We start from the raw sequence: 219341 nt of genomic DNA, 5'->3' as shown, positions 1-219341 counted from the left end.
CCCCGGCCGAATCCTGTCGTGGCCTCTGTGCCATTTCAGACACAGAGATCACAGCTCACCCTGAATAGAGTACCTTGAGCGCCCAAAGGAGGATGGTGTCTGGGATGACGTCCTGGAGCCCTTTGGCCCCAACTCCAGTTGGTCCCCTGGCCAGAGGAGGAGGTGGAGCTCACAGGGCCGCTCTGGGAGTGCTGGGAGCCGGCCCTCCCGGGTGGGTGTCCGGCTCAGGGCCAGAACCGCGGCCATTCCTCCTCTGAACACTGGGACTTTAGCAGAAGGGGGGACCCTAGCCCTGAGGCATTCCCAGGGAATCACCTAGGAATTCTGAGGACTTCAGGAGCCTCTCCACACACCTCTGCTGGGTGGAGGGGGGAATCCAGCCCAGGCAGGGGGACTGGGACCACCAGGAACAGGCTTAGCCGGGGGTGGGGCCGTGTGGGTGGGGCTTGTCGGCAGTGGGCCAGCCCAGGGTACCAGGACCCAAGCCAGGCATCCGGAAGCAGCTTTGGGCTCTTAGACTGAAGCCCCAGTTCCAACTTTGCCCACCCCACTTAGGGCCTGGGGAGCCCACAGAACCTCCAGTTTTCTCATTCACTGAATCAGATGGCAGGGGGAGGGGATCAAGTCTTGAGGACACATAAGTGAAGAGGCAGGCTCAGAAGGGGTTTCTGTAACTGGGGTCCCTCTGCTCGTGGGCAGCAAACCTTTGTTGCCAAAGGCTTCAGCTCTATGCCTCCAAGTCCACAGCCCATGGAGCTTCGATTTCTCGCAGAGCCTCCCTCAGAGACCCAGGCCTATCCCCTGCATGCCCTACCCTCTAGGAACGGGGCCTCCATTGGTCTGGGAATCCCTTTAAGCTGCTGGGGGTGCAGAGAGCTTCCCTTGGGGCTCTGGAGGAGGGTTCTTGGATCATCAGGGACTGGCTGCCCCACAGACAAGACCACAGATTCTCCTTGGCATTTGCGGGGGAGGCATGTCCCTGTCCCACCCAGAGGTGCATCTTTCAGTGTTGACACATTCAGCCAAGATGCCTCTGTCTTCTGATCCAGCACAGCTGGGTGAAGAGATGTGGCCAGTCTTTGAGCCACCACCCCTGGGCAGAGGGGGACACCAAAGGTTCCGGAGAAGAGGGCAAAGTTGCCTGCCTTGGCCACTCCGGTTGCTCTCCCAAGCTCCCCTCTCTTTACAAGTTGAGACCTTTGGGGAATGGTTCCAGCCCCTGACTGTGGCCTCCCTTGAACTTTTCACCACCTTCACCTGTTGAGCAAAATTATATTCATCTTCTCCATCGCCATCATTATAATCTACACTTAGATCACCTGTATCAAGTGTTGCTGGGTCAAAGGCACTTGAGATGGGAGACACAGCACTGAATCCATGAAGACCGGACCAAATTGCTTGGCCCTACCTGGGCACCTGAGGCCACCTCTTTGCTCAACCCATGCCTCTTGCCCTCAGCCAACAAGACACTCCCAGAGGGAAGGGCTGCTGCTTTGAGAATCAACCTGAGTTCCTCCCTACTGGGGAGCTGGGTTGGCAAGATACTAGGACACTTTCCTGCATGGACATCACCTCTGTGACAAATGCTCACCTGCTTCTCAGCTTCAGACTCAGTAATACCAAGCCTGTCCTGGACCATGACCAAGGTGGCTTGTATCTCTGGTTCTGAGGAACCTATTATTAATTGGGGACGAACAGACTCTGGTAGCCGCGGACACCCAGACGTGTGTGGCCCATCAAGTTGAGCCAAGGTTTCAGTGGGAGCCTCCACGGCAGGAGACTTCGGGTTCTTCACGCTCTGGACAAAAAGGAAGGGCGTGTTGTGTGTTGGTGACCCGGTCCAGGCTTTTGTAGCTGTCACAGCCAGGAAGCAGTTCTTCCTTAAGATCAACCACAATCTTCATCCACATTCCTTAAGTGGTCAATCTTTCCCCCTGGAGGCCTGTCTCAGAAATCCTTTGAGCCGCCTTAGGTTACCCAGGAGCAGGGATCTCAGGCAGGTGACATCAAAACCACCCAGCCCTACCCCCAGGAAGTGACATTCCAATGCTAGGACCAATGACAGGTATCTGCCCCCCATGGCGAAATGGGAATAAACCAAATGATTTCTCATTACGTCCACTGTCTCTGGAGTTCTCCCAAGCCACCATCTTAGTAGAAAATGGGTCTTACTCCCCCAGGGGCTCCACGCTCCTCAGGAATAGACCCTGACCCTGACAGGTTTTCCTAAAACCCAGTGTATTAATGTGTCTAGCCAGCTCAGTCTATAAAATTCAGTCTTGTGTTGGCAGCTTGCAACTTGACCAGAAAGATGATCTTGGGTGAGAGTTACAAGGCCTCAAACTCTTGAGGGTTGATCACAGGCTGAGGAAGAAGGCCTGAATCCCAGTGGCTAGGCCAGCCCGGAACAATCCCCATCCATCCCTGTAAATAGATTCCATAGCAAAATAAAAGATATTTCCCCCAACTTATCACAAGTAGCTGTTGGTCCTACCCCCTCTTCTGAACTCATTGTACATTAGTTGGAAATGTGGTGATGTGCTGTTCGTTTATAGGAAGTTGACTTTATATATATATATATATATATATATATACACACACACACACACACACACAAAATGGAACTAAACCCCCCACAGTGCGTGTCATGCTAGTGCCAGGGACCATCTGTAGGGATATATCTGCATATCGTGTGTTTCAAATTATACATTCCGGTCTCTCTTGGGTTCTTTCATTTTTATTGCTTTGTTTTTCATTTGGTATTTCTCTCTTGCTATTGGAAAAAAAAAAAAAAAAGAAGTGATATGTAAGAACCAAGCTATGCTTTTATACTCTTACGTTTTCCTTGATTTACATTTGCCGTTCTTTTGCCAGAGGAACATGAAGGAGAAGAGAGCTAGAGGAATGAGAGAAGAATCGAGAGAGGTTTGCCCAGAAGAAAAACGAGAAGGTCAGGTTTCCAATCTGACAATGGCTTGAGAACACCGTGGGTCCCAGACATCGAGCACTCCACCGAAATTCTATGCTGTTTGCGATGGAACGGGTGAAGAATTCTGAGATTTGGATCCTGGGACTTGGGAAACTCCCTGATGGCCCCCAAAAGACACGCTCTGGGGCCTCTCTCAGGCTGATATTCTCCTCAGGCTCCCAAATTTGCCCTTCACTATTGGATGCTTTCTGAGGTTGACAGATCTTCTCCCCTCCTGCAGAGGCACCGAACCAAGGCCAAATGGGGGTCCTTCAGCTGCCGTCTTGAAATGCTCAAAGACATCTGTATATCGAATGCTTTCTCTGCCAGCTCTAACGAGGCCAATCCCCTACCTGGGAACTATCTGCATAGCACTCTAGATCATTCCTTCTTCCTAGTAACTGGTTGCTTCCGTGTTTGACTCACAGCCATTTTCCTCCATGTGGGAGTGAGTGTGGGTGCATGAGAGTGTGAGTGGTGTGTCCGCGTGGGCGTGTGTGGGCGCGAAGGTGTGTGTTTAAATATAATCGCACCATAATTTATTCAGCTATATGAAGTAGTAGACTAGAAAGAGAAACTGGCATTCGCTTTAACTACCTGCTTGTAAGCGCTTCCTCTGTAACTCAGGCGTAACTGTTACATATACATTAAAGAGAAATTAAAAGCATCTCCGAGATTCCGTGTACTCAATTGATCGTCATGGTGCGGCTGCCCTTAAAAGGGGCTGGGGGCCGTCAAGAGCTTTGACCTAGTTTATTGGGTGTGGAGGAGTTAGAACTGCATTTCTCTTGCACCCCACCTGGCCCCCCAGTGCTAAGCAGATGCTGGACATGTAGCGAAAGCCTCAGCAGTATTTCATTAATGGATGCCATTCTCAAGTATCCCTCTGGGAAAACCTCAGTTCTCTTCACCAGGAAAAATGTTCCTGCCACTAAACTTAGAACCCTCTGTGGTCATGTCCCAGTATATAAAATTTGGAAGGTGGGAGAGAGCTCAGAAGCTTACCTGTTGCCGTAGAAACAGGGCCTGATGTGGAGATTCTGGGCAGGTGAATTATTGAGGGAAAGCCCTCAAGAGGAATCCGTAAGGGAGTAAAGGAAGCAAGATAGGGCTGGGGAAGGAGCTGGCAAAGAGGAGGTCTTACTTGGCGTCTAGCCCCACCTGATACTGCAGGGAGCGCTGGAGTGTGAATCGTAGCATGGAGTTAGTCTCACCTTAAGACCAGGGGACTCTCGTTGCACAAGTCAGTCATTCATTGGCTGCTGGCTGTCTCTGGGGATGTGGATGGTGGGTAAAGGGCTCATGTGGCTAAGCACCTCTGGTTAAAGTGGCTCCTATGGGCTGAGGGCAGTTCTCCAGAGAAAGGTGTGGAAGTGAGCCCTTAGCAACAACATTCATATCAGTTAGGGGACAGGTGCGCTGGCCCAGTGAAAGGGCCTCTGGGCAGGGCCAGCACCATCTACTCCACATGTGTTCCCCTGGCTCTACACCAGGGCACCTGTGTCATTCCAGTGGGTAATCTGAACGGGGCAGCAGTGAGATGGAAGAGTTTTGGGGAGAAAGTGTAGATGAAACATTGGTAAGGTGGATGGGAAGGAAGGACCTGAGTCCATCCAGTCCAGCCAAGTTCTCTTCCCAAGTTCAGACCGATCGGAAGGCTGCCACGCATCCTTCTCCACATAGAATCCCTGCAGTGTGATGAGCTCTGTACCAGCCCCCTATGGAATCCAGGCAGTTTATGTCAGAACCAGGGCTCCCAACTACGTTTCACCCAGGTCTGTCTCCCTACCTACCACCCCGACCAAGCAATTGTCATTCAGTAAATCAGGAAGAGATGGGGGAGAGTCAAGAACTAGTCAAGTTCCATCCTGACCTCTGCATATGACTCTCTGTGGGTCCTGAGACAATTTTCTTCCCTTCTCAGGCCTTATTTCAGTATACTTTTTAAAAAGCAGGCTAGGGGGCTTCCCTGGTGGTGCAGTGGTTGAGAGTCCGCCTGCCGATGCAGGGGACACGGGTTCGTGCCCCGGTCCGGGAAGATCCCACATGCCGCGGAGAGGCTGGGCCTGTGAGCCATGGCCGCTGAACCTGCGCGTCCGGAGCCTGTGCTCCGCAACGGAAGAGGCCACAGCAGTGAGAGGCCCGCGTACCGCAAAAAAAAAAAAAAAAAAAAAAGGCAGGCTAGATGATATCTAAGGATCTTCCAGTTTACCAAGACAATAAACTGAGCCAAAGGCTGGTCTTGGAGCAGCCCAGAGAGTGTCCAGAGAGTGGCTTGGAGCTGTCCATCACCGGTGCTAGGGAAGAAACACAATGTGCTGAGTGCTGAATGTAGGACGCCAAGTTGCTCCAGACACAGACCTGCCCTTGGGGACCCCCAGAGAGTTCTCTGACCCCCTCTTAGGGAGCTTTCCTATGGATCCCACTCAACAACCTTTGTTTATAACTCAAAGGAAAACTGAGAAACGTAGCCCCCTGCCCAGCCACACTACTATCCAGAATCAAGTCAGGTTTCTGTACCTAAGAGAAAAGAGAAGAATGGATATTAATCAGATAAGTGTATCAGTCAGCTACTGCCACAGCAATGCTACATAACATAGCCATCTCTGTTCCTGGTCTCATTTGTCAGGCACACCTTATGGTGGGTGAGTTTCACTGCCTTTCCTTGAGAAAATTTACTATGAAGGAAAGAGTCTCCTGAGACAGGAGATAAATGGAGCCATTGAGATGAGGAGGGAAACAGAACAGAGACTGGGGCTTCTGGGTATAGTCCTGTCTGTTACAAAGTTAAGTCTAGAACGTCTAGTCCTCCCAAGAATTCAGCTTCCAGAACTCTGTCCTGTCCACTCCCCAGGCTGTCATTGACTCACTCTGAGCAGAGGATCACTCCTGCTTCTGATCATGTAAACAGCTATGGCAGGGAGCAGAGAGTCACTTCCCAGAGGCACCAGGGAGAGAGCATTCAAGCCTCCTGTCACCTCCACTCTCTCCCCTGGAATGAGTCAAATGTGCTTTCTCAGGTAAAGCCCTGCCCTTGGTCCCAGATGCCCTCTGTGTGACTGTAGGCAAGCCACTTCCCATCATCCTTTGAACAGAGATAAAGTCTGTCCCACTGTATCAGGTTGGAAGGCAGTAACCAAGGACCCCAAATCTCGGTGGCTTAAAATACCAAAGGTTTACTTTTTTTCTTGTTCATATTCACATTCAAGACTCTGATGAGTCAGCCTGCTAGAGAATGGGCATTATCCTGAGTGTTACTTGGGGCTGGCACCAGAAGGAAAGAGAGAGGTATTGAATCATGCTCTGCCTCCTAAAGCTTCCACCCAAGTGACACAGGACACTTCTGCTCACCCTCCATTGATGAAGCAAGTCCTATGTCCACATGGACTTGAAAGGGAGCAGGGAAACCTAGTCCACCCTGTGCCTGGGAGGTGGGAAGCAGAACTACTGGAAGCAACCCTCAGGACCACCACCTCCACCTGCCACAGAGGGTTTACACTAGGATCACATGAGGCTAAAGATGAGAAAATGAAAGCAAACATCTCCTTAAGCACCTGCTCTGTGCTCTTCTCCTGCAAGTAGGGAGGGCCAGGGAGTAACACTAAAAGGACAGACATAGACAGTCTCTGCTCTGTGGGAATGGGTACACAGTCTACGAAGCTTCTGTGATGTGCCCAGGCACACAATTTTTGTCATATCATCAGCATAAAAACCTTGTGAGGTGGGGATCTCACCCTTAATGTTTGGAGAAGAAACCAAGTGTCAGAAAGTTAAGATCACTTGCCCAAGCTCACACTGTTTGTTAGTGGAAGAAACCGAGCTCTCCAAAAGAAGGCTTCCATGTCACATTTCAAAATAAATGTGGGGTCTCGTCTGAGGGTGGATGCCCAGGGTCCCTACCCCACAGAAACCAGGGAGAGCTGCCTTCTACAATCTGGCTCAAACGGAGAGTCCTTTCAAGGTCAAAGAGCCCTGCAGGTCAGCCCCTCATCTGGTGATGAGACAGCACCCAGGCAATGCACAGGTATCAGCAATGCAGTGGCCCCTCCCAGAATCCGTATCATATTCATCCTCTGAAAATAGGGGCATGTTGGCTATGAGCTTTAGAGAGATGAGACACTAACAATTATGGCGCCTACTATGTGCCAGGTGATCTTCATCTATTGTTCTAGTTAACCCTCCCAGCATCCAGATGAGGTAGGCACTGTGGGTCCCACTATTCAGGTAAGGAAATGAATCCACAGAAGTGAAGCAACTGTCTCAAAGCCCCCCAACCAGGAGGGGGAGGAGCATAGATTCAAGCCCAGACCTCTCTGGTCCAGTGCCCTGCCCGTCATAGCCAGCTGCCTCCCCAGAATGGAAATATGACCTAGGAGGGCAACACTTCTTGAAAAGAAGTGTATCAGCTAGCCATTGCCACCCCAGAATGGAAATAAGACCTAGGAGGGCAATGCTTCTTGAAAAGAAGTGTATCAGCTAGCCATTGCCACAATAATGCTGCATAATGAGCTGCCTCAGAATCCAGTGGCTTGCAACAAGCATTCATTCTCACCTTCACCTGTGGGGAGGTTGACCATGGTCTGGCTAATTTTGGCTTGGATGGTGTGGTAGGCATAACTCTCTGTTCTCCACCAAGACTCCTGCCCCTTTTTGTACATGCCCTATATAGTCCCCTGCCCTTGAGTGTGGCTGGGATCTGTGAAGATGATGAGATGGTCACTATCATGACATGGTCATGTTATCTGGCAAATGTGATGGGATAGTCACTCATGTGGTTACACTACATTACATAAGACTCCATCACAGCAGAGTGGAGTGAGGTTTTCCTACTGCCTTTAAAGAAATGAGATGCTATGTTATGAGAGGGCCATTGCTAGGATATGAGGTCACCCTCTAGGAGCTGAGAGTGACCCTTGACTGACGGCCAAAAAGAAAGTGGGGACTTCAGTCCTACACAAGGAACTGAATTCTGCCAAAACCCTGAATGGGCTTGAAAACAGATTCTTTCCCATCAAGCCTTCAGCTGAGATCATAGCCCCTGTCAACACCTCGACTTCAGCCTGGTGAGATCCTAAGCAGAGGACCCAGCTATGCTGTGCCCAAATTTCTCACCTACAGAAACTATGAGATAATAAATGAGTTGCCTTAAGCCATTAAGTTTGTAGTAATTTTTTATGCAACAATAGAAAAATAATACAGATGGGCAGCTGGGCTTTAGGCTCTAAGTCTGACAATAACTTTTCTGAGAGGACCGTGAAGAAGGAAGATACTGGGCCATGATTACAGATCACCAGAGTTCTAAGGGCATTGTGGGTGTGCGGTGGTCCCATTTCAAGCCCCACTTCAAGCTTCTTTCTTATCAGATCTACTAACAACCCACTGGCCACGGCAAGTTTCATGGGCAAGCCCAAAGTCAAGGGCTGGGGAGGTCCATTCCACACATCTTGAAGCACAGAAAGGGTATGGATGTCGAATTCTATCACAGGGGAGTTAAGGACTGGGACCCATTATACAAGAAATTTAGCAAAATAAAAAAATTGTCCGCTTGGTTCCACCTCCTCTACTTCCATGGGTACACAGGTGACCAATAAGCAGTTACCTCTACGTATTTGAAGTCCGTGAAGCCCCCTTCCCCAGCCCTGCAAATCTATCTCTTGAAGAAAGGCTCAAAGAGAGGCAAGTGGGATCTAGGAGAAGTTAGGGTGAGGATTAGGGGATCAGTATGAGGTTTGTGTGTATCAGGAGCAGCTTTGGATAAGACTGGTGTTGGCACGAGCATCCCCAAGCAGAAGGACTCAGGTAAGTGGTGGGGTAGGGATGGCTGGATTCCTTGATTCTCTGGGCTGGGTCACACCTGTCTGACCCTATAGAACTTCCTCCTCTTGTGAAGTCAGGCTTAAGGCCAGCCCTTGAGCTACCCATGCCATAAGGATAAGCATTTCCTACGTGCCAGGGACTTTACGTACATCATTTTTTTTCTACATTTTTAAGAGGGCAAACTCTGAAGTCAGACATCCTATGTTCCCATCCTAATGTCACAACCAGCTAATCTTGGGCAAGTAGTCTAAACTCCTCTGAAGACTCAGTTTTCTTGTCATTTATAAAACTGGCATGATGATGATATCAACTCCCAAGGTAGTTACGAAGATTAAATGAGACAGAATAAAGAAATGTATTTAATTTCTTTAGCCTTGTGTTTCACAGACTTATGTGACCACAGAATCTTTTATCGTAGGAGTGCTTATTAACATTATGGGGCGGTTCCTGTAGCTTCCTAACAGCCAATGGAACATGGGAAACCCGGTAAGTTACCCAAGTACCAATGTCAATGAGAACTAAGAAACTTGCTAAAGGAAGGTTCTCCCTGGTATCTTCCTAAATAGGACAGGGTGATATAAATAACAACTCAAGAATAAACTCCTGAAATGCATTTAATGTAATGATTGATGTAGTTGGATTTAGGTCTGCTATTTCATTATTTTTCTGCTTGTAACCTCATTTTTTTTTTTTTTTTTTTTTTTTTTTTTGGCGGTACGCGGGCCTCTCACTGTTGTGGCCTCTCCCGTTGCGGAGCACAGGCTCCGGACGCGCAGGCTCAGCGGCCATGGCTCACGGGCCCAGCTGCTCCGCGGCATGTGGGGTCTTCCCGGACCGGGGCACGAACCCGCGTCCCCTGCATCGGCAGGCAGACTCCCAACCACTGCGCCACCAGGGAAGCCCTGTAACCTCATTTTTAATTCTTCTGTTCCTTTTTTCCTGCCTTATTTTGGATTTTTAAAATATATTTTAGTATTTCACTTTCGTTTATCTCTTGGCTTTTTGGCTCTCTCTCTCTTTTTTTTCATGGCATTTCCCCACACATCGAAGTGTTTATTCAAAAGGTTCATTTAAAAAAAATATTTTGGCTGTGGTGTGCAGCATTTGGGATCCTAGTTCCCTGACCAAGGATCGAACCCTTGCCCCAGCATTGGAAGCACAGAGTCTCAACCACTGGACCACCAGGGAAGTCCCTCTATCTCTTCATATTAGTTCTTAGTGAATGGTCTAGGGATTATAATATACATACCTAACATCGTCACAGTCTACTTAGCATTAATATTTCACAACTTTTTTTTTTTTTTTTTTTTTGCGGCATGCGGGCCTCTCACTGTTGTGGCCTCTCCCATTGCAGAGCACAGGCTCCGGACACGCAGGTCCAGCAGCCATGGCTCACGGGCCCAGCTGCTCCGCGGCATGTGGGATCCTCCCAGACCAGGGCACGAACCTGTGTCGCCTGCATCAGCAGGCGGATTCCCAACCACTGTGCCACCAGGGAAGCCCCTCACAACTTCTTATAAAACATAGACGCCTACATCCCTTGATATTATAGTTGTATGTGTTACATGTACATAATCGAACCTTCCCAAATAATGTAATACTTTTTTAAAACAAGCATATATTTTAAAGAACTTAAGCGGAAAAAAATGGTCTGTTATATTTACCCAGATATCTACCATGTCTGCTGCTCTTCCTTTATTCCTGAAGTTCCAGGTTTCCCTCTTATATCAGTTTCCTTCAGCCAGGACTTCCTTTAGTCTTTCTTTTAGCGCATGTCTGCTGGTTAAGAATTCTCTTAGTTTTCCTTCATCTAATATCTTTAATTCATCTTCATATCTGAAGGATATTTTTGCTAGATATAGAATTCTGGATTGATGGTTATTTTCTTTCTGTAAAGATGTTGTCTCAATGTCTTCTGGTCTCTATGATTTCTGATGGAACACTCACAGTTCCTTGAACTGCTGTTCTCTTTTACGTAACATGTAGTTTTTCTATGACTGTTTTAATGACTTTATCTTTTACTTGCAGAAGTTTGATTAGGTTGTATTTGGGCATGGTTTTCTTTGGGCTTATCCTCTTTGGGACTCACTAACCTCTTGAACCTGTAAATGTATGTTTTTCACTTAAGTTTGGGAAATTTTCAGCCATTAAATTTTATTTCATATTTTTCCTATTGTCTCTTACTCCTCTCATTCAGGGATTCCAATGATAGATATTAGATCCTTTCTTATAGTCCCACAGGTCTTTGAGGCTCTGTTAATTTTTAAAAATTTTTTTCTCTGTTCTTTGGATTAGATAATTTCTATTGATCTGTTCTCAACCTCAATGACTGTTTTCTCTGTTATCTTTATTCTGCTATTAAACTCACCCAGTGACTTTTTAAATTTTTTCTGATATTGTATTTTATAAAATTTCCCCTTGGTTGTTTTTGTAGTTTCTATTTCTCTGCTTAGAATTTCTATTGTACCTTTCCCTTTATTTCAAGAATGTTTACTTTACCTCATGAGGTATGATAATAAATATAAAGTCTTCAATAATTCTGATATCTGGGTCATCTAGAAGTTAGCATCTGATGTCTTTTCCCTTGAGAACTGGTTTAGAGTTTTCCGGTTCTTGATACACCAAGTAATTTTGAACTTTTTGAATATTACATTCTGAGTCTCTGGATCTGTTAAAAATCCTCTGAAGAATTGTTTGTTTGTTTGTTTTGCTGTTTTAATTTAGCAGACAATCAACCCATTTAAATTCAGATCTCAATGTCTGTCTTGTCTTCTGTGAATGGTGGTTTCAACCTCACTCCAGTGTTCAAAGCCTTTGCTATGTTGTTTGGGTCTGCCCTGTTCACGTGCCATTCAGGGGTTGGTCTGGGTCTTGAATAGTGGTTTATATCAGTCTTCAAAGCCTTTGCTATATTTTGTTTATTTTTAAAGTCAGAACTATGTTTTTTATTATTAAGCAAATGCTAATGAAAGCACTGAGAAAAGACTTACTATAAAGATGAGAAAATTGAACATAAAACTGTATTTTGGTTGCTGATAGAAAAATCTAAAAAGTCAGAGTCTAATAAAAAATCAACTAGACTTAAAAACAATTTGTTAAGGTGGCTACGTATAAGGTAACTATACAACAGACAGTAGATTTTCTTTATTCTAAGCAGTGATTGCCTAAAAGCAGATGTAGGAACACATATTCCATTCACAGTAATGAAAAAAATTATTTAGGAATAAATTTTAAAAGAAAGCCACAGAAGTTATGTGAAGAAAACTGAAGTCTTACTGGAAGACAGAATAAGATTTGAACAAATTGAAAAGCATACCTTTTTGTAGGTTTTTTAACCATTTTTTAAATTGAAGTATTGTTAATTTACAAGTTGTGTTAGTTTCAGGTGTACAGAAAAGTGATTCAGATATATCTATAAGTATCTATCTATCTAGATATACATATATTCTTTTTCAGATTCTTTTCCATTATAAGTTATTACAAGATATTGAATATAGTTCCTTGTGCTATACAGTAGGTCCTTGTTGTTTTGTGTGTTTTCATGTTGTTTTGTGTTTTCATCTGTGTTCCATGCACACACAGCCTGAACAGGTGCTTGCGTCAGTTCACACGCAGAATTAGGTTTTCCCCGTCCCCATTTCTCTCCTCTTGGAGATTTCCGCCATATCTTCTAACTCCCAGGGGCCCCCTTTTCTGGTCCTTCCGGCCAGAAAAACAGGGTTCTCTCAGTGTTTTAGCCTCCCAGGATGTCACATAGCTGCATGTGACTTCACCCACCTTCAGGGAGACAGCACAAAAGATTTTAAAATAATAAAACCCTGGGATTTTTCCACACTCTTCGCAACATGAGGCCCCTTTGCCTGCTTTCTCTGTCCAGAGGGGTAGATTTTCCCTACTCTTAGGCATCCACTTGCCACCACTGCCCTCATGGTGGTGCAGCAACTCTGCAAGGGTTGGCCTCAGGGCATAGCTTTTTAAAACAATAAGAAGAAAATAGAGATTTCTCTCATACCCTCTGGCTCACAGGGATATTTTTTCCTGGTCCTATGGCCAGAAAGACAAGGTTTTAGAGCTTTCCACCTGCAGGTGAATGGGTCCCGGGTGGCCACGGATCCATAAACTCTCTGCCCACGGACCCCAGGCTTCTGTGCCTTCTTGGACCTCAAGTTCTGCAGGCAGTTTTAATGCTTGGAAGTTCCTAACATCACCAAAAGAAGCTGCTAAAAATAGTGGGTTTTTAATGATGCTTTTTGGGGGGGTTGGGGGCTCATATAGCTTTTTAAAAATTGAAGTATAGTTGATTTAAAATATTGTATTAGGTTCAGGCGTACAACATAGTGACTCAATATTTTAATGAATTGTGCTAATGACAAATTTACATGTGTTGGATACTGCACTAAGCATTCTGCATATACTATCGCTCTTCATTCTCGAGGCAGCCCGTTTTATGATGAGAGGTCGGGGTGCTGCTCTGAGTCTCATCCCTAGGGAGTAGTGGAGCAGAGTTAAGCCCAAGCCCAAAGGATCCCAGAGCCTGCCCTGAACCACTGGGTTTACCACTTCAAAGCCATAACCTCCCCATGAAGCAGTGGACTGACAAGGCAGTGGATCCCAGCTGTTTAAAACTTTTAAAACAAAAGAGAAGACATTTCTTTCTCTGTCAGAAAGAGGACCAGGATCCCAGTGGGAATTAGAAGCTGAATCTGGGGTGGCTGAAAAAAATTATGAGTGCAGTGCCAGGCTGAACTGAAGAAGGACATATGTGTCCCATCTGTTTGAGCAACTTAAAAACAATTCATCTCAAAGAAACATTTTCCTGAGAGGCTGGTCTATGGCAGGTCCTGTTCAAGGTGGTTCAGAAACAGTTGGGAAGTTGGGAAGAGACACGTAGAAAACTTCACTGGCAATGAGTGGGGCTCTGACCGAGGGAAGCCCGGGGATGAGTGGTTCCCATGCCTGGATGCCACCTGGAGGCCATTTAAAGGGCCAATACCAGACCTCACCCCAGCCAATTACATCAACATTGTGGTGGGGTGGGGTGGGTAATTTTCGAAGTGTCCCAAGCGATTCTGAAGTTGCGATCAGGACCGAGACCCCCTGACTCTCTGGGAGGAGGCTTGAGGTCTACCCAACAGTGTATCTAGGCTCATGGGGTGCTGAAGGAAGGTGGGAAACCAGGGAAACATAAGACATAGGAACTTTATTGAAATCCATGCTGGCTGCCATGCGTGCTTGAAATGAAAGTCAAGAAAAAGGGGGCAGTGCAAATGCAAAGACCCCCAAAGAGGCCAAGACAAATAAGCCACAAAGTTGCAAGAGTAATTTTATAAACGATGGTTGATAGCTCTATAATCTCCAATCAGATGTTAATTCTCATTGTCTTATTTTATCATTTTCTTCATCCATTAGCATCCTCCATGTTGAATGTACATCCTTCAGCAGAGTTTTGAAAAACGGCTCTGTGTGCGCTATGAATTTACATAAATATCTTTGTGCTGCGGATTGTCTTCCGTTTCTTCCGTCCTCAGGTGACACTGAACTTCATCCACGTGACTGTGCTGGAGCATCAGCTCTGTGTGCTATATAGCCTTCCATCAGATGTTACCTCTCCAACCCCTGAGGGGTGCACGCCCGGGTGGCCTCCAGCTCCACACACCCCACAACTCCACAGACAGTGCTAAATGAACATCGCAGCGCCAGCCCCCTTGCAGACCTGGCCTAGCACCCAGCAGTGGAACTGTGAGGCCATCAGGTACGGCCGGATAGCCCAAGGCTGTCCTAGGGGGATCTCATCACCATTTTCCACATTGGTGGTTCTGTCCCAGGAGGACAGATTGGCCCATGAATCCCATCTCCAGAGCACACAAAGTCCATTCACACAGTGTCACATTCAACTATAGTTCCTCCATGACAGAAGAACAAACACTGTGAAGTTAGGGGTATAGAACCCAAGATCACCCTTGCTTTTTTTTTTTTTTTTAATTAATTTATTTATTTATTTTTGGCTGTGTTGGGTCTTCGTTTCTGTGCGAGGGCTTTCTCTAGTTGTGGCAAGCGGAGGCCACTCTTCATCGCGGTGCACGGGCCTCTCACTATCGTGGCCTCTCTTGTTGCGGAGCACAGGCTCCAGATGCGCAGGCTCAGTAGTTATGGCTCACGGGCCCAGTTGCTCCGCGGCATGTGGGATCCTCCCAGACCAGGGCTCGAACCCGTGTCCCCTGCATTGGCAGGCAGATTCTCAACCACTGCGCCACCAGGGAAGCCCCACCCTTGCTTTTGACTCTCACTTCTTTCAGTCTTTGGGGGTCAAGACCATGCTTAGGTTCAATAATTTGCTGGAAGGACTCACAGAACTCATTGAAAGTGGTTCCACCCACGGTTATGGTTTAGGACAGCTCGAGGATGCAGATTAAAAACAACCTAGAAAAGAGATGCTCGAACAGAATCCAGGAGGGCTCCAAACACAGAGCTTCCTGCCCTGTGGAGTCACAGATCATGCTACCTCCTTCCGGAAAATAGGTATGACAATACCTGTGCACGCAGGCTATTGCCAACCAGGAAAGCTCACCTGAGCCTTGCTGTGCAGAGTTGTTTTGGGGAAGCCGAGGTTGACTGCCCACATGGCTTACCTGCAGTCTCCAGACACCAAAGGCTGATCCTTTAGACAGCCCCTGTTATATCTGCCAGGAGAGACATGGCTCTGTGCAGAGGCAGACAGTCCCCAAAGGTTGGTGGCCCTACACAATCAAGGTTTGTTTTCTCCTTCGTGTTCCTACACCATTTGGAATGCTTGGGCCCCCAGGTCACTGTAGCTGAGAAGGGAAGTGGGGTTGAGGCACACTGGCTCTTAATCGCCTCAGCCCAGAAGCTACCCATCATCTCCTCTCCTGGAATTGGCCGCATGGCTCCAGCTCACTGCTGTAAGGCAGTCTGGGAGATGTAGGGCCACCCGTGGGATATTTGTTGAGTGGAGGCCCTTCCCCCAGCAGCAGCCTTCTGAGCATGAGATGATCCCCATCCTTTCCCATCAACCCAGGGGAAGTAGATGGGCACTGATTGGGAAACAATTCTCATGGAGTCAGTCCATCCATGCCCTGTAACCAGCCAGAATTCCTGGAGAGCTCCCAACACCCCGTGCCAACTCCTGAGAGGCTGAGAACATCGAAATAATTCAACCAGCGCAGACAGCTGATGATGAAGGAACGGGGCTGTCCCCCCAGGAGAACAGAGGGAGTGAGGGAGAGGGCTGAATGGGCAGGAGCGGCCTTTCAACTGTGGCTTCTGCAAGGATCTTGCTAGCAGTTTGGCCATTAGGAACTCCAGATGAGGCTTTGTCACAGCTGAGGCCAAGAGGGGACTTGCATGGACTCAGAGTCCTTCATAGGGATTAGGAGTTTTGTCCTCACCTAGCTCTGTGGGAAACCTGGGGTTAGAGTCCCTCCAGGGCCACCATAGGACGTAGAGCTTCGTTGGTGACCAGGGCTGGAGGTGGACAAAGGATACTGCTAGGAGGAGTTCTGTGGTGAAGCTGAGTCTCCCCATCCCCTTGCAGACACTGAGGTCCTTGCAGTGAAGAAAGACAAGCTGCTATGACCCCAGAGGAGCCCTGCTCTCAGCCAGGTCCTTACTCTGTTCAGGAACTATCACATATACTTGGTATTATCTCATTCAATCCTCACAACAACCCTGCAAGCTACAAATTATTATCCCCTCACTTTGCAGATGAGGAAACTGAGGTCTAGAGAGGCAAAGAAAATTACCCAAGATCATACCAAAGGTAGTGAAGCTGGGATTTGAACCCAGACAACGAATCAGTATCCACACTTCTAAACGCATTGTATGATGGGAAATCCTACAAGAGTAAAGATGTAGCCATCACCTGGCTTCAATAATTATCAACTCACCACCAAGCTCATTTCATCTGTACCCTCGCCCACTTCCCCTCCACATCCATGCTTTGGAGCAAATCCCAGATCCCACCTCATCTTATCCTTAGATATTTCAGGAAGTGTCTCTAATAGATGAGGAAGAGCCCACATTCTTAACCACAGGGCCTGGCACGGAATGGGCATCAATAAATATTTGTTGAGTAAATGAATGATATCTAAGGGCCCATCAAGCTGAAAATATACCTACAAGTCTCTAAAAGGCAGCCGGGAGAGGTGGGAAGATAATGGGCTTTACCATAAAGTTTGGGTTCAGACCCGGCTCTGTCCATTGCAATGGCTATGGGACACTGGGTGAGCTCACGGACACCACGTGAACTTCAGTTTCCTCCTCGGAATCTGAGCATCATGACACCGTGACTTGCAAAGTTGCAAGGCGTGAACGAGAACATGAATATGGGCACATGCCCAGCAGACAGCCTAGCTGAAGCGGGTGGTCTGCAGGAAAAGAGGTCAAGTGACTCACCTAATTTCTCTGTGCCTGTCTCGTCATCTGTGAAATGGGATGATAATAATACCCATTCCAAAGGGCTGCTGTGAGGATTGAGTTTGTCTATGCCTAGCACTTAGTAGGTGCTCAACATGAGCTATTAAGCATTAGAAGCCTGATGCATGGACAATAACCATTTAGGATAATGGTTTTCATGCTGTAAGATAGAACAGATAAGGAACAGGCTATGCTGAGGATTAGTGATTCTCAACCAGGGGCAATTTGGGTCCGCCCAGGAGGCGTTTAGCAGCCTGGAGATCATTTTGGTTGCCACAATTGGGTGAGTGGCCTGCTCCTGGCATCCAGTGAGTGGAGACCAGGGAGGCTGCTAAACCTCCTACAATGCACAGAACAGCCCCTGCAGCAAAGAATTATCTGACCCAAATGTCAATAGTGCCAAAGTTGAGAACGTCAGGATTAGAGGAGGATCAAGAGGGGGTTAGCTCCGTCACACAGAGGCTGGGAGACTGAGACTTCAGTCGTCCCACACTGTGCCCAGACTCACTAAATTAACGGAATTTTTCCATCTTTATCAGACAGAGTAGCAGCTGATCTGGTCCTTTCCGGAAGGCAGATGGATGGGGCTACGTGTCCGTTTTCAGTCGGGTATGCTGTGGCTAATAAAGTGTCTTCTCCACGCTTGTGCAGCTGGTCTGGGAGTGGCCAGGTCCCGGAGGATGGAGGATGCTGCAAAATGAGGGGCCCCAGCTCCCAGCCGGAAGGAAGGGGGAGCAGAAGTTCCATTAGCAGCTGTATGTGTCTCTGGTCCCAACCTGGAGACCAGGGGAGGGGTCTGGGATGGGAGGCGCAATCAGAGCAGAAGCACGGTGAAAATTGTGCATGGGCTTTGGAACCAGATGGACCTGTGTTCAAATCCTGGCCCTCTCAGTTACCACTGGGTGACCTTGAAATGGGACTTAACCCCTCCAAGATGATTTGTTTCCATCTATAAAATAGGTGTAACAATACCTACTTCATAGGAGAATTTATTCCAACAAATATCAAAAGCAAAGGCCCAGAGAGGACAAGGGTGGTTGTCCAAAGTTCCAGAGTAACCAGAGCTTGAGTCCATGTCTTAAATCTCAGTCCAGGCCCTTCCCAAAAAATTCATTCATTCATTTGTTCAGTCCACCAATCGGGTGAAATGGGCTGGGGCCAGATAATGGGAGGCCTTGTAGACTCTGGCAAAGAGTTTGGATTTTATTTTAATAAATTATGGAGTAGAGATTCAACAGGCCTGTTCAGCCACGCTAGAGCCGAGAATTCCCAGGTGGAGAAAACGCCACTTGACAATCCTGTATCTGGAGGAGAGGGTGATGCTCCACGGGTGACTATGGAAGTTTGGTTGGTATTAAAGTTTTGCTGAGACCACTTAGGGAGTGAGTGAGGTAGAAAAGAAAAGAAAAGAGAGCCAAGGACTGGGCTGCAGTTACTCCAGCCTTTAGAATTCAAAAAAAAAAGAGAAGAAGAAGAAGAATTCGGGGAAAGAATCAGTGAAGCAGCAGCTGGGGACAAGAGGACAAGCAGGGGAGGATGGTGCTGGAAGCCAAGAGGAGAGGCAGGGGATGAGGCAACACACTGGCACATAGTAGGTCCTCAGTGAGATGACATAAGCAAAGCGTCTAGAAGATTCTAGGCCAGCAGTAATTGGTAAATACCATCATTAATGCTTAAACATGCTTGGAAGATTGCCAAGAAAGCACCCCATCTGCAAACTCCTCGCCACTGCCCATCAGTCCACTATTAGCCCCTCTTCAACAATGCAGATTCTCCCCAGCCAGGCAGGCAGGCAGGCTTGAGACCCCAGCCCTCCAGCCCCAGGATCCACTCTGGTTGAATCATTTCAACATTCTCGGACTCCCAGGAGTTGGCACAGAGCGTTGGGAGCCCTACAGGAATTCTGGGTGTGTAGGAGGCATGGATGGACTTGCCATGCGAACAGGTCCCACCACCCCAGCACCTGTTCACTTTCCCTGGGCCGATGAGAGAGTATGAGGATCATCACATGTTCAGACGGCTGCTGCTTGGGGAAGAGCCTCCACCCAACAACTATTCTGTGTGGATCACAGAGGGATGGGTGAGTGGGACAGGGCGACAAAACATACCAATGTCTAGGCCCCCCCAGACCCATTAAATCAGGACCTCTGGGAATGAAGCTCAGGCATCATTATTATTACTACTACTGCTGCTGTTATTATGATTTTTTTTTTTTAGCTCCCCAGTTGATTCTGTCATACAGCCAATATTGACAATCAATGGGGAAACTGAGACCCTGGAACTCTAACCCTAAATCTCTCCTACCTGAAATTCCCCCAGGCTACAAACAGAAGGATGGCATTCTCTTCCCTTCATAAATTAATGTCCAGGGAAGAAGTGTGTTGGGTGGTGAGAGCCCAAGAGACTTCATTTGCTCAGGCTGCTATAACAAATTACTATAGACTGGGGCTTTAACAATAGACATTTACTTGCACGCAGTTCCGAAAGTTGGGAGTCTGAGGTCAGGGTGCCAGCATGGTCAGGTTCTGGTGAGGACTCTCTTCCTGGCTTGCAGATGGCTGCCTCCTGACTGTGTGCTCACATGGCCTATCCCCTGTGCACTTGGAGCTCTGGTCTCTTCCTCTACTTATAAGGGCACTAATCCCATCATGGGGCCCCACCCTCATGACCTCATCTAACCGTAATTATCCAAAGACCCCATCTCCAAATACCATCACATTGGGAGTTAGGACTTCAGCATATGAATTTGGGGGGCCACAAAAACGTTCAGTCCGTAACTGAAGCATTGATGAAAAACCCAACTAGGTTAATTTTTAGCTGTGTGGCCTTGGGCAAGTCATCCCCAACCTGAGTCCTAGAAAAGGTAAATCCTTAAATAGCAATTGCATGACTCTTTACAGTTGACAAGGCATTTTGACACACACAATCTCCTTGAACTCTCCCCCATAATCCTGTGAGGGAGAGGGAAATTATTAGTTCCATTTTCTGGTTGGGGAAACAAGGTTCAGAGACAAAGTCACTCACCAAAGGACACTCAGCTTGGGTTTGAGTGCAGGTGTCTTTCTCCTTTGCCAAAGGGAGCCTGGAATTAAGAGGAACCACATATAGTCTCCTCCAAGACAGTGCCTGGAACATAGAGATGCTTGGAAATTGTTGGATGAAGGATGGAAGGAAGGAAGGAAGGAAGGAAGGAAGGGAAGGAGGGAGAAAAATAAGGAAGGTGGGAGGGGAGGAGGGAGGGAGGGAAGGAGCTGGGCTAAAAGATGGGAGTAGGTGCTTCTAAACAGGGTCCTCCAATGACCAAGGAATATGTCCCAGTGAAAGGAGAGCAAGGAATTAACCACCTGGGCAACTACTATATGCCCAGGAACATGCTAACCCTTTACACGTGACATGGGGCACTTGAAGTTGTACCTTTGCTAGAAGGGATCCATTTTACGTGGAAAATTAAGGCCCAGAGTAGGTGAATGGAAAAGAGCATCTAACTTCTGGTCCAGAGCCCCTTCTGACACTTCCGTTTTTTATTTTAAATGCTATATAATTTTTTTTGGTAACTCTGGGTAAAATTCCTCTGAAAAAACAAGGCCCCAGTTATGGTTTTGGCCCCAATGAGAAATTCTGTGTCTATAAGGAAGATGGCAAACTGTTGGTAACTATTGTATAAATACTGACTGATTGATTTTCTTCCTGACACCCAAACTTCCTTAAATCTCCCACCCTGTAGTAACTGCTACCAAGAATTGATGCTTCTGACATCCCAGACACTGGGCTGAGCACTTTACCTATGCTGTTTCAAGGGTTGGCAAACTTTTCCTATAAAGGGCCAACAGTAAATATTTTAGCCTTTGCAGGCCCTGTGGGCTTTGTCGCAACTACTCAATCAGACGAAGGGTGACAGCAGCCATACATAAACCCAGCAGCGTGTCTGTGTTCCAGTAAAACTTTATTTATAGACAAAAATCTGAATCTATATAATCTTATGTCACAATATATTATTCTGTTTTTGATTTATTTTTCAACCATTAAAAAATGCAGAAACCATTCTAAGCCGGCAGACTGTGTAGACAAGTGATGGACGGATTTGGTCCACCGGCCATCGTTTGTTGATAACAACCAGATGAAGTAGATTTGGTTTTTATCCCATTTTAAAGATAAGGAAACTGAGTTTCAGAGAGGTTAAAGAATTTGTGTCAGATCACACAGCTTGCTAGTGACAGAGACCATCCGGCAAAGACAACCAGACTCTTAACCACCCTGCTGCCATGTGAGCACAGAAACTTCCCTCGGGGGAAGTCAAGCTTCCGATTTTACAGACGGGGAAACTGAGGCCCGGAGTGGGGATCAAGGCTGCAACCTGCTCAGGGGTGCAAAGTTAGGTGGAGAGAGAGCCCTGCCCGGCCCCCTGACTCAGTCCCGGGCTTGTTCCTCCACACTGTGTAGCTTCCTCATTTATTCCAATTAATGATCATTTATTAAGCAGATCTGGAAATGCTGACATGAGAGTCGTAGGTGGGGGCGGGGGGGCGGGAGGGGGCAGAAGTGAGATGGGCAAGAGGCGCTACGGCATCCACACGCATCCACACACATCCACACGCACACACACACATCCACACGCACACACACACAACGGCTTCCATTTCCTGAGATGTCCACCTGCTTTTATGAATATAAGTGGATTTGTAACAAGCATTGCAGCTGCATATAAGGCATTCAGACATGGAGACAATTTTACTAGATAATAGACTATCATGCAGGATACAATTTAAATTAAAAAATGCAATTTTCACCTTGAAATGAACAAATGATTACAATTTCTATACAAATTAAGGCATTCAGCCTCTCTTTCAGTAGTGGCACCAGCCCATGAAATATGACATAATTACCATGAAATACATTTTCAAATATTTTGATTTTTGTCCGCCGCTTTTTAAAAAACATAGGCCGCCTTCTAGGTCTCCGAGTGTGTGTTGGCATTTCCCACCTTCTGGGAAAAACACATTAAAAAGAAAAGCCAAAGTCCCCGAAGATGAAGTTGGCCCCCCTCGCTGCCCCCCCATCTCCCATCTCCTCACCCCTCAGAGTTCCCTGCCCTCCCCCTCCCCCTGCCTTGGCTCAGAGATAAAATTGAAAAAAGGCAGACGGAGGAGAGGGGACGCAGGCGACCCACTCCAAAGCCTGAGATTTATCTAAATTGCTACGCTTATCTGAAGAATCACTTCTGTTGGTTATCTCAACGCCAGCCACTCCGACCCTCCATCTCTCTCTTCTCTGGAAATCGCTTCCCCAGCCCCCCGCTCTCCCCTACCAATGCACCCCCCTCTGCAACCTCCAGTCTTATTTTTTAATTATTTTTCCATCCTGTTGTCTCTTTATGGCTGAAGACGAAAGGATGAGCAGCCGCTGCCTGTGGCTTGCTCCAGCCCCCATGGGTTAGATAAAGAACTGTGGGGTTCAGCAGGGGTGGGGGAAGCAGGCGGCCAGTGGGTCTTAGTTCCTGGGTGGGGCTCTCTGTTCCATGCCCAAGCTGGGTAACTTTGATGAAGGTCATTCCTACGCTAATCCGTCTTTTCCCTGTGTCTGTAAGCCCGCCATCTTGAACAACCCATCCCTTTGGTCTGAGCTTTGGGTGGATGGACCTCTTGGACCATCCAAATCACCTAAGAGCAGACCTCCAACCTTTCACCTGGTTCTCGGTCTTGGTTCTGAGCCTCCTGCCCTGACCCATCGTCTGCTGTGGGGGCCTCAGCACCCCCAAACCCCCCGCCGCCGCCCTCAAGACTTGGTTCCTATCAGTTGTGTGTTCTCACTTCACTCTGCCAGCTGCGTCCTGCCTTTCCCTCCTTGATGGTAATTCTGGCTCAGCAGCAGTCCATCCTGGGCTAGTCAAGAGCCTGGCCCGGGTGTCCTCCATTCAGCATGGTCAGCCTTCTACCTTCTCTTTGAGATGTAAAAGGAGCCTGAGGAGAAACTCAGATCATAAAATGCCGGGCTTAGAGCCCCTGGCTTTTTCTTAGCGTGTTTGCTTTTGTTTTCCAAGCACTTTCGCTTGCTTCAGCTCCATCCCATCTTGCAACTGCCCTGCGTGGAGGACCTCACCCACAAGGAACACACAGAGCGTGTTACCGAGGAAGTAACCAGGTATTCTAGACCCCTGCGGGAAATTGCCAAAGCAATTCCATACCCATTGCCATGGCTCCCAGCTGTTTTTCTGGAAGATACTTCATGGAGCTTTGCGAACTTGGACCATATCCTCTTCCTCTGACTCCCTCCTATCTTATGCTCCACTCACTCACCTACCTTCTGACCCCAGGGCCAGATGAAAACTGGGTCATACTCCAGCTCAGAAAGCAGAATGGGCTGTCCTAGTGGAAACAGAATGGGTTTTAGGGTCAAGCATTCAGAGTCTCAGAATCTAACCTCCATCTGTTTCTTGCTCTCTGACCTTGGCCAAAGAAAGTGGTTTCTGTGCCTCCGTTTTCTCACCCAGAAGATGGAGGTAATGATACTTCTACATGGAGGCCGTGAGAACTAACTTTGAGAGCATGTGGCAGGCTTTCAGCAGGTGTGAACTTCCTCCCCTCATGCAGTGGCTCCCAGCTTGCTAAGGGATTTTGAGATATTAAAAAAAATCTTTCCAGTTCATCAAGAAACCCCAAGCCCCATAATGTCTATCACTTAGAAACATGTTGGAATTTGAGAGTGAGTCAAGTTACTGGGAGTGAGTCAAGTTACTATGCGTGAAGCAGACACCAGGGTATTGAAAGATGAATGTGTGAAGGTCCAGGGAGGGGTGGTAGGAGCTGAGGGGAAGCAGAAAGGAAAGATTATTATCTTAAATTATTACAAATTATTGCTATAAATAGAATAATGTTTATTAAGAATCTGCTCTCTGTTACAGGCACTGTGCAAGGGTCATTTTCTCATTTAATCTGCACAAAAATATTATGAGGCTACTTTTAGCCCCATTTAACAAAATGGAAAAACTGAGTCACAGAGAGGTTATGTTACTTGCCTAAGATCACACAGCTAGGAAGTGGCAGAACTGGAGACCTGGCTCTTGAAAACTGCCATAGTCACGTGTTCTAGGTAGACCAGATGACTGTATTTTCCCAACTATTTATTTTTGTCAGTAAAAAGATATGAGCAAATATCCTTTGTTTTTGTTTTAGATTCCATATATATGTGTTAGCATACGGTATTTGTTTTTCTCTTTCTGACTTACTTCACTCTGTATGACAGACTCTAGGTCCATCCACCTCACCACAAACAACTCAGTTTCGTTTCTTTTTACGGCTGAGTAATATTCCATTGTATATATGTGCCACATCTTCTTTATCCATTCATCTGATGATGGACACTTAGGGTGCTTCCATGTCCTGGCTATTGTAAATAGAGCTGCAATGAACATTGTGGTTGTCCCAGGAAACAAAGGCATGTCAACAGCTAGTGGGTTGAGAATGACGTGTGCACAATTAGCTTTATTCCAAGACAGAATTCACTGATGCCTAGTATAGGAGGCAGTGTTACCAAGTACCCCTGCAGCACTCTGGTCAGACCATGACCTAGGGAGCAGCTGAGGCAGTAGGTGTGGGGGGATAGGGGATGCATAGTTAGGAGGAGGTCAGATTCCACTTGTGGTTCTGCACAGCCTCCCATGTGGCTTGACCAGATCACAGGGTATCTCTAGGCCTCTTCATCTTCACCTGTAGAATGAAGGTCTGACCTGAAATCAATGGTCTGCCCATATTTCCACAAGCCTCCCAAGGTACAGAAGAGGGACCATGGGTGCTGTGCCCAGGGCATTTGGAGAAGGCGAATAACCCCAAACAGCCCACTCCAAACCAACGTTCGTTTAAATGGTCACATTTTTTAATCTTAAAAATGCATTCTAGGGACCTCTCTGGTGGTGCAGTGGATAAGACTCCACACTCCCAATGCAAGGGGCCTGGGTTCAATCCCTTGTCAGGGAACTAGATCCCACATGCATGCCGCAGCTAAGATTTCGCATGCCACTACTAAGGAGCCCGAGTGCCGCAACCAAGGAGCCAGTGAGCCGCAACTAAGACACAGTGAAACCAAATAAAGAACTAATTTTAAAAATGCATTCTAATTTTGCATTCTGTTCCCACGTGCATGCTGTAACGTAAAGATGGTGCCAGTTCACTTCTGAATTTTCCCCTCACAATTCTGTCTATAATTACTACTACCAAGCCCCCCAAAAGTTATACTGCCTTTTTGCTATGGCTTTGCCTATCTACAGATTCAGCAAAAGACAAGATCCTCTTCAATAAACCCTTCCAAAGACAAAGTTCTTCTAGTATAACGTTCTGTCAGTTATTATAATATCCACACATTGAGTCATTTTAACATCCTAACGTTATGACACTGTCACCCTTGATTATAACATTATTCTAACATGCAGGCGCTGCCTCGTTCAAACATTCAATCTGTCTGGTCTCCACTGAAGCCCTCTAATCCTCAATTCACCTGTATCTGATTCTGTCATGGACAGGGTGGTGGCCAGACCCTCGGTGGGACGGTGCAAACAAGCCCCATGAACAAGCCCTGGAGAACCTTCTGGTAGGTACCCAGGCAATATCAGCCTCTCCCCTCCCTCTTCCGCCACACAAGTGGAACAGAGTTAAGGCAATTGGTCATCCTGGGACTTCCCTGGTGGCGCAGTGGTTGAGAGTCCGCCTGCCGATGCAGGGGACACGGGTTCGTGCCCCAGTCTGGGAAGATCCCACATGCCGCGGAGCGGCTGGGCCCGTGAGCCATGGCCGCTGAGCCTGCGCGTCCAGAGCCTGTGCTCCGCAACGGGAGAGGTCACAACAGTGAGAGGCCCGCTACAGCAAAAAACAAAACAAAACAAAACAATTGGTCATCCTGAATATGGAGCAAAGTGACTATCTTATAAGTTGTTTGAAACCCTCTTACGCAATGTAATAGCAGGTTAACAATTGTTATTATAGCTAACATTCGCTGGATGCTTTCTAAGTCCATGCAGTACATCATTTAATGCTCACAACCACCTTACAGGTACCATTATTGTTCCCAGTTCACAGGTAAGAAAATGGATACTCAGAGAAGTTCAATGACTTGCCCAAGTACCACACCGCTGACCGTCTGACCTCAGCTCATGCCTCTGTTGACCCAATGAGTATAGATGGAACTGTGGGGAATGAGGAATCAAATCCAGAGCCTGACACATTAATTAAATACGTATTGAGTAAACGAATGAGTGAATGTTCAGTCCTCTTAGAACTGTAGCGACCTTAGGAAATCACCAACCAAGACTCAGATGAGTGGAGGATTAACTCTGTTTTAAAGATGACAGGTGCTCAGAGTGGCTAAGCTTTTTTGCAAGATCACACAGCTACAGAGTGACAGGGATGGGGTGGTAGGTGGGAATGGTTGGAACACAGGTCTGCTGCACGTGGCAGAATTTTCTGTCCTTAACTCAGCTGCTTTGACAGTTGGGCAGGGCCATCATGGATGCCTTGGAAAGTCGTTTCCACCAGGTTCTAATGGTTTTGGATTCAGGGACTTCGGAGATGCTTTCGGGGAAACAAATGTGAAATTTATGTCACTCAGATCAGAGCCCTGTCTGTGATGGAAGCAGGAATTGCTAAGCCACATATTAAAATAAAACTGATTGGGGATAATGGGGGCAGGGAGAATCAAGATCCTTAAACTCCTTCATAATCATTGGCCAAGGGATTCCACCCCCGGGAATCCAAGTCTCAGAGAAAAAAAAACTGTGATGGGGGCAAAGCTCTTTTAAGTGAATGCTCAGGAAACTGAAATAAAACGAGAACAACCCAAAGGTCCAACAATAGGAAGATAATTATGGGAAATATGGTATTTCCACTCAATAAGCTATTCTGTAGCCATTACAATGGACATTTATGACATTTGTAACCACACGGGGAAAGGTGATGCCCCAACAATGATCCACATAATTTAGAATAGAAAACTGGCTTTTCTGATGTGATCTCGAGTGTGTTGAAGGGCGTAGAAGGTAGACCGGAAGGGACAGTATGAACGTGTTCATAGAAATTGCCATGGAGGACAGGATTGCGGGGAGTCGCTTTTTACTCTCCAAAAGATGCTCTATTACTCTGATAACTAGAAATTCATAAAACAAAAGACAGACAACGAGTCAGTGGGAGAAAGGAGGAAAAAATGCCCTCTTCCTGGCTTTCACCTCTTGTTAATGAGCAGAAGTTGCCTCTACACGGGAAAGGAAAATGGAGTGAAGGAATTTAACAAAATCCAAAAAGCTTCAAGCCTAAATGTGTCCAGTGACTAAGAAACAAAAAAGGCTGTGAGGCTGCAGAGGAAAGCTCTCAGCCCTTTGTCTCCTGATGCCCAAGGAGGACTCCTGGGCTGGTGGCCTCTGCTCCTCGTCCCATTCTCACATGAAAGGGGTGGAGTGTGGATGGCCTCCCCGGGCCCTTCTTGCCCAGATGCACCAAGGCCACCTCCCATGAGCCATCAGCATGGCTTCTTCCAAACAGAGGAGTCCATGGTACTCAGCTGCAAAAAAGAACGAAATAATGCCGTTTGCAGCAGCATGGATGGACCTAGAGATGATCATACTTAGTGAAGTAAGCCAGACAGAGAAAGACAAATACCATGTGATATCACTTATACTTGGAATCTAAAATATGACGCAAATGAACTTATTTACAAAACAGAAACAGACTCACAGACATAGAAAACAAATTTATGGTTACCAAAGGGGCAAGGGGGTGGAGGAGGGATAAATTAGAAGTTTGGGATTAGCAGATACACACAAGTATATATAAAATATTAAATAGATAAACAACAATGTCCCACTGTATAGCACAGAGAGCTATATTTGATATCTTGTAATAAACCACAATGGAAAATAATATGAAAAAAGAATGTGTGTGTGTGTGTGTGTGTGTGTGTGTGTGTATAACTGAATCACTTTGCTGTACACCAGAAACTAACAGAACATTGTAAATCAACTACACTTCGATTAAAAAAATAGTAATAGGGCTTCCCTCGTGGCGCAGTGGTTGAGAATCTGCCTGCCAATGCAGGGGACACGGGTTCGAGCCCTGTTCTGGGAAGATCTCACATGCCGTGGAGCAACTAGCCCTGTGAGCCACAATTACTGAGCCTGCACGTCTGGAGCCTGTGCTCCGCAACAAGAGAGGCGACAGTGAGAGGCCCGCGCACCACGATGAAGAGTGGCCCCCACTTGCCACAACTAGAGAAAGCCCTCGCACAGAAACGAAGACCCAACACAGCCATAAATAAATAAATACAAACTTTTAAAAAAATAGTAATAAACAGAGGGTTCCAGTTTCAACAGGACACTCATGTCACAGTATGCACAGCCCTCACCCCCTGGCTGAGCAATTGGGACTGAACAATAATACTTATTTTATAATTAATAATACTTGTCAAAGCAGCCGCCATTTATTGAGCACCTTATGTGTAAGAACTAAGACTACGACACGCATGACCTTACTTAATCCTGGCCACTACTCATGAGGCAGGTACTGGGATTGTCCCCTTTGCAGATCTGCACGGAGGTTCCACTTAAGCTGCTCACTCAAGGGCCAATGGCAGAGCTGGGACTCAAACCCTGGTTTCTTTTTTTTGTGGTACGCGGGCCTCTCACTGTTGTGGCCTCTCCCGCTGCGGAGCACAGGCTCCAGACGCGCAGGCTCAGTGGCCATGGCTCACGGGCCCAGCCGCTCCGTGGCATGTGGGAATCTTCCCGGACCGGGGCACGAACCCGTGTTCCCTGCATCGGCAGGCGGACTCTCAACCACTGCGCCACCAGGGAAGCCCCAAACCCTGGTTTCTTGACCTTTACCACCAGGCTCGGCTCACTAGGCAGGAGCCTGGTGAACATCAGCTGGACCCCTGCAGGTAAGAAAGCATTTGTCTCTCTGCTGCCATAAGGAAACGTGTGGTGCTCGCTTCGGCACATATACTAAAATTGGGACGATACAGAGGAAATATGTGGATGCCCTTCAGTTATTAATCACGGAAAGGTCTCCAAGAGATCCAGTTAGGTTAAAAAAATGCAGAACTGCGTGTATGGTATATCACCATGTGTATGTGTATGAAAGAGGGAAAACAGAACATGTATACATGTGCTTGCTTGAACATATATAAAACCTCTGGCAGCTCCATGAGAAGCTGGTTACATGGGTCGTCGTGTGGAAAGGGGGACAGGGAGAGATGCCTTTGTCCTTTTGAATCATGGGATGTATGAGTCAATAGCTAAAAATTTTGACACTTAAGGAAAACAAAGGACGCATTGGTCTTGAAAGCACAGATATGCTGTCATCACCAACCATGTGCTCATCAGAACAGTCTCTGAACCGTCTCTTCTGAGAAGCTTTGGGGTTTCACAGCATTAGGCTTGCATTTCCTCGCTGTCATTGCTTGAAAAGCTTATTTGGACCATTGGGCAGTTCTTTAAGGGAGCCTAAGTTAGTGAGAGCCCCAGAAGTCCAAGGGCAGGGAATGTATTAGATGGTCAAGGTTTGAACTAGAGAAGCTAAGAAAAAAGAGACACATATCACACACACAAAAAGAGAAAGAGAGAGACACGCACACGTCCCCCAAAAGCTCAAGAACACTGGACCAAAACAAAAAAGACAGAGAGGATTTTACTCATTCAACAAATATTACATCAGCTCCTACTATATCCCAGAGCTGTGTTGGGCACTGGGGTGTGGCAGGGACAACATGGTCACAGTTCCTGACCTCAGAGGGCTTATGTTCTAGTAAGAGGAGACAGATAATAAGCAACTGAACAAATAAAGATTGAAAATAATAATTGCAGGTGCACTAAGCATGGTGAAAGAGCAGAGGATGACAGGCTGAATTAGATGCCTCTGAGGATGCTATATTTACAGGTACCTGAATGATCCAGAAAAGGCAACCACCCAGAAGCTAGGGAAGGGCATTCTGGGCAGAAGGAACAGCAAGTGCAAATGCCCTGTGGCAGAAAAGGCTTGGCACGTCCAGTTTGACTCTAGAGCAGAGTGAGGCAAGGGTTCCGTCAACATTTTACAGGAGGAGAACTATTTAATTTGTTTTTAAGACACAGATAACACTTCAATTTATTCTCTCTGTAATAGTTCAGATAAGACAAGGTGACAGAGACCCCTTCACCCACCATTGAAATTAGTCTCCCTGTCCAAGTCCATGTCTGTTGTCACTTTGGTGTTCACTCTTCCAGATTCCTTTCTAGGCATTCAATATATACACAGATATGCAGTTTGGGGTGGGTGATCACATGGGATCATATCGTTCGTTATTTTTCTGCCAGTTTCACTTGCTATATCTTGAAGATCTTTCTTTGTCAGTCCCTGTAACTCTAATTCATCTTTGTAAATTCACCTCTAATTTTTACTCCATAAACATTTATTAAATATCCACTAAAAGCCAGCCAGAATATGGAGATAAATAAGACCCAGACTCTGCTTTCAAGGAACTTACATGGTAGGAGAAAAGCCAAACATCAAATTAGGCATTTAAGCATCCGGGAACTGAGGGCTTGGAGGGAAGGATCAGAGTGTACGTTGATGGGGCCGAGGCGCGGGGTGGTGTGGGACAGGCAGCTAAGCCAATCAGGCTGTGAAAGGAGAAGCATCGGTCACAGGAACAGGAAGGGTGGGCAAGCAGGAGTGTTCCAGTTGAAGAGGAAGAAACACTCCAGACAGAGATCACAGTGTATACAGAGGGAGGCATGGAAAAGAATGGCAGGTTCAGGGAGTCACAGTAGCTCAGTCTGGCTGGTGGGCCTGGTACATGGAGGGAAGGAGAAGCAGGTAAGCCTGGGGGGCAGGTGGACAGGACCCAGTGAACCATAATTTCTAGCACGTATGCTGTACATGCTACATGTTAGGTGTTGTCCTAAGCGTTGCCCATATTATCATCTTTCATTCTTGCAACCATCCTAGAAATAGGTATTCTTATCTCTGCTTAAATATGAGAAAATGAGACACAGAGAGGTTAAGAAACTAATTTGAGGACACACTGCTAGTCAGTGAAGGAGTCAGGGTTCAAACCCAGGCTGTGAGTGCTTTAAATCACTTCATTTCTCTAGGTCACAGTGATGGGGCAGGGAGACAGGGTGAGTGGTCTGTTGATGGCTGCCAGGCATTTGTCCATGTATAAAGAGGTAGGCCAAGGGCTTCCCTGGTGGCGCAGTGGTTGAGAGTCTGCCTGCCGATGCAGGGGACACGGGTTCGTGCCCCGGTCCGGGAAGATCCCACATGCCGCGGAGCGGCTGGGCCCGTGAGCCATGGCCGCTGAGCCTGTGCATCTGGAGCCTGTGCTCTGCAATGGGAGAGGACACAACCGTGAGAGGCCCACGTACCAAAAAAAAAAAAAAAAAAGATTGTAAAGAGGTAGGCTGGCAGCGGACCCACCTCAAAGACCGGAGTACCTGTGCAGCTGGGGATGCACTGGGGGAGGAGCAGGGCATCTGCCTGCAGGGACCTCACAGGTGTGTGGCAAAAAGCCGCTGATTCCGGACCAGAGAAGAGCACAGCTCGTAACACTGGAGCCCCTGAGAAGTAGGGGAAGTTCCCTGTGGCCTGCTGGGGAAGGGGTGGGCTTGTTAAAGGATGCCTCAGAGGAACTGTGGACAAGAAGGGCCTGGGGCGAGGAAGAGGAGGAGGATGTGGATCTGTGGCTCTCCTGCCTGAGTCCCCAGCAAGCATCATCAGGAGAGCTTGTTAAACACAGACTGCTAGGCCCTACCTCCAGAGTTGGAGATTCAGCGGGTCTAGAATAGAGCCAGAAAATTTGCATTTCTAACCAGCTCCCAGCTGCTGCCAACAACTTTGAGCATCCCTGATCCAGATAAGGGTGGAGCAGAACAGACTCATAAAGGCCCTGATTCTGTGCCTGACCCCTGTGATGCCTCAGGTCATGGTAACTACTCTTATATTTCCAAGGAAGAATTTGTGGCACAAAAGGGCTGAATGACTTGCTGAGACCGCAACCTCGACCCAAAGCTTGGTCTCCCACTCTGTCCCCCCGGCGTCTTCCATAGGGAGCCTGGGAAGGCCAGGAGGTCCCTCCAGGGCCTGTCCTCCTGGCCCATCACCTGGCCCTCAATCCTTCCTCTGCTGAGTGGGGGTGGCTGTAAGAGTCTGGGAAATGTGGTCAGGCCCAGGGGTGCCTCAGCCATTTGGGGGGGCGGGGGCAGCAGTGGGCACAGAAATTGTGGAAGAGAGAAAAGGATGGAGGGCATCCTGCGTATCATTCAACAGATATTCATGGAGCATCAACTGTGTTTCGAAGATGTTTGGGAAAGGACTTATGTTTCAGATGGGAAAACTGAGGCCTTCAGGGGAAGGGACTCACCTGGGGGTGGACCTCGGACTGGAACCCGGGTCTTCCTGACCTGGATTCCCCATTGGATGAGGGGCTCCCCGAGCTAGTCTAAGCCTCTGAGGCAGACTCCAGGAGATGTCTGGCCCCTCCTTCTGCCACATGTGTGCTGGCCGGAGACCCTGGAAGGCGAGAGGGGAACACCTGCCATTTGCTGAACCCCTGCTCTGTGCCAGTTCTCCCTGAAACACTGAAATGCAAGGAAAGAAGTTCCAAGTGATGAGGTGACTTCCCCGAGGCCGTTTGGTGAGCACCTACTATGTACCAGGCTCCTGCACCAAATCAGCCCTTCACCTACGCAGAGCAATGCTGTGAGGGCAGAGCTGGTCAAACAGGTGAGGCAGATGCGGCACAGAGAGGTCCACCAGCCACCCAAGGTCACACAGCACTTCCACCCTCAGCTGGGGAGATGAGGATGCTTTCTGGAGGAGGGTGGACCTGTGTAGACCGAGGGTGCCTGGGTTGGGGTGTATGTTTATCCCTCCACTGACCCTGGGCCCTGGGCCTCATACCCGGTTTCTGTCCTCTATCCCAGCAGCTGTGCCTGCCCCCACTGGCCCCCCGACTGTCACGGATTATCCCAGGGACCCTGGGGACAGGGGAAGGAACATCTGGATCCTGTTACAAGGCCTGGCTGGGGGTCCAGGGCGGGGTGCTAAGGCAGCAGAGCACAGGGCCTAAATGAGTTTCAGAGCCCCAGCAGGGCCCTCGTGTGGGCTGGCGAGGGGCCGAGGGGCTGCAAGCCCAGGCTGAGCAGGAAGGTGGGATCAGAGCCTGCCAGAGAAGCCTTCCTGAGCCGCCGGGGCCAGGCAGGAGGTAGGATTATGGAATTAGTTCAGGAGGCAGCGCTGGGCAGGGGTTGGTGAAGGCGGCCCCAGGCGGTAGCCCAGCCAGGCTCCATCCCCAGCTCCCTAGGGAACACTGGGCACTGGGGCCTCAGCAGGAATATGGTTTGGTTTAGGGGCCAGACCCGCGGAACAGGTCAAATCAAACTCAGCTTGAAATTCCAGGCTGGTCACGGCAGCTCAGGTGAGGGCTGTGTGCCAAAGTCAACAGCAAGGCCGGGAGACGTTGCACAGGGCATGGGTGGCAGTCCTCACCAGACAGCATCCGAGGGGCAGCACTGCTGTTCGGGCTTCGGCACGCCCTGCTGGGTACCGGGGAATCGGGAGAGGGGGCCGGGGGGGATCACGAGAAGGTGTCCCACAGTGACAGTTTTCAAAGTCCTTACTGTGCTTTTAGAACATTCGGTTGTCATGGAAACTCCACCAAAATGGGCACGGTAGACATCCACTTGACGGATGAGAAAACGGAGGCTCAGTGAGGTCAGGTGAAGGGACCGCTTACTGCAGGAGGTGAAACTCGAGCTGGAAGGGGGAATGCGTTCCAGGAGGAGGATACAGCAACGAACGAGGCAGCACTGGCCACATGTGGGGTGGGTGCCTGTGGGCAGTGGAGGCTTTGCCTGGGGCCCTGTGAGCGAGGCTGAGGACTGTGTGTGAAGGGCTGTGAATGCCAGAGTAAGTGCTTTGGTCTTTGTCTTGGAGGCAATAGGGAGCCACTGACGATTCCTGGGCGTGGCATTGCCATGATCAGAGAGGGGTTCTCAGAAGACTCATCAGGGCAACTCTCACAAAATGGGTTAAAGAGTTGAACACAGCAAGGGAGGCAAGCAAGGGCTGTGTAGGCAGGGCCCTGAATGAATGGGCCCCAGGACAGAGACATCCCAAGAGAAGGAAATAAAATAATCCTTATAATTATAGCTTGACGTTTACCGAGCACTTCCAAGTGCCGACCACTGTTTCGAGCACAGGCAATATCTACACAGGAAGTAGCATTATTGCGCCTATTTTATAAATGAGGAAACGGAGTATCAGAGGGGCCATTGGCCAGAAGGTCACAAAGCTAGTAAGTGGCTGAGCTGGGGCTGGGATCGAGGCCTTCTCCCTCCGTCCAGGGTATAGTTTCCCCAGATCACACTGCCTCCCCACAAGTGCATGGTGGAGATGGCAAAGCTGGGGTGGTGAGGTTTAGGTCAAGGGCTCCGGCACCATAAGAAGCAGGGCTGGATACCAAGGCTCTGACACTCGGTGTCCTGCCTTCCTGAGCCTCCCTGGGCCGAGCCTGCCCAGCAGACACTCAGCCCTAAGGCATGTCCCTGAAAGCTATGGCACAAAGTCTGAGCAGGAGAAACCTCAGACCATGGGCAAGTGCGTACAGATGATGGCAAGGGGGTGGCATTTATTCTCCCTCTGTCCTTTAATCTGGGAAGGCTTCTTAGCCGGGGCGGAAGTTCAGGGGCAGAAGGCAGAGATGGGAAGATGGAAGAAAGGTGAGGTGAGAGGTCATGACAGGTGATCACCACGAGGACGCCATGGTGGAGCCCTAACCAGAGCGCCTCCCCTGCACCCCCTCAAGCTTTTTCTAGAAAACCCTAACACTCCTTGAGCGTCACGGGCACTGTTCCAAAAGTGTTACATGTATTGGCACATTGATCTCCCCAGAATCCCTACGAGGTGGTGCTGTATCGCCCCCATTTTACAGATGAGGAAGCTGAGGCACAGAGAGGCAAAGTGGCTTGCTCAAGGTCACAGAGCACTAAGTAGCAGATCCAAGGTCCCAGCCCAGGTCTGTCTGACTGCAGGGCCCACACACCTAACACTGTAACACTGCCTCCCAGGCCCTGGTCCACTAGGGACTTCACACCAACACAGCTCAGATTTACGAGTGGAATAGTAGAGAGTTTCTCAGCGTTCAGTGGATCCAGAAAGACGGGTTGGCTGGCTTTGCAGAGAGGGTCCTCATGATGCTATCTGCCTTTTGATAACGTCATATCAGAAGAGCAGAATGGTCTTGTCGTTAAGAACCTGCGTGCAGAATCCAAATGGTTTGGGTTCAGATCCTACCTCTGCCGTTTACTGCTGTGTGTCCTTGGGCGAGTTGCCTAAGTTTCTCACACCCCATCTCCTCTGTTTCCTTACACGAGGAAATGGGATGCATGATAATACCTACTTGCCTCTCAGAAGAGTTAAGCTGTAAAGTGTTTTTTAAGGTTTTTAATGTGTTTGTAATTTTGCCTGGCAGAAAACAAGCCCTCAGTAGATGGATGTCCTGGCCTGGGTCCCAGCATCAGGGTGACCTTCACATTATCAGATCCCTGTGGCTCTGGGGGCGGGTGCCTCCTGCCTGAGGAGGGACCATCAGAGAGCTGAGACCCAGGCCATCACAAAGCATTGTCATCTCAGCGTCTGAACCTTCCCTCCACACCCTCGCACCCAGGAGACATGCTTGCCTGCTGCCTCTCCACCCTCCACAGTGTCCAGGCCACCCAGGTCTGACCACACCTGAAAGTCCCAGAGAGCCTCAGATGCGAGGCCACACACTCACCTGGAGGCCTGCCACCATGGAGGTCTTTCCTCCTGGAGCCAATGGAGTCCAGAGCCCAGCCTTGGGGTGACATGACTGGGGTGCAAATTGGTTAGTTGTTCTGTGTCTGTAGGCTGATCACCTACTGTGTGGTGGGCACTGTCCTTGGTCCTGAAGATCCAGTTGAGAACAAAGTCCCTGCTCTTACAGGGCTCACATCCCCATGGGACAGTAAACAAATATAATGTGAGATGTAAGAGAGCATGTGAGGACCTGACGGGGTGCAGTGAAGGAAATAGGGTGGGCCAAAGAGGGGAGGAGGGAGGATGGAATTTTTTGGAAAAGAACGTTGTAGACATCTCGGAAAACAATTTTAAAAAACCAACCCTTGGCTTCCCTGGTGGCGCAGCGGTTGAGAGTCCGCCTGCCGATGCAGGGGACGCGGGATCGTGCCCCGGTCCGGGAAGATCCCACATGCCGCGGAGCGGCTGGGCCCGTGAGCCATGGCCGCTGCGCCTGCGCGTCCGGAGCCTGTGCTCCGCAGCGGGAGAGGCCGCAGCAGTGAGAGGCCCGCGTACCGCAAAACAAACAAACAAACAAACAAAAACTAACGCTTTGTTCCTCCTGGAAGCATTTGCTCAGTTAAGTGATAGAACTACACAGATTTACAATGAATACAGAAACCAAATTCTTGGTAGGGAACAGTTTATAAAAGCAAGAATCACTTGATAAAATGTCCTTCCCTGGGAACCTCCCTAAATTATGGCCAGCTGGGGAGGAGCTGGGCTCTGCTCTGGCCTGCCTTGCTAAGCCCAAGATGAAGCCCCCCACCCTTCTAAGCCTCAGTTTCTTTAGCTATAAAATGGGGTCACCACCGCACAACCCCACCTGATAGAACAGCTGGCCAGGCTCAACAAGGGGATCTCTAGAAAGCTTTCATACAGTTCACCCCTAGCCAGGCAGGCACTGCGCTAAGCAGCACTGCTGAGCGCCTGCTAGATGCACTGTGTGACGCTCACAGCTGAGTCAGGATCTGGGGGTCCCTTCCTTGCTCGGCTCTCCTCCACGTCCTGGGATTCAGTGGTGCTAAACTCTCAGCTAGGGCTCAGCCCCTCGGCCGGCCTGGCTGGTCCTCCCCAGGCAGGAAAGGGCACATGGCTCCTTTAAGGCAGGCCCCAGCTGGGCTTCTTGGATATTGGAGCAGGACGAGATTAGGTGGCAGAGGCTTGGGGCCCAGGCCAGATGCGCCTGAGCGGGGCCTCGTTATGTATTCATGAGCTGTGAGGAAAAGAAATAAAAGGATTCATTATCAACCAAACTGTTACTAATGACATGTACCTGGAGCCCCAGCACCTCTGGAAATCTAATGCGACACACTCGGAGAGCAAATGTATTCCCGGGCTCTGCGCGTGGCCGATGGAAAATGTCTCCTTCCCGCCCTTCCTCATTGCCATTCACTGGGGCGACATTTACAATTCTTCTGCCATTATGTCCAACCAGGGCCTCTGAGCCTCTGTCACGACCTGCACATTAGCTGAAAATTGGAAATTCCACAGCGTGGCCGTGGCCGTGGCTATGGTGGGCTAGGACGCAGCGGGCCGTGGGAACCAGAGGCATACTGAACTGAGTGAGGGGGTACCGAGGGGCAGGGGCTTGGGGACAAGAGGATGGACAGTGCTGCCAGCCTTCGGGGTCCTGCTGGCCCTGATCCATCCCCAACCAGGTCACCCACGACACCAAGCCCAGCCCTGGGGTACCAAATCCCCTTGGGCGGCCAGGAAGATGACCCCACCCCTTTTACCTATATACCTTTGCACTCCCTCCCACCCCTATCCTGCTGTGAGAGTCCTGCTGCCCCCTGCATAACCATCCCAATCCTTTGTTCCCTCAAAGCCTCAACGAAAGTAGTTACAACAACCAGACAAGGAACATTAGTCCAGATCTTATTTTGCTCCAGGGGAGCACTGCATGGACACTGTCTCACCTGATCTTCACCACCATGCTCTGAGGTGGGTTCTCTTTTGATCCCCACTTTACAGATAAGAAAACCCAGGTTTAGGGCTCCCCTGGTGACGCAGTGGTTGAGAGTCCGCCTGCCGATGCAGTGGACACTGGTTCATGCCCCAGTCCGGGAAGATCCCACATGCCGCGGAGTGGCTGGGCCCGTGAGCCATGGCCGCTGGGCCTGCGCATCCGGAGCCTGTGCTCCGCAATGGGAGAGGCCACAACAGTGAGAGGTCCGTGTACCGCAAAAAAAAAAAAAAGAAAACCCAGGTTTGGAGAGGTGAGGGGACCTGCCCAAGGTCACACAGCTAGGAAGGAGCAGACCTGGGATTTGAACCGGGGCTAGGGTGCTTCTAGGAGTTGGGCCTTGCCTTGGCACCAAGTGAAAACCCCAAGTTCAAAGCTCAGCTCCTCCAAGAAGCCTTCTCAGGCAGACCTCAGCCCACTGTGATAAGACTCCTGGGATGGGCACCTCTAGGCTGGCTTGGATCAGCTGTCCCACGGCACAAACCATGGACTTCTGTTTAATGCACCTTCATGGGAAAGATGCAGCTGCCTGTCCTGACGGCTATGCCCTAAGGAGAAGGTGCCCCATCAGCTGTGTTTTCTGCATCATTCTGCAGTGTTTAGCACCCCTCAGGTGCACAGTTAAGTCTTGGCTTAATTGTCCCCATAGGCTTCGGAGGCAGAGCTAGGATTGACTGGGAGAGCAGAGAAGACTCGTTTGGGCCCTACCCAAGGAAGAGCTTTGAACAGGATTGATGGATAAAATACAGTATTTCAAATAAACAATGAATAACTTTTTAGTATAAATATGTCCCAAATATAGTTTATCTGAAATTCAAGTTGACTGGGTATCCTGTATTTTTATTTGCTAAATCTGGCAGTCCTAGCTTTGAGATATCCCAAACTACCCCACAAGGGGTCTGGCTCACCTGGGGATATGAGTCAGTGCTCCAAACCACTAATTCCCAAGCTCTTAGAAGTTTCAGCTAGAGATTCTATTTCCCAGACCTCCTTGTGATGAGGTGTGGTCACATGAGTAAGTTCTGGTCAGTGGGATGTGAATAAAAGTGACATAGGACCCTTCTCGGTCATGCCTTAAAAGGAAACAATAGACACTTCTCTTGCCCTTTCCCACTTCCTGTTTGCTGGGTTGCAGATGAGATAGCAGGAGCTGCAGCAGCCATTATGGACCCAGAGGTAGAAGCCATACGCTAAGTGTGGCAGAGTTGCCCTAGCAGGGCTGAACCACTTATTTCTGGAGTATTACTCAAGGTGAAAAGAAATTAAATAAACAAAAAACTTCTAAGTTGTTTAAGAAACTGTATTGTTGGGTTTATTTTTTCTAGTAGCTTATACTAATATGTAATACTAAAATACTCTCTCACCAAAATGTCAGCTCCCATGAAGAAGGGACTTAGACTTATTCACTGTTATAATACCAGTGTGTGTCACCAGTCAAGTCATCGATAAATATTTCTTGAACAAATAATGAATGAATGACCTGGATGACCTCTAAGTGTATGTTAACAAACAGTTGATTAATCAATTAATTACAATCATTAACATTTAATGAAAGCTTACTAAATCATTTTATATATATCAACTCCTACGACCCTACCCTATGGGTAAGATTCCTATCCTATGAGGTAGGAACATTCGTATCCCCATTTCACAAATGAACAAGCTGAGACAACTTCTCCCAGTTCAGAGAGCAGATAGGTGCTGGAGCCAGCGTGCAGGCTGTCTCTGGGACCCTGTTGCCTAACTTCATTCTGACTCTTATTAGAGAAAAAATGAGTAAATGGGTGAGTGAAAGGGCAACTCTATAGCTTTATTTATACATTTATTCGTTTATTCAACAAATATGTCCAAGAATGTGCCAGGCACTATTCTAGAAGCTGGGAATTCAGCCATGAACAAGACAAACAAAAATCCACTCCTACAGGTCTAGTCAGAGAGACAGACAATAAACAAGATAAGCAAAACACATAGTGTTGCTGTAGGAGTCCATTTATATGAAGCTCAAGAACAGGCAAAACTAATCTATGGCGATAGGAATCAGAACAATGGTTGCCTCTAGAGGGAGGATTGGCTGGAAGGGGCATGAGGGAGCTTTCTGGGGTGATAGAAATGTTATGTATCTTGACTGGGGAGGTGATAACATGATTGTATACATTTGTCAAAACTTTTCAGTTCCAGGTTGGTGAACACGTGGAGGTGCTAGGAGAGTGGCTCCTGCAGAGGGCATGGAAGGTCCACACCCTCTCCCCATACCTGCCCTCTGCATGTCTTCCATCTGCCTGTTCCTGACTTACATCCTTTTATAATCAACCAGTGGTCTACCGTGTGGATGAAAGGCTCTTTGTGCTGTAGCCAGGAGTCAGTGCTGTGCCTCTGACGAGGGAGAGCCAACTTCAGGACACTGGTCTACAAGAGACTTCCCAGCTCCTCGTAATATCAAATGGTGAAAATCTCCCAGAGATCTCCATCTCAACACCAACACCCAGCTTCACTCAATGACCAGCAAGCTACAGTGCTGGACACCCTATGCCAAACAGCTAGCTAGCAAGACAGGAACACAACCCCACCCATTAGCAGAGAGGCTGCCTAAAATCATAATAAGGCCACAGACACCCCAAAACACACCACCAGACATGGACCTGCCCACCAGAAAGACAAGATCCAGCCTCATCCACCAGAACACAGGCACTAGACCCCTCCACCAGGAAACCTACACAACCCACTGAACCAATCTTAGCCACTGGGAGCAAACACCAAAAACAACCGGAACTAAGAACCTGCAGCCTGAAAAAAGGAGACACCAAACACAGTAAGATAAGCAAAATGAGAAGACAGAAAAACACACAGCAGATGAAGAAGCAAGGTAAAAACCCACCAGACCTAACAAATGAAGAGGAAATAGGCAGTCTACCTGAAAAAGAATTCAGAATAATGATAGTAAAGATGATCCAAATCTTGGAAATAGAATAGGGAAAATACAAGGAACATTTAACAAGGACCTAGAAGAACTAAAGAGGAAACAAGCAACGATGAACAGCACAATAAATGAAATTAAAAATACTCTAGAAGGGGTCAATAGCAGAATAACTGAGGCAGAAGAACGGATAAGTGACCTGGAAGATAAAACAGTGGAAATAACTACTGCAGAGCAGAATAAAAGAATGAAAAGAACTGAGGACAGTCTCAGAGACCTCTGGGACAACAGTAAACGCACAGCATTCGAATTATAGGGGTCCCAGAAGAAGAAGAGAAAAAGAAAGGGACTGAGAAAATATTTGAAGAGATTATAGTTGAAAACTTCCCTAATATGGGAAAGGAAATAGTTAATCAAGTCCAGGAAGCACAGAGAGTCCCATACAGGATAAATCCAAGGAGAAACATGCCAAGACACATATTAATCAAACTATCAAAAATTAAATACAAAGAAAACATATTAAAAGCAGCAAGGGAAAAACAACAAATAACACACAAGGGAATCCCCATAAGGTTAACAGCTGATCTTTCAGCAGAAACTCTGCAAGCCAGAAGGGAGTGGCAGGACATATTTAAAGTGATGAAGGAGAAAAACCTACAAACAAGATTACTCTACCCAGCAAGGATCTCATTCAGTTTTGATGGAGAAATTAAAACCTTTACAGACAAGCAAAAGCTGAGAGAATTCAGCACCACCAAACCAGCTTTACAACAAATGCTAAAGGAACTTCTCTAGGCAAGAAACACAAGAGAAGGAAAAGACCTACAATAACAAACCCCAAACAATTAAGAAAATGTGAATAGGAACATACATATCGATAATTACCTTAAATATAAATGGATTAAATGCTCCCACCAAAAGACATAGACTGGCTGAATGGATACAAAAACAAGACCCATATATATGCTGTCTACAAGAGACCCACTTCAGACCTAGGGACACATACAAACTGAAAGTGAGGGGATGGAAAAAGATATTCCATGCAAATGGAAATCAAAAGAAAGCTGGAGTAGCAATTCTCATATCAGACAAAATAGACTTTAAAATAGAGACTATTACAAGAGACGAAGAAGGACACTACATAATGATCAAGGGATCGATCCAAGAAGAAGATATAACAATAGTAAATATTTATGCACCCAACATAGGAGCACCTCAATACATAAGGCAAATACTAACAGCCATAAAAGGGGAAATCGACAGTAACACATTCATAGTAGGGGACTTTAACACCCCACTTTCACCAATGGACAGATCATCCAAAATGAAAATAAATAAGGAAACACCAGCTTTAAATGATACATTAAACAATATGGACTTAATTGATATTTATAGGACATTCCATCCAAAAACAACAGAATACACATTTTTCTCAAGTGCTCATGGAACATCCTCCAGGATAGATCATATCCTGGGTCACAAATCAAGCCTTGGTAAATTTAAGAAAATTGAAATTGTACCAAGTATCTTTTCTGACCACAACGCTATGAGACTAGATATCAATTATAAGAAAAGATCTGTAAAAAATACAAACACATGGAGGGTAAACAATACACTACTTAATAACAAAGTGATCACTGAAGAAATCAAAGAGGAAATCAAAAAATACCTAGAAACAAATGACAATGGGGACACGACGACCCAAAACCTATGGGATGCAGCAAAAGCAGTTCTAAGAGGGAAGTTTATAGCAATACAATCCTACCTTAAGAAACAGGAAACATCTCGAATAAACAACCTAACCTTGCACCTAAAGCAATTAGAGAAAGAAGAACAAAAAAACCCCAAAGTTAGCAGAAGGAAAGAAATCATAAAGATCAGATCAGAAATAAATGAAAAAGAAATGAAGGAAACGATAGCAAAGATCAATAAAACTAAAAGCTGGTTCTTTGAGAAGATAAACAAAATTGATAAACCATTAGCCAGACTCATCAAGAAAAAAAGGGAGAAGACTCAAATCAATAGAATTAGAAATGAAGAAGGAGAAGTAACAACTGACACTGCAGAAATACAAAAGATCATGAGAGATTACTACAAGCAACTCTATGCCAATAAAATGGACAACCTGGAAGAAATGGACAAATTCTTAGAAATGCACAACCTGCAAAGATTGAATCAGGAAGAAATAGAAAATATGAACAGACCAATCACAAGCACTGAAATTGAAACTGTGATTAAAAATATTCCAACAGGGCTTCCCTGGTGGCACAGTGGTTGAGAGTCCGCCTGCCGATGCAGGGGACACGGGTTTGTGCCGCGGTCCGGGAAGATCCCACATGACGCAGAGCAGCTGGGCCCACGAGCCATGGCCGCTGAGCCTGCGCGTCCGGAGCCTGTGCTCCACAACGGGAGAGGCCCCAACACTGAGAGGCCCAAGTACCGCAAAAAATAAAAAAAAAAATATTCCAACAAACAAAAGCCCAGGACCAGATGGCTTCACAGGCGAATTCTATCAAACATTTAGAGAAGAGCTAACACCTAACCTTCTCAAACTCTTCCAAAATATAGCAGAGGGAGGAATGCTCCCAAACTCATTCTACGAGGCCACCGTCACCCTGATACCAAAACCAGACAAAGATGTCACAAAGAAAGAAAACTACAGGCTAATATCCCTGATGAACATAGATGCAAAAATCCTCAACAAAATACTAGCAAACAGAATTCAACAGCACATTAAAATGATCATACACCATGATCAAGTGGAGTTTATTCCAGGAATGCAAGGATTCTTCAATATATGCAAATCAATCAACGTGATATACCATATTAACTAATTGAAGGAGAAAAACCATATGGTCATCTCAATAGATGCAGAGAAAGCTTTCAACAAAATTCAACACCCATTTATGATAAAAAACCCTGCAGAAAGTAGGCATGATCCCTTCCTCAACATAATAAAGGCCATATATGACAAACCCACAGCCAACATCGTCCTCAATGGTGAAAAACTGAAAGCATTTCCACTAAGATCAGGAACAAGACAAGGTTGCCCACTCTCACCACTCTTATTCAACATAGTTTTGGAAGTTTTAGCCACAGCAATCAAAAAAAAAAAAAAAAAAAAGGAAATAAAAGGAATCCAAATCAGAAAAGAAGTAAAGTTGTCACTGTTTGCAGATGAAATGATACTATACATAGAGTATCCGAAGGATGCTACCAGAAAACTACTAGAGCTAATCAATGAATTTGGTAAAGTAACAGGATAAAAAATTAATGCACAGAAATCTCTGGCATTCCTATACACTAATGATGAAAAATCTGAAAATGAAATTAAGAAAACACTCCCATTTACCATTGCAACAAGAAGAATAAAATATCTAGGAATAAACCTACCTAAGGAGACAAAAGACCTGTATGCAGAAAATTATAAGACACTGATGAAAGAAATTAAAGATGATACAAATAGATGGAGAGATATACCATGTTCTTGTATTGGAAGAATCAACATTGTGAAAATGACTCTACTACCCAAAGCAATCTACATATTCAATGCAATCCCTATCAAACTACCAATGGCATTTTTCACAAAACTAAATCAAAAAATTTCACAATTTGTATGGAAACACAAAAGACCCTGAATAGCCAAAGCAATCTTGAGAACGAAAAACGGAGCTGGAGGAATCAGGCTCCCTGACTTCAGACTATACTACAAAGCTACAGTAATCAAGACAGTATGGTACTGGCACAAAAACAGAAATATAGATCAATGGTACAGGATAAAAAGCCCAGAGATAAACCCACACACATATGGTCACCTTATCTTTGATAAAGGAGGCAGGAATGTATAGTGGAGAAAGGACAGCCTTTTCAATACGTGATGCTGGGAAAACTGGACAGGTACATGTAAAAGTATGAGATTAGATCACTCCCTAACACCATACAGAAAAATAAGCTCAAAATGGATTAAAGACCTAAATGTAAGGCCAGAAACTATCAAACTCTCAGAGGAAAACATAGGCAGGGACTTCCCTAGTGGTGCAGTGGTTGAGAGTTTGCCTGCCAATGAAGGAGACATGGATTCGTGCCCCGGTCCGGGAAGATCCCACATGCCGCGGAGCAGCTGGGCACGTGAGCCATGGCCACTGAGCCTGCATGTCTGGAGCCTGTGCTCTGCAACGGGAGAGGCCACAACAGTGAGAGGCTTGCGTACCGCAAAACCAACGAAATGAACAAAAACATAGGCAGAACACTCTATGACATAAATCAAAGCAAGATCCTTTTTGACCCACCTCCTAGAGAAATGGAAATAAAAACAAAAATAAACAAATGGGACCTAATGAAACTTAAAAGCTTTTGCACAGCAAAGTAAACCGTAAACAAGACCAAAAGATCACCCTCAGAATGGGAGAAAATATTTGCCAATGAAGCAGCTGACAAAGGATTAATCTCCAAAGTTTACAAGCAGCACATGCAGCTCAATATCAAAAAAACCAACAACCCAATTCAAAAATGGGCAGAAGACCTAAATAGACATTTCTCCAAAGAAGATATACAGACTGCCAACAAACACATGAAAGAATGCTCAACATCATTAATCATTAGAGAAATGCAAATCAAAACTACAATGAGCTAGCATCTCACACCAGTCAGAATGGCAATTATCACAAAATCTAGAAACAATAAATGCTGGAGAGGGTGTGGAGACAAGGGAACCCTCTTGCACTGTTGGTGGGAATGTAAATTGATACAGCCACTGTGGAGAACAGTATGGCAGTTCCTTAAAAAACTACAAATAGAACTACCATATGACCCAGCAATCCCACTACTGGGCATATACCCTGAGAAAACCATAATTCAAAAAGAGCCATGTACCAAAATGTTCATTGCAGCTCTATTTACAATAGCCCGGAGATGGAAACAACCTAAGTGTCCATCATCGGTGAATGGATAAAGAAGATGTGGCACATATATACAATGGAATATTACTCAGCCATAAAAAGAAACGAAATTGAGTTATTTGTAGTGAGGTGAGGTGAGGTGTAGTGAGGTGGATGGACCTAGAGTCTGTCATACAGAGTGAAGTAAGTCAGAAAGAGAAAGACAAATACCGTATGCTAACACATATATATGTAATCTAGGGGGAAAAAATGTCATGAAGAACCTAGGGGTAAGACAGGAATAAAGACACAGACCTACTAGAGAATGGACTTGAGGATATGGGGAGGGGGAAGGGTAAGCTGTGACAAAGTGAGAGAGTGGCATGGACATATATACACAACCAAACATAAAATCGCTAGCTAGTGCAAAGCAGCCGCATAGCACAGGGAGATCAGCTCGGTGCTTTATGACCACCTAGAGGGGTGGGATAGGGAGGGCGGGAGGGAGGGAGACGCAAGAGGGAAGAGATATGGGAACATATGTATATGTATAACTGATTCACTTTGTTATAAAGCAGAAACTAACACACCATCACCATTGTAAAGCAATTATACTCCAATAAAGATGTTAAAAAAAATTTCTAACCATGCATGTAAGATCTGCACATTTTACTGTATACAAATTAAGCCTCAGTAAAAAATAAATAAAATATTTATGTATGAAAAAAATATGGTATCAGATGGTTCTCAATGCTAAGAGGAAACTAAAGAAGGAAATTAGGGTTGGGAGATTGGGATTTTACATAGGATGTCCGTGGAAGGAAGGAAGGAAAAAAGGAGGAAGGGAGGAATGAAGGAAGGAAGGGAAGGAAAGGAAGGGAGACGAAAAGAGAGAAGGATGGAGGGAGGGAGAAATGGGTGAATAAATTAATGAAGAAATGAGTGAATGAGTGAATAAAAGCCATGTCTTGTTCAGAAAGGGGTATTCACAGCGGACATTCAACCACCCAGCGCTTCAGAGCCTTGGGCAATCAAGCTCCTCCAATGTGGGAGGGGCAGGGGCAGTTACTACTTGAGAAGAGCCTCTTGCGTGGGCTTCTGACAAGGAGTAGCGTGAGGACAAATCCTAAGTCCCACGGTCTAGGAGATAGACATCATGGGACAGACGCCCCAAGATAACTGCTCTGCTAATTCGGGGAAAAGATGCCCCCACCTGCTCACCCTGCTCCCCCAACCCCACTGTCTCTGCAAACATCTCCTCCACCCACATCACCCTCCCCAACAACAATAAATAGCACTGGGACCGCTGGAAATCCACATGGAAAAAACGCGATTCTTAAACCCTTCCTCACACCATATCCAGTCATTCTGGATGGACGGCAGGTCTAAGTGTGAAAGGTAAAATAATAAAACTTTTACAGGAAAAGGGAAGACCATCTCTGTGACCTGGACGTAATTTCTTCAACTGTTCCCAGAAAGTACTAACCATGAAAGAAGACAATTATAAACTAGACTATATTAAAATCAAGAACTTCTGTTCATCAAATGACATCATTAAAAGGTGAAAATGCAACCCACAGAGAGGGAGAAGGTATTTGCATATATACGACAAGACTCATGTCCGGAATAGTAAATTTTTTTCTACCAATAAATAAGAAATAGAGAAACCCATAGAAAAATGGTCAAGAGACTTGAACAGACACTTCACCAAAGAAAATATCCATGTGTCCTGACAGTGGTAGTTGCTTTTTTCCCAGAAAGACTAAATTAAAATGCTATATTTTTCACTACTAAAGACTTTTTAAAAGTTCTCATTCGTTTCTGATTCAAAGACAATTAACATTAGCTTGCTAAGTGAAGTACAAGTGAAGTGTCCAAGCCCTCCTGTAATTGCAGCCCACCCCGTGATAGAGAGCGTCACTGAAGCAAAACACATAAAATTAGCACTTGGGTCCGTGCTCACCCTGAACTTCATCATTGCTACCAAAGGCACATGCTAAGATGCAGGAAGAGGAATGCTAAGCTCTGACCTGCTTTAGCCCTTAACCCAGTCCCTGTCAATCCACTCAGTGGAAAAACAATCGTGAGATACGCTGGGAGGCTAATACCCAGGAAAACTTCCCCCAACCTCTCCCATCACTGTGTGATCCAATCAATACCTCTCTCTCTCTCTCTCTCTGTCTCTCTCTGACACACATACACACACACACACACACACACACACACTCACACCTACTTCAGCAATGGCCACCAGGAAGTGTATATTGTTTTTTTGAAAACAAATTTACGGTTACCAAAGGGGAAATGTGAGGGGGGAGGGATAAAATTAGGAGTTTGGGATTAACATATACACACTACTGGGACTTCCGTGGTGGTCCAGTGGTTAAGAATCCACGCTTCCAATGCAAGGCGCACGGGTTCAATCCCTGGTCAGGGAACTAAGATCCCACATGCTGTGCGGCAAAGCCAAAAAATATATATATATATATATTTATATGTATACACACTACTATATATAAAATAGATAATCAACAAGAACTTAATGTATAGCATAGGGAACTCTACTCAATATTCTGTAATAACCTATATGGGGAAAGAATCTGAAAAAGAATGGATATATGTATATTTGTAACTGAATTGCTTTGCTGTACACCTGAAGCTAACACAACATTGTAAATCAACTATGCTCCAATATAATATAAAAATTAAATTAAAAATATGAAAAGTGAGGCTTCCCTGGTGGTGCAGTGGTTGAGAGTCCGCCTGCCGATGCAGGGGACACGGGTTCGTGCCCCAGTCCGGGAAGATCCCACATGCCGCGGAGCGGCTGGGCCCGTGAGCCATGGCCGCTGAGCCTGCGCGTCCGGAGCCTGTGCTCCACAACGGGAGAGGCCACAACAGTGAGAGGCCCGCGTACCGCAAAAAATAAATAAATAAATTAATTAATTAATTAATTAATTAAATAAAATAAAATAAAAAGTGCTCAATGTCATTAATCATTAAGGAAACGCAAATTCAAACTACATGGCAGAATGGGAGTGAGGAGGAGACACCAAGCTTTGCTGAGGATGTAGAGCAACTGCTGTCAGGGGTGGAAATCGGTAAAACTACTTTGGAAAACTGTTAGGCAGCGTCCGTGGAGCTGACCATATGCCTTCCCTAGGACCCAGCCTTTCTACTCCGTGATACCCATCCAACACGAGTGTTTACGGTCACCAAAAGCTTGCATGCCCCTGGCAATACTGTTCATAGTAGCCCCAAACTGGAAACTCTCCAAATGTCCATCAACAGTAGAGCAGATAAATAAATTGAGGTCTATTCATGCAACGGGGTAGAATACTGCAGGGCCATGAGAATGAATGAACAGAGTACAGCTGCGGAAACCAGACAGAAAGGGTGTACACTGTGTGATTCCATTTCTATGAAAGTGGTTACCTTCGGGGGAGGGGGAGTGGTGCCTGGCAGAGGCATGAGGGGGGCTTCTGGGAGCTGGTGGTGTTCTGTTCCTTGATCTGAGTGCTGGCTACACAGGTGTGTTTACCTGGAGAAAATCCTTCTAGCTGTATGCTTATGAATTCTGCTCTTTTCTGTGTTTATGTCCTATGTCAATAAAAAAATTTTTTTTTAACTTTAAAGTCACAATTTGGCCACTTACAGCCAGGCTCAGCTCACCAGCTCCTTGGCACCCTGAGGTGACATCTACTTTTCCAAACACTCTTAGTAGCTGAGTTTTTAGCGAGAACTGGCTTTCTTTGTAGTTAGGGGTATATTTTTCCAGGAATGGCTTTCTTTTTTTTTTTCTATGGTTTTTGAGAGAGAGAGAGAGAGATGGAGCGCTGCATCAGGAATGTCCTGTGACGTGGGGTCAGTGGGAAGCTGTGGACACTTCTGGCCAAGGAAGGGTAAGTGGGGCTCTTATTCCACATATCCAGCACTTTGGGAATCACTAATCTGATGTTTTCCATCCAGTGTTACTTACCCTTCTGCCCTGAGAGTCCACCTCAGTACCTGGTATAGAGAGGTGCTCAATAAGTGAAAATATGCATATAAAAGTAAGTGAATGAGTTAAACAAACGCTCCATCCGTAGCACCTCTGATGCTGGTTACACACCCCCAGTGGGAACTCATCCCCTCTGGAGGGAGCTTGACCACTGCAGAGCTCTGGTTGTCAGAAGGCTGCCCTGGGTTGAAGCCCTCACCTTTCTCCCCATCCTCCTCCCATTTCCCCAACCCCCCTCCAGCGTAAACCTCCCCCAGGGGCATGAGTCCCAGCCACCTCCCCACACACACCACCTGTCAGAACCAAGGAGGAGGAGGGCTTGCTTAGGCAGCTGGGTGGGAAAACGAAGGCAGGGTGCTTCAGAGACCACGTTGTGTGTTCATTCACTCACTCATGTAGTCACTCATTCAGCAAACCTCCTCTGGGTTCCCGTTCCTGGCTAGACGCTGAATGAGGCATTAAGAACAGAGATGACCCAGCAGTCCCACTACTGGGCATATACCCTGAGAAAACCATAATTCAAAAAGAGTCATGTACCAAAATGTTCATTGCAGCTCTGTTTACAATAGCCTGGAGATGGAAACAACTTAAGTGTCCATCATCGGATGAATGGATAAAGAAGATGTGGCACATATATACAATGGAATATTACTCAGCCATAAAAAGAAACGAAATTGAGCTATTTGTAATGAGGTGGATGGACCTAGAGTCTGTCATACAGAGTGAAGTAAGTCAGAAAGAGAAAGACAAATACCGTATGCTAACACATATATATGGAATTTAAGAAAAAAGTGTCATGAAGAACCTAGGGGTAAGACAGGAATAAAGACACAGACCTACTAGAGAATGGACTTGAGGACACGGGGAAGCGGAAGGGTAAGCTGGGACAAAGCGAGAGAGAGGCATGGACGTATATACACTACCAAACGTAAGGTAGACAGCTAGTGGGAAGCAGCCGCATAGCACAGGGAGATCAGCTCGGTGCTTTGTGACCGCCTGGAGGGGTGGGATAGGGAGGGTAGGAGGGAGGGAGATGCAAGAGGGAAGAGATATGGGAACATATGTATATGTATAACTGATTCACTTTGTTATGAAGCAGAAACTAACACACCATTGTAAAGCAATTATAAAGATGTTAAAAAAAAAAGAACAGAGATGAATAAGAAATCGACTTGCCCTCAAGGTGCTCACAGTTCAGTAGGGAGGAGGTCAGCAGGTAAAGATGCCTGCGTAGTGCCTGGCTGCACTGGGAGCCAGTTGGTTGAAGGGGAGGGGGGACCTGGCAATGACAATCTAAGGGGGAGAGAGATTCATAAACAAATGATCCCACCGCGTTGAGTCTTGCTGGAGTGGAGGTAATAATAATACTACAAATAACAACAGCCGTGCTCTAAACGCTGTATATTTATTATCTCAACTCATCTTCCTGATAATACTATCATTACCTTCCATTTTACCAATGAGGAAGCTGAGAGATTAAGTCACTTGGCTCAGGGCAGACACGGCTAAGGAGTGATTCAAACCCTTAATTGTCTGGACTAAGAGCCTCGATGTCTCCATGTGAGTCGGGGAGTCTGGAAGCATGGAGGAAGGACATCTGCACAAATCATGGTGGAGTCTAGGGAAGGCTTCTTGGAGGAGGTGGCCCTTGATCTTGTTCTTAAAGATGTTGAGAGACTGATTATACAAATGCACAATGGCCACACCATACATAAAAATAGAACATTGACCCCCAACCTGCCGCAACCTGCCCAGGAAACCAACTCCTTATCTACAACAAACAGCCCAGGAAGTCAGCCTGCTATCAGTCAGCCTCGCAGGAAGCCAGCCTGCCATCCTGAGTGACAATTCATGACGCTAAACAAGAACTTTACAACAGTCGGCCCCAAATGGCCAGGACATGATTAATAACTGGCAGCTTCCCTCATTTTTGCCCTCACTTCCAACTTAGGGGCAACCAGAGAAAGCCAGATATGTTCCACTGACCATGACATAGGATGCCCTGCTTCTGGTTAGTTCATCTGCAGATTCCCTGTGCCCATGGCCTCCAATCAGGACACACCTGAAGCCTTCACTTTTTCCCGCTATAAATCTTCCCCACTTCTCTGCCTGCCTCTGAGTCTCTGCCAAAACACAAGTGACAGTGGCTGACTCCTTGCTATAACAAGCTCAGAATAAATAGCCTTTGTTTTTCTCCTTTGGTTGGACTTGCTTATTCCCACCATGTTCAGGAGTTTGCTGGGTGGCTCAGAGAGGAGTATGTGCAGAGGCATAGAGGCGTGAACCAGCCAGCCACAGGGGATGGGGAGATTAGAGGTGAGGGTGGTGGAAAGGAGCCAGGAAAACTCCTACTCAGCCGACAATGCCCAGTTCAAGAGTTGCCCTCTGCACACACAGAATAATGAATACTTTGGGGATCTACAGAGACCAAGTGGACCTGCTCAGCCAGTGCTCCCCTGGGAGCCCGAGAGGCAGCTCACATCACCAGGTGAGGCTGTGTGGGAGTGAGCAACCCCACTGACCAGATGGGGATTCCAAGGCCCAAAGCCTTCTCTGCTCCAGGCTGCTCAGAGCCTGGGCCCAGTCCCGCACCCACAGCCCTGGTGGCCCTCTCCCCTCACGTGTCAGCCACATCTTCTCCACTTTCACTGCCCTTCCTGGGTGTACTAACAGGCACAGGCTGGCAGAACATTCTGATTTAATCAAGGCTGGAGACAGGATCCTCCCGCTGCCACTGCTTGTACTGCCCGAGGCCCAGGATGCTCAGATTAATTCACAGGATGTCACAGACACTGTTCTGCTATGTTTGTCATCTTCCCCAGCCAGGTGTAAGGTTTCCCAAGGCCCTGGACATGAGGTCTCAGCATCTGTGCCCAGAGGGCCCCTGCCACCACCGCTGCCCTCACATAGACCTCCCCCAGCTCAAGTAGATGGGCTGCAAGTGAGACTTATTAAGCCAGAAGAGGGGCCTTGGGCAGGATGCTAATTCAAATGTCTGCATCTGGAATGGGCCGTGAGATGGAGAGAGAGAGAGAGACGCTGACCCGAGAGGCAGAAGATCTGAGTTGGAGTCTCAGCTCCAGCCCAGGGGAACGTTAAGCTCCCAACCACTGCCCCCACCAATCCCCGCCTCTTTTCTTCTTCATTTCAACAAATGTTGTCTGATCATGCACTGTGGGCCAAGGGCAGGGGATGCTCCAGTGAATAAGACGTGGTTCCTACCTCCAGGTGGTCAAAGTTCTCTGGGCCTCAGTTTCCTCATCTGCAGAATGGGACACCCATATCTCCCTGGACCACTTCACAGGGCAATTGTGAGGATCCTGGGACATTGTCCATGTGGCCATGTTGAGGGAGCAGTGGAAAGAAGACCCAGCAGGGAGTCAGGAGGTCTGAGATCAAGTCCCAGGCAGCCACAGCTAACTGACGAACTTTGGGCAAATCTCTACCCCTCCCCGAGCCTGTCTGCTCAGCTGCAAAATGGGGAGAATACAAATCATCAAAATAAGAGTTATTTGCTACTATGAGCCTGGTCTAAGCACTTTACAGGTGTAAAATGATGGAAGTCCCACCACCTCCCATTTTACAAATGAAAGAAGCTGAGACGCAAGAGGTCAGATAGCACGTTCAAGGTCACACGGTGGCAGTGCTGGAGCCAAGTGTAAAGCCCTGGAGCCTGCTCTCTTCGCCCCTCGCGCCCCACCACCTCTCACCTCCAGCCACATCTGAGGTCCATAAGCAACTGGCCCAAATGACCAGGCACCCCTACGCCTGCCACAAAGTTCATGTAAAACAAGGCACCTGCAGTGCTCCTTTGAGGTCCTCAGCTACCAGGTCTGATTTCTTTTGTAAGTTTCTTGGTATGTGTTTTTACATTTGTTGGTTTATTTGTTTTTTTAAATCAGACCAAGAACTCTTCTGGGGTCAGGGCTGTGCCTCCCGCATTAGACAATTTTCCCAGGGCAGGTGCTGTATCTCTCCCATCAGACAGGGAGTCCCTCAAAACAGGGACTATTTCTCCCCATCATTCTGGTAGTTTCTGGGGTGAGGATAGGAGGAGAGCACTGGTTCTCACCCCAGTTTTGCACCTGACTGTCCTTAATTGCCCCAGTTTCTGAGGGCCAGTCATTCCTGGAGACATCTGGTCTACCTCCTCAGGGGCCCCAGCTGCTGGGTGACCTTCTCCAGCCGCCCTGAAGAAATTAAATACCCTTTCCTAAATTACTGCCAGAGTTGGGCAAATGTGAGAAGCCTGGAGCTGGGGGCATTGGCTGCTAAAGTGCTAAAGAGTTAATTCAGTTAGCCGGAGAGTGAAGCTGGGGCCTTCAGCCTGCCTGCAATCACAGCCCAGCAGACTTCGGCTGGACTTTCCACACCACTGCCAGAGCTGCCCAGCTCCCATATGAAATCCCAGCTTCTCTTCTACCCTCCCCCCACCCTCTGCGGCCCTCACAGTTTCCACTTATACAAAAGCTAAGGCTCGGAAGGATAAGCAAGCCCAACTCTATCTGGAGAGCCACAGCCTGACCCAAGGCCACCCAGCGAGTCATGGATTTCTGACTCTGGTTTCAAGTTCTACTTTTGCACCTGCTGTTCCCTCTGCCTGGAATGCTCTTCCCCCAGATCTGTTTGGCTCCCTTCTCCTCATCCTTCAGGTTTCAGTTCAACTGTCACCTTCCCTGATCACACATCTCCAACACAGCCCCACCCCACTCCCCAGAAATTTCCAGCCCCTTCCCTGCTTTATTTTCCAAGTGCACTTGTCACCAGCCAACATTGTCTTATCTCCCTACTTCTCATCTGACTCTGCTTTTGGACAGTTAGCTCGGTGAAGGCAGGGCGTGGCTGCCTGCCGCATGTCCTTCTTGGTGGCAGCTATATCATCAGCACCTGGCATGTAGTCGCCCCAATAAATCTTTGTGGAATGAATGGGGGTCCATGAAGACCCTGCCGCATGGGACTTGGTCCTCTTCTTCTGTGACGGTGGCGGGAGGGATACCAGGGGGCCGGCACTGCAGGCTGCACCCTTCCCACAGCCCAGCTGCGGCTGCAGCCACCTCTGATTAGGCCCCAATTAGCAGAGAGGCCTTTCAGCCATCAGCTTCTATTAGTCGCTCAGATTTTAGCTGCGAAGTCTGGCTAATGGCCAAGAAGGTGGTCTCCAGAGAGGCCAGTGGGGGAGGAGGCTTGGGAGGTCTCTGTGATGTGATTGTCTGGGCTCCAGTGGAAAGTCTGGGTGCAGTGTGGGGAAGGGGTACAAAGGTTAGGGGCTAGGTGGGGTCCACAGCCTGGGATGTCGCCTACTCTTCTGTCACAGGGTGAGCAGCTCACTCATCCACCCCCTTCCCTGCTGTAATTCTGTCTCTGCCACCACCATGTTGTGTGACCTTGGACTGGTCACTTGCCTTCTCAGGGCCTAACCTCCAAGACTGCAAAGTGAGAGGACTAGATATTTTATTTTATTTTATTTTATATTTTATTTTACTTATTTTTGGCTGTGTTGGGTCTTCGTTGCTATGCGTGGGCTTTCTCCAGTTGCGGCGAGCTGGGGCTACTCTTTGTTGCAGTGCACGGGCTTCTCATTGCGGTGGCTTCTCTTGTTGCGGAGCACGGGCTCTAGGTGCACAGGCTTCAGCAGCCCGTGGGCTCAGTAGTTACGGCAGGTGGGCCCTAAATCGCGCGGGCTTCAGTAGTTGCAGTGTGCAGGCTCCAGGGCACACAGGCCTCAGTAGTCGTGGCACACAGGCTTAGTTGCTCTGCGGCATGTGAGATCTTCCCGGACGAGGGATCGAACCTGTGTCCCCTGCATTGGCAGGCGGATTCTTAACCACTGCGCCACCAGGGAAGTCCCTGGACATTTTAGGGGATCTCCCAGCCGAGGGATTCTGGGGTTGCGTCTGGCTGTGATTCACACCTTGTCTGGATGTCCAGGTGCCTCCACCATCTCCCTGCCTCTTCTCCCGTCTCTCTGACCCAGCCTCCACCCTGCAGCCAGAGTCAAAAACCTGCCTCCTCTGCTGCCTCGTCTCTCACCACCAACCCACCGGAGCCCCCTCTTCCCTCCACCAGGAACGCCGTGCTCCTCCCTGTGGGCACCTCAGCACCTCCACTCTTAGTTTGTCTGTGATGCTTTCCCCAGCTCCCCTCAGCTTTCCTTCTGCTCCCCAGATCCAGACACATAGAATCGCTCCCTACTCTGGGCCCCTAGAGCACTTTGTTTCACCAACCACGTGACTTCATCACATTTCTCTTCACTGTTATTATGAGCACAACACAGTCTTTACATCATTCATCTCTGTGTCCCCAGTGCCCGGCAAAGGGCCTGACGACGACGATGATGATGATAACAGAAGTAAACATCGATTTGTTGAGCATCTACTATGTGCCAGGCACTACGTTGTGTTCTTTATGAGAGTATTCCGTTCGACCTTCACAATAACTCTATAAAGGAAGATTCTTTAATTATCCCCATTGTACAAAGGAGACAAGTGGGGCTCAGAGAAATTAAGTAACTTACCCAAGGTCACATAACAAGTGGATGGCAGAGCCAGGATTTAACCTCCAAAAGCCTGGCCACAAGATATGATCTCCTTTTGAGAATGTTATATGCTTCCCTGTGTTCTAAAACATTTAGTTGTTGCCAAAGAAGTTATGGGAACATTGGGGAGGGTAGTGGGAAGAAACCTCCCTTAGGACAGTCGGTGATGTGCAGCAAAGCCTTAAGAGTGGTCCACACTCTTTGATCCAGGAATTCTGCTTCTGGGAATCTGTTCTAGGTGAGCGGTGTGTTATGTGGACCATGATTTATGCACAATGATGTTCATCACAGCATTATTTATAACAGGGAGAATAGGAGAATGGTGAAATTAAATATGATAAAGGGTTATGCAGTCATCACGAATAATGTTTATAAAGGGTTTGCAATAACACAGGCAGCGAGGGCTAACGTTTACTGCTGGGTAAAAAAAATCAGGGTTCAGGATGGCACAGAAGCACATAAAAAGAAGTTCAGCAGCACCAGGTATTAGAGAAATGCAAATTAAGACCACGATGAGATATCGCCACGTGCCTATTAAAACAACTAAAATAAAAAATAGTGACAACACCAAATGCTGGTGAAGATGAGGAAGAACGAGCTCTCATGTGGGAATGTAAAGTGATACAGCCAGTCTGGAAAATAGTTTGGCAGTCTCTCAGAAAAGCTAGGCATATACTTACCATACAACCTAGCAATTACCATCCTCAGCATTTATCCCAGAGATATAAAAATTGATGTCCACACAAAAACCTGCACATGAATGTTCATGTGTAATAGCCCAAAGTTTAAAACAACCAAAATATCCTTCAATAAGTGAATATTTAAACAAACAGTGGTACATCCATACCGTGGAATACTACTTAGAGATAAAAAGGAATAAACTAGCGATACATTCAACAGCTGGAATGAACCTCTAGAGAATTTTGCTGAGTTTAAAAAAAAAAAAAAGACCTCAAAAGATCACATACTATATGATTCCATTTATACAACGTTCTTGAAATGACAAAATCATAGAGATGGAGAACAGATTCCTAGCTGTCAGGTTAGGACTGGTGGCTGAGAAGAAAATAGGTGGAGCACAAGGGAGACCCTTGTGTCCTGTATCTTGATTACAGTGGTGGTTACGCACACCTACACATGATAACATGGCAGAGAACTAGGCAATTCAGTGTCAGTTTCAACATCAATGTCAGTTTCCTGGTTTTGGTATTCCACTGAAGCTATGGGAGATGTAACCAGTGGGGGAGACTGGGTGAAGGGTACACAGAACCTCTCTGTACTCTCTTTACAACTTTCTGAGGATCTATAATTATTTCAAAATAGAAAGGTTTTTAAAATGCAGGATTCAAAGTATATACAGCATGATCCTCATGATGGAATAATACCTGTGGGGAAGCGGGAGCCACCCTGCTATGAGCTGGTAAACTTGATGAGCTCTGACCACTGCTCAGACATTACCTTATTCCCATAATCTTCTCATGACAGTAAAAGGGATTCTTATCCCCATCTTACAAAGAGGAAACTGAGTCACAGAGAATTTGAGTGCCTGTCCCAGGGGCAGAATGGAGATAGGAACCCAGAATATCTGACTTTCAACGTCCCCCCACTGCCTCCACCTTAGATGGGGTTTATTTTCGTCTTTACACATCTCTTTATTTTCTCTAATAAGTGTGTCTTACTGCAATAATCAGAAGAAAAAATAAGCAAACACTAGAAAGTGTTCCTTGGTGGGTTGCCTGCTTGTTTCAGAGCCTGTGACACCGCAAGTCTACAATTTCTGTCTCAAAGACACTCTATCTTGGCTGCTGGCACAATGAGACCCACCCCCAGGATGCTCTGGCCTGAGTCCCACACACTTCCCAATTAGAGACAGTGGGGTCTGCAGACAGAGCCCTAGGTCTGCTCTACACCAGATAGGAGCCTCTGGGCAAGACCTTAACCTGGGAACCTCAGTTTTCTCATCTGCAAAATGGGAATCAACAACACTTACCACTTCTCAGCATTGTTATGAAGCCCCAGTGGAATATGACCACTCACTGTGTACCTACTATGTGAGAGCACTCAGTTGTTTGAAAAGGAAAGCCTGAATTCAATGATCTGCCTCAAATCCGGCCTGTGGCACGATGGGGTAGAGAGAGCTAAGCAAACAACATCAGGGATTATTACTGTTGTTGTCTCAGTCTAGCTGGCCGCAGCCCTGTGTATCCAGATGGGCGCGGTGCCTTGGGAATTGGGTGGACCCCGGCAGGATGGAGCCTCTCTGGGAATGGCAGGCCCCAGAGGACTCAGAGGAGCAGGCTACAGCCCACAAGCTCAAAAGACCCCAAAAGACCCTGCTTCACCCATTGGTTTTCCACACTGAGAATCAATTTTCAAGGGTGTTTCCCAGAAGCAGTCTGGCCTCTCTGGTGTCGTTATTCATCTTTCCCTGGCTGCTGGCCACCTCCTGGCCAAATCCTCTCCCCTCTCACTGCTTCTTGCATTTGAAGCCTGGAAGTGGAAGGGCAGCTGGGCAGAAGGCTGGTTCCCGTAAATGCCCCCACCCCTCTGTGAGTCTGGATGCCAGCACGCCATCCACCCACCCCATATCCTGGCCTTCACCAGCTGAGGCCCTTGGCAAGGCTGGACCAGGAATGCCACACTGGGGCCAGGAGTGCCTTTCCCAGGCTGGGGCTTAGAGGAGCACGGTATGGGCCAAGCAGCCAGCGCTGGCAGCGAGAGAGACTTCCTGCCCTCACAGAGGAGATGAGACCACTGCCAGCTTCCCATGCCCATCCCGGTTTACAGATGTTCAAGGGAGCGTTCAGGGGAAGCACGAAGATTAAGGCGGGGCGGTGGGGGAGGGTGGGGAGATGTGGCCAGGAAGGATGGGGGAGAGCCCTGGAGAGGCCGCAGGGAACAATGGAACAGGCAAGGAAGGAAGACACAGGCAGCCTCCACCGCTGACCTGCTGTGCGACCCCAGGTCCCGCATAGCCCTCTCACGCCTCCATCTGCCACCCAAGAGGGTTGGGAAAGATGGTTTACTTCACGGTATTTGCTGAGCACCTACTGTGTGCTGGGCCCCAGAAACAGAGCAGTGCAGGAAACGGGCCCCCTCCCCTCCCTGCCCTCTGGAAGCTGACGGTCTGCGGGGAAGGCAGACATCGCAGGAGTTCGGTGAGAAGTGTGGGATCAGCAGCAAAAGGACCGAGGAGAAGGCGCGAGTGACAGGAGTCAGCACCGCCCCTGGGGACCAGGGCGGGCTTCCCTGGGGAAGCAGAGACCTGGAGGAGCGGGAGGTGGCCAGGTGTCCCGAGGATGGAGCAGCAGGGGTGGGACAGAGGACGCCGCCTTCGAGGACAAAGTGAGACAGGGACAGTTGGTGTGTGGTGACGATCAAAGGATGCCAGGGGCTGAACATACCGACCCTGTAGGTCAAGGCAAGAATTTTGATCTTTAAGAACAGGAGCCACTGAAGGTGAAGATGGAATACGATCCGCATTTTGAAAAGTTTCTACCCAGAACCCAAGTGGAGGGATCCGATGGAAGAAGTTCTGCTGGGCCTGAGGCTAGTGCCCCTCTGTGCCCCTCTCATGCCCAGCGATGCTTCAGTGGAACCCCAGGGTTCCAAGAAACCCAGTTTGGGAACCACTGGGCTGGCCGTCCTCTAAGGGCCCTTCCTTCACCGACATTCTAGGCTCCGTGAGGATTCTAAGACATCCCCAAGTGGCACTCATGGCCCATGCTAACACCCACAGGCAAGGCTTTGACTAAGCCCCGATCCCACCCCTCTCCATCCCAGAGGGGCAGCTCACCGGCCGTCAGGCACAAGACCTCCAGGTCTCTGGAGGCAGGGCCAGAGAAGTGAGGGTGGGTGGCCCCCAGTAAAGGCCACACCTTCAACTGTGGAGTGCTTCTCACTTCCCTCCTCTTGGTGATCTTATTGGTCCTTTAATACCCAGATCAATTGTCACCTCTTAGTAAAGCTTCCTCAGACCCCTCCAGGCAAAATAATCCCTCCCTCTTTCCCTCAGGCTCTGAACCCTGGGTGCCACTCCCACTACACTTGCTGATCTTCTGCCAGTCTGTGAGCCCCCTGAGAAATGGGGATTCATCTGTGCATTCATTCATTCATTCATTCCCTCATCCCGCAGGAGCTGGGAACGCTGTGATGAACAAGTTAGAGGGCCTCCCTGCTCTCACAGGACTCATGGTCTAAAATGTGTTTTGTTCATCAGGGTACATCAGGGGCCCACCCAGGGCCTGGCATGGAGGGACCCCAGGGAGTCTTTGCTGAATAAGTGAATTTGAGAACGAAGGAGGGTAGATAGAAAGAGGGAAGGAAAGAAGGAGTGTGTGAGGGTGGAGTGGGGGAACAGGAAAGCCCTGGCAGGAGAAGCTTTGTGGGTCCCACCTCCCCCAGTCTAAACCCACCCCACGCTCTTCCCCCTTTCTCCTTCAGGCCTTGCCAGATACCCCGGTCCCCTCCCTAACCCAACTGAACAGTGAGCGATTCTCTTTCAGTCCAGGCTGGAGTTTTTCAAAAGGAAAACAAGGAAAGGCGGTGGAAGCCAGATGACAAAGCACACACGTGTGTCTGCAGGACACAGACTCCTCAAGGCAAGTCTGGTTGGAGCAGCGCAAGAGTCACGGGCCATGGCATTGCCTCAGTCTGGCTGGGTGAGCGCTGGACCCAGAAAGCAACAGCATCCCCCAAACAGCACCACCACCACCACCACCAGTGACAATGTTAGCACAGCAACACCACCCAGACCAATACACGTGTTAGCACTACCACCATCCCACCACCACCACCACCAGTGACAATGTTAGCACTACCACCATCCCACCACCAGCACCACCAGTGACAATGTTAGCACAGCAACACCACCCAGACCAATACACGTGTTAGCACTACCACCATCCCACCACCAGCACCACCAGTGACAATGTTAGCACAGCAACACCACCCAGACCAATACACGTGTTAGCACTACCACCATCCCACCACCACCACCACCAGTGACAATGTTAGCACAGCAACACCACCCAGACCAACACACATGTTAGCACTACCACCATCCCACCACCAGCACCACCAGTGACAATGTTAACACAGCAACACCACCCAGACCAATACACGTGTTAGCACTACCACCATCCCACCACCACCACCACCAGTGACAATGTTAGCACAGCAACACCACCCAGACCAACACACATGTTAGCACTACCACCATCCCACCACCAGCACCACCAGTGACAATGTTAGCACAGCAACACCACCCAGACCAACACACATGTTAGCACTACCACCATCCCACCACCAGCACCACCAGTGACAATGTTAGCACAGCAACACCACCCAGACCAATACACGTGTTAGCACTACCACCATCCCACCACCAGCACTACCAGTAATCATGTCAGCACTACCATCGTCAACACCAACAGCAATACCAGGAACAATGTGAGTACGAACAAAACACCAGGAATCGTTCTAGAACCACCACCAACAACAACACTGACACCACCAATAATCACGTAAGTACCACCACCATTAACACCAGAAGTCATGTCAGGACCAACACCAACACCACCAGTAATAATGTTAATACCACTACCACCAACACCAGCACCAGTGATCATGTTAGTATCACCACCATCAACACTACCAAGACTAACATCGTCCACACTGATACCACCAGCAATAGTGTTAACACCAGTTCCAACACCAATATCACTAATAATGTCATCAGCACCGACGCCACTAACACCACCAGGGATCATGGTGGCATCACCACCAACAACGCCAATACCACCAGAAACAGCATCGGCACCGACATCACCAACATGAACCTGACCGCTCCCAGTAACAACAAAAAGAACAACCTCAACACCAACCACTTCAACATTACCAATAGCAATAACGCCACCTATAACTACAGTGAGTCCCTACAACCCCAGTATCACCAGTCAGAACATTAACACCACCACCACCAACAATGACAACCTCAGCACCAACACCAAGCAATTCCATGTTGCCGACACCAACAGTACTATTCCTAACAACACTGCCACCGATAACAACATTAACACCAACACCATCATCGTCAACACTGCCATCACCGCCAACTCCAACACCAATAACAAGAGCGTCACCGTTACCAACGCTACCACCAATTATACCACCAACGCCATCTCCACCATCAACAACAGCGACGATTATCCCAACAACAGCCACACCTACTCCATCAGCCCAGCAGCAACAACGTCAACACTGATAGAAAAGCCAACAGTGCCATTAACATCAACAATGCAAACTCCCTACCGACACGCCACCCCTGGCAGCACTCACTTTGTGCCAGGCACTGTGCCAGGTCCTCTGCACACATGATTTCAACCAATGTTCATCCCGACTCCACGCAGTACCTACTATTATCACCTCTTCTTTAACTGTGAGACTAAGAAAGTTAACGGTGTGTTTGAAAAAGAGTGTTGGCTCCTGACTCCCAGCCCAGCGCTCTTGCCACTGTCTTTGTGCCTGGAAATCCTCCCTGCTCCTGTACTGTGTGAGGCTGGCCTGACCTCTCTTCTCCCTGGCATTTCCTGGCTGTGGGACCTTAGGTGGGTCTCTCCAGGCCTAAGATCTCTCTTTCCTCCCCTGTCCAAATGCGACAGTAAATCATTATATCCCTGCGTGGTAAGCAGACTCCTGCGATAAGGTAAGTAGGTCATCAGGCAGGGCCCCCAGCACCCAGAAGGCAAGGTGTGGGTAGCAGCTGTTATTGTTACTAGGGTTGGCAAGAAAAAAAAAAAGAATGTCCTCATTCTGTAGATCTGGGCCCAAAGTATTCACAGGGCGTTTGCAGCAACAAGAATAATAATAACAGCTAGTGCTTACGGAGGGCTCACTGCCTTGCCAGGCAGTGTCTCAAGTGCATCCCATGAGGAAATTGAGGCTCAGGGATGGTAACTGATTAACAGAGTGAGGAAGTGGCAGGGGCGAGATTTGAACGCAGAAAGTCCGTGTCAGCCTGTGCTCTTAATCACTAGTCTGTATCTCCTCCAGTAATATAATTAGCATCTACTGAACACCTACTATGTGCTGGTGCTCCCCATGTATTATCTCTAATCTTCACAACAACCTTGCAGAGTAGAGAATACTGACCCTGTGATGACCTTGAACTTGGGCTCCCCACTTTGGCCAGCTCCAAAGTGGGACTCTCACCCCCACTGTCTCCCACCTCCCCATCTCCCGCTCTGTGGTGCCCTGGCTACCCAAGAGAAACCTCAGCACCCCAGGGGCAATGTCCTTGGGCCTCCACCCAGGCCAGGTCTATGCCAGAGGCTGTTCAGACTCAGAAGGCGCCAGATTCCGGGTCTGCTCCCCTGGCTTTCAGGGCTCCAAACAGCCCCCTTAACTCGGTCACAGCCCCAGGAGAGCCCAGGGGCCGGCCGTTGGGTTTTTGGCAGCCCCACGAGCAGCTGCCCCGGCAGAAGGGTTTCGTCTTTCCAGGCTGGACGGGAGAATCCAGCTCCCCTCCCCAGTTCTTGTTCCCAGCGAAAGACCTTGGCAGAACCCCTGATCCTCTCTCCTTCCCTGGGACGGATGGCTTCCAGCTGCCTGCCTCCTGGCCTGGGAAAATTCCTAGGAGCTCTGCAGGTCCCCGGATCTCTGAAACTTGAGTGGCCCTTCCAGAGCTCCGACCCTCTCCCTCCACCCCACTCAGGGCTCCCTGGGGCACCATTTTCCTTCAACGCCCCTGCCTTGTTTCCCTAGGAAAGCCCCAATAACAGTCATCACAGAAATAGAGCAATTTCAACCTGGGAGGGGCTTAAAGCAGAAGAAATCCTCCAACCTTGATCCCCTAGTATGTGCCAAGCCTGGTGCTAGGCACCTTCCAATCAGTGAGCTGGTGCTTCCAACTTGCTTGTGAATTTGATGTTTTATAAACAGGGAAACTGAGGCTCAGGGAGTCAAGACACTTGTTCCCAGTGCCGAGTGACGGCACCTCTGGGGGATAGCTTGCATTGGTCCAAGGTCTTCCACATCTTGCCTGTCCAACCCCCTCACTCCAATGGTGGGGAAACAGGAGAGGTGGCTGGCCGAGGGGACAACGGTTAGGGGTGTCCAGGCTGGGCGTGAGCCCGTGTGCATCTGGCTCCATTCAATCTCTGCCTCGTTGTCCATCTTCAATCCCTCCTCCACCCTGGAAGCAGATCAGTTCTTGGTGCAGATCTGAGCATGTCTCTCTCCGGCTCTTAGAACCCTCAGTAACTCTCATGGTCTTCAGGACTCGTCCAAGTGCATGGTCCTGGCTCCACAATCAAGGCCATTCCTACGTCCCTGGCCGAGACTGCGTCCCTCCCTGCCTCACACCCTGTACAAAGTTCCCCAAACACATACTGCCCTGCTGGGTCTCTGGGCCTACGCAGAGGCTGTTCCTTCAGCCTAGCTTGCTCTTCCCTCGCTGCCTGTGCTTCCCACTGCACTGTCACTGCCACCGACATGTCTGCCTCCCCTACACGGCCAGGGCTGGCTCCCTCCCCCTCTGGGGATGCTCCAAGGCCCACCACCTTTTCTGGGAGGGATGCAGTGTGGTACAGCCGCCGAAGAGCCCGGGCCTTGGACAGACCTTGACTCGCATAGCAGCCTCATCACCCGGGCAATTCTGGTGGTGCTCAGAGTCTGCAACGGGGACAGAGGTCCCCCCAGGGCCCTCCCCCATCACGGCCTCCACGAAGGACTGAAACAGCCAGCTTAGGGAGAGTGAGAGCAACAGGTGGCATCCCCGCCAGCGGGGCCTTTCCCACACGCGGCCGCCAGCTGGGGAAGATGGATGGGCCCTCCCCGGCCAGGGCTGTGGAACAAGGGAGCTCATGTCACCAGGGGCTTCACATCCCTGGCTGGAAAGGGCCATAAAATGTTCCGGAGCCAGACACAGGATTCAGGCCATTTTTCCAAGTCGTGGGAGATCCGGGATTTTTCTTTCTTTTTTTTCTTTTTTAGGACAAAAGAGAGAGAGAAGAAGAAAAGACCTTCCACGGTGCTGTCCAGCCCCCGCCCCCGTTCCGTTTGCCTGTCCCCCCCCCCTTCATTTGCCTGTCCCCAGGCACGGTCAGGAGACACCCACAGCTCCCCGGGGTGGCTTCCTGCTCAGGGTACATCGTGACCTGCTCTGTCTCCCCCGGGCTCTGTCCACTTCTGGCCGGGCGGAACCCTCCGGGCTTTACTTTCTCATCTGCCAAATGGATCGATGGGCCACAGACCTCTAAGATAGGCCCCTTCCAGGTCTGTTTTCTACAAGCCTGGGTTTATCAAGGGCGGATGCGGGGTTCCAGTGGAGTTGCTGAAAAACCGAGTCAAAAGCAGAGAAATTAGGCAGCGGGGGAGGAGGGCTTTTCCCCAACTCATGTGCCACTGAGTCAGGCATTCAAGTAAATATTGCATACATGCAGGAGTTCTTCCTGGGCCTCACTTTTCCCTGCTGAGTTATGGGTGTGAATGTGCTTTTGATCCTTGAGAACTGGACCGCTGGGTGCTAAGTGCCAGAGACAATGCCTGCCATGGTTTACAGGGATCTCTGGATCTCTGTTCACAACCCCCTGCGGGGCCACGGAAGGGGTGTAAAAGGGAAATTAACAGCTTGCCCCAGGGTCACCCAGAGTGGGATTGAAACCTGGGCGTTTCAGGCCAGACGCTATGCCCTATCCCGCGGCCTCCCAAAAGAAGGAACTCAAACAATGCCAAAGGCTCTGAGCAAACGCCGAAGAAAACCAGGAGCGCCTGGTCCAGAAGGAGGGACCTATGACTCCCGGCCCTGCATCCAGGGCTGAACTTCCACTTGGCCATCGCAATGCCCGTGCTCCTGTAAAACCCGAGGGGCCGAGAAGCAGCGGTCCCCCCCAGCCCATCCCCGTCAGCTCTTGGCCCTCATCCCACACCACGCTCCAGGTCACCTCCCTCCTTGGCCTGTTCGCTGCTTCAGAATCAAAGCACTTGGGAACACCCCCCCACCCCCATCTTAGCTCCTTGAAGACAGAAACTTGTCATTGTTTTCTTGGGCCTCCAGAGCGCTTAGCAGAGCGCCTGCCACTGATTCATTCCTTCAACAATCATTGATTGAGGACCCATTATGTGCCAGACACAACAGTGTAGGCCCTGGAGACACAACAGCATCTCCTTCAGCATAGCTCCTTTCCTTATGGAGTTCGTCTCCTCATGGGAGGGACAGGCATGGATAAAGCCCCTGGGTCTGTGCTGAGAGCCAGGGAAAAGCGAGCAGGCTGCTAAGGATGGTTGCCTTAGGGTGGTTGGAGGGGAGGGGCCATCCCTCTAAAGAGATGATGTTTATGGGACTTCCCTGGTGGTCCAGGGGCTAAGACTCTGCACTTCTACTGCAGGGGACGTGGGTTCAATCCCTGGTGGGGGAGCTAAGATCCTGCATGCCGCGCGGTGTGGCCAAAAATAAAATAAAATTAAATTAAAATGAAGAGATGATGTTTAAACTGAGACTGAAGCATAAGGAGGATCTGGCTTACTGGTCCCTGGGAAGTGGGGGAAATTTAGCCCTATTCCCTCTACTTACACATGGAGAAACTGAGGCCCAGAGAGCTCACACAGCCCATCAGAGGCGGAGCTGGAACTAGGTGCCAGATGGCTTGACCCTCCCATGAGGACTTGGTTTCTTTTCCTCCCCATGAGCCCAGAAAGGGGGCAGGGGAGGGTCTCTAAGCCTGAGGCCCAGCCCAGTGAAGAGGCAGGGGAGGTGACCCCTAGAAGGGCCTCTGGAGCTGGAGAGGGGGCTGAACTCCACCTGCAGGGCACAGAGCCCCTCCCGACACCAGCCCAAGTCTCCCCAAGGCCAGCCGCCCACCCCACTGACTGGGCTTCAGAAAATTGATTTTCTAACAGCCATCCATCAACCCAGCACGTCCAGCTGTTGGTATGACACTTGCGTCCCCAGAGCCTCGTCCACCTGAGGAAACTGTTCCTAGAGCCCTCCCCGCCCCCTGCTGCCAAAATGACCTCTGCAATTCCAGGAGCTGGTTACTGGACACCAGAGAAAACACCTCCCCTGCCACTCACACCCCTGCCCCCATCAGGACTGAAAGGGGTCTTCAGGGTCACCTCGTTCAACCCCTTCCCCAAGATGCCTCCCTACCTCGTAACCATAGTCTGCTTGAATACCCCTCAGTGACAGGGTGCTCAGCCCCTACTGGCGTAGCCCCGTGATAACTGAGGGTCCATTGAGTAGGGAGCAGTTGGGAGTGGTCATTATTTTAAGTTTCAAGATAACTAGGCAAGGTGATATTATTCTTCTCATTCAAGGACGATAAAATTAGGCTCCAAGGTCACCTCGGCAAGGTTCCCAGCTGAGGACTGGCTCACCCTAAAGCTGGGGGGTGTCGCCAGACCTCCTTCGTAATGTTAACAAGTCCCTTCACCCTGGGGTTTCTCCCACCAGCCTTGGTTCTACAGAAGCCCATGTGATCTTCATCCCAGGTCACTCCTGAGGGTTCTGAGCTGGGGCAACACCTTCAGGCCAACTTCAAGCTTCTCTACTTCCTCAATCCAAGTCCACCAGCTGTGCAACTGGCTGTGATCCGGGGTAATGGAAACTGTTATCTGGGCCTCAGCTTCCCCGTCTGTAAAACGGATATACCAATCCTTGAGAGAGATAAGAGTCTCTTACTATGGATAAACTACACCAGGGGTCCAGGAAGGACCCTGTTGTAAAGACCGTGGGGCCCAAGACCAAGAATCAATATTCACCCTTGTTAAAGACAGTAGGATAGGGGCTTCCCTGGCAGCGCGGTGGTTGAGAGTCCGCCTGCCGATGCAGGGGACACGGGTTCGTGCCCCGGTCCGGGAAGATCCCACATGCTGCAGAGCGGCTGGGCCTGCGAGTCATGGCCGCTGAGCCTGCGCGTCCGGAGCCTGGGCTCCGCAATGGGAGAGACCACAATAGTGAGAGGCCCGCGTACCGCAAAAAAAAAAAAAAAAAAAAAAGACAGTAGGATAACCCCTAATAAGATAAGCAGGAAGTTGTTGGGATTCCCAGATTAGAGCTGACGAGTGAGCCCAGAGAGGGGAGGCAATCCACCTGAGTTCACCCAGCTTCAAATGGGCAGACCTTAAGCCAGAAGCCATCCTCTAATCCAGAGGCCTTCCTGCAAGTCCCTGGGGGCAGCCAAGACCCCAGAACACCTACCCAGCTTTCCGTTAAGTCCCTCCATCACCCCGAAGGACCTAGTTCGGCAGGGTTTGTGGGAGAGCTGTGCCCACCACTGGTAGGAACAGGATCCCAAAGGGTTAAGGCTCTGCCCGGGTTTGCCTTGATCCTTATAGGCAAGCAGGACCCCAGGCAGAGTGGGGGCTTGGGTTTCATGCCCCCCCCACCCCGGCCTGGCTATAAAATACGATCGTGTCTTGCTGCTGATTGATGGTCTTGGGGGAACCTTGAGGAGGTGGGCTGGGGTGAGATCAGATTTTCAAGGGCTCAGCCACCGATATTCTATCCGGGGCCCTCTGGATCCCGCCACGGGCCCATATCCACAAGCCCCGTAAGTCCTGCAGGAGGCTGGGGAGTGGAGAGGCCAGACAGATCATCCTCCACAGCCAAGCCACAAGGCAGAGGGTCCCTGGGCCCAGAGCCTGCCCCGAGAATGGCCCTCAGGGTTCCCTCCAGGACTCCCGAGAGGCTTGGCCTGTGCGATCACTCATCCATCCATCCGTTCATTTCTCAAGTACATACTGTGCCTGGTCAAGAGCCTCCGGAGGTGAGCAGAACCAGACATGGTCCTGGGCCTCGTGGAGCTTTCCATCTAGAGGCCCAGGAAAGACCAACTCTGAGATTTCATTCCCACACAGGGCATGTGGGATTGAGGGCCAGGTCAAGGCTGAAGCATGGACTGGGGCTTGAGCTCTGCCTCCAGGCTGACCTAGGCTCAAACCCCAGCTCTGCCTCTTAGGAACTAACCTTTCCATGCCCCATCTATAGAATGGGCATGAAAATAGTACTGCCACTTGGAGTACCGGTGTGAGGTAACGAATATAACATCTTAACATCATGCCTGGCATCGGGTAATTAAATAAGTAATGTTGCCCGTGATGCTCTCAGATCCTGGAAGAGTGCCTGGCCCTCCATGGGAATGAATGAATGAGTGAATGAGTGCACGCATGAAGGTGGTGTGCCGGCTGCACAAGGTGCTCTCTACAGGACGTCTCATTTCACTCCCACCGTGAAGGTGTGATGCGGAGAAACTCTGTCTCAGGAAGCGACGTGCCCCAGGCTATTCGGCAGCCTCCACAGCCTCCTGCGTGCCTCAGCTAGAGACTTAGCACCCCCGTAACTGAAGTCTCCGTCTGTGCCCTCCCAGCTAATCATGAGTTTCCTGGGGACAGAGGTGGTGCCCATCTGTGTCTGGGCCCTCCGGTCACTCATTTAGCTCCAAGACCAGAGGAGGGATGAAGGGAAAGGAAGAGAGAGAAAGGAGGAGGGGAGAGAAAAGGAGGATACCGCGGAGCTCAGCAGCACAAGGAGAAACTGTCTTTGCAGAGCAACGCGGGTCCTCTTTTCACCCTGTAGACGTCAGCCACGATGCTCAGAGCCCCGCATGGGGACACCTGGGTCAGCGCCTGAAAAAGCAAGACTTGGCTTTCAGAACAGCCCCACTCAGGTCTGCCTCTGAGGAACCACGCTGGGAGAGAGCTGTTTAAACCAGACCCCCCTGAAGACCCCTCAGTGCCCCCCACCCCTCGCTGAAGCTCACCAGGACACCAGTGCCCGCTTCCCCGGGGGGCCCCTCAGAGCTACACCGACCACCCCATCACATGCCCACCTCGTAGCCCAGGCCACGCCCCTCTGGCTGCATCCATTGCTCTTGGGTTCTGCCTTCGGTGTTGGTCCGCGTGAGCACACGTAGTTAAATGTGTGGGCTTGAGAGCCTGGCTACCCGGATTCAAACCCCACCATCACCTAACAACCTTGGGTGAGTCATCTCCCCTCTCTGAGCCTCATTTTCTCCCTCTGTCAAATGACGATAATGATGGGGAGATAGTGCGGACTGTTGAGTTCCTACTAACCCTGGCACATAGTAGGTGCTCATTTAGCATCTGTTGACTTGTATGAGCAATCGTTATCTCCAAAGCCCCGTCAGGTTACCTGAGCACATCCCCCACAAACACACTAAGAAGGAAGAAGAGCCCCCAGCCAGCAGCTGGCCCTCAGCCCTGCCCCCAACTCCCCTCTTCTCAGCACCTCCAATCCCCTGGCCCCAGGGTCCCTAATCCACCCCAGAGTGACACGGAGCAAGTGCTCCATCCCAGCATTCGCCTGCTGCGAGGGGCCAGGGGATCACACAGGCCAGGAGAAACCCAAGCCCCTAGACCCAGCGGAATGTCAACAGCAGATTAGACCTCCTGCTGTTCCCAGGACCCAAGAAGAGAGGCGGGGCTCTCACCCCGGAGTCCTCCCCTACCATCCGCTCAGGGGTAGAGACCAGGTGCCCACCCCATCAAAGCCTAGAATGCCAGAACGGTTGATAGAGCCTCTTCGCTCATGTCACAGAAGCTCAGAGAGGGCAAGGGGCTTGCCCAAGGTCACACAGCAATCTTGTCCAGAGCCAAGGCCAGATTCCTGCTTTCTGCTCCCAGACCTCATCATCTTTCAGTCCCAATCTCACTATGTGACTTGCTCTGACTGTGATCTTGACCAGGTCAATGAAGCTTTTCTCCCTCATTAAGTCATCAGTTAACAGTCCTCTATGCCTCAAACACTCTGGACTGATCCAGCCCCCACCCCCCGTGCTCCCCACCCCAATCTCAGAAGGTGCCCCCAGGTCTCTTCAGCCAGGTGCTCAGAGAGGGTTTGCAGACTGGCAGCTCGGGGACCATGGGTGTTTTATTTCGGGAGGTGAGGGGGTTTTCGCACTGTAGCTGTGGGAGGTTTAAAATCCATATTTCTAGCCTCTCTTGAAAAAAATGTTCAGGCTACATAGTTCCCCAGAGCCCCACCCAACCACTTTGCCCCTTTACAAGAGCAACCTGGCCTCCTCAGGCAAGTCAGTCCGTTTGCAACCCCTTTAGGGTTTTCCAAGGGGCAGGGGAGGGGATGGGGGGGGGTGGGCTTAGAAACTAATCTTTATTGAGTGTTTAAACGCTGCTCCAGCCATTGTTCTGGGCACATTACGTTTGTTAAGATCTTTAGTCCTCATGGCAATGGGAATTCCTGTTATTCTCTTGATGAAGATTCCAGACTCAGGACCGTCTGGCACACGAAGACCACAGTCCAGAAATGGCAGGATCAGAACTCAGGTCTGGCAACTCCAAAAGCCAGAGCACCCACCACCTCTTGTTCAAAGCACCAAGCTAGGCTACTGCTTCCCAGCCTTACATTTCCAAGCCTCAAATTCTCTCCCGATCACATCGTTTTCTCGTTGGCCTCTCCTTTCCTCCCCATCCCCCCAACCCCCTGGAGTGGAGCTGAGTTTAGAGGAGACATCCCACCAACACACCAGCATCTGACCCTCAGGACCAATTTGCTGGGGTTTGACTTCTACCCTGCACTCCCTTTGTCACCCCACGGTGCCACCATGATGCTAAGACAAACGACAAGGGTCTGGCCAGGCCACCTTCCCCCCTCATCTCCCTTCCTTCCTCCCCTGAATGCCCCCAGAAAAGCCACTCCCTTTGCTATGGCTGTCCTGCTCTTCCGTGCCTCCCCACCGCAGTTCCTGGGCCCCCTGCCTGAAATCCCCTGCCTGCCCACTTCCCCTGGCCCACACCTTCCCCTCCTAGACTCCGCTCAATTGCATCCTCCCCATTCCAATCAGGCTTGACCTACTGCTCTCTGGTAGATATAGGTTTCAGAGTAGATTTCAGTAGAGTTGAATTTGAATCCAGCTCTGCCGCTCACCAGCTGAGTGACTTCGGGCGAGTCACCATCCTCAGCATACCTCCCCTTCCCCGGCTGTCGGCTGTCACCGGAGGCGAGTCCCCACTGTGCTGGGATTTTGTGAGGATTTATCCCATCCTCCCTCGAACAGTTATTCATTCCGTGAGGATTCAATGTAACAAGGTTTGCAATGTACCTACCACATAGTACGTGCTCACTAAAGGCCTCCAGCTTGCTAGAATCCTTTGTCCACCTCTCTTATCTTATGCTTTACGTTTTAAGCTCCCTGAAGGGAGGGTCTTTTTTTTTTTTTTTGCGGTACACGGGCCTCTCACTGTTGTGGCCTCTCCCCCTGTGGAGCACAGGCTCCGGACGCGCAGGGTCAGCGGCCATGGCTCACGGGCCCAGCCGCTCCGCGGCATGTGGTATCTTCCCGGACCGGGTCACGAACCCGCGTCCCCTGCATCGGCAGGCGGACTCTCAACCACTGCGCCACCAGGGAAGCCCCAGGGTCTTATTTTTTGTTTGCCTTTTTTGCCTCTGGGCCTCGCAGGCCACCCGGTGCATAACAAGGGGTCCATAATTTGAATATTACATAAAGAAGCATGAGTCCCAGTGCACCAGGGTTTGGGCCCAAAGTGTCCTCTGCTCTCTGACAGCAACAGTGAATCAGGGTCAGAAAGCCAGATAGGCTGATAGAGAGGACATGTCTTACATTTTAGGTCCCAACAACCCTGGTCACCTAGTCAGTCAATTATCACGGATTTATCAAGCACCTATACTGTGTGCTGGCTTTACTCTAGGGAGCGGGGTTACAGCAGTGAGCAGAACAGATGAAGTCCCTGCTCTCAGAATATTTACATTCTAAGTCAGGGAAACAGATCATAAACCTAGAAACAAGCCAGATGATTTCAGATGCTGGAAAGTGCTATTAGGAAAGTCAAGCCTAGTGAGGCTATTGGAGATCAGCATTAGCCAGGGTAGTGAGCAAAGGCCGGCTGAACTGACAAGGAGACAACCATGTTTGGATGTGGGCAAAGCAGTTCAGGCAGGAGGACGAGCATGTGCAAAGGTCCTGTGGTGGGAACAACCTTGGCGGGTTCAAGGAAGAGGAAGGAGGACACTGAGTCTGAAGCAAGGAGCGGGTGACGAGAGTGAAGGGGAGAACCCTGGGAGATGAGGTCAGAGATCAGAACAGCAGGAAGCAGGGCCGCACTGGGGACCGTGTTCAGGAAATGGAGTTTCTTCTAAGAGGATGGGAAGTCCTGAAGGGCTGTAGCAGGAGCGGGGGGTGAGTGACAGGATCGAATTCCCACTCTGGCAAGCTGCCCCTGGCTGCTTTGTGGAGGATGGACCGCAGGGGGCAAGAATAGAGGCAGAGACCAGCAAGGGGGGCATAGCTGTCATCCAGGGGAAAGGATGCGGCGGCACTAACGAGACGGGGCCAAGATTTGGGAAACGTGCAGGAGGCACCATCCCCTGGCCGCTGGATGGGGTGTGAGGGCGCAGGGAAGGGAAGATGGAGGACAAATGCCCACGGCCCGCAGGAGCCACGGGGTCTGTGGACGAGTTCGCAGGAGGGAGCCTGTGTTCAGCAAGTGTCTATAAAGGCTCACTGCTATTATCAGTCGCCGTGTGACTGAGTAAAGCACTTCCGTTCTGAAGCTCAGCGTCCACACCTGTAAAATGGGAGTGAGAACGTCTGCTCACACGGAGTGTGGCGAGGGCTGTATGAGACAAAGGATGTGAAGGGCTTGCTCAACTAGAAAATACAGTAAAATAGAAACTAGAAAAACTAGAAACCATGCATAAGATCAAAAAGCAGCAAAATACTTTCAGTACCGTCATGACTACTCTTCCCTGCCTCCCTGCCCGGGCTCACCTAGCCTCCTGCCAGAAATCCCCTCCCTGCCCACTTCCGCGGGACCACACGTTTCCCTCCGTCTAGACTCAGCTCAGTGTGGTGGACACGTGACCCTGCAGGAGGCACCCTTGGTGCAGCTCAGGTGAATCCAAAGATTCTGCGTCCACCGTCCAGTTAACTTCCTGCCCCGCGGCAGGTTGGAGGGACAGGGTGCCACTTGGGCAGCAGAGAATTTCTCAGCTTGGAGCCAGGAGGCCCTGGGCCTATTCCCAGCTCAGTCACTGACTCCTGTGTGACCTGAAGCCAGTTGCTGTCCCTCTCTGGGCCTCAGTTTCCCCTTCAGTAAAGCAAGGGGATTGGGCTAGAGGACTTCCAATGGCCCTTCCAGCTGAGACACTCTTAAAAGCCTGTTCCCCTCCTCCTTTGTCACACTCAGAAGTTCGGTCTCCCAGCGCCTCCCCGGGAGGGCCAGCTGGCCACACCTGGGACCAGGCTTCCCCGGGGTGAGCTCACCACTGGCCTAGTTCAGACCTGGCTGATTCCCCCACCACCTCAAGCCTTCCTCTCCCTGCTTCCTCTCCCACCTCCTGGCTCTAGCTCTACCAGAGTAAATTGTCCCGTAGCCTCCACCCCTGCAGGAAAAGCGGAGAAGCGGGGCCCACGGTCCTCGAGCTTCCCCCCCCTCCACCCTACCCAGCACAGCTGTTTCCCCACATCCCAGCTGCCCCAGGATTACCAGGCTCCCAGGGACCCCAGAGGAAGTGGATTACATTCTTGAGGGCCTTATGTCAGGCTCAATGCTTCCCACTCCCCTCTCTAGACCCCTCCACCCGCCACCAGCTCTCCAGACCCACCCCTGCATGTCCCTCTGCCAAGGCAGCTCAGGGGGCGTGGAGCCAGTCAGGCCCGGGCATGAATCCTGGCCAGGCGAGTCTCCCACCTCCCTTCTCTGAGCCTCGATTTTCTCACCTGTAAAGTAGAGACGAGGGTAGTCAAAGAGTGGGACATCCAAAGAGGCAGGTGTGAATCTAGGAAGTACAGGGCACACAACGCCAGCCACCTTCACCACCGGGCAGCCCCGTCCTAGGGGCTATGTGCAAACTTAGTTAATCCTCACAGGAATCCTCAGAGATAGGTAGGTCCCATCGTCATCACCTCCATTTTACAGACAAGGAAACTGAGGCACAGAGAGTCTGAGTGGATTGTCACACAGCTAGTCCATGGGATTCAAAGCTGGGATTCAAACCCAGGCCTTTCTGGCTCCAAAGTCCACAGGCTTAATTACACTACAGTATCTGGTAGATAACGGTTAGTTCCCCTCGTCCCTATTTCCCCATTCCTCACCTGCCCCCCACCCTTGTGGTCAATCCAGTGTGGGGAGAGCCCTGGGTAAGGTGGGAGTCACACAATGGCTTTCACCTGTGCCCCTTAAGCCACTGTTCTGCCTCCCCTAGCTGTGTGACATTGGGCAAGACACTGCCCTCTCTGGTTGTGACTCACACCTTGGACGCGAACATCAGAATGGGAGGCGCTGGTGCGGAGGAGCAAAGTGTGTGTGTGCAGAAAGGTCAGCACCCAGAGGGGCAGGCAGAGCGGGGAGGGGGGCTGGCAGCCCAAGATGCATCTGCAGATACACTTCATACATGCAAATGGGAGGAAGGGATGGATGCTCAGACATTCCTCACAAATTGACTCAACCCTGCCATGAAACGTGTGGTCCTGATACCCCAAGGGTGCCTTCTGCAAGGTCACCACCTGCCTTCTACACCAAGAGTCCAAACGCACCTAGTGTGTACATCTTCAAAATGGGAGCTAAGTCCCCTAGGAGTCACAGGGAACCCAGGGCCTATTTCGAGGGAGAGAGCTGGCCCAGGAGCACACAGAGGATCACGGCAGAGCTGGGATTGGAACCAGGGCTCCAGACTAGAGACTGGGGCTCTCACGTGGCACTTGGCATGTCGTGGGGACACAAGGCACTGTCACCCTTCACACTTGGCCATGGCTCTTATCTCTCCAGCCCTCTCTCTCCATGTCCGCTCCCTCTCCTCCCTGCCTCTCACTGTCCCCTGAGTCTCTGAGCGCCACACCTTTCCGGCCCTGAAACCACCTCCTGCTTCGTGCCTTCTCTGCTCTTCCATCCCCTGCTTTCCTCGGATGCAAAACATCCACTTGACATCTGGCCACATGTTTTATACCATGGTGTGTGTGTGTGTGTGTGCGTGTGTGTGTGTGTGTGCGTGTGTGTGCGTGTGTGTGTGCATGTGCGTGCGTGTGTGCGTGTGTGTGCGTGTGTGTGTGTGTGTGTGCGTGTGCGTGTGCGTGTGTATAGTTGCTACTTTATTGACAATGCCTGAAAATCAAGGCTTCTATTTATTTTTTTCCCAAAAATGTGCTGGCACTAAACACATCGCTGTTTCTTTAACTGACAGGTTGAATGAATACATTGTGATCCCCTCTGTCACCATCACCACCATCACCTCCATCACCTCACCACCATCAACTACACCGGCAGCAGGAAAGGCACCAACGCTGCCGTCTTCATCGCCTTTGTCACAAATGCTACCATCGTCATCGTCAGCAACAGCAACAGTCCAGAGGCCGTCACCACAGAGCTATCGTCCCCGTGATTTCCTTCCACACATGTTTACCCAAAACCTCACGTGGGCCAAGTTCTGTGCTAAGAGTTTTCCATGCAATCCCCTCAGTTAATCCTCATGACGACCCTAGTACCAGCCCTGCACCCATGGGGTAGGTACTCTTGTTGTACCCATTTAACAGATGAGGAAACCAAGACACTGAAGGGTTTCTTGAATCTCTAAAGTGATAGAGATAAGGGAGGAATCCAGGCTTGTCTGACTCCAAAGTCCATCTTCTTAAACATGCTTTGTATCACCACCCCAAAACCACAGCAAAATTGTCATTGTTTTCACCACCAAAAAAGTAACCAACAGCAGCGTGGGTCTTATCGTTACTGCCATTGCCAGCACCCTCACTGCCAAGAGCTATTGCCATTGACCTCCCCAACACTGACTCCACCATCACCGACTCCACCATCACCACCAGCCACATCACCATTTTTAGATTCAGCTCAGGGAACATTAGCCTAAGACAGAGGAGTAAGCCCTGGGAGCCAGGATCACATCCACCATCAGGACCACTTCTTCCTGCCCCAGGCTTGCCGCCTCATTATATGAAGGATGGCCTGGAGAGGAGAATTTTCCCCATGATTGTGGAAGGAAATTTTTCTTGGCCAAAAATTCAGGTCTTTGTTAGACTGCATTCAATAAGCCTTCATTCAATCATTCATTCAATTCAATCAGCATTTATTGAGCACCACCATGTGAGCCAAAGGGATACACAAGCAAACAAAACAGAGGCAAGGCCCCCTCAAATGGAGTGAGGAGGACAGATGGCAAATAAATCATTACAGGAGGGACAGAGCACGAAAGAAACGGGCTGAGTGTAAAAAGGAGTGGAATGGAATAACCTAACGTAGGCTGGGAAATCCAAGAGGGCTTCCTGAAGGAAGTAACAGTTAAGCTGAGACCTGAATGCCAAGTGGCAGTGAGCTAGGTAGAAAGGAGATTGTGTTGAGGCTACTGGGGAGGAGTTCTGGTGAAGGGCACAGCATGTGCAAAGGCCCTGAGGTGGGATGGCACCTTCTCTTAGAGGAATTAAAGGGAACACAACGTGGCTGGTGCAAGATGACACAGAGGAAGGTGGAGGTGACCAGAAATTGAGGCATCCCTACTTGCCTCATGAGGAGTAGAAGGAGGATGGAGTAGGCAGCAGGGGGGTGGTTCTTTCTGGAATTTGGAAAGAGAGCACCCAGTCACAGCAGAGAGTGCATGGGCAACCCAGCGTGAGGCCCAGAGGAAGCAGCCCAAAGGGCTGATGGGGGCTGATGAAGTGTTATGGACAGTGCTTGGCGTTTATGCAGGGAGAATCGATTGCTCGGGCTTGTGCCTGCCTAGCACAGAGACACAAACACTGAAATGTCAAGCCTGTGATCTGAAAGCATCACCCAGCAGCCAATGAGTGAGCACGGCCCACGGGTGCAGGCAAAGATGGGGAGATTAAAGAAAACCTGACACCCCCAAATAAAAGCAGGGCATCTCAGAAGATGCTGACATGGAGAAGAAAGTGGATATGCTCTTCTGTGCTCTTGTGCACGCAGATAGCTCAGCTCCCAGAGACACGGCAGGGAGGAAGGGAGGGAGGCTGCGCCTTAGCTGCAAAATGTGTCTGCAGATATATTTTAAACATGCAAATTGGGGGAAGGCAAGGGACTCAGGGAGACTGCCGAAGGCTCACTCCCGGGGACACACTAGAGGATGAAGGAGGGGGCTGGAGGGAGGGCAGATAGAGGAAGAGCCCAGGTGAGTCAGAGGAGGGCCCGTGGAGCCCTCCTGGCTGTGCCCCTGTCCCCGGAAGCCACCTCTGTGCAGAGTTGGCCAGGTGCCTGCCCCCCAAAGAAGGCTGGGCCAGCTTGGGCAGCACCTCAAAGCCACATTTCCAAGTACCTAGTCTACCACGCACTTTCCCACATCTCATTTGAATTACTGGCTATACCTTCAAAGTGGGTCTGATTCTACAGGTGGAGAAACTGCAGTTCAGAGTGTTAAGGGGCCCACGCCAGGCATTCAGGTAACTAAGTAATCACCACCATAGCAACAGCGAACACTAACGGAGCTCTGACGGCCACGTGCCCGGCCCGGTACTGAACCCTTTGCGTGCTCCATCACGTCTAAGCCTCAGCACTGTCTGATACTCTAAGAAGCATCATCATCCCCATTTTACAGACAAGGAGACTGAGGCTTTCATAGAAGTAACTTGGCCAAAGTCATCCTGCCAATCAGAAACGAGCTGGCATTTGACCTCTGCGCAGGATAGAGAGTCTGCACCTGGAGACCTCACTCCCAGGGTCCACAGTGGCGAAGAAAACATCTCCAGGCATAAGAAAATTCCCGGCTCAGGGAAAGAGCTGGAAGTCACAGGACACACAGGACCTATGGGAAGGAAGAGAGCAGGAGGAGGGCTTGCTCCAGGATACAAATTTCAAACCACAACTTCCCAGGCCTCCTGTGTTCCAAACCTGAGGGCCCAGGGAAGGGGTTAGGGAGTCTCTGCCGCACCTGTGCAGGTCCCATTCTGCAGGGTCATCAGCCACCATGGAACATTCTCTGCATGGCATCCAGACCAGCTTTAAAGGGCAAATCAGATCTCGCCTGCTTAAACCCCACCACGGCTTCCCCGTTGCTCTGAGAATAAAATCTCAAGTGCTCGCCATGGCCTGCGAGGCCTTTTCCATCCTCCGGCCACCATCCCAACAGCCCCTGTCAAGCACCTGCTGCTGCCTCGGCTCAGCCCGTCCTGGCCCCTCCCCGCGCCCCCCCCCCACCGCCTCAGCCCCAGGGCCGTCCCCTGGAGACCCTCCCTGACAACAGTGTGCAGAGCAGAGCGGCCGGCCACTGCTTGTCACGTTGCCAGTTCCATTCTTCCTGGCACTTACCTCGGTCTGAACAGGTCTCGTTTATGCTGGGTTTTTTCCTGTCTCTCGTGGCACGAGCGCAGGGACCATGTCTTTCCCCTTCCTAGCTGGGTCTCCAGGATCTAGAACCCCGCGTGGCACATAGCAGGTACTCAGTAAACTTTTGCTGAATGAATGGGGGCGGGCAGTACCCAACAAGGCTTCTTGCACCAGGTCGGAGCTCAGCACGCAGGGAAACTGAGGCTCCCAGAGGCTGACCCCTCGCTGCAGGCCGAGGCCAACGCTCCCAGGCCACTCTTGCCACAGAGCTGGGAATTTTCCACTGTCTGAGTTGCCTCCTTTGACATCAGGAGTCATGACTCTTTTCCTTCATCTCGCCCTTGACCCTGAAAATGTCCTCCGGTCCCATCCCAGGCTTGGGGCCTGACACTCATCAGCGTCACAGCCCATCACCCAGGCCTACTTGGCGTAGAGGAGATTTAGTGACAAGTCTTAGGGCTGGACTTTTGCTCAAGACCCAGGTCCACCAGGCCTGTCTGACCACAGGCAAATTCCTCTACCTCGCTGATCCTCAGTTTCTTCATCTGTAAAAGGGGGGCATCAGGAGGGTGTTAGGTGAGGCCGTGTGTGAAAGAGCCTGGCACTTCATCACACATAACTCTGTGCACTTAATCATGGTGGCAGCGCTGCCTGCTCCCAGCCTGAGAACCGCTGGCTCACTCCCCGCCGGGTCAGGGTCTCTGGGCACCAACAAAGAGGTCAATTCGTCTTTGCAGCCTGTCTGTCTATGCCCCCTCTATTGCTCAAACCACTTATTATTCCTTCTCATCCATCAGCCCAGCCCAGAGGTTGCCAGGAGTTTGAGATTCGCCCACACAAGCACACACACACAGCCAAACACGTGTGCACAGACACCTGTATGGGCAGCTGTAGACACACACGCCTCCCCACACACAGCCGAACAGTCGTGCCCAGAGGGACGGGGCGCTGGGGGGCTTACACACACACAACACCCACTCACACACGTGTGCACCCACGCCCACATGCTACATCTTTCACGTGCGCACGTGCAGACACACAGACCACAGACACGCGCTCTCGTGCACTCACGCTCACCCACACGAGCCCACACAAGCATCCCCCTCCCCTCACACACCCCCAGACACACAGACCACAGACACGCGCTCTCGTGCACTCACGCTCACCCACACGAGCCCACACAAGCATCCCCCTCCCCTCACACACCCCCAGCCAGGCAGGCCCCCCAGCCACGTGGGCTACACGGAAGCACACGTGTGATCCGTGAAGACAGCCAGGCTGGGCATTGGGTGCCACGCAGACAGAGGTGCACAGCCTGCGTGTGCCTCTGTGTGTCTGGTGTGCGCATGTGTCTATGTGAGTCTGCGCTTCCCCAGGGCAAGTGATGGGCCATGGAGGGTGTGCCCGAGAGTCCGGCCTCCTAGGAGAGGGGACCCCAGGCCCCAGCAGCACTGCCAGGCCCTGGAGCTGGGAGCTCGGGAGACTCCCGGCCCTCCCCTTGCCCAGTACCGGGGTCAACAGCACCACCTGCCGCCGGTTTCTGGAACTGCCCCGCAGAGAGCGTGCCTGGCCCTCAGCTGGCTTTCCCGAAGGACCTGAGATCCTGAGAACAAGCTGAGACTACAGGGACACCCCAGTCCTGTGGTCCAGAATGGGGCTCCTGGTCAGAACCTCCTGCGAAGGTTGGTACCCAAGTTGGCGCCCCAGGTCAGGGAGTGATGAGATCCACTTGTCGCCCCAGGAAGAGGGGCACAGCCATGTCACAAATGGAGTGTTTTTCTCAAATTCTTGGGGTGAAGCAATGGGAGACACATTGAGTCCTGCCCAGGATGGGAAGGCCCACTGTACAGATCACGTGTTCTCCCACACGAGTGCCCACACCTGACCCCCTGTGAAAGGGGGCTGCAGAGGCGGGGAGGCCCAGGCAAGAAACCACAAAGGGATGAGGGCTTGAGGGAGACCACAAGTGGCTGGGAAGGTGGCCCTGGCTGGCTCTGGCACCATGCTCCTATCCCACCGTGCGGACACCTGCTGAATGCAGGAGGGAAGCAGCTTCAGAGTGGAGGTGACCTGTCCACGATTTTACAGATGGGGAGACTGAGGCCCAGAGGGAGGAGGGATCCCCAAGGTCACAGGAGCCAATGGCCAACTAGGAATTGCTCCAGGTCCTCTGTGTCCCAGCCCAGCACTCCTGTCTTCCCCGTGGCCGGCTCCTTCATCCCCTTGGGCCCAGAATTACCCTTTCTAAGGTGGGGGGCTCTTTTCACATCCCTGGTGGATGTGGCTGAGTTAGGCCTTGAAAGGGTCCGTCAGGCCTTCCTCCCAGAGCAGAGGGCAGTGCAGGAGGCGCAGGAGGCCTGGGACAAGGTGGCTTCTACCAGGTTCCTTAGCCAAGCCCTAGGCCAACCCCTACCCCTGCCTCCCTCCTTTTAAGTGATGGACGTCATAGATCTTCATAATAGTAATGGTCAGATCCTAGTAGCTACTGTTTATTTTTTTTTGCAGTGAGGTAGATTTTATTTCTTTTAATTAATTTTTATTGGAGTATAGTTGCTTTACAATGTCGTGTTAGTTTCTGCTGTACGGCAAGAAGAATCGGCTATACGTATATACATATCCCCTCTTTTCTGGACTTCCCTCCCATTTAGGTCACCATAGAGCACTGAGTAGAGTTGCCCGTGCTATACAGTATGTTTTCATTAGTTATCTATTTTATACATAGTATCAATAGTGTATATATGTCAGTCCCAATCTCCCCATTCATCCCACCCTCCCCGCTTTCCTTCTTGGTATCCATACATTTGTTCTCTGCGTCTGTGTCTCTATTTCTGCTTTGCAAATAAGATCAGCTATAGCATGTTTCTAGATTCCACATGTATGTGTTAATATGTCACATTTGTTTTTCTCTTTCTGACTTACTTCACTCTGTATGACACTCTCTAGGTCCATCCACGTCTCTACAAATGACCCAATTTCTTTACTTTTTATGGCTGAGTAATATTCCATTGTATATATGCACCACATCTTCTTTATCCATTCCTCTGTTGATGGACATTTAGGTTGCTTCCATGTCCTGGCTATTGTAAATAGTGCTGCAATGAACATTGGGGTGCGTGTGTCTTTTTTTAAATTAATTAATTATCACTATTTTTTTGGCTGCGTTGGTTCTTCGTTGCTGTGCAGGTTTTCTCTAGTTGTAGCGAGCGGGGGCTACTCTTCGTTGCGGTGTGCGGGCTTCTCATTGCGGTGGCTTCTCTTGTGGAGCACGGGCTCTAGGCACGGGCTCAGTAGTTGTGGCTCACGGTCTCTAGAGCGCAGGCTCAGTAGCTGTGGTGCATGGGCTTAGTTGCTCCGTGGCATGTGGGATCTTCCCGGACCAGGGCTCGAACCCATCTGCCCTGAATTGCCTGGTGGATTCTTAACCACTGCGCCACCAGGGAAGTCCCTAGTGTGTCTTTTTGAATTATGGTTTTCTCTGGGGTTTTTTTGCCACGCCACACAGCATGTGGGATCTTAGCTCCCCGATCAGGGATTGAACCCGTGCCCCCTGCTGTAGAGACGTGGAGTCTTAACCACTTGACCACCAGGGAAGCCCCTATTAACAGTTCATTAAGGAGCTTGGGGCCATCCTCCTGCAGGATGGATCCTTCTTATCCCATCTACGGATGAGGAAAACAAGGCTCAGCTTAGTGCCCTAATTTGCCCAACTTCACATCACCCCCAAGCGACTGCCCCAGGTCTCACCCCTGGAACAGTGGCCCCCAGCCCAAGCCCCTCTCCTCTGCCCCCACTACAAGATACTGGCCAGGGCAGTGTTTGCATCTTGAATCCATTCAGCAGTGTTGCCGGCCCACAGCAACATGGATCCGAAAACACCCAGGAGTTCATTAACAAGTATTTACTGAGCACTTACTATAGGCCAAGCATCATCCCAAATGCTGAAGATACAGCAGAGAATAAAACAAAAAAACTCCCTTTTACTGAGGAAACAGATAAATAAGGTGAATTAGCAAAAGACACATCTCACCAGATTTCAATACAGGCTGCGGAGAGAAAGAGAGCACAGAGGCAGGATAAGGAGCGTGTGTGTATGGGATGGAAGGTGCGGCTAGGAACAGAAGGAGGCTTGGGAGGTGTAACTGAGAGGGAATGTTTGAGCGGAGACCTGAAGTAGGTGAGGGAACCGGGTACATGGATGTGTCTTCCAGGCCAAGCCAGTAGTCTGTGCAAAGGCCCTGAGGTGGGACCATGCAGGTTAATGTGTTGGAGAAACAGTGAGGTGGCTGGTGTGGCTGGGGCAGAGGGAGCAGAGCGGGGAGGGGAGGGGGGAGGTCAGGGAGGGAACAAGGAGACCGGGCAGGGCCATGTGGGTCCCTGGCAGGACTGTGGCTTTCCCTCTGATGGGATGGGAGTCGTTTTGAGCAGGGAAGTGGCATGATCTGATTGAAGTTTTGAAGGGCACTTTGGACAATAGGTAGTTAATAAGCCGCAGAGGCGGCGTGGGCAGAAGGTCGGAGACCAGGGAGGGGCTTCCCAGGAACCCAGGGTAAGATCAGGGTGTGTCAGGCCGGAAGAGGTCATATTTGTGATCTGTTTTGAAGATAGACACACACACACACACACACACACACACACACACACACACACACACACACACACGTGACGCTGTGAACGAACCCACCCTCAGCTGTAAAGGAGTCAGCTACACCAAACCATTCATGCTCTCGCACCTGGTCCCCTGGGTGATCAAACTGCACACAGGGTGAGGGGCCAGCTGGACCCACCCAGGCCGGGTCACTAAGGGGCCCCGGTGTGGACATCCTGCTTCACTGAGGCCCCAGAGGCAGTCCTTGTGCCACTGTAAGAAACAGCTGAAACTCTCAGCTCCTGTTCAACCCCCTCATTATGCTAGTGGGGAAACTGAGGCTCAGAGCAGCAAACTCAGTTGCAGTGACTCAGGGAGTCAGAACCAGACCCAGTCTCCTGACTCCCTGTCCAGTGCTCTCTCTATATTGTGCAACAAGCCCAAGGCCTGCCCCTTAGGACTGTGGTGACAGAGGGTCAGGGGCCTGGTCAGACCCGCCCACCCTTTTCTAGAGAAGGGGGTGGACGATGAGGGGCTGAAGAGGAAAATAGCTCTACCTTCCAGACTCCATCCCCACTCGATTCTAGCCCATGGTCTGCTCCACTTCAGCCAGAATCTGGATGGATCCCCTAATGACCCAGATCTGCCAAAGAGAGAGGTCTACGTATTGCTGGTATAAGAAAGGACAAGTGATCTTGGCTTTTGGCCTCTAGAAAAAGAGACTTGGGCTTCCCTGGTGGCGCAGTGGTTGAGAGTCCGCCTGCCGATGCAGGAGACGCGGGTTCGTGCCCCGGTCCGGGAGGATCCCACATGACGCGGAGCAGCTGGGCCCGTGAGCCATGGCCGCTGAGCCTGCGCGTCCGGAGCCTGTGCTCCGCAACGGGAGAGGCCACAACAATGAGAGGCCCGCGTACCGCAAAAAAAAGAGAGAAACTTAATGAAGGCATTCAGCTGGAAAGGAAAGGACCAGAATTAACATCCTTATCACTGTCACCACCACCACCATCACCACCACCACCTTCACTACCTTCACCATCACCAGCATCACCAATACAACCAACACCATCACCACCACCAACAACAACACCAACATAAGCAAACCATCACCATCACCATAACTACCACCGTCAACACCATCACTACCAAGAGCACCACCGCCAACATTATCACTGCCATCACTGTCATTACCACCACCATCATCACCATCACTACCTTCCACACCTCGCCAACCTTTCTACCATCACCACTGAGCCAGATCTAGGTTGGGTTACCCCAGGGAAGAAAGGGGATCCCCTGCAGCTGGCACTGAACTCAGAAATCTAGCTGAAGAGAGTGAGGCTGTCTCAGCCCCCAGAGAGGGCCAAACGGCTCAGTCAGTCACCAGGGAAGCAGAGCTGGGAGGACTGGAGAGACCTAGAGTTGGGACGGGAGATTAGAAGCAGGAGACAGGGCCCCACCCAGGGCAGGGCAGGCTGGCTAGAAGAAAGAGGGACTAGGGAGTCTGACGAGCCAGGAAGCAGGTTGACCGTCATCTACATGGAACGCCAGAGAGAGGAAGAGAGCGGCCCCTACAGGAGCCCGCTCGTGAGGTGAAGGCCAGGGGGGAGCAGCTTCTCAGAGTTGGGGTCCAGCAGGCAGGTAAGCCTACCCCCATGTGAATGAATATCAACATTGTAACACCATGGCTTCCCACTCTCTATCATGGCCATGACCTCCATCACCATGGCAACAAGCCTCATGAATGACACCGTCGTAGCTATCAACACTCTCACATCCCCACATTTAGCCCCGCCATGACGCCACCGTTCCCAAAGCAGATTTCTGCTGCCCATCAGTAGACCTTCTCCCCTGCTTCCTTACAACAGCGCTCGCAAGTATGTTTGACGGATGCAGGTTGGGTTCTCCCAGAAGCAGACTCTGAGATTAGTGGGCAGGTTTACTGGAGAGTGCCCTCGAGGTTGACACCTGTGGAAAGGAAGCAAAAGAAATGGGAGTGGGCAGAGGCAGAAGCCGGATGCAGAGGCAGCTCAGCAAAGGCCTCTGCTGATCCCACAAGGACCTCTGAAGATTGGATGGTTTTCTACAGTTGAGAGACTGGCCTTGACATTCCTCGAGATTCCCACAGCCTACAGTTGTTGCCTGTAAGCTCCCCACTGGATGGGGATGTAACTTTAGGCGAGACAGCTCTCTCCAGCCAAGAGCCATTTCTAGGGAGGACTGAGGACTACCAACCAGTAGCCTTCCCAGAAGCGGGGGGAAGAAGTTCTTCAGTCCTGAAAGGGGATCTGGGTGATACATTCCGTGTCCACCAAAGATGCCACTAAATCCCACATTCCCACCCTCCCTTGTAGCAGGGTGTGGCTAGATGGCTAAATTCTGACCAATGTCATGTAAGAGAAAATTATGTCTGCCACTTTCAGGTTGTGCCTGAAAAGGAATGAGCATGTAATCCTCTTCCCACTTACCTTCTCACTGGCTGCGATGCAGATGTGATGGTGGGAGCTGGAGCAGCCACGCTGGGCCCAGAGTTGGATCCACATGTGGAGTGTGGCTGAGTTGCCCACCAGTTCTCACCCGCACACTTCCAGATTGTTACATGGCAGAGAAGCAACTTCTGCCATGTATAAGCATTCAGGGGGTCTCTTTGTTGTAGCCTACTCTCGTTTACCCCAATTGAGTAACAACCACCTACATTACCATTCTGACAACAGTATAACCACTGTGTCCACCATCACCAACACCAAGTTCAACTCCAGGTTCAACCCTGGCTCTGCTGCCCACTTGCTCTAAGACCTTGGACATGTCTCTATACCCTTCTGGACCACAATTTCCTCTTCAGAAAGTATGTAATTTATAATATATAATTTTGTATACATTGCAAGGGTGTCATAAGGATGAAACAAAATGATGTATGTGTGAAGGAACCCCATGTATTAACATACAAGGTTTGCCCTCCTCCGCACCTCCCCACCAGCTCTGAATCCAGAGCTGTCTCCTCGGTGGTGATTTGTACTGCTGTTATATTACCTGTTAACACAGCATCATTACAAAGGCCACTACAATGTTATCCCCACCCTACCCACTAGAAGCGTCACTTCCACTTCTACTTTAGAGTCAGAAGACCTGGATCCCAATCCCAACTCCATCCTTTATCAAATGAATGACTCAAGACTCCCTTGAGCCTCAGTTCTCCCATCTGTAAAATGGGAATAATAACAACCCTCAGGTAGTGGCTATGAGGATGAAATGGGATGATGGGTGTAAAATGCTCCACACAGCTCTTGGGTCACAGGAAACACCATAAATGGTACCTGTTGTCACCATCATGGTTGCCATTTACCTTCATCAAACACCTTCAGTTCACCAGCACGAGAAAGCCATGAACCAGATCCTCCCTGGGGCTGGAAATGTGCTGGGTGGGATGCAAGACACCCCCACTCGTGGGGGCTCATGACTCATGCTCAAGGAACCTGCCCCGACATCACAGCTGGGCAGGAGCCCCAGGGCTGGGATCAGGCACCAGGCAGGACTAACACAGTCCAGAGCCCACGGGTGGGCAAGTCTGCCCCTCCCCTGGAGCCCGAGATTCCAGCCTTAGGGAAAGGAGCTACAGAACGCACAGGTGCATTTCAGAGGTCCCCCTAAAGGCAGGTCTTAAAGGTCTCTGGTTGGGACAGTCTGGCTCATGGTTCAAAGCAAAATCAAGGGGGTGACACTTCCAATCAGGCCTCACTGTTACTGATGGCTCAGCTCCAAGGCCAGATGCCTGGTGTAACCAGGCCCAATCAATCCTCTTCAGGCTTGTTCTTCTGCCCATGTGCTGAGAGACCTCCTTGGCAAAACTATCCTCCTTCTGGCTGATGCCTAATTCCACCATGCCCAGCATCGCCCTCAGTGTTCCTCTCAGATGAATACTGACTTTCACCTTTTGTGAATTTATTCTGTGAGGTTTTCCCTTCAGCAAGAGGGATCAGACAGGTTGGGTGTGGGTACCAACAAGGGAAGGGAGGCACGCTAACGATAAAGTTTGAAAAACTCACCATTTTGCCACAATTCAAAGCAAACTGAGACAAAACATCTGGGTAACGACAATCCCCGCCTCCACATCCCCATGGCCCCTGAATTAACCATAGTCACGACCGTGATCCGTCACATTGCCTGTCCTCACTTTCACTGCCCCACCCGCTGAGAGGATTTCTCTCCCTGCCCATCAACGTCAAGCCAGGTCATGTGACTTGCTTTGGCCCATGAAATGTGAGCACAAGTGACATGACACCCCAAGGAGAAGCCTCAGAGGCATGAGGTGCCTTTACCATCGCTCTGTTCCCTCTGCTGTGAGAGCAGGGTGTTTCCAGGCAGGCCAGCTCCTTCAGCCTGGAGCCTGGAAAGAAGACACACGGAGAAGCGCTGCAGAGAGCCCACACAAGAAAGAAAGAAATCTTTGCTTCTGTAAACCCTTGAGATCCAGGGGATGTTTGTCACGCTAGCATAACCTAGCACACGCTGACTGATACAACAGCTAACATTTATACAGCAGTTACCATGGGCCAGGCGAAGTCTGAGTACTTTACATGTGTAAATCTCATTTGACCCTCACAGCAACCCTGATAAGATGGTTCCAGTTATTAAACCCTGTTTTACAGATGAGGGTAGTAAAGCTCTGAGAGGTTAAGTATCATGTCCAAGGTAGTAACGAGCAAAGCTGGGATCTGAATGGAATCCATCCACCTTGAATAAGCCTAGACGGTTTTCTCCCATTTTACAGATGGGGAAGCTGAGGCTCTGAGAGGTAACACCACCTGCCCAAAGTCACACAGCTAGAGCCAGTCCATTTACGTCATGTGGCCCACAGCAAGTCACGCAGGGAATGAGAACCAAGGTCTCCCCTCTTTGAGCCTGTAGCCTGCCACCGTGTGTCTTTGCCAGGGCAGGACCCACTGGCTCTCGGACATCCCTGCCACAGCCAGGGTCAGGACGCCATTCTCCAAGAGCCCTTCCCTCCTCCTTGAAGTTCAAGCTTAAGTATCAGGAGCCCAGGCACCCCTCCTCAGCACAGGGGCAGAGGCACAGCCGCATCTGCCCAGGCTCTTCAAAGCCTTTTGACACTTGTTAATATCCTGCCACTTCTGTGCACGAGGATCTGGTTTGCGTTAGCACCCCAGGCCCCATGGTGGTCAACACAGGGCTTGGGCTCTGTCCAAAAAGTATCAGACTCTGCTGGGGCTCTTCTAACTACTTATCTAATGTGGAACATCGAATGGTTTGATCTGCCAATTAGGCTCCCCCGGAGCTGCTAACTGGAAGCAGATGGGCCTATGCGTTATTGTATGGAAAACCCCACACTCCCATCTTCCCTGCAGAAGGGGCAGGAGGGGCCCGGCCCACCCTGGACATCCCCCATGGTCGGTGCTCTGAGGGCCTCATTTGGGGGTCTTATGGGGGAGATCTGAGGCCCAAGGAGACTCCGCCTCATCTCCTGCTCCCAGAGAGATGGAGGAAATATTGCTTCTGGTTATGCAGTGAGCCAGGATGGGGACCCACCCAAGGGGTCCCAAGTTCCCGGATATCACAAGCTTCTTTCTGCCAGTTCTCTGCATCTAGTGCTCTAAGCCTGCCCAGGAGACCTTTATAAAGCGGGTCAGCGCTGGCCACCAGGCTGGGCCCCAGGCCTGCCCAGAAGCAAGGGGGTGGTGTGAATGCCCTCTGGGGTCCCTTCTGACTCTTAAGTGGGCCGGACCCACCCACCTGACAGCTTCCCCAGCCAGCGGCTGCCCAAATCAGGAGCCCCCTCCTCCTTCCAGGGCCAAGCTGTCCCCAGGTCCACGGCCACCCCACGTCCACGGCCGCCGCAGGTCCACACCTGTGTCCTCACTCACCTGGACCTGATGCCCAAGGGGCCTCCCTGCCTCCTGTCTCACACCACACGGCCTGCTTTCTCCCTTCAGAAAGCCTTCAAACTTCCCTCTTAGGACCAAGCGGCTTACCCCTGCCGGGCACTCACTCTGTGCCAGGAAGCCTGCTGAGTGCTTCACAGGGGCAGCTCATGTCATCCTCACAGCGGTCCTGTGACCACCCCCATTTCACAGAAGAGGGAACTGCAACGCAGAGGGGTGAGTTCACTCTCCCAGGCCACACAGCTGGATAGGTGTGCTCTCTCTCTCTCTCTCTCTCTCTCTCTCTCTCTGCCTCTCTGTCTCTGTCTCTCTGTTTCTGTCTGTCTCTGTCTCTCTCCTTCCCTCTCTCCCTTCCTCCCTTCCTTTCTTCTATCCTCTTAGTTTCCTCTCGCTCTCTCTCGTTCGCCATCTCCCTCCCACCTCCTCTCCCTTCCCCCCTCCACAACTCACCCTCACTCTCAAGTTCAGCTCCACACCCTCTCTCTATTTTCTGGACCTACCGGGTCCTCCTCTGCTCAGGCTGGCCCCTGCCTGGTGCGTCCTCCGAGCCCCCCTCACGGGGCCGACGGCTGCACACCCCTCAGGTCTTGGCCCAATGTCACCTTCTCGGGGCACCTTCCCCCCCTTCCCAAGGCAAGGCGTCTACTCTGGGTGCCCCTGCAGCACCTGGAGCCTGCCCCTCACACAGTGTCACATGGAGTCCTGGGTCCCCCACTGGAACATGAGTGCCTGGGAGCAGGGACTGATGTCTGGGGTGGTGTCTCCTCGGGGCCGCACGGCGCCTGACCCTAGTGGTGTTTTGTAAGCATTTGTGGAGTGAATAAATGAATGAGAGAGTAAGAGAAGGGGTGCACGAGTGAATGCACCTCACTCACAGACCTGAACTGCTCAGCCTGACCATCACCGTCCACACTTCCCGACCTGCCCCTGCTTCTCTGGCTTCTGACCTCACAACCCATTATAGTTCTGTTTCTTTCACTCACTCATTCAACCAGCATTTGTTGGGCACCTACTCTGTACCAGACACTCACCTAGATACTTGAGATACGTCCGTTAACAAAACAGACAAAACTCCCTGCCCTTGTGCAATGTATAGTCTATTGGGGAAGAAACACAATGAACAAGACAAAGAAGTAAAATATATAGTGTGTTAGTGGCCAGTGTTAAAGAGAAAAACTTAAACAGGAAGACAAAATGCATGAGACAACAAACCATGGGACTATCAGGAAGGACATTTCAAGAAGAGGGAACAGGGTCTTCCTGGGAGGTCCAGTGGTTAAGACTCTGCTCTTCCAATGCAGGGGGCCCAGATTCGATCCCTGGTCGGGCAACTAAGATCCTGCATGCTGCACGGCGTGGCCAAAAATATAAAATCAAAGTAAAATAAAAAATAAAGAGGAGGGAACGGCCAGTGCAAAGGCCCTGAGGCAGAAACATGACATGTCTGGGGGATGGTGAGGAGGGCACTGTGGCTGCAGAGGAGTGTAGGAGGGAGGTGGCGGGGAGCCCTGTGGGTCTGACACACGCCCACATAAGGACCTTGGCTCTTCCTCTGAGGGTGCTGGGGAGCCACGGGGTACTGAGCAGAGGAAGGCGATGAACTGACTTAGGTTTTAAGAGAACCATTTTGGGCACTATGGGGACGAGGGCAGAAGCCATTAGGAGGCTGCTGCTGGAACGTAGGTTTTAACCAGGATATAGTTTGAAGGTAGAGCCAACAGTTTTGCTGACAGATAGGATGTAGGATGAGAGATAAAGAGAAGTCAAGATGATGCAGAGGGTTCTGGTCCGAGTGATGGAGATGCTGCCATATTTGTTTTTTTCTTCAAAAAGTGAGATTTAGAGAAAGATATCCTACTATTTCTATGAAATTTCCCAAGTAAAACGGTTACCTGGTGAAACTGGAACAGATATTTGCTTTTTCTTTCTTAAAACAATGGACTTTAGTCTTTGGGATTTTCTCTCTCCAAGTTAAGAGTTCTATAAAGTATACCTGAGGTAAGTAAACTGCTGGAGACCAGGAAGCACTAGAGACTTGTGCTTGCCTGGGAGGCTCAGTCCCAGCTTGCTGGCTCCCCTCTCTCACCCTCTCCATTCCCCCCGCAGCCCCTGCCACCGGCGAAAGCAACACCTCTCTCCTGGCCCGGCCCCAGATCACAGCCAGCTCCCACCAGGTCCACTCCAGCCCTGAGTAAGGCCCCGGGCAACTCACTGCTCAGGCAACAATGCCTTGAGCGAAGAAAGCATTGGAGATGAGACCACAGGGGAGAAAAAGGCTGCACAGAGAACAGTTCCTGCCCTCCCCCGCAGGCGGTAGCAGACCACAAAGGCAGCGGCCATGTCACAAGTGCTGGACCAACAGAGGTTAAGCCCCAGCAGCTATGGGAGCACAAAGGAAGCCCTCTGCCTAAGGCAGGGAAGTCTTCCCAGGGGAGGAGGCATTTGAACTGGGCCTTAGGGGACAAATGTAAGTCCACTGGGGAAAAGACAGAAGGGCCTGAGCAAAGGTGTGAAACCAAGCAGTGTGTCTGGGGACTAGCTGGGGGGCTGCTGGAGATGAAGCTGGAGAGACGAGCAGGGTCCAGATTTTGAAGGATCTGATTGGCACATGAAGGGGGTGGGGCAGGATCGTGTAGGCCCTGGGGAGCCACAGAAGGTTTCTGAGCAGGGGAGACCCGTGACTGTGATTGGAATAAGGGGACGTCAATCAGCTGGCCAGAGTGTGGGTTTGGGCAGGATGACAGGGGCCTTGGAGAGGAAGGCTGGAGAGGTGCTCTAGGAGAGATGGTTACGGGTCAGAGAGTAAGGAGAGGACCAAATGAGAGCTCCGGGTCGGTGGTCACAATCAGGTCCTAAGAGCAACTGAGAACCTTTAGACCAAAAAAACAAATGATCGGAGAAGAGCACAATAGCTGAACCCCACCCCAATTACCCCTTGAACCCAAATCCTAGCTCCCTCACTTATGAGCTGGTGACCCTGGGCAAGTTAATCAGCATCTCTGAGCTTCAGTTTCCTCTTCCCTAGGGTAAGGATGCATTGGGTTGCAAGCGGCAGAAAATCCAAGTCAAACTGTCTGGGGCAATAGTGGACGTTAATGGACTCGTGAAATGGGAGATTTCAGAGGTGGGGCTGCCTGCCCGGAAGATCGATCATCTCAAAGGTTTCCAAGGACCCAGTTTTTCCATCCTTCCACTTTGCCTCTAAGGCTGACTTGCCTTGTGGTCCTGCAAGAGCTGCCCCCAGCTCCTGGGTCAACAGCCTTGCTGGTTCCTCAGAAAGAAGCTATCTCAGCAAGCATCCTGAAAGTCGCTCTGATTGGACCAACCCAGGTCATGTGCCCACCCCTGAGCCAATCACTGCAGCCAAAGGAAGGGTGTCTGTGGATTGGCTTGGCCTGGGTCACCTGCTCCATCCCCTGGAGCCAGGACACGGGAGGCAGCTTCCCTATAACCACATAGATCTCCCTCGGGAGACCAGGGGCTGCCAGGGAGGGAGGGAGGAAGGGGATGCTGGGAGGTGTCAGCACGTGGCCACCGAGGGTCACAGGTACCCATCAGGCAGGGTCATCATGGGGATTAGAGATAATGTATATGAAGCAGATGGCACACAGTAGGTGCTCCTTCAAAGGCACTATGCTTTTTGTTATTACATATAAAAGACCTTCATGAGAAAGAGGAATGAGATTTAATTGTGGTCCCCAAAAATAAAACTAGTGGCCACAGATGTCTCAGAACCCCGGGGAGTTAGGTTTTGATTCAGTCTAAGAAGAATTTTATCAACATAGTAACTGGCATTGTCCTCAGTGAGCCTCCTGTCACTGGAGGGGAACAAGAAGGGATTAAGCTCTCAGCTCGGGGTGGCTATGGAAGGCGGTGCGGAGCAGATGCCTCTGAGGTCAGTGGGATTCCTGGATTCTCTCTCTAATGGTGGTCTGTGAGGCAGAACCAGGAAAATGAGGTCATTATCTCTTAAAAAAAAGATGTTTAAACCAAGGCATCAGAAGCTTGCAAGAAAAGAGAATTAAGAGCTTAAAACTCCCTGAGCCTCTGACAAGCTGGTCCCAAGGGCGGGGGGCACGGAACACAGGCACATCCAGGAACAGACTGCACAGAGCTGCTCCCCGGAAACTCAGGGCTGGATGGGGTCTCAGCCGAGGCTCTGGGCTCCCCTGCGAGGCAAGTGGAGGGGACAGAAAAGGGATGGTCACACCAAGAGTCCGTCCTTGGGGTCTTGTCCCAGCAAGTCTCCAGCCCACCAGGCCAACACCCAAGACTGTGGGAAGAGGATGGAGCCAGAGAGGAGGCTGGTCACAGAGGTCAGGGACATCCAGGGACAGCACCTCAGGCAACCCCAGGAGCAGGGCCAGCCAGTCTGTGTGGGGGACGCTGACAGTGGCCACCAGGGAAGACAAGGTCCAGATACCTAGGTCAGGGTCCCCCATATGTAGCCCCAGCTATCCTTCCACGCTCGGTTCTACAACCCAGCCACCCTCAGCCGCCTGCTCCTGGGGCCTGCCTCCACTCTGCCTTTGCTCTGCTGCCTGTCCCACCCACCCCGCCCCTCCCCAACCCCCGCTCCTCCCCAAACACTCATACTTCCTGGCTTCCCAAACTTCTCTGTCCTTCAAGGCTCTCTTCAAATGCCAGCTTCCCCCAAAGTCTTCCCTGGTCACTGCATCCACCAGCCATCTCTCTAAAATCTGAAGCCCCCCAGCACACCACAGGGCCCTGGCGGGGACACTGCACCCCCTCCACCCAGCCGTGATTGCCATTCCCCTGCACCAGCTTTCCAGGCAGGGCTGTCTGGGTCTCACTCCACAGAGGGCCGTGGTTCCTGGGGTGAGCTGTGTGGGGCTGGGGACGTTTCATAACCCTTTTGAGTCTCTTTTTTTCCCCATCTGTAAGATAAGGACCCTAACAGCACCCAACGCATAGAGTTTGGTGAGGAATAAATGGATAAAATTACAGTACAGTTCTAAGGGAGGGCAATAAACGTCAGCTGTTGTCCTCATCAATTATAAGTACAAATATTTGTAGCGTCCTTCCAGTACCGCAGGCCATGAAGAATGAACTGAATGAACGATGTGATGGTTTGGGGAAGGGGCAGTGGGCGGTGGAGGAGATGGTGGAGGAAGCCGACAGTGACTTAGCGGTTCATCAGTATCCACGGAGCACCTGCTCTGTGCCAGGCTCCAGAAAGAGGCTTAGGGAAGAGAAACAGGGACTGTCCACGGAGAAGCGGCCCAAAATATGAAGGCCGTTGCCCCAAATCCCAGATGGTTCAAGCCAAGATCCTGCCACCCACCACCCTGAAGCATGAAAGAGGTAAATTCAGGACAAGGACTCAGTCCTGCCCTCCCAGCCGCAAATAAGCCTAGGGAAGTTGTTCCTGCCAGGGTTGGGGCTGGCCAAGCTCTCAGTCACTCCCAGGGGCTTTCTGAGAAGGCCACCATGTCACCGCAGTTATGGATTCTTCAGGGCCCCCATCTCCCTGCCTGAGTGCACTGAGGCTCTGACACTCCCTCTCCCAACTTGGAGCTGGGTGCACCTGAGCCGGTCACTCAACCTCTCTGGGCAGGCAGCAGTTTGGAGGCCTCAGTATGGAAGTTGTGGCTCCCTGGTGAGCTGTCAGAGGCCAGGTCTGACCCCTGAACAGGGAAGACAGGGCCCCTTCTGCAGCTGGAGCCCACCATCGGGGGTGGTTGACATGCACAAGGCCACACCCAGCAGAGCAGCCTCTCCCGGGTTTGGCAGTGCCATGGTACACAGTGGCTCTGGAGCACGTGAGAGGCTCGAGCACCCCATAACAACACCCAGTATTTACTGGGTGGGGGCCAGTTTCCAACAGAGGCTAGTACCATGGACTAGAAGATATACCACGGACATCAGGGTGTAAAAAGGAAACACAGTCTTATTTTGCCCCTGATGGTTCCAGGGACATGTGGATTTGCAACGGTTGGCATTTACTGAGTACTTAATATACGCACTTTGCACCCCTTATCTCTGATCCTTCAATGTTCCCATTTTAGGGACGCGGAAGTGTAGGCTCAGGGGCGGTAAAGAATTGGCCCAAGGTACACAGCTCAGAAGTGGCAATGCTGGGATTGAAACCGAGGTCTCCGATTCCACATCTTCTTAGGGGACCTCCGGAAAACAAGAAGGAAACTCATTCGTTTCACCCAAGCGAGGTTTATTCCCGAGCACTTATGGGCTCAGCCGTACTCAGAGACAACAGAGAAGCCGGGGATTCGTGCTCTGGGGGAATCTCGGGGATGAGACGCGGACACACGGGCAGCTAGTGAGTGAGGCAGGGCAGCATTATTTGAGCTCACATCCTCCAACCCCAGCCCAGCCCTCCAGCAGGCGTCCCTTCACCGTGAACCTGCAGGTACCCACAGTGACCACCAGATGGCGGCTGTAGGCTGCCAAACTGGACTCAGTCCTTGGAGACCAATAGGTCAGCTTGGGTTGTTTTTCTAGAATGGGGTGGCATTGCCTGGCAAGCTAAACAGCTCGAGGGAAAGGAACGAAGGGCAAATGTTTCTAGGCATCCATCGCTAGGTGGGTAAAAATGGCCAGGACGCAGAGAACCTCAGAGGAACGCCAAATCAGATACCAGGGCATGGTGGTAATCGTTGGGGGTGGCTTCCTTGCAGACATCTGGAGTTGAACAAGCAAGCCCCCGGCCTCCATCTCCCAACGCTGGGGCCCTCATGCCAATGGGCAGATGATAGGAGTGGATCCCCTCCCCATGGTGTAGCCCTGAATCATGCTGTTGAGGTAGGCTGGCGTGTTGCGCTCCAGGTAGAAGAGGATCATGTAGCACTTGGCGCCGAAGTAGCCCAGGGTGATGCCCAGGAGGTAGAGCACAGTGTCCAAGAGGCCCAGGATGGTGACCAGCACCCCCTCGTAGACAGACACGAAGGTGCAGAGGAAGACGGAGGAGGTGAAGTAGAAGGTCATGCAGGTTATGAACTTGGCCTCGTAGTAGTTGGTGGGCAGCTCCTTGCCTATGTGGGCGAAGCCGAAGCCCAGCACGGAGACGAGCAGTCCAGGCTGCTGTTGATCCGCAGCCCCCGGTGGTAGCTGGGGTTGCAGGACAGGGTCGTGACCTTGGGGTCATCGGGGTCAGTGCGGGCAGTGGAGTTGGTGGTCACGGCCAGTATGCTGCTCCCCACGATGACTGTCTTGAGCACCGTGATGAATGCCACGAAGACACAGAGCCCATGGTAGCGGACCCAGAAGCCGTAGGCCCGTGGGAGGCGTCTGGCCATCTTGAAGATGAGATGATCTGGAAAGAGCACACGGTGATGCAGGAGATGCAGACGGTGAAGCAGAGCGTGAGGAAGGCCTGGAGGCAGAGGCACGTGGAGACCATGGGTGGCCCTACTTACACGGGGACCACCATGTATGCCATCAGCTGCAGCGTCAGGAAGCACACGGGCCCCCCAGCCGAGCGAACCATGGGCGTCTGAAACTGCCTCCAGAAGATTATCGAGATGGCCAGGGTGCCGAGGAAGCCCAGGGCAGCCAGCACGACCACAGTGATGGTGGGTGCCTCATGCCATTCAAGGAAGGCCAGCTGCCACTTGAAGCAGGAGATGTCCTTCCTGCGGGACCACTCGTAACTTGGGCAGGGCTGGCAGTCGAATTCACCTGCAAGAGCCCACAGCAACTCCCAACAGCCGAACCTGCCTTCTCAGCATCTACATCCACTGGGCCTGCATTGAGCCAGGCCACGGCAGGAGAGAGAGAGAGAGAGAGAGAGCTAAGGGCGACCAATGCTCACTGAGTCCCTTACACCCCCCGACTCATCAACTCCTCACAGCAACCCCATTTCACAGATTAGGAAACTGAGGTTCAGCCAGGTAAAGTCACAAAGCCAGGAAGTTATAGAGGCAGGATTTGAACCGAGGACTCCTTGACTCAGAGTCTAATAACTATAATTCCTTCCTCCCGAGACCTCACCCTCTGGTGGGAAAGACATAATCCTTAGCCTTTGGACACTTACGTACCATCGGGAGACCCCAGAGACCCTGCCAAAGGTGAAGGGCCCTGGAGACTACCCCCCTCCAGGGCAGGGCAGTGGCAAGACAAGCATGTGGGCCCATAAATCATACCTGCAGCTCGGTTGAGGAAGGTGCCAGAGAGGCAGTCAATATACTCGAAGCAGCCCGGGTCGATGCCAGCTGGCTTCTTCTTTTGCCCAGGATGGCAGTCCTTGGAACACATAGACACAGCGATCTGGAGGGAGGAGAGCAAAAGACCCTGAGTCCTCTTTCCCACTCTCTGGGGGCTCCCTTACCCTCTCTAACTCATCCGCAGCAGGATGCTCAGGGGAGGGGAACTGGCTTCTATCTGGGAGGGGGAGGGGTGCTGGGATTGCCATTAGAACTGGACCTCTGTAGGCACCTTCTTAGTTTCACCCAGCAAAGACCTAATCCACCTTCTTCTGGTAACAGCACCCAGCTGTTGAGACGGAGACTTTCTGAGGTTGCTGAGTGAATAGGATATAACTCTGGAGCTGCTAGCAGCCCGCTGGTTTCCAGGGGGAGAACATGCCTGAGGAAGGATCTGGGAGATGGAGAGAGTGAGACCCTGGATCCAGCCTTGCCTGAAGCTTCCCCTTCAGGTCAACTCCTGGAATTTTCAATGATGTGAGGCAATAAACTAACTTTTATTTATATTGCTTTCTGTCGCTTACCACCAAGAGTCCTAATTAACACATCTTTTATGGAGGGGCAGGGGTTTTCAGGTGAGCAAGAGCAGGTAGGCAGTGGCCACGTCTATTGCTTTTACTGCTATATTTCTTTTTTCTTTTTTTAAAAATAAATTTCCTTATTTATTTATTTATTTTTGGCTGCGTTGGGTCTTCGTTGCTGCATGTGGGCTTTCTCTAGTTGTGGCGAGCAGGGGCTACTCTTCATTGTGGTGCACAGGCTTCTCATTGCAGTGGCTTCTCTTGTTGCAGAGCATGGGCTCTAAGCGTGCGGGCTTCAGTAATTGCGGCACGCGGGCTTCAGTAGTTGTGGCACGTGGGCTCAGTAGTTGCGGCTCGCGGGCTCTAGAGCACAGGCTCAGTAGTTGTGACATATGTAGTAGTAGTAGTAGTAGTAGTAGTTGCTCCACAGCATGTGGGATCTTCCCAGACCAGGGATCGAACCCATGCCCCTTGCATTGGCAGGCAGATTCTTAACTATTGTGTCACCAGGGAAGTCCCTGCTATATTTCTAGAAACTAGTAGCGTGCCCAGCAAAGAGGAGGCCTCCAATGATTGTTTATTAAATGAATGAATGAATTACAAGTAGAGGAAACAGTAAGAGCAATGAGGTGGAGGAGAGGATGGGGATGGCATTTTTGGGAAGAGGGTGTGTCCGAGCCTGGCTGAAATCAGGCTGTATGGGGAGAGGGTGGGAGAGGGTGGAAGACTGAACTATGACACTAAAAATGTAGGGGTGGTGGGAAGCAGCCATGGCTCTTGAGTGGGGAGTGGCCTGATTAGATTCGGGTTGTATAGAAATCATTCTGACAACCAATGAGGAGGGTGTTGCAAGAGTACACAGATAAAGGACCAAGGGCCAGACAAGAGGAGCCACGGTAGGACCACTCGACCTCAGAGCCCTTCTCTTCTGGCCTCTCAGAGATCACCTGCTTTCCCGTTCCGCCCCTCTAGTCTCTCTTGCACATGCATCAGGTGATGTTTCTGGATGTCTTGTTCACTCCCTGAAACCTCATGGAAGAGCCTCTCCACCAGCCAAGTTAAGTCTGATCCCCTGCCAGCCTTCCCCCTCTGTGGTCTTTTCTGCCTCCTGTGGGACCACACACATGTGCAGGCCTATGCCCACCAACACACACACACACACACACACGCACACGCACACGCACACACCTTATCCAGACCTACACCCCACCACTCCCTTGCCATGTATTCTCCCCCTCCTCCAAATTCATCTCTACACTAACTCTGAGCCCCTAAGTAACCAAATTAATCCTACCTCTTACCCATGGAGTCTCAACCTGATATTCACACATTCATTCATTCAAAAAGGTATTGAGTACATACCGATGCCAGGCACTGGAAATATAGCTGTGAACCAAATGAGACAAAGTCTCTGTTCTTATGAAATGAATATTTTCATGGGGAAGAGAGACAACACACATATAAATCTGTGATACAACAGATGGTGATAAATATTGTGAAGGAAAATAAAGCCATGCAAGGGATATGGAAAATGATGGAGGAGCTGATTTCACTTTCACATTGGGTGAGAGGAGAAGGAAGGCCTCATCCAGCAGGTGACATTGGAGTAAAGATGTAAAGGCTGGGAGGGAGCAGGTCATGAAGATATCTGTTTAGGCAGCAGGGACAGCATGTGCAAAGGTCCTGCGGTTGGGAGACTTGGCTTAGTTGAGGAGCAGCAAGGCCAGCGTGGCTCTAGCAGAATGAGCAAGAGGAAGAACAGTGGATCTGTTCAAAGAGTTGGAGTCGGGCTTCCCTGGTGGCGCAGTGGTTGAGAGTCCGCCTGCCGATGCGGGGGACACGGGTTCGTGCCCCGGTCCTGGAAGATCCCACATGCCACGGGGCGGCTGGGGCTGTGAGCCACGGCCGCTGAGCCTGCGCGTCCGGAGCCTGTGCTCCGCAACAGGAGAGGCCACAACAGTGAGAGGCCCATGTACCACAAAAAAAAAAGAGTTGGAGTCAAAATACTTTGGCTTTTACTCTGAATGAAATGAGAAGCTACTGGAGGATCCCAAGCAGAGGAGTGACAGGATCTGACCTTCATTTTAACAGGATTGCCCTGTCTGAATATAGATCATGATGGGTAATGGCACTACAGGAGACCAGGTAGGGTGTTATTGTAATAGCCCAGCTGAGAAATGGTGGCGGTTCTGACTAAAGAGAGAGCCGTGGAAGAGGTGGGAAGTGGTCAGATTCTGGATGTGTTTTGAAAGTAGGCTGGACAAGATTTACTGCTGGGTTGGATGAGAAAGAAAGGAGTCAAGGATGACTCAATGCTTTTGGTCAAACAAGAGAAAGATGGTGTTGCCTTTTACTGGAATGGGAAGACCGTGGGGGAGCAACTTTGCATAAGCAGGTGAATATTTGACTTAAAGTTGAGGGGAGAAGTCCCCTCTGAAGATATAAAATTAGAAGATATAAAATTGAAGTCTGAAGATATAAATTTGAAGATATAAAATTGGAAGATATAAAATTGAAGTCTGAAGATATAAAATTGGAAGTTATAAACCTATGGATCATATTTCCAGCCCTGTAGACAGAGAAGAGAATAAGTCCATTGGCTGACCTCTTGTACCCTCCAGGGTTTAAAGGTCAAGGGGATAAGGAGGGACCAGGAAAGGAGACCTAGAAGGAGTAGTCATAGCTGTAGGGGAACCAAGAGAGAGACTGGCCCAGAATTCGAGTAAAGATATTGTTTCCAAAGAGAGGAAGTAATCAGCTGTGTCACATCTGTTCACAGGTTGACTACAATGATGATGGTTGGATTGGCAATATCTAGACATCAGTGACCTTCACAAAAGCAGTTTCAGAAGAGTGATGTGGTGGAAAGCCTTGCTGGTGTAGATTCAGGAGAGAATGGGGAACTTCTGGTTTCTGGTCTGGCATGTAAGGAGCTTGGAAGTCATCACCTCCATCCTCACAACAAGGAAAAGGCTGAACAAGCTAAAAATCAACAACCCTTCTTAGGTCCATCAGAGAATTGGGGTCATGCGGCAAACTACAGATCCCAAAACCGGGGAGACAGGTGCACACAAAGAGTCACAGCTTAGCAGGAGCAGGAGATGCTGCTGAGGCAGCAACTGGTAGGAGCAGCTAGAGAGCAAATGACCAGTTGCTGGGACTGAGCTCAGACTAGCTTGAGAGAGGGCTCTAGGGGTGCATCCTTAACCTCAGGAGCCCCACCAGCTTCTCAGGGTAAAGACTGCTCTCCAGCAAGGGGAGAGGAAAAAGCAACCATTCTGAAATACACCCAGAGCATTCTGTTCTCCTTAACAAAGGCCTGCCCTCAAGGGAAACTATTTTACCACAGCTGAATTGACATAGGGGAAAGGAAGTACCCAACTGCAGCCCCCCTCTGGCCTTCCTGTCTCACCGAAGGTAGGGAGAGCTGAGAGGCACTTGTGAAGGGCACAGCCCAAGGCACAGGCTTACCAAAATAATAAAACCTGGTCACAGATGATTCCAGAATTCTTCCCCTCCTCCCACATCTTACCACCACATCATTCAGGCTCCTATATAATAACAGGGGATTACAACCAAAACAACTGCAAGGCTCAAATTCTGTTTAAGAAGGAGTCTCTAGGGAAACCCAAAGCCAGCAGGGAAGACCCAAAGAGGGAGACATTAGAGGAAATTTTAGCCTCTGACACCACAGCTATGGCAAAGAGTAAACATAGCCTCACTCCTACCCAAATAAACATAAAACCTCATGCTAAAATTTATTTACCTCAGTTCCTTTAACAAACACATCATGTCTGGCTCTCAACAAAAAATTACAAGGCATGTTAAAAGACAAAAAAAAAAAGTCTGAAGAGACAAAACAAGCATCAGAATGAGACTCATATATGGTAGAGATTTTCCAATTATCAGACAGGAAGTTTAAAATAACTATGATTAATATGCTAAGAGCTGTAACTGAAAAAGTGAACAACATTCAAGAAAAGATGGGTAATGTAAGCAGAGAACTGGAAACTGAAGGAAAGAACCAAAAGGAAATGCAACACATTTTGAAAAAACCTATGGTAACAGAAATAAAGAATGTCTTTGATGGGCTCATCAGTAGACTGGACATAGCTGAGGAAAAAGCCAGTGAGCTTGAAGATATATCTATAGAAACATCCCAAAGTGAAAAGCAAAGCGAAAAAAAAAAGTGAAAAAAAGAGAACAGAATATCTAAGAGCTATAGAACAATTGCAAAATATGTAACATACATATAATGAGAATACTCAAAGGAGAAGAAAGAAAGGAACAGAAGAAATATTTGAAGGAATATAGGCTGAGAATTTTATAATTATTAATGACAGATGCCAAATCACAGATCCAGAAAGTTCAGAGAACACCAAGTGGGATAAATACTTTTAAAAAACTACTCTTAGGTATACAATATTCAAAATGTAAAAAAAAAAAAAAAAAAAGATAAAGTCTCAAAGGAAGCCGGTGGGGCGGGCGGAATACCAACAAAAACGTTTACTAAGGAAAAAGAAGGACCTTTATGACAATAAAAGGGTCAAAAGATCAAGAAGATATAATAATTATAAACAGATATGCATCTAACTAGAGAGCCACAAAACACATGGAGCAAAGACCATCAGAATTAAAGGGAGAAAAGACAATTCAACACATAATATTCCCCAGTAATAATTGAAGACTTCCATACCTCACTCTCAATAATGGATAGAACAACCAGACAGAAAATAAGTAAGGAAATAGAGGACTTGAACAACACAATAAACCAACTGGATTTAACAGATATACATAGGACATTCTACCCAACAACAACAGAATATACATCTTCTCAAGTGCACCTGGGACATTTTCCAGACAAGGACAGACCTTATGTTAAACCATGAATTAAGTGTGAATAAATTTTAAAAGATAGATATCAGGCTTCCCTGGTGGCGCAGTGGTTGAGAGTCCAGCTGCCAATGCAAGGGACGCGGGTTCGTGCCCCGGTCCGGGGGGGGGGGGTCCCGCATGCCGTGGAGCGGCTGGGCCCGTGGGCCATGGCCGCTGAGCCTGCGCGTCTGGAGCCTGTGCTCCGCAGCAGGGGGGGGCCACAACAGTGAGAGGCCCGCATACCGCAAAAATAAATAAATAAATAAAATAATAAGTAAATAAATAAAAATAAATTTAAAAAAGATAGATATCACACAAAGTATCTTCTCTGACCACAATAGGATGAAGTTAAAAATCAATAACAGAATGAAAACTGGAAAATTTGTGAAAATTAAACAATGCTCTTACACAACCAACGAATCAAAGAACTCACAAATGGGATTAGAAAATACTTAAAGATGAATGAAAATGAAAACACAATGAACCAAAACATGGGATACAGCAAAGCAGTGCTAAGGGGGGAATTTAAAGCTATAAACACTTACATTGGAAAACAAGAAAGATCTCAAATCAACAACCTAACTTTACAGCTTAAGGAACTAGAAAAAGAAGATCAAACTAAACCTGAAACTAGCAGAAGGAAGGAAGTAATAAAGATTAAAGCAGAGTGAAACGAATTAAAAAATAGAAAAATATTACAGAAAATCGATTAAGCCAAAAGTTGGTTCTTTGAAAAGATCAGCAAAATTGACAAACCTCTAGCTAAAATGGCTAAGAAAAAAAGAGAGGATTCAAATTACTAAAATCAGAAATGAAAGTGAGGACATTCCCACTGATTCTACAGAAATAAAAACAATTATAAGAGAGTACTATAAGCAATTATACACCAACAAATTGGATAAACTAGATGAAACAAATTCCTGGAAACACAAAATCTACTAATACTAAATCATGAAGAAATAGAAAATCTGAATAGACCTATAACTAATGAGGAGATTGAATCAGTAATCAAAAAATCCCCCCACAAAGAAAAGTCCTGGGTCTGATGGCTTCACTGGTGAATTCTATCAAAAACTAAAGAGGAAGGAACTCTCCTTCACTCATTCTATGAGGCCAGCATCAATCTGATAACAAAGCCAGGCAAAAAGACTTCAAGAAAAGAAAACTACAAACCAATATCCCTTATGAATATTGATGCAAAAATTCTCAACAAAATACTAGCAGACTGAATTCAGCAGCATACTAAAAGGATTATACACCATGATCACATGGGACTTATTCCTGTAATACAAAGATAGTTCAACATATGAAAATCAATCAATGTAATACACCACATTAACAAAATGAAGGGAGAAAAAACACATGTTCCTCAGTCATAAGAAAGAATGAAATTTTGCCGTTTGCAACAACATTGATGGACTTGGATGGTATTATGCTAGTGAAATAAGTCAGACAAAGACAAATACTGTATAGTATCACTTATATGTGAAATCTAAAGAATACAACAAGCTAGTGAATATAACAAAAAAGAAACAGACTCACAGATATAGAGAACAAACGAGTGGTTACCAATGGGAAAAGGGGAAGAGAAGAGGGTCAATATAGGGGTAGGGGATTAAGAGGTACAAACTACTATGTATAAAATAAGCTACAAGGAAACATTGTACAACATAGAGAATATAGCCAATATTTTATAATAACTATAAATGGAGTATAATCTTTAAAAATTGTGAATCACTATATTGTGCCCCTGTAACTTATATAATATTGTACATCAAGTATATTTCAATCAAAAATAAATAAATTTAATAAAACACATGATCATCTCAATTGATGAAGGAAAAGTATTTGACTCTTTCATGATAGAAAAACACTCAACAAACAAGAAGTAGAGGAAAACTACCTCAACATAATAAAAGCTCTATGTGAAAAGCCAACAGTGAATATCATATTCAATGGAGAAGGACTGAAAGCTCTTCCTCTAAAATCAGGAACAAGGCAAAGATGTGCAGTTTCACCCCTTCTATTAACACAGTACTGGAGGTCCTAGCCAGAGCAATTAGGCAAGAAAAAAAAAGTCATCTAAATTGGAAAGTAATTAATAAAATTACCTGCTCACAGATGATATCTTATATGTAAAATATCCTAAAGATTCTGCAAAAAAATTGTTAGGACCAATAAGTGAACTCTGCAAAGTATCAAGACACAAAGTCAACACACAAAAATCAGTTGTTTTCTACACACTAACAATGAATAATTCAAAAAGGAAATTATGAAAATAATTCTATTTACAATAGCATCAAAAAGAATAAAATACTTAGGAATTAACCAAGGAGGGAAAGACTTGTACAATGAACACTACAAAACATTTCTAAAAGAAATTAAAGAAGACATAAATAAATGGAAAGACATCCCATGTTTATGGATTGGCAGACTTAATATTGTTATGATGTCAATACTACCCAAAGCAATCTACAGATTTAATGTAGTTCTTATCAAAATTCCAATGAGGTTTTTTTGCAGAAATACAAAAACTGAAATTCATATGGAATCTCAAGGGACCCTGAATAGCCAAAACAATCTTGAAAAAGAGCAAAGCTGGAGGAATCACATTTCCTGATTTCAAAACTTTCTACAAAGTGACAGTAATCAAACAGTGTGGTACCAGACTAAAGAGACACACAGACAAATGGAATAAAATAAAGTCCAAAAATAAAACCTCATATATATGGTCAAATGATTTTTTTTTTTTTTTTGCGCTACGCAGGCCTCTCACTGTTGTGGCCTCTCCCGTTGCGGAGCACAGGCTCCAGACGCGTAGGCTCAGCAGCCATGGCTCAAGGGCCTAGCTGCTCCGTGGCATGTGGGATCTTCCTGGACCGGGGCATGAACCCATGTCCCCTGCATCGGCAGGCGGACTCTCAACCACTGCGCCACCAGGGAAGCCCTGGTCAAATGATTTTGACAAAGGTTTCTAGGCTATTCAATGGCGAAAAGATAGTTTTTTAAGCCAATGATGCTGGGAAAACTGGATACCCAGAGGCAAGAGAATGAAGTGGCCTGTACTTAACACCATATATAAAAATTAACTGAAAACAGATCCATGACCTAAATGGAAGATCTAAAACTATAAAAACTCTTAGAAGAAAACACAGGGCAAAAGTTTCACGACACTGACTTTGGCAATGGTTTCTTGGAGATGACACCAAAGGCACAGGCAACAAAAGAAAAAAAGTGATCAAATTGGACTTAATGAAAAATTTAAAATTTATGCATCAAAAGATACTATCAACCAAGTAAAAAGACAACCTATAGAGTGGGAGAAAATATTTGCAAATAAGATATACAAGGTATTAATACGCAGAATACAGAGAACTCCTAAAACTCAACAACAACCAAAAAACCAACCTGATTCAAAAATGAAAAAAATAGGGTCTTCCCTGGTGGCGCAGTGGTTGAGAGTCCACCTGCCAATGCAGGGGACACGAGTTCGTGCCCCGGTCCGGGAGGATCCCACATGCCACGGAGCGGCTGGGCCTGTGGGCCATGGCCGCTGAGCCTGCGCGTCCGGAGCCTGTGCTCCGCAATGGGAGAGCGCGCAACAGTGAGAGGCCCACGTACCGCAAAAAAAAAAAAAAAGAAAAAAATAGACTTGAACAAACATTTCTTCAAAGAAGATATACAAATGGATAATAAGCACATGAGAAGATACCCAATATCAGTAATCATTAGGAAAGTAAGAATCTAAACCACAATGAGAGACCACTTCACACCCATTAAGATGGCTGCTATCAAAAAGACAGAAAATAACAAGTGTTGGTGAGGATGTAGAGGAATTGGAACAGTGAGCTTTTGTGCACTGCTGGAAATGTAAAATGGTACAGCCACTGTGGAGAACATGGTAGTCCCTCAAAAAATTAACAATAGAATTAACCTATGATCCAGCAATTACGTTTCTGGGTATATACTCAAAAGAAATGAAAGCAGTCTTGAAGAGATGTTTGTATACTCCTATTCATAACAGTATTAATTTCACAATAGCTAAAATATGGAAGCAACCCAAGTGTCCATTTATGAATGAGCAAAATATTATATATCCATAAAATGGAATATTATTCAGCCTTAAAAAGGAAGGAAATTATGATGCATGTTACAACTTTGGATGAACTTTGAACTTTGGATGAACGTTGAGGACCTTATGCTAAGTGAAATAAACCAGTAATAAAAAAGACAAATACTGTATGATTCCACTTATATGAGGTATCTATTGTGGTCAAATTCAGAGATAGAAAGTAGAATGGTGCTTTCTAGGGGCTGGAGGAGAGGAATGCAGGAGGAGTTACTGTTTAATGGGCACAGAGTTTCAATGTTGCCAGATGAAAGTATTCTAGAGATGAATGGCAGTGATGGCTGTACAACAGTATAAATGTACTTAATGTTACTCAACGGTCAACTTAAAAATGGTTAAGACGGTAAAGTTTATGTTATGTGTATTTTACCACAATTAAAACATTGGGAAAAATCTTTTAAGATGGTAACATTTATGGGTTTTTTTTACCATAGTTAAAGATAATTTTTTCAAGTAACAAAACTTATGAAATACAATGAAAGCAGTACTTAGAGGGAAGTGTCTAGCTGTCAATGCCCACATTTAAAAAGAAAGACCTCAAATCACATTCACTACCTTGTTGCAGAGTTGTGTACTCTGCTACTGTCTGTCATGACAGACTCCACAAGGAACTCGATCACTCTAGAAGATGTGGGTCCAGCAAACACAGGGTGGAAAAAGGATTGGCCACACTCACCATTCTTTGCAGAGGTCCATTGTAGAATCAGGGCTTCTCATCTCCAGAACCTTAGATTCTGCTAGAATAAAGCATGGTCTCCAAAGGGGGAATACTCCCACCAGCAGACACAATAGGGCTCTATGGTTACCACCTGGTCATTTAGGGGGTCTCATGCCAGCAAACGAGAAAGCCAAGAAAGGAGAGGTAAATGACCTGGATTAGCAGGAGGGGCTAGGAGTGCCGCTAGGGGTAGGAAGGCGTAGGACTGGGATCCAGGCGATTCCCCAAGGTGGCACTTGGTGTTTCTAGCCCAGTGATGACTGCTACTAGACAGCCACCGGACCACAAGCCAGCCCGGACAAGGTGACACAGCCTCTGACACCTTGGGGATGAATGTCTGGATCACCCCACATGCCAATGACCTAGAGCAGCCCATGGCTGAGGGTGAAGGAATCCAGAATGGACGGTGGCAGAAAGAGAGGTTGAATCAGGTCCACCCGGGGCCCAGGGCAGCAGCAGGGCCCGTGGCTGGGTTCACTCGATTCCCCTCGTGCAGAGACCAACCTGGCCGCTCTCTGCCCAGGGGCTGCAGGGTGAGACGCCCGCAGGGAGCTGCTGGGTATCACACGAGCGCAACCTGGAAACGCCAGGGAATTCATACCCCCTGGCACAACCCTTGACCACTGGGAGATACGGAGCCAATGGATCCTCTTCCCACCCTCGGGGACTGCTCTAAAGTGACTTCTGAGAAGGTCCAGGTAAGACTGAGATCCCGTGGCTCCCAGCAGCACCCAGCTTGAGAACATCCCCTTATACTGACTCTTTCCCTGTTAAATACTCCCCAGCCTCCTGTTCCCCCAGATCATATCCTGGGATAAACCATCTGCTGGCCAAGCTGGGCTGAGGAACCTGGATTCCAGGGGTCCAATACGTGGGGCCAGAAAGCATTTCCCTGTAATTCTCCTGAGTAGGCAGGGCAGGGCCTATTACTGGCAGGGGCCTGGGTCTCTCCGGGCTCCCCTTCTGGGTCTGAGCCTTGCTTCCCCTTCCTCACCTACCCCACCTCCAACCCCAGCAGTGGCTCTACCCCCAAGCCCCAGCCTCTCTCCTAAGGCCAGACACTGGGGTCAGAAACAGAGGAGGAGACACTCGGCTTCTACTCTGCACCAGGTAATGGACATACATTATTATTAATCCTCCTAATAACTCAGCAGCATACACATTACTCCTTCTGTTTAATACATGAGAAAGCCGAGGCTCAGAGATATTAAATAACTTGCCCAAAGTGGCACAGCTAGTGGTGGCAGAACTGGAACTTGAACCCAGGCTGCCTGATTCCAAAGCTCTGCTCAGATCATCACCACCTGCCTCCCAACAGATGGGCTGTATCAGAGATGCCTGACGGGTATCAGGGGAGGATAAAGATGGGGATGTGGGGTGGCTGAGCGATAGAGTAGGCAGCTGGTTCCAAACTATGGGAAAGTCAGTGAAGTGTTTAAGCAGAGATGTCCAATGCTGAGTAGAAAGCGCACATCTCTGGTGTGTATCTCCTCTTCTCCTCTGGATCCTCAGTAAAACCTTCTACACCTTCCGCAGGCCCGAGGTAGGGTGTGTGTGCGCCTGTGCCTAAACCAGGGAAACACAGCTTTAAGTTCCAGGCCTGAATCTAGGTGATGCCGAACTGGGACCATGAACCTGAGAGCTGACGGGAATACACGAGCTCATCCCAAGGGCCTCCACCCTGGAGAGGCTGCGGGGAGAACTGGGGCTCCAGCCTGCGGGGCTTCATTCTAGGGAATTTCACCCAAATCTCCAAGGACAGACTATCGTGGGTGGCGATGATTAAGTTAATTTGTTTTTTTAAAGGAATTTTGTTTTGTCACCACGAAGGACTCCTGTGTGTCTGGAGGCAGGGCGTGGTCCATGGCCTCTCCCACCCGTTTGCCCAGAACCCACCAAGGGAAGGGGAGGATAGAGCAGAGCAGTGGGCAGCTCTGCGGTCTCCATGGCAACCACGGACTCTGCACCTGCTCCGTGGGGCCCTGGCTTTCCACAGGCCAGACCTCACCTGCCAAGGGTACACCACCTCCTTGTGGCAGCCGGCCTGGTTGCAGCCCAGGAGGCTCTGCAGCGCGTGAGCCACGGCGTAGACGGCGGAGTACACGCTGTCGACCACGCGTTCGCCAGAGAGCGTGAGGATGGTGTTGAAGGGCTCAGAGGTGTCCATACAGGTGTCACACTCCTGGTTGCAGGTGGCCCCCGGGCTGCTCCTGTTGAGCGCGGGCCGGCTGACCTGGGAGCGGTGCACGCGGAACTCGCTGAAGCCCGGGATGGGCACGCTCTGCTCTGGGTGGTGATGCCCAGGGTGGTGAAGCCCAGGAAGGTGCCTGTGCGCTGCAGCTGGGTGAGGTGGTGCAGGACCGGCTCGATGGCCCAGGGTTCGGAGGCGACCCACACTGCGCCCGTGGAGTTCTGGCGCAGAACCTCGCGGAAGAAGTTGAACAGGGCCAGGTCTGGCGAGGACACGGCCACAACACGCGCCATGCTCTGCTGCAGCTTGCCCATGATGGCCTCCAGGCGCTCACGCTCCTGCTGCGTCATCGTCCGGTTGGGCTGCGGCCTCGGCAGCGTCTCCCGGAAGGCGATGCAGATGTCACGGTGGGCCAGGCACTCGCTGAGCAGCTGGCTGCTGCCGCGGCCATAGTCATCGCTGCTTGTCAACACAAGGATCCAATTCCAGCGGAAGTGCCGCATGAGCGGCACCATGGCCTCCATTTGGTGATGCACACCTGGCGCCGTGCGCAGCACCGCTGGGAAATGCAGCTGGTCATTGATGGTACCGTAGGTGATCTGCCGGAGGGGAGGGTCCAGCAGGTATTAGCGAGGGCCTCACAGGGTCCCCCCCCCAGGGGGGTTCCACCCACCGCCATCATCCTTATGGCATTTGAGGAGCACATAGCGCCAGCCACGCCCAGGGCTAAGTGGTTTACTCCACCATCATCATGGACATCACAGTAATGACAATGAATGAGGACCTACTCTGTGTTGGACCCTGAACTAGGTGGTTTACTCCATCGTCACCATGGTCATCACTGAAATAACATTTCACAAGAATCTATCCTGTGCCTGGCCCTAGGCTAGGTGCTTTACGTTAACATCATCATGATTACCCTTGTAGTAACACTTACCAAGCACCTACTGTGTGCCATGCCCTGGGCTAAGTGAGGTACACCATCTCACGATGGTCATCAGCCTGGTAGCCTTTAGTGGGCACCCACCACATGCCAGGCCCTGGGCAAGATGCTTCTCATCGACGTCAGCCCCACCTCAGCCTTTAGCAACGCTGTTGACCACCTATTGTGTGCCAGGCCCTAGGCTAGGTGATTTCCATCATTATCATTCTCATGATCTAGTAACATTTATTGAGTGCCTACTGTGTGCCCCTGAGCATAAAGCTTTCCTCCTCACCATCCTCCTCCTCAGATTAGTCACATTTCCTTCCGCAGCCCCTGGGATGGCAGTCTCGGTTTTCTTCCCCTTTCACTGCCTGCTTCTTCTCCTCTTCTCTATGACCTCTTGACCTTGGAGGACCCCAGGGCTCAGCCTTCAGTCCTTGTGTCTTCTCCATCTGCTCCCCTTCCCTTGGTGATCTCATCCAGGCTCCTGGCTTTAAATACCATACCCATGCTGACAACTCCCAATAGCCCTGCCCCGGACCTGTCTGCTAAATTTCAGACTCATACCTGCAACTGCCGCCTTGACATTTCAAACTTAATGTAGCCAGAACTGAACTCCTGTCTCCCCTGAACCTGCTTCACCTGCAATCTCCCCATCTCCCCTGATGGTGAATCCATCCTTCCAGTTCCTCAGGCCCAAACTGTAGAGTCCTCACTGGCTTGTCTCTCTCAAACATGCCACCTTCAAGCCATCCGCACATCCCACTGGATCTACCTTCAAAGTGTGTCCATTCAGTGCCTACACCGCCCCACACCATCCTAGTCCAGCCACCATCATTCCTGCGATGAGTTACCCCGATATCCTCTCCCCTCTCCCCTCTGCAATCTACAATTAGCGTGGCTCCAGGGTGGCCCTCCTCACACACACACCAGTCACATATTCAAGACCCTCCAACAGTTCCTAATGCCACTCAGGAAAAGCCAGAGTCCGTCAGTGGTCCCCAATGGGCTCCATCATTGACCCCAGCACTTACCGCCCTGATTTCCTCTCCTTCTCTCCCACTAGTCCCAGCTCTGCTCACCCAGTTCCATGGACACACCAGGCACCTCCCAGCCTCTGCATCTGCTGACCCCTTGTCGTGGAGGCTGTTCTTCCTCTTTCACCCCCTTCAAGCCTCCATCCAATCTCCCTGTACCCCTCCGCCTGCCCGCCGACGTGCCCCACCTCCCTTAACCTTGACTTTTCCTTTTATCCATTTCACTTCTCACTTCTTATCATCCTATATCACATACTTATTTACATCGATCGTCTGTCTCTCCCCACTGGAAGATAAACTCTATGAGGGCAAATTTCTGTGCATTTTCCCAGCTGCATCCCCAATACCTACAGCAAGACCTGGCACAGTCGGTGCTCCATAAATATTTGTTAAATGAATGAAAGAATTACTTCAGTCCCGGACTAGATTCTTCACATAAGAATATTAACACTGATTGAGCACCTATCCTTGGTGCTTGATATAATAAAAACAACAGCAAAAATTACAGTATTTGGGGCTTCCCTGGTGGCGCAGTGGTTGAGAGTCCGGCTGCCGATGCAGGGGACACGGGTTCGTGCCCCGGTCCGGGAAGATCCCACATGCCGCGGAGCGGCTGGGCCCGTGAGCCATGGCCGCTGAGCCTGCGCATCCAGAGCCTGTGCTCCGCAACGGGAGAGGCCACAACAGTGAGAGGCCCGTGTACTGCAAAAAAAAAAAAAAAAAAAAAAAAATTACGGTATTTGTAACTACCCACTGCGGGCCAAGTCTTGTGCTAGCTGCTCTTTAATGAGCAGATATTTTATGCCAGTTCTGGACCACGCCTTTTTGTTCATGATGGTGAAAATAGTTAGAATAGCAGTAGTAATTCTATAGCACTTTTTTGAGGACCTGCTGTGACGCAGATTCTGTGCTAGGCAATTATATAGGATAATATTGAGCGCTTTCTGAGTTTTTATCCTCGCGCAAGATGCTTCACGTAACAACAGTAACATTATTGACTACCTATTGTGCACCAGAAATTCTAAATTGAACGCTTTAATCTTCAGACAGTCCAAGGATAGGACTCTTATCATCCCACTTTAGAGATGGGGAAACTGAGGCTTGGGAAAGTTAAGAGGTTGGCTCAAGGCCTCACACTGGCCAAGACTCAGAGGCAAGATGCACACCGAGGTCTTTCTGCCTCCAAAGCCTGAGCTCTTAACCAATAGGCTGGCTACCTTGCCAGGGCTGCGGTGGATGTCCTGACCTTGCTTCTGCTCCCCGATCCCACACCCCCGGGATGGGTGGGGGTGGTGAGCCCTCAGGAAAAGCGCTCGGCTACCCTCCTTCCCAGCACCTTCTCCCAGGGCCCAGGGGCCTCACCTGTGGAAGGAGAAAGAGGGAGAGGAAGTGGGCCACGGTCACAGGGCACTCGGAGGTGTCAGGGCCGGTGATGGCCACCACGCGGGGTATGTAGTGTCTGTAGTCTTCCTGGATGGGCAGGAAATAGTCATCCTGTGACAGGAAGTAGAGCACAGGATGGATGTTGTTGGACATGTAGCAGGTGTCCACCATCTCGTAGCCCAGCAGCACACTGGGCAGCAGGCTGCTGTCATTGTTGATTTCCTCTGCCGCAAAGCGCATGGCCTGCATGAGGTTGTAGCCCAGCACCTTCATCTCGTACCTGGAGAGGCCGCAGTAGGGTGGAGTGGGCAACGGGTCCAGAGTGAGGAGGGGAGGGGAGGGGAGTGGAGGGGAGAGCCAGCCTGTCCCTCCTGCCTGCGGTAGGAAAGCCAAGGCATCGCCCAAGAAGGAACCACTCCAGAGGGTTCTGGCATCTTTACATCATTTTCACCATCCCACAGCTCTGAGATCACCAACGTCCCTATGACCACCTCTGACGCTATGATCTCTGTGGCCACCATCAGTCACTACCACTGCCTCCAGTACTACCGTCCCTATGACCTCCGTCATCACTCTATCAATGTCCACCAATGTGACCACCATTACCCACCATAGCCTCCATCATCACTATCGTCACTGACCATCAACACCTACTATTCCTATTATGGGTATCATCACCACTGCCATCACAGTCACCCCATGTCTGTGACCATCGTTATCAATACCACTACCATCATCACCACCACCACTACCGTCATCATCACATCACCTCCATCACTATCACTGTCACCATCACCACCACCACCTTCACTATCACCACCACCACCACCATCACCATCACCACTGCCGCCACCATCATTACTGTACTCCATTTTCCTTATCACCAGTATTACTACTACCAACATTATCAACATCACCATCACTTCTATCACCACCATCATTTCACTAGACTCTCCACCATCACCAGAAGCATCCAAATATACAACATCATGCTTAGTACCATCACCCTCACCATTCTCAAGCCAGCATATAATCTTCCCCAACATCTTATAAATGGTTCATTTCTTATAGTCAGGCTTTAATCATCTTTGCACTCTCCTTCCTTCCCTTCTCTTTCTCAGAATGCCTCGCCCTCTCTGCACAAGATCACTATTTTATAAGCCCAGGCTGGCTCCAGTATCCCAGCCTTCATGCCTGCCTGAAGGTGGCCCGCTCAATCTCTGAATGACGCTGCCACCCCAGTGGGTTCACAGGGGATGGAGTGCAGAGGAAAGCCCCCCCAGTCCTGGAAACACCCCTGCCCACCCAGCCACAGCCCTGGGGAAATACAAACCTTCCTTCCAGTCTGAGAACCTGCCTCCCAAAGGTATAACAGCCGGGCCTTGGCACGGACTCACTGGGAGTCCCGCTGCTGCCAGAGGGAAGGGGGTTGGTTTTGATGGTCTCTAAGACCCCTCTAGGCTCAAACATCCCATAACTCTTTAGTAAGAGACGTGACATTGAGACACCAGGTTTCAAAATTTCAGGACATAGTCGCCATAGATTTTAATAATGAGGACTGTGCCGGGCCTCCCTGAGAGCCAGTGGGGTGCATCCAGGATGGGGGTTTGGCCATGAATGACGAGACGCATTCATTGCTCCCACCCCGCCCCCACCATCACTTCCAGCCTCACACTGGAGACTCACTCATTGCACTTGGGCACCTGCAGGTAGTTGAGGTGGACAGTGCCCTTCACGTTGGCATGGAGGGGGAAGAGGCCACCCAGGAGGTAATCCTCAAGCAAGTAGAACTCTGAGTTTTCAGTCAGCTCAGCCAGGAAGATCAGCAGGAAGCTCAGGGAGCAGACCACCCTGCCCTGGGCTCCCATGGCTGGGAAGTGGAGGTCCCAGAGGTGGCTTTGCCTCCCTGGAGAGCTGGCAACCTAACCCCAGGGGATTTGCGCAGACATTTACATATGGGTCCTGTCACTGTCCAAGGAGCAGGAAAGCACCTGGGACAGGTAGAGAGGTTTGAGGGCTCTGAAGGAAGGGGAAGAGGCTGGAATGAGGATGATCCCTTCTTAGGGCACAGCAGAGCCTGGGTGGTCCAGGAGAACCCCATCTGGCAGTAGACAGAGCATGTCCTGCTAACCTGGCCACACCTACACCTTCTGCCATTTAGATGAGGTCAGGTCACATCTCCCTGATGTTTCAAGCATTTGGGAGTAAAGGACATAGATGCTCCCATCAGGAGACAGAGTAGGGGGGCAAAGGGCGCCCACACTCCAGAGCCTGACCAAGTTGGGGCTGGCACGTGGTCGTGTGTCCCGCCCCTGACTCATAGTAGTTGTCCCAAAACAGCAGCCACTGATTCTAAGAACCAGGCATCACGCTGAGGGCTTGTCACTCACCATCTCATTTAACACTCACAGTAACTAGGACTATTACTAACCCCATTTCACAGGTGAGGAAACTGAGGCACAGAGAAGTTAAGAAACTCAGTGTCGGTTGCACAACCAGCAGAGCTGCGATTCAAATCACACAGCCAGACCTCAGGGCCTGGCTCTTAACCTCCATGCCATATTACATCGCGAGCACCTTGCTTTTGGTAAAAGTGGCAGAACAGCGGCAAAGAGATTGGGAAGTGGGAGTGGGGGAGGGGGGCCATCTGTCAGCCCCATAATCCACCATCACCTCTGCAGAGGGAGCCCCCTCTAGGTATCCCCCCTTGGATCCAGCACCCAGGGGCAGGGGTGTTGGCAGAAAGGAAAGTTGAAAATTCCTAGCGTTGAAGGTGACTGCCCCCAAGGAGTGGGATGGAGGGAGACGGCTCCAGCAAATCAGGGACCTGTTTTAAGCAAAGACCCTTGTCCACAGAACGCTGTTTTGGTCCTTTCCTGCCCCAAAAATATGGCCTAGCAGGAGCCTTGGGGGCCTGCTATAAAACGTCCAGCCCAGGTGGATATGTCACAGGCCTGAATGCTGCTCCTGGGGCCCAGGCTCATGGGGGGAGGAGGCTCCAAGGGACAATAAGGGGATTGGAAACTCAGTACTATCCCCCTGCCCGCCCCTGCCAAACCCTGATCCTCCTTCAAGGGCCAGTTAGAGCCTCACCTCCTCCTAGACCCCTTTCCTGGTGCCAGTTCACGGGAACACTTCTGCTTTGCGCTGCAGTGACTCTTCCATCTGTATCAGCACTGCACCCCTGTTAACAGACCTACATCATTGACCAGCTCCTGCTGACGTGTGTGTCTACACTCGAGGAACATTGAGGCAGCATGACTCCAGCCAGCCTGGACTGGACATCAGCTCTGTGTGCTGTGTGAGAATGGGCAGGTTACTTAACCTCTCTGAGCCTCTGTTTGCTACTGAAATAGGAATAATAATTCTAGCCTCGTGAGATCGGTGTGGGGATTAAATAAAAAGGCATGTGTGAACGGCGGGGTGCAGGGCAGACCCTGGAGAAAGGTGAATTTGCCAGAGTGCGAGATTGTCCTTTCTTGTAATGAAATGAACCGCCCCGGGGGGCACCCCGGGCTCTGAGCCCAGCTGAAAGAGCCCAAATCTTCTCGAAGTTACCCTGAAAGATACTGGCTGTGTCTTTAGCAACTCCAGAGGGAGCACCCCCTCCCTCGCCCCTGACCTCCCCTGGGGTGGAGTCAACCCACAGACATTGAAAACAACAGGGAGAGGCCTCTGGGTGCTGTGGAAAGATGCAGGATTTGGGGCCTGGCCCTGGCCCTCTCTGGGTGTATGTAAACCAGTGCGGGGTGGGGAGATCCAACCCATAGAATGAAAGGAAGAGCCCTGCACGGGGTGTCTGGAGGTGTGGGTTCTGGTCCTAGCTCTCCCCTCTCCTGACCTCAGTTTCCTCATCTGTACAATGGGGAGGTCCTCTTTGGACCTTATTCACCCTCCGTGTCAGCAGGTCAAAAGCCCCAGCACTAATTTACAGTGTCTATCGGTTCTCTCCAGACCCCTCCCCCTTCTGCCACACCCCAAGCTCAGACCCTTATAACTTCCTGTCTGGACCTCCCCGTCTGCCTCAGGTTGACAGTTTAAATCCCTGAAGGACAGCTCTGAGTCTATCACACCTTGGCTCTAACCCCCCCTGGGACTCCCCATTGCTGTAGGATCACAGCCGAGCTCCTGGCCTTGGCTTTCAAGGTCTCCCCAGCTTGGCCCCAGCTCACCCATCCTTCCCCGCCTGCTCTCTCCTGCGCTGTGTGCCCCAAACTACAGCCACATTGGCCTCCTTGGAACGCGGTCCCTGGTGGCGTTCTAGGAGCCCCCGAGACCACTGTCCTCTGCCCTGCCAGATACTTAGGGAGTCGTGAAGGCAATAACTAAATGGCACTTTTCTGGGATGTATTATATGCCAGGCACAGTGCCAAGCACTTTTTATGCATCATACCGTTTAGCTACCCTGCAAAGCAGCCATTATTACTTTTTTTTTTTTTTTTTTTTTTGCGGTACGCGGGCCTCTCACTGTTGTGGCCTCTCCCGTTGCGGAGCACAGGCTCCGGACGCACAGGCTCAGCGGCCGTGGCTCACGGGCCCAGCCGCTCCGCGGCACGTGGGATCCTCCCGGACCGGGGCACGAACCCGCGTCCCCTGCATCGGCAGGCGGACTCCCAACCACTGCGCCACCAGGGAAGCCCTATTACTCTCATTTTTAAAGTGAAGAAACTGAAGCTGAACAGTTAAGCAACTTGCCGAAAAGCACACATTTAATAGGGAGTGGCGCTAGAATTTATTTATTTATTTTAATTTTTTTGGCCGCACCACACAGCTTGCGGGATCTGAGTTCCCGGTCGAGGGACTGAACCCGGGCCCACAGCAGTGAAAGCACCGGGTCCTAACCGCTGGACCGCCAGGGAATTCCCAATGACACTAGAATTTAGACCCAGGCTGCCAAGCTCTCAACTCTGTACTGTGTGACTTGGGTGTGTTCTGCCCTCAGGAGCTGTCACCGCTACACCCACCACGGGGGTGGGGACTGGTGCCGCCCTCTCCCAGTGCAGGTCCCACCTCAAGGCCAAGGTGTTGGTGAAGGGCCAGTTCCAGGCACGATGAGTGTGTGCGTCAGTTTGAAGAGGGAGAATAAAGATGCCAGTTGCTGGGTGGCCCTGGAATGTTCTGGAGACTCCCAGTCAAGTCAGATTATTTAGCAAAGCTTCGGGGTAAGGGGTTGGTAGAGAAAAAGAGCATCTAAGTTAACTGGAGCCCCCTGGGTGTGGCGTTGTGGAGGACAAGAGTGGCTGAGAAAGCCATGCATCCAGAGGGCACTAGCAGAGCCCACTATGTGCCAGGGCTGGGTGGGGCACAAGGGACACAGCCAGGACACACAAGGGATACGGCTTGCGGTCTGGAGACAGAAATCAGGGCCATGTGCTCGTGAAGGCAGCACATGCTGGAAGATGCCAGGGGCACCAGGGCCATCCATAGTGTGGCGTATTGTATCAGAGCTGAGAGGGTCTGCAGAGCTCCACACACCTACCGATTATACAGATGGGGAAACTGAGGCCCAGAGAGGGCCAGTCGCCAAAGGGCCGGAAAAGCAGGTGGATTTCCCCTGGACTCCAATCAAGTCAAAAGCATGTCAGGACAGCTCTATGATGACCCACGCTGTGCTGGCTGCCAAGAAGGGGTAAGGAGGAGGGAAGGCGTGGGCCAGCCAAGAGCTCCATGGGGGAGGCAGCGTCTGTGCCACGAAGAATGGGAGGAGGATGGAGATAATGAGCACAAGTTATTTCTATCATTAACACGTTTGCAGGGCTCATTCTACGCCAGGCTGCTGTCCCATTTTATTCTCACTACCTTTTGAGGTGCTGTTATCATCTCTCCATTTTTCAGATGAGGAGACTGAGGTTCAGAGAGGGACAGTAACTTATTCAAAGCCACATGGCAAGTATGTGGATTGGAGGAATCCAAGACCCTAATGGGGGCTCATGGGAATGGTGTTGACCAAGGCGCTCCAATGAGGAAGGAATGATGGGGTCCCCCTGCTTAGTGGGGGCTATTAGTCCAGATGGATGATCTTCTCTGAAGACTAAAATCTGAAGAAGGAGCTCTGGATAGAAAGTCAGAAGGCTTGGCTTCTGGTTCAGCTCTGCCCCAACCTGAAGGCTGCCCTCACACAAGTGGCTTCCATTCTCTGGGCCTCAGTCTCCCCACCTGTAAAATGGACTCGGTGCTTCTTAACATTTCAGGGGCAAGGATCCTTTTGAGATTCTGATGAAAACCCTGGACACTAATACACACACCGACAAATGCAGCCGTGCGCCCAGATCCAGGATGACACAAGGCTCAGTCTGTGACCCTTGAGGTGCCCTGGGCTGGATGATCTCCGCGGTCCCCTCTAGCCTGGACATCACCTAAGAAGGGCAAGTGGGTGAGGCTAGGGCACTGGCTGCCCTGAGAACAAATGTCCAGGAACACCAAGGCCCTGCAGTTCTCCTTCAGGGCTGCACCCAGAGCACATGCCCCACGGTGGCCCAGGCTGAACACACTGCCATCCTCACGGCCCAGTCCAGGGCCCGAGGTCCCCCTGATCACACCTGTGTGGCTACTGGTTGCCAAAGTGATGGAGAACCATGACAGACTTATGCAAAGTTCATGGGGCAGGGGCGAGCCATGGAAATAGGGGCCCGGGAGATGCTGCCCGTTTGCCTTACATCTGCTTCCCTGGGTGCTTACAGAAAGGAACTGGCCATGTTTGCTTTGGGCTGGAGGGGGCCGCCCTGAACTTCCTTCCTCCCCCTGCCATGGTGGTTGGAGGGGCCTAGAGTGCAGGGGGGAGCCCCCAAAAGTGGCATGACCCCAGGGACTGGGGGCTGCATCGGCTCCTCTCCCCTACCCCACCTTTGTACATCCTGTTTGCTTCTGTGTCCCACCCCCCCACCCCACCCCCACCCACCATTTCCCCTGTCTCTTTCCTACCAGTACTGCCTCCTCCAGGACAAAATTGGGCAGCTGGAAACCTAGCTCCAATCCAGCTGAGGGTAGAGCAGGGGTAGGCAGGCAGGGCTTCCCCAAGGAGGGTCTGGGAGCTGCACAGCCCCCGAGCCGGCTGGCTTGGTTCAGAGACACCTTGGAAGAGGGCACAGGACAGGCCTCAGAGCTGGTTACCAGAGGACCCAGCCTCACTGGTCACCCCTCTGAGATGTCAAAAGTGTAATGGGTAGGGTGACCCCTAGAAGCTGGGGACCTAGGGGTCAGCTAAGGCCTGAAGGGGGGACACCTGTGGCTGGGACACCTTCTCGAGTCCAGAGATCCATGCAAGCCAGCTTTGTCTCATTCAGAAAAAGATCTGAAGATTCCAAACGACCACAAGCCCAATAAGAGCCCAAAAGGTGATAGTCGCTAAAGGGAGCGTCAAGGGCTGGGATGGGGAAGGGCGCTGGTCCTGTTCTGTGGGGCTCTGGGCAGGGGCCAACCAGCAGGCCCTAACTCCGCTCAGCTTCCTCGCCTGTGAAATGCGCACAGCCACCTCAAACAAGGGTGATTAAGTGGGATGAATACATCAAGCACCTGCCTCATACGTGATAGTGAATATGACGTTACAGCGTTGATGGCTTTTGTCCTAGTACGGAACTGGCATGGGACCCTCGGTTCTGGGCCCAGTAAAGGGCTAGGGTCTATGACTCTGTATGACTCTCCTTCCTAAGACTCAGATCTCTCCACAAGCCTCACTCTCCTTCCGACAACGCCTGCCCAGATGCACCTCACCAAGCAGGTGCCCGGCAGAACATCAGCTCCCTCATTTCGCCCCGGCCTCTGTGCACCAAATGCTCACGAGGCTGAGGAGTACCTGCCAGGCACCTGGGGCCTGGAGGGAGGGCATGGCAGAGCCCCAGAACAGAATGCTCATGTACCCCGGCACCTAGGGTCATATGGTACCTGCTCCGCCACCCAGGGTGGCTGTCAACAACCCAGGGGAGGGGGACAAGGCTGGCTACGTCTGGAGCCAGTGTCAGCCACACCTACCCCCATCCACCTGCTGGATGGCTCCCACCCAGAAGCTGCTGCATTCCTTCGAGGGACCAGGACAAGGGGGTGCTTGTAGAGCCAGCTCTTGCCTCTGTACCTGCCCCTTACTGAACAAGTCTCCCTGAGGCTCCCTAAGCCTCAGTTTCCTCATCTGTGAAATGGGGCCAAAATACTACTCCCTCCCTCCCAGTCTGGTGTGGTCCAAGCTAATTAGCAGGAGCACCTGCCCATGGACAGGTGCTCAGGGAAGCCCAGCTTCATCTCCTTCCTGGGCACAGGCATCCAGGATGAGGGTACTGAGAGGGTGGGTGAAGGTCAAGTTCTCATTCACTGAGCATCTCACTCTGTGCAGGGCACGGGACCTGGCATTTTGTTCTAAAACATGTCGTTCGATCCTCAGCTCCCACAGAAACGTCAACTCTGAGACTGGGGAGGCCAAGGCACAGGTAAGAGGGGTTAAGGCAGGACATCAGGGCTGTGCTCAGTGCCCAGGCAGGCAGACACGAGGAACAGAAACCCAGGCAGTCATCTCCTACTGGTGCACTGGTTACTTCACCCAGCGTGCCTCAGTCTCCTCATCTGTAAAATGGGACTAACGGAATGTACCTTCGGGGGTTGCGATGACGTATCCAAGGGTGTGACGTCCAAAGCATTTAGCAGGACACCCGGCACACAGCCTGTGTTCAAGTAATGGTGACTCTTCCTATTTCCTATGCCGCCTCTAGACAGAGGACCTACAGGAACTGTGATAACGAATGTGTCGGTAGGGGAATTAATGAAAATGAAGGCGTGACTCTGTGAAGAGGGTGGGTCTGCACCCTGCTGCTTCCTCTTGCCCCCCAGGAGCTCCAGGTCTGCCTGGCGACCAGGGCACTGGTGGCCCCTCATTTCCTTAGCATGCACGCCCCACTGGCGGCACCGTGGTGGCAGGGACATCCAGCCTCAGTCAAGTGGTTCACGCTCCAGCCCAGGCCTGCGGCTGGGCCCCCAGCCACAGCAGGGAAATGAAGAGGCTCTCTTGGGCAAAGAGCCCTTGGGCACCCGGGTGGGCACTGGGCCTTTGGAAGCCACCAGTCCCAAGTCTGGGGGACAAGGGAGGGCAGACAGAACGGAGTGAACGATAGCTTTGAGCCACCCCCTGACCTCGTTCAGTGGAGTCAGAGGCACCAGGATAAAATGACACTGGTAGAGGCATAGCCCCTGGGAGGCATAGGTCCCTGGGAGTCGATGACCTGATGGAGCAGGTGGCAAGGACCATGGGCTGTGGCACCCATAGCCCTGGGTTCTAACCCGGCCCTTTACTAACAGCTATGTGACCTTGGGCTTGTCATTCTACCTCTGACCTCCATAGCCCTTCCATAGAATGCTGTAATAGTTTACAGCATTAGGTCAATGTCAAGGCTCTGAGACTAGGTAGGTAAAACACTACCAGTCATCAGCCAACTCTGCGGCTGTCTCAGTGTGACCTTGAATAAGTCACTCCATTCAGCAATGTTAACGAGGCCTATGTATCCCCCGACGACAAAAGGCAGTTGCCTCCCTTCCCTTCCGTGAGCTCCAGCCAGAGCACTCTGGGGGCTGCCCTTTGTCCCTGACTCAAGCCCCCTTTGGCACAAACCAGTAGCAGCCCCTGGGTGAGCCAGGGCAGGGGTTCTGCCCGGGGTTGAGTCCCCTTCCCTCCCCACAGCTCTGAGAGCCTCCAGCCAACAGCCCTAACCAATGGACCCTCGGACAGGGTGGCGTCTGTGTGGTTCAGGACCAGCTCTGTTTACATTACCTGTGGTTGGAGACAGGTCAGGACACACGTGTCTTCCCCTCCAAGTCAGCTGGCCCAGGTGGGTTTAGACCCACGGATTCCAGGCTCAAGCTAACTGACCACGGTTGCTCCCTGCCATGTCACCTGGCCAACTGAGCCGATCTTTGCAAGTCATGTGTGGACATCTGGGTGGAAGAGAGAGAATGAGTTTTGGAATCAGACAGACCTGGGTTTCCACCCCACTGATAGCATACCCTCGGCAAGTCCCTTCACCTTTCTACACCCCAGTACCCTCATCTGCAAAATGGGAGCACAGCAGCACTTCGTAAGACTTGTGAGTGAAGAAAACATGCATAGTCTTTGGCACGTGTATGACTCAGGGTTCCGAAGAGAAGCAGAACCTCCATGAGGCATAGAGAGACAGACACAGGGAGAGAGATTTATTGTAAGGAAGTAGCTCACGTGATCATGGAGGCTGGTAAGTTCAGAATTTGTAGTGCCGGCCAGCAGGCCAGAGACGCAGGAAGTTGCAGTTGAGTCCAAAGGCAGCCACTGGCAGAATTCCTTCTTGCTTGGGGGAGACCAGTCTCTGTTCTGTTAAGGCCTTCAACTGATTGGATGTGGCCCGCTCACATTATAGAGGGTAATCTGCTTTCCTCAAAGTCCACTGATTTAAATGTTATTCTCATCCAAAAAAACACCTCCATGGAAACATCCAGAATAATGCTTACGTAGATATCTGGGCACCATAGCCCAGCCAAGTTGACCCATAAACTTAACTATCACAGTACATAACAGTGGTTGTTATAACAATGGATAAATGGGTTACATTGTTGAATCATTACCTATCTGAGCACTTATATGAATTAACTCATTGAATTCTCAAGACAACCTGTGTGCATGTGAGTGCACACACGTGCGTGCGTGTGTGTGTGTGTGTGTGTGTGTGTGTGTGTGTGTGTGTGTGTGGTTATTTCCATCTAAGACATGAAGAGGCAGAGGGTCAGAGAGCTTGCACAACTTTTTGGAGCCGGGATTTGAACCCAGGCCCTCCGGCGCCAGAGTTCCTGCCACCCACAGCAGGGATTCCCGGCATCAGTGCTCACCCTTCCTTCCATCACACCAAGGGCACTGCCCTCCTGACACCTAATGACACACTGGCAACTCCGTTGGATGTAGAAGGTGACCAGTCCCCACCAACCCCACCAGAAAGACCACCGACTTGGTTAAGTAAGAGGCATTTTATTAGGTGGCATCAGGCAGCTCCTATTGCCACCTCACAGTGTAGAACCAGTAGAATCAGAACACCTCCAGCCCCCGGCGCCTGACCTGGCCCCTTGTGGGAAACAACCCGGGCAGCATCAGGACCCACCCCTGACCGGGGGCCAAGGCGTGTGACCGCGCACTTGGGGAACGGCCACCCCAGCCCCGCGGGGGCCCCCTGCCAGCTGTGCTTGAGGAGGGTCCAGCCCTTTCGGGGCCCCCTAAAAGCTGTCCTCCAAAGTCACCACTTCTCATTCCCTGGCCACCCAGAATCTACTCAGGATGCATTTGCAAGTGTCCACCGATTGGCTGCGTCAAGGAACAAGCCTCTTAGGGGCCAGTCCACACAGAGCCACTAACGTGCAAAGGAGGGATAATTCTAGAGGCAAGCCTCAGCCCGGGCTGGACGGGGACCCAAGGAGAGGTCTCAGGGTGCTGGGGAAGGTGGGAGCAACATGTACCCGGGCCTGTTCAACCACAGCCAGCGGGTGCTGAGCTCCTGCAGGAAACCCCAGGCTCTAGAGGCAGGACCCGAGAGCTAAGGGAAGCAGCAGGAAGGGCCCCCCAAAGTCTGCCAATCTCACAGCCCAAACAGGAAGGACCAGCACATCCCACATCTTGGCAGGTGGTCTGCAGCAGTCCCCCCAGACCCCCAAACGGAGATAGCCAGGAATCCGTGGGTCTCAGGTGAGCTCAGGCACTCTGGAGCAAGGCACACGGGGTCTAAGGCATTTGGTTGGGCACAGGTACCTGCTGGTACAGGCGCACCTGGGCAAAGAGCTAGTGAGCCGCCCGGACTACAGAGGGCAAGGCCAGCTGGTGCTCCCATGCCCTGCAGCCACGACTTGCCAGCCCTGTAGGCCACTGTGGCCACACGCGACCCTGCACACCCGGAGAAGCCGGGGCCAGGCCAGGAGCCTCTGGGGGTGGTGAGGTTTGCCAGGCGCCCCCGCTGCCTCCTTTTCCTCCACGGATCCGTGAGCTACTCTACCACCATTCCTCAGGTCCCTGAGCCACTGGGCCACAGTGTAGAGGAAAGGGAAGGGGACGGATGGAGAACCAGCCGGGCACCAAGGTCACACCTACCAGATGGAATTTCTAGGACAGCCGATGGGGTCAAGGGTGGCAGCCCTGTTCTCCCCACTGCGTAATCTCAAACCAGAGCCCGGCATCTGACTCCAAGGGTGGGCCAGGCCAGGCCAGTGGGGGGCAGGGGGCAGGCCTCAACCCTAGAAAGAGGGTCGTCCTGTGGGGAGCGGGTGGAGGGCCTGGGGTGGGGTCAGTGCACTGAGGTCAGTCGTTTGGAGAGACAGACGGGTGGACGGCAGAGGCGCCGAGCGGGGCTCACTGCATGTATGGGTAGCGCCAATCCCCCAGAGGCTTGTGGGTCTCCTTGATGACCTGGGGTGACGTCCACCGCAGGATGTAGTGGGGCCCTCCTGGCTTGTCATTAGTCCCTGTGGAAAAGACAGCTCTGTTTATCTCCAAAAAGATACAACGGCTCTGGGCAGAGGGAAAAGGAGTGGGGAGGAGGAATAAATGGGGCACCATGGGCAGAGGGAAAAGGAGTGGGGAGGAGGAATAAATGGGGCAACAGCACGGGCAGCAAATTGCCAAAGTAACCCTAACACAGTCACAGCGGCCAGGGTTTCCCGAGCGCATCTGTGCGGAGGGCACTCAGCCAGAGGTCGGGCAAGGCAGGAGCTGGCGAGCAGGCAGGACGCCCGTGCTCCCCAGGTCCCTGCACCTCACCTGCAAGAGGTGTCTGGGAGGCAGGGGGGCACCGTGGAGGGCACTGGACTGGGAGTCGGGAGACCTGGTTTCCGGCCCTTGGGAACTCTGGCAAGTCACCGCCCCTCGCCGGCCCTCAGTTTCCCTATTTGTAAATAGGAGGGGGATGGACTTCGGTAGCCTGGAGTATGACAGTAAAAGGTGTGGGCGCTGGGACCCAAATCCCGGCGCCACCACTCTCTAGCCATGTGCCCTTAGGCAAGTCACTTCACTTCCCTGGGCCTCAGTTTCCTCCTCCATAAAATGGGAAGAAGAATGGCAGCACCTGGGCTTAGGAGGCTGCTGGCAGGACTGAGTTAGCACAGGGCCCGGCCCACGGTGCTCAGTAAATGGTGCTACTGCTGTTCCTCTTAACACCCTTGAGATGAAGGACCGAGGGTCTCCCGCCGGGAACTCGGCCCCCCTCTGGAAAGGGGGCCCCACTCACCAGAGGTTCGGGCCCCCCCGAAGGGCTGCTGGCCCACCACCGAGCCAGTGGACTTGTCATTGATGTAGAAGTTGCCGGCAGCGTTCCTCAGCATCTCTGTGGCCTCCCGGACAACATCCCTACAAGGCAGGGCAGCGGTAAGAGGGCGGCCAGCTCACCCTCGTTCCAGACCCAGGGACAACCTCCAACACCCCCGTCCCAGCCCACATGGGCCACCCTGGTGAGCATGAGGCCAGCCGCCAGCTATGGGCCCTTGACAGGCTCCCAGGAGCCTCTGAGCCTCAGCGTCCTCCTCTGAAAAGGGGGTTAGCACGCCTCCCCCGCAGGGCATCTGTGAGGGCTGGATGAGGCTCAGGCTGTACGTACTCGAGGGAGTGGTCCATCTCGGTCCAGTTTTCCTGCCTTTGGGAGCTGGGGAACCTCCAGACCCCCAGCCTGCCCCTCAGGTTCCAATCCCGCCTCCACTCTTTTTTTTTTTTCTTTTTTTAAACAATTCAGTGTTTTCTTTTTTCTCTTTTTTTTTTTAAATTTATTTTATTTATTTATTTTTGGCTGCGCTGGGTCTTGATTGCTGCGCGCGGGCTTTCTCTAGGTGCGTCAAGCAGGGGCTACTCTTCGTTGCGGTGCACAGGCTCTCATTGCGGTGGCTCTCTCGTTGCGGAGCACAGGCTCTAGGCACACGGGCTTTGGTAGTTGTGGCACGCGGGCTCAGATGTTGTGGCTTGCGGGCTCTAGAGCGCAGGCTCAGTAGTTGTGGCACATGGGCTTAGCTGCTCCGCGGCATGTGGGATCTTCCCGGACCAGGGCTTGAACCTGTGTCCCTCGCATTGGTGGGCGGATTCTTAACCACTGCGCCACCAGGGAAGCCCCCGCCTCCACTCTTAAAGGCAGACACGGGGAGACAAGCAGTACCACGGAGAAAGGAAAGGGCAAAGCCTGGGGTTTAGTGTCCCGGTGCTCAAGTTGGAATCCTGCCTCTGCCAGCCAAGCAGTGCACCTGGGCCCGAGCCTCTGTCTTCCACTCTGCAGCCCCATCAGACCCGGCGAGCAGGTCAAAGGCACTGATTCCCCAGCCCCACCCCTAGACACCTACATTCAGCAGCCAAGAGTGGGGCCCCGGAATCTGCATTTTAACAAAGAGCCCACTGCCTGTGTCTACCTGCCGGTCAGGGCAGAGGTGAGGAGAACGGAGAGAAGCAAGGGCAGCATTATTACTAGGATCAGCACCCAGGAGGCAGTCTCCGGGGACAGCAGGGTCCTGTGGGGACAGGACACCAGGACTAGAGTGGAGGGGCTGCGGCCACTCACTTATCCTGGGCAAATACTGCCCCCGTGAGGCCATAGCTCGTGGTGCTGTCGACCAGCCTCAGCGTCTCTTTGTACTCGTCATCCGGGTAGACGTACACGGTCAGCACAGGCCCGAAGATCTCCTGGGAGAGAAGCCCCAGGGTCAGGCCCCACCAACACCCCGAGGCCTCCCGTCTCCCTGCTCTGGCCTCCGCCTCTCCCCATCCCCCTCCTCAGCCCCTGCAGGAAGGGCCAGGCGCTGCCTCCCGCTGGGTTCCCTTGGGGTTGGCTTCCACCCGGCCCACCCCACCCCAACCTGGCAGAAGATCCAAGGAGTCTCTGGCCTCCCTGCCAGCCAGACCCACACCCAGAGCCAAGGGCCCAGGCCCTTGGAAAGGAGAGACTTCTGGCAACAGCCGGCCCAGGAATTGCCCGATGGTAGCACCGTCCCCTCTGCCATCGAGGGGCTGGGGGAAGACCCCCACCCCTGCACTGTCCTCCTGACCCCCCCGACCTCTCGGAGACTCAGTTTCTCATCTGTAAAATGGGAACGATATGCCCACCTCATCTCTGTCAAATGCCCGGCCCACAGTTAAGAGTCTACAAGTGTCAGCCACTGAGACGGCCACAGGGACCTCGGTGGCTGCGGACAGCGCAAGCGCCATGACACCAGCCCGGGTCAGCAGTGCCGAAGACAGAGCACTGGATGTGGGGTCAGGAGGCCCTAGCTCAGGGCCTGGCTCTGCTCTCACCGGGTGTGAGATGGTCCCCTCGTAGGGCCTCGCTTTCCACATCTGTGAGATGGGATGACGCCCCGTGAAGCACCAGGGCCCTGTGCGTGTGCCATGCTCGGGGGAGAGGCTGCCTCCTCCCGGCCCCGGGCCGCCCCTCCCATCACCTCCTTCATGATGGGATCCTGGGGGTCCTTGCTCTCGATGATGCAGGGCTCCACGAAGTAGCCCACGGAGTCGTCACACTGGCCCCCGGCCAGGACGGTGAGGCTGGGCGAGGAGTGGGCGTGCTCCAGCCACTTCCTGATGCGGCTGAAGGACTGTGGGGGTGGGGTGGGGTAGGGGGCATCAAGGGCTGGCTGGAGGCCATTCCCAGCAGCAGCCCCCTGACGCTCACCCCAAACACCTGCCCCTGAAGGGCCCAAATTCTGAAGTGGGGGGGGAGGGGGCCCTGACAGCAAAAGTCGGGGCCTGGCTGAACCAGGGCAGAGACAAGGGCAGATGTGCGCGCTTGTGTGTGTGTGCGTATGTGTGTGTCACAACTACAAACATCACAAGCACACATATACATGCATGGCCATGAACTTGTAGGTTTCCGTACGTAGGCACACGTATGCCTGCGTTACATGGATGTGTTTGTTATGTGTATGTGTTTGTGCGTGCAGACCCACAAGGGTGCCTATATACACATGTGAACCTGCACACGGATGCTTCTGTGTAGGATACGTGTGCATGCGGGCGTGCGTGTGCACGTGGGTGAATCTACAGGCATGCTCCCGCTCAGAGATCTAAATGAACGTGCTCGCGGCTGTGCATGTACGTGCGCGTTTGGGTTGATGCATGCGGTGCGCAGGCCTATTTGTACGTGTGCGTATGAACACAGGCACTTAAAGGGGTCTTGTCGAGCCTGGGGCAGGGTGTGCGGGAGGCGAGTTGCCCTCTGGGTACGGATGCCTCCACCCTTTTCAGAGCTGGCAGGGGTGGTGCGGGTGTATGCGTGGCTATCAGGCTGCCGTGCTCGAAGCAGCAGGTCTGGGCCGCCCCTATAGCTGTTCCTACCCCTCCCACCCAGTCCAGGCACGGGACCCCGGGAACGGCCTGCTTCCTGCTCATACCTTGGCATCAATCACGGCGGAGAGGAAGCTCCCAAAATCCTCTGCAGGCTGGAAGCAAGAGAGACATGGGAGGAGACAGAGTCGGAGACAAAGGGAGCGCCCTCCCCGCACCCCCCCACCAGCCTCCAATCCCATCAGCCCCCCGCTGGGCCGTGGCAGGGAGGCCGGCGCCACTCACGTTGCCCACTTTGATCCTGCTGCGCTCCTCCAGCAGCCGCCCTTTGATCTGCGACCACAGCGAGCGGGGCACGTAGAGGCGGGAGCAGGCCGAGCACTTCTGGCCGCCGTACTCGAAGGCTGAGCGCAGGGTCCCGCTCACCACGCTGTCCACGTCGGCCGAGCGGTGCACAAAGTGGAAGTTCTTCCCGCCACACTCTTCAGGGGTGGGGCGGGGCGGTGGAGGATCATGAGGAGGGGGTGGGCTCCCCAGGCCAGCGAGGGGCCCGACGCACTGCCCACACCCGTCCGCAGCTACACTGGCCCTGCGACCAGCCCCAGTACTGGCAGGACAAGGGCACGAGAAGGCAGAGTCGGAGCCCGACAACCTCCCAGAAACTGATCAGCCAGGCCTGTCCTCCCACCCTAGGGATGAGAAAACGGAGGCCCAGGCAAGGGCGAAGGGCACCAGGGGGCATCAGGACCAGCTCCCCCAACTCACAGATGAGAAAACTGAGCCCTGGGGCTGCTGCCCAACATAAAGGCAGAGGAAGGACCAGAACCCAAGGCTCCCCAAAGCTGGTCCACTCCCTGCAGTGGGCGTGGCTTCCTTTGAGCCTTCCCCTGACCCCCACCCAGCGAGAGGAGAGGGGGCCACCCCAGGTCCACGGCCAGGGCTGGCCCCTCTGCCTGATCCACGGTGGGGACACCCCTCCTCGATCTCCTTGGCATGAGGGAGCCTCGGTAGATCACTCCACCCTCCGGGCCTCGGTTTCCTCACTCGGTTAAACATCAGCTAATAGCAGCTCGTTACAAAGCACTAACTGTCAGACTCGGGTCAAAGCACTTCGAGCTCCGTCTCGCTGAAGCCTCACAGCAACCTCGCATTATTGTCCCATTTTAAAGACAAGAAAACTGAGGCACAGAGAGATTAAAGTCTCATACTCAAGGGGGGGAGCGGTAGAGTAAGTAGCGGTCTCTCTCCCTCAGGGAGATGGTGGGAAGGAGACAGAACAGAAAACCATGGACAGCTCACACAAGGGACTCACTGTCCCCCATCTCGTGAAGGCTGGACTGGGGCACACTGGGGAACTGGAAATTGGAGATGCAACAGCTGGCCCTGAGGAGGGTCACCTGCCCTGACACCCCCATCACAGCTCCCACCAGCTTAAGAGGCAAACTATTATATATAGGATGGATAACAATAAGGTCCTACTGTATAGCACAAGGAACTAGATTCAATATCCTGTGATAAATCATGATGGAAAAGAATATGAAAAAGAATATATATATGTATAACTGAATCACTTTGCTGTACAGTGGAAATTAACCCAGTATTATAAAATCAACTATACTTCAATAAAATTTTACAAAGTTCCCACCCGCTCAGGCGTGGGGTCCAGTCTCCCTGTGACCCCCCACTTCACCCCCAGGAGCAAGACTGCTGAACCACCAGCTCCAGCTCTGCCATTACTGCACTGTGTGAGCCTGGACAGCCCTCCCTCTCAAGAGGTCTCAGCATCTTCCCGGAGTGTGTTCCATGAAAAACATGGTCCAGGGGGTCCTCTGTCAAAACAGGGTTGTGTAGTCCAAAGAGTTTGGGAAACATTGCACATCAGCCTTTGCTCTTGAAGATAAGCAATGCATATATTAGTGCATTAAAGGCTCTGAGAAGTCCTGCAGGTGAGGAATCCGTTTTACTTTAAACACTGTGCACGCCAAATGTCCTTGACCATGAAACTGTTTCTTTGTGGGAAAATTATTATTTTGACAAGACCTGGCCCTGCTGACCTCTCAGCCCCATCTCCTGCCACCCGCCCTCCCTCCCTTCCCCAGCTACACTGGCCTTGTTTCTTCAAACACAAGCTCATTCCCACCTCATGGTCTCTGCATTTGCCATTTCCTTGGCCTAGATCTGGGCTGTGCAACAGGGTAGCCACCAGCCACACGTGGCTATTTAAGTTCAAATTAATTAAAATTAAATGAAACAAAACTTTCACTTCCTCTGCCATGCCAGCCACGTTTCAAGTGCCCTGCGGCCACACGTGGCGAGTGGCTATACTATTGGACAGCACAGATATAGCCCATGTCCATTACTGCAGAAAGCTCTAGCGGACAGTGCGGGTGCCCATGATGGCCCATCCTCCGGACGTTTGCGAAGCTGGTTTCTTTCCATTGCTCAGGTTTCATATCAAATGTTCCCTCCCTGAAGAGGCCTCCCACCCCACCAGCCACCCTAAGTCACAGTCCCACCACGCCCAGCCCTTGAGGGTCCCTGCCTGTCACGTCTTTGCCCTCCTTTAATTACCCACAGCCCTTCTCACTCCCTGACATCATTTATCTAGTTGTTTACTGTCTGCCTCCCGCTGTTGGAATAGAGGTTCGTAACGGCTGGGTCTCTGGGTCTCATCATCTTTTGCATCCCCAGTGTCCAAAAAGTGCCTGTGAACATACTTAATAATTTACTTGCTGAATGATGGATGGATGAATGGAAGAAAAACTGCACACTCTGAGGCATAAATGCTCTGTATAAGTGCCAGAGCAGGGGCTCCACCCTGAAGGAGTTCTCTGCGTCTGCAGGGCCGCCCCACCTCTGGGGGCATCACCTCCGCCTCCTTCTCTTGCATGGCGGCCAGGGCAGGGAGGGGTCCCTAGGGCTGTAGGGCAGGGCACGGGGAGAAGGGCCCTTACCTCCGGCCAGGCGCGGGAAGGTGTGGAACCGGTCCAGGTTCTGGGCCACCTGCTTCCACAGGTGTTTGAAGGTGCTAAAACCAGAGGACAGGGCAGTGACTAGGGAGCCAGGCTCAGGCACCTGAGAGGGTGAGAGGCCTGGGGAGTAGGGAGTAGGCCCTAGCAGAGGAAGAGGCTGGAAAGCCCAGGGAGGAGCGCTAGGGGCAGCAGCCCCACAGGAGGCGGGCAGGGGTCACAGCGGTGCTGGTGGTGGTGGTGGTGGTGATGGTGATGGGGAACCGAGTAGGTGGGAGCAGCTGGAAATGGACTGCATTCTGGGCTTACAAGGAGGGAGCAAGGGGAGGCCTGGCAGCAAGATAGTGCAGAGAAGGGCCAGGCTCTGAGGCCAGGGGATGCCGGGCTTGAGTCCTGACTCAGGCATACACGGTTGTGTGATCGTGCGACCATCGCTTAACCTCTGTGAGCCTCAAATTCCGTGCCACGTCTGGGAACTGGAAAGAACAATTCCACCTGGCAGGGCTGTTTTGCGATGGCTCTAATGTGAGTCAAGTGCTTGGGACAGTGCTGGCTATGCTATGGGTGCCTGATGGGGGACAGGCACCACCGTGGTCTGCGAGGGGCACCACGAGCTCACGCCCAGGCTCCAGAGAACCAAAGAGGGTCCTGGGAGAGGCAGCTCAGGCCCCTACCTCCTCCCTGGGCTCCAAGTGTGACCAACCTCAGCACCACAAAACAATAAAAATGCTAATCACCAGGGAGCTGGCGACACAGTAGCTAATACTAATTTATGACTTTCCTACCTTTAAGCCCGCTGCTCATCAGAGCATGGCAAATGGGGGCCAGGCCCGCTCCACCCGCTAATAGGCAGAGACCCATGGGGCCCGTGGCTGGCAGAGCGGGCCTTTTGGAAAACAGCCCTCCTCAGCAATTCTAACGCTGCCACCGCCACCCGGCAAACCTTAGCCGGGGTTGTTGTTGCAAGGGAGCCTGAGGCCAGGCAGAGACGGCGAGAAGCCACCGCAGGTGTCCCTAGGATACCTGGAAGGCCCGGAGTGCAGACTCCAACATCTCCACCCAGATGGCCCATGGGGACCTCAAACTCAAAGTGACCACCATGTGATTCATCTTCTTCCCTAGGCTCCCAGGTGCCCAGCCATCTGGGTTGCCCACCTTGGTGAACGATGCCCACCTCCTGCCCCGAGCCTGGATGTTCCCACTGAACACCCCCAACCTTGACCCCACAGACAGGTGATTGAGTCTCCCTGATACTTCCTCACTTGAATCAGCCCACCTCACCCCGTTCCCACGACTCCACCCGAGTTTAGGCGCCCACCATCCCTCCCCGGACGTGGACGCCGCCTAACCTGTCTCCTGCTTCTACCCACCGGAGTCTTGTGCTCAGAGTAGCCAGAGCGATCATCTAGATCAGAGGCTGCACACGCAGGGGCCCAGAGGGTCTGGACAGAGAATGAGCGAGGCCGTCCAGGTAGGCAGGGCCTGTCAGGACGGGGGGAACCAGAGACCTCCCACCCGCCTCCAGCCAATGGTGCCACATGGAAATGCAGGCCCAGTGGGACCAGGTTCTTAAGAGAGGCCCAGTATTTGGATTTTTACATGAAACTGTCCCAATGGTACAAGGTTGGTCCATCCCTATTAGGAATCAAAGAACACAGAGCCACTTGCCAGGGCCAACTGGAGAGCTACCATCTGCAATCCCTGTTTGAAACAAAAGAAGTCTGATTAAGCCACGCCCCCTGCATGTAACTTTCCGTGGCTGCCATCCTCTTCAGGATAAAGTCCAGACACCTTAGCAGGCTCATGGGGCCTTATAGTCACAAGACTAAATCCCCCAAGAGGTAGGCCCTTGCCCACTCCACGTGTTCACTGCCCAGTCTTAGCACCGGCAGAGCCTGGTATACATGGGGGCTCGATCAACACCAGCTGAGTGAGTGAGTGAGTGAATGAGCAGTTGTGATCGAACCATATCCTGCCCCCACCCTCTGACCCTCGGCCCCCAGCTCCACACTCCAGCCCCACGGGACCACGTCCACAGCCCAGAGCCCAACAGCTTCAGCCTTATGCCTCTGCATATGCTGTTCCCCCTCCTAGAACGCTCTCCTCCACCTCTGCCTGGCCTACTCGTCTGCTTAGATGCCACCTCCTCCAGGAAGCCTTCCTGCCTCTCCTCCTCCAGTTTATCCCAAGCTCCCTTGTGCCCTTTCCAGGGATGGTAGTGGCATCGAAATCCATATCACTAAACAACTGTAGGCCGCTTCCAGCCTGTCACACTCCTTCCTGTCCATTAACTAGTTTGGCCTTCACGATTACTCTGCAAGGTAAGAATCTGTCATACAGGTGAAGAAACAGGCTCAGGGAGGTGAAGTGGCTCACCCAGGGCCACACAGCACCTGACCTCTGGGCTCACAGCCCCAGCTCCCGGACAGAGGTCACGAGGTCTGGTAAGCGTCCCCAGGCCACCCTGCCCACCGCACCTCGGAGACTTACGGCACGCTGCCTGTGAAGTTGATGCCACACAGGTGCTCCGAGCTGGTGACAGTGTCCCCAAACGTGGGCCCGTCAGCTGGCACAAATTGGATGATGTCGGGGGGCAGACCGGCCTCCCGGAGGATGCGGTAGACGGCATAGCTGGCCAGCATGGCAGTGTCACTGGGCTTCCACAGGACCACGTTGCCCTGCCCGGGAGGCACAGTGATGACTCATGAGGTCAGGGGCCGCCAGCCCCGACTCCCACCCTACCCTGAAGCATGGTCATCCCTCACCTGGAGCCACCAGGACCCCATGCAGGCCAGGATATCCCCTACCCAGCCCCATTCCTACAGGTGCCCAGGTGCTGCACACCAGGCCCTAGAAGCCCTTGTCAGTGAGCTCACACCCTGCCTGTCTGCTCCCACACTCTGGTTACGAAAGCCTCCCTTCCTCCGGAAGCCTGTGCCCACTGGTCCTGCCAGCACCCCTTGGGCAGGTCTGTTCTGGGTGTTTCCAACTCGCTGGGTGCTCACGGGGCGAGGCTGGGCAAGTGCTCACAGGGCTCTGTCTGCACGTGTCCTGGACGAGGGCACGTGGGTGCCGGGTGTGTGTGCGCCTGTCTGAGTGCAGATGCACGAGGATGGCCCTGTGCACGAGCACCCTTCCCGATCACCCAGCTGCCCGACAGCTGTCAGCCCTCCTCCTGCTGTGCCCCGAGCCACCCAGGACCTCCGCGGGTAGGGCTGCATCTCCCCATTGATTGGGAGCCGATGGCCACCTTCACCATGATAACGACAGTGGAGCCCACCAACTTCGAGACCACCTGCCCAGAGACAGACCAAGCCCAGATCCATACCCGTTCCGTCATTTGCTAGCCTTGCAACCCTGACAAATAAGTCGCCAGGCACAGAGCAGGCACTCAAAGGTGGGCTGTAAGTACCATCATTAGTAGCAGCCCCTGTATAACGCTAAGCCCGCGCCGGGCCAGACCTGCCTGGCGTTAGATGCGTCACAAGCGTGGCCTCCTTTGCTCCTCATGACCCTGTAATGTAAGCTTTTCTTTTCCTTCCACTTTGTAGGTGAGGAAACTGCCTCAGAGGAGGGCGCGGACTTGCCTGGGGTCACCCAGACAGAGTGGGGCAAAGCTGGGACCCAGACCAGCCTCTGACCCCCAAGCCTTTTCCACAGTCCCCAGCTGCCTCCACTTTCTGTGCTTCTCCCCGCGACGAGGGCTGGGACCCCAGGGGCTCTGACGTGGCCTCCTGTCTGTTGACAGGGGAGTGATGACCCGTTCCCGCCACGCCCGCCTGCTGCCCACAGCTCACCATCAAGGCCGGCGCTCCCGCCAGGTTGCCGCCGATCGCAGTGAAGTTAAAGGGGGAGATGGCTGCCACGAAGCCCTGGGGAGGGAGGAGGTGGTGAGGCCAAGCCCAGGGCTTCCAGCAGCCCCCAACCCCCGCTCCACCACCTGGGGGTACCTCCAGCCCCCGGTACACCACGCTGTTGGTGCTGGGCGGCACACTGATGGGCTGCTCCCCCTCCAGCTCCACGGCAAACTTGGCGTTGAATCGGAAGAAGTCGATGAGTTCGGCCGCCGCATCGATCTCTGCTTGGATCACCGTCTTCCCCTGTGAGGCGGGAGGGCCGGGGGGTCAGTGGTGGAGGACGTGCCTCCCAATAGCCCTCTTCTGATACTGGACCCTGAGCCCATGGTGACACTGGGTTGCAGGTGCATTTGGGCCAAGAACCAGGAGACCTGAGGACTGTAAACATTTCCTTAGACTGTCTGTTCCTCCTGACGGCGAACGTGAGCCGTGAGGAAAGGACTCTGGGCAGCAAGAATCGGGCTTTCTCGGGTCGGGCGGCCCCTCCTTGGGTCACTGGCAGCTGCTAACCCTGCTCAGGACGCACAGCAGGGGAAGCTGAGCTAAGACACACTGCCTCCTGCTCTGCGTGGCCACCATGCTTCCTACAAGCTCCTGAGTCTTAAGTCAAATAAAGAGGCACCTTCACCTGGTCTTGGAGTGTGCGCGCCTCTTTCTGCCCAGGTGTGGCTCACCTGGGACACTCTGGAGCCCGACACCCACCCCAGGGGCTCTGCTGAATCAGGAGACACTTAGCCGGGTGTGGAGCTGTCATACCAGCTCCGTGCAGCAGAGGGCGCTCTCACTACGTGATGGCGAACAGGAAGAGCGCTGGGGTCACCCAACCCCCCTAAGGCGAAATTAACCCTCTCTCAACTGCTAATGCCACTCCCCGGCTCAACATGCATTCAACTCAAAAAACATCTATCAGGCACTTCTGTGACTCCAGGAAGACACGGTGCAAGACGCAGGAAGACAGAGAACACTAGCATGTGATCACAATGCCCAAAAAACTTGTAAAGGGGAAACAAACACAAAGTAAGTCATTACACCCCAATGGAATCTGAGCTATAACCGACAGAGGAACAGCATGTTGGGGAAGGGGGGCGGGCACAGAGGTAGGACAGATCGTTATGAACTAAGAAGGTTCTAGAAGCCTCACAGAGGAGGCGCTATCTGGGCTAGACCTTGACAGCTAAGAATTCATGAGGCAGAGAAGACAGGGAGCATTGCAGGCAGGGGACCCGGGGCAGAGGCAGGAGATGGGATGCTTGAGGTGTCCAGGAGCCTTGCTAGGTCCAGGCTGGTGCCATCATGGGCGGGATGGCCTGGCAGGAAAGGGCAGAGTGGCTGGTGAGTTGGACAGAGGTGGGAATGGAAGGGCTCTGGGGGCTGGCTCAGGACTTGGGACGTGACCCTCAGCCAGAGAGAGAGAGATCTCGGTGGTTCATAAGGCTAGAGTGACCGGCTGGAGGTGTCACAGAAACCGCTCTGAGGGCTGCAGAGGTCTGATGGAGCCTGGAGGACCGCGTAGGGCAACTGTCAGTCCAGGCAAAGCACGACAAGGGCCTGGCCCAGGGCGGGGACAGAAGTGGATGGGAGGGGCCATTTCCAGAGTAGGACACGCAAAGCGTAGTTCAATCCACCTTGTCTACAAAGTATATAGGTCTGTCCCCTCTCCGAGGCCTGGTCCCTCAAGGACACCTCCTGGGCTCCCGCACGCAGAGCAGGTCTGGGCACCCAGAAGTCACTCAGCTGACGCCTGCTGAATTGGATGGGGTACGACTGCCTCCCCTACATCCCCGGTTGTGCCAGTGGGCATCTCACCTGTCCCACCATGGTCTTGGCCAGGACCTCTGCCCTGCGCGGCCCGCTGAGCATATCTGCTGCCTTTAGGAAGACCTGGGCCCGGTCTGCAACAGGCTTCAGGTCCCACTCTTTCCTGGCGGCCAAGGCGGCCTCGATGGCTCTGTGAAGCAGGGCCTGATGAAGAGGGAAAGGTTGGGGGCTTCCTCCTGTAGCAGGAAGGGTCCCAGAGGAGCGAGGGAGGGAGGAGAGATCTGGAGGTCACTCTTCACCCAGGGAAGACCCCTGGCTCCCTCGGCCCTCAGCCCCCTCCCCCTACAGCGGCAGACGCCATGTCCCATGGCCAGCTGGGCTGCCCCAGGCTCCGAGCCTGCCCTGCTACAGTCTGGAGGAGTCCGAGGGGCCTGCCAGGTAGGGCAACATGCCAAGGACTTGCTCCATTCTCTCTCGTGGTCTCATCAGGGCCTCCTCTTACTCCTGGGGCCTGGTGCTCCTGAACCCGCTGTCCAGAGCCTCCAGCCCTTGAGGTCCGGGCCTGACCTTGCCCTTGCCAGGCCAGAACTGCAGCCAGAGACAGACACCTGCCGCTGGCATCCCAGCTGCCAACTGCCCTCATCACCACGTGACACCAGCGCCTTGACCCCGTGGCCTCTCACTGGCCCTCCCTGATGCCAATTCTCTGCCTGGCTTCCCATCCACGATGCCTCCAATTTCCCTGACTCAGCCTTCCAGAACGCCCTCCCCCTCCCTAAATCAGGGTAGTCTCACAAGGGGCATGTGCACGGATGTCCCAGCCCTGGCCAAGGCAGCTCTCATTAGGCGCAAGGTAACCCCGGCACGCCTGGCCCAGTCAAAGACACATGCCCGGGGACGCCCTCAGTGGCAGCCGCCCCCCGGACGCCCCCACCCTCCATGGCCCGAGAGGGGAGCAGTGACTGACCTCTACCGCCATGGCAGCAACTAACCGGACAAGACGGGGTAGCACCCCAACCCCAAAGTCACCAGGGACTCACCTTGTCTGCATAGCAGAACTTGGCCACCTTGTGTCCATGGTTAAAGGGCTGAAAGAAGAGAGAAGAGTGAGGTCGCTGTCCAGGAGGGAGGTGCCAGGGCAGGTGGGGATGGAGCTGGGCTCAGAGCTGGAATTCCAGGCCACTTGCTCTCTGCCCTCCAATCCCCATGATGCCTTCTCCAATCGCCCAGGCCCACGCTGACCTCTCCACCTTGAGAGTTACAGGGGCACCTGCTGTTTGATGAGCTCTGGAAGGTTCACGGTGCAGGAGAAAGGTATGAACAGAACAGTCTTTGAGGGAAAGCATGGACGTTTGGGTCAGACATAGGTTCGAATCCCGGCTCTGCCCCCTACTAGCTGTGCAGCTTTCTGTAAGCTGACTTTCCTTCTCCAAGTCTCCCCATCAGGGAAAGCACGGAGAGGAGGACCAAATGGGGTCACAGGGGAAAAGTCCTCCAACATAGCTCCTGCCCTTACACCTGGGTCTGGCGTGAGGCTCGGTGGTGGGCTGTCACCACGGGAGGCCCTAGGCGATGCACTGCGTTGTGAAACACTCAGGATTTCCGCCACCCCGCAAGGCCCTAAAGGAACAGAGCAACTGCTTCTCGAGGCCCGTGCTTGGGACCCAGATTAACTCGTCTAAAAGGGATGAAACCCCAACAGGCATTTACAGACAACCCGGCAGCGTTGAATGTCAGCCTGGGCGACGAGGCGGGGCAAACACCACGTCTTTCCCGACCTGTTTTTTACACCATAATTATCAGCACTTGCGCCACCGATAAGTCTTCCAATGGACTGTTTAGGGCCTTCCTGTCTAATAAGGCAGCCGCTAGTCACACATGCCTACTGGAACTTCAACTCACGTGGCACAAGCCAGGTTTCATGTGGCCAATAACCACGTGGGGCCGGTGGCTGCCGAAGAGGACAGAGCAGGTTCAGAACATTGCCACCATCATCTCAGAACGTTCTACTGGGCAGCACTGGTCTGGTCTGAGTGCAAAGTGGCCTCCCCGCCATGGTCACCTGTATCCTGTATCCAAGCTGGGGACCCGGGCCCTTCTATTCAGCACATCCAATCCCAGTGGACTGCGGACACCCCAAGTCAGCAATACATCCCGGTAACAGAGCGCCTGCCCTCACGCCGCCACGGCCCCAAATGCCAGGGCTCCAAGGATGACACGTGGCCAGGTCAGTGAGGTGGTATGGGAAACGAAAACCGGAAGTGCCCACCAGGGCGTTATCAAAATCCCAGTGTCTGGAAAAATACTCAGGTGCTGCAGTGGCCATGGAGGCCGGCGGAGCTGCAGGTGAGGTCGGGCTCTGGGCGGTTACAGAGACCAGGTGAGCGAGGCCGTGGGAGCCGCTCTGGGCTGACACCTGGCACACACCCGTGTGGACCTGCAGAGCCTGCAGACCCCAGGCTGTGCTGACACTCCAGGTGTGGGCCCTCTGGTTGCGGATCCAGCTGCAGGGGCTCTAGGATGCCTCTGTGGGTGACCCCTGCCCCAGGCCATCTTCGGAACCGTCAGAGTAGGGGCCCTGGGCCCGCCCCCTTAACCCTGCACATGCTGCTCAGGGCTCCATCTGGACAGATGTGTGCTCAGCCCATTTGCAAAAGGGCCAGCCCTTCACTCCCCTAAATCAGAGACCTGTGAGTTTCCTGATCCGTCCAAAGCAGATGCCAATTCCTGGCTTCATAAACTCCAAGCAGGTGGGTTTCTTAGGCCAACGTCATCATGGGGCTTGGAGCCCAGCTTCCCACCCTAGCCCACCGTTAGCCCCTAAACCGCCTTGTGGAGAAATCCATCAGGAATAACGGAAGATGCTGTGTGGACCCCTCAGGATCTTTCCTGCCTGTGGACAGGACTCAGTGATATCACAAAACCCCACATGGCACCTGCGTGAGAACTGGGGTGGGTTAGCAGAAAGTCTCTTGACAAGGTAGTGAACAACTTCCAGTGGTTAAAAACAGTTCTGCCTCTCACTTCTTTTTAACTAGCTTTTTTTTTTTTTTTTTTTTTGCGGTACGCGGGCCTCCCACCGTGTGGCCTCTCCCGTTGAGGAGCACAGGCTCCAGATGCGCAGGCTCAGCGGCCATGGCTCACGGGCCCAGCCGCTCCGCGGCATGTGGGATCTTCCCGGACCGGGGCACAAACCCGCGTCCCCTGCATCGGCAGGCGGACTCTCAACCACTGCGCCACCAGGGAAGCCCTTAACTAGCTCTTTTTTACATGAACTAGCTGCAGGCCCCTGGTTAAGGAACACTGATAGTTACTGTCAAAGCTAACATTAGTCAGTTTCCCACATGCAGAGGCACCAAGTGTTTGACACGGATTAATCCGTTGAACCCTGATGACATCCCTCCGTGGCGTGATTGTTACCCCATTTTACATATGAGAAAGTTGAGGCACAGAGAGGTCAAGCAGCTCAAAGATACATAACCAGCAAGTGGGCAGAAAGGGGCCTCCTCACGGTGACTAGGGTGGGATGCAGCTGGGTCTTGGGAAGATCCGAGAGGCCCAGCCTGAAAACCCTGAGGCTCCTTCTCCTTTGCCTCTGCTCCTCTGAGAGTTGGTGTCCTGCATCTCTCAACAGACCCGCTTCCTTAGTTTCTCTCATCCTCTGTGGGGAGGTGTTCAATGCCCTCCCCACAGCTCCCAGCCCCGCAAAGAAAGATGCTTGTGGCTGGTTCCAAGTTTCCAGGGCAGGTAATTCCGACTGGCCCAGCTGGGGTCAGGTGCCCATCCCTGGATCCAGCATCCCTCAGGTAGCAGCACCACACGATTTCAAAGGCTGCCCTGGCTCACCGCATGGGGGCAGGCGAGGAGCTCATCAATTTGAGCAGACACGGCCCCCCCAGACGCCCACTGCGCCTCTCTACCTCGCATGGAGCCCTCAGTGCTTTGTTCCAAGCTGTTCCCCGGCCTCCCAGGCCACCCCCCTGCTGTGGGCTCCTCATCGTGGCCCTCCACCCTCCTTCCCATCCCAGTTCCCTGGCTGCCCAGGGGAACCAGGCCCTCCAAACATCTATGTCCAGACTCACTTCTTCTGCCAAGCCCACACTCCTAATCCTTCCTCTGTCCTGAAATCAGAAAGCATTCCAGCGAGCAATGGGCTTTTCCGGAAAGTCTCACCCTCCTTAACCCCCTCCAATGGCTCCCTGGGCTCTTGGAAGAGGCTCTTAACCACAGCCAACAAGAACCACACGTGGGACGTCCCTGGTAGCACAGTGGTTAAGAATCCGCCTGCCAATGCCGGGGACACGGGTTCGGGCCCTGGTCCGGGAAGATCCCACATGCCGTGGAGCAACTAAGCCCGTGCGCCACAACTACTGAGCCTGCGCTCTGGAGCCCGCAAGCCACAACTACTAAGCCTGCGTGCTGCAACTACTGAAGCCCGCGCACTGCAACTACTGAAGCCCGCGAGCCTAGAGCCCGTGCTCTGCAACAAGAGAAGCCACCACAGTGAGAAGCCCATGCACTGCAACAGAGTAGTCCCCGTTCACTGACTCACTGACGCAGCCAAAAATAAACACATAAATAAATAAATAAAAGAACCACACCCGAACCCTCTGGCCCCACCGGCTTCCTCTCTGTTCTGCAGCTCACCCAGCCCCCTCCTGACTCTGCACCCACAGACCCCTCTGCTGGCGATGAGTCCCCAGCCCATCTTCATCCCTGGGGTTCAACTCAGATGTCACCTCCTCAGAGAGGCCTGTGGACCACCTCGTCTTACGTGGCCTCGCATCTCCAGCCCATCACCTGTGCCTTCCACAGCCCCTCTCACCATCTGGAATTGTTTGTTTCTTTGCTGACATGTACACCAATCTCACTCTCCCCTAGGTCACCACCATGAGGGCAGAGCCATGTGCCATGCTCACCGCTGTGTCCCAGTCCTAGGTCTGGGGCCGAGGAGGCTTGGATGGATGAATGGATGGATGGGTGGGTTTTATTATCATGATTTACAAGTACCCCTCCTAGAAAGAGCTAAAGTCAGCCTTTTGGAAACTGTTTTCCAACTTCAAACAGGTTTCTAGCTAATAATGCCATAGAGGAAACCACTTCGTTTACATACCGTGGCATTTATTTTGCAACTGGTTCCATTTGCACAAAGCTGGAAACTCCCTATGTATCCATAACATCAAAACGTATATGTAGGGCTTCTCTGGCGGCCCAGTGGCTGAGAATCCGCCTGCCAATACAGGGGACACGGGTTCGATCCCTGGTCTGGGAAGATCCCACATGCCACGGAGCAATTAAGCCCATGCGCCACAACTACTGAGCCTGCGCTCTAGAGCCCGTGAGCCACAACTACTGAGCCCGCGTGTCGCAACTACTGAAGCCCACGCGCCTAGAGCCCATGCTCCGCAACAAGAGAAGCCACCGCAGTGAGAAGACTGCACCGCAAAGAAGAGTAGCCCCCGCTCGCTGCAACTAGAGGAAGCCTGTGTGCAGCAACAAAGACCCAACACAGCCAAAAATAAATTAATTAATTAATTTAAAAAAAACACAAACGTATATATGTGTGTACACACACAAAGACACACATACACTTCCCTTTTGTTCATAGCCAAGGTGCATATTTGCTTTAAGCCTTTCTGGGCTAAAACTGTCATGACCATAACAAGGGATAAAAAGGGATGGGGTGGTGCCTCTGCCTGGGGTTGCAGCAGACCCAGGGGTTCACCCTCAGGCCACCTTGTAGGGAAGCACCGCAGACTTCCATTCAGCCGTGAGTCCTGGTCAAGATCCCCAACTGTCACCAAAGAATGTCACTCTCACTCTCGAACAGACTGGCAGCAGTAGGGGTGCCATTTCTTAACTGTCAAGCCAGACTAGATGCCTCCCAGCGACTTGCTAGGAAAGGCAGGCTGTCTTATCGCTGTCCCATTATCCAGCAAAATCCCCGCGGAGAGAAAGACTTAAGGAGAATGCAGGAGGGACACGCAGACCAGCTACTGCTCTGGCCGGGGCTCTGAGAGGCCTGCCAGGGCCAGAGAGGCAAGAGGGATGAGTGGAGAGGGCTGGGCTGGGGACTGGAGCCGCTAGAGGGTCACCCCACATGCGGGCTCAGAGGAAGGCCACTTGTGTGGCCACATCTTCCTTCTCTCAAGAGAAGCCAGACATTTGAATTTGTACATGAAATCGCCCCATGTTTAGGCTTTGGAAACAAAGCTACCAGCTATCGATTTGCAGCCTGAGCTCTGGATGGAAAGCCCACCCCAGCAGTGGCCATGGGGCCTGCAGGGCGACCTCTGGGCATCCTCAGGCACTGGGCTTTGGTGACATCCTCAGCCCACACGACAGTGTGTGAGAAGCAGCCCCACGAAACATCCGTGCGTGAGACATGTGACTCTTGCGGGGATCTGTCACGTCACTGTGTCCTTCTGACACTTTCAGGAGAAATTTCCCTCTGGGCTCAGTATCAGAAATGGCTGTGCTTCTCCTACCACACAGTGGGGGATTTATTTCAGGAACACTCTGACTAGGGCAAATGATGTGTTCTCCTCTCCACTGGAGACCAGGAGGCCTAAAGGCAAGTCTGTGGCCATCTCCAGCAAGTGCCTAGGGCCTCAGGATTTTGTGACCAGCAGGTCACAGCAAGAATATTATCTTGCTGCCATATACTAATTAACACTCTGCTTTGAAATCCCCTTTAGACAAAGTCAGGGTGTGAATGAATTCACTTGAATCAAAATCAAGGGGATATGGTTCTGGGGAAACTGCATCCATCATCCCTGTTCCGTATCTAACTGTGCCACCCCAGGAGGGTCACTGATTGTCTCTGAGCTTCTCCCCTGATCTGCAAAATGGGCAGCTAACCTCCTGCTCTTCCAGTCTCCAAGGGGGTTGGCAGGGACTGAGGGAGGAGCTTGTGCAGAGGGGACAGGGTCTCAACAGATGTGTCTGTGGTTGGAGTCTGGGCTCCAACAGGAGGGCTTCTAGGAGGAGGTGACACCTGGCCACGCCCTGGGTGCTTACCTTTGCTGAGCTCATTGTCAGCTAGACCACTGGTTCCCAAATACAGACCAGGACTTTGGTGACTGTCTTTCTTTGGAAGGATTATCTTTTTTTTTTTTTTTTTAAGTATAGTTGATTTACAATATTGTGTTAGTTTCAGGTGTACAGCAAAGTGATTCAGTTATACATTTTTTTTTCAGGTTATTTTCCATTACAGGCTATTACAAGGTATCGAATATTGTTCCCTGTGTTAGACAGTGCATCCTTGCTGCTTATCTACTGTATATATAGTAGTGTGTACCTGTTGACGGAAGGATTCTCTTTGATTCTGACATTCTACCCTTGCTTCCTACTCCCTAGGCTGGTGAGCGGGTCAACTTTTCCAAAGCGATGGCAAAGCTGGGGACAGCTGCTGTTTTTAACTTCTTGGCAGGTGCAATGTTGGCACCTTTTACGAGAGTCCCCTAAGACTGCCTTTGGAAGTTTTATACCGGTGCACGGAATTCAAAATCTTGCAGGGACTCTAAGTCCTTTTGGAGGCAGAGACCCCATGTTGCATGCTTATGTGCTGCCCGAGAGAGACCCCAGATTCAGGGGAGAGGCTGAGCCCTGCCCGCCCACTGGACTTACAGACACCTGGTACCGCACGTCCGAAGTCCACACCTCCTCGTCCCCCACCACGCACGGGATGGCTTCCGTCCGGCCCTTCAGCTCCTTCAAGGCCTGGGGAGAGGAGGAGAGGTCAGATGAGCACTTCCTTCGCCTCTACTCCCCGCCTAAAACACCGATGCAGAGTCTGCCAAGGCAGATGCCCAGGAAGGAATGGAAATGAGGAGGGGGCTGGGCGGGGTCTGTGGTCAGAGACGCTGTGATTGCTCCCCAGGGGCGGGGGCAGACTCGGCTCCCACACTGTCACTTCCTGTCCTGCAGGAAGGTAAGGCCAGTGTTGCCAGGTCTTCCCATTAGAGAAAAGATTTAAAAACCCGTGTCTGACACTGGCAATTAACGGGAGCTTTTTTTTTTTTTTTTTTTTTGGCCACACCTTGCGGCTTTGCAGCTTGTGGGATCTTAGCTCCCCGACCAGGGACTGAACACACGCCCTCATCAGTGAAGGCGCAGAGTCCTAACCACCGGACTGCCAGGGAATTCCCGGGAAAATGTGTTTAAGCATAAAATATCTGTGGACTTATGACCCCTGACCTGGCACCCCAAAGAGACCCAGGTTGCCACCCTGCTGCTCCTAGGTCCCCCACCCCCCTCCAGATGCACAGCTCTCCCCAGATTCCCAGTTTCCTCCCGTGGCTGGGAGCAGAGGCAGGAGGGCGTGGGTGGCTGTCGGCACGGAGAGGTATCATGGGGGCTGCTGAAGGCCGTCTCTGCCCCAGGCCCTACACCACTGGGTGCCCCCCACCCTCCCATTACCTTCTGCAGTGCCTCTCGCTCAGGGCTGCCCTGCGTGAATGCCAAGACGGGCTCATTGGCCACCTTCAGGGAGGAGACGTGCTTCCAACACAGCCTGGGGAGCGAGGGTGGGGAACAGAGGTGGACAGGTCAGCAGCGGCCACCACCAGCCCCAGCCCTTCTGTCTCTGACAGGGGGTCCTAGGTTGGCCCAGCATCTTGAAATCCAGGGCAACTATAGAACTGGGGGACAAGAACCAGCCTTGGGATCCAAAACCCAAGTTCAAGCCCAGATCCTGTCACTTTGTGTCCTCGGGCATGTGGCCTGCCTCCTCTGGGCCTATTTCCCCACCTATCAAGTGAGAATCACCATAGAAACTCACACGGTTGCCTGAAGTTTTTTTTGTTTTCTTTTCTTTTGTTTTGTTTTGTTTCCCGGCCGCACTGCCCATCACATGGGATCTTAGTTCTGCGACCCGGGGTTGAACCTGTGCCTCCTGCAATGGAAGCGCAGAGTCCTAACCACTGGACCACCAGAGAAGTCCCTGGTTGCCTGAAGTTTAAATTCATAGGTGCAAAACCATGGCTTAGTGTTTTGCACATAGAGAAGTCTTATTCTCCCTTTATTTCCCCACAATGCAGACTTTCTTCCGAGTTACTTCTTTCTCTCAGCAGGAAAGTCAGAGCATTCCACAGCTCGGTCTCATCAGAATGTGAAACAGCTGAGACTCCCTTGGCACAAAGAGCTGAGCTCCGGGTGGGCAAGAAGCGCCAAGAGGTGGGCCGTGAACTTGGAGGAGTACTCTGAGCTCGGTTCACAGACACAGGGAGAGCTGCTGCTGGGGTACGGGCTCTGATTCCTGGGTACTGAGCTCCAAGAACTTGTTCTGCAGATGCCATTCAACCTTAACCTGTATGACCTCACTGATTAATGCCCACCAGTGGCCTCCACCCCTAATGTGTCTGGAGGTCCCAGGGTGGGAGGACAGGTGGGTAAGAATCAGTCATTCCACTCACGGAGGGAGAGAACAGACTTGTGGTTGCCAAGGGGGGAGGGGGTTGAGGGAGGGATGCAGTGGGAGGTTGGGAGTAGATGTGAGCTACCGTACGGATATACGGATAAACAATAGCAAGGTCCTACTGTAGAGCACAGGGAACTATATTCAATATCCCGTGATAAACCATAATGGAAAAGAATATTTAAGAAAAGAAAGTATATATATGTATAACTGAATCACTTTGCTGTACAGCAGAAATTAACACAACGCTCTAAATCAACAATACTTCAATTAAAAAATTTTTTTGTTCATGAAGAATTATTGTTCACAAGTGGTCCCAAATAAGCCACACAGTATTCTATTGTCTTAATACTGGTGAAAATGGTATATAAACAAAATAACATACACTTAAATGAAAAGAGTTGTAAGTACAGCCTTAAAATTTTTCAAAAACAAAAGAGTCAGGCATTCCAGAGCTGGAGGAACCCCAGTGGTGGGACTTCCCCTCCAGGCCTCAGTTTCCCCATCTGTAAATGAGGACAACAGTGAGGACAAAGGCCACCTAGGGCACAGGGGGCACATGAGATTTGATAACACCATCGTGGCATCCCAAGGGCCTCGCCAGTGGCACGGTGATAGAAATCGGGTAATTTTGATCCTATAAGTAAGACTAGATCAAGATCAAGAGAAACCTGGATTTGAATCCAGAAAAACCCAGATCTATCTCCCCTGGTGTCAACACCCCACGGGCAGCACCCGTGGGTGGAAGAGTCGGATAACTGGTCGCCGAGGTAGGGAGGACACACACCTGGGGGACCATAGGACCTCCAGAGATGAAGGTGTTGGAAAGAACCTGTCATAGGATTTGGGTTATAGAGGGGTAATTTGGGGAGGGTTAAGGAAGCTGGGGCTGGCTCTGGATCAGGAAGCTCGGCAATTCTACAGTGGGGTGAAAGAGTAGCAGTTCCTCACTTGGCGAGGGGGGGATGCCTGGTACTTTGGGGGTGGCATGGTGACCTCTGTGCTTAGACAAAACTATAGAGGGCCTGTTCTGTCCACTTCATCATGGCCTCTGGTGACCTTGTCTGAGGCTGGGTTTCTGCGAGGTTGTTTATGCCCAAGAGATCCAAACACAACGGCTACGAGTACTGGGCACTTTTTTTTTCTTACTCACTGAGACCGGGTCTGGGGGCTCAAAGACCCAGCCTGGGAGGCCAGGAGGAAGGACACAAAACCAGGGGCCGTGAGGGCAGATCCTTCATTGATTCTACAAGGTTACTACTGGGTACCTGCTCCGTCTCTGGAGACAACAGCGGTGACCAAGACAGCAAGGCCTGTGGTTGCATGCAGCTGACCTCCAGTGGGGGACGCGGGTAAGAAAGGAACACAGCGGTGACCAAGGGGACAGGAAAATGAGGAACGGGAAGGGCAGGGCTGCTTCAGCGGGGGTGGTCAGGGAGGGCCTCTCGGAGGAGACGACCTCTGTCAGAGACCTGAAGAAGGTCTGAAAAGAGCTGGAAAGAGCGTTCCAGACAGAGGGACAAGCAAGGGAAAAGGCCCAGAACAGGGAGCATGAGTCAGGAAGAGCAGAAAGGGGCCTGTGCGGCAGAAGGGGAGGGAACAGACTGGGGGGGTGGGTGGCGGGGCCGGGCGCCCAGGAGGGCAAACTGAGCCTTGGGGCTTTCTCCTGCCCCTCCCTCCAGGTCCACCCCAGCCCTACCCACCACACCCAAGGAAGCCAGCAAGCCTCAGGCCCCACCCTTCCCCAAACAGAGGAAGAAATGTGAGGCTCCTTCGCCCTCTGTGGAGCTGTGTGACCTTCAGCTGGATTCCTCGGTATAACACGGAGACACCCATCTCCTGGGGTTATTCTGGAGATCTGAAGAAATAATAATGCAAAGCTACACGTGTGCCCAAAACCTGAAAATCCACACGGCCCCCTTCCACCTACTGCGGTGGGGAAGAATGCAGAGGCCAGAAAATGTCAGCGGCCACAGGTCTCAACAGCCCGGCAGGAAAGGGGAGGGTGGCGTCTACTCCTCCACCCCCCACCACCTGGAAGGTTCCAGATGCCTCTCTCTGGGCCTCAGTAGCAGCGCACCACCACAAAGCAGTGAATCAGATATCACCTGGTCCTCTTCAAGCCAGGAGAGAGCCCCTGCGTGCTGGGCTGGGAGCCAGAAGCGGGGCCACCCAAGCCCCCTCTTGACCCCAAGTCCTGGCGGGTGTGAAAAGCAAAGGCTCTGGAAGCAGACAGAGCCCGGATGGACCCCCACACCTGCTCGAGACCTCAGCACGTTATTACAAACTCCGCAGGGCTCTGTTTCCTCACCTGAAGAATGGGTGACACCATGTTCCGCACAGGGTCACTGTAAGGATGACAAGCCTTGCCTCTCCTCACCCTTCCTGCTCTTAGGTTTTCCTAAGAAACTGTAAAGGTCTTCCAGAATGTTTACTCCACCAGGCCAGGCTTTCAAAGGCAAAATGGTTCCCAGACACCCCCGAGGATCAGGGGCTGGCCTGGGGGCTCAGCAAACACTGCTGGAATAAACGTAGCCCCGTATCCCACCAGGGCAGAAGTTCAAAAGGTAGCAGCTACCAGCGCTCCTCTCCCTGTTCCCTCCCAAGCAACATCAGAACCAGAAATCCTACAGGTCTCCCCCAACCTTCCCCAGGGCAGAGGTCCACTGTGACCTCAGGATCACATGCCCCCGTGGCTTTCTCTCTGCCTGGAAAGTCTCCAGGCCCCGGCCCCACTATCCATCACTCTGAACATAGCTTAGGGAACAGAGACTAGTTCAAAGATCAGCCTGAGTCAACAAGAGCCAAAAATAATCCAAGGATGTCTGACAAACTTTCTTTTTCTTTTTTTTTGGCTCATGTGCCCTTTGGGATAACATTAGCACCCTTCCACTGGCTCAGGGAAAGGCAGCGTGAACCACTTGCAGGACATGGGGCCTCTACAAGGATCTGCGAGGCCCTTCTAGGCAGGACTGTATTCCCATTCATTCATTCAGTCAGTCAGTCAGCACATGTCTATCCCCCATGGCAAGGATGCAGAGATAGCTCAGATGAGGTCAAACAGCTCACCCAAACCATGTGTTCATCACACCTGGCAGGTGCCTGGCTCTGGGACACAGAGGTGAATCCAACCCAACCTTCTTAGGGCAGCTCTCAGCCCTCCCGCTTCAGGAAAGAAGCATACGGCAGAGTCTGAATTTGACTCAGTTTCCCCTAACAACCCGGGGTGCCCCTTCTGCTCACCTGAGGACTTCACGGCCTGGGCCTGAGACCCCAGCTGCCCCTCCTCACCCTCGGCAGGTACCAGGATCTGAGCTAAAAAGGCTGCAACGCCAAAACGTAGGCTGCAACACCAAAACATAGCCTGCAGTGGGTGAAATTTAGAGCCTGCAAGCTCTGAAATTTACAAAGGGGAAAACTGAGGGGGCTGCTGCCAGGGGCTGAGCTGCCAGGGGCTGAGCTCCCAGGCCACCCCTCGGCCTCCACCCTGGTCCAAGGCACCATCAGCTTTTGCCTGGACAACTACAACAGTCATTCCGGCTCCACTGACTCCAAGCTCGTCTCAAAACTGCTGGAATAAACTTAGTCCTGCGTCCCACCCAGGGCAGAAGGTCAAAAGGTAGCAGCTACTGGTTTTCATAGTCTTAACATGAAAACATGATCAACACAGAGAGACGGAGGGTAAGTGCTCGGCTCGTAACTTAGTGGCTTCCCATTTTCTTCTACAATAAAGAATCAGAATCCTGGGACTTCCCTGGCGGTCCCGTGGTTAGGACCCCGCGCTTCCATTGCAGGGGGCACAGGTTCAATCCCTAGTCCGGGAACTAAGATCCCGCATGCCACGTGGCACGGCCAAAAAAAGAAAAGAATCAGAATCCTTACTGAGGCCTCCAGACTCATTTCCCATCACCCCCCACCCCCTCCCACCTCATCTGCTGCAATCCTGCCACCCTGGTCTCCCCACTCCACCCCACTCCCATCTCCCTCTGCAGGGGATACCAGCCTCACCCTGCCTGGATGGGACCCCTATCAGATCATCTCACAGGTGACAACCCTCATTACAGAGCTCTGATTGTCTGTGCTCCCACACTGCCCAGACCACAGTAAGCATATGAGAAATACCTTTAAAACAATTAACACACAAGTGGACGCCAGGCCCCTGGGACGGACGGGACTCCCAGGCAATGTTCTTTTGCTGGATGCAGGTCCCCAGCGGCTGGGGTCAGGGCAGCCAAGGCCAAGGAGAGGACTAGAAAGGAAATTGTCTTTGCTTCATTCAGCTTCCAGGCTGTTATCTGGGACCTGATAAGACCAATTCTCCTTATCACTGAGATAAGGCACCAGTGATGGAGGTGAGCTGAGAGAAAGTACAGAGCCCAGGGCAGGGCCAGAAGGGAGGGGCCTGAAGCCCAGGCTGAGCTGCCCTGGAAAACTTCAAAGAACTTTTCTGAAGCATTTACGGCATGCCTCTGGCATAGTGCTAAGTGATGAGCGCATTGAATCCACCCTACAAATATATTACCCTGCAAACTCTTATTACACCTATTGTACAGGGAGGACGCTGAGGTTCAGAGATTAAGGGCTCATGGTCACAGCTGGTGGAGTGACGGTGCAGGATCGGAAGCCAGGTTCCCTCACTTAGGAGACACGCTTTGGCAGAAGCATGGGGAGCATCTCAGACACCTTTGGCCTGCTGATGGGACAGGTTCATCCTCCTAACCGCCCAGCTGGCACCTCCTCTCTTCCCACTGGAGCAAAGAGGCCACCCTGAGGTGGGGAGGGAAGCTCAGGGCTTTCACTGCATAACAATGCCCGCTAGTGGGGGAGGGGATCAAAATAATGCTTGAAGCAACACATTACGTGTTCTAGGTGCTGGCCACTCTTCAAAGTGGTTTTCGCATATGAATTCGTTTATTCTCCAAGACAATTCCACTATTATCTTTCTTTTCCACGCGGGAACAAGAGGCAGCACAGAGAGGTTGAGCAACCTGCCCAGGGCCACACAGCTGCTAAGAGGTAGAGCCAGGATCCACCCGGGCTCTCCTGTGGGCCATTCCAACAGCAACTGTTCAGCACCTGCTGTGTGCCCAAACAGGTGCTGGGCACCGGAAGCCAAGTTCCCCAGGGTCCGTGTGCTGGTGCCGACTGCTGCCTGAGTGGGGATTCTGACACCTTTAGAAGCAAGTATTATGATCATTGTAGGTTCTACTTATTCTTTTACTCAACTTATTCACAGAGCGCACAGAGTCCCAGGCCCCCACCAAGCCACTTGTCACGTCATCTCTAACCCTTGTGCTCCATGCCTGTTAATAGGATTATTCCCATTTTACAGACAGGGCATTGAAGGGCCAAAGGAGAGCTACCTTGGCACGGCCACAAAGTGCTGGGTGAGCATGTGCTCACCAGGGGAGGACATTCCAGGCAAGAGGCACTGCCCTGGCCACCGCTTGGAGGAATGAAAGGGCAGAGTCTGTCCAGGGAATGGTGGGAGGTACCAGGCCCCCACCCTGCACAGCCTCTGCCCATCCCAGGGGCGGGCAGGCTGGGACAAGCACTGGGGGGTTTTGAAATGGGGAAAATTAGACAGGCTGGTGGGCTGAGAGGGGTCCAAAGTTACCAGGATTTCTGCAGGGGAATTCCAGCCCGCAAGCCCCCTGACACTGGGGGGGTGCTGAACTGGAGTCACCTCTGGACCCCGGCACCCAGCGAGGTCTGATACAAGAGTATGTAAGGGACAAAAATTAACATTTATTGTAAGCTTCCTATGAGCCCGGGTTAGTTCTTTTTTTTTTTTTTGCAGTACGCAGGCCTCTCGCTGTTGTGGCCTCTCCCGTTGCAGAGCACAGCCTCCGGAAGTGCAGGCTCAGCGGCCATGGCTCACGGGCCCAGCCGCTCCGTGGCATGTGGGATCTTCCCGGACCGGGGCACGAACCTGTGTCCCCTGCATCGGCAGGCGGACTCTCTCAACCACTGCGCCACCAGGGAAGCCCCCCGGGTTAGTTCTTTTATTTATTAAATTTATATATAAATGTGCATCTTGGCTGTTTCCAAAGAGAATTTGCAGAGGACACCCATGAAAAAGTTAATGAAATAGAGAAAGGGGCAGGCAGGTCAGGGCCAAAGGAGACAAAAGGCAATCAATTGGGAGGTCTGGTGTTTACCAGCTTAAGGCCTTGGACAAGTTTTCCTTAACTTCCACAGGCCTCAGCCGTTTAATCCGTGAAGTAGGGATAGTAACACCCACATCATAGGTTGCTGAGGAGCTAAGTAACATCATCCACGTAAAAGGTAAATGGTAGCCCGTAGTGACCATTCCTGGGCCATCCGTAAAGGCCAGGCGTTTGTCATGATTGTCTCCCAGACTGGTTGTGATAAATCTCTGTTGGCAAGTAAGGAATCACGTGATCGTTCTTTCATTCACCAAACGTTTGCTGAGGGTTACCAGGTGGCAGTCACAGTTCTAGGCCCTGGGGACATATAATAAGGTAGAGAAGTCTCAAGTGAAAAAGCAAGCTACAAAAATGGATTTGCAGGGGAGCCCATTTTTATGTTATTTTTCTAAAGCATATATACTCCTGGAATATTAAAAGGCTAGTAATCAAAGTGACAGCAGTGGTTACCTCTGTGTGGTGAGCTGCCGGGCGATTTTTTGTAACCCTTTTTTGCTTTATCTGTACTTTGTACAATGGACACCTACTAATTCAATAAAAAGAAAATGTACAATCAAGAGTATGTTTAAAAATTGGTTGAGTTTCCTGGCACTCCAGGCAGAAAGGGAAACACTAGAGAACAGCACCCATCCCAGTTCCCCAAGAGATGGTTTTTCTCAGCTTCATGTACAGGACACTGAGAGATATCACTAAACATGTCCTGAAGCTGTCTCTCCGTACATGCAGACACGGCATGCCACAGGAGTGTTCTAAGTATCTGTCGACTAAAGGAACAAGTGACCAAACACCGAAACTGTTCTTCTAGAACCATGGCTCTCAACTAGGAGTGATTTTGCCCCCCAGGTGACAGCTGGCAATGTCTGGAGACATTATTTTGTTGTCACGACTGGGGGATGCCCTGGCATCTGGTGGGTGGAGGCCAGAGATGCTGCTAAACACCCTGCAATGCATAGGGCAGCTCCCACAGCAAAGCATTATCAGACTCAAATGTTAATACTGCCGAGGTGGGAAACCCGGTCTGGGGCAGCGGGCCAGCTGCTGTATCTGAAGAAGTAACCTGAACTGGCAGATCTGGTTGCAAAACGCTTTCTCGGATTGCAAAATGCTTTTTCTCTGCTCAGGAGGCTTTGTAATTAAGAGCATGAGTCTGGAGTCAGACTGACTGCGATTTTAGTCTCACATTTGTCTTAACAGGCAGATAAGTTTCCCATCTGTAAAATGGTAATAATACAGGGCTTATCTGCACAATCAGGCCTATGGTACTTGATTGCTTGATAGCTATTGCTGTTATGAGCTTTTTTTTTTTTTTTTTCAGAATAGGGATTTCTTTCTACCAGATATTAGAGGGGTTTTTGTGTTTTTTTAATGTTTAAGGCTTTCTTCCCCATTACACTGAAAACTCTTGGAAGGCTCCCATCCACGTGTAAATCCCCTGGGTACACCCCCCCACCCCCCGCCGGCCCGCAGCGTTTAGCAAAGCACGTGCACACGGCAGGTACTCGGTAAACAGGTAAATCTATGTGGCTTCCATCTAGGGTCTGAGAGGGATGGTCTCAGAGTGCAGGGAGAGAGGCCTGCAAACAGGACCACGCTGAGGGTGTAGTGAGCATGGCCCCCGTCCTCAGTTTGGAAAAAGAGCCCTTCCTGGCCATGTCCTCTTCCCTGTCCCACTCCCTCACAGAGAATACACAGCAGCGCTGGGACTCATCCATGCCCAGGGCACCCCTGCACCATCCCTTAGGACACTGATTAACTCAGAAAGGGCATAGCTCAGCAGGCGAGACGTAACTGGTGAGTCCTAGAGGTCAGGCAAACACTGGGGGCAGGGGCTGCCCAGCTCTGAAAGGGAGATGGACAGAAACACGGGTCCATAGGGGTGCAGCCTCACCAGACTGTGAGCCCCTCTGGGGCAGGATCTGTGTGCCACCTACCTTCTCCACCAAGCCCAGAGGCAGAAAGGGGCTCTGAGAACATTTGTCGCTGAGTGGGCAAGGGTCCGGGAACCCAACTCCACAGTGCGGGGGTTTGCAAATCTGGGTTTGCAGGGCAGCTCCGCTCTGAAACTGCACCTTGGTGTCTTCATCTGTAATTTGGAATAACAGCTACCCCCAGGAGAAGTTTAAATAAGAGTGATAATGATGGTCATGATTAATAGTAACTGGGCACTGCCTATGTGCCAGGCACTGTTCAACACACTTTACATGTAGCAACTTATTTATTAATTATCACAATAAGGCACATACCCCAAGTGCGTAGCACAGGTTTGGCACGTTCTACGCACTCCGTAAGTATTATTATTCCACCTATCAGAAGAAAGGGGTCCTTTTCTCTGCCCAACACAACTTTTAAAAAGGGGAAGGAGAAAAGAGAGAAATAGAAATGCCGGTAGACAGAAGAGAGGGAAGACCCAGGGAGGGTCCTGAATGTGAGACCGAGGGTGGGGAGGTGAGAAGCGGGGTGTGCTAAAAATACAGGTGCCCTGGGAGGAAGGCACTGCACTCCGGCGGTGGGCAAATTTCGAAGATCCAGCATCAGGAGAAGGAGAAGTGATTAAGCGGCTAATTTCTAAGCGTGGGAGCCAACAGGGCACCGAGGCACCCCCACCCCGCAGCAGGATTCGGGAAGGGGGTCCCCCTAGCTGAAGGAAGAACTTTGGGAGACGAGGGTATAGCAATGGGAGGAAGGCCTGCGTGGGGGTCGGGCGGCATCAGAGGAAGTGACCCCCGGCGGAGGGGAGCCCCTAGGAAACCCGGCGAGGGTCTGGCAGGGAGGGAGTCCGGCTCGGGGGCGAGGGAGCGCCCAACGACTCCCGGGACCCCGGGGCAGCAGGCGCCGCGAGCGGCCTCCCCAGGCCTGGTACTCACTCACCCGGCAGCCCTCCACGGGCGAGCCAGCAGGGCGCGGCGGAGCGCGGGCGGCGACAGCAGCAGCATCTTGAGCTCTCGGCACTGCTGTTTGCTGGACCGTTCGCCCCCGGAGCGGCTCTACTGCGCTGCCCCGCCCTGAGCGTACCACCTCGGCTGGCGGGGGGAACACGTCACCCCATCCGTCCTCCAAGCCAGGCTCAACCGAAACGCCTCTGTATTTACCTTCTGCTAATAAAATAATTACCTTTTTAGGGCATGATAAAGGACGTTATGTGACATAGGGCAAAATTGCCCGAAAGAGAAGCCTTGAAATGTACACACTTCCCCCTCCTCTCTTTATGGTATGACCCAGTCGACCTCCAAAGGGGGCCGAGGGCAAAAGGGAGTGAGCTCCATCGACCAATCAGAATGATACATGGAAGCTCCTGGACCAATCAGAGGGGCGGTCATGTAGCAGTCTCCTTAGGCCGGGATAGAGGGGCTGAAGCAGCCAATAAGAGAGCGGGAATAGGGCACGTGTGAGGCGGCGCGGAAGGACAGCGGGTCTGCCAGTCAGGGACAGCTAGAGTCCCAGCCCTACCACTCTCGCTGTCTTTGGCCAGTGGCTGCTAGACTATTCGACCGTGCAGGGCTGCATAGCGGCCAGCCCCCCACCTCACCTCGGGGGCTGCAGCCCCTGGAATGAGCCTGCTGCCCCTGGCTCTAGCCTCCTGGTTGGGACTCAGCCGCCCTCCACCTCCCGGCCTGGCGCGGGGCCACCCAGCTTCCTGAGGCCTAGCGCTTAGATAAATCAGCCTGCTTCTTTGCAGATTACGATCAATAAAAGATAAAACCGGAGCCAGTCTATGCTCAGGCTTTCCTTCAAAGCCTATGGACGCGGAACCAGTTGCTCCTGTGCTTTATTTTTGCGCCCCGCACCAAAATTTGAATTTTCGGGGAAGTTTTCTGCCTGATGAACACGTGAACGTTATTTAAAACTCGGTTTCTGAAGTCTTCCAGAGGATGGAATCTTAGGGACCCATTCGATTCCTAAAGTACTGTTACAGCTTTTCTAACGCTCCCTTCTAATATATCTGTTTATATTTCCTCTAGCAGCGTGTACCGAGAACTTGCTTAGGAGTCAGAGTTCAGTTGCTGATCATGGTTTCTCCCTATGACAAGGGCGAAATACGTAATTTTTCCTGGGCTTCAGTTTCCAAGCCTGTAAAGTGGGGATAATAATACCCACCTTAGAACGCCCTCATTATTTCATGCTACTCCTTTCTCCAGGAGGGCACACTCTTTAAGGCACTTTGGAGAATTTAAACAGAATGGGGAGTGGGAAGGGAAACTACAGTCGTCTCTCAGTCTTGGTGGGGCCTTGGTTCCAGGAGCCCCCGCAGATACCAAATTCACGATGCTCACGTCTCTTACATAAGGTGGCACAGTACAGTCAGCCTTCCCTCTCCAAGGATGAGAAACTTGCAGGTTTGGAGAGCCATTTGTACATTAAGCACAAGTCTTAGAGATGGTAAAAAGTTAATTGGAATTGGCAGTGGCTGTTTTTCTTCATCCTTGAAGAAAACCCTAGTCATGGGCCCAGTTCACACAGGTCAATGTCTCCCTGAATTCAGCCATTAACAGAAAGAAACTAGAATATTGGACAGTGTCAAATCCAGAGCCTAGGAGGTAGCCTTTCAAGGGCACTGTGAGGAGGTTCATGAAATGGGGTCGATTGATTAACAGGACCTCAACTCCAAACCAGGCTATGCCAGTTATTCAGTCTGTGATCTCTCTGGCTCTCTTCCCCTTCTGTAAAATATGTATAATAATTTCTGCTTTAACTACTTGTGAAGATTTTATTGTGAGATGCAAATATAACAGGTGATGTGAAACTTCCCTATTTGATCACTAATCAGCTAATTACTTTAGTGGTTATGTGGCCCACCATCCTCTTGCCCCTCCCCATCACCTCTTTATCCTTAATTTTTTTTATCCTTAATTTAAAAAAAAAAGGCACCATCAATTCTAAGACATTTCACTTTATTTAAAAGAAGCCAATATACAGGATATAAAGGGCATGATATTTACAACAGTACAGTAAACAGGTTGGTTTCCGGTAGGATCAGTAGTCTTTCAATGAATATAAACCCCCCGTTCCCCTTGACGCTAGACCCAGCTGGCAGACAAACAGCAACAGTGGGGTAGGATGGGACTTCAGGATAGAAAGTCTCCCTGGATGGGGCTAAAAATCAGGTAGATGCTAAAATGTCCACGAAGGGGTCTGTGGGTGGGGTTGCCTTTGCCTCATCTCTTTGAGGGCTTGGCAGAGGGAATGGTGAGGGATTTAGCCTGAGACTAACAAGCAGCCCACCCAGAGCCTGGAAATCTTCCACTCATGGAAAATTCCCTTCCAGAGAGAATCTGCCTTTACTGACACCCACCTGGCTGCTTCCAGACTCCCCACTCTAGGAGAGTGCCCTCTAGAACCAGAGCTTGGTTTCTCAAGGTGGAGGACCCAGGAAGCTCCCAGCACCCTAGTTCCTCATCCAGGTCCCTGGAAGAGCACAGCAAGGACTGCATCCCAGGCCTTGGCCTGGGGTTGGCACAGCCAGGGCTGGGCTGTAGGCATCTCATGGCATTTGCACTCCTGCTCCAGCTGCCTGACAACCTTGGACCCACGGAGGCCCAGGCCCCAAGGAAGCTGTGGGCTCCGTGAACCAACAGCCCATTGCCACCCACACCCTACTGCTTCTCAGCTCTCTCCAAATACAGCCGACCTGGCAATGGATCTTGGCAGACCAGAGTTTGAGCAACTAATCGGAGCCCACCTTCTGAAGCAGAGCTTGTCCCCTACCTAGTGCCCCCCTTCCCTCCCACCACCCACCTCCGTTCTGAATTCCCCACTGTCCACGCACTCCCACAAGTGCCCAGCCCCCTGGACTTCCAAGGACCAAGGAGCTGGGGGATCAAGGGAGAAGGAAATGAGGTGAGGGGTGACCTACACTCTGCTGAAGCCACTCGTGGGTGTGGATGAGTAGGTGGTGATGATGCGGAGACAGGTGAGGGGTACTGATTATATTAAATCCAGCAGCAACATGCATCTTGTCCACAGAAAAATGCTGGGCTACCACAACTGCCTACCCTAGATTTAAAAAAACGTTCATAAAAATAGATGAGAGTCTCTTCCTTTATAAATAGATTACATTTAGCTTAAGTTACACCTTATATGATCCCCTGCCCCACACCCTCTCCCCCATCCCAAGCCAAAGTGGTCTGATTCTCCACAGGTCACATGAGCTACATCCACAGAGCTAAATCCATGATGGACAGGCCCGTCAGACACCTCTAGACATACTGCCACAAGAAAACAAAATGTGTTTACTTGCAAATCATTTTTTTCCCTGTTCAGAGTCTCAGAGAAGTATGTGTATGTGTGTGTGTGTGTGTGTGTGCTCCACAACCAGGGAGCCCAAAGGAAGCTACTCTCCCTGTCCCTCCCCAATCCTCTCTTTTTATAAAACCCCCCAAAATAGGAGAGTGAGAGAGGGCAGCACAGGAGAGCCCATCTGAGACCAATTCTAAAATACCAATGTCAATATGACACTGGGCTGAGAAATAGAAAACCAAAATTACGTATTTACATCTTTACAAAGGATGGACCAGTTCATCCCAACTGGACCTGGTGCTGCCCCAGCGAGCGTTGGGGTCTTTCTCGGCAAGCTGTGGGCCCATGGCAAGGGTACAAGCGGGGCCCACTGGCAACTAACTCAAAAAAGAACTTGGTGGGGAGGGAGGCAGCCAGGCCAAAACCAGGATCGCACCCTGAAGGCAGGTCACTAACACTCTTGTTGTCCCCCCATCCACCAGCCCCAAGTCCTTGCTCCCCAGCGAGAACAGCTATTGAAAACCAGCAAGATGGATCTTTCTGGCCAACATCTGACTCTGGCTCCTGCCATTTCCATACTCCCCAGATAAATTCAGAGTACGCTAGTCCCCAAAGACAAATATCCTATGTATCCAAGGAGGAAAGCAAAAATAATACCATTGGACAGCAATCACCATGGTAACCTTAGTTACCCCCCAATACTTACATTGTTGCCTAACTGTCTTAACTCTAAAGATAGGTCTGTCACCCTCCCACCACCTTGAGGAAAAACCCGGGGCAGGCCTCCACTCTGCCTACCTGTCCATGGAATTCAATGCCTCCCTCACCCTGGGCAGAGGAGGCCTGAGAGGCGGCCAGTTTCCCAGCCTCCCAGAAACGGAAAATCTTCTCAGCAGCTGAGGTCCAAGCCCAACTGGCTCTGATAACCTTTGGTTAAACTAAAACTAAAACTAAAACAACAATAACAATAATGACAATAATAATCTGATATGTTTGAACCCTGTAACCTTGAGAACAAGTGTCAGTGAGGAGGAGGGGAAGGGGTGATCTCTCCTCCGAAACCTCATCCCTCCACGTACCCAACAAGGGACTATTTGGCTAATAAGAGATTCTGGGAATGGAAGACTTTCAGCCAGACTTTCACAGGGAAAGAGCAGGAGGTTCCTCCACAACAACAACAACAAAAAAGGAAAAAACTCACAATAAAGGCCACCAAGTTCTGATAAATAAAATTACACACAATCACTAACAATCTCCTCTCTCTCCATATATATATATTTATATAATATGAATATTATGTACAACGATTTTAAGACTGAAAAACAGGTGGGGGAAAACGGAAGAGAGAGGAAGTCCTTACAGACCACTGGTACCCTGGGAGAGAAAAGACAGCGGGCCTGATCTACACAAGGCCAGATTTCCCCCTCTGCCTGCAGACACAAGCAGTGGGTAGCAAGGGGCTCTGGTCCTTGGGCACATTTTGCTCCTCTGACCTCCAGGGGGAGCTCCTGGGCCAACAAAAACAAAAATCAGCAATCACACCCACAGTAGTGGGTCCAAAAAGAAATTTAAAAAACGAGCAAAGCTGGCTCTGCTGGCCCCAAGCTGAGATCTGGGGGTGGCCGCCACACAGTGCCCTTTGACTCAGGCCCTCTCAAGTCTGGGGAGATATGGCTCAGCTGAACTCCCCAACTGGTCAATCAGTGAATTATGGAAAAAGGTGAGCTTATGTCCATGAGCAGAACAAGGACGGCTCTCACTCGAGCTCCTCCTCTCACCACCTCCTCTGCCAGCAGCCCCCGCTAGCTCCCTCCCCTTCCCTTCCCAATGCCTGCCAGTGGCCAAAGAGTGGGCCACTGCGGGCACCGTGGAGAAGCAAGATGGCGGCGGACGGTACCGACCCAGCTCCGAGGTGGAGGGGCTAGATACCAGGCCTGGCCCCCTCCAGACTTTCTCACAGAGAAATTACAGATCGATAACCCCTTACTGTTGCCTGGGAAAAACATCAAGTCATCAGGGCAATAAGAGACCCGCTCCCCAACCCCAACCCACAGAGGTCCCAAGAAAGCAAGCAGTCAGGTGGCCGAGGGCCTTACGGGGCCCAGGCCTCACTAACGACCTTGACCAAACTCCCTCCCAAGTCAGTGCTCACCCCCAGAGGTTGCGAGAGAGATCGCCCTAGCTTCCTCCCTCCCAGCTCCAGGGGAAAACCAGGGATCTAGGAGAGGGCCTACCTTCCACAATGGTATAAGGCAAGCTGCTTTTTTTTGTTTTGTTTTGTTTTTTGCATAGTAGTTTAAACACAGTGAGGTTCCGCCTTCCCCCACAGTGCCTTGTCCCTCTGCTTTGCCACTCGATCCAGAAAGAAAAGAAAAATTTGTCTTCCCTCCCTCCTTCCATCTTTTCTCTCTTTCAGCTCCCAGGCCTGGAGAGCTTGCAAAGGCCAACAGCTCCTTCCTGGGGGGAGGTGGGCCATCCCAAGTCCAACTCCAGCAGAGGAGGGAGGGCAGAGCTTCTGGCCAATCAGAGGAGCAGGTGGGAGGGTAGAAAACGGCATTGTACCACTCCAGGGGCCCCCCCGCCCTCACCTTAGAGTTTTGTATAAAAACACCTGCTAGGAATAATTCTTTGGAGCTCAAAGTGGCTCAGCTTAAGGGAAAAGGCACAGTTAACACTGCATCGTCCGGACAGAAGTCTGTATCTGTAATGTGGAGAACAATAGAAATTGACAGCACCATTCCTTGGGTGGGTGGATGGAGGAGGGGCACTGGTTGGTGGTGGGCGGAAGGAAGGAAGGAAGCAGCGGTCCCTTGGGGCCTCCAGAGAAGGGAGGGCATAGGAAGTCTGCGTGGCGAGGGCTGGAGCCCCACTTCCTGGCCCCGTGGGGAGAGGCGGGCAGAGGCCCCATCACCAAGACCACCAGGCACGGGCTGGGGGACCTCAGTCATCAGCTGACCATGGGCTCCACATCTGCCTCCCGCTCAAACTCATCCTGGATCTCGTCTGTACTTCCTGAGTCGCTGCTGGCCATGGAGCTAGGCGACGGTGAATTCCTGGAAGGCACAAGAGAATGGGGGACATCAGAGGGCAGCCTGAGGACCTCTGAAGGGATTCAAAGAGCTGGAAAGATGGAGCAGCCATTCCTAGAAAACCTAGCCTCAGAGGGGGATCCTGCCCCGAGGCCCGCCCTTGCACCACTTGCCTTAGAATCTTCAAAGCCCAGGAGCTGAACATGGCTATAGAGACCTATTGGGACGCCCTGCACCCGCCTCTGTAATTGCTTGGTCCTGAGAGCTCCTTGGGAGCAGAAACCACGGGTCAAGCTCAGTTTTTACACTCCCATCACCTAACACACGTCTGGACAATTAACTCAGAGCCCAAAGGGAGGCCACACAGGACAGTGGTTTTGAATCCTCACTCTATCACTGCTGAGCTGGGGGGCCTGGCACAAGCTATTTTCCCTGCCTACGGGGCGCTCCTCCATCCCAACAATGGAAATAACAACAGTGGCTTCTGGGAATCAATGAGCTAAAGGTGACATGCTAATAAGCCCAGGGCCACACACACGCAACCTCCCCCTGCCTCTCCCTCTCTTACAGCCCAAACAACGGCCTGCAAGACTGTCGTCATGATAAGAGAACAATTATAATTAATGTATCTGTGCTCGATGCCAAGCATTTTATGTGTATTATCTCATTTTATTATTAGCATGTCTGTCTTCCCCGAAAGGCTGCGTGTTCCTTGAGGGCAGGGGCTCTGTCTTGGTTCTGGTGTCCCCCAGCAAATAAAAGAGGCCTGATGCATGTCAGTCTCCCGGGGACAGACCCACATGGCCTCGGGTTGGAAGACGGGAAAGGAAGGAAAATGGCTTCCTAGGGACACATGTGAGCCCCGGCCACCACCTCCACCCACCAGCTCAGCAGGAAGTGGGGCGTGGGCTCCAGGAGGGCCAGGGCTGCGAATGTTCTGCTCATCACTGTATCCCCATGGCTTTGCACAGAGCCAGCCTTCAACAGTAGCTGTTGAATCAATGGGGGCAGGGTTGTCGTGAGTGGTCACGTGAGATTAGATGTGCGAGGCATTGACACATAGTAGGAGGCTAATAGTCATCGGATGCATGGACAGGTGGACGGACGGATGGACCAATGGCCTGGGCAGGTGAAACCACCAGGCTATAAGTTGCAGCCCCACAAATTCCGCCACCCACCCCGAGGATGCCACCACTGCATTGCCAGGGAGGACAAGGCCAGGTACCTGTCTGCAGAGCCTTTGATGAGCCGGCGGCAGGTCTCCATCTGCACGTCCAGACCCCGCTTCATGCTGCACATCTCCATGTACTCATGCAAGTGTCGGTTCATGTCGCTCTTGGCCGTGGCCAGCTCCAGCTGAGAGGAACCAACATGGCATAAAGGGGAGGCCAAGTCATCCTCCCTCATAGCAGACCACTCAGCAACCTCCCGTCCTCAGTGGTGGTGGCAGCATCGGGGCCACCCCAGGACACCACGTCCTCAGGGCCCTCCCTCCGCTCTCTGCTCTCTACATACTGGTGCAGGGCCCCTAGAACCACTTCTGGTGGAAGGTGAATGGTTGCTTAGCAACTACTGGGGCAGCCCTAGCAACTCCACCCTGTCCAGCATCCCTGCAGTCCTTTCTGTGGACTGGATTAGAAAAGTCCTGAAGCCTCTCGTGTTTCTGACCCTTCTCCTCTACCAAGTGATACATCCCCCAGGAAAGGAGCTGGCCTTCTCTTTCTCCAGCGTGACAACAGCAGTGACTCTCACTGATAGATGTGGCCCAGCACACAGGCTCCAGAGCTGGGAGAACTGGGCTTACAGGCTGCTTCCTGGCTGGGGGGCCTTGGGCAAGTCACTTGGTCTCTTTTAACCTCAACTCCTCCTCTGTAAAGTGGGGCACACAGTACCCACTGCATAGCGTGGAGGCACCCAGGTCCCTCTAGGTACACACATAAGGTATGCAGATACCAGGGAGGGTGTATTTTTAAAGGGCTGAGTGCCCAGTGTCGCTTGATGTCACTCAAATGTCAGTTCTCATTATTTTGAGATCATCATCTCAGTCAATAACTTAAAAAAAAAAACCTCTCTGGGGCCAACATGGATCACCACCCCCATTTCACAGATTAGGAAACTGAGGCCCTAAGAGGGGTGTGACTTGCCCAACACTAGGCAGAGAATCAGCAGATGTCCTGACTTCCGATCCTGCATCTGCCTCGCTCTCCCAGCCCCTGTCCACACGGGCACCTAATCACCGTGAGTCTCGGGGGTCACAACCGGGTGATGTGAACCAGCTAAGGCCTCACCTCGATCTGGCCTATGGTCTCCTGGTACTCCTTGTCTCTCGTCTTGAAGAAGGATTCAGTCTCATGGATCAAGTTGCCCAGGTTTTCCTCTTGCTGGGGAAACAGAACAGAGGGGACAACTTAGCTGGGTGGTAAGGGCTGCAGGGAAAGAGTGGGGGATGCGGGATCGTGGAAAGGAAGTGCTCCCAATGCCTACCTCCCAGCCTCTAAGAAGCCATGCCCGGCTCACCTCGCCCTGCAGGTCAATGCTCGGATTGCAGTTAGTGAAGTCCTCCCAGAGCAGAAGCGTATCTTCGTTCTCCTCCCACGTCAGGCTGTCACAGTCATCATCGAAATCAAAGGTCTCCCGCCTGTTGGGGGGGACACAGGAGGGCATGAGTGAACAAAGCCAGGCTCCAGAGGCCTGGACAGGGGAGAGCAAGGGACACTGCCCTGATGACTGGGCTCCTGCCAGGTGGCCATCCAAAAAGGCAGGGGCGGTGGCCAAAGGGGACGCATGCCTTCTCCTTGGAGTTTAACTCTTTTCAAATGCAGAGTGTATTTACATATTATTTATACAATTTAAAATGTATATTCCTAAAGATGTCAGGCTTTCATTAATGGAGACTAAAGATATTTTCCTCCCAAGTTCAATCTTGTGACTGTTTTCCTTTCATTTAATAACTCATTCCTGGAGCCCCTGCTCTGCCTGAGGTGATTCATATAACCTTTTCTGCAACTTGAAAAGGTGGGTATTATTATTATTCCCATTTTACAGAGGAGGAAACTGCAGCTCAGAAAGAATAATTCCCTTGTCCAAAGCCACACTAAGCTAGGCTGTACCAGAAACTAGGGCTGATAAAAAAGAACAAAATAATGCCATTTGTAGCAACATGGATGGACCTAGAGATTGTCATACTGAGTGAAGTAAGTCAGAGAAAGACAAATATCCTGTGATATCACTTATATGTGGAATCTATAAAAAGGGTACAAATGGACTTCTCTACAAAACAGAAATAGAGTCACAGATGTAGAAAACAAACTATGGTTACCGGGGGTAAGGGAGGGAGAGATAAATTGGAAGATTGGGATTGACATATACACACTACTATATATAAAATAGATAATTAATAAGAACCTACTGTATAGCACAGGGAACTCTATTCAATACTTCTTTTCCCTACATGGGAAAAGAATCTAAAAGAGTGGATATATGTATAACAGATTCACTTTACTGTGTACCTGAAACTAACACAACATTGTAAATCAACTATACTCTGATAAAAAATTAAACAAAAAAAAGGAACCTAGGGCTGAAAGCCAGATCTTTCTGTTTCTTACGGCTTCTTCCTGCCCATCAAAACATCACCAAGCACCTATTATGTGCTGGGCACGGGACAGGCCACCATGCATGTATTAAAATGTAATTCATTCCATCCTCACAACAATCCTGTGAGGTGAGCATGATTGTTAGTCCCATTTTACAGGGAAGGAAATTGAGGCTCAGAGGGATTAGGTGGACTTCTAGAAAAATACATGCTGGAAATCAGACTTGAATGCAAAGCCTGAGCGATTTCTGGCCTTCCCTATTCACTAGAACTGGAAGTAGGGTGATGGACCATACAGGTGTGCCTGGGACTGAAGGGGTTCTGGAGGTGTACTGGTTACCCCAACTGGAGGGGACTGTAAAAATCATTCAGCCCAATATGCCCATTATCCAGATGGGAAGGCTGAGGCCTGCAGGAGTTAAATTGCTCGACCTGGTGAATCAGCTGCAGAGGAAGATGTGGGTCCCAAGTCCTGATTCCCATCCCAGGGCTCTCCCCACTGCCTACGCTCACTCCTTCAACTACTTTCTGGATCCTACAGGGCACTGCTCCCAACCCGCTGCCAATGGACCAGGCTGGAGCCACCGGGCAGAGTCCAAGAGCACCCCCGGGAGCCAGGTTCCCCACCAAGAAGCGGTTCCTGCGGGAGCCTGCAGGTGGCTCCCGGCAGCCAAGGACCAGAGCTGGGGCAGGGCTGCAGGGTGAGGCGCTGCCCACACCCCACCCCCCACAGCAAGACAGCTCGGGGCGAGCCCCTGGGTCGAGCGTCGTCGACCCATCGCCACCTCACATACTAGACTGCTGACCTCACTTCCTTCCCAGCAGCTGGGACAAGAAGGAAACCCCAGCTGAGTAATGGGGAACTAGAAAGGATAGGAAGCCGCCTGCACAAGAGAAAGGGCTGGGAAGAGCCACCCCCCTCCCCCCAGATCTGGAGGGCGGGGCTGAGCAGGAAGGCCCGCCACGGTGCAGAGAAAGTAGCAAATTTCTCCCCTTCTCCTGGGCCTGAAGCCCAAGCAACTGATTTTGATCAAAACAAAACAGCCCTGACACGGGTGCATTCATTATTCAAGGAGTTCAGAGGAGCCGGCCCGGGGCAGTGGGGGCTCTAGCTCGGGTCTCAGCCCGCAGCCCGTGGAGATGTCAGCGGGAGGGGGCCAGGGCCCTGCCCTGGTGCCTTCTGCGTGGCATTGGCTAGAACTACAAGGGTGGATGGGGTGATCAGAGGTTGGCCGTTTTTTTTTTTTTTGAACTAGGCAACTTTACAACCAGATCAACCTAATTGGATACTGAACCCCGTTCAGACCTGTCAACGCTCAGGTGCCCATTTTAGCAGCATTGGAAAGAAAGCTCTTTCATACACCTGGGAGCACAGCTTTTTAGCTCACGCCACTTCCTGGGCAGTCTATGGATTCCTGGTGACTTTATGAAAACCAGGGACAACACTTTCTTCAAAGCAGCCCTTTAATTCAACCAAATGAACCCAGCCTGGGTCTCTGGGGCATACAGCCCTGCCCTACACTCAGAAATGCCCACAGCAACGTTCAGAAAACCTAGACCCGACCAAGGGTTCTGTTCCAAAGCCCCTCTCATCAGCGAAAGATGAGACTATGAGAACTGGGTGTGGGGGGAGATGGTGAAAGATGAATCGAGAGTCTAGGAATCTCCTTGTCACCCTCAAAACAGCAAAGCCCGAAACACAGCCCCATCTCCATGTTGTTTCAAGGGAACAGTAAGTATAGGTAAGTGCTGGGCAAACCCATCCCACCCAGGTCCGATTCCCATCTTCCTGACAAGTCACCAGGGTGGGGAAGGTGTGGCAAGGAAACAGAAGAGGAAATCTCTTCCGAGCACGAAGACAGTGCTGGACCGGGAGTCAGGGGCCCGGCTCTGTCCTGACTTGCCCGGCCCTCTCTGAGCCTCATCTGTGCAATGAAGGGGCTGGGCAGAGTGATCTTGGGACTCTACCATGCTAGGCCAGCCTCCAGCATTGCAGGAAGCATTAGGAGAGGCCTGTGCCCCTGGCTTTGGAAATAAGTACGACGGCAGGAGCGCCTGCTGATAGGAGGGGCCCTCCTGGAGGGGCCTGGAAGGTCGGTGATGGCTCATCAGAGGCAAGCACTCGAATCCAGCCAGCCCCGCGGCTGGAAGCTCAGGACTCCAGAGAACGGACATCAGGCCAGAAAGTGTGCTGGGCCCTGAGACTCAGACGCAAGGGGTGGGGGAGGTAGGGGTGGGGAGGGAGGACTCCAGTCCTGGGCAAAAGCTGAGTTCCCAGGGCTCAGGGGAGAGAGCAGGCAAGAGCAGGCCAGTGGGGCAGGGGGAAAGGTGGACTCCAGAGACCCAGTCCCAGCCTGCTCTCTGACTCAAGGCCCTTAGGTGAGTCAGCCAATGCCCACAGCTGCACCCCTACCCTCCCCAAGCCCACACCGGGATACTCTACGGATTAGAGCCAAAGATGGATCAGGATTGCAAGTATAGCACTGGGTACACCAAGGCTACAATGCATCCCTGCCCCGGATGACCGTACGCAGCCAGGTTCTAGTAAGTCAGCTGTCCACAGGGGTGGGAGAGGGCTGCCCAGACTGGTAGCCCCTGACCATTTCCCATCGTGGCAAATGTTAAGCTACTAATATGCCATCGCTAAACCTGGAGTGGGCAGACATGCATACAATCAGCTTTTACAAGCTGGTACAAGTCAGCTCCAGCCCACACTGACCATACCCAGCCCAACTCTGCCACTAACCCGGGCAGCAGCTCATCCCAAGGGAAAACAAAATTGTAACTCTGTATGGTGATGGATGTTAACTAGACTTATTGTGGTGAGCATTTTACAACATATACAAATACCAAAACATGATGTTGCATATCTGAAACTAACAGAATGTTACACGTCCGTCATATTATCTCAATACAAAAAAAAAAAAAAGAACTGCCCACAAATAGGACCACCATTACCAATTTGACCCTTTCTGAAAACGTGAAACTCCGAATTCAAATTCTTTCAGAGCACGTGCTGGCCAAAGAAAACATCTGCAGGCTACTTCCGGTTTGCCACCCCTGCCCTGCCCAACCTGGGGAAACGGAGAGGAGGCCCCAGGCAGCAGGGATACTCACAGCTGGTTAAACATGCGTTTCATCTCGTCTGTGATGTTCATGGAGCCGACCTCGTCATCTGAGAACCGGTTCACCTCCCCGTCCTGCTCAGAGATGTCATCATCCGAAGCCACCTTACGCTCTTTCTTTTTGGGGACCACCTGACCCGGAAAGGACAAGATCAAGGTCACTGGGAGGCTCTGCTGGGATGGAGGGCGGGGTGGACTGGGAAGGGAGCCGGCGTCCCATAGGATGGATGGAGCATGGCTGGTGCGGCCACTGCTTGATGCCGGGTCCTCTAAGAAGCAGGCGGCGCTCGCAGGAAGCGTGAGGTGGGGAGACATGCAGGATGGAGGGGCAGATGGCCTGGACCCTTCCCTGCCCTGGGAGGCCTGGCGGTTGGGCTAGCTCAGCTCACCCCTTCACCAGAGAGGCAGCCCCATCATTTGGGGTGAAGAGCAGGCCAGACTGGGGCACTGAGTCGCCTGGTATGTCTCAGAGGCAGCCAGAGAGACGGAGAAGCCCTTACAGAGGCGCAGATGGCTCCGCGCTTCCCAGAGCCCTCCTGTTCACATGCAAAGTTGACAGGCAGGCAGCCCCAGGTTCAACAAGCTCCCTCCACTCCAAGCAGACAAGACACGACAAACCAGACGAAGGCTGAAATGGTCCCTTGCTTCCCCACAAAGGGGCAGCAAGAAGGCACGAGGTGGACAACGGGCCCCAGGGAAGCCCAGACCTCACCCCACTACATCCAAAGTCACATACTTAAAGCGACAACACGCCATACTGCCCTGGGCTCAAGCAAAAGCCAAACCACAACCCAAAACTCAAGCAGCAGCCTTCAGAGAATGACGCACGCCCTTTGGGCAGCTGGACCGGCCCCCAAGCCCTCCCTGGAGGACATTTGCCAGTGCTAACCCATTGCCTTCGCTTGGGACACACCCAGTCCCTTGCCGGTTGGAGGCGGGGTGGGGGGGACGGTACGGAGTGAGTCTCAATGTGGGACTGAAAGAGTCAACAGTCAACAGCTCCTCTTCTGAATTCTGAGGCTCGTGGACCAGGGCTCAGGCCAGCTCACCCAGTGCTCCCATAGCCTGGCCAGGGCTCCCCGACCATGGCATTTGTAGCCAGTTCCGGCTCCCAGAGGAAGAGGCAGGAAGCAGGGCAGTGGACGCAGGGTGGACGGATGGACTGAGCCCTGGAGGGTCCAGAGACCTGAGTCCTACTCCCAGCTCTGCCATGTCCGTCCTGGAGCCTGTCACGCCCACCACCCGCCCGGGGGAGCGGCGTCCTCAGCCATAGGATGAAGCGGTCAGCCTTGATGATGGAGTCAGACGTGCCTATGAGTCTATGCGTCCCTGATTCTACGTTCTCCTGGGGAGGCCAGAGGGTTGGGCGAACGCTACCTCGGGGGGAAGGGGCGTGGGCAGGGTGCGAGGAAAACGGGGGGTGGGCGGCCAGGCAGGGGCGGAGGGCGGTGGGTGGCTGGGAGTGGCAGCTGGTGAGCAGGGCAGCCCTAGTCACCTGGAAGATCTTGGACACGTCTTCCGAGTTCCGCTGCTGTGCGACATCGCACAGCTTGGCCGTGATATCGATTCGGCGGCAGATGTCCATGTCCACCTTCATGGCCTTTTCTTGGATCTTTGTGTCCAGGTCTGTCATGGGCTGCAGGGAGGACAGCAGGGGGTTACGTGAGCGAGGGATGGAGCAAGCATGGGGGTCGGGAGGCGCTCCCAGGCTCTGACTGGACAGAGGGTTGGGGAGACCCCCAGGTGTCGGGCGGGAGGCCCCGCAGTCCGAGGGGGTCCTTGAGCCTTTTTTGGACTTGAAGGGTCGGGCCAGCTGCTTGGGTTCAGGGCAGGGGGCGGAGGGACTGTGGGAGCCTAGGGCTTCGGCGCCGAGTGGACAGTGTGTTTGCTGGTCACCCTAAGGGCTGGAAGGCATCCTCTCAGCAGATACAGCGTCAGTATTTATTTTGTCAGAGCAGAGAAAAAAGAAAGACAAGTCCCACTGCTGAAAGACCCCCCTGCTTTCCCACCGGGCCTGCTCCACCTGTACCCCACACAGAGATTCCTCCTACGGCTGATGGTTGGGGCTGCCTAGGATGGGGGGTCCACTGGACCCCAGTGAGGGGAAGCCACATGGCCTCTTCCAGCCACCCCAGCTCCACGCCTCTCGGGACCAGAACTGCTCCAGGCTGAGTCACCTGGACTGGGCTCCTTCTCCTTTGTGGAGACTCTCTCTACATACTAGCCGCTGCTTGAAGGTGGCAGGAAACCAGGTCCCCAGTAGGAAGAAGGCCCTTGCTGCCACCAGCTGCCCCTGCCCATGGTTACTCAGAGGGGCTCCGATCGTCCCAAGGATGTGCACACTGGCCTGTCCCGACTTTACAAAGCAAACCCTGCTGAAGGCCGCTGGCCCGGGGAGCCTCTCAGGCCGGCGCAGATCAGACCCGGGGTCTCCTTCAACCTGCCATTGGCCGCCACTGCGCCCAGACACAGAGGCCCATGGCCACCACCCGCCCTCACCGTGGTGAGCTGGCAGGAGATGAAGCAAACGCACACAGACCATCAGAAGAGCCCCAGGGAGGGCGGGATGGGTTAAAGCAGCGGATTAATGCATCTCTACTCAGACCAAGGGAAGCAGAAGTGGGGAGGGGACAGGGAGGGGGGCCTGGTCTCCGATGCATCCGTCATCCTCACGGGTCAAACGCAGCCAGCCAGGATTCTAACTAGAAGCCGAGCTCTGGAGCCTCGGAGTGAATGAAGCGTTTTGCATGATGGCTGTGGGGGGAAGTCATGATGCCTGGGGGTGGTGGTCGGTGGCACTTACGTCACTCATGAGCCCCTTAAACACCACCAGCTCGGCCTTGAGACGCTCAATCTTCTCATTCATCTCCTCCTGGATGGCTTCTGCTTCCTGCGCTGCCTACAGGGGATGAAGATGGGGGAGGTTTTAGGGGGGCTGGTCTCCCTGTTGGAGGGGAGGGGATGGACACCTGGGTCCAGAGCCCCGGACACCTGACATCCAACCAAGCCGGGTGCCTTTGTGCCAGGGAAGGAAGGGGTGCCAAGGACCTCATCCCAGCCTGGGTCCCCACTCAGCCCTCGCTCAGCACAGGGCATCGCTCAGCCTAGAACACTTCTCCAAGGATTATTTATTGTATGGAAAAATCCATGGCAGACGTTAAGAGAAAAAGTGGATGTAAAAGGGATCCCAGTAGTAGGTCAATTCACGTGAAAATGCCAAAACATCTGACCATCTCCGATCTCCAGAATGGCAACGTCACACGTGCCACCCTAACGGAGCGTGCGCACCTCGGGCTTGTGTGTGTCTGCACAGAAAAGACCAGAAGGTCACATGCCAATCTATCCACAGTGGAGCAGGGAGAACTGGAGGTGAGTTTTATTTTCTTCTCTGTGCTTTTCTGAATTTTCCAGGTATTTGACCATGAGCATGTTATGTGTATAAAGCAAAAAGTACTTTTCTTATAAAAGAAAGCGGGGTGGGGGGACGTTCATCCTTTTCCTTCTGCATATTGACATTATTTTAATCTGTCTCTAACTTCCTTAGAAGATCAGTGTTTATTTTCTTTCTTTCTTCTTTCTTTCTTTTTTTCTGGTTATTATTTATTTATTTAGAGGATCAATACTTTAGATATCAGAAGGCAGTTAAAGAGCCTTCCATGCCTTCTCCTGGGGTTGCCATTCTTGCGCCCATTTGGCCGAGAGGAAAACAGAGGCCGAGAAGGTAAAGTTTGTTGCCCAGCGTACACAGTAGGCGAGTGAGAAGCAGGCCCACCCAGAACACAGAGCCACCAAGCCAGAAGAGCAGAAGAATGTCCTCATGCCCGCTGCTGAGCACCTGCCAGGGCTGGGAGCCCACCTGATGATGTGGCCACCCGCCCTCTGCAGGGCACTCAGCCCCGAGTCTGTTCCTGCATGCCAGGGGCAGCACCAGGATTCCCGTGCCCAAGCTTTTCTGCAACTCTTGTGCTGGTGCCTTCCCAGCCCCAAGGAGGGGAGGCGGGAGAGGCCTCCGGCTCCATCGAGGAGAGACTGAGGCAGCAGGAGGTAGCAGAGCACAGAGGCTGTGCTGGGAACTGCCCCCGGCTTTGCCCCTTGGCCACGTGGTTCTCCTGTGAGCCTCTCCTGGTCGGGACCTCTCACCTCCTGCAGCGTGTCCACCATGGTCTGTAGGTTCATGCGCTTGGCGAGCTCCTCCTCCCATCTGCAAGAGACAAGAGGGACAGGTGGTCAGAGGGCGGCCTCCCCAGGCCAGTCCAGCCTCAGACACAATACCAGCACCCACCCTGGGCCCGTCCCCGGGCTGGGCAAGGAAGGTGCAGCAGCGACTCTATCCTTGCCTGCCCCTCGGGAACTCCCAGTCTAGGGAGCTAGATGTGTGGGACAGCCAGGTGACCCATGATACCAGGTGGTGGTGACGGGTGCCAGGCTCCGGGCATGAGCACAGCACCACTGGGAGATGACAGCAGGAGGGACCGCCAGCCCCCCACACAAACTGTAAAGCACTGTACAAATGCTACTGCTCCTTCCGTTCCTGTAAGACATGGTACTGAAGCTGCGCTCAGGGGCAAGGCTGCAGCCAGCACCACTTTCAGGCTCTCCTTTGCAACCACAAGAAACAAATTTGATTGTGCCAACCGTCTCAATCTCGGAGTCAATTTGTCCTACAACCTACCCTAACCAACAAAGACATCTCCTACCTAGCTGTTATCATCCCTATCTTACAGATGAGGAAACTGAGGCTCAGAGAGGTTAAACACCTTGCCCAAAGACAGCTAGTTAGGGGGTGGGGCTGGACTTCAGACCCAGGTCTGTTTCATTACATTAAAACAAAAAATAAATATAACTCTCCCTTATTTAATGCTTATTAAGTGCCAGGCTCTATTCCAGGGGTGTTACATACGTCATCTCGTTTGTATGTATGTGGGCTGAAGTTGAACAGGAAAGGACAAAGGGGAGAAGGCACATGGGGGCTCTGAGTGTACCCCCAGCATTAACCGGAGGCAGGACAGGATGATGATAGAGTTACCACAACAATACCAGCCCACCTTAACTGAGTGCTTACTTTGTACCAGACACCATTCTACGTGATGTAATTCAATCCTCAAAACAACCCTCTACCCTAGGTGCCACCATGATCCCCACGTTACAGGGGAAGCAAGGAAGAGTCAGGTACCCAAGGTCAGGGTGAGGACAGGTGGGGCCAGGACTCAAACCCAGGCTGGAGACTCCAGATTGAGTGCTTGTAACCCTGCCAGGCTTTCTGTAGACCCAGGACCCATCAGAGCCCTAACCCACTCCCCACCCAGATGCCCCTCCTTCCCCAGAGGGACAGGTCCTTCTCCCCCCACCCCCATCCTGGGACAGACCGACCAGGAGTTTCTCTCTTTCTTCACCCTACGGCTGCCTCCCTACATGGCCTCAGAGCAGGCAGGTCTGGAAGCCTTTTAGGATGCTGTCGGGGCCAGCTAAAAATAGGCCAGAGGGGAGGGATGGCTGAAGAGTGGGTTACGTCACCAGCTTTTGGAAACAAGAGAAAACGGATACTGTTTGCACACACAGAGGAAAATTCCTCCTCTTTCCCACATGAGACACGACGGCCCCGGCCAGGGCTCCCAGAGGACACACTCGCCACTCACCCCCCATCCCCCGTTCCCCTCGGTCTTTACCAGCCCCCAGTGGTGGTGGCCAGGCCTAGATCTTCTGTGGGCTGCAGAGTTCAGAACCCGGTGGGCAGTGGGGCTGGGATAGGGGTCCTGGCAGGGATGAGGAACACAGAGGAAGCTAAGGAGGGGCAGTAAGAGAATCTAAGGGTCTAACCCAGGTGGGATCATCTCACTGAACACCCTCGTTGTACAAATAGGACAACTGAGTCCAGCCCCAGGCCCAGTGTGGGGAACAGGAATCCCAGGTGGGGAGAAGTTCAAGGCTGCCCTCACCTCGCCCAGCAGCATGGGGCATCTGGGGCTCCCCTCAAGGGAGGCCAAGGCCCAGAACACAGGTCCCAAGCTGAATCATCTCTACTGGCCACGCTGCCCTGAGGGGGCAGGGGGCTCAATTCCAAAGCCGCTGAGCAGAGCAGGGACAAGGGAGAGCCCGGTGTGGCACTGGCTGCAGCCTGGCTCCTGAGGCCAGCCTCACTACTGCATCTTGCAGCAACACCAGGGGCGGCAGAGGAGTGGGCAGTGAGGGTTGAAGATGCGGGCACCCAGGGACATCTCTCCTCCACACACACTCATTTCCAAGACAGGCTTTGGGGATAAGGCCCAGCCCCTCCTCCCTTTTCCTTTAAGCAAACTTCTTGTGAGGAAGGTGGGGCAGGGGTCAACAGACCCATTGAACAGACGGGAAAAATGAGGCCCAGCAAAGGAAAGCAACTTGTCTCAAGTCAACTCAGAGCGAGAACTTAAGCCACGTCTTTGGGTCTCCAGACACATTAGCTGTAGTAGCAGCAGCCACTGATTGGCAAGCACAGTCTGAGTCCCACGCACTGGGCTCAGTGCCTTGTACACATCTCATCGGCTTTCATGAGAATTATTAACACTCTCGGGTAAAGAAATTTTCCCCAAACCCATTTTGTAGATGAGAGAGCTGAGGTTCAGAGAGGTGAGGTAACTTGTCCAGGGTCACACAGCTAGTAAGCAAGGATGGGACTCAAGCCAAGCTCATGCTCTAAAGCATCCAGTTTCCAACTGTGATATGCATGGGAATCACCCAGGGAGCTTGTTCACGTGCAGACCCGGATCCAGCAGGTCTGGTGTGGGGCTCATTTCTAATGAGCTCCCCTGCAGAAGGCACTTCGGTGGCCCCCTCGCCTAAGCTGCACCCCAGTTGAGCTTGCACAAATGACTTCATGGGCCTTTTATTACCAGAGCTGGATAGGTGGGCAGCCGGTGCACCTGCCCCCAGCAGACGCGAGAAGGACCCCTGTGTGCTGACAGCAGCTGGCTTGACAGACCAAACCTGCTGCCTACGCTGACCTCCCCTCCCAGCCGCAGCGGGAAAGCTTGGCTTTGCCGGCTTCAATGTTGACAGTGCAGAAAAGCTTTGCCCTTCAGCTGCTCTGGCTGACCGGGGTGAAAGGATGGTTGAGTGATATTTCTTAAGGCACCCCAGATGCCCTGCATTTACTGCAACTCAGCCCAGAGAGAGGGAGCATGCAGCTTAACCAAAAACTGGTCAACCAAGTTGTGGGTTCTGACATCCCAAAACCTGCTTCCCAGGCACAGCCCCCTCTCCTGACCTGGATCTGCCCACAGGAGTAAGGTTTCAGCAGGATGGAAGTTTCAGGCAGCAGGACCAACATAAGCATAGACGGGCCAGCAGGAAGGCCAGGGAGTAGCCAGCTGCCACCAAGAGGGGACACACCTACTATGGGTCAGGGGCTGGTGGATGTCATGTCATTTAAGCCTTTGCCCTCCTGACTTTCATGTGTGGCCCACTGCTGAGCACAGGAGCTCACACAGTGAGCTGTGAAGCTGCAGAGAAACCTCCTCCCCATTTTACAGGTGGGAAAACGAAGGCCCAGTGCACATAGAAAACTCTAGCCAAGGCCAAGACAGCCTGAATCACTTAGATCCACCCCTGCTCGCCCTGACCCACCAGCTCATAAAACTTCCAAATTCTTTTCTTTCTTTTTAAATTTATTTTTATTATTTTTTAATTTTTGGCTGCATTAGGTCTTTGCTGCTGCGCATGGGCTTTCTCTAGTTGTGGCGAGCGGGGGCTACTCCTCATTGTGGTGTGAGGGCTTCCCTGGTGGTGGGCGCCACCAGGGAAGTCCCCAGATTCTTTTCTCTCGAAGGGAGTGGAGAGAGGGACATTTATTGGTCACCTTCTTGGTGGTGTACACCATGTTGGGCCTTCATATACATAATAAAAGATAAGGGACTTCCCTGGTGGTGCAGTGGTTAAGAATCTGCCTGCCAATGCAGGGGACATGGGTTCGTTTGCTGGTCCGGGAAGATCCCACATGTCGCGGAGCGACTAAGCCCGTGTGCCACAACTACTGAGCCTGCGCTCTAGAGCCCGTGAGCCACAACTACTGAGCCTGCACTCTAGAGCCCGTGAGCCACAACTTCTGAGCCCATGTGCCACAACTACTGAAGTCCACGCACCTAGAGCCGGTTCTCCGCAACAAACGGAAGCCACTGCATTGAGAAGCCCGCGCACCGCAACGAAGGGTAGCCCCTGCTCACGGCAACTAGAGAAAGCCCGTGCGCAGCAACGAAGACCCAACGCAGCCAAAAATAAATTAATTAATTAATAATAAAAAAAGATAAAATATCACTTAATCCTCCCCTAAGGATGGTCCCCATTTTGCAGATGAGGAAACAGAGAATCAGAGGTAACTCGATTCCCCTTTCCCTCCCTCCTCTTCAGCCTTCTGAAATCTATCCATTCTCCCAGGCTTGTCTCAAATGTCATCTCTTCCCGGAGCCTCCGCAGCCACCTCCATTGTTCTCCCTCCTTGAGCTCAGGCTTGAGGCAGCAGACCTCAGGAGGCCATCTTTCCCAGGCGGCTTGGCTGTGGCGTGTCTTCAAGCATGGCTCTCACCCAAAGAGCCGGCCCACGATGCCAGGGACCGCGATGGACCACCCTCCATCTTCTCCACCTCCAAAGAGTGCTCAGGCCCCAGATCTAGCTCCTGCCCCGACCACATCACAGGGACCTTCTCTCGCCCCCAGCATCTCCCCCCAGCATCCTCTCACTCTCCCCCCATCTGCAGACACCCTTCAACAACAGCCTTGTAGGCATGCCAGCTCCTCAAAACGCTCTCAGGCTGTGGACGCTCACGCCGGCCTCTGAAGCAGGTGGGATGGATGATGGCGGTGGTGATACTGACGCTGCTTGACGCTCAGGATGATGATGATGTGATGGGGCAGCTCACACAGACCGAGTGCTTACGATGTGCCTGGCACCGTCCTCAGGGGCTTCATAGGCAGAGCCTCATTTTCGTTTCACAGTAACCTCTAAGTCGGGTTATTATTTTCTCCATGTCGTTGATGAAGAAGCTAAAGTCCAAAAGCACGAAGCACCTCCCCCCAAATCACACAGCCAGCAAGGGGGGGTTGTTTCTATTTTACAGAAACGAGAGACTCAGAGAAGCTCCAGAAGCCGAGGCTGAAAAGGGGACCAGAGTTCCCCTAGACCACGCCTCTGAGTGTACAGATAAGGACACTGAGGTGCAGGTCGCCCAGGGAGCGGACAGCAGAGTGCCCTCCCCTCCCCCAGCCCAAGCGGCGCTCATGAGGAGCGAGGTGGAAGGACACGAGTCTGAACCCCAGCTCTGCCTCCCCCACTCAGAGCCTCCATCTCTCCATCTGTCAGTGAGACACAGTGTGAGCCCAGCATACCCCAGGCTCGCTCCAGAAAAGCCACTCTGTTCCCACACTCTCTGACGGTCATGTGACTGGCCCCCAGTCACGGGCTGGTTCTGGCTGGACTGGACCCCCGGGCCCATCTCCCAGCCCCAGCCCAGCCTCCTGCCCCTGGACTCAGTCACTCCAATCCCCCTGCTTACCCACTGGGTGTGACCCACAACACGGCAGTGCTGGATGAGGGTTAGTCCTGGGGGGCCTCTGTGCCAATGCAAAGGACAAGCCGGGGCTCAGACTGGGGAGCCCACAAATCGGGAATGTGAATGTGGGTACGGGTAGCACCCTGGTGCCCAGGCCAGGTGCCCTGGCCTGTTGGAGCACAGAGGAATCACGGGGGAGACACCTGTTCTAGGTGGGAAAAGGGGCACAGGAGGGCTGCCACTATACAAGTCATCGGAGGAGTCGGGTCTAAAGCTGGGGGTCTGCCCACTCCCCCAGCCGGAGAACTGGTTATAATGATCATTTCTGTGCTCACTGCTGTTCTCCCTGCACCTAAACCCACCCACACTTGGTAAGGAGTCAAAGAGTTATTGAATGGATTTGTTGAATGAATGAATGATCCCAGCCGCAATCACTCCTCAGCCCCACTGCTTGCCCCTCCCCAGCCAGGGCCCCTTGGACATCCTCAATCTGCACAGCCCCAGCTTGGGGACTCGGCTGCTCCGTCCACTGGCTCCTGAGCTTCCCCTGGGAGAGGCCAGGCCAGCAGGAGGGTGGGCCAGGGCAGGAAGTGGGCAGGGAGAAGGAGAAAGCTTCGCTCTCCCACTTCCCACAGCTCCAGGCCCGGGATGGGAAAGCAGGGATGTCAGGGCAATGAGCGGGGAGAGGAAATGACTCCCCGGCCCTACACCGCTGCTGAGATCTCGGCGGGGCTCAGCCCCCATCTTAGCAGAAGGAGCACATGTGTGAGAGGTGGCCAGGAGGGGGAGGTAGCTGCCCCGCCTCAGCCAGATGTGGTCTCCCCGCATTCCTGAGGAACCACCGCTGGACCACGTGATGGACGGGAAGTCTCCGCAAGCCACTGGGGGGAGGGGATTGGCAGCTTCAATGCCAGTCCCCACCCCCAGCTGACACTCAGGGCCAGTGTCTCCCCTCCCCCATCAGCTCAGGATGACACACAGACCCACCGGAAAGGGGCCACAAAGCCTGGCCTACTGAGGGGCGGAAAGCCAAGCTGAAGTCACTGGCAGCGGGACTGACTCACAGATTTTGCACTTCCTGTGCACTCACAGGAAGAGGCTCCGGGGCTCTAGCTCCAGAGGAGAGTGGGTGCAGCCCCAGGAAAACAACTTAGGCTCCTGGGATAGCCCTGGGGCTTCTGAAAAGAAAGTCCTAGAGACTCCTGGGCAGCAAGAGACTGGGTTCGAATACTGCCCCTGCCGCTTCCCAGCTATGTGACTTTGAGAAAGTCAATTAATTACCCTCTCTGGGCCTCAGTTGCCTCATCTGTGAGATGGGAAGCACACCGCCCCTTTCGAGGGTGGGTTGTGAGAACTACATGAAGTGGGGTGGTGTGGGTGAAAACACCCAGTCCCACCTCTGGCACCTAGCAGACAACTGATGCTCCCACAGCTGGCTCCAGTGGCCAGACCACAGAGAGCTGGGAGGCCCTCACAGGGATGGCCCGCACACTTCCAAGGAAGGGCAGCCGCCGGCACGCCCAGGCCGACCCACTCAGGTGATGGAAAGCAAACTCAGGTGAGGCTAGGCCAGAGCTGTCAGTGGAAAACTTCATTCTGGGCCAAGCACGGGCCTTGCCTCTGGCGGAGGGCAGATGGGCAGAGGGTAATTTTCACCCGGGCACGGGGAGCTCACCCCACAGCAGCACAGCCGGCTGCAGGCTGCCGGGGGCGTGCTGGAGCCACTCCGCGCACCTGTCCCCAGGGCTCTGCGCTGCCCCTGGCTTTTGTGCGAGCCCACCCACAGGTGCAGAGGTGCCTTTCCCCTCCCCGCGTGGATGTGCCTTGAGCCACCCTCGCTGCAGAGCTGGGGCTGAGCTGGGGTCCTGACTGGCAGGTCCTTCTCTAGACTTACATCCGAGCTGGAGGATGAGGCAGACCAGGGGGACCCTTTGCAGAAGCCGATGGGTAACAGATCAGAGTGGGCACGCGGCGGGCCCCCACCCCTTAGCTTCTGCTGAGCCCCCCTAGAGAGCTTCAAAATCACAACTGGGTCAACTTCCTCATGCCACGCCACCACCCTTGTTGAAAATCACAAACAATTCATGTCTGTGGCAGAAAAAAAAAATACAGATGAGCAAAAGGGCAGTGGGAGTGGGGTGGAGCCAGGCATACACGGTGAGAACCCACTTTTCTCTGAGGGAGATCCTCCTTCCGGGCAGCCCAATGCTGAAACACGTGGAGCCTCATCTCCTGACTGCCTCCTCTCATCTGCTTTGCTGTATCTTCTCTCTCCAGTAAAAAGAGGGCCGGGCCGCCCAGCCTGTGAGCCGAGAGGCCCTCCATCCCCCCGAGCCCCGCCCTCACGGGTACCTCCCGGCCCCCTCCCTGTGGACTCTGGTGCTCCCACGGGCACCCAGCCCCTCATCCGGGGAAGAGGATCCCAGACGTGCCGATCCGAGGCCCAGCTGCCCAGCTGTACTCTGCTGCTCGGAAGGAAACACAAATTAAATGTCAGCTGATTGTCTCTGCAGAGGAGGTATTAATTTAATGTGAACACTTAACCAGGCCAGCTGATTCCATTACAGGAGGGCAGTAACAGCCCGGGCAGGCCAGAGCACAGGCTGGGAGCTGGTGATGGGCCGGGCTGAGCAGCCACCATATCAGGTGGGCACCTCTCCCAGCATGCTGCCACCGCGCGCGCGCACGCACACGGACTTGCTCCCAACCTGAAACACCAGGCGCCTCCAGGGATCCCAGCGGAGAGGTCTGTGCAAGGATACTCGGGGTGGGTGGGGGTCTAGGGTCCATGGGGAAGTACCCAGTGGGGAAGAGGGTTCTGGGCGAGGGGGCAGGAGATCCTGGTTCAAGTCCTGGCTCTGTTGCTAATTCACTGCACGACCCCAGCAAGACCCTTCTCCACGTGGGCCTCAGTCTCCCCATCTGTAATATGATCTCTAAGAGTCCCTCTGGATATGATGTGCAGACCCTGGATGTGGCCCTTCCTTGGAGCCCGAAAGAGGAGACAGCCTCAGGGACGTCACCGCCATCCAGAGATACCCTGGGTAACAGCATCAGGCCGCTGGCCCCTGCCCTCATCACCAGTGACCAGCAAGCAGGGGGTGGGATGGCAGCATGCACTGATTCAACGTTTGTCCACTCACTCACTCCATGATTGGTTCTGCAGCACTTGCCACGAGCTGCTCGGGCCTGATAGAATCAAAGGCTACGGGAGTCTCTACCAGCCCCACTGAGAAGGGCAGGAAACTGAGAAAGCCGTCTGCCACTGTGTGGTCCCTGGAAGGCCTGCTTACCACTAGCTAGAAACCTCAATTTCCTCCTCTGTGAAACGGGGGTAGCAATCCTACCCTGTAGGGCTCACGGACATTAAACGAGCTCGAGCAAAGGTACACAGGTGCCCTTGCTGGATGGCCATTCTCATCACTGGCATTGCCCTGCCTACGCCTGTCTGGGGGAGGCAGGGACAGGTGGGTGCGTCAGGCCTGGACCACCTAAGCAGGGACACTTCTCCATCCTGCCCTGACCCTCTGGGGATCTAGAAGCAACTGAGAGAGGTGGCGAATGAATTTTCCCAGCAAGCTGGTGATTGCAAGTCTGGCCAATGGACAGCGGTGCTGAGCTGCGTGGAGTAATCCTCACGCTCCCTACCTGTTTCAGTGACCACGGGTACCCCTTATAGGGCAGCTGGCTGGCCTCTGGGGCTCTCTGCGGGGAGCCGCCAGGCCTTGAGAGAGGAGGGAGGGAGAGACCGGCAAGCCTGTCCCTGGACCGCATTCCCCAGACCCACACCCCCTCAGGCAACGAGGCAGCCTGCGCTGGGCAGGCAGCCCTGTATCTGGTCCTGTCTCTGCCCCTAACTTGCTGTGCGACCTCGGGCAAGTCCCTTCCCCTCCTCTAGCATCACTTTCCCATTCTTAATGCAATGGTGTCCAACTGGATAAACAGTTTGATTAACACCCCACGCTGACGGCAAAGCTATCTGATAAACCACAGAGTGCCAAAGCCAGCTGGGACGTCAGCCTTTGGGTTCCAACCAGCGTGTGTAGTGGAGGGATGGGCAGGGGCTCTGGAGCCTCAGGGTCCTGGGGTCAAACCCCAGCTGTACATCTTGCAGCTCTGTGACCTGGCGCAAGCTGCCAACCCTCTCTGAGCCTCGGTAAGACCACCCATCTCACAGGGGTTTTTGCAAAGAGTCAGTGGACTCGTGTATGACAGGTGCAGTCAGTGACATCATTCTCACCCCCGTGACCTCCCAACGGCAGATGGTCCTGGACCACACTGCAAGTGACAGGGCCAGACCTGAAGCCAGGACTGGCTGACCCCACAGCCTCTATGCTGCCAAAACCATCATGTTGATGATGATGAGGGGAAAGATCTAGATGCCACCATCACCTGGCTGGGGGACCAGGGGCACAGGGGGCTGGGGGTGGCCAAGGAAGCCAGATGCTGACACCCCCGATTCCACTGCCAGCAAAACCCAGCAAGTGTCCTGCTTCTGCCCGCCATGCCCCCACACGTGCCCCAAGAATGAATGGGCACGTGCTCAGGCTTTGAAGTCTGTCCTGACAAGGGCTGCCATGACAGCAGATGAGACTGAGGCAGGAGGGGTCCCTCCAGCCAGAGCCCAGCTGTTCTCATGGGGCCACCCCAGCAGGCACAAGGCATTGAAGGCCATTCTCCCGGCCGACAGGTGCCCCTGGTCACCTGTCCCAATGCCAATCCGAGGTTCCAGCTGTTTACACCAGTCTTCCGTTCCAGTTACCCAGTGTCCATACCTGCCCAGGTGCATAGCATCACTCCCACTTTGGTGTCATTTATTGAAAGCCCCTTTGGAGACCCGGCAGCTCCGTGGATGCCGGTAACCCAGAACTCTGGGTGGGGAGGGGGGAGGGTTAGGTTGCTGTCCTTCCAGTGCGTCTGTCTAGAAACCACACCCAAGTGGGCACTGTCCCCCACCAAGCAGGCCGCTCCGAGAAGGAAAGTGGCTCAATGAGTATCTCATGGTGAGGAGGAATCTGTGTCCCAAAGTGCAGGCCACCGTGAAGTTTCTGGGGCACCATTTCCAACCTCTTCTAGGCTTGCGACACCTTCATCACCTCCTCCAGGAAGCCCTTCAGGACTTCCCCAGGATGAGTCACTACACCCATCCTAGTATTTCCAGCCCCAGCACATGCCTTCCTCATGGCATTCAGGTGCTGTTAAATATTCACTTCTCTGCCTCTCTCATCACTCTGCTCTCCTGGAGAAAGGGAGGACTTGTTTTCACTGTAAACTGCTTATTTTGTGCTAGTCTAGTCACTTTACTCCGACCATGGCTCTGTGAACCAGGCGTTATCCTTCCCTCTTTACGGGTGAGAAAACTGAGGCCCAGGTGAAATGACTTGCTCCAGGCCCAGGTCCATCTGACTCCCATGTCTGAGCAGCCTCGCAGTAGTCAGAGCATCTCATCGGTTCCATAAACCCCACTGCCTACCATGCCTCCCAGTACGCTGCTCAGGAAACACCCCCAAATTACCCTGCCAGGGTCAGCACCGATGTGTACCCCTGGATCACAGTCACTGACTTGGAAGAGAGCCGCTTAGCCAGGCATTTGCTTTGCCTGTTTACTCACTTCCTGGGCCCCAGAACCCAGGTGGAGAAACGCCCTAGCGTTCCACCTCCACTGGCCAAGACACACCTGCCCACAGCCCTGCCACCCGTCCCACCCCTACGTGGCTGCGGCAAAGCACTGAACCTCCTGTGCTCCTGATTCCCATCTTTAAGGTGGGGGCCAGTGGAAGCACCTGCCTTGTGGGGCTGGTGTATTAAGTGAGTCAGCATCCGCTATGCGCTTAGCACAGAGCTCAGCTCCTAGGAACGCTCAGTAGATGGACACCGGTTAGCCACGGAACGTGGTCTTTATGTTGTCTCTCCTGCCATGGAGGATGGGCAGCTCAGCTTGGGGGGGCAGCTCTGCTGAGTGGACGGTCAGGGCCCCAGGCACCAGGCAGCATCCCCGGGTACCAAACCAGACTCCCTGCTCTCAACGCCTGGTGACACATGGGGCCGTCAAACAAGTCTTTGGAGGCTTGTCCCACCTCAGGAGGATGTCTCTCCCCCATCGTGTCCAATCCAGCGCCACATTCCAGCGCTGACATGAGACCCAGCACCGAGGACGCCCCAGTAAGTGAGTGTGGGGTGTTTCTGGGATGCCCAGCCCAGCAGCCTCAGCGTCCACCGCAGCCCAACCCCTCTGGCTGTTGGCTTAGATTCTATCTTCTTTCTCCCACGACAGATTCAACAAACATTTCCCAAGTGCCCACTTAGAAGCACAGGACTGAATTAAGAACACTCTCCTCCCACTGCGAGAGGGACAGCGAGTGCCGGGCTTTCCCCAGGCAGGACCTCTGCCCCACCTCCCAGCCTCCGGTCCTCAATCCCCCAACCCAACAGGGCTAGAAGCTCTGGGCACCGCTGCCTCGTGCCCTGGAAGTGGGGATGGGAGGGCGTGCTCATCCCAGGCTCTTGGAGTGGAAGGCATCTTTGCTCCGCTCATCAGTGAAGGGGCCTCATCCGAGTTGCCCCTGCCCAAGGTACCCAGGGCAGGAGGGAGGAAAGCAAGCAGTCTCCACCATGACACTGAAAACAGTGGTTGCCTCCAGAGGGAGAGCCTTGTGGCTGAGGACAGGGTGGGAGGGAGACTCGTTACTCTGTCCCCTTCTGTACCATTTTCTAAATTGTAGTAAAATTCTCATAATATAAAATGTGTCATTTTAACCATTTTTAAGTGTACAATTCAGTGGCATTAAGTACGTTTACACTGTTATGGAAACCCCACCCAACTCCAGAACTCTTCATCTTGCAAAGCTGAAACTCTGTCCCCGTTAAACAGTAACTTCCCATTCCCCCTCCCCGCCAGCCCCTGGAAACCACCATTCTATATACTTTCTGTCTCCAGAAATCTGACTGCTCTGGGCTCCTCCTATAAGTGAAATCATACAGTACTCGTCTTTTTGTGACCGGCTTATCGCACTTAGCATAATGTCCCCAAGGTTCATCCCTGTTGTAGCAGGCATCCAAATTTCTTCCGTATCATTTAAATTTCGAATCATGTAATGTATCTCCTAGTCAAAAAAACCAAAGCCATTAAGACAAAAATACCCATTCGTTTTCCCCTTATTTTAAATTGCCTGAGTATTTTACGATTACACAAGAAACAGAAAAAAAAAAAATCAGGTAAGCCAAACAAACAAAAAAAGAATGGAAAAACCCACCCAGTCCTCCATCCCTGAGAGAATCGCCATTAACACTGGCTGCACATCCTTCCCAATGCTTTCTTATGAGATTTTTTTGTTCTCGTGTGAGATCTTTTAAGAGTGAAAGTGGGATCAGACCATGTGCGATTTTCAAGTGTGCTTTTCCCACTTAACAACACACAGCAAGCACCCTTCCCAGCAGGTGATACAGCGGGTGGCCGTGGCACCACTGATCTAACGGGTCCTGCAGTGTCATTCCCAAGTCCTGGCAATCTAATCAACACTGTAAGAGGATCTTAGTACACACATATCTGCATATTTGTCTAGTTACCTCCATGGAGTGGGTTGCTGTCTCAAGGGTATGGACATGGAAGAGGCTTCTGTGAACCTCAAAAGCTCTGGATGTGACAAAGCTGTACTCTCGTGGGGCTCAGCAGCCGCCCAGTGAGCCAAGGAAAAGCAGGGTCCCTGGGTCCTGACTCCAGCTCAGCAGCAACATTGTTTTGTGCCTCAGTTTCCCCATTAGTCAAAAGGCTGCCTCTCCCATGGGTGGAGGAAGACCCCACCATAAATACTGTCCTTCCTCATTGGGTGGCACTCTGCCTTCTCCAAGGAGCAAGGGCTGTGCGATCAGGCTTATATGAGAAATGGGCCCCGTCACCTCTCTTCCAAAAGGGCAGACATTCCCACCTGGTGTGTGATGAGCCCCGGAGCAAGTGGCCACGTGCTAGGGTGGGGCAAGATAAAACAGCGTCCCCTAGGGCACCTCCAGCCCGGCCGGACAAGCTGCATCACACCTCCAAGCCTTTGCCTGTGCTGTATACTCTGCCTGGAAGGCTCCCTCTACATGCCACTTTGTCATTTCTTTCTCTGAAGCTTTTTCTGAAGCTTATGCCAACTTCAGGCCTCAGTTTGTATACCCCCTCCTCCAGGAAGCCTTCCCTGGCTCCTCAGTCAGGGTCAAACGCCCCTCTTCTGTACTCCAAAGGCACTGGTCATTTGCTACTGAGGTTATCTGTTCACCTGTTCGTTTCCTCTACTTAACTCAGCCCTTGTAAGATGAGACCCATCTCCGGCTCCCAGCTGCAACTCCAGAGTGCAGTATAGATCCTGGTACACAGTAGAAACTAAATAAATGTTCGCTGGATAAAGGGCCCATGGAATATCCCCTCCAGGGCCTTCCTTAGGAGACCCTATCTGGAGTCAGTGTAGCACCAACTCACTGTGTGGCCTTGAACATGACCTCCCTGCCCACCCCGCCCCTCCCCGTCAGCCTCAGTTTCCCAGACAACCTCCACAGTCCCTGCCAGCTCTTCTAATCTCCTCCAACAATCTCCTTCCCTCACCTTGACACCCGCGCCTGCCTCCCATGGGGCCCCCGATGGGCAGGTTAGTGCTCACAGCTCTCCGTCCCCAGGACTCAGCCTCTCTGCCCAGGCCTGGCCGAGCCCCCAGGGACCCTCCACCCAACCCCCATCCCTGGTGTCAGCAGCTCTCAGCCTCTGGGACTCCATCTCTTCTTCAAATCCAGAAGCCAGGAGGGGGTCTGGACACCAGGCCAAGAAGCTGGAGGCCCAGGGGCTCTGTGCCCAGGAGGCTGGGGGAGCCCCACCCAAGGATATGTTTATAGCTTTGAGGAAAAACAGCAACTCCCAAGGCTATTTTGGAAACCTAATGTGCACTTTGGATCTCTCTGTTGTTTATTTCAAGTGACCGTGCCGTCCTGCAGGTAAATGCACGACACTGCGGGTCTGCAGCTCGACGCCATCTCCCCATCACAGCCATGTCACTCACTCCGAGCTAAGCACGCCTGGACCAATGAGGGGTCGGCAACCAAGCAGACCCCACCAGGCAAGGGTTGGCACACACCTCATCCTGGGTTTAAACCTCCCCAGGTCACCTGTCTGTGCCTCAGTCTCCTCACCTGTGAAATGGGGGAGAATGACCCCCCTCTTGGATTAAATGAGGATTGGCAAGTACATCAGGCTCCAGGCGTAATGGGGGGAAAAAAAATCACAGAACATGAGCCCTCAGGACCTCAGAAGGGGATGCTCAGAAGCCCAGGCCATTTGTAAATGAGAAGCCCGAAGCGCAGAGGGGTGAAGTGACGTGCCCAAGGTCACACAGCCAGGCAGCGGCAGAGCAGGGACTGCAACCCAGAGCCTGTATGTGTCCTGCCATGCTGCTGCTGAGGGAGGAGGACAGCCCTGAGCAGTCACCAGGAAGGAAGGAGGGAAGAGTGACAAGGACCCCAGGAACCAATTACATGTGCAGCTGGTGCAACAAGGGATGGGTCATGGCGCCACCACCTGCATGTGGAGCGCCATCAGTGTCATAACTGGCTGGGAAGGCTGCAGGCACAGCCCGGACAGGTAATTAGAATGCAGTCACCGCACCAAGCGGGATTAGTGACTACACACAGCTCAAGGGGATGGACTCATGACTTAATACCAGCCTCCTGCCACCATGCAGCCCTGACATTCAACATGATGTGAACCAGTGGGAAGGGCACTTCACACACACACACACACACACACACACACACACACACACAGCGCTCCTCCCATCCATCCACAGGGCTGGGGCACACCTCTAGAGGAGAGAGAGGTCAAAAATAGCAGACTCTCAGAGAACCTTCTGCGACAGTAACACCCCTGGCAGAGCACCTTATTGGAGCCTCTAGTTTCCTCACCCCCATTCTGCCAATGGGGAAACTGAGGCTCACAGAGGTAAGGCAACTTGTCCAGGTTCCCTAATCATAATAGTTAACAATATGAAATGTTAGGATGTGATAGGCACTATCAACTCATTTAATCCTCACAACAGCCTTATGAGGTAGGTGCTATTATTATGCCCATTTTACAGATGAGGAAACTGAGGCCCAGGGAAGTGAAGCAACGTGTGCAAGGCCACAGAGCTCAGAAGCGGTGGAGCCAGGACTTAAAGCCAGGCAGTCTGGCTCCAGAGCCCAAACTCATAACCACCAGACTCGCCTGCCTCTGCTCTCCATATGCAGCAGCGGATGCTGCAGGAGAACACGGGTCTCTCTGACCCCAAAGCCTAGGCTCCTTTTCTCTGTGCCAGGTGGCGTCATGATGGAGAAGGTCAGGGAGCATGTACCTCAGTCTCCTGGGGGTCAGAATAGACCCCAAGTGGCATCACCTCCAAACTGTAAGAGCGAAGCCCAGAGGCCCTACCCTGGGCCCCACTAGGCCCCGACAGAGGGGTTGCCGAAGTGAGGTTCTCCTAGGCCTGGCCCAGCCCCGAGGACCCTCGGATGGGCAGGGCTTCCTGCAGACACTAAAGGTCCCCAAGCTGCCTGGATCCTGCCAGGTGCCCAGCCCAGGGGGAGGAGGCAGACGATCACCAATCCCAGCCCCGCCAAGGGACCAGCACAGATTCCCTTCTCAACTCAAAGCCAATCGGGGCTTCTCTCCCCCTGAGACTTGGTCCTCCAGCCACACAACCCCTGGCCTGGACTCAGCAAGAGCCAAAAACGAGATGGTCCAAGACAGAGGGATGAGAAGGAGAAGCCTGGGGGAAGGGGTGAGGCCACTCCCACGGCCCCACTGCTGCCTCTTTATCTCAAAAGATTTGTAAGTCAGAGAGAGAGACTCAGCCATGGCCATGCCCCAGCTGGTGACCTGGCAAAAGCGACTTTACCTCTCTGAGTCTCAGCTTCCTCATCTGTAAAATGGGATAACAGTACCTACCTCACTGAGTTGTGAAGATTATACAAGATCATGAGTACCAAGCATCTCATGGTACTTTGCTCACCTTAGTGAGCAGATCCCACTTCCAGCTGCTGGGGCTAGGGGGTGGGTCCAGGGTCCAGGGTCCTGGGTCCTGGGCTTGGCTGAGATATGCCACTTTGCCCCTCAGAGGCTTCATTCTCTGCGTCCCTCTCCCCCACACTGGGACTGGGGCGCTGTCTGGTAGACTTGGATACCGAGTACCCAGCACATGCAGGCCCTCAACTGGTATTTATGCACTGGACGAATGGATGAGCTTGGGGGCTGAAGCCCCAGGGAGGAGCAGCTAGCAGGGCCCGGGTGCAAGTCCCGCTCTGCCTGCGTTCCAGCCCGTCCCGGGACCCATCTGCACAAGGAAGCTCTGACCATCCCTGGGAGCTCAGACTCTCCCTCCACCAGCCACCCCCCTGGGCAGCCTGCCAGTGGTGGGCCCTTTCCCAACCTGCCTGGCCTCCTAGGGACAGACGGCTGGTCCACGCCCACCCCAGCAGGCCCACAAAGGGAGCAGGCGGCTTCCTCCTGGTGACTTTGCCTTGGGAGAGATGAAACTCGGTGTGACGTCTGCCAAGCCAGATGGCCTGGTTGGCCTGAGGGGCCAGGACACCAGCTGGGACTCCTGCCCCAGCACACAGAGCTGCTTAACCCCTTCCTGCCCCAGCACGGGAGCTAGCATCCCCCTGGCAACTTACTTACTGTCGTAACACTCAGGCCTCCTGCCCTCCACCCTTGGAGGTAAGAGGCCTCCCAGGGGCCAAAAGGGAGTCAGCGAGGCAGTGGGGTGAGAGGGAACCACGGAGCATGTGGGAGTGGAGGAGGTGCCACTGCCCGGCTCTGAGGGGAGGCCTGGCCCGCCAGGAATCTGCCAACCCAGAGAGTGAGCGGGGTGGGTACTGGTTCCTGGCCGCGGAGCACAGTGAAGCCAGCTGCCTCGCTTCCAGGACACCCATCTGGGGCAGGGACTGCCAGGTCTGAAGGCCACCAGCTACCTTTAGCAGGCTGGAAAACCCACTCCCCGACCCAAACCCCAGAAACAGCACTGCCCTGTGAAGGCTGTCTGAATGGCCGCAGACATGCTTGCTCAACCTCTCTGGGCCTCAGTTTCCCCATCAGGAAAGGTGGGGCCAGGGCGATCCCTGGGCTCCAGGGCCACTTCCGGCTCAGAGGGCTCCATGACTCCAGGAGAAGACATGTACCTCCTCCCCGTGCCCCGCCCCCAGCTCCCCCAGGAACTTGTGGAATCCTAGAGGGACCAGCCAGATCCTTTCTACACAAAAAGCATGTCCCAACGAGAGCATGCATGAGTCAAGAGGAACTTCAGGCAGGAAGAAGGTAAGCTTCTGAGATTCAGTGGGGGACGGATGCTGCCTGGAGAACTCAGGAAGGGTCTTCACCAGCCAGTGCCCACCCATTTCCCTACTCAATGGAAGGCTAAGCAAGGGGAAATGCAGCGTATGGGATTATGGCTAGAGACCAGGAAGCATTTCCCAATGGGAAAGCCTACAAGGATGCTAGAAGGCCCTGGAATGTCCTTCCCAGGCAGTAAAACCTTTAAGTGGGATTTGCAGAGGTCCTACCCTCAAGGCAAGGGAGGAACAGATGACCCCTGGAGACCCTCTGGGGACAGCAAGCTGGAGTCCACAAGCAAAGCAGGGCCTCAGGGTCTCTGCACTCGGGTGCCCAGCCAACCTGACATTCCAAGTGGACAACGGTGTCATCTCAGGGTACAGCACAGCCAGGCCCAGCTCCAGCCTGGGGCCTGTACGCTGGTCCAACCAGGATCTCTGGATGTCTCTCAGGAGAGAGGCTGCAGAGGACTCCAGAAAAGCCCGAGAACACATCAAAATAGCCAAGGAAGGAAGGGCCAGGTGAGAGGGCTGCCAGCCAGGAGTGGAGCCGTCTGTCAGCACAGCAGAGATGCAAGAACACGGGGCTGGGATCCACAGACCTGGCTGTGAGTCCTAGGTTTTCCACCAACTTGCTGTGTAACCTTTAGCAAGTCACTACTCCTCTGAAAAGTGTGTGCTGGGGGAGAAATCCAACATCTCTAAGGACTCTTGCAAGTCTGATTTCACAGTCATTTGGCAAGCTGCCTAGGGATAGGAGTCTGCCTTTCCAGTCCACGCAGCATCATCCCCAGGGCCCAAGCATAGGGCCAAGCACAAGCACCCTAAAAATGAGGGATGGATGGGTGGATGGATGGGTGAATGAGTGAATAGATGCATGGATGGATGGATGGATGAATGAATGATCAAGCGGAGTAATTCCTGAAAAAGAAGAGCAGAAGGTCCTAGGTGTCCCCTGGGATGATTCCTTACACTTGCCCTCAAGGGCTCCCTGGAATCACCTTTCCATGACTATAGACCTTCCAGCGTCCAGCCCCCTTCTCTAACTTGTGCTCACACCCACACACACATTCTTAAATATGCAACACATGCTCCAAGCACCGTGACCCAACATCCTGAGAAGGGAAGCTATGGATCCCATCAGCTATCTGCTCCAGCCTTTCCCTGGGGCGCCTCAACCTCCTGAAGCACCCTCCCAAAGCTGGGTTTGAAATGAGACTGGACAGTAATGGAACCCCAGTGACGATCTTTTAAGACCCAAGTTCACATGCCAGCTCTGCCACTTTCTGGCCATGACAAGTAACAAGTCATTTCACCTGCCGAGACTGTGTCCTCATCTGTACAGTGGGCATTAACCACAGCTACCCTTCAAGAGTCTTGCGAGGTTCAAGAGTCTTGTGCAGTTCAAAACATCCGTGAAGTTTTGAACAGCAACAGGCACATGGGATGTGCTCGGGGAACGGCTAGAGGAGTATAATGGGGTTATGAGATCCTGGCTTCCTTCCTGGAGGAGGTGAGGGTGAGTGAAGCCTCCCAGAGTTTCTCTGCAATCCCTTCCACCTCATTTCCCACCTTGGGAGGGTGACATGCCTGGACTTAAAACCCAACAGAAGCTACAAAACAGCCTTTGTCTCAGAGGCGAAACCCTAAACCAGCTGCCTTGACATCAACTCTGGAAAAACAATGCCAGGACAGCCTTCAACGTCCGTCACCTCTCTGCCAAGGTCTGGGAGTGGGTGCTTCACCCACAAAGCCTTGCAGCGATAGTCAGTGGGCTGGACAAGAACCCGGGAGCCATATTCCCATGGCCTTCAGGAATAAGAGCTGCCCCGGTGATCCCTGAGGTGTAAGATAGGACTTGAACTCCTGTATCTCAGCCCAAGGGCCAGGGCCAGGAACGTGCAGCCCATTCCTCAACCTGAAAGACTGAGCCTGGGAGTGTGGCCGGAATTATTCTGGAAGAGTCCACCAGATTCAGGTTCAAATCCCAGCTCTGCCCCGGCCTCACAGTGAGACCTCAGGCCAGGGATGGGTCCCAAGGCTGCCTCCGTATCCGCACAAGGATGCTGGGACTCAGGGGGCCCCTCTCCAGGGAGGCAGGGACACAGACAGACTCCCCATTCAAGACCGCTCTCCAGCAAGGCCACTGGAAGCCACAGGCTGCAGGTGACACACTGTGCTGGCCACAGCCTCGAATGCTAGGTCTTGCCCTACCAGTGATCCTGCGCTGACAGTCTGCTGGGGAGGACAGGGGATGTGACCTCCTCCTTGCCAGCCAAGCAGGCAGCTCTGCTGGGGAAAGGAAGTGCTCTGAACACAAAGGCCACTCTGCAGCTGGAACGGGGAGGGAAGAGGCAGTTCTCACTGTGTGGGGCCTTGGGGGCTGGTGAGGGCCAGGCTGGGACAGAAGGGACAGAGCAATAACAACTCAGGGGCCGGCACCCCACTTAGCCCTCGGCGTGCACCATCGCACTGAACCCTCTTTACTACCCGTGAGCTAAGGCTGTCATCCCCATTTTACAGACATTTTACAGATGTCATCCCCATTTTACACCCATCCCTGGGGTGGTGATGGGAACCCAGGCGATCTCACTCCTGGATCAGAGCTCCCACCCAAGTGAAGGCCCCGATCGCAGGCTGACAATGCAGCCGAGGAAGAGTGAACAAATAATTTCTTTTTAATTTCCCCATGGATGTATTATGCCTTAAGGCCCAGAAAGGAACAACCTACACGTTGGGGCTTCCCTGAACTCAGCATCAGGTTAATCGTGGCTCTGTCAGTAGCCTGGTGAGCTCTGACCCCAGTTTTCCCAACTTGAGTAAGTCCTGATGTTTTAAACATCAACACTTTCTTTAAAGGCAAGTGTCAAACCAGTTGCAATGTAATATCAAGACTTTCCATAGAAAACTGTGTACAGATCCAAACATACTATTTGTTAGGGCCCAGCCCCAGGCTGGGGACTCAAGAAACATGGTCTTTGTAAAGACTGGGGGATCAGCCTTTGTGGTTCACCCAACTCCTCACTGTGGGCAAAGTTCTCAGACCTCCAACTCCAGGGCTCACCCCAGAGAAAAGGGGATGGGAATGGCCCTCAGTGGGCCAGGCTCATCAACAACCCTGTGGGTCTCGTCATCCCATTTTATACAAGAGGAAACCAAGGCACAGAGAAATGCACAGCTGAGCACACGGCTGGCAGACAGGGACAGTAGGTCAGTCGGCCACTCAGTCAACACCCCAAGATGCCAACGCCAGGCCTATCTCAGGAAACTGCCTCTGGTTACGAGGAGACAAACCCAAGGTGACCTCAGGTGTCTCTTTTGTAGGCCAAGAGAGCCTCATCTGCAGCACTGAGGACCCGGATGTCTGGTCAAGGGGCACGGATCGGTCTGCGTGGGCTCCACTTTGGCAGGCTCTGAGGCCTCTTCACTCTACGTTCTCTGGCCTCTGCAAGTTTTCCAAAGCCCTCCTTAAAGGACCAGCAGCCTCCAGAAGGATCCCTTAGCCCAAGGGTTTCAAAGGAACCCTGTTTAGGGGACCTGGGTTCTAGCCCCTACTGTGCTGTGTGACCTCAAGGGAGCTGCTCTCCTTCTCTGGGCCTCAGTTTTCTCATCTGTAAAATGGTCATGGGTATGTGGGTGGGGGTAGAGAGAAAAAGATAAAACACTGAGGGACGGACTCTCAGAAGGTCTTCTTCAAAAGACACCAGGCACATTTAGTCATCTGGGATGACAGGGGAACGAGGTCTCCTAGAAGCAGGGGGATAGATTAAATGACCTCAGAGAGAGCCTCAAACCCTCTGGGCCCACCAGAGGGTATGAAGAAGGCACAGGTGTGAGGGAGAAGGGGCAGGTGGGGCAGTCAGGCGGGAGAGGTAAGGTGAGCAGCCTAGCCTCCCCAGCTCACTCCCCAACCGGTGTCTAATCACAGGCCTAGACCTTGATAGGGGCGGGGGAGGCTGAGGCCCCCATGACGGCTTTGACCTCTAACCTGGCAGCTATCCCTTTCACCAGGCAGCCTCCCCTGTCACCCAAACTGATGTCAAGACCCCAGGCCCATAGTACAAGGGGTCTGCCTTGGACAGAGGTGGGGTCCTGACCCCAGGTCCTCCAAGTCCACAGCGGGTAGAAAGAGGCTCTCGGCCCCATACTCACAGACACACGCGCACACCCATGGGCTCACGCACGGGCTCACAACGCCCAGCAGCAAACAAAAAGCCCCCCACCAAGGCCTGGCATTGGGCGGGGGTGGAGGACAGAGACCCCTCACAGCCCTCCCCTGCCTCCAGCCATAGGGAACAGAGACCAAAACAAGAACGAAGGGAAAGAGGGAAAGGAGAGAGGAGGAGAGACAGCAAAACAGAGCAAAGAGAGCCAAGAAGGCCATGAGGAGGGAGGCAGGCCAGAACGGTGGAGAAGAAAGAGCAGGCAGGCCAGGTTCTGGCTGTGTCCTGACTCCAGCCCGGGCCTGGGCTGTGCACCAGCATGGCAATCTCAGCTACAGGTCTTTGCACAAGCTGTTCTCTCTACCGGCAGCACCCTTCCCCCTTCTCTTCCACTCTTACTGGACCTTCAAAACACAACTCAGCTGATATCTCCTCCAGGAAGCCTTCCTTGACTGGCCCTAAGCTGGCTCAGCTGTCTTCCAGAATCCCTGGATTTCAGGCACTACAGGGTCCCACCAGGGTCCCGCCTAGTGCTCCAAGGCTCTCTCTCTGGTCCAGTGTTCTGACTTTGCAACAAGCTTTCCCCACATCTATTCCAGTCTCAGTCTCCCCCACACCCTGCCCCCGGATGGCCTTCTGCCCATTAACCACAGCAGGCGGGGACAAAACGGGGGCGCCAGTGGGCCCCGGGAAGATGTACCGACTCTGCCCAGAGAGAGGCCTGTCTGCTGGGGAATTTCACAAGGTCCACTTAGACCCAGATCTTCCCCTCCCCCTAGACGGCAAACAGGTGGCAGCGAGCCAAGAAACTCCTTAAATAACCCAAGTAATAAAAATGCCAATTAAGAGGGTGGAAGGCAGTGTCTCCACTGTGGGGGCGTCTCTCCGTCGCGCAGCAGATGAGCAGGGGGCTGTGTGCACCTGCACATCCTGCAGTCAGAGCACGCAGGCCAGAGAGCGCTGAGCAAGCATCTCAGAGCCGCCCTGGAGACGGCCCCGACCCAGCACAGCCCAGGCCAGGGCCCCAGTGCCACCGGAGTGCCCCCTTGCTTCTCTCCCCAGGACCCCCAGCCTCACTGAAGAATCATCATGGCACATATATACACTACTACGTATAAAATAGATAACTAATGAGAACCTACTGTATAGCTCAGGGGACTCTACTCAAGGCTCTGTGGTGACCTAAATGGGAAGGAAATCCAAAAAAGAGGGGATATATGTATACATATAGCTGATTCACTCTGCTGTACAGTAGCAACTAACACAACACTGTAAAGCCACTATACTCCAATAAAAATTAATTTAAAAATCATCACAGCAGCTGCCAGTGTCTGAGGGCCGTCACCTCAGTCCCTTTCTCATGCCACCCATGCAATATGCCTATCCATCCCCATGTTGCAGGTAAGGAAGCAACGACTCTCTCAAGGTCACAGAGCTGATAAGCAGTGGAAACACTCTTGGACTCCTCTCTTCCCAGCTTCCAAGTTCCACACAAACGCTCTGCTCCGAGCTGTTTAGTTCCAAAGGTTTTTGTCCTTTGACTTGGGATCTAGGGGAGATGTGATATAAAGGCAAGGGGAGGACAAGACCTTTCATGGAACTTCAAGTAGCCCCAGGTTGCATGAGAAGTTGGAGAAGAAACAGCAGTGTGGGTGTGGCCCAGGGCTTCCGATCACTTAGTCACCATGGGCACAGCACTCAACAGTTTATAAGATGCTTCCACAGGCATCACTTCGTTTAATCTTCCAAACGGCCTCATGAGGCCAGATTTATTACCCCCATTACACAGAAGGGAAAACTGAGGCTCAGAGCAGGAAAGCTGCTTGCAATGCACATGCCCCTTCCCGGGTACCACACAGGATAAAAGGTTGGATCTGGAGCCTGACTTCCTGGGTTCGAATCTTGGCTCCCCACTTCCTGTCTCGGCCTGGCTTCCCTCAATGTCTCTATGGCTCAGTTTCAGCATCTCTAAAATGGGCTAATGATAGTATTCAACTCATAGAGTTGTTATCAGGTCATATAAATTAAATATTTGTAAACTGCTTTGAATGGAGCCTGGCAAAGGGTACATGGTATATAAATATTTTTAAAATTAATTACTATTTATTGTGCCTCTAGTATGCATATGCACTATTTGGGCAGGTACTTGTCACGTGACATTGTCCCATTTGTCTGTGTCCCCAGACACCGAGCTCCTGAGGGCAGGGGCTGTGTCTGCTTCACCCCGGTGCCCAGCATGGGGCCTGGCACACGGTGGGTGCCCAGCCACTGTCCAGAGAACAGAACCTTGGTTTCTCAGACACCCACACCCAGCAACCTCATCTTCCCCAACAAGAGGCACAGAATGACTGTAACAAGTTCCCTATACCCTGGCAAAGTTCACAGCACCAACCGAAAGCAAAAGTCAGACCTGAGCCCAGCTTCCCTCTGGCCACCAGAATGTCCACTGCTCTCTCCTGCTCGTCATCAGGCAGTGAGAGCCCCTGACCACTGCCCTGGGAGTGCTCAGGAGCTGGGCGTGAAAAGGAGCATTGAAACTTAGAGTCTGAGACCCACATCCAGTCCTGGCTTTGCTGTGTGACTTGGGGCAAGTTAATTTTCCTCTCTGAGCCTCGGTTTCCATCGTGCAGGGTTGTCACAAGGTTTAAATCAGATCACATGGAAAGTGCCTGACAGGTAACGATTAGTGTTCCTAGCTCGCCACCCCTTCCCCCACCCTCACCCCCAGGTCTCCCAGCCTAGATTTGCCAACCCAGGAACTCCCCCTCCCCAGAGCTCAATCCTCAGAGATCAGGGGGGCTGGCCTGCCCTCTATGGCAGCCCAGGAGGCTCATCTGCCTGCGTTGCCAGTGATTCATTGGCTTCACCAGAAGTACTCTAAAGTCACAGCAGGAAGTCTTCCCTGCATGGTGGCCACCTCCTGTTCCGCCACCCGCCCCGGCAATATTGTGACAGGTGCCGGGGAGACCCACACCTCAGCCTGCCTCTCGTCTGCTTCCTCCACCCTGTGCCAGCATCACCAGCCTCCAGGTCGCATGAGACGAAGCCAGCCTGCGTCTCTGCCAGCAGAGCACTGAACTTGGGGTCTGGAGACCCAGGCTGGACTCGTTGGGAGATCTGGGGCAGAGTTCTTCACCCTTCTGAAACTCTCATCTGTAAAATGAACAGAATCAATCCTACCTCTTGGAATTGCTCTAATAATTAAATCTCACTTATTTAAAGAATTCATCACAGAGCTTAGCACGTAGTAGGTACTCAATTAATGGTGGCTATGAACTCACTATGATTTATTTTATTATTATTTTTTAATTAATTTATTTTATTTTATTATTTATTTTTGGCTGTGTTGGGTCTTTCTTTGTTGCTGTGCACGGGCTTTCCCTAGTTACGGCGCGCAGGCTTGTTATCACGGTGGCTTCTCTTGTTGTGGAGCACGGGCTCTAGGCTCGCAGGGCTTCAGTAGTTTTGGCAAGCAGGCTCAGTAGTTGTGGCTCACAGGCTCTAGAGCACAGGCTCAGTAGTTGTGGTGCACGGGCTTAGTTGCTCCGCGGCATGGGGGATCTTCCCGGACCAGGGATCGAACCCGTGTCCCCTGCACTGGCAGGCGGATTCTCAACCACTGCACCACCAGGGAAGCCCCTCAACTGATTCTTATAACAACACTGGGGAGCAGAACGCATAAGAAAACTTATCCCCACTTTACAGAGCAACACATCAAGGTGCAAGAGATTAAACGGCATGCACAGAATGCAGATCACTCCAATAGAGTTATAGAGACAACACTGTTCCTAGGGCACTGGGCGAGCCCATCTTCCCAGTGTCCTCACGCCCAGGTGGGCAACACCCCAGGCAAGCCAGGACCACGACCTGGACTCCACAGGGCTCTAACTGGCCCCTGCTACACCCCAGGGGGCTCAGCCAGGCCACAGGCCCTCAAGGGAACCTGAGGCATTTGCCAGATTTAGTATTGGGTGACAACTACTCTTGTACCAAGAACTAGAGCAAGAAACTACATCCTGCCCAGGAAGCCAAGCATGGGTGCCCACTGGGGTTGGGAGGGCACTGCCCTGGCAGGCAGGCGGCAGCATCAGAAGTATTCACCAGCCTCCCACCTGGCCTGGAATCTTCTAAGCACCAGTCCTGCCAAGAGGCTTCACAACCCCCAGATGCTGCCAGCAAGGTCATGGACTATCCTCTCCCCAGGTTCAAGCCCCGTTCTTGACTTCTGCCCAACTCACAAAGCCAGCACGGCTCACCCCTTCTGCCCTGTGAAATCTGGCTGTGTAACTCTTGGAACTTCACCACCTACAACGTACTGTAGCTCTGTGAGCCCATTTACTGCTCTCACAATGTTGGGACACAGATCTCAGCATCCCCCTTTTCCAGATGAGGAAACTGAGGCTCAGAGAGGCAAAGTGATAGCCCAAGCTCGTTCAGCTTTTAACTCCTGCACTGGTGGCCCAGCATGTGGCACCAGGAGACAGGTATTCATTCAAATTTGTTGAACTGATGTGTCAGGACTGGAGCGCGTGTCTCCTGTCTCCAGGTCCAGACCCTGCCCTCCACACGCTGTGAGTCCGCCGGATGTAGAATCCATGCGGGTCAGTTATTGTGTCAACCCAGCCTCACTGGGGCCTACCAGCACGCAGCAGCCGGGCACAGAGCGCCCCTCACTGCACAAATACTTGCTCAGCATGGACTCTGCCCAGGCCCTGGATGGGTTCTCTGGGTACACGGCGAAGAATACAGACCTGGAGCCGGCCCCCACAGAGCTTACAGTCAGTGGAGGGGGCAGATACATCCCAGGCAATTACAATTCAGGGTGTACGGTCCTGTGATGGGGAGGCAGTGGGTGCTCAGGAATGCCCGATGCAAGAAAGTCAGGGGAGAGCAACATATCCTGACCCTGAGGTTACAAGAGGACTGCCTCCTTCCCTGCTGTGGGCCTCCTGCCATCTATGACCTGGGAAATAAACGGAGCACCAACCCGGTTGGATCTCATCAACGTGATCGAAAGCCAGGACTCCACATGCAAAGTCTGCAGCCTCCAGTATCACTGACACATGGCATGGTTCAAATCAATTCCCTTGGAAGTCCATGCATCTCTTAGCAGCAAAGGATGTGTGCAAGTTCTGGGTCTACCCTTCTATGTCTTTCAAATACCGACACGTGTGGGGATGCAGCCACGGGCTTGGAGAGAGAGCCTGAGAGCGCGCTTGTGCGTGTGTGCGTGCGTGTGTGCGTGTGCGTGTGTGTCTGTGTGTGTGTGTGTATGTAAGCTGGTGGGGCCCAGGGGCCTGTATCCGGTGGCCAAGGCAAAAGCCCCGCCTCAAATTCCTGGGAGAAGGAATCTTCAGTGTCAGCTGTATCCCTGCTTCCTGCTTCCTGTTTCCTTTTCTTTTCTGGGACCTCATTCCCCTCCTTCTAGCATGAGGCTCTGAAAAGCCCTCCCAAATCTGTTCCCAAAGAGTCTGCCAGCCTAACCCAAGAGACTTGGAATACTGAGGAGCTAAATGAAGGCGGGGTTGGGGTTGGGGGCGGGGGAGGCGTGTTGCTTTTAAAGGAGGTTGGGAGAAAGGGCAGAGGGTGGCCAGAGATTCCCGGAGGCACAAATCAACCACTAAGAGTAGGAAGAACAGCCTCCTTAGATGCTGGACAAAGAAGTAGCCCTTTCTCCCTCTGCCCCCGGCACCATCTCTGGCGCCTTCCACAGGACAGAGAGCGACGATGGGTCCTGAAATGGATGTGTCAGTCCAGCGCTGTGCTGAGAAATCCTTGTAAATGAAGGGAACAGATATTGCAGGGGCGGGGGGAGGGCTCTGGGATGGGGGACGTCCCGGGAGCTTCATGTGCCTTAACACATGAGCTTATTTACTCCTTTCTGATCCCTAGGGGAGTTATTCTCCCTCTTTTACAGAAAGCAGTGTCTCAGGCAGCTCAGAGAGGCCAAGCAATTGCCCATAGTCCCACAGAGAGTGGCAGAACCGGGATTCAACCCCTTTTTCCACCATCCCAGGCTGCCTCCCAGGAAAATCAGAGATAAAGAATCCGTATCAGCAGCTTCGGAAACAGTGGAAGTGGCAGGGAACGGAGCCCTCTGACCAGCTTTCCGGGGCAGTCTTGTGGCTTTGGGGCACTTAGGGGCCAGCACCCACCTGCTCAAGGGCCTCCCAGCACATGACGGGAAAAGGCAAGGGACGCTCCAGCTGGCTCACCCACCAGCCCTTTTTGGAGCCCTCCATTCGGGCCCAGCCGCTTCCGGCTCATGATCAGAAATAGCTGTGACAAAAGTCCCGCCTATCCCTGAAAGTGGCTTTTTAAAAAATGCTTAAAGGCAGACACATAAAAAGGTGGAGAGAATTCTGCCAAGCCCCAGTGGAAGGCAAATGATGCGGGCATCCCCTCAGGGCGGGGGAGAAAGCTCTCAACGGCAGACAGAAGTTCTGCCTGGCTCGGCTTTGTGGGTCAGCTCCCTCTGGGCCTCAGTTTCCCCAACTCTAAAATGAAAGTATTTAGCTGGATCAGCGATTTCTTGCTTTCTTTTCTTCTAAACTGTAAAACCCTGGTTTCCAATCGAATCTCCCTCAGAATACTAATCTGAGAATCATGAAAGTGGAGCTGCTGTGTTCGCTGTTGGCCGAATCCTAGGTGGTCAGCCCCCCCGACTGTCCCCAGAATCACCCTCTTCTAGACTCCAGGGCTCCAAAGAGTCCACTTGCAAACCACTAGGCTAAATGATCACTGTGGTCATCCTGGCTCTCAAACAAATCTCCAGGGAAAACTAAACCAAGACTTTCAGGCTGACTGGAGTCAGGGGCACAGACACTCAGCAACTTGCAAGGGGAGGCAACAAAACCAGCTGGTTCCAAACCACACGGGGCCTGAGGCAGGAGAGGGGGAGGCCCGGAACAGAGAAAGGCCACACTGTCATCTCAGGACGCAGAAAGAGCAGCCCTGAACTGGGCCCCTCCAAATCACAGACCGAAATGTAGAGCGAGCTGGCAGGGATCACCTAAAGGAAACCTGTTGTGTATAGGTAGGGGACCTAAGGCTCCGAGAGGGCAGGAATTGGCCTGAAGTCACACAGCGCCTAATGGTAGAGCCAGACCTGGAGTCTGGGTCTCTAGGATGCCCATTTAGAAAACTCTCTGCCTGTCTAAAGTTTATCTAGTTTCAGCAGGAATCTCCCAGGGAAAGGCCCCCCAGCTTGCAAACTCAGAGCAGGGTATTTTGGTAGCACTGCATGGTGACAGGGTAGAGATGTTTGTTTTGGTTTTCAAATCAATGCTTGACAACCTTGTCGGCTACAGTTTCAGTGACCACATTTCCCTCATGGTAAAGAGCTCAGAGCTGATTGGACCAAAAGGAAACCAAAGCAGGAGTGATCGGGGCCAGGGCCCAGTCACCCCCAGGCCAGGGGCTCTGGTTTGGGTTGGTATTTCCAAAGCACGGATCCTGTAGCGCTGACAGCACACAAGATGATGTGACGTAGCACACAGGTGACTTGTTAAATTTACATTTTATTGACTATGTATGTGAATGCATATACAAAATGTAGTCTACCCATACAGTGGAATATCATTCAGCATTATAAAGGAATGTACGGCTGATATAAGCTATAGCATGGATGGACTGCACAAGCATCATCTAAGTGAAAGAAGCCAGACACAAAAGACTACATACCGTATGACTCCATTTATATGAAATGCCCAGGAAAGGCAAATCTATAGAAATAGGAAGCATATCAGTGGTGCCTGGTCTGGGGTGGGAACAGGGATTCACTGCAAAAGGGCAGAAGTGTTGCAAGGGTTCTAGAACTGGATCGTGCTGATAGTTGCACAACTCAGTGGACTGGCTAAAAATCATTGAATTGTACACGTAAAATGGGAGAATTTTACGATATGTAAATTATACCCCATAAGGCTATATAAAATATTTTACGTAAGAAACAATATGGATGGTGGTACATGAATATGGCCACGGTTCATGGAGGTGGAACCACAGAAGTCCCCAGCTTGGGGAACACTGAGCTACACAACCCAGGTTGCCCTTTGGAGACGCAGAATGAACATCTCCAAGGCTGCGAGTTCCTCCAGGTGGACCAGAGGAAACCCTGAAACCTTTCCTTTCCCGGCACAGGCTCCTTCTGTTGGCCACTGCTTGGGGCTCCATGCTAGACATCCTGGAACGATCTGAAGCCTTCAGTGGCCAAGAGCCCAGGTAAACACCTTGGTCTCATTCTCTTATGAACAGGAGATCAGAAGTGCACAGGGAGTTCAAACTCAGATTTACATATTGTCAAGGCTGGGAAGACCCTCTGAGATCATCTAACCCAGTGGTTCTTAAGCTTTTCAAAAGGCTGATCATACGCCTGCCCTCTTCCCAAAAGAAAATTCTTATGATAAACCCAAATACAGAAACAAGTAAAAACAGAATGTTACTTGTATAAATTTATATTGTAGGCTCAATGATATAACACTTACCTACTCTAAATTCAATCCATGAGGTTGATGAGGCTATTTCGATCCATTAACATTTAGAACTGGGATTATGGATGACAGGTCCACCTTCGCTTTAATTCTATCTCTGGTTTTGGCTACAGAGTATTAAGAAAATCCTGACTCACACAGATTAGTAGCTACAAACGGGACCAGCTTTAAGCAGTTTGCTTTGTAATCTCAGAGTACTCTTCTGACAAAGAGAAGGCAGGGGAAGGCTCTAACTTGAGGCCAAGTACTAACAAATCAATGTTAAGTAGACTTCCATGAGTTAACAGTAAGAACTTAAAAGTGACTGAGCACACTTTTATGACCATTTTAACATTTTTAAAATATTAACTTTTATTTAATATTCAAGGAACTGCCTAAGGTATCTCTGAGGCAGCCGGGGGCTTCAGGGACAGTTCTAGACCACCCTCCTCTCGCTTTTACAGATAGGGAAACTGAGGCTCAAAGACGGGAGTAAACTTGCTTTGAAAAAATCCAACTTGAGCCCTGAATCAACTTCAGAAAAGATGCGTCTCCCCAGTTCACAAAAAAAAGAAAAAAAATGGGGAAAGAGAAGGTACACACTCACCCCAGAAGGGCGGGAAGAGAGACACCCACACTCCACCTGTCTCAGCAGCGCCCATGCCACTCCAGGCCAGTGCCAGAAGCTGACATCACGCCCCACACCCTGCGTGCAACTTGAACAGGGCATTGCTCAATGCCGACCCATCTCCCTCTAAGACTGGGCACAGTTTTTTCATCTCCTTAGTAGCCAGATCCCCAAAGCACACACACAATAAAACAAACACAGCGCAAGCCTGGGGCATGACGACACAATCAACAGTGGCAGACAGAAGGGCCCATCCCTCCAAGTTTCACCATCAAGACCAAGCGCCTGTTTCTCTGCCCCACCCCGAGGAAGCTGCCCACCAGGGGCAGAGAGGTGGCCTCCGCATGGCGAGGCGCCAGGCCATTCTCAAGTCCTCAGGAGAAACAACCAGCCCAGAAGAGTAGCTTGCTCCCCGCAGGGTCCAAGACCTACCCCCAGGAAGCCAGGCCCTGCATGAGAGACCTGAGACTCCAGGCAACTGCTCCCTGACAGCTTGACAGAGCCGATCATCTTTAATAATGTCAAGTTGATTACTGTATACCTTCCAAAAAGCACCACCAGCCTACCTACCCCTTGGGCAACTGTGGATGGATTTTATTATTCCCATTTCTCTGATAAATAAACAGGCTTCCGAGTGGTTCCGTGACCACGTGGTTCAGCCAGTGGTTCTCACAGGCAGCTAATGGAGCTGGAACTTGAATCCCACCCAGTGGCCAGCCTGCCAGTAGAGGAAAAGGAAGGAGACCCATGCCCAGCTCTCTGTGCTCATGTGAGCACTAGGACTCGAGGAATGGAGGAAAGAAGCTTCTCAGTGCATCCTCCAAGCCCTGAAGTTCAGAGCCACAGCTCCCAAGGCAGAGCTGCCCATGCCTGGGATGGCAGAGGGCCCTGCCCCTATCCAGGCCTGAGATGCTCCAGACAGACCCCTCTACTCTTATCAGAAGGCCGATTTGACAATACTGTCAGCCAGGCTGCAGGCAGGAAGCAATGTCAGTTTCCCAGCGGGAATCTGGGCTGGGCAGGAAGGTGCCAGCCAGTTCAGCAGGCAGTCTGTGCCATAGTCCAGCAGAGACAGTGGTCTGGGTCCATTCGGTGCCCAGTCTTCCAGCCTAAGGTTATCTCCTTCTGTGGGCCTTTAGGGCTGAGTTTGTTGGGGTCCAAAAAACCATGAGAATTGGGGGTGGGGAGAAGAGAGGTGAAGGTAGCTGTTTCTAAAAGCTCGTGGCCAGTCTGATGTAGGTCTGGTTATCCAGCCCAGCCAGCTGGACCTTACAGAGCTGGAGCAAGACAGCAGACCCTGGCCTCAGTGGACAGATCCGACCATTCTTAAACACATGACTTTTTAATTCAAGGAACAAGAAGCCAGTGGATTACTTAAGAGTTATTTCTTTTCATCCATTGACAGAGGAGAGCCCACCTCCTACATCCTTGGGAAAATACCTAAGCTGGAAGACAGACTAGCCAGGTAGTCACATCGTGGCTTCACCACCTATTAGCCAAGCCATCTTAGGCAAGTCACTTGCATCTCTGTGCCTCGGTTCTCTCATCTACAAAATGAGGATAAGAATGCCCCACACTTGGCGTTGCCATGAGGATTAGATGAGATCACGGAAAACACCAATGGTCACTATGTCACCTAGAAAACAATGTGCCTGGTCCAGTGACGGAGCGGAGGTGTCCCCCACCATAGTTAGCACCCGCTCCCATTCTTGGAACTAGATAACTGAGTTTTCCAAGCGTGTGTAGGGCGTTCTGCAAATACAGCTTCCAGCCCACCTGCCAGGACCAGCTGCCGCCCCCGGCCCCTCCCGAACGCACACATTCCTTGGCCGCGGAGACAGGGAAGACCCCCCAGGCCGGGAGTGCGGGGGCAGGAGCGGGGCCCCACTCACCTCCGCTTGTACTCGTCGCGCTCGCGCTTCACCTTGGCCAGCACGTTGTAGAGCGCGCGGATCTCGGGCGTGATGGTGTCGATCTGCACGCCCACGCCGTCGGGGTGCACCCACGACACGCCAGGGCCCTGCACGGTCTCCACGCCGCCGCCGCCCGTGCGCCGCACCTGCGTGTAGCTCCAGATGGTCCCGGGCAGGCGGCCGTAGTGCTGCGGCTGCGAGCCGCCGCCGGGGGGCAGGCCGCCCAGAGCCGCGGCGTTGGCGTTGGCTCCGGCCGCCGCGCCGCTGCCGTGCCCGCCGCCGGGCGCGGGTGGCTGCAGCAGTTCGGGCCCGGTCTGCACGGCCTGCTCGCGGGAGAAGGTCTTGTAGCGCAGCCTCCGCTCGCGCTCGCTCTGCTGCTGCTCCAGCTGCTTCTCCAGCAGCCGGTTGCGCCGCTCCAGCTCGTGCACTTTGGCCAGGAAGCAGCGGAAGCGCACGTTGAGCCCCTTCAGTAGGTGGATGTTGGAGCCCAGGTCGTCCCGCAGCGCCGCCGTCACCGGCGATGGCCCTGGCCCGGCCCCGCCGCCGCCACCCGCGCCAGGGCAGGTCCCCCCGGAGCCGCTCGGCGGGCAGCCGGAGGCCAAGGCCATCTCCCCGAATATCAGCGAGTTTACCATGCGCCGGCTACGCGGCTCAGGGACCCGAGCCCGCGGCTCCAAGTGCGGCTCCAGCTCCGGGCAGGGATCCCGGCGCGGCCGGGCCAGGGAGGGCGCAGGATCCAGCGCGACCTGCCGGTCGGTTCCAGATGCGCGCCAGATGCGGCCTCCGCAGAGACAGCGAGCCGGACCGCCCCCGGATGTGGGCGCCGAGGCGAGGGACTGGACTTCGGTCGTGGTGGAGGCCGCGGCGGCTTGCGCGAGGTATCGAGGATCGCTGGTACCGGCGCCGGGGCTGTCAGAGACGCTGTGGAGGCTCCGCGGTATTAGCGCGCAGAAGACTCTCAGCCTGCACTGCCCCTCTGCGGCGGGCCCCGCCCACTGCAGACACAGGCCCCGCTCCCAAGCTCGCCCCGCCCACCCCGCCCTCCTCTGCGGCGCTCCCAAAGCTGGAGGCAGGGTCCCCGAGGCCCGCAGCGCCGGGCCCCGCCTACGGCCCCGTGGCTCCTCCCATTCCCGGGCTCCACCGTTTTCTCGGCTCGGTGGACTTGCTGTCTGCAGCTTTGGCTCCGCCCAGCTCCGGGCTGGACCACTCCCTCCCCTGCGCCGGGTCCAGCCCTCCACTTTGCCCGGGGACACAGACCGCAGAGCTGCACCAGGCACGCGGTTAGGTGGAACCGCCGCAGAGCCAGCCCGGCCTCTTAAAGGGACAAGCAGCCACGGCAGCGCTCGTTTCCCCCTTTAGGAAGTCCCCTCCCCCACGTCCTCTGTCAAGGAGACCCCGCTTCTCTTCCACCCCACCCCAACTCCCCGGCCCCAGATTACCACGAGGTGAGGGAGACCTCGGCCTGGAAGAGCCGGGGGACCAGAGCCTCCGAAGGTGTATCCGCACCCCACCCCCACTCCAGCCTGGGGCGGCCTAGTTCGACCTTCCCAAGATAAGGCAGCGTTTCCAGCGGCAGGTCCCCCACGCGGTGGACCCGGGAGCGCTCCTCTACCGCTTGCCCCCGCCTCTAACTGCGGGCCTCGTCGTCCCGAGACTGGCCTGGGCAATGCCGAGCCCGCTGGTCCTCGGGTCCAAAGATGTGCCGCACGGATGGTGGGGACAGGAGTGGGGAGACTGAGCGAAGACCCTCCCGGAATGTGACACCCGCAAGCTCAGCCTGGGCTGCTGCCGCGCCCCCGCCCTGAATGACCACCTCCCCACCACCGCACACTCATATGCTGAGATGCAGCTGACCCCAGAGCGGGCCATCGAACTGCTTGGGGGGCAGCTTGAGGGCAGAACAGGTATAGAGGGCGGAGCCCACCAGAGGACGCATTCATTCATTCATTCACTCATTCATTCAAATCTGTTTTCATATTTACCACCGTAAAGACGAAGTTCTCCAGTGTCCTGGTGTCTCTTAAACCAGTTTGCAAACATCTATGGTAATTTTTTGAACGCTAATAGTAGTTCCCATTATTGAGTGCTAAGTATATGTCAGGTGCCATAGTTGTTATCCCGATTTTACAGCTGAGACCAGAGGAAGAGCGATCCATCCCCAAACACATGCTCTAACCCGCCTACCGATGCTGCTGGCGTCGTGTCCATTTCCCCGTTGGATCCTTACCACAAACCTCAGAGGGCCATCATCAAAAAAATCTAGAAACAATAAATGCTGGAGAGGGTGTGGAGAAAGGGGAACACTCTTGCACTGCTGGTGGGAATGTAAATTGGTACAGCCACTATGGAGAACAGTATGGAGGTTCCTTAAAAAACTAAAAATAGAGCTACCATATGACCCAGCAATCCCACTACTGGGCATATACCCTGAGAAATCCATAATTCAAAAAGAGTCATGTACCAAAATGTTCATTGCAGCTCTGTTTACAATAGCCAGGACATGGAAGCAACCTAAGTGTCCATCATCGGATGAATGGATAAAGAAGATGTGGCACATATATACAATGGAATATTACTCAGCCATAAAAAGAAACGAAATTGAGCTATTTGTAGTGAAGTAGATGGACCTAGAGTCAGTCATACAGCGTGAAGTAAGTCAGAAAGAGAAAAACAAATACCGTATGCTAACACATATATATGGAATCTAAGGGGAAAAAAAAAGTCATGAAGAAACTAGGGGTAAGACGGGAATAAAGACACAGACCTACTAGAGCATGGACTTGAGGATGTGGGGAGGAGGAAGGGTAAACTGTGAAAAAATGAGAGAGTGGCATGGACATACATACACTACCAAATGTAAAATAGATAGATAGCGGGAAGCAGCCGCATAGCACAGGGAGCTCAGCTCCGTGCTTTGTGACCGCCTGGAGGGGTGGGATAGGGAGGGTGGGAGTGAGGGAGATGCAAGAGGGAAGAGATATGGGAACATATGTATATGTATAACTGATTCACTTTGTTATAAAGCAGAAACTAACACACCATTGTAAAGCCATTATACTCCAATAAAGATGTCTAAAAAAAAAAAACCTCAGAGGGGAGGTAACCCGTACCTTTGAACGCCTGCGGCTTGCACTGTGTGCACATAACCAGATATGTGGCATGTTCCACATTCTTCAGGCTGCATTTTTTGAATTGCAATTTAATTTTTGTCTTGTTATTAATTTTTGTGTTTGTTCCATTTCTTTGTGTGTAAGCTTGCGGGCAGGTACCCTTTCTCACAGGGACAATGGCTTGAGGTTCTCAGTGACAGAAGAGACACAAAGGAGACACAGGCATACTCTGAGGTGAGGTCGTGGCTGTGACGTTAGTCGGCTGTTTAGTCACAGGAGCAAACCCTCCCCAGTTTCCTTCCCTCAACCCCCAGTTCCTTGCTCCCTTCTGAAAATAGGCTCACCTTTCCAACACTCAGAGCTGAAACTCACTTGTCTTGAAACATTTCTCTTTTTAACCCAACCCAATGTGGTCACTGCTCTTCACTCTTTGTTCTCTCCTCTCTTGGTGATTTTCTTGTTTAACCTAAAGAATCAAAACCCTTTGCCTTAAAACAGGAGTTCACGGACCCTGGGGGGGATGAGGATAGAATTCTGAGAGGTCCATGCCATGGACAAAAATTATATCTTTATTTTCATTAATCCCTAAATGGCATTCAGCATCTCCCTTGATCATGAATGCAGGCAACAAGTAGAAGTCCCTGTGATTTTGTCACTAATAGAAATCACAGGTATTTTCACATCACCTTCAGTTTCTATATATCTCAAAGTATCACTTAAGCTACCACGCTCTGAAATTAAGATCGTATTCGACTCACCACTAAATCTTACTTAATGTATTAACACATGTTACTATATCACAATTTTTTTTAGTACTTTGATAGTTGTATTTTAGTAAAATTGTTTTCACTGTTGTCCAAATGCAATTTTTAAACCTTTATTATGAGGTGGATCCACAGGCTTCACCAGATGCCTAAGGGGCCTCAACCCACAGAAAGGGTTAAGAAGCCACACCTGGGGAGTGGTTCCCTGCTGTCTTTTCTCTGAAGGATCTGCCCTGACAACAGCATTGCCCTGGAATTGGAGTGTGAAGCCCTCCTGGAGGGGCGGGGTGGGGTGGGAGGCACCCAGCCCTGTCCTGGGCCTGGAGAGATGCAGACATTCCAAGATTATTTTTTGAGCTCCTGCTTTAGCACAGACCCTGCCCTAACACTAGAGAAACAGCCGTGAGCAATGCAAGAGCTCCAGGAGCCCTGGGGGAGCTAATGGAGACAGACAACCCAACAGACCATCCTGAGACGGGGGCCGAAGTGCAGCGGAGGGAAGCCTGACCAGGAAGAGACGGCTGCGCAAGGCCAGGAGATCCAAAGGAAATGGACGAGGTGGTACCTGGACTTGAAGGGCTTTTCTAGAAGCATGATTTGTACAAACAAAATGGCTAGAAAGTAGTTCTGTGGCCACATAGGCGCAAAAGCGAGATGCTATGTATCTTGCTCTTTGTGGGCAAGATGAGAGGGGAGGCCAGCCTAATGCCCTTGCAGCTAGAGTGACCAACTGTCCCCATTTGCCCAGGATCGAGGAGTTTTCCTTGATGTGGAGCTTTCAATGCTAAAACCCAGAAAGTTCCAGGCAAACCGGGATGAGTTGGTCATTCTTCTTCCAGCCCATATAGTTCCTGAGACTTCTATAGCCAGAAGTCATGGTCATCAATGTCAGCCAGACAGAGCTTCGAGTGCAGCAAGCCCAATGCTCCCATTTTAGAGACAAGAGAATTGAGGCCCAGAGAGGGGTGGGAACTAGCCCCAGATAATTAGTGGCAAAGCCTGGTCCAGAATTCTGGCCCCCACTCCCTCTCCAATGCTCAGTACCACCCCAAGCCAGACAGTGAAATCAGTGGTCCCTTCCCTTCAGCCCTGGGTACCCTCACCTCCCCCATCAATAATCCAAAGGGGCTACAGATGGGTCCTCACCAGGTGGAGGGAGGAGTTGTTCCAACAGACAAAGGAATATCCCCAGGAAGGATGCCTGCCTCCACTTGCTGATCAAGGATGGGTTTTCTTAGCAGGATACCTACCCGTGGCCCTCAGATTCACAGCAGTGTGTCTGACCTGCCTGGCCTCTTCTTCCAGAGATGGGCTTTTGAACAAAAGTTGGCTTAGGTTTGTATCTCTGCTCCAGCTGTGTAAACTGGCAAGTCACTTGACCTCTCTGAGGCCCATCAGTGAAATGGGTATGACTTCACCCACAAGGTCCTTATGCCCTCTGCCTCTGCCACCTGCCCTGTCAAAGTGCCAGGCCCCTGGCAGGCTGTCAATAAACAGTTACTGAATGAATGAACAAAAGAAAGAAAGAAAGGAAAGAAAGAAAGAAAGAAAGAAAGAAAGAAAGAAAGAAAGAAAGAAGAAAGAAAGAAAGAAAGAAAGAAAGAAAGAAAGAAAGAAAGAAAGGGAAAGAGAGAGAAAGAAAGAGAAAGAGAGAAAGAGAGAAAGAAAAAGAAAGAAAGAAAGAAAAGAAAGAAAGAAAGAATAGTCAAACAACTTTCATTTTCCCTACTCTAGCCCTCTGCCATTTCACCAGCTAACTACCCCCTCATCCTTCAGGTCCCAGCCTCCCTGTCCTCCCAGCACCTGCCAGGTCTGAATGGGGTTGCTTCCTCTGGGCTATACCAGCACCATGCCTACAACATGACAGCCCCAGATACACTCTCTTGCCATTGCTGGCTTTTTCATTGTCATCTCCACCCCACCCCCGCCCTACCCCCCAACACCTGCTAGACCATGATTTCCAGCAGGGCAGGGATCTTGAACAAGAACCAGGTCCAGTTCACTACTGTACCCCCATGTTCTGGCATGGTGCCTGGCACATAATAGGTGCTCAACAAAGATGAGTTTAGGTAAACAACTGAATGAGCTGTTGACACTGGAAAAAATTCCTGTAAAGTGCCTAAGAGGTGTTCAATAAGGGTTAGATTTTCACATTTTAATTACATTTCTTGGTTTGACAACTTTATTGAGGCATTTTTTTACATATCATACAATCCACCCACTTCAACGGTTTTTAGTGCATTAACCAAGTTGCACAGCTATCACTATAAATCAGTTTTAGAATATGTCACCTCTCCCAGTATGATCTCTCCCTCACGCCATTTACTGTTACTCCTTGTTTCCACCTCCTGCCCTGGGCAACCACTAATCTACTTTCTGTCTCTTTAGATTTGCCTTCTGTGGACATTCCCTATAAATGGAATCATACAATATGTGATCCCTCGTGTCTGGCTTCTTTCACTAAGCATCATGTTTTTGAAGTTCATCCACATTATGGCATTGGTAGGGCCTTGCTTCCTATTGCCAATCTCTTTTAAAATTTTGGTAGTTTGAATTTTTCATTACCTTATTTACTTTACTTTTCTGCATATCAGTTCCTCATCTGGAAATAGGACTAATAAGAGTAGTTACCCCGGAGGGGGGTTGTAAGGGTTAAATGAGTTAATGCATATAAAGTCAGCATGAAGTAAATGCTCAATAAATATTAGCTATTATCACCATAATTTTTCTTCATTCATTTTGCTTATGCCAGTGTGAAAAGCCCATAAATGTCGTAAGAAGCAGGGGAAAAAATAAGCGTCTCCCATGATCCCACACCCAGTGGCCCTCTCTGGCATCTGAGCCCAGTCCTACTGCCAGGGAGAATGAACTGCCCTCCCCCTGAGTCCCCCATCCCCAACTCCAGGCTGCAGTTTCTAGAATACTACCATCAGGTTTCTTCATGGTGAAATGAAAGAAAGCAATAAAACATGATGGCACAGAGGAAAGGGAGTGGTTCTTAGTCCCACACGATGCTACAGGTGAAGGTTAATCCCTTGCAAGGCGCAGGGAATTCTCTAGCTGGCCCATCTCACCTCCCTAGAAACAACAATGACAAAAACAGTCAAAAAAAAAACTCTGGCAGAAAGGGCGACTTCGGCAGCATGTTGCCCAGCCTCATCCCTCCTGGACATCTGCAGGCTCACAGCTTAAGCTGCCTTGGGGGAGCCCTGGTGGCTTCCAGCACCTTCTCCAGGCCTCCGCAGGCCTCTCTCATGAAGGCCAGCTGGGCTGTATGGCAGTGTGGTTACGAGCAGGGGATGCAGGTCCAGGCTCAATCAGTTAACTGTGTGACTGTGGGCAAGTTACTCAACTGCTCTGTGCCTCAGTTTCTCCCTCTGTAAAATGGGATGGTAGTAGTTCATGGGGTTACCCTGAGGGTGAGACAAGTCCACAGAGCTGAAAGCAGCACCTGACGTGTATCAAGCACCAGCTGTCATGAGTCAACATTCCTCAGCACCCTGCCAGACACCGTTCTAGGGAGTGGTTTGAGCTCCACGAGGCAGGAAGTCAAGGCGGAGGGTTGCAGAAGCCTAAGCAGGGTCATGCAGGATCATTTTAGGGGGAGCCACAAATTTGGGGAGGCCCTTGCTTTCAGGCCTTATTCCTTCATTTCCACATGACTGGCATCTGTTAAACATCTTCTCTACCCTGACTCTGTCACTGAAACCCTACCTGTTAAAGATCCGTCTTACAGATGGGGAGCCTGAGGCTTAGCGGGTGAAGGGCCTACCCCAAAACACACAGTTAATGGCACAGTTGAGCTTTGAACCCAACTTTTAACTCCAAGTCCCATCCGACCTGCTCCAGCTCCAGCCTCTTCCTCAACAACCCAAAGATGGAACAGTCAGATATTGATCTGAGAAGTGAGCCGTTGAAGTGAGTTCTGCCACCCTGTTCCACAGTGACGGCCTTCGAGTGAGTAGAAAGGGGCACAGAGAAGCGAGGGGCAGGAGCTTCATCAGATGAGCCCAGAGCCACGATGAGAAGCAACACCATGCAACCCTGCCTCTGGGCCTTTGCACGTGCTGGCTCCGCCTCCAGGGACACTGGTCCCCTTCTCACTAGCCAGCACTTACTTATCCTCCAGATCTTGGTTTTGGTAGCAGTCTCCTTCTTCATTTGCTGTCTTGTTTTGACTTTGCATTAAGGGATAATGTACGTTCAGCAAATATTCTGTGCATGGCTCAACGAATTTCTGTGTATGCACACCCCAGGGTACTCCACACCCAGCTCATTTCCCACACACAGAAGGCTCCCTGGTGACCCCATTCAGAGACACCTCCCAAAGGTTATCCGGTTCTGACTCTTCTCACCATGGATTCCTTTCTAGCCTCATGTACACAGATTCAGACAGTAAGTTTTTTTACTTCTTTTGCTCAACCTTCTCTGTAAGAGATCCATCCATGTCGTTGAGTGTGGCAGCATTGTCTTCTTCTTCTTTGCTGGGTAATAATACATGCTATGAACGTGTCACAATGTATTTGTCCATTCTACCACGGTTGGACATTTGGGTGGTTTCTAGTTTGGGGCTATTTGGAGTACAGCTGCTGTGAGCCTTCTCATCTCTGTCTTTAGGTGAACATAACACTTGTTCTTCTTGGGTGGAAATCAAGCGACGGGACTGCTGTGTCGCGGGATATGTGTATGTTTAGAGTTAGTAGATCCTGCCAAACACTTTTCCAAGCTGGCTCTGTAAATGTACACCCCCCTCAGCAGCGTATGAGGGTTCTGATTGCTCCAAATCCCAGCTAATATTTAGTACAGTCAGAGATAAACAAGTAGGATTTACTGAATAACACAGGGAACTCTATTCAATAACTTGTAATAACCTATAATGGAAAATAATCTGAAAAAAATACATTAAAAAATCACATTGCTGTACACCTGAAACGAACACAATATTGTAAATCAACTATACTTCCATTAGAAAAAATATTTAGCATAGTCAGTCCTTTTTTATTTTAAGGGTTAGGGTTAGGATTAGGGTGAAGGGTAGCACTTACCCCTAGAACCACTCTGCACCCCCAAAACCAGGATAGCTAGGGGCCTCTTGCTCTTCCCCGTTGTAGATTCATCTGTCTGTAGCATTCCCACCAATTCCTTGTCTCCCTCATCTCAAGAAGGGAGGGCTCCTTGCGGGAGGGAAGGACACCATCTATGTGACCCGGAGCTCCTTGGGAAGGAGAAGCGATATCCTGTCGCCCCAGTCCCAGGCCACTCACCCTCTGCCAGTGCAGCCAGAAGACCAGCCCCAAGGATGCACGGCCCCTCTCTTTGATGTGCCCTAATCCATTTCGAGCCCAGAGCTTAACAAGATGACTCCTTACTGGATGTGTGATACAGGACCTCTCTGCACCTCAGTTTCCCCATCTATAAAATAGGAATGAAACCTCTGCCCTATAGGGTTGTGGTAGGGGCTAAGTGAAATGCTATTAAGTTCCCGGGAGGGAGCCTGGCAGAGGGGGATGGCTCTCTGAGGTCACTCTAAAGCCCACAGCCCTCTCTCAGAGGAGATGACCTCTCAGGCCTCATTCTTCTCCTCGTCGGAAAGCTCTACAAAGGGCTCGGTTGCGTGATGCGACACGTCCATCTCTGTCCAAAGAGATGGGCCCCTGACCTCAAGAACCAACAGGTACTGAGAGTCTTCGCTCTGCTTCACATGTGGCATTTCACTTATTCCTCACGTTGTCCTGCTCAGATCAGTTCCAGCAGATGTAGCTTGTGTGCCAGGCATCGTATCAGTGCTACACATGGATCATCTCACTCTATCCAAACCTCGTCAATTTGACGGAAGGACCTCATTCCCCTTTTACAGATGGAGAAACTGAAGCTTGGAGAGGAGAAGCTAGATTCTTTGCCCGGTTCCAAGGCCTGGAGATCCAAGGTCCGAAACCTTAAGCCAGGTCCTGCTTGGATACAGCAAAATCCACACCAACCTCAGGGTGAGAGAGGGCCCTGCAGCTTCATGCGGGACCAGGATGTGTGGATTGTTGCCAGGGAGGCCCTGGGAGTTCCAGAAACCACAAGGCAGGCCTGACAGGGGAGTCCTTACCCCGTGGGGACGCTTCTGCTTCTCTACTGGCTTGCTTTGCTTCCATTAGGAGGTGAGCTAGGAAAATCCCCACGTACCTTACCTCTGATTTCTGGTTTGCAAACAGACTTTCACGTGTCAGGGAAATCCCTCAGAGGAAGGCAGGCCGGTCCTCTGTGACCTCATGGTCCTATTTCTGCTGAAACAGACATCCCAGCAGTGGGGACACCTCCCACCTCCCAGGAGACGGCTGTCAGCAAGGAGTGAGTCAAAGCCCTTCTTCCCAGTAGGCCTGCCACTTCCAGTGCTATGAAAAGGAGGAATACGTCTGAACTCATCCCAGACTCTGGTAACAGGACCAGCTCCCTAATTGTCCTTAACGCAAGTTTGAAATTATTTGCCACAGAAGTCAACACATCAGCCTTCTTGGCGACTTCCCCGATGGCTATTTCGTAACTGCAGAGACCTCAGCCAGCCAGAGGCTTCCTCGGTCTACACCTGCCCTGCACCTTCCAGCCCAACTCAGATGATAGGCAACACCTCGGTGTCCAGCAACTGGGGATTGACTACGTATGTCATGGCACATCCATAAGAAGTCATACTCAAGCGATCCTAAGGATAATACCCACTTATCTTTATTGGCTTAGAGAGAGGTCCTCCAGTTATCACTGAAGTGAAAAAGCAGACTGTAAAACCGTATCGCTTATATGTGGAATCTAAAAAATGAAACAAACTAGTGAATATAACAAAAAATAAACAGACTCACAGACACAGAAAACAAACTAGTGGCTGCCAGTGGGGGAGAGGGAAGCGGGGAGGGACAAGACAGGTGTAGGGAGTAACAGGTATAAACTATTATGTATAAAATAAGTAAGCTACAGCTAGGGAATACAGCCAGTATTTTGTAGTAACTGTAACCTTTAAAAATTGTGAATCGCTATGTTGTACACCTGTAACTTGTGTAATATTGTACATCAACTATACTTCAATTAGAAAACGAAAAAGCTATAAAACCCCACTTTTTAAGTATTCATCTTATGTCTGTGGGTTTGTCTACGTGTATAGACACAGGAAAAAAATCTGTAAGGACATGCAAAAGGTCAGCTGATGGTTTTTGTTCTTTCACCTACCTTTCTGTGTTTTCTGAATAATAATAACATATATATATATATATAACATATGTAATAACAGTTACAAGCCACAATGGTAAGGACGACACCACCATCACCTCATTTAAGCCTCACATCATTTGACAAAGCCAAATTCTTTCCCCATTTTTTTTTTTTCGTTATGTGGGCCTCTCACTGTTGTGGCCTCCCCTGCTTGCAGAGCACAGGCTCTGGACGCGCAGGCTCAACGGCCACGGCTCACGGGCCCAGCCGCTCCGCGGCACGTGGGATCCTCCCAGACCGGGGCACGAACCCATGTCCCGTGCATTGGCAGGTGGACTCCCAACCACTGCGCCATCAGGGAAGCCCTCTTTCCCCATTTTAAAATGAGCACTTATTACTTTTAAAAGGAGAAAAATAGAAAAGGTATTTTCCTTTGAAAAAAAAGTTATTGCATAACATAAAAGGCACTGGGCCAGGTGGAAGATCTAAAGATGCGTGGGATGTGGCCTTTGACATCAAGAAGGTTCCAGCCCCAGGTCCCTGAATAACTAGACACTAGTTCACCTCTAGTAAGTGGGACCAAGAGAGGCACCAAGCAAAGTGTTATGAGGACACGGAGCAAAAGATGTGGCTTTAGGGGCAATAAAACAATTTGGTTAGCACCTACCATGTGCCTTCTGTTCTGAGCATCTTATCTCATTTTGGGCTCACAATGGCCCTTGAGGCGGGCATAACTTCTGCCGCTGTACTCACGAAAATATCCAGCCTCTACAAGGCTCTGGGACTTTCCCAGAGCTGTGAAGCTAGCAATAGTG

At 52.0% G+C, this 219341-nt stretch overlaps 3 protein-coding genes across 4 annotated transcripts; all 3 read right to left on the bottom strand.

The window, feature by feature from the left end:
- Positions 1-96810: 96810 nt before the first annotated feature.
- On the bottom strand, positions 96811-115926 carry TAS1R2 (taste 1 receptor member 2). The gene is given in 8 exon segments (XM_030876666.2): positions 96811-97148; positions 97151-97384; positions 97387-97755; positions 98220-98343; positions 110531-110824; positions 110827-111312; positions 114038-114338; positions 115745-115926. Coding segments are annotated over 8 exon segments (2328 nt in total).
- An 8809-nt stretch (positions 115927-124735) lies between these two features.
- On the bottom strand, positions 124736-157469 carry ALDH4A1 (aldehyde dehydrogenase 4 family member A1). The gene is made up of 15 exons (XM_030876646.3): positions 157333-157469; positions 147298-147391; positions 146506-146598; positions 139917-139964; positions 138925-139080; positions 137212-137361; positions 137059-137133; positions 135752-135939; positions 133247-133320; positions 130578-130774; positions 130400-130447; positions 129452-129604; positions 128575-128696; positions 127267-127385; positions 124736-126505 (listed from the first exon to the last, which is right to left on the bottom strand). The coding sequence occupies exons 1-15, from the start codon at positions 157395-157397 to the stop codon at positions 126393-126395; spliced, it is 1695 nt and encodes a 564-aa protein (XP_030732506.2). The 5' UTR covers positions 157398-157469; the 3' UTR covers positions 124736-126392.
- A 1867-nt stretch (positions 157470-159336) lies between these two features.
- IFFO2 (intermediate filament family orphan 2) lies at positions 159337-208447 on the bottom strand. Of its 2 annotated transcripts, XM_030876622.2 has the most exons (9): positions 207447-208446; positions 174588-174648; positions 173251-173346; positions 171943-172083; positions 170440-170579; positions 166245-166365; positions 166016-166108; positions 164953-165083; positions 159337-163751 (listed from the first exon to the last, which is right to left on the bottom strand). In XM_030876622.2, the coding sequence occupies exons 1-9, from the start codon at positions 208100-208102 to the stop codon at positions 163646-163648; spliced, it is 1545 nt and encodes a 514-aa protein (XP_030732482.1). In that variant the 5' UTR covers positions 208103-208446; the 3' UTR covers positions 159337-163645. The 2 variants fall into 2 exon arrangements, with proteins under 2 accessions (XP_030732482.1, XP_060166384.1); XM_060310401.1 differs by lacking the exon at positions 171943-172083 and having other exon boundaries at positions 207447-208447.
- Between the last annotated feature and the right edge of the window lie 10894 nt (positions 208448-219341).

Source organism: Globicephala melas, chromosome 1 (genome assembly GCF_963455315.2).
Source record: "Globicephala melas chromosome 1, mGloMel1.2, whole genome shotgun sequence".
NCBI classification, from domain to species: Eukaryota; Metazoa; Chordata; class Mammalia; order Artiodactyla; family Delphinidae; genus Globicephala; species Globicephala melas.
This window is presented reverse-complemented; position numbering and strand designations above follow the sequence as displayed.

Bases quoted from the DNA above. Each gene is read 5' to 3' on its own strand.
- ALDH4A1 (XM_030876646.3), bottom strand. From the start codon at position 157,397: ATGCTGCTGCTGTCGCCGCCCGCGCTCCGCCGCGCCCTGCTGGCTCGC. The intron at 139,081-139,916 runs GTGAGTCCCTGG...CCTCTTCATCAG, and splicing joins AGTTCTGCTATGCAGACAAG to GCCCTGCTTCACAGAGCCAT. The intron at 129,605-130,399 runs GTATGAGCAGGA...CCACCCCCACAG, and splicing joins CCGCCGTGATTGATGCCAAG to TCCTTCAGCCGCATCAGGAA.
- IFFO2 (XM_030876622.2), bottom strand. From the start codon at position 208,102: ATGGTAAACTCGCTGATATTCGGGGAGATGGCCTTGGCCTCCGGCTGC. The intron at 173,347-174,587 runs GTGAGAGGTCCC...CATCCCCTGTAG, and splicing joins TGGTGGACACGCTGCAGGAG to GCAGCGCAGGAAGCAGAAGC. The intron at 170,580-171,942 runs GTGACTAGGGCT...TTTCCGGGTCAG, and splicing joins ACGTGTCCAAGATCTTCCAG to GTGGTCCCCAAAAAGAAAGA.